The following is a 223028-nucleotide window of genomic DNA, read 5'->3' on the forward strand; positions in this document are numbered from 1 at the left end:
CGGATTCTCAAAAAAAACTGGATCGGAATTTTTTCGTGTCGGCCGATCCGCATTTTTTTGCCCATATCAGCGTCCGATCCAAATATTGGATCGGGACATCTCTAGTTTTGATACTTGATTACAAGCTTAAAAAAATAAAAGTTCTTCCTTCTTTCTTCCCTCTTTTAGAAAAAGGTTTGGCATTATCTACTGTAAGTACTGACAATCATTTGGGGTGAGAAGTTTTAAGAATGCAAACAAAATCTGATTATTATACAAAATATGGACATATAGGTTGGATTGCATGTATGGGTTTCACAGTACACTGTGACGAAATGGTGGGCCAAAAATATGGGCCCCTTGGCATTATTTTGCTTAGGGCCCCCAAATGGCCTGATCTAAACCTTTTGGAATTTCTCACATTTCTGCATAAAATCAACATCAAATGCGAGCAGATCTTTGTCAAAATCATACAGATGAAAAGACAGGGTCTGCTTGAACTAAAACCACCCAAACATTTACAGTGTCCTCCATAATTATTGGCACCCCTGTAAAAGATGTGTTTTTTAGCTTCTAATAATTTTTTTTATTCAAATAATATGGAAACTTAATGGAAAAAAAGAGAAAAATGCAACATTCAACACAAGTGCATTCATTCAGTGGGGGAAAAATCCCACATAAAGAAAAAAATATGGACATATAGGTTGGATTGCATGTATGGGTTTCACAGTACACTGTGACGAAATGGTGGGCCAAAAATATGGGCCCCTTGGCATTATTTTGCTAAGGGCCCCCAAATGGCCTGATCTAAACCTTTTGGAATTTCTCACATTTCTGCATAAAATCACCATCAAATGAAATCTGATCTTAGTCAAAATCATACAGATGAAAAAACAGGGTCTGCTTTAACTAAAACCACCCAAACAATTACAGTGCCCTCCATAATTATTGGCACCCCTGAAAAAGATGTGTTTTTTAGCTTCTAATAAATTTTTTTAATCAAATAATATGGAATCTTAATGGAAAAAAAGAGAAAATGCAACCTTCAATACAAGTGCATTCATTCAGTGGGGAAAAAAATCCCACATAAAGAAAAAAATATTTGACATCAAATAATGTGTGTCACAATTATTAGCACCCCTGGTGTTAATACTTTGTACAACCCCCTTTTGCCAACAAAACAAGGTCTGGGGACTGAGATGGCCATGGGAGGAGCTTGATTTTGTGCCTGGTGAACCATTTCTGTGTAGATTTCGCCATATGTTTCGGGTCATTGTCTTGCTGAAAGACCCAGTGACGACCCATCTTCAGCTTTTGGGCAGAGGGCAACAGATTTTGATTTAAAATGTCCTGGTATCTCAAAGCATTCATGATGCCATGAACCCTAACAAGGTTCCCAGGGCCTTTGGAAGCGAATCAGCCCCACAGCATCACTGACCCACCTCCATACTTCACAGTGGGTATGAGGTGCTTTTCAGCATGCGCATCTTTCGTGGCAAGTCAGACCCACTTAGAGTGTTTGTTGCCAAAAAGCTCAATCTTGGTCTCACACAAAAATACACACGGTCCCAGGCTTCAACTGGGGCCGTGTGCTTTGGTCAGATGAGACCAAGATTGAGCTGGGTCAGTGATGCTGTGGGGCTGTTTCGCTTCCAAAGGCCCTGGGAACCTTGTTAAGGTGCATGGCATCATGAATGCTTTGAAATACCAGGACATTTTAAATCAAAATCTGTTGCCCTCTGCCCGAAAGCTGAAGATGGGTCGTCACTGGGTCTTTCAGCAAGACATATGGCCAAATCTACACAGAAATGGTTCACCAGACACAAAATCAAGCACCTCCCATGGCCATCTCAGTCCCTAGACCTTGTTTTGTTGGCAAAATGGGGTTGTACAAAGTATTAACACCAGGGGTGCTAATAATTGTGACACACATTATTTGATGTCAAATAATTTTTTCTTTATGTGGGATTTTTTCTCTACTGAATGAATGTACTTGTATTGAAGGTTGGATTTTTCTCTTTTTCCATTAACGTCCCATATTATTTGTATTAAAAAATTATTCGAAGCTAAAAAAACACATCTTTCACTGTATCGTTTTTTTTTTTTACGATCTGGGCCTTTGCCTTGCGAAGCCCCATCTAATGATGTCAATTTGTGCTTCGTACTGCTATCGTTTTATAGATATTGAGGTTTTAATTTCGAGTGATGACGTCACTAGCGACGCTTCCAGGGGTAGAAAATAAGGGAAATTAGCTCTGAACCAGCTGGGCTGGTGGCCTTTGAAGTGCACTGGCCCCACGATCAAAACCACTGGCCCAGGTCAACTTGCCTGGCACAGCCAGACTATTCTCCCTGTATTTTTCAAACACTGTGAGAAATAGTCTGGGACCCAGCCCATTAACGGCCTCTCAAGCAAAGTACAAAATCAATCGTCCAATCAGATTCGTTTATTTGCGTGACGTGTTCTTAACGAGTAACGTCACTCTTGCGTGCCGAAAGTCGTGTCTACAACAACACAGATGGCGAACGGGAGAGCCGAGAATATGTTCCAATCCGCGGTTGATGGGGGATTACATTATTACATTATGCTTTTGTGGTGTATGATTGCTTCTGTGACATAGATTGTAACAACTTCTATTGTTTTTCACCTTGTTCCCATAGTTAGGAGACGCGCTTGAGAATCTCACGAGATAACTTGTTTTGCACCATAGTATTCTTTAACTACACGCCTGGGTCCCATAGTTACACGCCTGGGTCCCATAGAGATAACTTGTTTTGCACCCATAATATTTACCATTTGTTGGCATCTGTTGCAGCACAGCTCATTTGTCCCATGTGAAAAGCCCTTTTTCAAGGGGGCTGAACCAAAAGTAGCTTAAATGTTTGGAATTGGACGGGGCCGCGCCGCTCGGGGGCGGAAGTTGGCCTCTCCGCCTCCGAGGGGTGCGTCCTTACAAAACCGGACATTTCCGGGCGACCCGTGAGGTCCACCAGCGGGTCACGTACGGATCGCCTGGCTTTTGTCCCTTTGCCGCTTTACTGGGGCGTTGTTGGCTTCCCACTCGTTTGTCACGGTAAACGATTTTCATTTCTAAGGGACAACTAGTTGTGCTGTAACGTAGCGCGGGGATTCTGAGATTGACAAACTCAAATCTAGCATCACGTGACCATTTGTGTGCTTGTTTTTGATATCTGTTTGCTTGCTCTTGTGGGATTGTAATCAATAATTCTCATTTATTCTGCATTTTCTAATCAATAAACATCGTCTATTGAGCAAAAGTGTGCCTGTTACTGATTCACCGCGAACCTGGAAATTTCGGAAAACAGCTGTAAAACCAGTTTTAAATGACCAAAAACACATCGAAACAAGTCATTGACAGCAGTCAACATGGCTCGCGCTAGCCATGTTGAATAAACTTCTCCATTCTCCGCTCACGCTAATTACTTGTCGCTTTAACAACGTCACGTCTGCCCGTCGCTGATTGGTCCACTCCGCTGTCTGTTTGCTGTGGCTTGCTCCGCCCTCGGAACTTGATCCGCTGGACGGTCGCCAGATTCAATCGCTGGAACAGCGGTGAGTCTGGTATACCAGGCAACAGGTCAACGTGGCAGTAGCGAAGGATGTTAGTGAGCCTGTGTCGGCGAGTCGAGTCGGTGTGTCGTGTGTTTGCCGCTCGTGTTTCTACCCCGATAGCAGATGACTGTAAGACAGATCCGGCGTCAGCTCGCCAGATCCACATAGCAATCAAGCGCGCTGAACATCAATGCGCCAGGTGTGGCCGGGTTCAACAATCTGATATTCCAACCCCTGATAGCAGGTGGCTGTGCGCCAGATCCGGCGTCAGTTCGCCAGATTCACATAACAATCACGTCTGCTGAAGGCCAGATGCAGCTGGGATCATCAATCTGACAGTCCAAATGATAGGTTACGCAATGTTCCGGGGCGGACCGGGCACGCTAAAAATCTGAACTTTAACGGTCGACATGTGACATCACAACAGCGCGCACCCTGAAGGAGGGCAGCTGCTGCGACACTTAACAGGAGAACATGCAGGATTCAGGACACGTCATCTCGGCATCAAAACATTTTTATGGTAATTTTTATTCAAAATCATAATCACGTTTTGAAGTCACTGTTTGACTGTTAAACATGTAATTCAATCGAGCGTTGATAAAATGGCCAGTGTATTCAAGTAATCTGCAATGTCTGCAAGTTAAGTAATTCAAAATTTGTTGCATAACAACATACAGTGGTATGAAAAAGTATCGGAAGCTTTTGGAATTTCTCACATTTCTGCATAAAATCACCATCAAATGCGATCGGATCTTTGTCAAAATCATACAGATGAAAAAATCAGTGTCTGCTCTAAGTAAAACCCCCCAAACATTTATAGGTTTTCATATTTTAAGAAGGATAGCATGTAAACAATTGAAGAAGGGGGAAATACAGTGTATCACAAAAGTGAGAACACCCCTTGCATTTCTGCAGATAATTAAGTATATCTTTTCATGGGACAACACTGACAAAATGACACTTTGGCACAATGGAAAGTGGTCTGTGTGCAACTTATATAATAAACCATCTCTAAAAGTCTGGATGTTCATCAATCAACAGTTAGAGAAGTTGTCTACAATTGGAGTTTGAAACTGTTGCTTCTCTCCCAAGGGGTGACTGTCCACCAAAGATGACACCAAGAGTTCAGCGCAGAATACTCAAAGAGGTAAAAAGAACCCTAGAGTGCCTGCTACAGACTTACAGAAATTACTGGCACAGTCCAATATCTCTGTGCACACATCAACTATATGCAAAATTATAGCCAAGAATGGTGTTCATGGGAGGACTCCAAGGAGGAAGCCATTGCTGTCCAAAAAAGAAAAAACATTGTTGCTTGTTTAATGTTTGGAAAAAGGCACTTAGATACGCCACAGAAATTTTGGGAAAATATTTTGTGGACTGATGAAACCAAAGTTGATTTGTTTTGGAGAAACACACAACGTTATGTGTGGAGGAAAAATGAAACAGCTCACCAGCATCAACACCTCATCCCCACCGTGAAGCATGGTGGAGGGAGTATCATGATTTGGGGCTGTTTTGCTGCCTCAGGGCCTGGACAATTTGCTATCATTAATGGAAGAATGAATTGAAAAGTTTTGGAGGATGTTTTACAGGAAAACCTGAGGCCGTCTGTCAGACAGTTGAAGCTAAAAAGAGGATGGATGCTGCAACAAGACAATGATCCAAAACACGGAAGTAAATCAACTTCAGAATGGTTTCAGAACAACAAAATACACGTTCTGAAGTGGCTAAGTTAAAGTCCAGACTTGAACCCCAGTGAGATGTTGTGGCATGACCTAAAGACAGCCATTCATGCCAGACATCCCAGGAATCTGACTGACCTACAGCAGTTTTGTTGAGAAGAATGGGCCAAGATTAGTTCTGATCGATGTGCCAGACTGATCTGCAGCTACAGGAAGCGTCTGGTTGAAGTTATTGCTGCCAAAGGGGGGGCACAAAATATTAAATGTGATGGTTCACTTACTTATTTTTCCCCCTTCTGTCATTATTTACATAATCTCCTTATTAAAATATGATAACCTATAAATGTTTGGGTGTTTTTAGTTCAAGCAGACACTGTATCATTTGATGGTGTTTTTTTTTTTTTTTTTTTTGCAGAGATGTGAGAAATTCCAAAAGGTTCAGATACTTTTTCAGACCACTGTACATTGATATGCTATATATATGAATAACCAGATTAATAACAAATACTGCAGTATGTTTAAAACCCTTCACTGCTCCTCGGCCCATATCTATGGGTCTCTTCTTCTGTCTGCTTCATAGGTGCTGCGTGGGTGCCCGTTTGGTTCAGCCCCCCCCCCACTCCTTGGGGGTGTGGGGGCGTTAGCCAAAGTGCCTGCCCAGGTCGGCCCGCCTGGGCTTCATCTCCTTGTACAGGGTACCGGGGAGGTGCTCCCTGGTGTCATACGCGCGCCTCCTGGGTGGGTTGAGGGTTTGCGCCTTTGTCCCCTCCGGCTCTGTCCGCCTTTCCGGGCTTGCAGCGGCTGATGATGCCCTTCTGTTAGCAGGGTCATCGGTGGAGCCTCCAGGGGCCCGTGGTGCCTGGGGTGGGGCTTGTTGTCCCCTGCGGGCGAGGTGGGTATCCCTTGGTATCCGGCACTTTGTGTGGCGCCTGTCTGGGGGTGGCAGGGCGCTGGGGGTGGTCTGGGGCAGGGTTGGTCGGAGCCCTGGTGCTTCTCTTGCCCTGCGGCTGGTGGTTCTGGCGAACGGGGCCCCGCCCGCTGGAGCCTGCCTCTTAACTCACGCACTCCTTATACTTTGCCCAGTAAATATCTTTCTCCTTGGCACCTACATACTCATTTTCGGTAGCTTGCTGGCCGGGTGGATGTGGGGGGTGGTGGCGCGTCCCCTCATGCGATCTCTGAAGGCCGGTTGATCGGGGCGCGGATGGTCTGGGGGACCAACCTGGATCCCGGGGAGATGACGGTGGCCCTCTTGCTGGACTGTGGGAGGAAGGATGGACTGCACTGGTTGGATATTAGTGTGCAATTTATTTGAGTGTTTTGTAAAATGGATGTTAAACCGAGGCTTACTGGAACTTTTAGTTTTCAAATGTGTCTGTGATTCATTGCACCATCTAGCTGCGGGTATTTGCATTATAATACACGGGTGTTTTATGTTCAATACAAAAACACACACTGCAGGTGAAATTGAACACTGTCTTTGTAGTAGCCCAGTAGTAGTACTGCACGTAAACTATCCAGCTTGAGCCTTGTATTGCAAATCGTATTGTATCGTTCCCAACACTAATGACAGGTTCATAAGACCATAGTATATCAATTCAAGTGTTTTCCACCATGAGGCCGCCGACACAGAAGACAAAGGGTAAAGTCATGAAGAAATGACTAAACTGGCTATACTGCTCAACCGAGCCAAGAAGCGGAGCTGGATCATCAACTTGTCAAATATGGAAATAATGTAGTGTAAATTGCTCCAGGGTGTAAAACAACTGGTCTCGAGTTCACACCACAAGTTTCAATTGCCTACACGTGACTTTTTAGCTCTCTGTGCTTCTTTTTAAGACTAACATTTTTTTAGCTTTAGTTTATCCAACTCATTACGGTATGGTCACCGTCGTGTGATATTGTTAGATTTCCCTAAAAATTAATGCGAAAGTGCTTTTGAATCAGAAATCATGGACACAAATGACTTTAAATGTTTGATTTGGTTTAAAAAGTGGTTTGGTGAATCAATGGCGTAGGTTTGCATAGGGATGTTAGGGACACAACACTAACAACTTTTCAAGATGCTCAAATTATCCCCACAAACTTTTAAGCAACGTTATTTGCCTTAGATAATGATTTCAGTTATATAGATCATTTAGATCGTCTTCCTATATGTTGTAAGGATAGAATTGATCCTACTGCATGTGCCAGTCCATTTTTTTCCCTCAAACGCATGTTTGATTGGCTGATGACTTGAACTCGCCCCTCCCCCACACACACACCCATTCACAGCCCAACAGAAATACAACATGCCGCTCCTCCGCCCCTTCAAAGACGAGGGATATTAGAAAGTGTTTTTCCGCCAGCAGCAGCCACTGTAAGTAATGTAAAAAGACATCAATGTTGTGGAGGTGGGGGAACACTCCACTAATTTTGCCACTGCTACAGTACTTCAAGTCGATTTTACTCACTGAGATTTCTTAAATAAGAAAAACAGCTAGCTGAAAATAAGTTTAACAGACTTATTTTAAGCAAAAAGGTTGTATATTGAATAGGGCTGTCAAACGATTAAAATTTTTAATCGAGTTAATCATGGCTTAAAAATTAATTAATCGTAATTAATCGCAATTCAAACCATCTATAAAATATGCCATATTTTTCTGTAAATTATTTTTGGAATGGAAAGATAAGACACAAGATGGATATACACATTCAACATACGGTACACAAGTACTGTATTTGTTTATTATAACAATAAATCAACAAGATAGCATTAACATTAATAACATTCTGTTAAAGCGATCCATGGATAGAAAGACTTGTAGTTCTTAAAAGATAAATGTTTGTACAAGTTATAGAAGATTTCCGAAGATTGCCAAAGAAAACCATTATTGTTGTCAAGGGCGTTGCTATGGGTTAAACAAAGAATCTGGAAGGGTTGCGTTACAAACCCCCCCCCCCCCCCCCCCCCCCCCGAAAATATGCTTATAATTGTTTAGCCATTGATATTATTCAAAAACATGGTTGGCCACCCTTACTTCACATTTCTGCTTTAAACATTCTCTTAAAGTGATTCATGGATAGAAAGACTAGTAGTTCTTAAAAGATAAATTTTAGTACAATTTATAGAAATTTTATATTAAAACCCCTCTGTAGGTTTTCGTTTTAAAATAATTTGTCAAATTTTCAAACAAAAAATAAACTAGTAGCCCGCCATTGTTGATGTCAATAATTACACAGTGGTCATGGGTGCTTAAGCCCATAAAATCAGTCGCACCCAAGCGCCAGCAGAGGGCGACAAAACTAAAAAAAAAAAACCCATACAAGTAACAAGTTAGCATTGCACTGTAATGTCATTTTAATCTGATGGGGGCATGTGCGTTAATTGCATCAAATATTTTAACGTGATTAATTTCAAAAATGAATTACCGCCCGTTAACGCGATAATTTTGACAGCCCTAATATTTAATGTTAAAAGAAAAACTTGTTCGTCAGAAATGTTCTTAATCCAAGAATATTGTTCAAAACAGTATTTGAAAGACGTTTTTTCTTGATTTAGGTGAAAAATGGCCAACTTTTAGATGTATGGGCTCAGGGGGCCCTAAGCAAAATAATGCCAAGGGGCCCATAATTTTGGCCAACCATTTCGTCACAGTGTACTGTGAAACCCATACATGCAATCCAACATATATGTCCATATTTTGTATATTAATCATATTATGTTGGACTGGATACTTCAAACTTCTCACCCCAAATGACATGTAATGACAAGAAAATGGATTATTGCATGGATAAATGGCAATGCGCGCCACGTTATTCATGATGCTCTATTAACAACGTGTGGGTAGTGGGTAGTGGGCATTGTCCACTACTACAGGGAGTGACGACCCTGCCCTACACGAGTCCCGGGTTCAGCTGGCTCCGGTTGATAGGACCCGGTATGGGCCCCTATCCAGGGTTACGGATGATGTCCACACTGCATCGTAACTAGGCCTAGGGATTCCCCTCTATTAACAACGTATAAAATGAGGTTGCCAGATTGGGGGCCCCCTTGTGGTCAGGGGCCCTAGGCAGCTGCATAGTCTGTGTATAGGCTGGGCTGGCCTTGTATGGGCTCAATACAAACAAATAGTAATTTTAACTTAAATTAAGTGGAAGAATCTGACGCATTAATCTGTTAACTCGACTTTAACACTCAAAAAAAGATGGAGAAAATGATTTGACTACATTTAACAAAAAATATCAGATTAAGACATTATAAATTTGCAGAGTGAAAGTTAGGATAGGTCAATACAGATTTATTTTGCTTTAATTATTCAGCCTATCAATTAATTAGGTTCATATTGGTGAGAAATGTATCCCTGACCCCCTTCACCAAAAATGTTTTGTCTTATTAATGTCCCGTCCCCAGAAAAAAAGTGTACATGCATGTTATGCTATTACGTATATCGTCCCTACCAATAAGACCAAACCTACGCCCTTGGCTTAGAAACTTGTTTTGGAAAACTAAAACATAACGATATGAATGCCAGTTTTCGTAAAACGAGACAAAAATGCGCAATAGTTTCCGTTACATGTTCACAATGTGTGACATTTTATGTGTAGTTAGCTCGCATCGTCGCAGTGTCTGGTTTTGTCACTCGTTACGCGCTGCGCCCCACTTCCCTGACTCACCAGTGTGTTGTCTCTAGTCTCCATGCAGGCTTGCACACACGGTAAGATTTGTTTTCTTGGCCAGAAGGGAGTAAGCAATGTTGTACACACACTAAATGTAACTCATAGCGTTAGCATAGCATTTGTGTTCGTGTTAGCATTAGGATATTGCTAACGGTGAGCTTCTGCTTATACTCTCGGACAACTTTAAAACAAAATCTTTTTTTACATACAATTGGTGGTGTCCAAGTGGGTATAAGTCATTGAAAATAATGTACTGTTTTCCTGCTGAGTGTGTATGATCACCAAGTTGGGGTTGTCATTGTGCAGTCCCTGACAAAAGTCTTGTCGTTTATCCATTTTGTAGAAACAGTTGCTAATAACCTGACTTTTAATTATTCAATTGGATTCAGAAAGGGCTTATATAAAAGCTAAGGCCCTCCCAAATTATGTTGAATGTACAAAAATATATTTGTTTCACTGAAAAAAGATTTAATGAAGACAAAAAGGTCAAATTTTGTCAAGACAAAAGATTTGTCGCCTACAGAAAGTAGCGTGAAAATTGAACAAAAAATGTACTAAAAAATACAAAAATATGTTACATAACATAAGCGAATTAAATAGTGGTGCTATGAGATCCAAATTTAATATTTTGTATGACTTCCATGGGCTACGGCAAGGATTCATAGCATTTATTGATTAAGTCATCAGGAACATCAAATAAAGCAGTCTTGCATGCCTTCCAGAGTTCATCAACATTCTTTGGTTTCGTCTTCCATGCTTCCTCTTTCATCCTGTTCATGTCTGGTGACTGAGCTGGCCAGTCCTGGAGGATCTTGATCTTCTTTGCCTTAAGGAACTTTGAGGTAGAGATTGAAGTATGCGATGGAGCACCATCCTGCTGCAGAATTTGTCCCTTTTTATGGTTAGGAATGTAAGAGGCAGCTAAAATGTCTTGATATTTCAGACTATTTTATGTTGCCTTCCACCCTGTAGATCTCTCGCACACCCCCATACTGGATGTAACCCCAAACCATGATTTTGCCACCACCAAACTTCAGTTTTGTGGCAAAAGGTGGATTTTTCAGATGAATCTTCCATTGAATTATACCACAGTCGGCGCAAATATTGCAGGAGACCAACTGGAGCCTGCATGGATCTAAGATTCAGAAAACAGTGAAGTTAGTTTCAAAATTGTCCGATATGCACGTGTGATACATCATTGGAAAGCTTAAAATCTCAATTTTCTGGGGGAAGAAAAATTTCGAACAGGAGGGCATTTTTAAAAATATTTATATTTTTAAACAGCAAAACCCTAACTGAAGGCGAGAGCACGCGAGAGCAGAATTAAGGACGCCACGATTTTAACGAGATATTATCGCATACATACCATGTTTCCATCCAAAAATCCCATGTATCATGTATCACTGGGTGTCAAGACACAGCTGTGAATGGCCAGAGCTGGAATTTGGGGGGATTTTATGGGTGAAACATGGTAATATAACAAGGGTCGTGATGCAGAAATCGCAGACATCAAGGAGTGGTTGAGATTTTCTTTTTCAAATAGTTACCCTTTTTAACGTTATTTATTTATTTAATTTATTTTCTGTTCGAATCGATTATTTATCATCTAACAGATCGGGGAAAATGCGACAGTAACAAAAAAATACAATTAAGCGATAGTTATGAGGTAGATATCCGTGACTATTTTACAGACGCCAAATTTTTCATTGTGACGTAATTTGTTTAAAAGTTTAAAATATGAGAGTGAATAATTTTTTAAAGTCGTTTTTTTTTTTTTTTTTTACTAAATATTAGACATCAATTAATGATTCTAAGCAAACATTTTGAATAATAAATATATTTACTTACCTTCTTTTTATGGCTAGATTGAAAAAAAAGCCGTTGCGCGACATCTGTAAACGGGGGTTTTCAGGGTAAAATGGACAAATTAAAAATAGTATGAAGGCTTAGTGCGCCATGAATCTGCTATGGCAGTATATAGACGTATAGTTCTATCAAACACAACAGTTCTTTTGGCTTAAAATACAGCAGTTTATTTTAAAGCAGGGTGCAAGAACAGAAACTGCTTTTTCAGTCTTGTGTGTTTTCCGCCACGTTTTTGCTCAAAATGGCGACTTCATTTTTTTTTTTTTTTTTTTTTTAAATTTAGTGCAAGTTTTCAATGGCTAATACGTAAATTACTCAATTTTCACATGAGAAACTTAATACTTGAGGAAAGCATGCAGAATCATCTTAATTTTACTCAACAAAACCAAATTTGTATTTTTCTATGCACTTATTTCGGTTGAATTCCGCTATTGTGCAGAGATACAAAATCCAACATGGCGGCCATCACGAAACAAAGAGCTTTTTAAGTTTAAAACTCTTGTAAATAAATGCTTAATTCGCGGAATTTCTATAGATATGAACATAAAACAGTTTAGATTCTTGGTTAATAAGAAAAAACGGGCAGTTACCATTAATTTTATGTAAATATTTCAAGCCAAAGTTACACAAATTTTATCCATTGATTTTTTTCACGTTTCAAAGTACATGCATGGGGGTATTTATTATAATTATTACCTTGAATCCTCGACCAAATTACTCTTGAGACACTCCTGCCTGCTTGTATGCAGTAAAACCGTCATCCTGTTTCCACCTAAATCAGGCGTTAGAACGCAGGGCTCTCCTATTTTAATGCATACACAGCACTACCCTCCCCACACAATCCCATCATGGTGTTGGGTAATGGGTGGTACGTAGGTCCCAAACTTTTTCTCTATGGCGAGGCTCCCGGGGCGCAGCCTCTCCTCTGCCGGGGCTGCAGGCTGAGGGGTGTGGGGGTTCGGGGCTCCGGTCTTGCGCCGACCTGCCGCGCCTTCTCAGCATCCCCCTGCTTCCGCGTTCCCCTGTATTTTCTGCCTTGGTATCCGCCATGCGCCCCGCTGTGGGGCGCTGGCTGGGTACCGCCTGCTCCGGTGGGGGGCACTGCACTGGCCTGGGCTTGATGGGCCGTTGGGGGTCCCGTGGCGTGCCGGTTGGGGGGCTGCGGCTGTCGCCCGTAGGCCAGGTGGGCAGACAGGGGTGGGCGTGGGGCTGGTGGTGCATCCCCTATTCCCATGCCTGAAGGCCAGTTGATGGGGGCGCGGGTGGCCCGGGGAACCACCCTGGTTCCCGGGTGGGGTGACGATGGCTCCTTTGCTGGGCTGCATGAGGAGGGATGGGCTGCGCTGGCTCCACCAACCACCCTCCCTCCCCAGGCTGGGTGGGTGGGGGCCGTGGCCCTGGGGTGGCATCTCCGCCCGTCGGCATGACTGTCGCGTGTTTGGTGGGGCTCATGCGTGGCTGGATATGATTGGGTGCACTCGGGTGGGGGGCCCCGGTGCCAGGATTGGCGATGGGGCGCGTAGGCGGACGGGGGTGGGCGTGGGGTTGGTGATGCATCCCCTCTTCCCATCCCTAAAGGCCGTTTGATGGGGGTGCGGGTGGCCCAGGGGACCCCCCTCGATCCCGGATGGGGTGACGATGGCTCCTTTGCTGGGCTGTGGGGGGAGAGATGGGCTGCGCTGGCTCCACCAACCGCCCTCCTTCCCCAGGCTGGCTGGGTAGGGGCCGTGGCCCTGGGGTGGCACACGTGCGACATCTCCGCCCGTCCGCGTGACTGTCGCATGTTTGGTCGGGCTCACGCGCGACTGGATGTGATTGGGCTTGCTCAGGCGGGGGGCCCCGGTGCCAGGATTGGCGATGGGTCGGTTGCCGACGGGCTTACACTCACAGGGGATTCACACGATTACTGGTTTCTATATCACAGAGCTGATTTGCGTACACCCCTCCCAATCACTTATCCTATAGACTCCCCCAGCCCCTCCCTTTCTTTCCCTAGTCAACAGACCCCCCACATGGTGTCAACTGGAAATACATCTAGCTGGTGATAGCACCAAAATATTCATAGTTAGTGTAGGTGTTCAATGTATTTCTTGTTGTTGTTTGTATATCTTCTTTCTTTTCTTGTGTTTCTTTTCTTCCGTTCCCCCATAACCCCTTAATATTCGCTGCCTAGTCATAATAAACGACGTGAAAAAGAAAGAAAGAAAAAAAGCCCCATCGTAATTTCTCCAGAAATGGCAGTTTCTCGTTTTTTTAATACAAATTTGCATCTGATCGGGGGCCACCTTCACGGAGGTGATCCAATTGCCCCGAAACATTTTAGAATTCATCCTGCTGCTTTTCTCAGCATTCACACCATCAATAAGTTCAAGGGTTCCTTCGACAGTCGTCTCGGGATTCCCGTCAAAAAGGTTTGAATTAAAGGCAAGACGGCAGATTAATAAACAGATTTACACTTAGTGGAATTGAAATCTAAAATAGTCGAAACCTTTCCCAGCGGCGGGCACCTGCGTTTTGATTTTAATCTCTTCGGGAGCACATCCCTGAAGAATTGAGCTAGCCACAATCCCATCATACTATAAATCTGGCGGGAGCGCAAGAAGTCAGCATCAGCACTGGAGTGCGAGGGGGGCCACTGCTCTCTAACAGGTGGGGGTTGCCGCATTTGAGTGCTTTGTCAGCTTCATTCTGCCATCCTAAGCTTCTCTTTCGATGATGCTGTGTCATCAGGTCTGATTGTCTCTGGCTTCTCATCTCCTGAGGCCATACGTTGACTTGAACGCGTCTGGTATTACTTTTTACTCTTGAAAAGATGAACATAAAAAAAAAAAACGTTTCAGTCAAGTTTTAAAGGTCAAATTAATGTGAGAAAAAGTTTGGGAAATATTCATACGTCAAGAAACTTCCAACTGGGGTGTGTAAACTTTTTCGATTTGCTGCACAATGTTTTGGTGTAGCTTCACTGATGCTTGTGGACAGTGCCCTCCATAATTATTGGCGCCCCGGAAAAAAAGATGTGTTTTTTAGCTTCTAATGTATTTGTTTTAAAATTCGAATATTGGAAAAAAAGGATGGGACCTTAATGGAAAAAAAAATTTGAAACGCAAAAAAATGCATGTGAAAGCTATTTGTCTCTGATTTTTTTTTTTTTTTTTTTAATTGAAGCAACGTTTTTGATTGAAGTAATGTTGATTTGTGTTTGGGCAAAATTTCTGCTAGGACGTTTTTGTCTTGATTATTCAATCAAAAAATAAGTTGCTTCAAAAAAAAAAAAAAAAATTTCAAAAAGAAAAAAACACTTCAATCAAAAAAAGAAAAATTTCAATCACAGAAAACGTTTTTGAATGCGAAAAGATATTTGAGATTGAAAAATTTGCATTTGAGTGTTTAATTTTTCATTGAAAAAGTTTTCTTTGATTGAAACAATCCTTTTTGTGTTTGGGCTATATTATGGGTAGGACATTTGTGTCTGAATCATTTAATCCCCTAAAAGTTGCTTCAGTCAAAGAAAAAAAAATCATTTGAAAAAAAAAAATATATTTTTTTGGGTGAAAATTATATGCAAAGCAAATGACCGTCTAAGGTGCTAGTCACGATCTGTTCGAAAAATTATTTTGACCCATTATAAAAATATATTTTTTTGTTCATTTCATTCATTTTTGTTGCAGTTTTATTGCTTTTCAACTTTTATTTGTATAGGAAGGTCAATTTCATGCAATGACACTTTCCAGCCAGCAAGGGGGCCTGGACCCCCCTTAAAATCTGCCTTTGACCACCAGTATGACATGTCTTCCTAAATACAGTGCCCTCCATAATAATTGGCACCCCTGAAAAAGATGTGTTTTTTAGCTTCTAATATATATATATTTTTTAAATTCAAATAATATGGAACCTTAATGGAAAAAAAAAGAGAATAATCCAACCTTCAATACAAGTGCATTCATTCAGTGGGGAAAAAAATCCCTCATAAAGGAAAAATTATTTGACATCAAATAATGTGTGTCACAATTATTAGCACCCCTGGTGTTAATACTTTGAACAACCCCCTTTTGCCAACAAAACAAGGTCTGGGGACTGAGATGGCCATGGGAGGAGCTTGATTTTGTGTCTGGTGAACCATTTCTGTGCAGATTTGGCCATATGTTTAGGGTCATTGTCTTGCTGAAAGACCCAGTGACGACCCATCTTCAGCTTTCGGGCAACAGATTTTGATTTAAAATGTCCTGGTATTTCAAAGCATTCATGATGCCATGCACCCTAACAAGGTTCCCAGGGTCTTTGGTCTCATCTGACCAAAGCACACCGTCCCAGTTAAAGCCTGGGACCGTGTGTATTTTTGTGTGAGACCAAGATTGAGCTTTTTGGCAACAAACACTCTAAGTGGGTCTGGCGTGCCACGAAAGATGCACATGCTGAAAAGCACCTCATACCCACTGTGAAGTATGGGGGTGGGTCAGTGATGCTGTGGGGCTGTTTCGCTTCCAAAGGCCAGCAAGACAGCCCCACATTATAAAAGCATTTACACAACGAAATAACGCTGGGAACGTTTAATATAAAAAAAAAAAAACCTTGAGTTTTGCAGACACACAGAGGTGAAGATTCAGAAGGATCACATTTCTGTTGTCTTTGTGTGCATAAATAAAAGTGTTCTTCGTAACAAATTCTCAGTTGGCAGAAAAAAACCGCAAGTTTTCTTGATGTTTAAAAAGTCTACATATTTTTATGATCATTATAAAAGCATTTACACAACCAAATAACGCCAGGAAAGTTTAATATTTAAAAAAAAAAAAAAAAAAAACATGATTATTATTATTTATTTATTTATTAAGATTATTTATGCACACAAAGGCAACAGAAATGCGATCCTTTTGAATCTTGTCCTCTGTGTGTCTGTAAAACCCGGGGGGTTTTTTATATTAAACTTTCCCAGCATTATTTCGTTGTGCAAATGCTTTTATAATGATCATAAAAATATGTAGACTATTTAAACATTAAGAAAACTTTTTTTCTGCCAACTGAGAATTCATTACGAAAGACACTTTTATTTATGCACACAAAGGCAACACAAATGTGATCCTTTTGAATCTTCTCCTCTCTATGGCTGCAAAACCGCATGTTTTTTTTTTTTTTAATATTAAACTTTCCCGGCGTTATTTGGTTGTGTAAATACTTTTATAATGATCAGAAAAATATGTAGACTATTTAAACATTAAGAAAACTTGCGTTTTTTTCTGCCAACTGAGAATTCGTTACGAAAGACACTTTTATTTATGCACACAAAGGCAACAGAAATGCGATCCTTTTGAATCTTGTCCTCTGTGTGTCTGCAAAACCCAGGTTTTTTTTAATATTAAACTTTCCCAGCATTATTTTGTTGTGCAAATGCTTTTATAATGATCATAAAAATATGTAGACTATTTAAACATTAAGAAAACTTGCGTTTTTTCTGCCAACTCGAAGAAATGAAAATAAATTGCTGCTGCTGCGTTTTTTTCGCGTCACTCCAACAAAAAAACAAAAAAAAACGGGCCGTGTCGGGTCGGGCTGGATTTTTTTAGGCCCGATCTAACCTCTGTTGCACATATATAGTGGGCTAGGCCTACATTTTACTTTTGTTCTACATTCCAATTTAGTTGATGTTTTGTTTGCAACTGAACTGATCCCTGGATTGATATTGCCATAAAGATGCTGCTGCACTACAATATTTTCTTTGTCGTTTTCTTTAATATTTACTTGAATATTTTTATTGATGGGTCGTTCTGACTAAAATACACTGACTGTTATAACTGATTTTGCACAGGAGTTCAGATGTTGCACTGTGTGAAAGGCTGCTACTGTGTGTAAAAAAAGAGGTCTCATTCAAAGCACTAATTAAATGCTGTGATCTTTTTTTTTTTTTTTTAATATATACTGCATATCTGAAAGTATTTTCCTTTGACTTCAACCAGGAGTGAAAACAAGAGCCAATAAAAAGTTGTTTAATGTCTGACCGCTTGTGTTGCCTCATGATTCACGAAAAATATGCTTTGCTTTAGAATTTTAATGCATCCCAGGCTTTAATGCATCGCGATGCACTGCCGAATCAAACCGAATCAAATCGTGACCCTCGGAATCGAATCGTGGCCCCCCGAATCGTAATCGAATCGAATCGTGAGGGCAGTGCCGATGCACACCTTTAGTACATACCACAGCAAACCTCCAATTGCAATTCCTCCTGAAATAGTAGTTTCTAGCTAGTGTTTTAAGATTCTAAATTCCAAATTTTGCTTGTTCTCGGACTGACACAAAAGTCAAGAAGTCTTGAACTGTACAAATTAGGAAATGTGCTGATGTTGAAATTTCTTAACTAAAGTTATTAAACTGGTGACTAAGTTAATGGCTTTTGTGATGACCTCTGAAAAGTGATTATTTGTGTCCCACTCGTGGACAAAATAACAGGCATAACTGGAAAGTTCAGGGAGTTGCAGAGACGGCAAAAGTACTTACACTCTGTTCTTTAGTAGGAGTTGATAATTTGTCGAACAAAGACTCTGGGAGAAGTACGAATTCTTAACCTGAATTTCCAGGTAAGCCGGAATTAACCCTTTAGGTATCCTAAAATAACTATCCAAAAAGTCCAAAACTATTGTATTTTTTTTATACTGAAGGATAGGGATGGGAATCGAAATCCGATTCCAATTCGGAACCGGTTCCGAGTGTTTCGAGGCTTAGACATCACAATGAAAAACCCTTAACGATCCCTTTAACGATTCCTAAAGACGCGTATTGCGTCGTGATATGTGTTGTTGTCCAGACGCATCAAACTAGCATGGCGCCAAGAACTAGTGATGGGACGAAATGAGCCGAGGTTCCGAAGCTTGTGTCGAGTAATGGGAGGGGGGTTTCCACGAAGCTTGTAGCGAGGCGCGCTTCATTTCGGCAAAACCCGGAAATGATGACGTGGGAAGCCTCGCCGGCGGCCGGCTGAATCTCGTGAGTGCTTCGGAAGTGATCCAACGTTTGGAGCACATTGCAAAAACAGGACAGACTACGGTATAAATTGGTTGCAAAACGCAATGGCGATCGCCTGTTATCTCACATTTTGTGGATTTCGGGCTCCTTGTACTTGTAATCTTTTTTCGAGCCTTGTCCTTTGCTTGCGATGGAACCTGCGCGAAAAGAGCGATCCTCCCCTGTATGGAAACATTTTGATTTGATTGCTTTCAATAAGGTAAGGGAGAAAAACTACTTTAATATAAATGTGAGTGTGTGTGTGTGTGTACCTATCTGAACCAAACATCAACAGAATGAACAATCCATTAGTGTACTGGGAGGCACAAAAGAATACCTACCCAAATTTATATAAACTGGCACTCACATTTCTCTGCACCCCAGCTTCATCTGTGCCTTGTGAAAGAATATTTTCTAAAGCTGGTGAAATATTTTCCAAAAAAAAAAGAAATTGTTTAAAGCCAGCCACTGTGGGAAAGCTATTATTTCTAAATAAAAATGAATAACAAATTACCCTTAGCACTTGTTGTATTTTGTTCACATACTAAATTACTAACACAAGCACATTCATATCTTTGTCTTAAGCAAATAGCCATTGAATTCTTAACAATGTTGACCTCTTGGGCTTCTAGACCACTTGATGGCGCCATAGGGTAAATGAAGCACCATGAAGCTTTGCTACATGTGCAAACCAATTGGCTGCAAAGCTTCATTGCTTCATGAGGCTTCATTTGGCCATCACTACCAAGAACCACTCGCTCCAAAGTTTGACCACACTTCACCAGGAAAGAGTGTGAAAATGAAAGGTGACGACGGGTAAGCACGAGCATTGCAGCCATAAACATAACAATGACAGCACGTAGGTTCAAACGCTCGAAAGTGTGTCTTCACTTCACGAGGAAAAATTACAACAAAGTGACTTGCAGTCATTGCAAGTCCCGGCTATACAGCTAGCTAAACTCCCAAATGACGATGCAGAAGACGTTGGTATAATTTGCTGACTTTATTCAACCATCACTTGAAGAGTGACACAAAGAATAGAAATGAAACAAATCAATTTCGTCCCCAATAACAAACAGGTTTGCATCAACGTAAATCAGCGATGATTAGCTGCTAATAACAGTATGGTTAGCATTCGTTCACTAGCATTAGCACATCGTTCAAACCACTACACAACTGGATTTAAGTGTCCGATCGCGAGTGGAAACACAACAACAACAACACAAAAGATGATACATACAGGCGTTGCCTCTGTAGATATTAACATTAACAAAGAAGTAGGCTCGTAGAAGTGTTTCCCTCTCTCACTCACTTGGATGCGGCATGCCATTTCTTCTTTGGGTGTATGCGCGCTCCAGCAGTCCTCAAACTGCGGCCCGCGGCCCAAATACGGCCCGCCTCCACATTTGGTCCGGCCATTTTGAAATTTTTTTTTTTTCCTTCAATCGTGTTATTTATTTTCTGGCCTTTTCCTTGAAGAATTCAGAGAGGGTTATTTGGTTATTATCTATTTAATTAATAGTGTTTTTATTATTAATTATTATTATTATTATTATTCTAAAGAATCCAGAAAGGGTTATTTGATTGTGGCTTCTGAAAAACAATAATTTTTTACATTTATGCACTTCTGCAATCGTCACACTTTTTCTGTAACAAACTGACCCCGGCCCCTCATCAGAGAAGGGAAAAGTTATGTGGCCCTCACAGGAAAAAGTTTGGGGACCCCTGCTTTAACACATATTGCCAAAGGCAGAACAAAAACCTATCTGCCAATATAAACCAATATTTTTTATTTCTATTAGATAAATGTTTCATTAAAATGTTACACATTCTTGTGTATTTGCCACTTATTGCCACAGTTAACATTGAGGCTTTGGGCCTCTTTTGATCTCGTTGTGAGTTTGTAAGGTTGTGACTTCTGATTAAACAAACTCGATGCCAATCAAAACGTTTGTTCTTTTCCCCCAAATTAGAATCGATAAGAGAATCGATAAAGAATCGAATGGTTAAGCAATATCGATAATGGAATCGGAATCGTAAAAATCCTATCAATTCCCATCCCTACTGAAGGATACACTGCACTCTGGTGGCAGCGTTGGGTCTGGCTGGACTGTCGCCTTGTATTACTGAGAAGGAGACTCTTATCTGACATGGATAAAGGACTGGTTTGGCCCACATAAAGCTGTAAGTTGTTTCAGCTAATCCATATTTTGTGTATGCATTTGTAATTAGGATACAGCTACAGTTTGTGGGGTTATATGTGAGCGATTTGCTATGAGAATTGAAAATACTCAAAGAGATAGTACCTTTTCTCGTAGGCACCATCTAACTGTTGGCATTGTTCTAAGACACTTAATATAATCAATCACGGAATAGTATCGTTTCTCGTATTTACTGTTTGACTGTTCGTATTACGCTAACACACCAAATATAAAATAAATAGCACTTACACCATAGGTTAAGGAAAACAAGCAGAAAATAGGTTATAAGAAATAAACAACACCTTCTTATCACGGAAGCCCAACGTGTGCGTCATGCAACTGACTGAGCAAGATTGACACTGACAAGCCCACGCCTGCACCACCAACTCTCGCAATCAGTTCTCCCGGACAGTCCAGAAACAATGGCGGGACGCCCTGCCCCAACACAAGGAACACCGGAGAACGCCCTATATCCAACTGATAACACGACTGACAGGACTCCAAGAGCCCCTTTGACGCTGAGGTGGCAAAATACACAATCCTCGTTGTCCAGACAACAGTAACTCCCGAATCCTCCTGTCCAATCCAGAAACAGACAATAATCCTAAACACACCCTTCTTCCTGCCAACGGCCCGCGCTGCGAGAGCCTTCAAAAGACTTAATGTTTACCTAATCGTGGCCATTTTTTCTCGGTAACCTTTTGTTGACGTGTGATTGGGTGACCTTGCCTCCTCGCCTGAGTGTTTCTGTTTCACCTTGCCGTTTTGATCACTGTCAACATGAATACATTTTCAACTTGTTTTCGGTGAGCCTTCTTTAAACCTTTTAAAATGGAGTCAGTACCCCGGTGCTGGGATTGGGGATGGGGCGGCGTAGGGTCGGTTGCCGACGGGCTTACACTCACAAGGGATTCGCACGATTACTGGTTTCTATATCACAGAGTTAATTTGTGTACACTCCACCCCTCCCAATCATTTATTTTATAGACTCCCCCACCCCCTTCACCCCCAGCATCATTTTCTGCGTATGTTGCGGGACCTGTGCCTGTCTTGTCATCACTTCGCTGTTATATGTACTTTGCGTTCCGGCACCTTATGATTTACAAATTAAGCACTGACGCCCGGGATGCAAGGCGTGGGACGATCGAGCAGGACAAATGGGTGGACGTCCAGCGCGTCGAGCAGCACCGCTCAGGTGTGGCCGGAGAAGCGGGCGACCAGAGAGGCAGCATGCATTCCCCAGCCATGGCAGGGGACGAGCTCGAGAAGCGCAACGTGCAGTGCCACCTAGTCGAGTCCGGAGACGAGGGCGACAGCCGCGGCGGTCGAAATTGCCCGACGACTGGCGGAAGAAACCAAGCTGACCGGTCGTAGCAGGAGCGAGGGATGCGCCGAAACCGGAGTCGAAGAGACGCCCTCGTCGTCTAGGAGCGGTGAAACAGGTGAGAAGTTGTCTGCGGCGTGCACAGGCGCTGGAGCGACATAAAAAGGTAAAAAATAAGATAGTGAGAGGCAGAGGCGTAGCAAGGGTCCCCAGGCAACAAGCAACATGGGGCCCTTCTGAGTCAAGTGACACTCATACATACTCGCGCAGTATAATGAACACAAAAATGGGGGGGCGCGAGTGCGCGCTGCATGCACGTACGGTCATCTTGGCCATAAAAGTGGTGAAAACTAAGCACTTTACACTGACTCATATGGATGTACTTACTTTCGTTCATGGACGCGCACATTTTAACAGGTGGCCGTCCTCTATTAATAGCTGATTGGACTTTCTTAAACATGTATAATCTACGTGACATGGTTAGTGCTGATTGGGATTAATAACAGAATGGTTAGGTAATCTGCCAAATGATTCCATGCTATTGAAACACTCCCTATATTTGTCGCTGCGACAGTACAGTAAAGCTGCGTGTGCTGTTGACCCTCTGGGGGCCCCTGCTGGCTGGGGGCCCTAGGCAATTGCCTGGTTTGCCTAATGGGACGCGACGCCTCTGCAGAGAGGTACAATAAGGTAATGTTTGTGCGACTTAAACTAAAAAAAAAAAACTGGAGACAAAATAGCGGACGAGACTCTGACGTCGTTAAGTCGAAATCGCACAAGTCAAGTACGTCGTAACCCGGGTACTACCTGTAGTCACTAGTAGAATCTCTTTACACTTATTTATACAATATTTTATTGTTTGTGATGTTAAATGAATATTCTTTTGCACACATTTATTGTCATGCACTTTCAATTGGTTTGATAGCATTAATAAATGTAACATTCTTAACAAATACTGTCTTTTGGTTGTTGGGTTGTGCTAAGTACAGTTCATGCGCTGTAGTTTGTGGGTTAACTGTTGCTGTTTTTTGGGAGGGGGGGGCAAAGCGTCTTGTCGCCCAGGCCACCATGTAGGTCAGGAACGCCCCTGTTAATAACATTCTATTCATTTTAAAGGTGTTTTGAATTGAGAGCTAAGTTACAAAATGAATTAAACTCGTTAGTATATGCAGTACTGTTTGTAAACGTCTTACTCGGTCTCGTGCTGGTAATGCAAAGCTATATTTAGTCAACTCAATTTAGGGAATTATGTGAATAAAAAAAGGTGACTGGCTGGAAATTTAAAAATGATTTTAAACTCTAGCTTTAATGTCGTTGCAGAGGCCTAATGGCTGCCACCGAGTTAACTTAATCCTCGTGAAATGCCGTGACAATGAATGCAGGAAGCGGTTGCTGCAGTGACGATGAGCGGCGGCTCACTATTTGGCAGGAAACGGCTCTTCTCGGCTGCGTCCAAGAAAGCCTCAGGCGTCCCAGAAGTTCAAACTCATGACGAAGAGGCTCCACCCCCTGGTGACGTGCGGGTCCTGCGCTCTTGACGACGTGACATGATGATGACGAGGGCGTCTTATCTCAAATTATGTCATATTTATTGTATGATCTGAATGATTCATTTCATACTATATGGGTGTCATTTGTTGAATTAGCCAATAAAATGTATGCATACCTGAATGACATTTTTTTTTTCATTTGCATAGCTAAAAAATAAGGTAATATCAAATATAATATTCCTTTAAATCAGTGGTTTTTAACCTTTTTAAGGGTACTGAACCGCACAAGTTTCACATGTGCGTACACCGAACTCTTCGGAATTAAAGAATAAAGCAAAAAAAATTTTTCCCAAATTCAAAACAGATATAGCTAAGCTACGGTTGGCTAATATCTGAGTGATTTCACATTAAAATTACTACAAATTCTAAATATATTACAAATAATTGTGGCTTTTGCTGTTGATTTTCAGGTTGGAAAATGATTTTTTTGTTTTTGTTTTCATGTCTACATTCTCATTTTAGTGTTACATCCTTATATCACATCCTATTTTCATAGTGTAAAATGTGACACTTTTTTTGTTGTTGTTATCCTTCCTCTTACCAAGTGGAGGTCAACCTTCCACTGAGCAAACCAGTTTCTGCTCCCATTAGACAGAGGGCTAGCAGTTGAAAGAAATGGAATTATCGTAATTTTCGGACTACAAGCCGCTATATTTTCCCCCTCATTTTGAATCCTGTGGCTTATAGTCCAGTGCGGCTTATTTGTTGATTTATTTGGGTTAATAGGTAGCACTTTATTTGACAGCAAAGTCATGAGACTGTCATAAGACCGTCATAATTTTGACATGACACTGTCATGGGCATTAATGAGTGCTTATGACAGATGTTATTAAATGTCATCCGGCAAATCACTAACTATAATAACTAACTCTATTTATATCCAGCTCAGATCATTTACATCCATTCAAAAGTGTGATCATTTGTTGCATGACACAAAATGACATCTGTCAAAGTGTATGTGCGCCTTATACAGTGGGGCAAATAAGCATTTAGTCAAACACCAATTGTGCAAGTTCGCAGACTTGAAAAGATTAGAGAGGCCTGTAATTGTCAACATGGGTAAATCTCAACCATGAGAGACAGAATGTGAAAAAAACCAGAAAATCACATTGTTTGTTTTTTAAAGAATTTATTTGCAAATCATGGTGGAAAATAAGTATTTGGTCTATACCACAAGTTCATCTCAATACTTTGTTATGTACCCTTTGTTGGCAATAACAGAGGCCAAACGTTTTCTGTAACTCTTCACAAGCTTTTCACACACTGTTGCTGGTATTTTGGCCCATTCCTCCATGCAGATCTCCTCTCGAGCAGTGATGTTTTGGGGCTGTCGTTGGGCAACACGGACTTTCAACTCCCTCCTCACCCCGTGGTGTCAAAATGATAACAAGAACGGGGAGCAAAAATCCCAGAACCACACGGGGGACCTAGTGAATGACCTACAGAGAGCTGGGACCACAGTAACAAAGGGTACTATCAGTAACACAATGTGCCGCCAGGGACTCAAATCCTGCACTGCCAGACGTGTCCCCCTGCTGAAGAAAGTACACGTCCAGGTTAATTTTTGATGCCCAAATTGTGTGTTTTGGTCAAAAATTGAAGGACTAGATGCATTTTGAAACTTTTCTTTTTTTCCCCATTAAAAATGAATGGGCAAGTTTTTGGCAAATTTCTGGGGAACCGTACATTTTTTCCAAATTCTGTGTATAACTTTTATGCCCCCTCACCGTCCTGGAATTTTTGATGCCCAAATTGTGTGATTTGGTCAAAAACTGTAGGACTAAAAGCATTTTGAAGCTTTTTTTTTATTATTAAAACTGAATGGGCAAGCTTTTGTCAAATTTCCGGGGAACCATAAATTTTTTCCAAATTTTGTATTCAACTTTTATGCCCCTCACCGTCCCGGGATTTTTCATACATAAATTATGTACCGGTAATTTCATCAAAAATTGTAGGACTAGATACATTTAGAATTTTTTTTTCCGGAAAATTGCTGTTTGTGACGCAACGGAAAATTTTTCGGAGCAGTTTGAAAAATTCCCTGCATCACGCAAAAATTCCGGATGTGTCGATACTTGAACGATGCCGATTGGTTATGTTGTTCGGGCTGCGCGGCGCGCCGAAGAAATCCCATTCAAAAAAACCCAAAACAAAACAGAATAACACTATCTGGGTCTTTTTTTCCAATACCCAGATAATTACAGAGGGCAAATGCTTTCTGTAGTTTTTCATCAGGTTTTGGAAACAGGGATTTTGGCCCATTCCTCCACACAAATCTTCTCCAAATCTGTCAGGTTTCAGGGCTGTCGTTGAGAAACACCAAGTTTCAGCTCCATCCAAAGATTTTCTATTGGATTGAGGTCTGGAGACTGGCTAGGCCACTCCAGAACCTTGATAAAGTGGTATGAAAAAGTATCTGAAGCTTTTGGAATTTCTCAAATTTCTGCATTATATCAAATGTGATCTGATCTTTGTCAAAATCACACAGATGAAAAAAATAGTGTCTGCTCTAACTAAAACCACCCAAACATTTATAGGTTTTCATATTTTAGTGAGTAGAGTATGCAAACAATGACAGAAAGGGGAAATATAACCAAGTGAACCATCACATTTAATATTTTTCAACCAGACACTTCCTGTAGCTGCAGAGCAGTTCAGTCTGGCACATCGATCAGGACTAATCTTGGCCCATTCTTCTCCACAAAACTGCTGTAGTTCAGTCAGATTCCTGGGATGTCTGGCATGAATCACTGTCTTTTGGTCATGCCACAGCATCTCAATGGGGTTCAAGTCTGGACTTTGACTTGGGTACTCCAGAACGTGTATTTTGTTCTTCTGAAACCATTCTGAAGTTGATTTACTTCTGTGTTTTGGATCATTGTCTTGTTGTAGCATCCATCCTCTTTTTAGCTTCAACTGCCTGACAAATCGCCTCAGGTTTTCTTGCAAAACATCCTGATAAATTTTTGAATTCATCCTTCCATTCACGATTTCAACTTGTCCAGGCCCTGAGGTAGCAAAACAGCCCCAAATAATGATGTTGTTGAGCTGTTCCATTTTTCCTCCACACATGACGTTGTGTGTTACTCCCAAACAATTCAACTTTGGTTTCATCAGTCCACAAACTATTTTGCCAAAACTTCTGTGGAGTGTCAAAGTGCCTTTTTGCGAACATTAGACGAGCAACAATGTTTTTTTTAGACAGCAGTGGCTTCCTCCGTGGAGTCCTCACATGAACCCCATTCTTGGCCATAGTTTTACATATAGTTGATGTACGCACAGAGATATTGGACTGTGCCAGTGATTTCTGTACGTCTTTAGCAGACACTCTAGGCTTCTTTTTAGTTTACCTCTATGTGTATTCTGCGCTGAACTCTTGGCGTCCTCTTTGGTGGATGTCCACTCCTTGGGAGAGAAGCAACAGTGCCAAATTCTCTCCATTTGTAGACAACTTTCGATTGATGAACATCCAGACTTTTAGAGATGGTTTTGTATCCTTTCTCAGCTTTATACAAATCAATAATCCTTGATTGCAGGTCTTCAGACAGCTCTTTTGACCAAGCTATGATGGACATCAGACAATGCTTCTCATCAAGATATTTCTTACCAGGTGTGTGTTTTATAGAGGACAGGGCAGCTTTAAACCACTCATCAGTGATTAAGCACACACCTGACTTAAGTTGTTTGGTAAAAATTGGTTTTAATTGCTCTTTAAGTCCCTTAGGCAGAGGTTTCAGTGACTTATTTTTCCCCTTCTGTCATTGTTTGCATGCCATCCTCATTCAAATAGGAAAACCTATAAATGTTTGGGTGGTTTTAGTTCAAGCAGAAGCTGTTTTTACATCTGTGTGATTTTGACAAAGATCAGTTCACATTTGATGGTGATTTTATACAGAAATGTGAGAAATTCCAAAAGGTTCAGATACTTTTTCATACCATGATGCACCTCAGACAATGTTTCTCATCAAGACATTTCTTACCAGGTGTGTGTTTTATAGTGGTTTTATAGTGCACAGTTGACAATAATGAGCTCAAACGGGTGGTGGGTGGGCAGTTACTCATGGGGTAAAGGTGGACCTTTTTTTTAAGGTAGAATGAAAACTCTTTGAGTGTCATAATTATTGCTGATTTTCAGGGGTACAAATACTTATGAACTCCAGTAAATTACAAATAAATGGTTTTAAAAATCATGCAATGTGAGTTTTTTGGGATAAGGTGTAAGTAGAAATGCATCTATGATTAAAATTTCAGACCTCTACCTATTTTCTAAGTGGGTGAACTTCCAAAATCACAAGGGGTGCAAATACTTCTGCTCCTCACTATCGCTATATATTTTTTAAATTATGAGTGATGCTTAGACTTCGTAGTTTTTACAAAATTATTATTATCTTACGATGTTTTACAGTAAAGCTGGAAAAGCGCTATATAAGTATAACACCATTTACCATTTACAAATAATAAACAGAAAAAGAAGCTACTTTCATCATTATGCTATGAGTTCATCACGAGTCGACGTCCAATCTGTTTGAACTGGGAGGGTGGCAAAAATAATTTGTGCTATTACTATTTTAAAATAAATACAATTCCTACATTTTCTTACTGCATTCCCGTACGAATGTTGTACTGGAGTTTTAGTTAGTTTAGTTAGTTTTTTACAACATAGCTTTTTACAACACAGCTAAAATGTTGAATCATGAGTTAGAAAGTTAACTGATTGAATAGTAAAATCATATTTTTTACCATGTGGACGTTACAAAATTCCTTGTGCTTATACATTTTGTACGGTTAAAATTATGTTTCATTCGTCTTTACATCAACCATATGTGTAATTGTTCCTCGTAATAATTTTAAAGATATGGAACGTGATATTTAGCCTGTTTTAACCGAACACATATAAGCGTAGGACCATTTTACGTAGGTTGTAATTCACGAAAACGGATAGGAGGAAATTATTTAACGCACAAATGAACCACCACGAAGGGAGTTTGATTACGTAAATGGCGTAAATCCAACGTAGTGCTTTCATTGTACTGAGAAGGGAGACAGGGCGTTAACAACGTTCTTGGTCTTGGAATAGAAACATACTATAAAGCATGTTTGTCCAGGGATTGACACTTTAAATTTTAAACTAAAAAATAGAAAAGTATATATCAAAAGGAAAAAGTAATTCTTAATTTTCCAGCGGATAATAACTGGAGTGAACTGAAAATGGCACTACGAAGGATTACTCAGGAAACATTTGATGCTGCAGTGAGAGAAAACGTCGACGAGTTTGAGATGGATCCTGCTGAGGCTTTGAGGGAAGCTGTAGAGCAGTTTCAGTCTCAAGGTATTGTTACTAAAAATGTATGTACCGAATTTGTTTCATGGTAATGCAGAATTTGCTGAATCACGGCAAGCAGTTTTCACTGTACAATACATATTTATCCAATTTGTCTTTCCACAACAGAAGATAAACCTTAAATATGCTGCCTTCACATGCTCTTGGAAAGGTGACGATTTTTATTGCTTAGCACTAGGGCTGCAACTATCGATTATTTTAGTAGTTGATTAATAATATATCAACTAGTTAGTTCGAATAATCGAGTAATCGGATTAGGAACATTTAAAGTGTTTTAGAATAAATTTTAGGAGATGTAAAACAAAGGCTTGCTAAGAAATTGCACAAGTGTTGTTTTTGGCAGCCATTTTAGTTTTCGTCTTGGTCTTTCGGACAAAAATACGTATTAGTCTTAGTGATATTTTAGGCACATCAAAATGTGTTCGTCTTTGTTTAATTTTAGTCAAGGAAAACTAAGACAAATTTCGTGTAGTTTCAGTCGACAATTCTCAGTGTTTCGTCTATAAACTTAAAAGTTTTAGTCCATGAATAAATAAATAAGGGGGTGGGGCATAGCACGTCAAATGAGCGACACGACCAAACACTGCTAAATTCGTTCTAACTACACATACAATAAGAAAATATCACACATTATGAATTAATGACGGAAACTATGGCGAATATTCATCTCGTTCTCTTCATTGGTTGGAAAGCAAACCTGCACCCACTTGGCCCTTTCTGGAATCGGTTTGACACCTGTGATCTAACCTATCTAAATGTACTTGATATGTTAGAAAACGTTCCAGGAGCGTAGCGTGATTTTTTTTTTTCATGTTTTTTTCCCCAATGTAATTTGGCGCCCCTGCCACTAGATGGCGCTCTAATCAACTGCCTAGCTCTCCTCTGCCCAGGGCCAGCCCCGAGTTTCTTACCATTCACAAAAATTGGGTATTATAATAAAATCTCTGTTCTCCAATAGAAAATACAACTTGAGGCGGCATTCCTGTGCAATTTTTGACTCGACTAGTGGTATTTACTAGAGAAGTCGATCGGGTCCGATCACGTCATTTTCAAAGTATCGGAATCGGGAAAAAAATATCGGACATGCCTTTTATATATATATATATATATATATATATATATATATATATATATATATATATATATGTATAAAGGCTGTCAAACGATTAAAAATTTTTAATCGAGTTAATTACAGCTTAAAAATTAATTAATCGCAATTCAAACTATCTATAAAATATGCCATTTTTTTCTGTAAATTATTGTTGGAATGGAAAGATAAGACAAGATGGATATATATATTCAACATGCGGTACATAAGGACTGTATTTGTTTATTATAACAATAAATCAACAAGACGGCAGTAACATTGTTAACATTCTGTTAAAGCGATCCATGGATAGAAAGACTTGTAGTTCTTACAAGATAAATGTTAGTACAAGTTATAGAAATTTTATATTAAAACCCCTCTTAATGTTTTCGTTTTGATAAAATTTGTAAAATTTTCAATCAAAAAATAAACTAGTAGCCCGCCATTGTTGATGTCAATAATTACTTACACAATGCTCATGGGTGCTGAAGCCTATAAAATCAGTCGCACCCAAGTGCCAGCAGAGGGCAGCAAAACTCAATTAACAAGTGGGCATTTGACTGTACTGTCATTTAAATCTGTCTGAGCGTGGCATGTGCGTTAATTGCGTCAAATATTTTAACGTGATTAATTTAAAAAAGTAATTATCGCCCGTTAACGCGATCATTTTGACAGCCCTATATATATATATATATATATATATATATATATATATATATATATATATATATACATATATATAAATTAAATCGTTTTCTAATTGTATTTAACGTTACAGACATAATATGTTGCACCCATCCAGAGTCTTTAGTTTAGGCTTAAGATAGGGTTATCAAATTTATCCCGATACTGGCGGTAATTAATTTTTAAAAAATGTATCACGTTAAAATATACTTATGTACTGTATGTTGAATGTATATATTTGTCCGAGTTTTATTCATTTTTTTCTTAATGCATTGCCAAAATGTATATGATCGGGAAAAATTATCGGGAATGATTGGAATTGAATCGGGAGCAAAAACAAAACAATCGGATCGGGAAATATCGGGATCGGCAGATACTCAAACTAAAACGATCGGGATCGGATTGGGAGCAGAAAAACCTGATCGGAACAGCCCTAGTATTTACCACAGTTATGACCACATTTGAAGGCAGCATTTATCACTAATCTTTGGCTTCCTGGTTTCCTTATTGACTGTATATTTCATGCAGGTGTGGACCTCAGTTGTATCGTTAAAGCTGTACCTACTGAGCCGTCTGATGACAAACAACAGGAGCAAACACATAAAATATTACAGGTATGTATTTTACTATCTAGTACTGAACTCTATGTGCTGTCCTTCACTTCTTATGTCATGTTTTATTCACATTCAGACTTTGGAGTCCCTCCGTATCGCAACAGAATCTGAAGATGTCTCCAAAACAAAAGCTGCGTCGGATATAAAACGTTTCACCGAGGAATGTTTACTTGGATTCGCTCAAAGGTACCTAGCGGCCCAGAAAGGCGCTTATCCCATCATCCTCTCCTACTGTCAAAAGAGCATGGACGAGCAGGAAGCCGTGCTTGCCGCACTGTCCGCCTTGGCTGCTTTGACCGATGGACAGCCAGACTTGTTGGATGCGGAGGGCAAGCGCTTCCTCTTAGATGTTTTCGAAAAGCATGGTGCGGATTCTTGCGTAACGCGAGCTGCCATCTCCACGGTGCGACACTGCTGTCTGAAACATGAACAGAATAGACAAGATCTGGTCAAAGCGGGTGTCTTACCGCTGCTGACCAATGCCATTAAACAGCACAGCGAATGCGCCGACGTGGTTAAGGAAGCCGCCGGCGCTCTCAGGGTCATGACTTTTGACGACGATATCCGTGTTTCATTTGGGCAAGCTCACGAGCACGCCAAGATGATTGTTCTTCAGCACAATGGTCTCAAGGTCTTGATTGAGTCTGCAAAAGGTGAGACCGATTGAACACTGTTGCGCTACCTCCAGTGCACATAATCCATTTAGGCCTTGTTCAGACTGGCAGTTTAAATCCAATTTTTTGCCAATCCAGATTGAAACTGGATGGCTCTTTAAGCACAGAAATCTGATTTTCGAGAGATTAATTGACACCACATATAGGAGGTAGTTTGATAGGTTAACAGGCCCAGATCTTATTTGGACACTTGCGTCCATACATCCGCTGACTCCTGACATGCATGCGCAAAATGGAGGGGAGCACGTGATCAGATCGCCATTTTTGTGACAGTATTTTCAGAAAAAAAACCCCCACACTCATACAGTGCCTTGCAAAAGTATTCGGCCCCCTTGAACCTTGCAACCTTTCGCCACATTTCAGGCTTCAAACATAAAGATATAAAATTTTAATTTTTTGTCAAGAATCAACAACAAGTGGGACACAATCGTGAAGTGGAACAAAATTTATTGGATAATTTAAAAAATTTTTAACAAATAAAAAACTGAAAAGTGGGGCGTGCAATATTATTCGGCCCCCTTGCGTTAATACTTTGTAGCGCCACCTTTTGCTCCAATTACAGCTGCAAGTCGCTTGGGGTATGTTTCTATCAGTTTTGCACATCGAGAGACTGACATTCTTGCCCATTCTTCCTTGCAAAACAGCTCGAGCTCAGGGAGGTTGGATGGAGAGTGTTTGTGAACAGCAGTCTTCAGCTCTTTCCACAGATTCTCGATTGGATTCAGGTCTGGACTTTGACTTGGCCATTCAAACACCTGGATACATTTATTTTTGAACCATTCCATTGTAGATTTGGCTTTATGTTTTGGATCATTGTCCTGTTGGAAGATAAATCTTCGTCCCAGTCTCAGGTCTTGTGCAGATACCAACAGGTTTTCTTCCAGAATGTTCCTGTATTTGGCTGCATCCATCTTCCCGTCAATTTTAACCATCTTCCCTGACCCTGCTGAAGAAAAGCAGGCCCAAACCATGATGCTGCCACCACCATGTTTGACAGTGGGGATGGTGTGTTCAGGGTGATGAGCTGTGTTGCTTTTACGCCAAACATATCGTTTTGCATTGTGGCCAAAAAGTTCAATTTTGGTTTCATCTGACCAGAGCACCTTCTTCCACATGTTTGGTGTGTCTCCCAGGTGGCTTGTGGCAAACTTTAAACGAGACTTTTTATGGATATCTTTGAGAAATGGCTTTCTTCTTGCCACTCTTCCATAAAGGCCAGATTTGTGCAGTGTACGACTGATTGTTGTCCTATGGACAGACTCTCCCACCTCAGCTGTAGATCTCTGCAGTTCATCCAGAGTGATCATGGGCCTCTTGGCTGCATCTCTGATCAGTTTTCTCCTTGTTTGAGAAGAAAGTTTGGAAGGACGGCCGGGTCTTGGTAGATTTGCAGTGGTTTGATGCTCCTTCCATTTCAATATGATGGCTTGCACAGTGCTCCTTGAGATGTTTAAAGCTTGGGAAATCTTTTTGTATCCAAATCCGGCTTTAAACTTCTCCACAACAGTATCTCGGACCTGCCTGGTGTGTTCCTTGGTTTTCATAATGCTCTCTGCACTTTAAACAGAACCCTGAGACTATCACAGAGCAGGTGGATTTATACGGAGACTTGAATACACACAGGTGGATTCTATTTATCATCATCGGTCATTTAGGACAACAATGGATCATTCAGAGATCCTCACTGAACTTCTGGAGTGAGTTTGCTGCACTGAAAGTAAAGAGGCCGAATAATATTGCACGCCCCACTTTTCAGTTTTTTATTTGTTAAAAAAGTTGAAATTATCCAATAAATGTTGTTCCACTTCACGATTGTGTCCCACTTGTTGTTGATTCTTGACAAAAAAATTAAATTTCATATCTTTATGTTTGAAGCCTGAAATGTGGCGAAAGGTTGCAAGATTCAAGGGGGCCGAATACTTTTGCAAGGCACTGTACAAGCCAAAAATGCACAAGGGCCAATGGTACAGTTAAGATACAGTTAAATTAATTCCATTGTACACACACAAAAGCACACAACACTTCCCAACTACAACCAAACAATTCTCTATAATAATACAATTACGCCCTCTATTGGTTCAACGGTGTAACATGCTTACTTATTCAGTTTACTACAAAAGTCACTTCCTTTAGTCATTTTAAAATAATATTTTATTGTTTTGGGAATACACAAGCCCTGTAGGTCCAATGCAAATGACCTATATAAATATTGTTTTTGTGTAAATTTCAATAAAATATAGTAAAAATCAGGTGCATAGTATTTTTTATATACATTATTTACTAGGGTTGTTCCAATCATGTTTTTTTGCTCCCAATCCGATCCCGATCGTTTTAGTTTGAGTATCTGCAGATCCCGATATTTCCCGATCCGATTGCTTTTTTTTTTTTTTTTGCTCCCGATTCAATTCCAATCATTCCCGATAATTTTTCCCGATCATATACATTTTGGCAATGCATTAAGAAAAAAATGAATAAAACTCGGACGAATATATACATTCAACATACAGTACATAAGTACTGTATTTGTTTATAATGACAATAAATCCTCAAGAAGGGATTTACATTATTAACATTCTTTCTGTGAGAGGGATCCACGGATAGAAAGACTTGTGACTTTGTATATTTTGACTAAATATTTCCATCTAGTGTATTTGTTGAGCTTTCAGTAAATGATACTGTAGCCATGCCCCAATGCATGATGGGAAGTGGAACCATGACTGTGCGTAGTGCTACCAATTCATATATCTTCTCTGCGTTGGGAAATAAAATAAGGTGTTAAGAAAAAAGATCAAATGCTACCTTGCTTCCCCACATTGCTTCCCATAATATTTCTAACCGTAGGGAGAGGGAGTGTAAGGCTTTAGCCAATTAAAATAAGCCTTCAAGGGCTGCCAAAATTCACTCTACTCATTTTACGCTGCCTTTGATGTCTCTGTATAGGTAAAACGACGACATTACAGATTGAGCGCGACACTGCATGAGTGGGTCGTGCAACGCATGCATTAAATATTTTAACTAGGGCTGTCAAAATGATCGCGTTAACGGACGTTAATTAATTTTTTAAATTAATCACGTTAAAATATTTGATGCAATTAACGCAAATGCCCGCTCAGACAAATTTAAATGACAGTATAGTGAAACGCTCACTTGTTGTGTTTTATGGAGTTTTGCCGCCCTCTGCTGGTGCTTGGGTGCGACTGATTTTATAGGCTTCAGCACCCATGAGCATTGTGTAAGTAATTATTGACATCAACAATGGCGGGCTACTAGTTTATTTTTTGATTGAAAATTTTACAAATTTTATTAAAACGAAAACATTAAGAGGGGTTTTAATATAAAATTTCTATAACTTGTACTAACATTTTTCTTTTAAGAACTACAAGTCTTCCTATCCATGGATCGCTTTAACAGAATGTTAATAATGTTAATGCCATCTTGTTGATTTATTGTTCTAATAAACAAATACAGTCCTTATGTACCGTATGTTGAATGTATATATCCGTCTTGTGTCTTATCTTTCCATTCCAACAATAATTTACAGAAAAATATGGCATATTTTATAGATGGTTTGAATTGCGATTATTTGCGATTAATTACGATTAGTTAATTTTGAAGCTGTAATTAACTCGATTAAAAATTTTAATCGTTTGACAGCCCTAATTTTAACGTGATACATTTTTTAAAAAAACTTATTACCACCGTTATCGGGATAAATTTGATAACCCTACCTTAAGCCTAAACTAAAGGCTCTGGATGAGTGTAACATATTATGTCTGTAACTTTAAATACAATTAGAAAACGATTTAATAAAAAAAATAAATAAAAAAATAAAACAAGGCATGGCCGATATTTTTTTGCCGATACCGATACTTTGAAAATGACGTGATCGATCGATCGGGACATCTCTATTATTTACTATTGCTGCCATTCTACCGTAGTTCCTTATTGGTGCGTGCCTAATGGTTGACGGACCAGAAAATAGACCTCGTATGTATTTCAGTTTGATGGACCAGAGAGGATGGACTTCAGCGGATCCGAATCGGAGCTAATCGAATGATTTGGACCACCTCGTACCGATTGAAATCCAAACGTATTTGTTGCGTCGTTCGTAACGCAGCTGAGCGAAGTGGAATTTGGGGGTTTGGCATTTCCTCATAGGCAATCATGTGAATTTAAAGTGTGAATGTGTAGGTTTTTGTTGCCCCATTGGCTTGAATTCAGAATTGAAATAACTAAGGATTCAAATTGGTCGTTTAATCATTTAACCGCCTACTCATTTATGAAACGTTTCATATTTTACTTGTCGGTTAAATGCTGCATCAAGCATCATGCACCTTGGTCTTCGCGCCTCGGCCTCTTTGTAAACAGATTCAGAGATATATTTCTCATTGTCACCGGCTCTCACAAGATGACAACGAAATTCCATTCGGTGAGTGAGCATCGTGCCGCTGCAGATGTTCCGCGCCGCCAACGTCTCTCTCTTCTTCAATAATTAAAGAGCAAGTTATAAGTAGAGCAGTTAGAGAAGTTACAGTACACACATACAGTGGGGCAAATAAGTATTCAGTCAACCACCAATTGTGCAATTTCTCCTACTTGAAAAGATTCGAGAGGCCTGTAATTGTCAACATGGGTAAATCTTAACCAGAATGTGGAAAAAAAAAAAACAGCGCACACACTAGAATGACTAGATATCATCGAATAACAACCTAGATGATCTACGTTAGATCCCATGCCAACTCTCGTGCGCACAAACTAGATATCACCAAATAGCAACCTAGATGTGCTACGTTAGATCCCATGCCATTCGCTGCGTGAGCCCAGAGTGACGCGTAGTCCATATACTACATTGATGAATTAAAAAACCGCCATGACTGAATGTCGTCCCCCAAAATGAACTCATTGGCCCTGGCATCGGCTGCTACAGACGGCCATTGACGTCCAATCCTTTTAAAGTGGGAGGGTTGGCAGCGAATGAATGAATGTTCACTTGCTGTCGGTGCAGTCTATGACGGCTCATTATGGTGTTGACAATACTATGTCTCACTAAGTCAATTTGCAAGTGTAATAATACTCCATTCTTGTCTTTCTTCCCTCAGCGCATGATGGCAATACCTCTGTTTTGAGTGAGCTGTGCGCCACCTTATCCCGTTTGGCTGTGAGGAACGAGTTCTGCCAAGACATTTGCGACCTGGGTGGCTTGAAACTCATGATGACACTGCTAGCCGACAGTTATGAGTCAGCGGTACCGAAACAAAGGTTATAAAGGTCCGTTATCCATTCTCATAGTCACTGAGCTGTTTTTTTTGACCCCGCAGGAGTTGGTGCGGCAAGTCCTGAGCGCAATACGAGCCGTCGCTGGAAATGATGATGTGAAGGACGCTGTTGTTAAAGCGGGTGGAGTCCAACTCATTGTAATCGCCGTAAACAGACACATGACAGTATCTCCTGTAAGTCATTTATATGAATGTTGTCACTGTAATAGCTAAAACAATTTTGTTAATATTACATATTAACTCATTCACTCCCAGCCATTTTCACCGGATCAACCCCTTTCGCTCCCGGCCGTTTTACTGGATTTTGACTGATTTTGCAAGGCCCACAGAACATTCTGTTCTATTGCTATACAACATGGAACCCACCAAAAGAAAGATTGGACTCTCTTCTTTCAGCAGGAAAATAACGTTAGTTCGTATCTTTTTCCATTCTTTGAAAATCAGCATTAGAAAATAGCTTAGTTTGAGCAATTTTCCAATTTCTGAGGAAAAAACAGAGACCTTTAGCTTTTTGTAAAAGCATACATTTCAAACATAACTTTAACACAGCTATTTTTTGCTTTTGTGACATCCCAAACATCTGAATAATGTTCTCCTTCTACAAAATAACATAAACAACAAGACAAACAGAGCTTTTGATTAGGGTTGTTCCGATCATGTTTTTTTGCTCCCGATCCGATCGTTTTAGTTTGAGTATCTGCCGATCCCGATATTTCCCGATCTGATTCCTTTTTTTTTGCTCCCGATTCAATTCCAATCATTCCCGATAATTTTTCCCGATCATATACATTTTGGCAATGCATTAAGAAAAAAATGAATAAAACTTGGACGAATATATACATTCAACATACAGTACATAATTACTGTATTTGTTTATTATGACAATAAATCCTCAAGATGACATTTACATTAATAACATTCTTTCTGTGAGAGGGAGCCACGGATAGAAAGACTTGTAATTAAATACATAAATGTTTATAAAATAATAGATATATAAATAAATAAAATAAATGTGACTTTGTAGATTGTGACTAAATATTGCCATGTAGTGTATTTGTTGAGCTTTCAGTAAATGATACTGTAGCCATTTAACTGTTCTGCCCAAATGCATGATGGGAAGTACAACCATGACTGTTCGTAGTGGCACCAATTGGTATATCTTCTCTGCGTTGGGAAGTAATATAGGGTGTTAAGGAAAAGATCAACCACTACCGTTCTTCCCCACATTGCTTCCCACGATATTTCTAATTGTTGAGAGAGGGATTGTAAGGCTTTAGCCAATTAAAAAGAGGCTCCAAAGACTGCCAAAATTCTCTCTACTCATTTTACGCTGCCTGTTAGCTCTATATATAGGTAAAACGGCGCCATTATAGATTGAACGCGACAATGCGTGAGTGGGTCGTGTAGCGCATGCGTTAATTGCATTAAATATTTTAACGTGATTAATTTTTAAAAAATTAATTACCGCCGTTTACGCGATAAATTTGATATGCCTACTTTAAGCCAAAATTAATGACTCTGGATGAATGTAAGACATTTTGTCTGTAACGTTAAATACAATTAGAAAACGATTTAATTAAAAAAAAAAAAAAAATTTAAAAAGGCATGTCCGATATTTTTTTGCCGATTCCGATACTTTGAAAATGACGTGATCGGACCCGATCGATTGGGACATCTTTAGTAGCAACCTTTAAAAAATAAAACAAAAAACAGTGACACCCTTTTAAAACAATATATCGATTCTTGTTGAGAGTAGGGCTGCAGCTATCGATTATTTTGATTGTCGATTAATCGGTGAACTAGTTAGTTTGAATAATCGAGTAATCGGATAAGGAACATGGAAAATTAAAATACCTGAGTTGAGCCTCAACTGGTATAGAAAAAAATAAATAAATGAGGACTCGGTACAGCAAAAGGTCAATTGGCCATACCTGTCAAGTTGTACGGTTTCGGCATAATTTGTACAAGTGAGCGCTGATTTTTAAATGTGTACGCCGTACGTTCAAAATCTGTACGTTTTTCATGCATTACGTTTTTTTTTTCTCAGGATTTTGTCACCGTTTCGGCAACGAGACAATGTGCGTTACGATGCGTTACTACGTTGGTTGGATGTTGTGAGAAAAGTCAGAGACACAGAGAGAAAAGTAGCAAACACGATGCTGGGCTAGGTGGCTCCAATATTTCCTTACTTTTGATAGCAAAGGAACAAGTTATTTACACATAACCAAACTATTGAACTGAGAAATGACGCTGTTGTGGCTGCGGTTGTCTCGGCAGACTGGGTAAACTTTTCCCTCATCACTGCCTGTCTCATCAAGATAGATTTTGTAAAATCTTTCTTTTGTAGTGACCACAACTTCATAACATAATTCACCAAGGGAACTTGTGTGGGGCATGTGCCTTGTGTTTTACATCGTTGTCCACATTTTTCTCACGCTTCTTCCAACTTCCGTTTCCTGACTATTTCTCTTGACTTCCTTTCATGGTCCAATATGAGTTCTTACCAAAGGCGCTACTGCCCTCCAGTGGCCAGTTTTATTGCTTTAAAATGGATTTTGAGCATTGTGCTTTGGAGTGAAGTTGCATCAGAAACTAGAGATGGCTCTTGTGAAAAAAACCCCAGTAAAAGACGTATGAATACGTTTTTGGGACACTGAAACAATTAAAAATAGAACGTATTCATACTTTTTGGGAGCAAATGAGTTAACCTTTTGAGTGCCACTTGACGATATTCTTCTGTGAATTAGTTTCCTGTTCATTTGCTGCCAGCCCTCCCAGTTTAGATGAATTAGACGTCTCTTTCTTTAAAAGCATCCAATGAGTTAATATGAACATCTCTTTATTTAGGTGTGCGAGCAGGGTTGTGCCTGCCTAGCTGTCCTTGCTTTACGCAAACCCAAGAACTGCAAAGTCATCATGGAGGAAGGGGGAGTCTTAGCAGCCGTGCAGTCTATGAAGGCTCATTCTGGTGTTGGTAATGTACAGGTAAGCTTGATCTGTCATCCCTCCCTCCAGCCATCCATTCATTTATCCCAGGGGTCAGGAAGCTTTGTCTCGTGAGCCATATCTGGTTCTTTTGATGAGTGCATCTGGCTCTCCGCCAACCCGTAATCTTAAATGTGGAACCGGCCGGTTCGCTTGACATGAACAAGCTGTGATGAGCTGATGGTGCATTCACGCATTGATCTTCAAAACTTTAAACGTACGTAATAAGCTTCAATTCGGTGCCCGTTGGTGGTCCTCCTGTCGCGAATTGCACAGAGATGGAGCTACAGAACTCACAAGTCTCTGCTCAATCAGCAGAGGGGCTGACCCTCCCAATTCAATTCCGAGTGAACTGGAGTATATCAAAACTGGAAGTTAACTGGATGCTACCCCAAGTCACACAGGTGCGGAATCGGTTTCACTTTCATGACTTGTTCGCCACTTCCAGGAGAGAGAAATGGAGGGTGTGTTGGCTCTCTCAGTTAAAACGGTTCCCGACCCCTGATATACAGTGGGGTAAATAAGTATTTAGTCAACCACCAATTGTGCAAGTTCTCCTATTTGAAAAGATTAGAGAGGCCTGTAATTGTCAACATGGGTAAACCTCAACCATGAGAGACAGAATGTGGAAAAAAAAAAACTGAAAATCACATTGTTTGATGAATTTTTGAAGAATTTATTTCAAAATTAGAGTGTAAAATAGGTATTTGGTCACCTACAAACAGCAAGATTTCTGGCTGTCAAAGAGGTCTAACTTCTGCTAACGAGGTCTAATGAGGCTCCACTCGTTACCTGTATTAATAGCACCTGTTTTAACTCATTATCGGTATAAAAGACACCTGTCCACAATCTCAGTCAGTCACACTCCAAACTCCATTATGGCCAAGACCAAAGAGCTGTCGAAGGACACCAGAGACAAAATTGTAGACCAGCACCAGGCTGGGAAGACTGAATCTGCAATAGATAAAACGCTTGGTGTAAAGAAATAACTGTGGGAGCAATGATTAGAAATAGAGCTGTCCCGACTAGTCGACATAGTCGACGTCATCGATGACGTAAATCCGTCGACGAGCACAACATCCCGTCGACGGTTAATGAAGGGTTAAAAAAATATATGCGTGGAAAGTTAGAATGTCGGATGCTCCGTTTGCAAGCGGGGAAAGCGGCACAAAGCCAAAAAAAAGCGCACCAGAGTGTCCAAAACATTGCCTTATTTCAAAGAAACAAAGGAGAGTACACTCTTCTGTCCTGTCTCTTCAATGCCAAGCTTGGCTGCACGTCGGCCGTGAATAAAAACCTCAAGCGCCTTCACGCAGTTTGTAATTTTTTTTTTTTTTTTTTCATTTTTTGTACACCAGAGGGTGCTGTCGCTTTACTAAATAATAATGTTTCATTGACAATGGGCCTATAAGTGCTATTACTATTGTTCTTAATGCTAATTGAAAGGTTTATTTCATGTTATGGTTTATTTTATGGTATAGAAAATTATATAAGGTTAAAAGGTCATAAATATATACAGTATATACAGTGATTGCACTCAAGGGAGAGATTGTCAATGATAAGGTAATAAATTAAGGTAAATGCAATTCATATAGGCAATTCATTCATATATAAATAAGGTTTAAAAGGAAAAAGGTGAAAAGTTTTTGTTAATTTCTTATTATGTTGCTTTATTTGTGTGCACCGTAGCTCTTACAGTGTGTTTACATCCAAGGATGGAATAAAAGTTGTAAACCATCAGTTTAAGAGACCATCTTTTCAATCGGGATGCTACACTAGTTAATTCTATCAGCATTTGAACTCATTGTTTATTTGTGATTTATTATTGTTATTTACGTGTTTATTTGTACTTTAATAAATAATTTGTGTTCCAATATGTTTTTTGTGAATTGATAAGCGTCAACAAAAATTTCATTGCTAGATTAGTAAAAATAAAAAAAAAATAAAAAAATTAATTATTAGATTAGTCGACTAATCGTAAAAATAGTCGGCTGACTAATCGGGAGAAAATTAGTCGTTTGGGACAGCCCTAATTAGAAAATGGAAGACATACAAGACCACTGATAATCTCCCTCGATCTGGGGTTCCATGCAAGATGGCGTCAAAATGATAACAAGAACGGTGAGCAAAAATCCTAGAACCACACGGGGGGACCTAGTGAATGACCTACAGAGCTGGGACCACAGTAACAAAGGCTACTATCAGTAACACAATACGCCACCAGGGACTCAAATCCTGCACTGCCAGACGTGTGTCCCTGCTGAAGAAAGTACACGTCCAGGCCCGTCTGCGGTTCGCTAGAGAGCATTTGGATGATCCAGTAGAGGACTGGGAGAATGTGTTATGGTCGGATGAAACCAAAATAGAACTTTTTGGTAGAAACCCAGGTTCTTGTGTTTGGAGGACAAAAGAATACTGAATTGGAGCCGAAGAACACCATACCCACTGTGAAGCATGGGTGTAGAAACATCATGCTTTGGGGCTGTTTTTCTGCAAAGGGACAAGGACGACTGATCTGTGTCAATGTGTCAAGGAAAGAATGAATGGGGCCATGTATTGAGAGATTTTTTGTGAAAATCTCCTTCCATCAGCAAGGGCATTGAAGATGAGACCTGGCTGGGTCTTTCAGCATGACAATGATCCCAAACACACAGCCAGGGCAACAAAGGAGTGGCTTCGTAAGAAGCATTTCAAGGTCTTGGAGTGGGTTAGCCAGTCGAGTTAAAAGTCCGTGTTGCCCAACGACAGCCCCAAAACATCACTGCTCTAGAGGAGATCTGCATGGAGGAATGGGCCAAAATACCAGCAACAGTGTGTGAAAAGCTTGTGAAGAGTTACAGAAAATGTTTGGCCTCCGTTATTGCCAACAAAGGGTACATAATAACGTATTGAGATGAACTTTTGATATTGACCAAATACTTATTTTCCACTCTAATTTGGAAGTAAATTCTTTAAAAATCAAACAATGTGATTTTCTGTTTTTTTTTTTTTTCACATTCTGTCTCTCATGGTTGAGGTTTACCCATGTTGACAATTACAGGCCTCTCTTATATTTTCAAGTGGGAGAACTTGCACATTTATTGGTTGACTAAATACTTATTTGCCCCACTGCATCGCCTAAACTGATCACTGGTCAATCACACATTGTGTGCTTCATCATCGACTTACTCACATCAGTCTCGCTGATGATGGTTAGCCTAATTACTTCACCGAACATTTACCTTTGTGGGTCAATGACCTGCTTGACTGACAATCTCCTGGCATTTTTTATTGATAATGTGACAGTCAGTTCACCTGCTTTAATTGTAATTTTTTGAGGCTCTCCGAATCTGGGTCTTTGAATATTTTTTTGTCTTCTAAACAGAAACAGGCTTGCATGCTGCTACGAAACCTGGTGTCACATCAGCCCAACTACAGTCAACTGATTCTGGAGATGGGTGTTGAGGCCTTGATATTGCAAGCGTTAAGGACCCATCAAGATTGCGGTGATGTTGCCAAAGCTGCCCTTAGGGATTTAGGCTGCAAGGTGGAGTTACGAGAGCTGTGGACCGGCAAAGGTGGCGGCATCACCAACTGAAGCGGGAGAAGAACAGCAATGGAAAGGGACGTTAAAGCAAATACAGTACAGTTAAAACTTAAGGAATGCTCTATTTCAATTTCATTTGGGTTCATAGTGCCTCCTTGAAATTTTAAAAGGTTGCCAAATGTAAGTTAATATGAAAAAAAAGTGATATTGTTTTTTTATGTTTCACTTCTTTTGATATTCATAAATGTTATTTATCTATGCTATGCAAGGCATTTTAAACACTCCTGTAGGCCAGTGTTTTTCAACCGGTGTGCCGTGGCGTGCCGTGAGAGATCGTCAGGTGTGCCGCGAGAAAGAAAGAGTAGGTAGAAGGTTGCAGTTGTGTGCAGATTAGGAAGGTATGGCTCGTGTTGCGTTTAAGAACTCCGATTTCTAGCCATCAGCCACCTTGCAATCCGCGACAATGTGGCCCCTAGCACGTCTACAGTACATCATTTGATTAGACTTGTCAAAGCGGTGAAAAGCCAGTTTTGTGGCTAAATCCCAAAAGTCAGAGACATCAATACAAGCTGTCTGCAAAGCCATTGTCAGCGAGATGCTTGGCTCTTATCTGGTTAAAGACATTGCTAAAGTCCCGTTGTCTGATTATTCTGAGCTTTTCAAGCCTAACTGCTATTAAAAAAAAACAAAAAAACAGACAGAGCAATTGACGAAGATTCCTGAAGATTCCGCCAGTTACAGTTGTGGTCAAAAGTTTACATACTCTTGTGAAGAACATAATGTCATGGCTTTCTTGAGTTTCCAGTTATTTCTACAACTCTGATTTTTCTCTGATAGAGTGATTGGAACAGATACTTCTTTGTCACAAAAAACATCAAGTTTGGTTCTTTTATGACTTTATTATGGGTGAACAGAAAAAAGTGATCAAATCTGCTGGGTCAAAAATATACATATAGCAGCGCTAATATTTGGTAACGTCCCTTGGCCATTTTCACTTGAATTAGGCGCTTTTGGTAGCCATCCACAAGCTTCTGGCAAGCTTCTGGTTGAATCTTTGACCACTCCTCTTGACAGAATTGGTGCAGTTCAGTTAAATTTGATGGCTTTCTGACATGGACTTGTTTCTTCAGCATTGTCCACAAGTTCTCAATGGGGTTTAAGTCAGGACTTTGGGAAGGCCATTCGAAAACCTTCATTCTAGCCTGATTTAGCCATTCCATTACCACTTTTGATGTGTGTTTGGGGTCATTGTCCTGTTGGAACACCCAACTGCGCCCAAGACCCAATCTTCGGGCTGATGACTTTAGGTTATCTTGAAGAATTTGAAGGTACCGTAATCGTCGTCCTTCATTATCCCATTTATTCTCTGTAAAGCACCAGTTTCATTGGCAGCAAAACAGCCCCACAGCATAATACTACCACCACCGTGCTTGACGGTAGGCATGGTGTACTTGGGGTTAAAGGCCTCACCTTTTCTCCTCCAAACATATTGCTGGGCATTGTGGCCAAACAGCTCGATTTTTGTTTCGTCTGACCGCAGAACTTTCCTCCAGAAAGTCTTATCTTTGTCCATGTGATCAGCAGCAAACTTCAGTCGAGCCTTAAGGTGCCGCTTTTGGAGCAAGGGCTTCCTTCTTGCACGGCAGCCTCTCAGTCCATGTAGATGCAAAACACGCTTGACTGTGGACACTGACACCTGTGTTCCAGCAGCTTCTAATTCTTGGCAGATCTGCTTCTTGGTGATTCTCGGTTGAATCTTCACCCTCCTGACCAATTTTCTCTCAGCAGCAGGTGATAGCTTGTGTTGTCTTCCTGATCGTGGCAGTGACAAAACAGTGCCATGCACTTTATACTTACAAACAATTGTTTGCACTGTTGCTCTTGGGACCTGCAGCTGCTTTGAAATGGCTCCAAGTGACTTTCCTGACTTGTTCAAGTCAATGATTCGCTTTTTCAGATCCATGCTGAATGTATGTGTTGCTGTATGTATATTTTTGACCCAGCAGATTTGATCACTTTTTCTGTTAACCCATAATAAAGTCATAAAAGAACCAAACTTCATGAATGTTTTTTGTGACAAAGAAGTATCTGTTCCAATCACTCTATCGGAGAAAAATCAGAGTTGTAGAAATAACTGGAAACTCAAGAGAGCCATGATATTATGTTCTTCACAAGTGTATGTAAACTTTTGACCAAAACTGTAGATGCAAATGACAGACACAGTGGCATTACCAACATAGCTAAAGAACTAGATGCGTTAGTAAACAGCCGCCATCTTAAAGCAGTAGACCTCTTGGGAAAGCTCTGTTGTAGAGAACCTTCCAAGCGAACCTAAGTAGCCTTTTATCGTAAATGCTCCTAAATCGGCAAAATCTTGACTTAAATCTGTTTTTAAATGATGAAACAGTTTTAAAATTTACACATGTCGAAAGTAGACAGAAGGGAACTAATGCAATAACGGGAGCAATTTTAACAACTTTAACGGTTGATTCAGAACATTAATTTTAATTTTAATGATTTTGCCACCACCAAACTTCACTGTTTTCTGAGTGAATCTCGGATCCATGCGGGCACCAGTAGGTCTCCTGCAATATTTGCGGCGACTGTGGAGTAATTCAATGGAATATTCATCTAAAAATCCACCTCTTGCCACTTTTCCAGCGTCCATCCTTTTGACAGGCTGTGGGCCTTGGCAAATGCCACAGGTTTTTTTTTAATTGTCTTTTGTTTAATGCTGGTTTCTGGGCACTGATTCGACCATGGAGGCCATTTTTAGACAGAATTCGACAGACATCATGGTCAAGATCATGGTCTGGGGTTACATCCAGTATGGGGGTGTGCGAGAAATCTGCAGGGTGGAAGGCAACATAAATATTCTGAAATATCAACAAATCTTAGCTGCCTCTTACATTCCTAACCATAAAAAGGGACAAATTCTGGAGCAGGATGGTGCGCCATCGCATACTTCAATTTCTACCTCAAAGTTCCTCAAGGCAAAGAAGATCAAGATCCTCCAGGACTGGCCAGCCCAGTCACCACACATGAACACCATTGAGCATGTCTGGGGTAGGATGAGAGAGGAAGCATGGAAGACGAAACCCAAGAATGTTGATGAACTCTGGGAGGCATGCAAGACTGCTTTCTTTGATGTTCCTGATGACTTCATCAATAAATTGTATGAATCCTTGCCGAAGCCCATGGAAGTCATACAAAATATTAAATTTGGATCTCACAGTGCCACTACTTCATTCGCTTATCTTATGTAACGTTTTTGTATTTGAAGTACAGTTTTTGTTCAATTTTCACACTACTTTCTGTAAGCGACAAAACTTTTGTCTTGCCAAAATTTGACCTTTTATGTCTTCATTAAATGATTAATTTTTTTTCAGTGAAGCAAATATATTTTTGTACATTTAACATCATTTGGGAGGGTCTTAGCTTTCATATGAACCATTTCTGAAACCAATTGAATCATTAAAAGTCAGGTTATTAGCAATTGTTTCTACAAAATGGATAAGCGACAAGACTTTTGTCAGGGACTGTATAGTACAGTATAATAACAGTTCATATCGATGAAGTTGTGCAGAGAAAAATATGCCTTGATTTAAAAAAAAAACGGACATTGTAAGCAGTTACAATGTTACTAATTACTTGAGTGGGGGGGGCGTATAAACTAATCGCACCTGGGCTCTGTTCACATTTGTTCCGCCACTGCTGCGTAAGTAGATGTTGAGTACATTTGAACTGGGAGTGGCATTTGCTACTTGTCGTAAGTGCATAATTTATGGCCCAATTAAGTTACAAGGAAAGTTTAAAGCATTATATTACCACAGCACACTGGTTGGAAATTACTAGCTGACAATTATTGTACTTATTACTCGTTTGATAAAACGCTGTACTGTCAGTCCTCTGGAACTGTGACCAAGTGAATAAACTGAACTGAAATGTTGGAAAGTCCTAATTTTTTCTCTAAACACATTTCACATTTACATTGACCTTTCATGGACATTCGACTATTTTAACACAAAGTCAAACGATTCCGAAATTCTGCTGTCACCTTCTCCCACCTCCTACTTGACGCCCCTTCATCTGTCCTATCCTGGCACGCCTGGCCTCAGAATAAAACTACATTTCCCATAATGCCTTCGCGCTCGAGCTTGTCAGAACTCTCCGTCGGAGGGGGGCTGTTTGGGTATGTGACAGGAGGAGCTGCAACAGCAGCATGGACGATGACACTTACTCAAAGTCACTACTGCACGACTGAAAGTTAGAACTACTTACAAGTTAGTATCCGCATTATTCTAATAAAGTTAGGACCAACGCGTTGTAATTGCCGCGCTTAACATGAACGTAAACCTTTGTGTATCCGCGAGCTAACGGCTAGCTAGCATTATCTAACCAAATGTTTGGCTAACTTTCTTTCTGGAAGGAGGCTTCGAGAAATATACTATTTTCGGCTTGGAAAGTACTACCGGGGCAATTCATTGGAAGCTGTGCCGTTGTCAAATCAGGTAAGCCACTGGGTGGACGTCGTGTTATTATTTTGTTATTATGAAAGAGGAACAACATGATGCTTTAACGTCTGAGGGCTCATAGGGACTTGTTGTAATCGTGGCGAGTCGTAAAATTCATAAAAAAATACTTTTTATAAGTAGAATAACATGATCAGTAACCCAATTGGAGTCTGAAAACACGTTCTCATAATGCATTCCTAGAAAGATTTGTACAGATCATGGCTTTTGATGTTATAAGCGTCATCTTGACGACCCTGTTGGGATTGGGAATGGGTCAAATATCACACAAGGTGAGTAGGGAGGTTCTTGTAGCACGGCAGGGTTCGTCTTTGCCAGGAACTGTCAGATTTTCATGGTATTTAAACTGGCACAATTGTTCGATTGGCTACCACTGAAAGATAAAACTCATAGTTTTGGTATGACATATCTTATGTGACAAGTGTCTAGGGCTGCAGCTATCGATTATTTTAGTAGTCGATTATTCGATGAACTAGTTAATTCGAATAATGGAGTAATCAGATAAGGAACATAAAAAATGAAAATACCCGAGATGAGCCTCAAACTGTATAAAAGATATGTAAATGAGGATGTAAGTACAGCGAAAGAACAATTGGCTAACTTACATAACAAAAGTCCGCTAGTTTAAATGCTATAAAATGCTTTTTTTTTTTTTTTTTTTTTTTAACAGTGCTCTTAACAAATGGTTCAAACACATATTTCCACAAAAAAGTAACTAAATATACCTATAAACTAGGGGTGCACGATATCCCTTTTTTGAAACCGATACCGATATCTATAACTTCCTGCTCCTCAAGGCCGATACCGATACGATAACCGATAATATACATTTTTCAATGTATAGTCTCCTGAGTTTTTGAACACCCATAGGTCAAAAATACTAGTGTTTGATTCAGCATAGATTTGCCTTTGAAAGGACCAGAATTTTCATGATGACACGAACATTATTATAATGAAAAAACACAAAGTGTCCGTATTATTTTTTTCAAATAAATATAATTTGAGTCAATCACAGTCAATCAATCAGTCAATATCATTGGCGATGTGTTCCCCTGAACAATGAGCACTGATCTAAAACTAACATAAACTCAACAGGTGGTATGCTTTGTCAGCAGATAAAAAAAATTGTGCAACAGGAGAGGAGACTTTTGTCATCTTGGTCCATGAAACAACTTTCTTAACTTGGCAATTATCGAACAGCGAGCTTACCGATAACCAAAAGGCCTCTCAAGAACTTGTAAACATAACACTGTAAAATGCAAACATTTGCTAATTGCCATAGTAAGGTTTATAACTCACTGAAGGAAAAATACGGCCTCTAGAACAGTAACAAAACAGGAGTAGAAACAAACGCACATATCCCAATCCGACACCGTGCCAAAAATATTTATGGGCCCGATAACATAGTTATCGGATTTATTGGAATGACATCATAATTCCTATTATCGGACCGATAATTATCGGACCGATAATTATTGGGCACCACTACAATAAACTAAATTACTAATGCATTAAAAAACATTAGCTCAAACAAAAACTTACCTTGTTTTGGTCTTAACAGGGAGCAGCTAAATTCCGCAATGTTAAACGAGTTATGTCAAATTCACTGTTGCCACTAGAGGGCAGTGTATCCACTCAAATCAATACAACTAAATGCAAACACTTTCAAAACAAACCATTACAACGCCACTTTAATTAAACGAACGCTCGAAGCAGCAACATTTTAATTCGAAGCTTTTTTTCTAATCGAATTATTCGAGTTAATTAAAGTGTTCTAGAACCTATCTTATGCACTTGGTTGGTGTAAGGTTATCACGCTACTTTTTGTTGTAAATTCATGACAGGGACAAAAGCAGAAGTGGGAATGAGTCACTTGAACCCAATTTATCCCTTTGCTGCATAGCGGTTTCTACAGTAGATACAGACATGGCTGCAGAAAGAAATTACGGGGGGGGGGAACGCTTCTTCAACGTAAATTTAGCCTGAACAGTGGCGTCATTACCCGTACATTACTACATCAGTGCACTGAAATATTATTTCTGACTGAGGTCACAAGTGGTAGTTCATCGTAAAATCCATAAGACAAACAAAAACATACCCTTTCAACCCGTGGCCGCTGGCAATCTTACAAATAGTGACGTATGTCCTTACAAATTGGTGACTAATCTTACAACGTTGTACATAGCTTGCAATATGAAACAAAAATAAAACTAAATTTTTAAAATAACATTAATTTATTGGTAATATTGTAACATATAAACTGGTGTAATCAAAGAACAGTAAATATCTTCAGCTACATCATGATTGCTAAAATCACAAACATCCAAATTCCGATTATTGAATTATACCAGGTAAAGCGGAAATAAAACGCAGTCAGCGCGGTCTTCGGGACGCAATGAGGAACGGACCGAGAGTAAATATCATGTGCAGCTAATGCCGCTAGGTAAAAAAAAAAACAATAATACGTGAATGCGGCCGTCAGCCGCTACATACTGCGCCCAGTTGGTAGTTGCTACAAACATACAGCAACATACGGCTATGGTAGTTATTACATATATCTAGACTACATGTGAAATGACAGACTTTCCCGCGCTAGTAAACAGGCGCCATCTTAAAGCAGTAGACTTCTCGAGAAGGCTCTGTTATAGAGAACCTAATTACTTTTGATCTGAAATACCTCTAAATCGGCAAAATCTTGACTTGAATCTATCTTGAAATGATGAAACAGTTTTAAAACTTTCACATGTCGAAAGTAGACGTGAGGGAAATTATGGAATAACGGGCGCAATTTTAAGAACTTTAACGGTTGATTCACAACATTAAATTAATTGAATGTAGTTTAAAGCTTGCCTGGTACACCAGACTCACCGCTGTTCCAGCTATTGAGTCTGGCCACCATTCAGCGGATACAATTTCCAGGGCGGAGCAAGCCACAGCAAACAGACAGCGGAGTGGACCAATCAGCGACGGGCAGACGTGAAGTTAGTAAAACGACGAGGGCAGTACGAGGGACTTGCACGCGGAAGTAAACATACGAGGAGAGTGGAGTTTATTCAACATGGCTAGCGCGAGACAGACTGTTGTCAATGACTCGTGTAGATGTGTTTTTGGCAATTTAAAACTGATCTCACCATGGACTGGAACATATTCTCGTCTCCTATTCACCATCTGGGCTGGTTCCCAGACTTTTCTCTCAGTGTTTGAAAAATACAGGGAGAACAGTCTGGCCGTGCCAGGCAAGTTTAAAGCTGCTGATACAGAATGGAGACTTGAGTATTTTATTTACTGTTTTTAACTGGTAACTTGATACTAAAATAGTAGTTTGGTTTATTTAGCCTGAGAGGATTTTTGAACAATTTTGGAACAAATATACAAAACTTTTTTTTTTTTTTTTTTAAATGGGGGGCGGGGGGCATCAATAATCGATTTATAATCGAATCGGAGTCTCTGAATCGTAATCGTAATCGAATCGTTAGGTGCCCAAAGATTCCCACCTCTAGTGACAATATATCGAAAAAGTGATATATCGCGATACTTTGTCGCCCAAAGGTTTATCGATGTGCTCCCGCCAAAAATCTACAGTATATATCGTTTTAAAAGGGTGTCACTGTTTAAAAACAAAAAGGTCGCCTCTAAAATCTTACATTAGAATTAGGGATGTCCCATTAGCATATTTTTTGCATGCGAGTCCGAGTCACCTGAGTCAAGTCATAAAAATTTAACATCCTAGTTTTAATTTGACATATTGCACATTGAGCTGCAAATGAGCACGGAGTCATTTACATGACAAAAATTGCAGTTTTTGACAATATTTTGTAATAGACGGTATTGTCATGAAACGTGAAAACTAGCATTTTTTATTTATTTCAATGAAATGAAACCTCATCTTTTACATCTGAGAGGGGTCTGTTCATGTTAAATGACTATATTTCTCCGTTTTATTACCTTCTTGGAAGAAATCCATGCCATTGTTGATCATATCCTCTTCCTCCGAATCCATCCCCATTTCTGAGGACTCATATTCAGACGCTGTGTAATTCACTGCTTCTCCTCCAGTGGCGCCACCAGGGGGTGGCCAGGGGTGGCCACGGCCACCCCTATAAACTGGTTGGCCACCCCACTGGCCACCCCGCTTGCCAGTATATCGTTAGATTGTTGTAGCATCAGTTCTGCATTTCATCCCAAATGAAAGCATTTATTTTGTTTTGTTAAATGTAGGGCTGTCAAATTTATCGCGTTAACAGGCAGTAATTTTAAAAAATTAATCACGTGAAAATGTTTATCGCAATTAACGCATTCGCGGTACGACTCATTCACACATTGCCGCAAACAGCCTACAATGGCGCCATTTTACTTATATACAGAGATAAGAGGCAGTGTCAAGTGAGTGGAGTAGATACAAGCATTCATTGGGGCTGTGCTTTTAATTGGCAAAAGCTTTGTCATCTCTCACACAGCAACTATAAATATTGTGGAAAGCGACGTGGGGAAGAATGACAGGAGTTGATCTTTTTCTTAACACCCTGTATTGTACCCAACGCAGAGAAGATATAGCATTTGCAGCCACCACACACAGTCATGGTTGCCCCACTTCCCATTATGCATTTGGGCAGAACAGTTAAGTCGCTACAGTATCATGTTCTGAAAGCTCAACAAATACACTAGATGGCAATATTTAGTCACAATATACAAACTCACATTTATCCTTTAAGAATTACAAGTCTTTCTACCCGTGGATCCCTTTCACAGAAAGAATGTTAATAATGTTAATGCCATCTTGTGGATTTATTGTTATAATAAACAAATACAGTACTTATGTACAGTATGTTGAATGTATATATCCGTCTTGTCTTATCTTTCCATTCCAACAATAATTTACAGAAAAATATGGCATATTTTAGAGATGGTTTGAATTGCGATTAATTACAATTAATTAATTTTTAAGCTGTGATTAACTCGATTAAAAAATTTAATCGTTTGACAGCCCTAGTTAAATGTACACCTTATGCCTAATATATACATAACACAATAAAACAGAATTGTTGTGGAACTCAAAATGTTGACTGGACAGTTATGGACTATGCACATTAAATCATTAGTAACATCAAATATTACACAATACACCAAAGTATATCAGTAGCCGTGTCCTTAAGTCTTTCTGATAGTTTTCCCCTGGCCTTTTTACTACAATAATATAATGAAAACCGGAAATTATGGCTTTTAGTTTTGGCCACCCCAAGATTTTAAATGGCCCCATCTGGCCACCCCTAGGAAAAATTTCTGGAGGCGCCACTGTTCTCCTCGCCTGCTAAAGGCCGAAGTCTATTCTACTGGTGTTCTACACCTTCTTCTACCCCTGCCTTTTTGTGATGACATTTTGTCAATGTAATTGTGAGAAATATTGGTCATTCCAGCAGAAGCGTGACATGAAACATCGGCGATGCAAAATGGCGGCTACTGACGTGAACTTCAACCCACTAACTTCAAGTCAGCTCAAGAAAAATCATTTAGTTACCATGCGACAGTGCTGCCATCTGGTGTTGAATGAATGAGATACTATTCCTCTATGTACTGGCCCCAAATTTTTTCTTTATAACGAGTACAACAGACGTTATGGCCCACATAAATCAATGGGACGCCGGCGAATGTACAATGCAGAGTGTAAAGGTTCAATTAAATTGAAATACCTGAGCTTAGCCTCAAACAGTATTAAAAGAATAAATAAATGAGGATCTAAGTACAGTACAACAAAAGAACAATTGGCTCATTTGCATAGCTTAAATGCTATAAAACTTTTTTTTTGCCGGCAAAGCTCTTAACAAATCGTTCAAACACATATTCCCTCAAAAAACGGCTAAATATACATAGAAACTAAATTACAAATGCACAAAAAAATCATATTAGCTCAAATAAAAACTTACCTAATGTTGGTCTTAACAGAGAGTAGCTGGATTCAGCCATGTTAAATGAGGTATGTCATTTTCACCGTCGCCACTAGAGGGCAGTGTATCCAGCCAAATCAATAATGCAAACACTTTCAAAACAACCCAATACAACACCGCTCAAACGAATACTCGAAGCAGCAAAATTTGATTCGAAACTTTTTTCTTACCAAATTACTTGAGTTAATCGTTGCAGCACTAAAATATTGACACAATTTTTAGCTATTTTTGATCAAAATGGCAGGTTGGTTGACTTCAGAGTAACCAATAAAAGAGTTGTCAAAGTCTTAAAAACGATAGCAGCACACAAGGAAACTTTTTACAGCAAAACGATTGACATCATTTTTATTTAAATATGCGTCTGATGGGGGGGCAACTTCAGGGAGGTACTGTTCTCTCATGCAACTCATGACTGGAGTGAAAGTGTAACCTGGTACGTGAGAAAGAAGCGGCATGTTTGTTGTTCTCTCGGAGGCGGTCCACCCGACACCTTTCACCTACAAGTCAACAGTGCAGTTCTTCAGGAGATATTTTCGGTTGCAAGTTTGCTCAGGATCTTGTTGCCAGGGGGCTAAACGTAACAAGGGCACATTAGTGAGGCATTCTAAACTAGAACAAAATATTTGCTTTCTTAACTTTTTTGACATCCATTTCAATTTTAACTGGGAGTGATCATTCACTACCCAAGAATTAGGTGTAGACAAACGGAAATGGAAAAAAGTACATGACGAACCCCATTCCTCATTCACAGGTAAGTGGTTAACTGCAGACTACAGCTGTTTGTTTGTTAGCCAACACTCTTTTGTAGCCCAAAAGGTTATCGATTTATTCTCACCAAGAATCGATATGACTTTGTAGATAAATGCGCTATATACAGTGGGGCAAATAAGTATTTAGTCAACCACTAATTGTGCAAGTTCTCCTACTTGAAAATATTAGGCCTGTAATTGTCAACATGGGTAAACCTCAACCATGAGAGACAGAATGTGGGGGAAAAAAAACCAGAAAATCACATTGTTTGATTTTTAAAGAATTTATTTGCAAATCATGGTGGAAAATAAGTATTTGGTCAATACCAAAAGTTCATCTCAATACTTTGTTATGTACCCTTTGTTGGCAATAATGGAGGCCAAACGTTTTCTGTAACTCTTCACAAGCTTTTCACACACTGTTGCTGGTATTTTGGCCCATTCCTCCATGCATATCTCCTCCAGTGCAGTGATGTTTTGGGGCTGTCGTTGGGCAACACGGACTTTCAACTCCCTCCACAGATTTTCTATGGGGTTGAGATCTGGAGACTGGCTAGGCCACTCCAAGACCTTGAAATATTTCTTACGAAGCCATTCCTTTGTTGCCCTGGCTGTGTGTTTGGGATCATTGTCATGCTGAAATACCCAGCCACGTGTCATCTTCAATGCCCTTGCTGATGGAAGGAGATTTTCACTCAAAATCTCCCGATACATGGCCCATTCATTCTTTCCTTTACACAGACAGGTCGTCCTGGTCCCATTGCAGAAAAACAGTCCCAAAGCATGATGTTTCCTCCCCCATGGTTCACATTGGGTGTGGTGTTCTTCGGATGTTATTCAGTATTCTTTCTCCTCCAAACACGAGAACCTGTGTTTCTACATGAAAGTTCTATTTTGGTTTCATCTGATCATAACACATTCTCCCAGTCCTCTTCTGGATCATCCAAATGCTCTCTAGCGAACTGCAGACCGTCCTGAAAGTGTACTTACTTCAGCAGGGGGACACCTCTGGCAGTGCGGGATTTGAGTCCCTGGCGGCGCATTGTGTTACTGATAGTAGCCTTTGTTACTGTGGTCCCAGCTCTTTGTAGGTCATTCACTTGGTCCCCCCGTGTGGTTCTGGGATTTTTAGCTCACCGTTCTTGTTATCATTTTGACGCCACTTTGTGAGATCTTGCATGGAGCCCCAGATCGAGGGAGATTATCAGTGGTCTTGTATGTTTTCCATTTTCTAATAATTGCTCCCACAGTTGATTTCTTTACACCAAGCGTTTTACCTATTAGGGCTGCAGCTATCGATTATTTAAGTAGTCGATTAATCGATTAACTAGTTAGTTCGAATAATTGAGTAATTGGATAAGGAACATGAAAAATTAAAATACCTGGGCTAAGCATCAAACTGTATAAAAAAAATAAATAAATTATGATCTATGTAGAACAAAAGAACAATTGCCTAACTTACAGAGGACGCCATCGGGGGAAGTCGCCAAAGGGTTTGCGGGGTCCAGCCGGGGGTGCGGAAGCGTCGGCAGGGCCGCGGTGGCCGGGGCGGGCAAGGGGAGCGATCCCCTCAACCTCCCAGCTTCCTGCCACCTGGATACCACAAACTGTATGTAAAAAGTTTTCCAAGAGTTTAAGAAGACACGTACACAGTCACCCTGCGAAATGCTAATGCTAACGCGAACGCTATGCTAACACTACAAGTTAGATTCGTGTGTGATGATCACTCAGCACAGACCTATAAAGCCTAAAGCAACATGACATATCTAGCCAAGATAAGAAAACAAAACTTACCAAGCAGCACCTGACCCGTGTTTCACAAAAGGAGCCTGTAATGGACACACGCTTAAGCCTGTGTATGGGGTTTGGGTCGAGGGGAGGCGCAGCATGTCACATGAGTGACACGACCAAACAATGCTAAGATGCATGCTAACCACACATACGATACAAAAATATCACACATTGTGAATTTATGACGGAAACAATGGCAAATTTTCATCTCGTGGCATCCATCTAGTTATTTTTTAGTCTCCCAAGACACCTTTTTAAGCTCATCATGGTCATGAAAAAAATGTTCGTTGACGAAATATTTTCGTTATCGCCATTGTTGACAAAAACAACACTGTATCAATTCTTGTTGGGAGTGTATCGATAACGTTTTCGGCTATAAAGTATCACAATATAACTTTTTCAATATATTTTCACACCCAGAGTCAAAACCCATCTGAGCTGTTCAGACTGAAATGCATCTTGTCCATATCTGATATGAAATTACCTCCCGTATGTGGTCAAATTCATGTCGTAAAAATCTGATTGCAGTGCTTTGTGACTGTTCAGACTACAAAAGAACCATCCAGTTTCTCAAATCAATTTTGGCTCCTAGTCTGAACAACGCCTAATTGTTTCATCTGACCCATCCTCTTCAGCCCCCAGAGATATTGCCCTCTGGTGGTGTGATTCATGAGTGCGTTCCGAGGCAAGGGTGCATAGTCCTCGGGCATGGGGAGTGGAGTCCACGATCAACATGCAGCACTCAACCAGGGAGAAGTGCTGCCTCGGGCTTCCAAGCAGTCTGAAGTGAGCTATGTCATGATTATATGCTTACTTTTTACTTTTTAGAAATTCTTCATTGACTGTAAACTAATGACAAAAACTACCATTGGGTGACAGATTTTGTCAGCTGGCCCATTACAGTGGATGTTATTAGGCCAACTTCTATTTAAACAATGTTTCACAATCCAAACACAACGTAGTTGACATACCCAGCAGGTACTTGAGTGAACTCTAAATTGACCCTTTCCCTTCTGTACAGGGCCTGAAGCAGACCCGCTCTGTCATCAACTCGCTCTTCTCGGGGGCTTTGGCGGGAGCTGTGGCCAAAACAGCTGTCGCTCCATTGGACAGGACTAAAATCATCTTTCAAGGCAAGATGGATGCTGGGAAGGTCTAAATATGAAAACTGTTTGTTATATTTAGATTAATAGGGGATTGAGTAGCTCATATACATCTTGTTTTTTTAGCTTTAGTGGATATAAAATAAAAAGCTCAGAGAGAAACCCTTTCAAAACTTTTTTCCACTATTAATTTGACCTATAACCCTTTTAACAGGTGGGCAGTGTAGCCAAAAATTTTACAAGTAAGAGTAGCATTACTTCAAAATAATATTATTCAAGTAAAAGTAGTACTTGTCTTCCAAAAAATGTAGTCAAGTACAAGGAAAAAAAAGTATTCGGTTTAAAGAATACGAAAATAATGAGTAACATTGTGAGTAAGTGCTTATGATGTTTAATTTTTAAAATTTTTTATTTAGACAACGGTATTTGTTTCTCTTTTTATCTATAAGAACTGTTAATATTATACTTTACTACAACCTCTTACATAATCACATTAACTCATTCACTCCCAGCCATTTTCACCAGAGCGAGGCCCGGCCGTTTTTCTGGATTTTGACTGATTTTGCAACGCCCACAGAAAATTCTGTTCTATTGCTAGATAAACATGGAACCCACCAAAAGATAGATTAAACTCTCTTCATTCAGCAGGAAAAAAGTTATCTTTTTCCATTCTTTAGAAATCAGCATTAGAAAATAGCTAAGTTTGAGCAATTTTCCAATTTCTGATGAAAAAACTGAGAAAATTAGCTTTTCGTAAACTCAAACACTTCAAACAAAACTTTAACAAAGCTATTTCAGTGTTTCCCACAGGATTTTAGGAGACTGTGGTGGGAGGGTCTCTGACCCTCGGGGTAGGGTGTGTGTGTGTACATTTTCAAGCCTGGTGTATCTCTTTAGGGCATTTTGAGACCACTGAATGTAATATAAATTGCTGTATGCGGTGTCGCCGGATCGCACCAAATACAGCAGAATGCAGCAGACAGTAGTCCCGTAGCCTGGTACACCAGACTCAGCAGCAATATGTTCCAATCCGCAGTAAATTCGGTTTTACATGACCAAAAACACATCGAGTCGCTAAAGCCAACAGTCTGTCTCGCGCTAGCCATGTTGAATATGTTGAAATGTCTCTCGCTAGTTACTAGTTGCTTTACCGACGTCGCGTCAGCCCTTCGCTGATTGGTCCGCTCCGCTGTCTATTTGCTGTGGCTGGCTCCGCCCTGGAAATTTTTTTCTGCTGAATGGTGGCCAGACTCATAGCCAGGCATGAAAATGGGTCAGGGATTAAAAAGGTGAGAAGGGTGTGGAGGAAATATGTTCCAGTACACTGTACACCCCAACAAAATATTGAGCTCTGTCGACCCACACTGCGTTTCAGCAGGGCCGTGCAGAGACCGGTGGAGGGGCGGGTGCTTGTAGATCAAAAGGGGCACATGAACAAGTATTTAATACACTTTAAAACAACATAACTTCAATTTTAACCAGCTTTAGATAATAATTGGCTGCGACTGTGACATACAGTGCTGCTCGAAAGTTTGTGAACCCCACAGCGATGGTCAGATTTTTTGTAAAAAAAACTAAAATAACCTTATTAAATGTTAAGTTATACCCAAATCCACAATACTGACATTCCAAATAATGGACTGAAAAAAAAGAAATAGTTATATTGTCATTCTTTATTTAACAAAAGTGGTTGATTTAAGAAAAACTCAGATATCATGTGTGCAAAAGTATGTGAACCCCTTCAGTTAATAGGATATCGCGCCTCCTTTTGCAGAGATTACCTCAACCAAACGGTTTCTGTAGTGACTAATCAGCCTCTCACATCTACTTTGGGGGATTTTTGCCCATTCTTCCTTGCAGAACGCAGTCAGTTGAGAGAGGTTTGATGGGCGTCTGGCATGAACTGCTCGCTTCAGGTCCCGCCACAGCATTTCAATGGGATTTAGGTCAGGACTTTGACTGGGCCAGTCCAGAACACAAATCTTCTTCTTTTTCAGCCATTCCTTGGTTGTATTGCTGGAATGCTTTGGATCATTATCATGTTGCATGATCCACCTTCTGCCAAGCTTTAACTTCAAAACAGATGGCGTCAGGTTATGTTCTAGGATTTGACAATATTCCTCAGAATTCATGATTCCCTGGACTATGTGGAGTTGTCCAGGTCCTGAGAATGAAAAGCAAGCCCAGATCTTGACATTCCCACCTCCATGCTTCACTGTTGGGAGAAGGTTCTTTTGGTGGTATGCAGTGTTGACTTTTCGCCAGACATGGCGGTTTTGGTTGTGACCAAACAGTTCAATTTTGCACCTACATCAGTTGATGAAAACTCTTTTTAATTTAGTCTCGACAACACAACTGTTAAAAAAACAAAAAAAAACCTACTGAATTGATTGATTAGGAAATCAGGTTGAAATAATAGAAAATTCCAAAATGTTGAGGGGGTTCACAAACTTTTGAGCAGCACTGTACTTTAATTGGGAGGGGGCAACAGTGAATAGAAATCAAAACTGTCATCAAGACTTTCTGGCTGTGACTCAGTCAGTCTGCCTCTTTTCTTCCTTCAACCTCTGCATCAAAACTTCCTTCCTCAACTTGTTCATCTGAGAACAAACCACATCAGATGGTCACTGAGCCACCAACAGCACAGTTTTCTCAAAACTATTTCATTATTATCCATACTTAACAACTCTAGCACCTCATGATTAATAAAGCAATGACATAAAATCTTATAGAAAAATAACATTGTAATTGTGTTTATAATTGTATTTAATACCCGACTATCCTCGCAAACTTGTTCTTACCAGGTCTGCTATACACCCAGCTGATGAGGTATCCACTGCCTTTAGCAGCCTCATCCAACTCCTTTTTTTATCCCTCAATCTCCTTTCCCTACGAGGCATGTCTATGTAATGAAATATAAATATTAAAAAAAAAAAAAAAAAAAAAAAAAAACAGACTCCCCGGTGGCTTTTAGTTTTAAAGCTTTCTTAATTTCTTTCTCTCTCAATAACGATTGAGGTAGATTTGTGTTTTTATTATTCAATCAAAAAACAAAGTTACTTCTATCAAAAACAAAGTTGCTTCAATCAAAATACAGTATATACTTTTAATCCCCCAAAAGTCACTTCAATAAAAAAAAATCTTTTTGATTGCAAAAATAAATTTGAGACAAAAAAAGCATTTGAAAACTATTTTTCTTGATTGAAACAAATTTTTCCATTGAAGTAATGTTGTTTTGCGTTTGGGCCACATTTTGGCTAGGATATTTGTGTCTTTATTATTCAATCAAATAAGTTGCTTCAAACAAAAAATATATATATAAAAAGAAAAACTTTGCACATGTATCAATTACCGTTTAACAAAGCCTGAGAGGGTTTGAGTAGACTCACTATGAAGCATTTAATAAAGCCAAGCATTTTCTTACTACTTTATTCTTGTTTAAAAATAATTCGGTGGGGCAGTAACATGTTTAAAACTTATCATAATTCTTACATTTTGAAGTGCTTGAAAACCATTTATAAATGATACGTTGGTGAAAAAAGTGAAAAAACGTCATATATATGTATCTTTTTTCCAATGTAAAATCTGAATAAATACATTGAACACGCACAAAAAAATGTGTGTGTGTGTGTGTGGGGGGGGGCGCTACTTCGCGGTTTTCACTCATTGTGGCGGGTTCTGGTCCCCATTAACCGCGAAAAACGAGGGATCCCTGTATTTCTGAAAAGCTTTAAGAAGCAAGAGTCATTCCCACCACTCGTCGGGCTGGTGTTGTGCCGACACCGGCCGTCAGCTCAAGTCCCAGCCAAAAATAACGCGTCTCAGGTGGACGTCGGGAGCGATACGAGGCGCCCCCCTCCATCCGAGAGCATGCCGCTTAATTTGACTCAGCAGTGTGTTTCTTCGTTTATATTACCGCTAAATACACAAGCTTGACGCCAATTTAACGGGAGCTATTTTTTTTCATGGGAGATTTGGCTAGCTCTGGCAGTGTTCAACGCAAGCTGCAACGAATGGCAGTAACTTTTTTATATCGCAAAATGTGAAAACGATTGAAACCATTACTCACCAAATTCAATCTGCTGGCAAATACAGGGAAGTGTATTTTGTATGTATACTGTGGCGGGCCCAAACGAGACTGTGGCGGGCCGCCACAGTCTCGTTCATTGGTGGGAAACACTGTATTTTTTGCATTAGTTACCCCAAACATCTGAATATTTTTCTTTTACAAAATACCATGAACAACAAGACAAATAGAGCTTTTGATAGCGAAGTAACAATTTATCCACACATGACTACTGAGAGATCACGGTTTGTCACCGAGATGACGCCGTTGTCGCCACGTCAGCCGTGTAAACTTTTCCCTCATCGTTGTCTTTCTCAAAAAGATGGATTATTTTTGCGTTTCCGCGGGGTCTGCTCGGCGAACCGCTGCATTGGGGGTCCCACTCGTTTTGCTCGGTCGTCCAGCGGTTGGAGCGCCGCCTGGCATCATACCACCAGCGCTCCGAGCCTCCGACCATGCTGCCCGGCCGTTCATTGCTGTTGAATCGGGTTGTCTGGTCTTACAAAATGCGCTACTGCCCTCCAGTGGCCAGTTTTATTTCTTTAAAATGGGTTTGGAGCTTTGTTCTTTGTTTCTCAGATAGAGCAGAAGCTATATATGCTTCTTATAAATTTTTTTTTAAAAAGCACAAGGCGTATAAATACGTTTTTGGGACAATGAAGCATTTAAAAATAGAACGTATTTATACGTTTCTGGGAGCAAATGAGTTAAAGTGCCTGTGACACGATATAAAAAAAAAATCGCATTATTATGTGAATTAAAATCATATTTTGAGACGATTCGACTATGTACAACAATTTGGCAAAGCGCTGATGACGAGAAATGAGTCTTTCAATCTGCCGTTTAGCCCTGCCTGTCATTATAGCGCTCTAGTGCCTCCAGCTGGGTGATGATGTCGGCAGAGTAATGATTTCAGCTGCTTTAGAATTCAGCCCATTGAGGAGGAAGATTCAGAACGAGGAAAATGCAACAGAGAGCAGCAAAATGTCATCATTATTTTACTCCCTCTACAATATTTTTAAAGGATATTAAGTATTTTCCCCCAATTGTAAATAAATTGTATGGTCATGACTAAGCCTGAACAATATATCGTTTAAACATTGCCACCGCGATGTGCGCATGCGCGATAGTCCCATCGCAAGGACGTGCGATAGTTTTTTTTTTTCCAATCCACAAACCTTTTTTCTGCTTCATTAATATATATATATATACCTCGCGTTTTTTTACTTATCGCTGCGGGTTGTGGTCCCTATTAACCGCAAAAAACGATGGAATACTGTACACTGTGGTCATGATGAGTCATCCAAAGTCTTTCCAAAAAGCTATTCAAGTCATCTAGTAAAAATTTCTTAAAAAAAAAAAATATATATAATATATATATATATATTTTATTTTAGTTTTTTTTTCAATATCGCAATATAATACCGCAATATATCGCAAACCCCAAAAAATCGCAGCAATAGTTTTTTCCAATAGCGTTCAGGCCTAGTCATGACAAATAAGTCTTTTGGTGAATGGAATATAAAATATAAAAACTGCATTTATTCAGTACGACAGGGCAAAATGACTGCATAATGGTCAAAACTGCCGACTTCTTAAACCTCCCGAACCGTATTTTATGCCACCGGAGTTAGCCCAGCTTTTGTCATTTCCCAGCCCAGGCTTCGGAGACTGAGGAAAGACTGTAAACAAAACAGGAGGCGTGAAAGCTAGGCAACATGTTAACCCGAACCGAGCGGCTTTTCCAACCCAAATCATGTCACACATGTTGGCGGGGTTTATTGTCTTCACCGATCGGCTAGCCCCCGACGGCGAGCAAGTTTCGGCTCCTTGTCCTGCTGCGGTCCCAGCAGGAAGGCAGTGCTTGTCGCCGGGACACAGAGGGGAATAAACACTGAAAATGGCGCATTCTCAGTGGACAAACTGGCCAACGTTGAAGCGCATGGCTTCCCGAGCCCAAACTGAAGATAGCGATCACTCAGCGAGCACACGAAGAGGACCTAGGGGGCTGTAAGTCTGGAGTCAATCGAGAACCGAGACGAGAGCGGGGGGCTCGCCGAGCCCAAGCCGAAGATAGCGCTCTCTCTGCGGGCACACGAAGAGGGTAGAGAGGGGTGGAAGTCTGGACACAATCGAGAACCGGAGAGGAGAGCACCTGGCTGCCCGAGCACGGACGCTCATCGGCTGGCAGCCATGGTCTGCGCCAAGCCGTTGTCACCCACAAAATTTAAGCCACCTCCTTATCAAAATGTTTGCCAGGATCCAACTTCCAAGTATTTGACATAACCAAACACGTACTCACTTTGTCATCGGTCCAATGGTCTCTTGACTGTCGGACTTGCCCATTCTGCAGGATCTTTTGTAAATCCAAAAAGCTTCACACCACTCTCCCTGGTGTAGCAACAAATGCCTGCAGCACATTGGGCTGGCGTAACGCAAAAAATAAACCAATAAATCCGCAAAATCAGCTGAATTCGCGGTCCTTCTGCATACGATAGTAATGGCTGATGGCTGTATTGTGAGATGTTTAGTCCACTGATGTCACATTCGCCTTCTTCCTCAATCCGAGACCGTGGCCGGAAGTCCCTCATTTTCCTAGCGCGGGATTAAAAAAAAAAACTGAATAAATATTAATGCCGCAACGATTAATCGATTAACTCGAATATTCGAATTCGAATTAAATTTTGTTGCCACAAGTATTCGTTTAATTAAAGTGGCGTTGTAATGGTTTATTTTGAAAGTGTTTGCATTTAGTTTTATTGATTAGGGTGGATACACTGCCCTCTGGTCTGCCTCTTTTCACATGGCTGAATCCAACTGCTCACTGTTAAGACCAACGTAAGTTAAGTTTTTGTTTGAGCTAATGTTTTTTAATGCATTCATAATTTAGTTTATAGATATATAAACATACCATTTTATATACCATGTGCCAAACATACCAATATACCATTTGTTTAGAGCATTGTAAAAAAAACTTAAGCATTTTGTAGCATTTAAGCTAGCGGACTTTTTCTATGTAAATTAGCCAATTGTTCTTTTGTTTTACATAGATCCTCATTTTTTAAAATAGATTTATACTGTTTGAGGCTCAGCTCAGGTATTTTAATTTTTAATGTTTCTTATCCGATTACTCGATTATTCGAACTAACTAGTCTATCGATTAATCAACTACTAAAATATTCGATAGCTGCAGCCCTAAATATATCGATCGCTTTCACACAAATCCAAGCGGTCCATTTCATTCAGGAGCATAAAATACCGCGTGTAATATGAAATAAACATGCTTTTTTGTGTCATAGGCACTTTTAGCCAAAGAAATTAAACAATAAAATCATTGCGTAAGAAAGAAAAAAAATCGATACAGAAACGAAGCATCATTCATCCAAAGAGCATGAGTGCCCTCTAGTGAAGAAAAACATAGGTAACAATTTATAATAACTATCCGTTTTACTAGTTAATAGATCATTAGTAAACGGTTTATAAATGATTTATTGTTGATTTGTGAACTATTTGTTAACAGTTTGTTAAGCATTTACAGGGTGTTCTTAACCTGAAACACAGTTTGTGTAGGAACGTTTCAAGTTTTTGTGTGTAACGTTTGGCATTTCTATCTTTTCAGGTTAAGAAATGCCGTTCACTTCAAAAGAAAAGGCATTTTGCAGGCAGCGCTCTTGTTGCACATTTATGAAAATCTGCCATAGAACCAACAAATATTTGTACTTTTCTTTGTAGGTTTAACCAATAAAACTTATGACCTTCAAATGTCAACTAGCATTGGCATTTAGAATGGGGTCAACCATATTGGAACACCCTGTAAATGCTTAACAAACTGTTAACAAATACTTCACAAATCAACAATAAATCATTTATCAACAGTTTACTAATGCTCTATTAACTAGTAAACGGATAGTTATTATAAAGTGTTACCAAAACATATTTCCAAATATGAAATTAAAAGGATCATATCTCCCATTTTCAGTGGTCAAATAAAACTCGGAGAGAGGTTTTGAGTCATGTCAAAGAGCCACTGCATTTTATATCCATCGTTTCAGTATTCACAAATAATTGAGATGGAACTATTTCTTTTTTTCAGTGTCTTCAGCTAGATTCTCAGCAAAAGTAAGTTGGATTTGATCAAGTATGTTCACTGTGGTCAAGTTCCAAGTGCAGAAAAGTTGTCTAATATCCTCTTTGCATGCGTTTCAGGAGGCCTACAGGTTAATCTACCGCACATACCTTAAGGATGGCTTCTTCAGTCTATGGAGGGGCAACTCTGCCACCATGGTGCGAGTCATCCCATATGCTGCCATCCAGTTCTGTGCTCACGAGCAGTACAAAAGGCTCTTGGGAGACTACTATGGCTTTCAGGGGAAGTGAGTGTCAGCCTCATCTCTGCATACATTTAAAAACATTTTTTAATTACAAATCAAGTTATTAGAAGAGTGATTATTTTATATTTTGATGTCCGACCCAGGGTCCTCCCTCCACTGCCAAGGTTACTGGCTGGGTCAATGGCCGGCACCACTGCAGCCATGTTAACGTACCCTCTTGACATGGTGCGAGCGCGCATGGCTGTCACACCAAAAGAAATGTAAGACATAACTACATTTTAATTTTAACATATTTGACGTACATTTTTTATTTTATGGCTGCCGTCTACTAGTGATAAACTCATTCCAATTCACAGCAGAGGGATGAAAAGAGCTTGTTTTACTGTTTTAGATATCATAGAATGATTCTCTAACCATAGATCGATAATTGTTGTATCGCCATATTGTGAGATCATCGTTATCGTCGGCCTTGTATCGTGTGTATCATATCGTGAGCTGCCCAGAAGGTCCCACCCCAACCTAAAAAAAAAAAACCCGGTCACTTCCTAAATATGGCAAATTACACTTAAAGAAATTAATATGTTTTTATGGCATTGGAACGATTCAATATGTATTTCTGTTTTCATGCCCTCTATATTTAGGTACAGCAACATCCTTCATGTGTTTGTTCGGATCTCCCGGGAAGAAGGACTGAAGACCTTGTATCGAGGTTTTACGCCCACCATACTGGGTGTAGTCCCTTATGCGGGCCTCAGCTTCTTTACCTACGAGACATTGAAAAAGCTTCATGCAGGTATGATATGAGCACACTCAGTTTAGTTCAGGGATGTCCCGATCACATATTTTTGCACCAGAGTCCAAGTCATCCCATTTTGAGAATCTGCCGATATGGAGTCCTGAATCGATACAAACAAAAAAAAAAAACTTTTTTTTTTTACTTTTGAACAAAAGGTTCCCAACATAGAATAGAATAAAATAGAATAGAATAAAATAGAATAGCACTTTATTGCCATACAGTTGTACAATGAAACTGTGGAGCATCTCCCTTTGCAGTACAGGACAAGTAAAAATCTCAAAAGTGACTTGCAAGTATAAAAGTATAAAATCTAAATAAATATAAAATGTGTATGAGATAGTCCTATGTTCAGGCAGTGCAAATAATCGAAGTGAAGTAGCAGCAGTTGACAGTGAAGGCATTGGAATATTGCACGTTAATAATATTGCACATACAATATGTGTTAATGGAAGTGAAGTAGCAGCAGTTAGGCAGTGAAGGCATTGAATATTGCATGTTAATATTGCACGCAGTAAGTATTGCACATAGAATATTGCATGTAAATGAATATTGGTCATTGGGTGATGTGGTGTTACAGTACTGTACTTTTTACGGTACTACTTCTTCCAATTTTTCCGGGAGTGTTGCAAAGTATATAATGTATATATTTTTGTATCTTCTGGATATGCCGTTGTGTTTCTGGATTATTTTGGTACTTTTTAGCCCTTAAAAAGTAAGAAAAAAAAATAGGCCTGAATGATATTGGACAAAATTAACATTGTGATATACAGTATATTGCCAAGGCTCCACAGTTATTTTTTGCATTGGTTGCACTGGTGCACCTAACATTTGTCTGAAGGTGCACCTGCACAAAATGGAGGCGCATCCACATTTTTCATGTCATCTCCTTTAAAGGGAAACCACGAATAGAAAGACTTGTAGTCCTTGAATAGACAGTGGCATGAAAAAGTATCTGAACATTTTGGAATTTCTCACGTCTGCATAAAATCACCATCAAATGTGACCTGATCTTTGTCAGAATCACAGATGAAAAAACAGTATCTGCTTTAACTAAAACCACCCAAACATTTATAGGTTTTCATATTTTAATAAGGATAACATACAAACAATGACAGAGGGGAGAAACATAAGTAAGCGAACCATCAATTTTAATATTTTGTGGCCCCCCTTTTGGCAGCAATAAGTTCAACCAGATGCTTCCTGTAGCTGCAGATCAGTCTGGAACATGGATCAGGACTAATCTTGACCCATTCTTCTCTACAAAGCTGCTGGAGTTCAGTCAGATTCCTGCAATGTCTGGCATGAATTGCTGTCTTTAGGTCATGCCACAACACCTCAATAGGGTTCAAGTCTGGCCACTCCAGAACATGTATTTTGTTCTTCTAAAACCATTCTGAAGTTGATTTACTTCTCTGTTTTGGATCATTGTCTTGTTGTAGCATCCATCCTCTTTTTAGCTTCAACGGTCTGACAGACGGCCTCAGGTTTTCCTGCAAAACCTTTGAATTCATTCTTCCATTAATGATTGTACGTTGGCCAGGCCCTGGGGCAGCAAAACAGCCCCAGATCATGATGCTCCCTTCACCATGCTTCACAGTGGGGATGAGGTGTTGATGTTGGTGAGCTGTTCCATTTTTCCTCCACACATGACATTGTGTGCTGCTCCCAAACAATTCAACTTTGGTTTCATCAGTCCACAAAATATTTTGCCAAAACTTCTGTGGAGTGTCCAAGTGCCTTTTTGCGAACGTTAAACGAGCAACAAGGTTATTTTTGACAGCAGTGGCTTCCTCCGTGGAGTCCTCCCATGAACACCATTCTTGGCCATTGTTTTACATATAGTTGATGTATGCACAGAGATATTGGACTGTGCCAGTGATCTCTGTAGGTCTTTACAGACACTGTAGGGTTCTTTTTTACCTCTCTGAGTATTCTGCGGTGAACTCTTGGCGTCATATTCGATGGAAGGCCACTCCTTGGCAGAGAAGCAACAATGCCAAGCTCTCTCCATTTGTGGGCAACTGCTCTGACTGTCGATTGATGCACATCCAGACTTTTAGAGATGGTTTTGTATTCTTTCCCAGCTTTATACAAATCAACGATCCTTGATCGCAGGTCTTCAGACAGCTGTTTTGACCAAGCCATGATGCACATCAGACAATGCTTCTCATCTAGACAATTCTTACCAGGTGTGTGTTTTATAGTGGGCAGGGCAGTGGGCAGCTGTAAACCACTCATCAGTGATTAAGAACACACCTGACTCAAATTGTTTGGTAAAAATTGGTTTCAGTTACTCTTTAAGTCTCCTTGGGCAGAGGGTTCACTTACTTATTTCCCCCCCCTCTGTCGTTGTTTGCATGCCATCCTCATTAAAATATGAAAACCTTTAATGTTTGGGTGGTTTTAGTTAAAGCAGACACTGTTTTTACATCTGTGTGATTTTGACAAAGATCAGATCAAATTTGATGGTGATTTTATGCAGAAATGTGAGACATTCCAAAAAGTTCAGATACTTTTTCATACTACTGTATGTTTATAATAACAGATTATAGTAGAGATGTCCCGATATGGGCAAAAAAATGCGCATCGGTATCGGATCGGCCGACACGGAAAAATTGCGATCCAGACTTCCGATCCATTTTTTTGGAAAGTACTAGAAAGAGTACTAAAACCCTTTTCAACATGAGTCTGACAACTAAGTAAGGAGGCTCAATAACTTTAAACTTTAACACATGCTCAGATAGGCCGGTATCGGTATCGGCCAGTATCGGTATCGGATCGGAAGTGCAAAACAATATCGGTATCGGATCGGAAGTGCAAAAATCGGGGCATCCCTCGATTTTAGTAAAAGAGAACAATTGTAGCTTATTAGCATGAAGCTTACGTGCATGGAGCAGAAAAACTTAATGAATTTTTAAAAATTAAAAACCCGTTTCTTTATACCTGATTCCGATCCTCTGAAAAATGGTGCGATTGGCCCGATTTCATTTGATCGGATCGGTACATTCCTAGTTTTGTTAGTGTAAACACTGCTTTTACGTGATAACATACGTGCGCTCCCCTGCGACGCAGAGAGAAGCGGGCGCCCACAACCCTACTCGTACGAACGGCTAGCCTTCGGGGCCTGCGCCGGCCTCATTGGTCAGTCGGCGTCCTACCCTTTGGACGTGGTACGTCGGCGGATGCAGACGGCGGGGGTCACGGGTCACACTTACGGCACCATCTCGGGAACCATGAGGGAAATTGTCGCCGAGGAAGGTGTTATCCGAGGACTCTATAAAGGCCTCAGTATGAACTGGGTCAAAGGGCCTATCGCGGTGGGAATCAGCTTCACCACTTTTGACCTTACTCAGATTCTCCTGAGGAAGCTGCACGAGATGGGCTACACCTCTCGGTAAAGGTGAGGGAAAAATTAAGAATTCAAAAGGATTCCTGGATGTTATGCTTCCTTTAGGGTTCAAGGAAGAGTGAGTGCTGAATTTATATTTTGCCAAACAAGGCAAACAAACACACTGGCCGTAAGAGAGGAGGAACGTGTATACACGTTCTTGTCACGTGTATCAAAGTGCAATATGCTCTGTGTTTTTTTTTTTTTTGGATCTGTACTTGTGAGTACACTAAAGTGGACTGAGACCGTGAGCGTAAATGTCACATACACGCCGAGGAGGATGCCTACGAATCCAATGCAAGCTGCCTCTTACTTGTATTTAGGGTCCATGTGACAAATTCTATGACATATGAGATTTGACTGGAAATAGGGTTTTGGTGGATCGAGGTTTTGAATAGAGAATGTACTCACCCAAAGTGAACTAATTCATTTTAAGCATTCAAAGCATTAGTATGAATGGTATACAGGTGCACCTCAATAAATTACAATATTGTAGAAAATTGGATTTTTTTAGTGAAACTTGTATTTACATAGATTTATTATACAAAGAATAAAGTATTTACATAGATTTATTATACAAAGAATAAAACATTTCCATCGCCAGGTGGTTGTGTGGTGTTAAACCAGGTAACTAGGTAACTTTTCAACATTTATAAAGTATTTTCAGAACATTTGTGATATGTCGACTGACAACTCGTTTAATGACACCTCTTTTATATCTTGAGGGGCTCTGTATTAGGGTTGGGCGATATGGCCTTAAGTTCGTAAATTGAGCAGATTTACCTCTATAACGATAAATGTCGATAAATTCGCCCAAGTGGACTGTTATATAATTTGAGAATCTGAATCACTGCATGAAATACAAATGAACCGTTTCTCGTTGATTTATTTACCAACTTTCAATTTAACAATTGTACATGCAGTCTAAACATTAAGTATATAAAAAGTTATTGTAAACAATTAGAATTCAAGTATGAGCATTTACAGCAGCTCGTTTGACTTGAACAATGTACAACATTATAAAAAGCAACACGACGACTGTGCAAACATGTCATTGTAACACAAATGACTCACAACTTGAACAGTACACTTCAAACAGACAATTTATTGTTAATGGCTGCTGTGACATAATTACTCAACACAAGTGTTTACTTCAAGGTGTCAGGTTTTTTTTTCCCCAGAGCATCTTTTTTTAATATCTGCACGCACACATGCACCCCTGTTTTCCGAAATTTCCAGGTTCACGGTGAATCAGTAACAGGCACACTTTTACAAAATAGACAATGTTTATTGATTAGAAAATGCAGAATAGATGAGATTTATTGATTATAATCCCACAAGAGCAAGCAAACAAGTATCAAAAACAAGCATAACAAATGGCAACGATGACGCTAGATTTGAGTTTGTCAATCCCAGAATCTCCGCGAAACCGTTACAGCACAACCAGGTGTTCCTTTAGCAATGAAAATCGCTTACCGTGACAAATGAGCGGGAGCCAACGCTCCGGTAAGGCGTCGAAGTAACAAAGCCAGGCGATCCGTACGTGACCCGCTGGCGGACTTCACGTACGGATCACCTGGCTTTGTTCCTTTGCCGCCTTGCCGGAGTTTGTTGGCTCCCCACTCATTTGTCACGGTAAGCGATTTTCATTTCTAGGGGACATTTTGTTTTGCTGTAGCGGTAACGCGGGGATTCTGGAATTGACAAAATCAAATCTAGCGTCATCGTTGCCATTTGTTCTTGTTTTTGATGTGTGTTTGCTTGCTCTTGTGGGATTGTAATCAATAAATCTCATTTATTCTGCATTTTCTAATCAATAAACATTGTCTATTTTGCAAAAGTGTGCCTGTTACTGATTCACCGCAAACCTGGAAATCTCGGAAAACAACCTCCCCACACAGACACAACCACATTAAAGCTATAATGCTCTTATGCCAATGAAACATTTAAGAATTTATGATGGCAGTAATGATACAGAATAAAGCAAGCACATACAGAAAATAGCTGTGGCCATTGAACAGTCGTACAGGGTGTTCCGAAATGGTTGACCCCATTCTAAATGCCCATATCTCGGAAACTATTTGATGGATCTTGATTTAAATAATTAGTTCTGCAACGATTAATCGATTAACTCGAGTATTCGATTACAAAAAAAATATTCGAATTAAATTTTGCTGCCTCGAGTATTCGTTTAATTAAAGTGGCGTTGTGATGGTTTGTTTTGAAAGTTTTTGCATTTAGTTTTATTGATTTGGGTGGATACACTGCCCTCTAGTCTGCCTCATTTCATATAGCTGAATTCAGTTGCTCCCTGTTAAAACCAACATAGGCTAAGTTTTTGTTTGAGCTAATATTTTTTTAATGCATTCGTAATTTAGTTCAAAGTTATATTTAGCCGTTTTTTGTGGAAATATGTGTTTGAACTATTTGTTAAGACCACTGTAAAAAAAACGTCATTTAAACTAGCAGACTTTTGCTATGTAAGTTAGCCAATTGTTCTTTTGTTGTGCATATATCCTCATTTATTTTTTATACCGTTTGAGGCTCAGGTCCGGTATTTTATTTTTTTATGTTCCTTATCCGATTACTCGATTATTCGAACTAGTTCATCGATTAATCAACTACTAAAATAATCGATAGCTGCAGGCCTAAACTAAATACACTTTATGTTGAGGGTCAAAAGTTTTATTGGTTAAATTTACAAAGAAATGTACAAATGTTTGTTGGTTCTATGACAGATTTTCTTAAATGTTCATTATGAGCGCCGCCTGTGACACGTCAAGTCGGTATTCGAGCTCGTGCCAAACTCGCTGTAGCATGTCTTCGGTAAGTTTCCTGTTCAGTTCTTCAATGTTAGCTGGAAAAGGTACGAAGACTAGTCCTTTCACATAACCCCAGAGGAAAAAAATCACACGGAGAAAGGTCGGGTGATCGTGATGGCCATTTCAGAAGCAAATAATCTTTATCCATCTCTCTGGCAGAACCTCAAACGTTAAACACAAAAACTTGAAACATTTCTACACAAGCTGTGAAAATTTGAGGTCATTCCAACAAAAATTGTCAAAATTATTGGCTTACGAAATGGGGTCAAACATTTTGGAACACCCTGTATTATAGGCTTCACTGTTGGATTCTACTTTATACTGAATGCGTTACCATCATAAAAGCTATCAGAGAATACACACACATACACAGAGATACAAAATAACATGACATACTGATTGCTAGATGCAGTCCGTGCCCAATCCACTCATTAAGTTCAGTCGTTTCGACAAGGTTAGAGCCGCTAGGCGACTCCATCACGTTTATTTGTAGCGTTAGACGCTAGCGTTAGCCTGTGGCCTAGCTACCAGTAGAAAGCACTGAAACCACCCTCTCCTGAAATCGTGAGAACCAGGGAGTACAGCGGGTGAAAGCCGTCTGCAGGCCGCCAAGAGTCTACTTAATGTCGGGTGAAAGTTTGGCGAAGCTCCCTTAAGCCCGACTCCCATCAAGTTTGCTTGTAGCGTTAGCTTACCGGGCTTCTGTTTGTTTGATTTTCTGTTAACCATGTGACTTCATACCTAAGCAAACTGACTGCTTTCTTAAAGGGGAATGAACGCAGCCGAACAACACAAAGTTAAAGCTGGATGAAAATACTATATTTTCTTGTTTTATTAAATTACCGAATTTACTGACATGGCCAAAATGACGTCGGTCATCATGAAGAATTTGGTAACGGTAAATTTTCGTTATACCGCCCAGCTCTACTCTGTATTGCTTTCACCGGCACTAGTTAACTTTGAGGAGGGTGCCAGGCGTCGCTAAAATCGACCAAAACTGAAAAGTTACCAAGTGTTGCTTTAATTAAAAACAAGACATATGTTTAAATGTATTCAATTTAGTTAAAATGATGGTTGATATTAATCCACAGGGTCTAAGGGAAAAAAGTAGCAATTTACTAGTCCTAAAAATACCGTATTTTCCCATAATTTGATCATGATTTGCATTGTTTTAGTTTTTTAAATTTTATAAATCACTAGGTGATTGGATCAGCAATTCATTTGGATGTACAGTATCTAAAAACTGGTGTGCAGATTAACATTTCAGAATTGACTGTGCTACACATCCAGTTCATTTTGACTGGATTGAACATCTCGTGTCGTCAATGGCACTGAAACCAGGGCATTCACAGCCAGTCTTTTGTGGGCATTTACAGGTGACTTCCTGTTCATTTTGAGTCACTTCCTATTCATTTGTGGACGTTCTCGAGCCACTTCCAGTTCAGTAACCCAAAATCAACAGGATGTGACCTGTAAATGCCCCAAAATCAACAGCAAATGAGCTGTAAATTCCCCAAAATCAGCAGTCAATTTATTGAGTTGCACCTGTATTTTAATGCTTGGTAGCATGCAGTAGCGCAAACCTTTATTTAACTTATTTTTCCACCTTTTTTTTTGGTTCGATTTTTTTTTCTTTTTTTTTCTAGTTTTCCACCAATGATACCAAAGTTTTGTGCTTCAAGATAGCTCTAGATCATGGGTCTGCAACCCTGGTCCTCGAGAGCCGCTATCCAGCTTGTTTTCCATGTCTCCCTCCTTTAACACATCTGAATCAAATAATCCAGATCGTTATCAGGGTCCTGCAGAGCTTGATGATGAGCTAATCATTTGATTCAGGTGTGTTAAAGGAGGTAGACATGGAAAACAAGCTGGATAGCGGCTCTTGAGGACCAGGGTTGCAGACCCCTGCTCTAGATGATAAACAATGATATATTGGGTTAGTGTCACAAAGCACAAGAGTTCTCAGACGAGATTCATGAATTTCCGTGTAGGAATGAATGAAATACTAAAATTGACAAAACAGGTGAAGTTCCATGTCAGGTGAAGTTCCATGTTCGTTTCTGTGCCCTGTGATTGGCCCCTTCTGGAGTCTCAGTTGAAGTTTTGTGCCTATAAAATGAACAGACGCCAAGTTTAATGAGTGCCCGCATTATTTCATCAAGGTTGCACTGTGTCATATCACTGACTTGTCATATTTTTGTTCACCATGTGACTGACTGATATTACGTGGACATGATTCTTTCCTGACTGACTCATTTCATAAAAACGTAAACTTATTCTAAGTGAAGAGGCATTACAGAATTACATCACCTCAGCACATTAACACATTTCATTTTTATGGGCATTGTTTGTTGGCCAATTTTCTTTAAACCTGGGCCCAAAGCGCGAGCAGTAAAACCAGTAAAGTGTCTTTTAAACGTGAGAGACAATCTTAACATATTTTAGGTAGCAGCTGATTAACACCACTGAGTAGGGGTGTATCGGTACACGCAAGTCACTGTTCGGTACGGGTTTAGTACAGCTGCAAAACTAAAAGGCTTTTTTTGTTTTTTTTTAATCACAGCATTTGATATACCGTATTGACCTGAATATAAGATGGCCCTGATTATAAGACAACCCCCTCTTTTTCAAGACTCAAGTTTGACAAAAGACTTTTTGAACACCAAATTAATCTTTATACAGAAAATAATTACAGTACATCCAAAACAAATGATTATAACAATATATTTGAGAGAAAAAGCAAATCTTAATACCTGAACATTTTAATATCTCTCAGCCGTGACTAAAAAAGTGCCTGGCGAAGTTTAACGACGAGTCAACGACTTTCCCAAACCTTTTTTGTTTTAATTTTTGAAAAGTTTTTTTCTCCTTTTGCATGGTCTGCTCCAGGAAGTGGGGTTTATCAGGACTGAATGAATGTAATTCTTCAGTAGGTCTTTTCTATAAGGATTTTTCAACCCTAATCAGCAAGCAGCCTACGTCTCGTCGGGAATAAAACTGACTCATTTTGGGAGAGTTTTTAATGTTAGTACGTGATAAACTTGAATATGCAGGGGCGATTCACTAAGTAATTGCTGCAAATTGAATATACTCGTTTCCATGGAGACTGATGTTGTTGTTTAGTGTATTTATATTGGGCTAAAATCACGTTATATTCAAGAAATACTTTAACAGAATGAACATTTTGACAAGTTTAGTGATGAGCCAGTTTATTGTCAGATAAACCGATGGATTTTACTGTTCTCAGACAATTTTCATACCTCCAAGTACACTGTATTGCACGGTATGTCTTGTATGAAGTTGTTCCAAAGCAGCTTTGTGAATTCAAGTGATTTGTGCCATCTGATTGTTCTTGTTCATTCAGATTGACTGTTATGAAATGTCAAATAAAACTGGTTTACTAATGATATTACTCTGTATCCTCTATCAAGTCAACATCTTATAAAGTGAGTAGATGTAAACATATACAGTGAGTCAAATGAGTATTTAGTCAACCACCAATTGTGCAAGTTCTCCTACTTGAAAAGATTAGAGGCCTGTAATTGCCAACATTGGTAAACCTCGACCATGTGAGACAGAATGTTGAAAAAAAAAAAGAAAATCATATAGTTTGATTTTTAAAGAATTTATTTCCAATTAGAGTGGAAAATAAGTATTTGCTCACCTACAAACAAGCAAGATTTCTGGCTGTCAAAGACGTCTAACTTCTTCTAACGAGGTCTAACGAGGCTCCACTCGTTACCTGTATTAATGGCACCTGTTTTAACTCATTATCGGTATAAAAGACACCTGTCCACATTCTCAGTCAGTCACACTCCAAACTCCACTATGGCCAAGACCAAAGAGCTGTCGAAGGACACCAGAGACAAAATCGTAGACTTGCACCGGGCTGGAAAGACTGAATCTGCAATAGGTAAAATGCTTGGTGTAAAGAAATCAACTGTGGGAGCAATTATTAGAATATGGAAGACATACAAGACCACTGATAATCTCCCTCGATCTGGGGCTCCATGCGAGATCTCACCCCGTGGCGTCAAAATGATAAAAAGAACGGTGAGCAAAAATTCCAGAACCACATGGGGGGACCTAGTGAATGACCTACAGAGAGCTGAAACCACAGTAACAAAGGCTACTATCAGTAACACAATGCTCTGCCAGGGACTCAAATTCTGCACTGCCAGACGTGTTCCCCTGCTGAAGCCAGTACACGTCCAGGCCCATCTTCGGTTCGCTAGAGAACATTTGGATGATCCAGAAGAGGACTGGGAGAATGTGTTATGGTCAGATGAAACCAAAATAGAGCTTTTTTGTAGAAACACAGGTGCTCGTGTTTGGAGGAGAAAGAATACTGAATTGCATCCGAAGCATGGGGGTGGAAACATCATGCTTTGGGGCTGTTTTTCTGCAAAGGGACCAGAACGACTGATCTGTGTAAAGGAAAAAATGAATGGGGCCATGTTTAGAGAGATTTTGAGTGAAAATCTCTTTCCATCTGCAATCGCATTGAAGATGAGACGTGGCTGGGGCTTTCAGCATGACAATGATCCCAAACACACAGCCAGGGCAACAAAGGAGTGGCTTCGTTAGAAGCATTTCAAGGTCCTGGAGTGCCCTAGCCAGTCTCCAGATCTCAACCCCATAGAAAATCTGTGGAGGGAGTTGAAAGTCAGTGTTGCCCAACGACAGCCCCAAAACATCACTTCTCTACAGGAGATCTGCATGGAGGAATGGGCCAAAATAGCAGCAACAGTGTGGGAAAAGCTTGTGAAGAGTTACAGAAAACGTTTGGCCTCCGTTATTGCCAACAAAGGGTACATGACAAAGTATTGAGATGAACTTTTGGAACTTATTTTCCACCATGATTTGCAAATAAATTCTTTAAAAATGAAACAATGTGATTTTCCGTTTTTTTTTTCTTTTCCACATTCTGTCTCTCATGGTTGAGGTTTACCCATGTTGACAATTACAGGCCTCTCTAATATTTTCAAGTAGGAGAACAATTAGTGGTTGACTAAATACTTATTTGCCCCACTGTATACATATATTTTTGCACTCGAGATGTAAAAAAATAAGTATTGTCAGCTTCCAAGGATCACTCAGTGATTCACAAAGTGTCACAAGGGCTCCCTCTAGTGATTCAATATTGTACGTGCATGTTAGTCCACGTTAAAAAGCACCTATTTATAAAATTGGGTGTTGTTTTTATTTATATCCTAAATTGTACTTTTAAAAAAAAGGTTTCAAGGAGGGGAAAAAAACTGGAGATATATGCTTTAATATACTACTACTAAATACTACTACATACAGTGGTATGAAAAAGTATCTGAACCTTTTGGAATTTCTCACTTTTCTGCATAAAATCACCATCAGACGTGAGCTGATCTATGTGAAAATCACACAGATGAAAAAAAATGTCTGCTTTATTTAAAACCACCCAAACATTTATATGTTTTCATATTTTAATGAGGATAGTATGCAAATAATGACAGAAGCGAATCCTTCGTTCAGTCTACTAGTGATCAGTGTCGTTTTTGGCAGCCCTTTTAATTCCCCTCTTAGTCTTTTGAACGATAAAACTTAATAGTCTTATTCATATTTTAGTCATCTCAAAATATGTCTGTGTAGTTTTTGTTGAGGAAAACTCGTCTAATTTCGTCTAGTTTTAGCCGACTTTTACTAAAAATATTTTCGTCTGTAAAATTAAAAACAAAAATGACTCCATAAGTAAATAAATAAAGGTTTCCCACTATTTTTTCGAAAGACCATTGACAGATGAGCACATATCGTAGCATCTACAAGGACAACACCAACTTAGTGATAATGCACACTCAGCAGGAAAACAGCACATTGTTTTCAATTAATTATACCCACTTTGACGCCACGAACTATATGTAAAAATAAATTGTCCGAGCGTTTAGAGGATTCTTGTCTTTAGCATTAGCCTAATTCTAACGCTAATGCTATGCTAACCAGTGCTGTTTTCGTCAGCGACGACTATAACGAAAATATTTCGTCAACGAAGAATTTTTTTCATGACGATGACGAGACGATAACAAGTTAAAAAAGTGTTATGGGAGACTAAAAAATAAAGAGACTAATGCTGATTTTTGTCTGACGAGTCCATAACGGGACGATAATGCACAATAGTTTCCGTCACATGTTCACAACGTGTGACATTTTATGTCATTTATGTCATATTTTCTTATCTTTGCCAGTGAGAATATGCGATGTTGCGCTAGCTTTTAAAAGGTCTGTGCTGAGTGATCATCACAAACTAAATGTAACTCATAGCATTAGCATAGGACTCACTTTAATATTTGGCTTATGCTAATGGCAAACGTCCTCTTAAACTCTCGGACAACTTTTTTCTGCATACAGTTCATGGCGTCCAGGTGGGTATGATTAATAAAAAATAATGTACTGTTTTCCTGCCGAGTGTGTATTATCATTTAACATTTTTAGGAAACCGACTAAAACTAGACGAAGACAAACAAATTTTGAGATGACTAAAATATGACTAAGATAAGTATCATCGTCTAAAAGACTAAGACCAAAAAATGACTGCCAAAAACAACACTGATGCTAACGCTATGAGTTACATTTAGTGTGTGGTAGTCACTCAGCAAAGACTTTTAAAGGCTAAAGCAATATTGCATATTATCTCTGGCCAAGTAAGCAAATCTTACCGTGCACGCAGCACGTCACGAGTGACACAACCAGACACGGCTACATGCAGGCTAACGACACGTAAAATGTCACACATTTTGAACATGTGACAGAACCTATGGCGCATTTTCGTCTCGTTATGTTTTAGTCACCAAAAACACATTTTTAGCTCGTTCTCGTCTCGTCCTCATCATGAAAAAATATTCGTTGACCAAATATTTTCGTTATCGTCATCGTTGACGAAAACAACGTTGCTAGTGATAAACCAATTTGAATTCACAGCAGATGAAAGGAGACACATGATTGGACGTAGATCAACGTCAATGGCTTTGAAGGAGTGGACGATATATTTTTTCAAGTTATTGAACGGAACAAAACTCCTGACATGATGGACTAACTGTAACTGCGTAATACGGCCACTAGAGGGACGCCTAACCTTAGAAACATGTTTACGGTATGCAGTTTCACAAACTGTCGGTAGATGGTGCCACAAACGCGATGTCCCTGGCCTGTGCGCGGAAAGGGAAACGAGTCAAATTTGTTCCCTGGGCGCCTGAACTTGAACCTTGACCGTGAACGTCACACAACGATCACTAGAAAATACCGAATTAATTGCGCTATGAAACTTGTTTGTTGTTTTGTATCGATTATTCACCTGTTGGTTGTTAGTTTATATTAAAATATTCACCTATTGGTGGTTAGTTTATATGTATAAAAAAAATGATTTTTTTTTTGAAGGGGTTCAGTTTTGTGTCGAGTTTTGACTTTGAAAGACAAATGTGGAAAAAAAAAAAGTATAAAGTCAAGAGTATGAAAGAGAAAAAAGGCGCTATTTGGATTTATTGTGAAGAAGGCCTGGATGCAGGAGAGTGTTTGGGAAGATGTGGTTGCTATAGATACTTGGCAAGATGCCAGAGGGAAGCAGGGACAATTTGCATTTATTCACATCTACGTTTTCGTCTCATTCTCTCGCTCGCTCGCTCACCTTCAGAACCCCCAAAGACACACTCACACACACGCGCGCGCACACACACTTGCTCTAGTACCTCACGTTCTATCACTATTTTTTCATTCTTTCCCACCTCCTCGAATTATAAAACTCCCCCTTAACCTGTTCTTCTTTAAGCTTGAATATTACAGGCAAAAACACAGCGATTCCTTTTTAGAAAGATATATTTAGATTCGTTTTTTTTTTTTTTAACCCCTTTATAACAAAATATATCACATTTGATACTCTTAGAATTTCATGATTTTGAGACTGAAATTCAGAATCTTGAAATTTCTTTTGCAAGAGAAAAATGATGGATGTAACTCAACGCATGCATCTGCAGGTACCATGAGAAAGAGAAAAAAAATCAGGATTTAGCAAGGGTTATAGATATTAGAGCTCTTATCACACATACAGTGATCCCTCGTTTTTCGCAGTTAATGGGGACCAGAACCTGCCGAGATAAATGAAAAACCGCAAAGTAGCGCCCCCGCCCCACTCCAATATTTTTTTGGGGGGTGTTTTATGGATTTATTCAGTTTTAGCTTTGGAAATATTTATATATGTATATACCGTATATACTGTATGTATATACAGTATATACTGTATGTATATAAGACATGTTTTTCACTTTTTCTCCTAAGTATAATAAAAAAAAAAAACGTCTATATATTTTAATAAATGGTTTTCCAGCACTTCGAATGTAATAATAAGTTTTAAACATTAAAAAATGTTTTTGTTGTTAAAAAAAAATTATGCATTTTGATTTCTGGATTTTTCTTTTTAGATTCTCTCTCTCACAGTGGTCATGCACCTACGATGAAAATTTCAGACTGTGGGAGAACTTGGGTGTTCAAATACTTATTTTCTTCACTGTATCAAGTGAGTCATTGATTAATAAAGATTTCTCAATCACATTCAAACACAAAAAAAATCAACAAACACACCAAAGCATCATGTTTAAATCAATGTGATTTTTATTGGCCTGACACTAACAGGATATTAACACGTTTTAATGGAAAAAATAATGTCAATTCTTCAGAGAGAGAGAGAGAGAGAGAGAGAGAGAGAGAAACAATGTTCAGTTCCTTTTCAATTTGAATTGTCGTGAAAACACAAAAGACATAATTGGATTTTATTTGCAGTGCATTTCCAAAAAATAAACACATATTTTTCATGTGTAATTCCGGTGACAGGAATTCATTTTTGTAAGTCCACAATCAAGAATCGAAGTTCTTTTTCCTGGGTTGCATTCTGTAAAACAAAAAAACAAAGAGACATAGTGGCAATGAGTGAGGAGGGAAAAACATTATAGAAAAAACCATCATTATTTACCACTTTTCAAAAAAAAGCCAACAACATTATATTTATGGCGGAAAACACAGACAAGACTGAAAAAGCAGTTTCTGCTCTTGCACGCCTCTTTAAAAGAAACTGCTGTATTTTAAGCCAAAACAACTGTTGTGTTTGATAGAACAATATGTTTATATGCTGCCATAGCAGATTCATGGCACACGAAGCCTCTGAACTATTTTTAATTTGTCCCTTTTACCCTGGAAACCCCCGTTTACAGACGTCGCGCAACCCGCTTTTGTTTCAACCCAGCCATAAAACGAAGGTAATTCATTATATTTATTATTCAAAATGTCATTTTTAGCTTAGAATCATTAATTTAGTTCTAATATTTCGATAAAAAAAATAAAACGACTTTAAAAAGTGTATTCACTCGCATATTTTAAACTTTTAAACAAATTACATCACAATGAAAAAAATGGTGTCTGCAAAAAAGTCAGTTATCTACCTCATAACTATCACTTAATTGTATTTTTTTTGTTACTGTCGCATTTTCTCCGTTATGTTAGATGATAAATAATCGATCCAGACTAAGAAAAATTGGGAAAAAAACGTTGAAAAGAGTAAATATATGAAAAAGAAAATCTCGACCACTCCCTGATGTCTGCGATTTCTGCATCCCGACCCTTGTTATATTCCCATGTTTTACCCATAAAATCGCCCCAAAATCCAGCTGTGGCCATTCACAGCTGTATTTTAACACTCAGTGATACATGCTACATTGAGTTTTTGGATTGAAACAAGGTAAGAACGCGATAATATCTCATTATCATGGCGTCTTTAATTTTGCTCTCTCATGCTCTCACCTCCAGATAGGGTTTTGCTGTTTAAAAAACATTTTTATATATTGGACAATTGGACAGTTTTGAAAGTTGGCCAAATTGGGGGTCTCAGAGCGGAACTTCAAGTCACACATATAAGTCATATATATATATATATATATACAGTGTTGTTAATAACGGCGTTACAATATAACGGCGTTACTAACGGCGTTATTTTTTTCAGTAGTGGGTAATCTAGTTAATTACTTTTCTCATCTTGGCAACGCCGTTACCGTTACTGAGGACGGAAAGGCATGCGTTACTATGCGTTACTATATTGGTTGAAAAGTCTGAGGGAGACGGACTCACCGAGACGACAGAGCAGAGCAGGAGTGGGGAGGAGGCTAGAAAGTTGTGACGCCGAGCAAACGCGATGCTAGGTAGCTCCAATAATACATGTTGTAGCCGATAGCCTACAAACTACGCCCGCATGTTATGGTAGATATGGTAGACATGGTAGATATAACATGTACCGTATATAGATATAACTAGATGCAAAATGACAGACATGGCACTAAATGCGTTAGTAGACAGCGCCATCTTAAAGCAGTACTTTTTAGGACAGCTCTGTAGTAGAGAACCTTCCTAGCGAACCCAAGTAACTTTTTATCTAAAATACTTCTAAATCGGCAAAATCTTGACTTGAATCTATCTTTAAATGATGAAACAGTTTTAAAACTTTCATATGTCGAAAGTAGAGAGAAGGGAACTAATGCAATAATGGGAGCAATTTTAACAACTTTTAACAGTTGATTCAGGGTAAAGGGTAAATTAGGGCAAAGAATTGGGCTCGGGCCAATTTTACCAAATACCTTCACAAAAAACTTCACATAATGTGGCCAATGATTTTTGTTTTGTTTTGTTTTTTTGGAGGAAAAAAAAAAAAGTAATTATCACGAATTACTTTGCCAAGTAACTAATTACTCTTACATTCAGGTAATTGAGTTACTAACGCAATTACTTTTTGGGAGAAGTAATTTGTAACTATAATTAATTACTTTTTTTCAGTAAGATTAACAACACTGTATATATGTGTATATATATATATACACCGTAATTTTCGGACTATAAGCCGCTGCTTTTCCCCCTCATTTTGAATCCTGCGGCTTATAGTTTAGTGCGGCTTATTTGTTGGGTTTTTTGGGTTAATATGTAACACTGTATTTGACAGTGGCACCATAAGACTGTTATAAGACAGTCATAACTATGACATGACACTATCATGGGCATTAATGAATGCTTATGACAGATGTAATTAATTATAATCCGGCAAATGATGTCACCAGCTCAATTTATGTCAAGCTCAAATCTTTTACATCCATTCAAAAGTGAGACAATTTCCCGGATGACACAAAATGACATCTGTGATAAGCATTCATTAATGCTCATGGCAGTGTCATGTCATAATTATGATGGTCTTATGACAGGTTTTTGGCGCCACTATCAAATAATGTTTTACCAAATACCCTAACTAGCAATTAACGAAACAACTAGAAAAGTAACTGAAGAACTAATTAGCACAGAACATGAATTTTTATTGTTATTTACATCTGTAGCACTACAATGCATGCTAGGAGGCATGTTGGATGACAACAATGTTGACAGCAGGTGGCAGCAGAGGTTGACTGTCTCCCCCAAGAGAACAGGGATGGCCAAATGAAGCTTCTTGAAGCAATGAAGCGTTGCAGCCAATTGGTTCAAAGCTTCATGGTGGTTCATTTGGTCTTATGACAGTCTTAAGATGCCGCTGTCAAATAAAGTGATAGAGTTTATTATGTTTTGGTCTAAATATCTCATAATAGAGTGAGGACAGCTGTGCCTTATAGTCCAGTGGGGCTTATCGATGAAAAAAATGCTGTTTTCATGTCAAATTTGGTGGGTGGCGGCTTATAGTGCGAAACATACGGTATACATAATCTGTTTGACCCTACCTTCGCCTAACGACGCCCACCCCAGCATTCTCCTCAGTTCTGCCCCTGCTCAAAGACCTAACACGTCATTTTTTGGCAACCCCTCCCAAATTAAACTGATTCCAGTGAGTTACAGTAGGGACTCCCTCATCATGACTAGCAATACATGACTGAACCCATGCCACGACCCCTGCTGAAGGAAATGACACGCCCCCTCTCCTCCCACCCACCCTTTTCGGTCCACTTTTGCACCGTCACCGCACGGCAAAGAACTACCCGACTAGTAAAGACTCCTTTTTATTGTGTGGAATCACCTTGTATAATAAAATGCTATTTTCACGAGATTCCCACGACTGCGAGTGAGGAAGAGTAGGAATGTAGTTACGGCTGAATACAGTCCCTGGATGGATGCAATGCTTCAGACATGGAGCAATTACAAGAGGCCTCGGGGCTCTCCAGAGCTCTTCTACTGCCCACGCTGTCAACCAATGCTTAATTTATGCACTATTGTTGTCAGCCAAAACATTAGATACACCAGACATGGCATGGAGGTAGAAATTGTATTCATAACTACTAATTAAATATACCGGTACTCACAAAATACTAATTTGTGGCCACAAAATGAATGCAATACCGTATAATGTGTGTATGAAATATTAACGTGTCGGAATTTTATCTCACTTATTTATCAATTAAGCAACCCCCCCTTTATCAAATAATTCTCGCTGCCATTGACGGCAATAGACGTCCAATGCATTTTGACCGGGAGGGGTAGCAGCCATTGGACAATCCCTCGCAGAAAAGGCATAAGTTTGGTCTCAACTAGGGTTGTTCGGATCATGTTTTCTTGCTCCCGATCTGATCCCGATCGTTTTAGTTTGAGTATCTGCCGATCCCGATATTTCCTGATCCGATTGCTTTTTTTTTTTTTGCTCCCGATTCAATTCCAATCATTCCCGATAAATTTTCCCGATCATATACATTTTGGCAACGCATTAAGAAAAAAATGAATAAAACTCGGACGAATATATACATTCAACATACAGTACATAAGTACTGTATTTGTTTATTATGACAATAAATCCTCAAGATGGGATTTACATTATTAACATTCTTTCTGTGAGAGGGATCCGCGAATAGAAAGACTTGTGACTTTGTATATTGTGACTAAATATTGCCATCTAGTGTATTGAGCTTTCAGTAAATGATACTGTAGCCATGCCCAATGCATGATGGGAAGTGGAACCATGACTGTGCGTAGTGCTACCAATTGATATATCTTCTCTGCGTTGGGAAATAACATAAGGTGTTAAGAAAAAGATCAATTGCTACCTTGCTTCCCCAAGGGGCTTCCCAAGATATTTCTAATCGTAGGGAGAGGGATTAAAAATTTAAAAAAGGCTCCAAAGGCTGCCAAAAGTCACTCTACTCATTTTACACTGCCTTTTATCTCTCTATATAGGTAACATGGCGCCATTACAGATTGAGCGCAACAATGCGTGAGTGGGTCGTGCAACGCATACATTAATTGCGTTAAATATTATAATGTGATACATTTTTTAAAAAATTAATTACCGCCGTTATCAGGATAAATTTGATATCCCTACCTTAAGCCTAAACTAAAGACTCTGGATGAGTGTAACATATTATATCTGTAACGTTAAATACAATTAGAAAACGATTTCATTTAAAAAAAAAAAAAATATATATATATATATATATATATATTAAAAAAAAGGCATGGCCGATATTTTTTTGCCGATTCCGATACTTTGAAAATGACGTGATCGGACCCGATCAATCGGGATGCCGATCGATCAGGACATCTCTAGTCTCAACCACTTTTCTATATCAAACAGTTGTTCATAAATAAAGTGGGGCAAATACGTATTTAGTCAACCACTAATTGTGCAAGTTCTCCCACTTGAAAATTTTAGAGGCCTGTAATTGTCAACATGGGTAAACCTCAACCATGAGAGACAGAATGTGGGAAAAAAAAACAGAAAATCACATTGTTTGATTTTTAAAGAATTTATTTATTTATTTATTATTATTTGGTCAATGCCAAAAGTTCAACTCAATTAGGGCTGTCCCAAACGACTAATTTTCTCCCGATTAGTCAGCCGAGTATTTTTACGATTAGTCGACTAATCTAATAATTTATTTTTTATTTTTTTTTACTAATTTAGCAATGAAATTTTTGTTGACGCTTATCAATTCACAAAAAATATATCGGAACACTCAAATAATTTATTAAAGTACAAATAAACACGTAAATAACAATAATAAATCACAAATAAACAATGAGTTCGAATGCTGATAGAATTAACTAGTGTAGCATCCCGATTGAAAAGATGGTCTCTTAAACTGATGGTTTACAACTTTTATTCCATCCTTGATGTAAACACACTGTAAGAGCTACGGTGCACACAAATAAAGCAACACAATTAGAAATTAACAGAAACTTTTCACCTTTTTCCTTTAAAACCTTATTTATATATCAATGAATTGCCTATATGAATTGCCTTTACCTTATTACCTTATCATTGACAATCTCTCCCTTGAGTGCAATCACTGTATATACTGTATATATTTATGACCTTTTAACCTTATATAATTTTCTATACCATAAAATAAACCATAACTTGAAATAAACCTTTCAATTAGCATTAACAACAATACTAATAGCACTTATAGGCCCATTGTCAATGAAACATTATTATTTAGTAAGGCGACAGCACCCTCTGGTGTACAAAAAAAAAAAAATTACAAACTGCGTGATGGCGCTTAAGGTGCTTATTCACGGCCGACGTGCAGCCAAGCTTGGCACTGAAGAGACAGGACAGAAGAGTGTACTCTCCTTTGTTTCTTTGAAATAGGTCAATGTTTTGGACACTCTGGTGCGCTTTTTTTGGCTTTGTGGCGCTTTCCCCGCTTGCAAACAGAGCATCCGATATTCTAACTTTCCACGCATATATTTTTTTAACCCTTCATTAACCGTCGACGGGATGTTGTGCTCGTCGACGGATTTACGTCATCGATGACGTCGACTATGTCGACTAGTCGGGACAGCTCTAATCTCAATACTTTGTTATGTACCCTTTGTTGGCAATAATGGAGGCCAAACATTTTCTGTAACTCTTTACAAGCTTTTCACATACTGTTACTGGCATTTTGGCCCATTCCTCCATACGGATCTCCTCTAGAGCAGTGATGTTTTGGGGCTGTCGTTGGGCAACACGGACTTTCAACACCCTCCACAGATTTTCTCTGGGGTTGAGATCTAGACACTGGTTAGGCCACTCCAGGACCTTCAAATGCTTCTTATGAAGCCACTCCTTTTTTGCCCTGGCTGTGTGTTTGGGATCATTGTCATGCTGAAAGGCCCAGCCACGTCTCATCTTCAATGCCCTTGGTGATGGAAGGAGATTTTCACTCAAAATCTCTCGATACATCGCCCCATTCATTCTTTCCTTTACACAGATCAGTCGTTCTAATCCCTTTGCAGAAAAACAGCCCCAAAGCATGACGTTTCCGCCCCAGTTCAGTATTGTTTTTCCTCCAAACACGAGAACCTGTGTTTCTACCAAAAAGTTCTATTTTGGTTTAATCTGACCATAACACATTCTCCCAGTCCTCTTCTGGATCATCCAAATGCTCTCTAGCGAACCGCAGACGGGCCTTGACGTGTTCTTTCTTCAGCAGGGGGACACGTCTGGCAGTGTAGGATTTGAGTCCCTGGCGGCGCATTGTGTTACTGATAGTAGCCTTTGTTACTGTGGTCCCAGCTCTCTGTAGGTCATTCACTAGGTCCCCCTGTGTGGTTCTGGGATTTTTGCTCACCGTTCTTGTTATCATTTTGACGCCACGGGGTGAGGAGGGAGTTAAAAGTCCATGTTGCCCAACGACAGCGCCAAAACATCACTGCTCTAGAGGAGATCTGCATGGAGGAATGGGCCAAAATACCAGCAACAGTGTGTGAAAAGCTTGTGAAGAGTTACAGAAAACGTTTGGCCTCCGTTATTACCAACAAAGGGTACATAAGAAAGTATTGAGATGAACTTTTGGTATTGACCAAATACTTATTATTCCACCATGATTTGCAAATAAATTCTTTAAAAATCAAACAATGTGATTTTCTGTTTTTTTTTCCCCACATTCTGTCTCTCATGGTTGAGGTTTACCCATGTTGACAATTACAGGCCTCTCTAATATTTTCAAGTGGGAGAACTAGCACAATTAGTGGTTGACTAAATACTTATTTGCCCCACTGTACAATGCAAATCCAATGTCAAAGCACACTCTCTTGTATGACAATTTACAGTTTGAATGGGATTTTGTGTTGAAAGGAGAATGGGTTTATGTGTGTGGTTTCTTTATAAAAAGAAATTCGACAACTTTACTATCTAACAATAACTCAAGTGCTAGTATGCTTCTCCAAAACACAATACAAATAGGACACTTAACTCATTCATTCCCAGCCATTTTCACCGGAGCAACGCCCTTCGCTCCCGGCCGTTTTACTGGATTTTGACTGTTTTTGCAAGGCCCACAGAAAATTCTGTTCACCGCTGACAGAGGCACACCGGATCTAACAACACACAAGACAATCTAACTCTCGACACTTAGTGATATAATTGATTCAGCAACCAAACCTGAGTGTCGCGGTGAACTCTCTCTCTCTTGCTCTGCTGATTGGTGTGCGCGCATCCTAGTATTACACACAAGGACGCAAACTGCTCATAGCTGCTGGCAAAAATCGATGACCAAATTCTTTGGCAACTCATTTATTAATCAATTTTAATTAGGGCTGTCAAAATTATCGCGTTAACGCGCGGTAATTAATCTTTTAAATTAATCACGTTAAAATATTTGACGCAATTAACGCACATGTCCCGCTCAGACAGTATTCTGCCTTTTGGTAAGTTCTACAGCAAGGTTTTTTGTGCTGTCTAACAGCGAACTCTTGTGGTCGCTTTGCGACATGGTTTATTGCTTTCTTGCCAGTTCAATATGGCTGCACGACGTCTCGGGCTGACGCCTACGTTGTAATGTTGTGCTTATATGATCCTTGGACAAGATTTGTCCGTAAGTATGGTTGTTGTAAAGAATGTACATATTATGTTAGTAAGCGAAATGTTATATTTTTTGTATGAGACACTTTTTGTTTATGTTTTGTGAACCTGTATAGCGTGCTAAGCTAACGTTGTTGCTAATGCAATGCTTATGTACTTTTTTTTGTAGTTTCACTACGGTCTAAAGAGGACAGTGGTTTGAGGCCATTTTATTAATAAATCAGACGAAAAAGGAAGAAGTCTGATTATTAAGGCGTCGTTCACTAGCTGTCTAGCTTTGGAAAAAGTAGACGCTTCAGAGTGAGGACAGCATAGACAGATTTAAATGACAGTAGAGTGAAATGCCCACTACAGTCCTTATGTACCGTATGTTGAATGTATATATCCATCTTGTGTCTTATCTTTCCATTCCAGCTAATTATTTTACAGATTTTATATATAATTTACAGAAAAATATGGAATATTTTATAGATGGTTTGAATTGCGTTAATTGCGATTAATTAATTTTTAAGCTGTAATTAACGCGGTTAAAAATTTTAATCGTTTGACAGCCCTAATTTTAATCGATTAGTTGTCGCAACCTTAATTGACACGTCACCCGAGTTATTTTTTTTTTAACTACTTAAATCTGTTTGTAATTAGTGAATTGTAATTAATTGACCTAATTTTACTTTTCATCTTCTTCTACTGACGACCACAAGCCATACTCTGTAGATGAGTTATACAGCATCATCGTATGAAGAGACCGTTTGAATATTTTCTCCCACCCATGTGTCTGAACAACATTAGAAGCTCTTCTAAGTGCAACGCAGCGCTGTTCCACTTGACTCCCTACAGCTTAGCCAGAATAATTTACAAGGCGGCGAGAGTGAGAAGCATAAAGGTTAGATCGTGATGCGATAAAGTGAAGGCTGGATGATGTAACGGCTCAGAGACAATAAGAATAACGGACACACCCGGTGAGGTCAGTGCAGCTGGATTTTGTATAGGGGTGGGACACTCTGGGTACCTCACGATACAATTTGTGATACAAAGCTCATGATAACGACCTCACAACAATTATCGATACATGGGTCAGGAAATAATTCTGCATTTTACTATACAAGTAATTATAATGACAAAACAAATTATTTCCATTCTTCTGCTGTGAATTGAATTGTGTTACACCTCCGTGAAGTTGGCCCCCCCATTAGACGCAAATTTATATAAAAATGATGTAAATTGTTTGTAAGCCTGTCGCCGTCATCTTTGTAAATCTCACTGGAACAGCACCAAACAAAAGTTCCAGCATCATCACCTTGTCCTATGCAGATTTCAGCATCATCACCTTGTCCTATGCAGATTCTTGACTCTTGACAAAACATCATCACCTTGTCAAGAGTCAAGAACAACCCATCTATCAACCCAATCTATTTCAGTGAGATTTACAAAGATGACTGCCTAAAGAAGACATCAAAATTCCCTCAGTCCTTGATGATATGGGGCTGCATGTCAGGCAAAGTCACTGGGGAGATGGCTGTGTTTAACACTAGAACTACCAAGGGTGGATCAGTTGATACAAATCACTTTTGTGACCAGAGAAGGATCATCTGACCCTAATCAGCATATCTTTTGTGAGCACTGTGGTCCTCATTAGTCATTCCCATCCACACTCGCAAAACCACAGGGTTGGATTTGTCCAATTAGGATCTTGAGTGTTTGTGAGGTAGGGCTGCCTTGGCTTTGTTGGACAGTGGACCGCTCAGGCAGGCAATCGGGCGGACAACCTTTTTACATATTCGAAAGCTGCAATTTGCCTACACTACAAGGGACGGTATAAGAAAAAACAAAACAATTTTTTATGTGGTGACATATGACACTTCACCCTTTTCCCGGGGCTAGGTGTTGGAGGTTGTTGCTGAAGAATTTTTCCTTCAGCGCCTTTGCGCCCATATGAGAGGGAGCCAATTCCTTTGCAAGACCCACCAAGAAGTCCACCCGTCTCTCTTATATCCAAGATGTTAATTGCAGCTATCCTTCACACCTTGGCAGCGCCTCCACAGGAGTGTGCAGGGGGGTTGCCTGCTTGATTGCTTGTTTGAGTGGTCTATTGTTTGACAAAGCCCTGTAGTCAGTTTGGTATCGGGGTCATTTGACACCTTTCTGGTATTTCTTTATAGCCGAAAAAAAAACGGGACTTCCAGTGTTAAATCTTCAATAAATGCACAAGTTTACATTGAAATTTTAGACAGCTTTCTTATCCCTTCAATTGAAAATATGTTTGTCGTTTTCCCAGATGACAATGCATCATGCCACAGAGGCCATGGCCATGACATTGACGAGATGAGTCTTTCTCCAAGGAATGCTTTAACAGTTTTAGCTCTGTAGCATGATGCATTGTCATCTTGGAAAATGACATACATATTTTCAATTGAAGGGATAAGAAAGCTGTCTAAAATTTCAATGTAAACTTGTGCATTTATTGAAGACTTAACCACATCCATCTCCCCAGTGCCTTTACCTGACATGCAGCCCCATATCATCAAGGACTGAGGGAATTTTGATGTCTTCCTTGGGCAGTCATCTTTGTAAATCTCACTGGAACAGCACCAAACAAAAGTTCCAGCATCATCACCTTGTCCTATGCAGATTCTTGACTCTTGACAAAACATCATCACCTTGTCAAGTGACTCTTGACTCTTGACAAAACATCATCACCTTGTCAAGTGACTCTTGACAAGGTGATGATGTTTTGTCAAGAGTCAAGAATCTGCATAAGACAAGGTGATGATGCTGGAACTTTTGTTTGGTGCTGTTCCAGTGAGATTTACAAAGAGGACTGCCTAAAGAAGGCATCAAAATTCCCTCAGTCCTTGATGATATGGGGCTGCATTACAGGCAAAGGCACTCTTGACAAGGTGATGATGTTTTGTCAAGAGTCAAGAACTGCCTAAAGACAAGGTGATGATTTTTTTGTCGAGTCAAGAATCTGCATAGGACAAGGTGATGATGCTGGAACTTTTGTTTGGTGCTGTTCCAGTGAGATTTACAAAGAGGACTGCCTAAAGAAGACATCAAATTTCCCTCAGTCCTTGATGATATTGGGCTGCATGTCAGGCAAAGGCACTGGGGAGATGGCTGTGGTTAAATCTTCAATAAATGCACAAGTTTACATTGTGACAAGGTGATGATGTTTTGTCAAGATTCAAGAATCTGCATAGCACAAGGTGATGATGCTGGAACTTTTGTTTGGTGCTGTTCCAGTGAGATTTACAAAGACGAAACAAAACATCATCACCTTGTCAAGAGTCAAAAATCTGCATAGGACAAGGTGACGATGCTGGAACTTTTGTTTGGTGCTGTTCCAGTGAGATTTACAAAGATGACTGCCTAAAGAAGACATCAAAATTCCCTCAGTCCTTGATGATATGGGGCTGCATGTCAGGCAAGGTCACTGGGGAGATGGCTGTGGTTAAATCTTCAATAAAAGCACAAGTTTACATTGAAATTTTAGACAGCTTTCTTATCCCTTCAATTGAAAATATGTTTGTCATTTTCCAAGATGACAATGCATCATGCCACAGAGCTAAAACTGTTAAAGCATTCCTTGGAGAAAGACTCATCTAGTCAATGTCAAGGCCTGCAAATAGCCCAGATCTAAACCCTACTGAAAACCTGTGGTGGAAATTGAAAAAAAAGTGCTTCACAGCAAGCCTCCGACCTACAACGAGGCTCTGGCAATCAAAGACAGTTGGCTCCAAATTGATGAAGAATACTCATGAAGTCCATGCCTCAAAGACTGCAAGCTGTCATAAAAGCCAGAGGTGGTGCTACAAAATACTAGAGATTTGTTTTGATTGTTATTTCTTTGTTTGTTTCTCATGATTCCATTTTTTTTCCTCAGAAGGGAGTGATTCCATATATATTTCCCTGCACTTGCTCTATAAAAGTAACATTTACTGACCACCACAATGTTTTTTATTCATTTCTTTTAGTGTTTCTGAATGCTAAAGTGTTGCACTTTTGAACTAATTCATTATTTTTTGAAGCATTTTTTTCGACATGATAAAATGTCTGAGTGAGTGCTCGTCCGATTCCACACTTTTTGCTAGGGGTTGTATCACTCTAGACAAATACACGCACCGAAATGTGTGATAATTCTCTTCACACACACACTTGGCCTTACATTGTGTGCGCGCAACAAAGACGTCGCGGCGGCCCCCTCATTATAAATACATGTCATTGGATCACAGCTCGTCTGAATCCCCGAGTCTGCTGCGCTCTAAGTGGCCGTGACTGAGCCCTGAATGGGTGGCCGAGTGACAGCTACACCAATAGAGCCAACACACTGTGTGTGTGTTTGAAGGGAATGCCCTGCCCCCCGCCCCACTTCACCCAGCCTATGGGAATGAAATCTTACCAATAGGACAGATTACGACTCACTGGTTGCCATTGACGGTAAGGCTTCTATGATTAATCGACTAATTGGCAGCTATGTACTTAGCGGAAATTTCCGACTACAGTATATGATTGACTCAAAACTGTTTCCACCAATTTTTTTTTTTTTAAAGAAAACTGTAACTGTTGTCGTATTAGAAGTGGGGGGAAATAGTGATTTATATTTATTGTCAAAAATGTTTACATATATACTCGGGCTGTCAAACGATTCAAATTTTTAATCGAGTTAATCACAGCTTAAAAATTAATTAATCGTAATTAATCGCAATTCAAACCATCTATAAAATATGCCATATTTTTCTGTAAGTTATTGTTGGAATGGAAAGATATGACACAAGACGGATATATACATTCAACATACTGTACATAAGTACTGTATTTGTTTATTATAGCAATAAATCAACAAGATGGCATTAACATTATTAACATTCTGTCAAAGCGATCCATGGACAGAAAGACTTGTAGTTCTTAAAAGATAAATGTTAGTACAAGTTAAAGAAATTTTATATTAAAACCCCTCTTAATGTTTTCGTTTGAATAAAATTTGTAAAATTTTCAATCAAAAAATAAACAAATTGATGTCAATAATTACACAATGCTCATGGGTGCTGAAGCCCATAAAATCAGTCGCACCCAAGCGCCAGCAGAGGGCGACAAAACACCCAAAAACACAAGTAACAAGTGGACATTGCACTGTGTTGTCATTTTAATCTGTTTGAGCGGGGCATGTGCGTAATTGCGTCAAATATTTTAACAAATTAATTTAAAAAATTAATTACTGCCCGTTAACGCGATAATTTTGACAGCCCTACTTATAACTAGGGTTGGGCATTGTTTGAAATGGAACGATTCCGGTTCCGATTCCATGTTTCGATTCCGGTTCCCAACGATTCTGGATTCCGATTCTTTCAAGAGGCAGGGTAAAAAAAAAAAAATTTTTTTTAAAGCATATCTTATATTAAAGTCTTAACTTCTCGATGATTTTTTTTAGATTAAATGAACTTCTCACAGGGCTAATTTTAATTTGTAGATAAATATCAGTCTCTGAATTCGAGCAATTTTTTTCCCACTTGCCGGTCAGAGCATCGAAACGAGGAATCCAAATTTAAAATTTCCAGGAGCATCGGACTGTTAGAACCAGTTCCCATCGATGCCCGATGCCCAACCCTACTTATATCATAGTTTAAGGAAAACAAGCAGAATATAGCGCATAAGAGATACATGACGCCTTCTTATCACGGAAGCCCAACGTGTGCGTCATGCAACTGACTGAGCAAGATTGACGCTGACAAGCCCAACTTCTGCACCACCAACTCTCACAATTAGTTCTCCCGGACAGTCCAGAACAAATAGCGGGACGCCCTGTCCCAACACAAGGAACACCTAAGAACGCCCGATATCCAACTGATAACACGACCGACAAGACTCCAAGAGCCCTTTTGACGCTGAGGTGGCAAAATCCACAATCCTCGTTGTCCGTACAACAGTAACTCTCGAATCGTCCTGTCCAATGTGTGAAAGAATATTTTATTCATGCTTATATAACACATAACTGCTGCGATACTATATTCATCTGTGAGGCTGTATCCACATGTATTTCTTTGAACATAATACAAAGCGTTTCTGTGGACTGTCTTATCTGATTTTACTCCCTCTCGCGCCAGGTATGGCTAAGTTCCCAAGGTCATAACTCATTATGTTTTTTTGTGGAAAATCCCAAGGTTGGGCTGTAATAAGTTTCACTTCTGTTTCACAGTAAGGATCCTTGGGTCACGCCCTTTGAATACTATAAAGGAACTCGGCTCACTTTGCCTCGCTGAACTAATGTGTGTTCACGGCTCCTGGCCGGATCACACCACTGTACCCCTGATATATATATTGTATTCTATAAAGCAGGGTTCACTAAATCCGGACCTCGGTGCCACTTTTCCTGTCGTGTTTTCCATGTCTCTCTCCTCCAACACACCTGAATCAAAATAATCATGATCATTATCAGGCTTCTGAAGAGGTTGCTGATGACATAATCATTTGATTCAGGTGTGTTTGGGGAGAGAGACGTGGAAAACACGACAGGAAAAGTGGCACCAAGGTCCGGATTTAGTGAACCCTGCTATAAAGTCTTCGCAGCAGGCAATCCTTGGCTGGGTCTGATTCATTTCTCTCATATTTGAGCTATCGAGTTGATACTTGTCTCAGAGTTCAAACTTGAATTTCCTTGACACAATCCACAAACAGAGAATAATCCTAAACAATGGCCAAACACACTGCTTCTTTCTGCCCACAGCCCGCCCCGCGAGAGCCTTCAAAAGAGAATGTTTAGCTAAGCATTGTCATTTTTTCTCGGGAACCTTTTGTTGACTTGTGAAATGGTGACCTTGGATCCTCGCCTGGGTCCCTCTGTGCTGTATGACTGCTGTCGACTCAGAATGAATTGTCAATTTGTGTTTCAAAGCCTTTTTCCAGCTTTCAAAATGGAGTCAGTACAAGTGGTTAAGACCAGTGTTGGGCACGTTACTTTAAAAAAGTAATTAGTTATAGTTACTCACTACTTCTTCCAAAAAGTAACGGAGTTAGTAACTAGGGTTGTTCCGATCATGTTTTTTTGCTCCCGATCCGATCCCAATCGTTTAGTTTGAGTATCTGCCGATCCTGATATTTCCCGATCCGAATGCTTTTTTTTTTTTTTTTTTTGCTCCCGATCCAATTCCAATCATTCCCGATAATTTTTCCCGATCATATACATTTTGGCAATGCATTAAGAAAAAAATGAATAAAACTCGGACGAATATATACATTCAACATACAGTACATAAGTACTGTATTTGTTTATTATGACAATAAATCCTCAAGATGGCATTTACATTATTAACATTCTTTCTGTGAGAGGGATCCACGGATAGAAAGACTTGTAATTCTTAAAGGATAAATGTGACTTTGTATATTGTGACTAAATATTGCCATCTAGTGTATTTGTTGAGGTTTCAGTAAATTATACTGTAGCCATTTAACTGTTCTGCCCAAATGCATGATGGGAAGTGGAACCATGACTGTGCGTGGTGACACCAATTGATATATCTTCTCTGCGTTGGGAATAACATAGGGTGTTAAGAAAAAAAGATCAACTACTACTTTGCTTCCCCACATTGCTCTCCACGATATTTCTAATTGTTGAGAGAGGGATTGTAAGGCTTTAGCCAATTAAAAAAATGCTCCAAAGACTGCCAAAATTCACTTTACTCGTTTTATGCTGCCTTTTAGCTCTATATATAGGTAAAACAGCGCCATTATAATTTGAAAACGACAATGCGTGAGTATGTCGTGCAGCTCATGCTTTAATTGCTTTAAATATATTAACGTGATTAATTTAAAAAAAATAATTACCGCCGTTAACGCGATAAATTTGACAGCCCTACTTTAAGCCAAAACTAAAGACTCTGGATGAGTGTAAGGCATTTTGTCTGTAACGTTAAATACAAATAGAAGACGATTTAATTAAAAAATACATATATATTAAAAAAAGGCATGTCCGATATTTTTTTTGCCGATTCCGATACTTTGAAAATGACGTGATTGGACCCGATCACATGCCGATCGATCGGGACATCTTTAGTTTTAATACAAAATTTCTATAACTTGTACTAACATTTATCTGTTAAGAACTACAAGTCTTTCTATCCATGGATCGGTTTAACAGAATGTTAATAATGTTAATGCCATCTTGTTGATTTATTGTTATAATAAACAAATACAGGACTTATGTACAGTATGTTGAATTTATATATCCGTCTTGTGTCTTATCTTTCCATTCCAACAATATAGAAAAATATGGCATATTTTATAGATGGTTTGAATTGCGATTAATTACGATAAATTAATTTTTAAGCTGTAATTAACGCTATTAAAAATTTTAATCGCTTGACAGCCCTACTAAAACGTAATATTACATTGAACGAAATGTGATTTATACATGAGATGACTAATTGCGATGATAATCTATCCTGCTGGATCTCCCGCCTATTGCTGTAAATGGCAGCGAACAGCTAAAAACGTGAGTGCAAGTAGTCCATTTTAGTTATTCCTTTCATTTTTCTTCACTACAATAACCTTGGCGGAGCGCATGTGGAAGTGAAATGTGGGACAGGAAGTTTCTTGCCACCTCAACAACAAAGTAGAGTTGGCGGATGGAACAATGAGTGTGTTAAAAGAGCTGGCGCTATCTCATTTTGCAGGCAAAAAGTGTCCCTATCCCAGTGGAACCGCAAACCAGGCCACGGTATCGTTCTTTTCTTCGCCGTCAGCCCTCTTTCCTGTGTCGCGTTCCCTCATTTGAGTCAAAGATTGCATCTCTAAGCGGGTACAATAAAGTTCCCCCTAGACGCTGTGCTTTTACTCCAAACTTGTATCTTGAGATACGGTAAGACCTGGAATCAACTTTAAAGACCAAATGTGAAGTAATTTCATAAAATGCCAAATAGGGTCACAATTAAAGTAATTAAACATTGTTCAACAAATAAAGCATGAAAAAATAATTTATATGTTGTATATTTGACAAAATAATAGCGTTTCCGAAGTTCGAGCCTGAAAGGGGACGATACGTCACACCGAAAACAGCGATGGCAGCGCTCCATATGGCCGCCATACAAAGCCCTTCAAACAATAATTCAAACAGCGATATAAGCGATAGATCGAGCGCAAGTGAGGAGATCCAAGTTTTTGAAGAGTTGGAAGAAGAAGAGGAGGTTGGAATTTTATGTTGGACCGTACATGTATTAGCCAGACGCTAATCAGGATGCAAACAATGTGCCCAGACTACCTGACATGGAATGGAGACAAGACCCATCGAGATTACAAGATTGGTAAGATATAGGCTGTTATCATTTTTATGATTTGAAGCATGTCACGTAAATAAACCACCTACTATTGCCTGGGATAAAAGAAAAGTCAAAGGCTTTACGTCATTCCAGGGTGATCATGTTTTGATTTCCAAAAAGAGGACACAAATAACCCGTTTAGTCTTGCATTCAAACTTTATATGGATCGATAGTGCGTGCATGATGTACACATGTACAGTTTGCCCTGATTCTCGACCGTGTAAGCATTCTTGAAATATTACTCAGTTGGAGCACAGATTCCCCCATTTTAATTTTTTTATGACTGTTGTCAAGTTAAAATCAACGCTCAAGCTAGTCGCTAACGCTAATGCACTGCTCTATTGCTAACGTAGCGCCCTGTCTCTCTCGCTCTTTGCTGATGTAATTGCTACATGAATTCCTTTTTTTTTTTTTTTTTTTTTAAAACCTGTCCTGTTCAGCTGTTTGACACGGAGAATGGAAGTCTAAGTCCCTGGATAGTCTGAACAGTTTTAATGTTTCACATTGAGAGTCTGACATACTCCCTTCAACATACCTCATTTATTATGACAAAACAGCGAACAGGAAGGGGTTATGGGGGAACAGAAGAAAAGAAACACAAGAGAAGAAAGAGAAGAAACACAAACAACAACAAGAAATACATTGAACGCCTAACTACACTAACTACTAATATATTGGTGCTATCGTCAGCTAATGACACCATGTGGGGGGCCTGTTGACCAGGGAAAGAGGGGGAAGAAGGTGGGGAAGTCTATAAGCTAAGTGATAGAAAGGGGTAGAGTGTACACAAATCATCTCTGTGATTTAGAACCCAGTAATCGTGTGAATCCCAGTGAGTGTAAGCCCGTTGGCGACCGACCCTATGCCGCCCCGTCACCAATCCCGGCACCGGGAACCCCCGCCCGAGCACGCCCAATAACATCCAGCCGCACGCGGGCCCCGCCGGGCACGCAGCAGCCACGCAGACGAGCAGAGACGCCACGCGGGCGCCGACACGGCCACGGCCCCCACCCCGCCAGCCCGGGGAGGAAGGGCGGGCCCTGGGGGTGGGGTGGGGCAGCGCAGCCCATCCCTCCTCCCGCAGCCCAGCGAAGGAGCCCTCGCCCCCCCCCCCTCCCCCCCGGAATCCAGGGTGGTCCCCCGGGCCACCCGCGCGCCCATCTACCGGCCCTCGGGGATGGTAAGAGGGGACGCAGCACCAACCCCACGCCCGTCCCTAACCCCGTCCGCCCACCTGGGCCACGAACCACCCCCCAGTCGACACGGCACGCCACAGGGCCCACCAAGTCCAGGGCACGGCAGGGTCCCCCACCGTAGCAGGCAACATCCAGCCGATCCACCGTCGCCCAGCCAGCGATCCGCGGCGGAGCACAGGGTGGATACTAGGCCTGAACGATATTGGAAAAAACTATTGTTGCAATTTTTGGGGGGTTTGCAACATATTGCGATATTATATTGCGATATTAAAAAAAAAAAAAAAAAAATATATATATATATATATATATATATATACAGTGCTGCTCAAAAGTTTGTGAACCCCCTCAACATTTTGGAATTTTCTATTATTTCAACCTGATTTCCTAATCAATCAATTCAGTAGTTTTTTTTTGTTTTTTTAACAGTTGTGTTGTCGAGACTAAATTAAAAAGAGTTTTCATCAACTGATGTAGGTGCAAAATTGAACTGTTTGGTCACAACCAAAACCGCCATGTCTGGCGAAAAGTCAACACTGCATACCACCAAAAGAACCTTCTCCCAACAGTGAAGCATGGAGGTGGGAATGTCAAGATCTGGGCTTGCTTTTCATCCTCAGGACCTGGACAACTCCACATAGTCCAGGGAATCATGAATTCTGAGGAATATTGTCAAATCCTAGAACATAACCTGACGCCATCTGTTTTGAAGTTAAAGCTTGGCAGAAGGTGGATCATGCAACATGATAATGATCCAAAGCATTCCAGCAATACAACCAAGGAATGGCTGAAAAAGAAGAAGATTCGTGTTCTGGACTGGCCCAGTCAAAGTCCTGACCTAAATCCCATTGAAATGCTGTGGCGGGACCTGAAGCGAGCAGTTCATGCCAGACGCCCATCAAACCTCTCTCAACTGACTGCGTTCTGCAAGGAAGAATGGGCAAAAATCCCCCAAAGTAGATGTGAGAGGCTGATTAGTCACTACAGAAACCGTTTGGTTGAGGTAATCTCTGCAAAAGGAGGCGCAATATCCTATTAACTGAAGGGGTTCACATACTTTTGCACACATGATATCTGAGTTTTTCTTAAATCAACCACTTTTGTTAAATAAAGAATGACAATATAACTATTTCTTTTGTTTCAGTCCATTATTTGGAATGTCAGTATTGTGGATTTGGGTATAACTTAACATTTAATAAGGTTATTTTAGTTTTTTTTACAAAAAATCTGACCATCGCTGTGGGGTTCACAAACTTTCGAGCAGCACTGTATATATATATATATATATATATATATATATATTTATTTATTTTTTTCACTAGATGACTTGAATAGCTGTTTGGAAAGACTTTGAATGACTCACCATCCACACAGTGTACAGCGATCCCTCGTTTTTCGCGGTTAATGGGGACCAGAACCCGCCGCGATAAGTGAAAAACCGCGAAGCGCACGCCCCCAATTTTTTTTGTGTGTGTGTTTTTTGTGCTCAATGTATTTATTCAGATTTAGCCTTGGAAAGAGATACATATAAGACATATTTTTTCTCACTTTTCCCCCCAAAGTAATTTAAAAAATGTATGTAAATAAATGATTTTTAAGCACTTCAAATGTCATAATTATTATCAGTTTTAAACATTACTGTCCAACCAAATCATTTTTGAACAAGAATAAAGTACTGTAGTAGAAAAATGCTTGGCTTTATTAAATGCTTCTGTTTATCTACCTTAACTGTGACTCTTGGAGTGACATGTAGAAATTTCAAACTCCTCATGATCACTTCTGGCATTTATTTTATATGTCTCCAACGTCTCCACACGCACACACATTCATTCCAGCACGGCTTCTTTGCAGAAACTGTTTAACAAGTTAAACGATGATTGACACATTGCTCCGCTTTGAAGTCCGGTTCTTTGGCAAGATCAAAGAGAACGAGCATCGTTAACTTGAAGGAGCAAGTGCTGCAGTGACTGGGAGGAACAAAGGGCTGGGAGAGGGAGGTTGTGAGGGTGTGCGCAGAGCAGAAAGCAAGGTGCATGTTGAAAAAAAAACTATCGCACGTGCTTGGGATTGGACTATCGCGCACATTGCGATGGCGATGTTTAAATGATATATCGTTCAGGCTTAGCGGATACCCAGTTAGAGAAGAGAGGGGCTACATGAATACTACATGAATTCCGATTAGGGGGACTTGACAGTTCAGACCGCAGCCACATTCTGGAAAAATGTGGCGTTGATCGAACTTTAACCACATACGAAAGTGACCTAGATCGGATTTTAAATGGTCCACTTTTATGCGACGTGTCCCGTTCAGACTGTCTAGTTGATGCCTGACTCGAGTCGTTGTGGAGAGCCGTAAGATTTTTTCCAGTGGAAAAACGTCACTCAGACAAGGTGTAGATTATGCTACTGTATGTAGCCTTAAGACTCCAAAGTAACCCCTGTAATGTAGACTACTTGTACACCCGGATAAAAGAAAGGCACACCATGGGAATCCACAGATCTTATAGTGATGAGAGACGGCCAACCAGTATGGAAAGTGTCGTTTTGTAAAAGATCTGATCTTGACAGGAATCCTCCCTCAACAAAAAAAGAGGAAACACAATGAGGGAAATCGTGAAATAATGGAAAGCCTGCCAGGAAAACGAGAGAACGAGGGACAAAGAGAGACGTGAGCCTTAAAAAAAAGTGTCAATGCCGAGCCTTCTTTAGGCATGAGTGAGAAACAATGAGGCCCCGTGGTGTGCGAATAGTCGGGGAAACACGCACACAAACACGCAGGCGTGCACACCCCACTGGGCCCGAGCCTGTGCCAGTGAGACAGGTCTATGGTTCTATTGAGGGAGCCGTCCTTTTCTGTTGAGCTAATGAAGCCTGCAGCCGCAAATATAAAGAGAGCACAGAGGCGCTTCTTCATCTATTCACTCGCTTGCTTCCTTTAGCTCCTCATGTTAGGATGCGGGCAATGAAGGAATCCCGATGCGCCGACAACTTTAGCCAACATGCCGTTAGCGAGCATAATGCTAAGAAGAAACACTCAGTTATCACAAAAAAACTAGGGTTGGGAATCTCTGGCATGAAGCCGATTCGATATGTATCTAGATCAGTACTTCTCAAATAGTGGGGTGGGCCCCCCTAGCGGGGCGCAGAGCAATGCCAGGGGTGGCGTATGTGAGCTCGGGAACATATTTTTTTGCCATACTAGAATAATGTATCATTTTTAAAAGTGTGCGCAGTATTTTTGAACAAAACAAGAGCACACAGCAAAGAGCACTGGAAATATGACGAGGTAAGACGAGGAAATATGACTAAGCGTATGTAGCGTTAGCCTTTGACCTTTAAAGAGCATACGACCGGAGAAAAAAAAGTCTTAAATAGCATTATTATGTGAATTAGAATCATATTTTGAGACGATTCGACTATATTTAACAATTTAGCAAAGCGCAGATGACGAGAAATTAGTCTTTTAATCTGCCGGTTAGCCACGCTTACCATTATGGGGCTCTAACGTCCCCAACAGGTGGATGACGTCAGCGGGTGAATGGGCTCATCGGTTTTACTATTCAGCCCACTGAGGGGGAATTATTCAGAACGAGGAAAACGCGACGAAGAGAGCCGCAAAATGTCATTGTTTCAGTCTCTCTACTCCAGTATTTTTACAGGATATTCTTTTTATCCAAGTATTTTCCCCAATTGCTAAATAAATGGCATGGTCATGACAAATAACAGTCTTGTGCTAAATGGAATATGAAATAATAAAAATGCACTTATTCAGGACGACATGGCAAAATTAATCCATAATGGTCAAAACTGTCGACTTCACCTTTACTGTCGCACCTCCCGAACGATATTTTATGACACCTAAATCGGACATACAGTTGTGGTCAAAAGTTTACATACACTTGTGAAGAACATAGGCTACGTTCATACTACAGGTCTTAATGCACGAATCCGATTTTTTGTCATATCCGTTTTTTTGGCGTGCCCGTTCAGACTGCCTTTATCCATTGTGACCGTTCAAGTATTACGCATGCGCACTAATTCGCAGTCCGACACGCGCTAAGCAAGAAGACCCGCATGCGCAGAAGCATCAAAACAAATGACAGACGTCATCCGTCATTCCAGGGATATCATATTTTGCTTTTCAAAAGGTGGACACAAATAACAGACATAAATAATCCCCGTTTAGGCTTATATTCAAAGTTTATATGGATCGATAGCATGCACGCACTGTCCGTGCACGTCACACACACATACGGGCAGTTTGTCCCGACTCTCGGCCGTGGAGGCAATGTTGAAATATTGCTGACTTGGAACAGAGAGAAAACTGAGCATTCTCAGGCTTATCCTCAACCCATTTTTATTTTTTATGACTGTTGTCAAGCTCAGCCCTTCCTCAAAAGCCCTGTTCACTGCAAGTTAGGCGCTAATAACGCACAGGTGCATCGCTACGGTAACGACTCTCTCGCTATTTGATGACGTAATTGCTGCATTAAATCCGATTTGCGGGACTGGACAGTACAGACCGCCGCGACAGTCTGGAAAAATGTGGCCCAGATCGGATTTAGACCACATACGAAAGTGACCCAGATCGGATTTGAAATGGTCCCATTCTATGCGACTTGTCACGTTCAGACCGTCAAGTTAATGCCTCACTCGAGTCGGAAAAACACGAAAAAATCGGATTCGTGCATTAAGACCTGTAGTATGAACGTAGCCATAATGTCATGGCTCTCTTGAGTTTCCAGTTATTACTACAACTCTGATTTTTCTCCGATAGTGATTGGAACAGATACTTCTTTGTCACAAAAACATTCATGAAGTTTGGTTCTTTTATGACTTTATTATGGGTTAACAGAAAAAGTGATCAAATCTGCTGGGTCAAAAATATACATACAGAAACACATACATTCAGCATGGATCGGAAAAAGCAAATCATTGACTTGAACAAGTCAGGAAAGTCACTTGGAGCCATTTCAAAGCAGCTGCAGGTCCCAAGAGCAACAGTGCAAACAATTGTTTGTAAGTATAAAGTGCATGGCACTGTTTTGTCACTGCCACGATCAGGAAGAAAACGCAAGCTATCACCTGCTGCTGAGAGAAAATTGGTCAGGAGGGTGAAGATTCAACCGAGAATCACCAAAAAGTACAACATGCCTACCGTCAAGCACGGTGGTGGTAGTATTATGCTGTGGGGCTGTTTCGCTGCCAATGGAACTGGTGCTTTACAATGGGATGATGAAGAAGGAGGATTACCTTCAAATTCTTCAAGATAACCTAACGTCATCAGCCCGAAGATTGGGTCTTGGGCGCAGTTGGGTGTTCCAACAGGACAATGACCCCAAACACACATCAAAAGTGGTAATGGAATGGCTAAATCAGGCTAGAATTAAGGTTTTCGAATGGCCTTCCCAAAGTCCTGACTTAAACCCCATTGAGAACTTGTGGACAATGATGAAGAAACAAGTCCATGTCAGAAAGCCATCAAATTTAACTGAACTGCACCAATTCTGTCAAGAGGAGTGGTCAAAGATGCAGCCAGAAGCTTGCCAGAAGCTTGTGGATGGCTACCAAAAGCACCTAATTCAAGTGAAAATGGCCAAGGGACGTGTTACCAAATATTAGCGCTGCTGTATGTATATTTTTGACCCAGCAGATTTGATCACTTTTTTCTGTTCACCCATAATAAAGTCATAAAAGAACCAAACTTCATGAATGTTTTTTGTGACAAAGAAGTATCTGTTCCAATCACTCTATCGGAGAAAAATCAGAGTTGTAGAAATAACTGGAAACTCAAGAGAGCCATGACATTATGTTCTCCACAAGTGCATGTAAACTTTTGACCACAACTGTATGTCATTTCCCTTCCCCGGCTTCGGAGAATGTAAACAAACCGAGAGGCGTGACTGCTAGCCGACATGCTAACCCGAACCGAGTGATGTTTCAAAGTCTTCCAAGCGGAAAATCACACATAACTAGCCTGGATTATTTGACATGACGACTGGGTTGTCGATTGTCTTCGCGGATCGGCAAACCGCCTGGCGGAGAGCAATTTACAGTTCGTTCCCCGGAGGAGGGCGGCTGCAGTTGTTGTGCAGCTAATGTGCACGAGGCAAGCTTTTTATATGCCTATCAATGATCAAATGTAAGTCGTCCTTTATTTAAAGAAAGTTTGTAGTGTTTACTTTGTAATGGCTGTATTCGTATTTGACATAATACAAAACAAGATGTTTACTCACTTCCTCGTAAGTCCAATAGTAGGGCTTGTTTTGGCCAATATCCACGGTGAATGGGAACCTTTTGAAACTCCAAAAAGGCACACACGCCTCTTCCTCATAAAGCAAGATTTTTCTGCAGCCGTTTGGCTGGCGTGATGCGAAAAATAAACGTATTAATCCGCAAAATCAGCTGAATCCTTACTCCTCATACACAACAGTACGGCTGTTTAGTGAAGAGGACGCCTTCACCCGTACACGTCACAGCGCCCTCCTCCTCAATGCAAGACCGAAGCCGAAAGTCACTCATTTTCATGGGGCGGGATTAAAAAAAACTAAATAAATATAGCGATGGCTTCCACACACATCCAAGCGGTCCATATCATTCAGGAGCATAAAATACAGCGTGTATTATGAAATAAACATGCTTTTTCGTGTCACATGCACTTTCATACAGTGAGAGATGAGAAAAGACCAGTCTGTGTCTAAAAATGTTTGCAACGGACAGCAGGAAGCCACATCAAATAAGATGTCACTTAGGCTACGTTCATACTACAGGTCTTAATGCACGAATCCGATTTTTTCGCGTTTTTCCGACTCGAGTCAGGCATTAACTTGACGGTCTGAACGTGACAAGTCGCATAGAACTGGACCATTTCAAATCCGATCTGGGTCACTTTCGTATGTGGTTCAAATCCGATCTGGGCCACATTTTTCCAGACTGTCGCGGCGGTCTGTACTGTCCACTCTCCCAAATCGGATTTCATGCAGCAATTACGTCATCAAATAGCGAGAGAGACGCTTACCGTAGCGGTGCCGCTGTGCGTTATTAGCGCCTAGCTTGCAGTGAACATGGCTTTTGGGAAAGGGCTGAGCTTGACAACAGTCATAAAAAATAAAAATGGGTTGAGGATAAGCCTGAGAATGCTCAGTTTTCTCTCTGCTCCAAGTGAGCAATATTTCAACATCGCCTACACGGCCGAGGTCGGGGCAAACTGCCCGTATGTGTGTGTGACGTGCACGGACCGTGCGTGCATGCTATCGATCCATATAAACTTTGAATATAAGCCTAAACGGGGATTATTTATGTCTGTTATTTGTGTCGTCCTTTTGAAAAGCAAAACATGATATCCCTGGAATGACGGATGACGTGTGTCATTTGTTTTGATGCTTCTGCGCATGCGGGTCGTCTTGCTCAGCGCGTGTCGGACCGCGAATTAGTGCGCATGCGTAATACTTGAACGGTCTCAATGGATAAAGGCAGTCTGAACGGGCACGCCAAAAAAACGGATATGACAAAAAATCGGATTCGTGCATTAAGACCTGTAGTATGAACGCAGCCTTATAAACATTAGACCCCACTCACATTGATAAGCCATTATTGATTTTTTTTCCAGCCAAGACGTGCCGAATATTGCCAACAATTGTCCCACTTTGTTTCGCAGTGTTACATCAGTAAACCAGCAAGCACTGTTAGCATTATTTAAGGTGGCATACCAAGTTGCTCAGTGCAAAATAACAAAAATAAAAACTGTCCCCCAGTCCAATGACACTGTTGTTTTTGTTTGGTTATTTTTTTTGTTTTTACGGTTAAATGGTTATTTGAATTTATTATTATCCATTGATTGATTTTATTGTTTTTTCACGATTAGATGGTCAGAAAATGTACCGTGAATGTATTTTCACAGATTGGATGTGACCTTTTTTTTTTTTTTTTTTTTTTTTTTTAAAATTCAGGCAAAGTGATGCCCTTTGTCTTTTCTATACTTTATTGTAAGTTGAGCTATATATTTTTTCTTTAATATTAAAAAGGACAATATTATGCAGATGTATACTTATATTAATAATTTGTAGGCAAATGATACAAATTACAGTGGGGGCAGAGAGTTGTGTGGGGGGGGGCCGCGAAATGTTTACGTCTTCCTGGGGGGGGCGTAGCAAAAAATAATTGAGAAGCACTGATCTAGATACACAGGTTACGATTCGATTAAAAAAAACGATACATTTTTATGGCCGAGCGATTCGATAGGATTCGATAGTTTAAGAACGATACGGTTTGATACAGAGTGAAAACGATACGATAGTAAACATATGTTGTGTGTGTTCGTACAGTATTTTGAACATGTAAAAAAAGACCCCATTTCTAATAGCAAAATTAAACAAAATTTCATACTAATGTTATGTTTTATTTTTTTATGAAAAAAAAATTAAAGCTTACTATATGACCATCATTTTGTTGGATGGGATTGATAATAAAACTCCAGTGACAGACAACAATAAAGTGCAGTAATTCAATTACTGTATTTCCTGGTGTTTTGAACACAAGAGGTAAGTAATTTAAGTGCTAAGTTTCAACGTAAACATCTTACAAACAAAAATATTAATTATAGACCCCACTCACGTGACATCACAACCACCCCTCCGCGCCATATTGTCCGTCAGCTCGTCGTGTTTACGCATTACCGCTACGTAAATTCCTCCTATTATGGCGTGTTTTTCTGCTCGTTAACATTAATAATCAAAATGGTGAAGGCGTGTGTGGCGGTTGGTTGCAGTAACAGAAGATAGACGGAGAGACTTGAAATTCTATCGTATTCCGAGAGGCCCGGAGAGGAGAGCGAGATGGACTGCTGCAATTCGACGAGAAATCTGGGCACCAAACGATCCCGACAGATTATGTAGTAGTCATTTTATATCTGTTAAGATGCATTTAATATATATTTAGAGGGTTTTGGGCTGACAACCACATTTAAGATCATTGCGAGGCTAATCGCCGAGGACATACAGTTTCAAATTCAAGATGTTTATTTCTTTCGCCATCATTATTTTTTTAAATAATATTTAGGTGGTACCAAGTGAAAGAAGCTGGCCTCATCTCCGGATCATCAGTTAAACAGGGGTGTCCAAACTTTTTGCAAAGGGGGCCAGATTCGGTGTGGTAAAAATGTGGGGGGCTACCTTGGCTGATTTATGTTGAACAATATATTTAAACAAATTTTAGCAAGCCCTTCTGTCTGTCACATTTGCTTTATTATTATTTTTTTAATTCATAATTTCAACAATCTCGCCTTTGTGGCGTTCTTTCGACACTCGGGCTCTTGCGAAATACTGCTGCTGTGAAACTAGCTTCAAGTTGCTATAATTTCTCGCTGCGTATCTTCCCTGTAATGTACATGTCAGCGTGTCTTGTTTGGTAATATCGCGTCACATCGAACTCTTTGAAAACAGCGACTGTCTCTTTGCAAATGAGGCAGACACAGTTGTTGCGTATTTTATTGAAGAAATAATCCAATATCCACCTATCCTTGAAGCGTCGGCCATCGCAGTCAACTTTTTTTTTTATTGATTGTCGCCATTCTAGAAAATTGGAATTAAAGGGTCACACGGGGTAATGTTGCTTAGAGTGCTGTTCTTAAAGTTTTTCAAAGTTTCGTGAGAATAGGCTGAGTTTCTGTGGACAAGATAGTTGTAGATATCCGGGTAGCAGATGCCAGGCAGAGAGGGCGAAGACAGCGGGTCGAAAAATATCGATTTAGGCATCAAATATGGATCTTCGAATGGATCGACCGAAGCTTTTCCACATAACGCCTTTTATGTAACACAGCCAATGAGTTAACGCGTCTAAAAGCACCGGGGCTTCCATGAATTTCACTATAAATTGCACGATAGATTGAGACCATTGAGAATACGGACACACAATGACGGACAATATGGCGGCACAATACAGCGACACATCATTGTGTGACGTTGGCGAGTGGGGTCTATATGTAGCAGCTCTATAAAAAAAGAATTACACCCTCAATGCTATCATAACTAGGCATTAGAAGCCGGTTCTTGTGCTCGCGATAGCCGAATTCTATCTCTACTATCGGTTCATTGAATATTTAATGGCTAATTACTGTCGAGTGGTAACTTTACTATCGGTACAGCTGTATCTCTCACCTGTAAAACCGGATATCAGGTCTTATCGGTTTATCGTTCTCAAGCTTAGTGGTTTTGTCACTCACGTGACGTACCAGTAGAGTTTAAAGTATCATCTGCGGGATGAACGTCCATTCAATTTCAGCGACGTCACGTCTCCGCTTGTCCAATACGCGACACCCGGACCGGACTAACAATGGAAGGCGGCGATAATCGAATGGCGGTTTCATTAGCATGCGGTGAGGCCCCAGACGACGAGCAAAGAGCCAGACACCCTCTTCAACTGGCTGTGACCCTTGAACTCTAGGGTCCTCATTCACCTGCTACGAGTCTGGCTTTCGCAAGCCCGCTCTGTTGTGTTGGCTTTTCCCACGCTCTCCGTATATTCCCGCTGCAGTATTTAGCCAAGACGTTATGGAGATTTGCCGTGTGTTCTTTGTGTCTGGCTGTCTGACACTTGACGTTCCGCTGTATTGACTGGATCGACAATGAATATGTTCTATAAGTAAGTAGGTAGACTTTATTCATGTAGTATTTTTCACACATAGCAGCTTCTTTTTTAAATCGAATACAGTTGTGGTTAGATAGTTCAGTTGTATTTAACTTTAAAGCATAATAAATTAACATTTAAGAGCTGCTCCTTCAGTGAACAACTAAAAGAAAAAGTTCAAAACAGACTGGATTAGTTTTTTTTAAAGAGCAGTTACAACCCGTATGAGCAGGTTTTCATTACCTGTGAACTTCCTATAAAGTGATTAAAAAGTACAACATAGGCAATGATTGTGAGCACAGCTATATACCCTACCCACCGACGTCACAAAACCACGTGCTCGCTGTGTGGTTCCGCCCACTTGTCCGTCATTTTGTCTCTGTATTAGCATTGTTTTCAATTGATCGAGGAATTTAAAATGCATTTCATGGAAGACCCGGTGCTTTCTGATGCCGTAAACTCACTGGATGTGTTGCATAAAAGGCGTTATGTGGAAAAGCTTCGTTCTATACAGTCGCCAGATCCATATTTGATGCCCAAATCGATGTTTTTCGACCCACTGTCTTCGCCCTGCCTGCCTGACATCTGCTACGCTGATATTTACAATTATCTTGTCCACACAAAATCAGCCTATTCCCACGAAAATTTGAAAAACTTCAAGAGCTTGGAGGCTTATAAATACTTCGTTGCTGGTTGGGTGAAACAGGTCCTCGTCCACGAAAATTCGGCAGGAATCTATCTTGTGCTTGGAAAGGTGAGTTACGAAATTTTCAATTCAAAATCTTTTGTTATTGCCAAAATCCACTGTCAAGTCTAATGTATTTCATGTCGTTTGTCAATGGAGTTAAGGCTTTTAACGTTAATATGGTTTAGCGATAGCACTCTCACTACATACATACGTGTATGTTGTCGGCGATTAGCCTAGCAATGATCTTAATTGTGGTTATTTGTCAGCTCCGTAGACGAGGCCAGTTTCTTTCACTTGGTACCAGCTAAATATTATTCAAAAAATAACGATGGTGGAAGAAAGGGAAGTCACAAACATCTTGAATTTGAAACTATGTCGTACCACGTCGTATGTTGTCGGCGATTAGCCTCGCAATTATCTTAATTGTGGTTATTTGTCAGCCCAAAACCCTCTAAGTATATCTTAAATGCATCTTACCGGATATAAAATGACTACTACATAGTCTGTGGTGATTTTTTGGTGCCCAGTTTTCACGTCGAATTGCAGCCGTCCATTTCGCTCTCCTCTTTGGATCCCTCGGAATACGGTAAAACTTCAAGTCTCTCCTTCCATCTTCTCTGTTAGTGCAACCAACAGCCACACACGCCTTCACCATTTTGATTATTAATGTTAAGGAGCAGAAAAACACGCCGTAAATAGGAGAAATGTACGTAGCCGTAACAGGTTAACACTATGTTTTGACGGACAAGTGGGCGGTACCATTCAGGAGAGCGGAGTTGTGACGTCACGTGGGTAGGGTCTATAGAGTAGGATGACCATATTTTGATTTCCAAAAAAGAGGACACTCGGCCCGGCCTCGAGATACTTGAATTTTACTCGAAGTCCACTCGAAGATGCCTATATCACTTTTATATATTTAAAGTGTGCCTCCTCCGTCTGGTTAGAAAAATTTTGTTTTATTAAAAAAAATAAAAAAACATAGGCCTATTGCTGTATAATTATACACTATATGGAAATATGTTTTTACTCAACAGGCTTTATTCTTCCTAAAAAAAAAAAAAAAAAAAAAAAATCAAACCTTTAAAAAAAACAAAAACAAATAATGATTAAAAAAAATCTATCTATCTTAGGGCTGTCAAACGATTAATTTTTTTAATCGAGTTAATTACAGCTTAAAAATTTATTAATCGTAAAAGGTGGACATGTCCGGGCAAAAGAGGACGTTTGGTCACCCTAGCAGTTACAACTTGTATGAGCAGGTTTTCAATTCCTGTGAACTTCCTATAAAGTGATTCAGTAGTATAACATTGGCAATGATTCTGAACACAGCTATAGAGTTCATATGTGCTATCCGTCTTCTACCCACAATCCAATTCCTTCCCCCTCCCCATGCTGTTTATTCTCCATTTTCAAGCACATGAAGGGTAAACTCCTGACAGCCTTTCCCTTCCTCTTCCTGATCGCTGTCCATTGGTCGAAATCATCTCGGATGCCGGCTTATTGGACAAAACCCGAATGATGCTGCCCTGGTGAGTTTTATTTTGAGACATGTGGCATAAGCGCATCTTCCTGTTCTCTGGCGCAGATTAAAAAAAACAACAACCTCCATGCAGCATATGGACACGCTTTGCCGCTTTATGCAAATGGCCGAGATGCAAACGCATGTTCGCAAATGCAGACAAACGACCCCCCCTTTTAGACAGCCTCTCATTATGGGGGTACTAAAACCAGACACCCCCCTCCTTAAATAATAACCTCTCCACCAAGCGCCCCCCACTCAATCTTTTGCTCCCCCACGCTCTTTCGACACCCCTAAAATGTGAGCCCCCACGTCTCTTTCTCCCGCCACCAGACATGTGATTCGCCCGACCGCCATTTTCCTCCAAACTGTACCGCGCAGCAGCTGCCTCGACGAGCGAATGCAAATACCCCCGTCGTGTGAATTAATGAGCCCGTCAACGTAAATCGTCCAATCAAACATCTTCTTATCAGTCTTTCTAGCCTGCTATTTAACTTCCCGAAACCTATCCGTTAAGTTCCCGCTTACCTTTTCTAGCCTTGCTAAAATCAGACACCGCTAGATGTGTTCACTGCCATGGTAACCAGACAACAACGTGTCTGAAAATGAAACTCTTGTCTTTGTTGAAGCCCTGCTATTAGTTTATCATGAGTGGACATCCAATTCATTTATTCGCTGCCACTCTTCCAGTTCAAAGGGATTGGACGTCTATCACCGTCAATGGCGGGCAATGAGTTCATCAGGGGTGAAAGTGGCTAGAATTTCTTGCCGGAACTCCTCGATGGGAAGGTCGCCAGACATGTTTATATATCTATTTTTCTTTCAATTTTTTTTTTTTGTGGGGGGGGGGTGTCAAACCTTCTAAAACTACTCAAATGCAAAGAAAACTGTTTTGGCACAGTTATTTCGAGAGATGTCCCGATCGATCACGTCATTTTCAAAGAATCGGAATTGGCAAAAAAATATCGGCCATGCCTTTTTTTAATATATATATATATTTTAATTAAATCGTTTTCTAATTGTATTTAACGTTACAGACATAATATGTTACACTCATCCAGAGTCTTTAGTTTAGGCTTAAGGTAGGGTTATCAAAAATATCCCGATTACGGCGGCAATTAGTTTATTAAAAAATGTGTCACGTTAAAATAATTAACGCAATTAATGTATGCGCTGCACGACCCTCTCACTCATTGTCGCGCTCATTCTGTAATGACGCCGTTTAACCTATATAGAGAGATAAAAGGCAGCGCTATATGAGTAGAGTGAATTTTGACAGCCTTTGGAGCCTTTCTTCAAAAGGCTAATGCCTTGCAATCCCTCTCCCTATGATTAGAAATATCATGGGAAGTAATGTGGGGAAGCAAGGTGGCAATTGATCTTTGTCTTAACACCTTAAGTTATTTCCTAAAGCAGAGAAAATATATCCATTGGTAGCACGACGCACAGTCATGGTTCCACTTCCCATCATGCATTGGGGCATGGCTGCAGTATCATTTACTGAAAGCTCAACAAATACACTAGATGGCAATATTTAGTCACAATATACAAAGTCACACGTCTTTCTATCCGTGGATCCCTCTTACAGAAAGTATGTTAATAATGTAAATGCCACCTTGAGGATTTATTGTCGTAATAAACAAATACAGTACTTATGTGCTGTATGTTGAATGTATATATTCGTCCGAGTTTTATTCATTTTTTTCTTAATGCATTGCCAAAATGTATATGATCGGTAAAAATTATCGGGAATGATTGGAATTGAATCGGGAGCAAAAAAAAGCAATCGGATCGGGAAATATCGGGATCGGCAGATACTCAAACTAAAACGATCGGGATCGGATCGGGAGCAAAAAAACATGATCGGAACAACCCTAGTTATTTCTATGACACATACAAAAACTGATTTTCATTCAAAATGGTATTTTTTTCAATGATTTGCAAAAGTAAAGTTAACAAAAACAGCAATAACCCCAACTTCCATCTCTTAATTTTTATTTTCCCTCATTTCCTCACATACTGAATGCCAAATCTCAATTTTAATTACTTAAGGACATTATACAGTACATTATAAGGACATTGTACAGTATATTAAAATTGAAGTTAATGTAAACATTTAGTTTAAGTAACATACGTTCAGAAAATGACATATGACATATTATGCAGACTTGAAATGGAATATAATTTGAAGATCATGCAACATTGCCTTTAAAAAAAATTTTTTTTTTTTAAATCATAAGGAAATGAATAAATCGCCTAACATAAATGAACAAATATAAGTCCAAAGTGCACATTGACAGCTAAGATGTTCTGAACCTCCCGATCAGAGCAAATAAAACTAAATATGATAAATAAGCCTCCTCAACTCTTTTCTTGCTCTTAAAGATTTGATCCATTTTATGTTGCATTGCCCTTTTTTTTTGTTGCATCAATTCAACTTTTTTTTTTTTTTGCTGTTCCAAAAACATGCACATTGCCGTCCGTGGAATAAAATAAATAATAAATATTGGCGGAAACGGATTACGCTACACAAGCACTTTATTATGCTTGTTGGTAACACTTGTGTATGTAAATCTAATGTTGGTAGATTGTTTTCTTCTTGGCGATGAAAATCATGTGTGGCAGCTTAGCATTTATTTTTTTACATAGCGTTTTTACAGTTGCCGTCATATTTTCGGAATCAAAGCAACGTGTACCAGTACAGCATTCCAGCCCTGAATCTTATACCGGAACTGCGTTCCTGACTGTTCTGGCCCACTTTCACCCCTGGCGTTCATATCGTTTTGCTAAAAGTGTCATTGATTCTCCAACTTAACTGATACAAGAGGTTACTTCAACTTGAAATTTTTCAATTTAGCACCAGTGACCTGCATTCAGGGGAGGGAGAGCCTCACCTGTCAGTCATGGAAAAAATAAAAATGTCATTATAACATATAGGGTTGGGCATCGAGCATCGATGGGTTCCAGGACAAACACTCTAGTTCTCCCAGATCCGTTTGAATTTTTTTACAAGGGCGTAGGTTTGGTCTCAGCATAGGTAGGGACGATATAACAGCATAACCTGCATGTACACTTTTTGCTTAGGAAGGGACATTATCAAACCCAAACAGATTGGGTGAATGGGGGTCAGGGCTACATTTCTCATGAATATGAACCTAATTAATTAGGGGTGTAACGGAACACAAAAATCTTGGTTCGGTACGTACCTCGGTTTTGAGGTCACAGTTCGGTTCATTTTCGGTAGAGTAAGAAAACAAAATGCAAAATATAAATGTGCTAGTTGTTTATTACACACTTTTGTGCTTTCAACAATAGGAACAGTAGCCTATACAAAGCTAGAATTCTGCTCAAAAAGTAGCGGGTATTTAAAGATAATCCAACAACAATTTGCCTTTCAGACCCCGCGTATTGGTCAGCAAGAAGTCCTGTGCTAAAGAGAAAAGCAATCCCAATCACAAAGATTTTAACATGTATTTTACAAATGAAATGCCTCAATGATTTTTTTTTCTTATGAACGGTTTTCAAAAGCTTTATTGTTGGATTTTCTCAAGTTAAAGCACCACACAGAAATTAATCAATTTAATAGTGTAAGCAGGATCTGTGTATTATTCTTATTATTTAATTACAGGTGTTTTAGCTCATTTCAATTTATTTTATTTAAATGGGCTATTATTTTTTTTATTATGTGATCTATTATTCATTTATATAGTATATTTTATGTTGTATAACTTTAGTTCCTATGTGAATATTAGTTCCTACTTGTTTTGTTGTGGTAGGAGTGTTTTGTATTGAACACGGGGCCATGTCGGTTAATATTAGGGTTGTTCCGATCATGTTTTTTTGCTCTCAATCCGATCCCTATCGTTTTAGTTTGAGTATCTGCCAATCCCGATATTTCCCGATCCGATTGCTTTTTTTTGCTCCCGATTCAATTCCAATCATTCCCGATAATTTTTCCCGATCACATACATTTTGGCAATGCATTAAGAAAAAAAATGACTAAAACTCGGTTGAATATATACATTCAACATACAGTACATAAGTACTGTATTTGTTTATTATGACAATAAATCCTCAAGATGGCATTTACATGATTAACATTCTTTCTGTGAGAGGGATCCACCGATAGAAAGACTTGTGACTTTGTATATTATGACTAAATATTGCCATCTAGTGTATTTGTTGAGCTTTCAGTAAATGATACTGTAGCCATGCCCAAATGCATGATGGGAAGTGGAGGCATGACTGTGCGTAGTGCTACTAATTGATATATCTTCTCTCCGTTGGGAAATAACATAAGGTGTTAAGAAAAAGATCAATTGCTACATTGCTTTCCCACATATCTTCCCATGATATTTCTAATCGTAGGGAGAGGGATTGTAAGGCGTTAGCCATTAAAAAAAAGGCTCCTAAGGCAGCCAAAATTGACTCTACTTATTTTTACACTGCCTTTTATCTCTCTATATAGGTAAAATGGTGCCATTACAGATTGAGCGCGACAATGCGTGAGTGGGTCGTGCAACGCATGCGTTAATTGCATTAAATATTTTAACGTGATACATTTTTAAAAATATTAATTACCGCCGTTATTGGGATAAATTTGATAACCCTACCTTAAGCCTAAACTAAAGACTCTGGATGAGTGTAACATATTATGTCTGTAACGTTAAATATAATTAGAAAACGCTTTAATTAAAAAAAAAAAAAAAAATTTTTAAAAAGGCATGGCCGATATTTTTTTTGCCGATTCCGATACTTTGAAAATGACGTGATCGGACCCTATCGATCGGGATGCCGATCGATCGGGACATCTCTAGTTATTATTATAGCAGAGAAGACAGCTGTAAATCAACAAAGACAAGTCAACTGTGCCCCGATCTACCACTCGAGATCTGGTGGACTCAAAAAGTGGGTTACGATTGCATATTAGTTTGAAACCGGAGGCTTAAGCGAGGCTTTACAGTACACACAGGTAGGTTGCTAGCATTATTTGCGTTACTTAGCTTTCATTCCCACCTAATGTAGAAATGTTCATTATAGTTAAAATCAAAAATATGTATACTGTAGCAACTGTTATTATCTGTTACACCCGCAATGGCTGATGGGTAGTTGTAGCAACTTTGACTGGCAGTGGTGGTTGCTGTTATGTTCTGGTGTTTTCTGTTCATTACGGGTGCCTTTTCTTTGTATGGGGCACAAGAACAGTCAGGGTGGGAACCTCTTGGTACCCCACGATACGATACGATTTCCGATATGAAGCTCACGATAACGATGATCTCACGATATAGCAATACAGCCATTATCAAAACATTGGCCAGGAAAGCATACTATAAAAAAACTAATAAACAGGGCCATCTTAGGTCATTACCTGTTGATTTTCAGTCTCTTCCTGTTGATTTGGGAGCATTTTATGGGCACTTCCTGTTGAATTTGGGTTACAGAACAGGAAGTGAGCCGGGAATCCCACAAATGAATAGGCAGTGACTCAAACTCAAAAGGAAAATATCTGTAAATGCCCTAAAATGAACAGAAAGTGAACTGTAAATACCCTGAAAATCAGAAAAAGTGACTGTCAATGGCTGCCATTGAGTTAACTGAAACACTATTATGTAGTAAGATTTTGGTGGCAACTTGTTGTTTCCTTCTTTAAAAAAAAAAATTTTTTTAAACACTGATACCTTTTCAAAACGATATCTTGATTCTTGGCATGAGCGTATCGATAACCTTTTGGGATGCAAAGTATCACGATATATCACCATTTCGATATATTGTCACACCCCTAGCAGCAAGTATGAAATATAAAAAAGTCTTTCTTCTCCATCTCGTTAGCCACAATACATTTAGCAAGACAACATACTGCCTTGTTTCAAATAATATTAATCTTCACTATACCTTTAGATATTGAATGTTTTTTCCATATAGATCAAGGTGGTCCATGTAAACTCAATGGAGTTTCACAGAACGATACACTATCGGCAAACCAGGAAGAGGGTATGACGTCATGTAACTTACCCCTCCACAAAAAAATCTAATTCTTATTTTTCTTTAGTTTAATGGTTTAATCTTGCAATGTTTTTTGTGTCTTTGCGTGTGTCTGTGTGTGGCGATGGCACTATCTGATTAAAAAAATAAACGAGAAAGGCTTCTGTACAGTCACATTTGCATGTAAACACAGACACCATATGGCACGGTAGGACCGCCACTGCTCTAATCTCACATCCAAAAATAACACATCTGAAAATAAACACCGACTGCCGTGATTACGCATTAAAATTTTTTTTAAAATCACCTGCCCATTTGTCGTAATTGACGATTCGGGCCAGTAAGAATACGGCGGGTTATGCAAATGCAATTAGACCCCCATTTGCATCCGGCAACGACTAAAACGGCGCACAGATGGCAGAGCGCCCAGACGCGCCCGCCATCTTTGGCAGGGGGAAAGTCTGGCGGCCATTTTGTCTGAAGCTGTGCCCATCTGGATAGGAGAACGCAAACACTCACACACACAAAATCCCTGCTCGGCGATAGCTTGCTGCCCACTGGCACTCTGCAAAATTGTCTGCTAAGTGGCTCTCTTGTCATCAAATGCCATTATGTATATGGAAACGTATACAGAGTGTAAACAAGGAGTTGTCATTTTTTATTAAAAATATTGTAGAATTTGGTGGTGGTAAGACTACAAGAAAAGAAAAAACAGGGTGAGATATTTTTTCAGCCTTCAACATTCAAGATAAGAGAACACGTCTAAAGAAGCTTTCGCAAACATCCTAATTAGATAAACTGACTCCTGGCCAGGGGTTAAAGTGGGCATTTCGTCAATATCTTTAATGGTGAAAACCGCTCAAAAACGGTCAAATTCAGGGTGTTCAATATGCTCCCACTAAGAATTGATATACAGTTTCTGACAAAAGTCTTGTTGCTTATCCATTTTGTAGAAACAATTGCTAATAACCTGACTTTTAATTATTCAGTTGGTTTCAGAAACGGCTCATATGAAAGCTAAGACCCTCCCAAATGATGTCGAATGTACAAAAATATTAGGGGTGTCAAACGATTAAAATTTTTAATCGAGTTAATTACAGCTTAAAAATTAATTAATCGTAATTAATCGCAATTACCGTAATTTCCCGAATATAAGGCGCACCCGTGTATAATGCGCACCCCAAATTTACTTGTAAAATCTAGGGAAAATTATTGTACCCGTTTATAACGCGCACCCTAATTTTAGCACCAATAAATAGAAGAATACAAGAAAACAGAGCTCGTGTACAGATACAGAGATGTCATTTTACTGACTGGTGAAACACAGCACAAGCATAGCACATTGGTAGTTCAAAACATTACCGTAAACTGACAATATTTACGGTAATAATATGATTTGACAATTTCTCCAACTTACCAGAATCTAGGAGAAAACAAAACGGATGTGACTTTTCTTTTAAAGGCTGGTGTATAACTTGCTCGTTTCCTCATGATGAATAAATGTTTCTTCCATGGATTGATACGGTAAAATGAAAGTCAGAACGTAAGTCGGAAATCCGTGTGAGCTCATCACTGTCAACACGACAGTAACCAAAGGAACTATTGTAATTTGGGTTTGAGTTTCACGAGGGACCGATATAGTTGACGGACACAGGAAGTGTGTGTCCTTACATTTGTTATGGTCCGAATTGCGGAGCTGCAATAAACGTCGACTCAATTGAGTTCAAGAAATTAAATTCTGTGCTTTATGAAGAGTGAAAAAAGCAGAATTTAACACAGACGAAATCATTCGGCCGATTAGAGTGAAGTATTACCGAAACAAAATGGTGACGTCACGTACCGTAATGGTCGGCAACGGGTCGCCGCATACGTTTCTTCAACACAACGTGGCCGTGTCAATGAAAAAAAATCGGTTTATATATATATATGTAATACATATATATTTCTGTCTCCATCCATGTACCCGTTTATAATGCGCACCATGAGTTTACAAGTTGATTTTGGGGAAAAAAAGTGCGCGTTATATTCGGGAAATTACGGTAATCGCAATTCAAACCATCTATAAAATATGCCATATTTTTCTGTAAATTATTGGTGGAATGGAAAGATAAGACACAAGATGGATATATACATTCAGCATACGGTACATAAGTACTGTATTTGTTTATTATAACAATAAATCAACAAGATGGCATTACCATTATTAACATTCTGTTAAAGTGATCAATGGATAGAAAAACTTGTAGTTCTTAAAAGATAAATGTTAGTACAAGTTATAGAAATTTTACATTAAAACCTATCTTAATGTTTTCGTTTTAATAAAATTTGTAAAAATTTTCAATCAAAAAATAAACTAGTAGCCCGCCATTGTTGATATCAATAATTACACAATGCTCATGGATGCTTAAGCCCATAAAATCAGTCGCACCCAAGCACCAGCAGAGGGCGACAAAACTCCAAAAAACACAAGTAACAAGTTGGCATTGCACTGTGCTGTCATTTTAATCTGTTTGAGCAGGGCATGTGCGTTAATTGCGTCAAATATTTTAACTTGATTAATTTAAAAAAATTAATTACCGCCAGTTAATGCGATGATTTTGACAGCCCTAATGTGAAGTACATTTTTTGTTCAATTTTCACACTACTTTCTGTAGGCGACAAAACTTTTGTCTTGCCAAAATTGGACCTTCATTAAATGTCTTCATTAAATGATCAATCTTTTTTCAGTGAAACAAATAGTACATTTTTGTACATTCAACATCATTTGGGAGGGTCTTAGCTTTCGTATGAGCCATTTCTGAAACCAAGTGAATGATTAAAAGTCAGGTTATTAGGGCCCGAGCACCAACATGGTGCGAAGGCCCTATTGTTCTGCAAAGGATTATTATTATTCTTTCTTCATGGCAAATGAAAATCGCCAATTTGGAGGTCTTAACATGCTCAAAAACTCACCAAAATTTGCACACACGTCTTTGCGAAAATTTCGATAATTTGGCAACGTTGTGAAAAAATGTCAAAAAATGACTCTGTGGCGCCTCCTGGAATTTTAAAAAAAGGCCTATCCATTTTCAACATAGAGCGATGAAATTTGTGGAGTCGATACCTTGTGCAAAAAGGCTTCAAAAAGTCTCTTGCACCCATATTCCAAACCCAACAGGAAATCGGGTATTTTGGATTGAATATTGAAAAACATGCCATTTTTGTCGAAAACCAGGGTACACGTTTCAGACCATTTCGCCGAGGCAGTTAGTAGGATCCTCCTCAAAATTGGTGAGACTCATCATGAGACATATGAGATGTTAAGTTATCAAAATGGTGAGTTTTCATTCACGGGCCTGACCTGGGCGGAGTACCAAATTTGGGTGTTTTTTTGGTGTTTAGGGTTAGGGCTTCTTCATGGCAAATGAAAATGGCCAATTTAATTATTATTATTACTATTATTATTAGGTGGTTGTTATGTCTTATTTCCTTGTATTATTCTTTTTTTCATGGCAAATGAAAAGGACCCTTGCTTTTTTGACATTATGTCGAAGCATAGTCCAAATGTATTTAGCATCCAAAAAGAAATCACCGAAAATAAATTGGAGAAATTGATAGGTTCCCCGTAAAGAAATTGGAGAAATCGATACGCTCGCCCTCGGGCCTGTTGAGTCCTGCTTGCAGGGCTAGTTAGCAATTGTTTCTACAAAATTCTAATTTTTTTAATCATTATTGTCTTAAATATTGTTGCTGTTATCTCAAGTATTATAATTGGTTTGTTTATTTTTGTTTTGTTTTGTTTGTTTGTTTATGACTTTTATTTTCTCATGTCCAAAATAAAGCATTCTCATTCTCATTCTCAAAATGGATAAGCGACAAGACTTTTGTCTGGGACTGTATAGTTTTAAAAAGGTGTCAACAATGGCGCTAGACGTGCAATCCAGTCAAAATGAATTGGATTTCTAGCGCTGTCAATGGTAGCCAGTGAGCTAACGTGGACACTATTCTAACGGAAGATTTTGGCAGAGACAAACAGTGTTACCTTTTTAAAACGATATTGATTTTTGGCGGGAGCATATCGATAACCTTTTCGGCTATAAAATATTGTGATATATCACTTCTAATATATCGAAAACCTTTTCGGCTACAAAGAATCGCAGTATATCACTTCTAATAACCAGTGAGAATATATCTGAGGAGGATCTAGGATTGAGCCCTGCGGGACCCCCTTCTTTGTGAGAGGCTAAAATGTTCTTACCACAAGCTGAGTCCTTTTCTTGAACGTTCAATCCATTTTGTGGGATTGGAAAAACACATGTCACGTCGCTCTTCTTTCGTCAGCTGGTTGCAGAACTAGATCGTTTAAGATGGAACGACGTCAAAAGTCCCAGAGTGGTTTTGATTGAAGGCGGGGAGGTTGTCAATTGGTTGCAAGAAAAAAAGATGAAGGAAAAAAAAAAAAACGATCCAGTTTGGCTGTGTTTCAGCATTCACTGTATTGGAATCAATGAACGGAGGGAGGGATCCCCCTCAGCAAAACCACACACAGCCAAGTGGAGATACAGGGTCCGGTCCAGCTGAGAGGGGCCACACAGGGTCTGTCCTTTGGAGGCCGGCGGGCCCCCGAGGTAGAGGAAACCCTACTCGGAGGAAAGCATGCTCGGTATTGATTCCTCCCGCAGAGGTGCTTTTAGCCTTCGGGGACCTTCTCCATCCTTCCCTGCCCACTCACTAGCTTGAGCTGGACCCGAGGATGGAGGTTCGGGCCACAGGAGGAGCGAACGAGAGCCCGTGGCAATGATGATGAGCTGCACCGGGGTCTCCGAGTTCAGTCGTCTACACGCATTCATCCAGCCTTGCAACCACCCACCCGTGTTTCCATCTGGAGAAAAAAACAGAACAGAAAGCAGTGTTTTACAAAATCTCACCTTTGGCATTCCGCATCCCTCCGTTCAATGCAAATGCAAATGCAAACACTAACACTTTGATTAAAAATATGTGGGAAGAAAACGCCAACTTGCTCTTTTGTAACCTGCCCCAAGGCGCCCACCACTGCACACAAACAAATACAAATGGGCTCTGTGTGCTCTTTGAAACATACTCTCCTTATAGTGGAAACGTTTATAAAAGAAAAGACTAGAACAGAGAGTAGACGAAGACAAAAAAGCTTGCAGAAACAATACAAATCTATCTTTATATAATATTAAACCATACTTAAAACATGTGATACATCTATTAGTGCTGTCAAATGATTAGAAAAATTAATCTAGTCAATCATATGTCAACCGTGAGATTAATCATGATTAATCACGTTTCTCTCGGGATGAATAAAGTTGCTCTTCAGGAAATTTTTTTTTAGGAAAATACTATAATTGACTTAAAATTTGTTTTAAGATGAAATGTATGTGTGAATGAATTAATACTTGACCAATTAGAGTTTTAAAATTTTATTGTATTGAAATAAAAAATAAAATAAATTGCCTGTATTATACAGCAAAGCGCTTTAACAGATTAAAGTGCTTCAGACTAACAATGTGGCTCAAGTACTGTTTGGCATACTACCCAAAATTAACAATTTAAAGAGCAGACAAGCACAATACAGTAACAATAGCTAGTGTTTCATAAAATGTGAAAACAACTTGTCTGTTAAATTCAACATTTCACACAAATAAATGCAGCATTTGCAGTTTTACACTAAATAGCCTGAAAGCTGTGTGAGCTATAAAAAAATAAACTGTAAATTTTCACACACTTAACTGAAAAACATTACACTAAACTGTGTGTCAAGGTGTTTAGAAACACTGCTTAAGTTAGCCATACTCTTTATTTATTTATTTTTTTAACCAACTGCTCAAGCAAACTAGCTTGTTGACATTTTCAGATAACAGAGCAGACCTTTTCTTTTGAACAATGTGCCCTGTCAAAGAAAACAGTCTCTTGCAAGGAACAGTTGTGGCAGGTGTGACCAGATACTTTTTTTGCAAGGTGGGCCAGCTTATTGTGGGCACCACTGTGCGCAGATCACCACTGTAGTGGACATAAGTCGATGCTGGCACTGCCTTGTACCTGTCTAGTGGTTTGTCATTGGTTGTTGTTTGTTGTCATTTGATTTTCAAGGCCCTCGTCTTCGACTATGATAATGGGTCTACACTCTACAGTCTCTGGCTACCCAAGTAGCGATAGCAGTAATCAACCTACTTGTTGTCTTTTTGTTGACAAGTCCGAGTTCGCACGCTGCCAGTGTAGCTTGATGACTGCGGCTTGTTCCCGCAGTGTTAGCGTCATTGCTAACACTCGCGAAAATATGCTTTGCCCGAAGGTGGTACTTTAGGCTGGTTGAGCTTCGAAAGAAGGACAGTTCATTACAGCCGTGTGTGCACAGAACTTTGGTTTTATCCATGTTTCCATTAGGCATCTTTTTAAAACGGAATTTGGTCATCATCCTCACTCATCGTGGCTGGCATTTTGTCCTGCATTGCCGCGTGGAGAATGTTAACATCAACGTGTGGGACTACGGGAGGCAGTTGTGGCCAAACTTAGTGTGAGCGGTAAATTGCGTTATTTTTTTTAAAATGCGTTAATATTTCCAGATTAATCATGGTCGTTAACGCGTTATTGTTGACAGGCCTAATATATATATACTGTATATATGAGTGTATACAGTATACAGTGATCCCTCGTTTTCGTGGTTAATGGGGGACAGTCCCCTCCCCGCGATAATCGAAATCCACAAAGTAGAGTCAGAGCTTATTTACATTTTTTTGTTTGTTTTTTACTTAACTTGCATAGCAAAAGTCCGCTAGCTTAAATGCTATATAATGCTAATGTTTACAACAATTGGCTGACTTACATAGCAAAAATCAGCTAGCTAAAAACAACACTAGGTAACTTCTGGTTGACTTTAGCGACACCGGTGGACAAAAGGGGTTGTGTTTTGCCTTAAGGGAGACTGCGTTTTCCATGAGGACCAGCACACACCCGCACAGTGTCGTAAAATCATGATTCCCGGTCACCTGAAGATGGATTAAACGACATTTCTGTTTCCCGCGGCTGTGTGAAGGATGAATAGTAATAGGGTAATGAATCTAGTTGTGGCTAAACAATAGCTAATGACGGTTAGCATCCATGTGGCCAAAAACTCATCAGCCAATGTTTTTTCTGGAGTATCCTTTTATCGTGGTAGCCTCTTTTTTTCCCTACTCAGACAAAACTTTTTGTCTTTTTTGTTGCTCTGCCATCTTTGCAGAATTCGCATGAAAGCGTTCGCGTCGACTTCAATCTTTATAATGAATGGGGAAAAGGGGTAGTGACGTACAGTGTATGACGTAAAGAAAGTCAGCTCATTTGTAGTTTTCTGGTGTGACAGGGTTCCTGCCACCCTCCTGAAAGTTAATTAGTGCCGGGGAAAGCGAGATAAACCCACTCAAGATATAAAAGAGGTGTCAAGCAACTGGTTGTCAGTGGACGTATCATCACAAATGTTTTGAAAACATTTTATAAAGGTTGAAAAGTTACCTAGTGTTGCTTTAAATGGTTTTTAATGCTAGTTTTACCAGATTTAGGCTGTATTGGCACCATGGAAAAAGTGCTTAGAAAATGGATTTCGTTCCACTGAAATGGATCTACATGACCTCTGCATTGTAATTTACATACGTTGCTAATTACTACCAAAAAAAAAGTTCTACTCACGGTTTCCAGTCATTTTTTAGAAATTAGCGTTTTCGTGTCGGTCTTTTTTTTCCCCGTGGCGCAGTGATATTGATACGGCGGAGTCGTATCGTCAGTGTGTGAAGCCATTTTAGGTCACGTGCACCAATAGGAGACAAGGATTGTTGCTATGCGCTTCTAAAACAAACAATATGGCGGCGACCGTGTCAAGCTACGACACGAGCGAAGATGAACAAAAGATAAGAACACCGCTTTCGGAATTTAGTCAAAAGGCATCAAAACGATGCTATATGCATCTCTCAACTGTCCAAGGGCGAAAAAGGGCAGGAATTTGGAAAAAACGTGCAGAGCCCGCGTGGTTGCGTCAGACAATGGCTTTCTCCCCAGGCTCCGTCGAAGGATCTTGCTGAAAAAATACGACTCCGCCGTATCAATATCACTGCGCCACGGGGAAAAAAAAGACCTACACGAAAACGCTAATTACTAAAAAATGACTGGAAACCGTGAGTAGAACTTTTTTTTTGGTAGTAATTAGCAACGTATGTAAATTACAATGCAGAGGTCATGTAGATCCACTTTAGTGGAACGAACCAACACAATTTTCTCTCAGCCAATACAGCCTAATTGTTTGTTGTGCGCAACAGATTGCTTAAATTTATTTTATTTCTGTCGATGTCCCTTTAGGGGCTCCGTGTAAAACTGAAAGAGCATCTCTGAAAATATCTTATTCTTTAATGCACAACAATTGGCAAAATCCTCTTTCCCACTACTCCCGCCCCCACAACGCTGGCTCTGTCAGAACAAACGGCGAGCATCGCATTGAGCTCAGTGTGCTTTGGTGGAAAATTAATAGGACAATGAAGGTAGTGTGATAAAGCCACGCTGCTGCATTGGTGTGTTTGCCCAATTTGAGTTGGCTGTTATGTGCATGCTTTCACCAAATAAAAGTGGGGGAGCAGTCAGAGGTCTGGATGTGGGGTGAGATTGGGTGAGCCGGAGGAAGATTCGGACACAATGCCCCCATTGAGCGAGTCCAAGCATGGGTGTTAACCCCCCATTCCTTCCCACACAATAACCCCACCCGACACGCATAAGGGCCGAAGTATGGGACAATGTTGGTTCAGGGCAGGAGACACATTATCAAGACAGGAGGGAGGGATGTAGAGGATTGCTGGTGCCCTGACCCATGGCTTTGGACTTGACGAACAAAACAGAGATGTGTCCGTGAACACAATCGCACCGTGGCCTTGAATAATTACACGCCTTTACAAGTTGCCACTCCGTTCAACCTACTATTTGAATGCTTACATTATGACATTTTTTAAAAATTGTTGACTCAATATAGTTGCGCACAATGAGTGATTTTAGAACAATTCTGTCACTCATCTGCTTTTACCTTAAATTTATGGTCATAAGTGACCACTAGGGTTGTTCCGATCATGTTTTTTTCTCCCGATCGTTGTAGTTTGAGTATCTGCCGATCCCGATATTTCCCGATCCGATTGTTGTTTTTTTTTGCTCCCGATTCAATTCCAATCATTCCCGATAATTTTTCCCGATCATTTACATTTTGGCAATGCATTAAGAAAAAAATGAATACAACTCCGACGAATATATACATTAAACATACAGTACATAAGTACAGTATTTGTTTATTATGACAATAAATCCTCAAGATGGCATTTACATTATTAACATTCTTTCTGTGAGAGGGATCCACGGAGAGAAAGACATGTGACTTTGTATATTGTGACTAAATATTGCCTTCTACTGTATTTGTTGAGCTTTCAGTAAATGATTCCATTCAACCCAAATGCATGATGGGAAGTGGAACCATGACTGTGCGTAGTTCTACCAATTGATATATTTTCTCAGCGTTGGGAAATAACATAAAGTGTTAAGCAGGGCCGGCCCAGGCCATTTGGGGGCCCTAAGCAAAATAATGCAAAGCGGCCCATGTTTTTGGCCCACCATTTCGTCACAGTGTACTGTGAAACCCATTAATGCAATCCAACCCATACGTCCATATTTTGTATATTAATCAGATTTTGTTGCACTGAATACTTCAAACTTCTCACCCCAAATGATTGTCAGTACTTACACTAGAAAGCGTCAAACCTTTTTCTAAAAAAGGAAAGAAAGAAGTTAAGGAAGAACTTTTATTTTTTTAAGCTTGTGATTAAGTATCAAAACTCACAAAAGTCAACTAAAGCAAACTGTATTAAACAAAATACAATATAAACTAGGCCTGCAAGCAGGACTGAACGGGCCCTCGCAATCTAGCGCAACTCGGACGTCACGCAAGTCGGACTGTGTGCAGGTCAGGGTGGTGGCAGATCCTCCTCTCTAATCATTTCATTAGAACCTAACATGCACGAAAGTCGCCTATTTACATTACCACACCCAAGAGATAAAAAACCCTATTGGAGAGAGTACTACAAAAAAGGAGCAACTACTGAGCTGTGCAGCCAAGCCCTTATTCAAAACCAAATTAATCTTCTAACTGGGCCAATTCGACCAAGTGTGCCAAATATTGTGGCTCTATAAGCTGCCTGAGTCTCTGAAAAAAAATATTTCCTTTAAATGGCGAACAAAGGGTCGTCACGGCAACAGATAGAGACACGTGGACATGTGCCGTAAATAAGTATTTTAATAGGTCTTGAAACTACAATGACCAACCTGAAAAGAACTGGACATGTATTGGAAAAACGAGTGACTTTCTATTGCCACTAGTTGGCGCTGTAGGGTTGATGCAAATGACCCCTACAAGGCCCTTCAGGGTATGACTCTCAACAAGCACGGGAAGTTTGGCGCAGATATGTTGTATATCTGCTGAGTTATGACTGTTCAAAGTTTTTGGAGAGAAAAATTGTTGACAGTCATTTTCACTTTCCTGTTTGGACCCCTCCGCTTCAACGAAACTTCAATATTTTTCATCAGGCACCTGAAGACAGGTCTTAAGGCTTCCCTTATGCAGGTTTGAGGTAGATTGATTTTTTCCCTTTAGAGGAGGAGTGTGTCCCGTAAAAAAGGGCATTTCCTGTTCCCACTAGGAGGCGCCAGGCACAAATGGTAAATTTTCAATCCAGTCCTGCTCAGGCTGGTATACCTCACACACATGCCAGATTTAAAATAGATTGAACGTTGTATGAGGGAGTTATCAGTCATTTTCCGAATTCGGTGTTTTGGCGAAAAAATGGCCGACTTTGGCACCCCGCCCAGGTCAGGCCCGTGAATGAAAACACACCATTTTGATAACTTAAGATTTCATATGCCTCATGAACAGTCTCGCCAATTTTGAGAATGATCAAACTAATTCCCTAGGTGCCAAGGTGTAAAATGTGCACACTGTAAATCGATAAAAATTTCACATTCAATCCAAAATACCCGATTTCCTGTTGGGTTTGGAATATGCATGCAAGAGACTTTTTGGAGCAGTTTTGTACAAGGTATCGACTCTCCGAATTTCATCCCTCTACGTTGAAAAAACCTAAATGGAGAGGCCTTTTTGAAAATTTCAAGGGGGCGCCACTGAGCCATTTTGTTACATGTTTTCGTAACGTTGCAAGATTATCGAACGTTATGCAAAGCCGCATGTATGTGCAAATTTTGGTGAGTTTTTATGCATATTCAAGCCTCCAAATGTTAACTCTTACTGTGAACCCATGAAAATTTCACATGCGATCCAAAATACCCGATTTCCTGTTGGATTTGGAATATGGGTGCAAGAGACTTTTTGGAGCAGTTTTGCATAAGGTATCTACTCCCCAAATTTCCTTGCTCTATGTTGAAAAAACCCAATAGGAAAGGCCTTTTTTAAAACTTCTTTCTGTCGCCACTAGTTGGCACTGTAGAGTTGATGCAAATGACCCCTACAAGAACCTTCAGGGTATGACTCTCAACAAACACGGAAAGTTTGGCGCAGATATGTTGCATATCTGCCGAGTTATGACTGTTCAAAGTTTTTGGCGTGACAAATTGTAGACGGTCATTTTCACTTCCAGTTTGGACCTCTCCGCTTCAACGAAAACTCAATATTTTTCATCAGGCACCTGAACACATGTCTTGAGGCTCCCCTGAAACAGGTTTTAGGTCAATAGATTTTTTGCCCTTGGAGGAGGAGCCTGTCTCGTAAAGAAGGCCATTTCCTGTTTCCACTAGGGGCGCCAGGCCTAACGGGTAATATTTCAATGCAGTCGTGTTCAGGCTGGGATATCTCATAAACATGCTAGAAATGAAAAAGATTGAACGTTGGATCACGGAGTTTTTAATCATTTTCTGAATTTGGTATTTTGCCTAAAAATGGCCGACTTTGGGACCACGCCCAGGCCAGACCCTTGAATGAAAACACACCATTTTGAAAACTTAAGATCTCATAGGTCTCCTGAATAGTCTGACCAATTTTGAAGACGATCCAACTTTATCCTTCAGCGACAAGGTCTCAAATGTAAATCGATAAAATTTCGCATTTGACCCAAAATTTCCGGCTTCCTGTTGGGTTTGGAATATGGGTGCAAGAGACTTTTTGGAGCAGTTTTGTACAATGTATCGACTCACTAAATTTCATTGTTCTACGTTGAAAAAACCTAATAGGAGAGGCCTTTTTGAAAATTTCAAGGGGGCGCCACTGAGCCATTTTGTTATTTTTTTTTATAGATTATCAAAATTTACGCAAAGTTGAATGTATGTGCAAATTTTGGTGAGTTTTCATGCATTTTCAAGCCTCCAAACGTAAACTCCAACTGTGAACCGAAAAAATTTCACATTCGATCCAAAATACCCGATTTCCTGTTGGATTTGGAATATGGGTGCAAGAGGCTTTTTTGAACAGTTAGGTATAAGGTATCTACTCCCCAAATTTCATCGCTCTACGTTGAAAACCTGAGAGGAGAGGCCTTTTTGAAAATTTTAAGGGTCAAGGGGGCGCCACTGAGCCATTTTTTGAAAGTTTTTCAAAACGACGCAAGATTATCAAATTTTACGCGAATCTGCACGTATGTGCAAATTTTGGTGACTTTTCGTGCATGTTCAGGCCTCCAAATTGGCCATTTTCATTTGCCATGAAAAAAGAAGAATAATAATAACTAGGCCTGCAAGCAGGACTGAACGGGCCCTCGCAATCTAGCGCAACTCGGACGTCACGCAACTCGGACTGTGTGCAGGTCAGGGTGGTGGCAGATCCTCCTCTCTAATCATCTCATTAGAACCTAACATGCACGAAAGTCGCCTATTTACATTACCACACCCAAGAGATAAAAAACCCTATTGGAGAGAGTACTACAAAAAAGGAGCAACTACTGAGCTGTGCAGCCAAGCCCTTATTCAAAACCAAATTAATCTTCTAACTGGGCCAATTCGACCAAGTGTGCCAAATATTGTGGCTCTATAAGCTGCCTGAGTCTCTGAAAAAAAATATTTCCTTTAAATGGCGAACAAAGGGTCGTCACGGCAACAGATAGAGACACGTGGACATGTGCCGTAAATAAGTATTTTAATAGGTCTTGAAATTACAATGACCAACCTGAAAAGAACTGGACATGTATTGGAAAAACGAGTGACTTTCTATTGCCACTAGTTGGCGCTGTAGCGTTGATGCAAATGACCCCTACAAGGCCCTTCAGGGTATGACTCTCAACAAGCACGGGAAGTTTGGCGCAGATATGTTGTATATCTGCCGAGTTATGACTGTTCAAAGTTTTTGGAGAGAAAAATTGATGACAGTCATTTTCACTTTGCTGTTTGGACCCCTCCGCTTCAACGAAACTTCAATATTCTTCATCAGGCACCTGAAGACAGGTCTTAAGGCTTCCCTTATGCAGGTTTGAGGTAGATTGATTTTTTCCCTTTAGAGGAGGAGTGTGTCCAGTAAAAAAGGGCATTTCCTGTTCCCACTAGGAGGCGCCAGGCACAAACGGTAAATTTTCAATCCAGTCCTGCTCAGGCTGGTATACCTCACACACATGCCAGATTTAAAATAGATTGAAGGTTGTATGAGGGAGTTATCAGTCATTTTCCGAATTCGGTGTTTTGGCGAAAAAATGGCCGACTTTGGCACCCCGCCCATGTCAGGCCCGTGAATGAAAACACACCATTTTGATAACTTAAGATTTCATGTGCCTCATGAACAGTCTCGCCAATTTTGAGAATGATCAAACTAATTCCCTAGGTGCCAAGGTGTAAAATGTGCACACTGTAAATCGATACAATTTTCATATTCAATCCAAAATACCTGATTTCCTGTTGGGTTTGGAATACGCATGCAAGAGACTTTTTGGAGCAGTTTTGTACAAGGTATCGACTCTCCGAATTTCATCCTTCTACGTTGAAAAAACCTAAATAGAGAGGCCTTTTTGAAAATTTCAAGGGGGCGCCACTGAGCCATTTTGTTACATGTTTTCGTAACGTTGCAAGATTATTTAACGTTATGCAAAGCCGCATGTATGTCCAAATTTTTGTGAGTTTTCGTGCATGTTCAAGCCTCCAAATGTAAACTCCTACTGTGAACCGATAAAAATTTCACATTCGATCTAAAATACCCGATTTCCTGTTGGATTTGGAATACGGGTGCAAGAGACTTTTTGGAGCAGTTTTGCACAAGGTATCGACTCCCCAAATTTCATCACTCTATGTTAAAAAAACCTAATAGGAAACGCCTTTTTGAAAAATTCAAGGGGGCGCCACTGAGGCATTTTGTTACATTTTTTCGTAACATTGCAAGATTATCGAACGTTATCCAAAGCCGCATGTATGTGCAAATTTTTACGAGTTTTTGTGCATATTCAAGCCTCCAAATGTAAACTCCTACTGTGAACCCATGAAAATTTCACATTCGATCCAAAATACCCGATTTCCTGTTGGATTTGGAATACGGGTGCAAGAGACTTTTTGGAGCAGTTTTGCATAAGGTATCTACTCCCCAAATTTCCTTGCTCTATGTTGAAAAAACCCAATAGGAAAGGCCTTTTTTAAAACTTCTTTCTGTCGCCACTAGTTGGCACTGTAGAGTTGATGCAAATGACCCCTACAAGAACCTTCAGGGTATGACTCTCAACAAACACGGGAAGTTTGGCGCAGATATGTTGTATATCTGCCGAGTTATGACTGTTCAAAGTTTTTTGCGTGACAAATTGTTGACGTTCATTTTCACTTTCCTGTTTGGACCCCTCCGCCTCAACGAAACCTCAATATTTTTCATCAGGCACCTGAACACAGGTCTTAAGGCTCCCCTGATGCAGGTTTGAGGTCAACAGATTTTTTTCCCTTGGAGGAGGAACCTGTCGCGTAAAAAAAGGCATTTCCTGTTCTCACTAGGGGGCGCTAGACCTAATGGGTAATATTTCAATGCACTCGTGTTAAGGGTGGGATACCACACATACATGCCAAATATGAAAAAGATTGAACGTTGTGTCAAGGAACTATTAGTCATTTACTGAATTTGTCATTTTGCCGAAAAAATGGTCGACTTTGGCACCACGCCCAGGTCAGACCCGTGAATGAAAACGCACCATTTTCAAAACTTAAGATTTCATATGTCTCCTGAACAGTCTCACCAATTTTGAAGATGATCCAACTAACTCCCTCGGCGAAAAGGTCTCAAATGTGCACCCTGTGAATCGATAAAAATTTCATATTTGATCCAAAATAACCGATTTCCTGTTGGGTTTGGAATATGCGTGTAAATGCTTTTTTGGAGCGGTTTTGGACAAGGTATAGACCCCCCAAATTTCATTGCTCTACGCTGACATACCCTAATGTTATAGGCCAATTTTAAAATTTCAAGGGGGCGCCACTGAGCCATTTTGTTATATTTTTTTGCAACGTTGCAAAATTATCGAAATTTACAATTTTCCGGACGTATGTGCAAATTTTGGTGACTTTTCGTGCATGTTCAGGCCTCCAAATTGGCCGTTTTCATTTGCCCTGAAAAAAAAAAAAAAAATAAAAAATAAAAAAAAAAATAATCCTTTGCAAAACAATAGGGCCTTCGCACGTCTAGTGCTCGGGCCCTAATAATCCTTTGCATTACAATAGGGCCTTCGCACGCCTAGTGCTCGGGCCCTAACTAGGCCTGCAAGCAGGACTGAACGGGCCCTCGCAGTGTGGCGCAACTCGGACGCCACGCAAACTCGGACGGCATGCAGGTCGGGGTGGTGGCAGACAGCCCCCCGCTACATCTCCCAAGTTATCACTGTTCAAAATATGTAGAGAGAGAAAATGATGACAGTCATAATCACTTTCCTTTTGGACCCTTCTGCTTTACCCAAACCTCAATAATTTTCATCAGCCATCTCAACACGTCTTAAGGCTTCCCTTATGCAGGTTTGAGGTTGATTGATTTTTTTTTTCCCCAAGAGGAGGAGTGTGTCCCGTAAAAAAGTGCATTTCCTGTTCCCCACTAGGAGGCGCCAGGCACAATTGGTAATATTTCAATCCAGTCCTGTTCAGGCTGGGATACCTCACACACATGCCAGTTTTAAAAGAGACTGAACGTTGTATGAGGGAGTTATCAGTCATTATCCGAATTTGGCGTTTAGCCGGAAAAATGGACGACTTTGGCACCTCGCCTAGGTCAGGCCCGTGAATGAAAACACACCATTTTGGTAAATTACTATTTCATTTGTCTCATTAACAGTCTCGCCAATTTTGAAGATGATCAAACTAATTCCCTCCATGCCAAGGTCTCAAATGTGCACACTGTAAATCGATAAAAATTTCACATTCAATCACAAATACCCGATTTCCTGTAGGATTTGGAATGTGTGTGCAACAGACTTTTTGGAGCAGTTTTGCACAAGGTTTTGACTCTCCGAATTTCATCACTCTATGTTAAAAAAACCTAAATGAAGAGGCCTTTTTGAAAAATTCAAGGGGGCGCCACTGAGCCATTTTGTTACATTTTTTCGTAACATTGCAAGATTATCGAACGTTATCCAAAGCCGCATGTATGTGCAAATTTTGGCGAGTTTTTGTGCATATTCAAGCCTCCAAATGTAAACTCCTACTGTGAACCCATGAAAATTTCACATTCGATCCAAAATACCCAATTTCCTGTAGGATTTGGAATACGGGTGCAAGAGACTTTTTGGAGCAGTTTTGCATAAGGTATCTACTCCCCAAATTTCCTAGCTCTCTGTTGAAAAAACCCAACAGGAAAGGCCTTTTTTAAAACTTCTTTCTGTCGCCACTAGTTGGCACTGTAGAGTTGATGCAAATGACCCCTACAAGAACCTTCAGGGTATGACTCTCAACAAACACGGGAAGTTTGGCGCAGATATGTTGTATATCTGCCAAGTTATGACTGTTCAAAGTTTTTGGCGAGACAAATTGTTGACGGTCATTTTCACTTCCAGTTTGGACCTCTCCGCTTTAACGAAACCTCAATATTTTTCATCAGGCACCTGAACACATGTCTTGAGGCTCCCCTGAAACAGGTTTGAGGTCAACAGAATTTTTTTCCCTTGGAGGAGAAACCTGTCTCGTAAAAAAAAAGGCATTTCCTATTCTCACTAGGGGGCGCTAGGCCTAATGGGTAATATTTCAATGCACTCGTGTTAAGGGTGGGATACCGCACATACATGCCAGATATGAAAAAGATTGAACGTTGTGTCAAGGAACTATTAGTCATTTACTGAATTTGTCATTATGCCGAAAAAAATGGCCGACTTTGGCACCGCGCCCAGGTCAAACCCGTGAATGAAAACGCACCATTTAAAAAACTTAAGATCTCATATGTCTCCTGAACAGTCTCACCAATTTTGAAGATGATCCATCTAACTCCCTCGACGAAAAGGTCTCAAATGTGCACCCTGTAAATCAATAAAAATTTCATATTCGATCCAAAATAACCAATTTCCTGTTGGGTTTGGAATATGGGTGTATATGCTTTTTTGGAGCGGTTTTGGACAAGGTATAGACTCCCCAAATTTCATTGCTCTACGCTGACAGATCTTAATGTTATAGGCCAATTTTAAAATTTCAAGGGGGCGCCACTGAGCCATTTTGTTACGTTTTTTTGCAACATTGCAAAATTATTGAAATTTACAATTTTCCGCACGTATGTGCAAATTTTGGTGACTTTTCGTACATGTTCAGGCCTCCAAATTGGCCGTTTTCATTTGCCCTGGAAAAAAAAAAAATCCTTTGCAAAACAATAGGGCCCTAATCAAACAACTGCCAGATTGGGGGCTCCCTAGTGGTCAGGGGCCCTAAGCAGCTGCATAGTCTGTGTATAGGCTGGGCCGGCCCTGCTTCGGCCTTCCTGTGTGGAGTTTGCATGTTCTCCCCGTGCCTGCGTGGGTTTCCGTCGGGAACTCCGGTTTCCTCCCACATCCCAAAAACATGCATGGTAGGCCGATTGAACACTCTAAATTATCCGTAGGTATGAGTGTGTGCGTGAATGGTTGTATGTCTCCTTGTGCCCTGCGATTGGCTGGCAACCAGTTCAGGGTGTCCCCTGCCTACTGCCCGTAGTTAGCTGGCATAGGCTCCAGCACCTCCGCGACCCTCGTGAGGAAAAAGCGGCATGGAAAATGAATAAATGAATGAATATATAGTGGTGGATTCAACATAGATTTGCCTTTGTTCTCATCAGACTTTTCATAATGACATGAACAAAGCAGTGCGTTTCACTTCTGCACTGCCTGACAGCCAGCTAAGAATGAATGCACTTCCATAAGTCTTTTGGTCTTTTATGGAAAGACACTCGTCTTAATATTGTGAAAGTACAACAGAAAAATACACATACTGTATTCAATACTCAACATACAACAAACTGTACAATTCACTTATATACACAACTACTGGTATTATATGTATAGCATAGCACACTAGCTTGAGCTACTAAAGTATTGGCTGGCTTCTATAACACAACTTATGAAGTTCTGTACATATGACCTTTCACCACAGAAGTAAACATATTTTGCACATCCATATGTAATAGTAAACATAAAATACTTACATATATTTCCGAGGCGGAAACGTAACAGAAAGCATTCACGACTGTCAATGCTACCGCTAGACACCGCAATGTGTAAATGATTGAACCAAACTACTGTAACAAAAAATAGGTGCATTGAATTATTCTGCCCAGCAGGTGGGAGCAATGCCCCGCAAATGGTCAACTGATTTCCCATACTATTGTGGAAACTGCAAAGCCGGAACAGTACATATTATCGGTCCTATTATAAATGTTATTGGATTTATCGGGATGATGTCATAATTCCTATTATCGGACCAATAATTATCGTGCACCAGTAATTCTAATTCACATAATAACGCTATTTAAAATGTGTTTTATGCTGTCACACGCACTTTAAAGGGTGACCGTTATCGGCTTGAACGATGATGTGTCCCTTATTTTATTTTTTTTTTCAGGGAGTTGACAACTCTACCTTCCAGTCAAAATGGACTGGGCACTTACCGCCTTCAATGGCAGCCAGTGAAAAAAAAAATCCGTACCACATTAAATGTAAATAATATTACAGTGTGAGTTATAAGTCAAGGCAGGTAGTAGTAAAATGCGAAATGCCTGTCAGTTTGAAGTGCTTTGAAACGACTAATCGAACTTCATCCTCACTCAAGCTCACTGCTCGCGTGAGTGCAGGAATCACATCCTCCGCTGACTTTTTAAACCATCGTGAAGAGCACCTCCAAAGACTATATTTAACAAGCACTTGCTTCTTTGCAGTAGTGAGATGTTTTTTTTTGTGTGTGTGTGTGGCTGCGAGCGTGAACAACCATTTACTAATGTACTCTTTGTATTACACATTCAAGACAGGTAAACTCTCCCCTAGTGAGAAAAAAGGTGGGAATAGAAAGGGTGTATGTCTTTTAAACATATAAAAGAGAATATAAATAGGCCCACCAGTAGAAAAAGCCTAAGTGTGAGCTCATTGTGCTGATGTAAAAGATGACAATGTGCATTGAAAAACAGGAGGTAGAGCAACAAACTACTGCAAAATGAGAGGAGATGGATACTCTGTTTCATGATTGGGGGAAAAAAGACTGGCAGATAGGGGAAATGGATTAAGGGGGTTCATAAACATGCACTGACAGGAGAGAATACCTCAGAAATGGAGAGAAAAGAAGAATATGAGGTTGTGTGAGTGTGTAGGAAACCACATTGAGGAGGAACAAATGATGTCTGTCTTTGCTTGTCTGTCTGCATCCTGAGTGACACTTTAGCACGTTGGTGGGAGCACGCCGGCGCAGCAGGCAGGTTGGATCTCACGCTTCCGATCAATCCCCCCACCGTACATCCATTTCCTTCTCCCTGTTCCGTCTGAACTGCACCTCTGACTCATCTGTTTGCGGCCACGTCAAATCTTGCCCGAATCGCAGCATCGCCTCTTTTGGGAATCGGCAGATATTTCGATATTTGGTAGTAGCTTTACATGTCAGGCAAAAGCTGTCATTTATAGTATAGATTTTTTTTAATGGCGTTGAACCTCTGACTAGGGCAGTGCTTCTCAATTATTTTCTGTTACGCCCCCAGGAAGACGTAAACGTTTTGCACGTACGTACGCATTATTATTTTGAGTGCACCTCTGCATTGTGTGCTTTTTGATATTTAAAAAAGTACCGTAATTTCCAAGATATAAGGCGCACCTGACTATAAGCCGCCACCCAGTGCCTAATTTGTATATCATAAGGTGCCGGAACGCGAAGTACGTATGACAGATCAGGGATGACGAGACGGGCACAGGTCCCGGAACATACGCAGAAAATGGTGCTGAAAACAACACGCAAATGCCTACTTGCCCTGCTGTGGGACTCATAAGCCTAAATTTCAGATAATATCCATAGTATAAATGTAATGACAACAATTTACAATTATTTAGGCCAGGGGTCCCCAAACTACGGCACGCGGGCTGGATACGGCCCGCCTCCACATTTGGTCCGGCCCCCTGAACAATTTTTATTTATTTTTTTCCAAATGTGCTATTTATTTCCTGGCTTTTTTCTGTGAAAAATCCAGAGAGGGTTATTTGGTTATTATCTATTTAATTAATAGTTTTATTATTATAATATTTTTTTTATATTATATTATACTATATTATAATATAATTATTATAATAATTATATTATATCATATAATTATTATATTACATTTAGGGCTGTCAAACGATTAAAATTTTTAATCCAGTTAATCCCAGTTTAAAAATTTGTTAATCGTAATTAATCGCAATTCAAACCATCTATAAAATACGCCATATTTTTCTGTAAATTATTGTTGGAATGGAAAGATAAGACACAAGACGGATATATACATTCAACATACTGTACATAAGTACTGTATTTGTTTATTCTAACAATAAATCAACAAGATGGCATTAACATTATTAACATTCTGTTAATCCATGGATAGAAAGACTTGTAGTTCTTAAAAGATAAATGTTAGTACAAGTTATATTAAAACCCCTCTTAATGTTTTCGTTTTAATAAGATTTGTAAAATTTTCAAACAAAATATAAACTAGTAGCTCGCCATTGTTGATGTCAATAAATACACAATGCACATGGTGCTGAAACCCATAAAATTAGTCGCACCCAAGCGCCAGCAGAGGGCGACAAAACACCACACAAGTAACAAATGGACATGACACTGTGCTGTCATTTTAATCTGTTTGAGCGGGGCATGTGTGTTAAATGCGTCAAATATTTTAACGTGATTAATTTAAAAAATTAATTACCGCCCGTTAACGCGATAATTTTCACAGCTCTAACTATATTATATTATATTATTTTATATTATTAATTTTATTTTATTTACTTTTGTTCCGCGAAGAATCCAGTAAGGGTTATTTGATTGTGGCTCTCTGAAAATCAATAAATTTTTCATTTAGGCGCTACTGCAATCGTCACACTTTTTCTGTTACAAACTGACCCGGGCCCTCATCAGAGAAGGGAAAAGTTATGTGGCCCTCACAGGAAAAAGTTTGGGGACCCCTGATTTAGGCTATACTTTGCGAGGCACGGGCAATTACCCACATAACCACAGGTGGGACTTACAGTAATGTACAGTCTAACTTGTAAAACATAAAATAAATAAATAAATAAATAAATAAAAATCTGAGATTACAATAGATAACACAAACCCATTCTTTTGCGAGTTTTATCCCCCCCATCTTCTCTGGGCCCAAAGTTCCCACCACCATACAAATTGTGCAGCCCAAACCCAAATTTCCGATAAGGGTAATGGCCTGTTGCTCTGGCTGTTGGTGGTCAACCTGGCTGACTCCTGGAGCTGTAGCTGGCCCCCACTCCAGGTGGTGCTGAACCTGACCAGCTGCTACCACGGTAGCAGCCTCCTGTCCCAGCTTGACTGGCTTTTTTTTTTAAATGTCAGGAGCGTGATTTGTTGTTCCAACTTTTCAGTGCATCAACCAATCTCCGACTCTTTCAAATGACGTTAAATTTTTATAAAAAACCTTCAAGTCTTGGGATTTGTTCTCTAGATGAATTTATGCATATTATTATTTTATTCTATACTGTAATTGACAGGGATGGACCAAGGACCCAAATGCTCGACAGTAGTGCTCAAACAAAAGTGTTTATTCTCAAGTTTATAAAGTTAAAAAAAAAGGAAGATAAAAAAAAAAAATCACAGCAACAGCTGGTCACCAAGTCAATTCCAAAGAACAAAAGGCATTGGTTCAAAAACATTAATCACGGTCAAAAAGGGCTCACACAAGAAGGTGGCGTAGGACGTGGCAGGATAGCCGACAAACCGACCCTGGGCAAGGTTAGAAGCAGGCTATTTACACAGAGGGTCACAGGTGGACATGATCAGCCTGATTGGCAAGAGCAGGAAGTAAAGTTAGCCCAAGGAGGCACACCACTACCAAAATAAAAGAATCTGACATGAACCAACACAAAACATTAACAAGGCCTCCGAGACGTGACATTAATGTCCGTAACTATGCACGGCCCCTTTAAGAGACACTGGGACTGGAGAGCTGTGAGGTAGTATGAAGCGAGGGGGAGATGGGCGAAAAGCAAAAGTTAGCGGTCGAATGTGGCGGCAGTCCGCTGTCATTTTGTTTATTATTTTCTTACTGTTACCACATTAAAGTGGAGAAAGCCATGATCGACTCCTCTCCTTTAAAAAAAACGTTTTTATTAGGGCTGTCAAACGATTAAAATTTTTAATCGAGTTAATTACAGCTTAAAAATTAATTAATCGTAATTAATCGCAATTAATCGCAATTCAAACCATCTATAAAATATGCCATATTTTTCTGTGAATTATATATGTATTCTGTAAAATAAATTGTTGGAATGGAAAGATAAGACACAAGATGGGATATATACATTCAACATACGGTACATAAGGACTGTAGTGGGCATTTCACTCTACTGTCATTTAAATCTGTCTATGCTGTCCTCACTCCGAAGCGTCTATTTTTTCCAAAGCTAGACAGTTAGTGAACGACGCCTTAATAATCAGACTTCTTCCTTTTTCATCTGATTTATTAATAAAATGGCCTCAAACCATTGTCCTCTTTAGACCGTCGTAAAACTACAAAAAAAAAAGTACACAAGCATTGCATTAGCAACAACGTTAGCTTAGCACGCTTTACAGGTTAACTAAACATAGACAAAAAGCGTCTCACACAAAAAATATAACATTTCGCTTATTAACATAATATGTACATTCTTTACAACAACCGTACTTACGGACAAATCTTGTCCAAGGATCATATAAGCACAACAGAGACGTCGTGCAGCCATATTGAACTGGCAAGAAAACAATAAACCATGTCGCAAAGCGACCACAAGAGTTTGCTGTTAGACAGCACAAAAAGCCTTGCTGTAAAACTTACCAAAAGGCAGAATCCTGTCTGAGCGGGACATGTGCGTTAATTGCGTCAAATATTTTAACGTGATTAATGAAAAAAATTAATTACCGCGCGTTAACGCGTTAATTTTGACAGCCCTAGTTTTTATATTATTATTATTTTCTATGCATGAGAGGTGCCGGATCTGCCCAAATAAGTCGCGGAACACAGGGAGGCCAAAATCAAGAAATTTGCGGCATCTGGGGAGCAAGCAGCCAGGATCAAACAGTATTTCAACATGCCAAAAAGACAGTTGCATTTACTCTTTTTTCCAAAAAGAAGGAAGATGGTTCAAAAAGAGTCAGAAAAGCACATAGAAAAGAAAGAAAAAAAGGAAAGTCCCACAGCATGGCAAGTGGGCATTTGTTTTCAGCACCATTTTCTGCATACAGTTGTGGTCAAAAGTTTACATACACTTGTGAAGAACATAATGTCATGGCTCTTTTGAGTTTCCAGTTATTTCTACAACTCTGATTTTTCTCTGATAGAGTGATTGGAACAGATACTTCTTTGTCACAAAAAAAACATTCATGAAGTTTGGTTCTTTTATGACTTTATTATGAGTGAACAGAAAAAAGTGATCAAATCTGCCGGGTCAAAAATATACATACAGCAGCGCTAATATTTGGTAACATGTCCCTTGGCCATTTTCACTTCAATTAGGCGCTTTTGGTAGCCATCCACAAGCTTCTGGCAAGCTTCTGGTTGAATCTTTAACCACTCCTCTTGACAGAATTGGTGCAGTTCATTTAAATTTGATGGCTTTCTGACATGGACTTGTTTCTTCAGCATTGTCCACAAGTTCTCAATGGGGTTTAAGTCAGGACTTTGGGAAGGCCATTCGAAAACCTTAATTCTAGCCTAATTTAGCCATTCCATTACCACTTTTGATGTGTGTTTGGGGTCATTGTCCTGTTGGAACACCCAACTGCGCCCAAGACCCAATCTTCGGGCTGATGACGTTAGGTTATCTTGAAGAATTTGAAGGTAATCCTCCTTCTTCATTATCCCATTTACTCTCTGTAAAGCACCAGTTCCATTGGAAGCGAAACAGCCCCACAGCATAGTACTACCACCACCGTGCTTGACGGTAGGCATGGTGTACTTGGGGTTAAAGGCCTCACCTTTTCTCCTCCAAACATATTGCTGGGCATTGTGGCCAAACAGCTCGATTTTTGTTTCGTCTGACCACAGAACTTTCCTCCAGAAGGTCTTATCTTTGTCCATGTGATCAGCAGCAAACTTCATTCGAGCCTTAAGGTGCCGCTTTTGGAGCAAGGGCTTCCTTCTTGCACGGCAGCCTCTCAGTCCATGGAGATGCAAAACACGCTTGACTGTGGACACTGACACCTGTGTTCCAGCAGCTTCTAATTCTTGGCAGATCTGCTTTTTGGTGATTCTCGGTTGAATCTTCACCCTCCTGACCAATTTTCTCTCAGCAGCAGGTGATAGCTTGCGTTTTCTTCCTGATCGTGGCAGTGACAAAACAGTGCCATGCACTTTATACTTACAAACAATTGTTTGCACTGTTGCTCTTGGGACCTGCAGCTGCTTTGAAATGGCTCCAAGTGACTTTCCTGACTTGTTCAAGTCAATGATTCGCTTTTTCAGATCCATGTATGTATATTTTTGACCCAGCAGATTTGATAACTTTTTCTGTTAACCCATAATAAAGTCATAAAAGAACCAAACTTCATGAATGTTTTTTGTGACAAAGAAGTATCTGTTCCAATCACTCTTTCGGAGAAAAATCAGAGTTGTAGAAATAACTAGAAACTCAAGAGAGCCATGACATTATGTGCTTCACAAGTGTATGTAAACTTTTGACCGCAACTGTAGGTTCCGGGACCTGTCCCTGTGCGGTCATCCCTGCGCTGTCATATGTACTTTGCGTTCTGGAACCTTATGATTTACAAATTAAGCACTGACTAAAACTATTAAGTATTTTCGTCTAAAAGACTAAGACGAAAATTCAAAGAGCTGCAAAAACAACACTGGTTCCCATCCCTCATGTGGTCTGTCACAAACTTAGTTTTATGTAAATAAATCAGTTTCCATGTGGTTCTAACAAACAAACAAACGGAATGAAAGCATAACCTGCTTGGTGTTTGCGATGAATATTTTTTATTTGTAGTTTCCCCTTGAATTGCCTCCTCATCTGAGGAGCGACACGACCCTGTGAATATTCCCCCTTTTAAAAATGTGCACAAAAGACTCAAAGCGGTGATGCTCGTCGGCGCACGACGCATCATCATCTGCATTCTGGCCTCCTGAAACACTTCAAAGGTGGTCCAAACAGCGGGACGCACACTCCGCTAACAAACCTCATTACAGCTCCATACACGGCGCCTCTGTGCTAACACTACAGCTGTCACACATCCACTCTCAATGCCCATGACGTCCACAAAGCATCTTTACAGAGCTAATTAGGAGGCTCCCCCACTGCATTTGAAACTCATCTGAATAGGAGGGAAATGATAACAAGGACGGAAAACCGTAGTAACGAAATGACGGCGAATGTTCGTGTTAGCTTCTCGTGGCTACACCGAAAACGGTGCGAGAGCCACACGGGGTTAGGAATGGGAGGAACAGCCAAAAGAGCAGCTGACGACATTTCTAAAAAGCTCCTCGAGAAGCTTTCAAAGAGAAGTAATGGAAAGAGCAAATCCTCCCTAAATGTGAGGCTGCTTAATACCTGCGTGATGTTTTTGACCTTCTTTGCTTTTTTCGAAAGCTAATTGTTTTTTAGAGGAGAGCGCTGATGAAATGATGAGTGTTGTCCTCTCTTTAAAATGTCTTTCAGCAGCTCCCACTAAGAAAGACAGAAGGTCACTACGAGCTGTTTAACGTTTGCGCGCTTTACAAAAAGAAAAAAAAAAAAGCTTGCTATGTACTTTTCTAAGCAAGTATTCACATTTGCAGTGGTGGGAAGTAATGTATTACCAGAGGTTGGGAGAGTAGCCAAATATTTTACTCAAAGTGTCCAAAAAAACAAAAAGTTATTGATGGGCGCTTTGCAATGCAAAGTGTCCATTGGCTAAAATTGATCAACTTTAATATTATTCGTCTTCGCATTTTTTGCAATCGAAATACATTGGCATCAATAGAATTGATGTTACATGGCTGTCAATGATATCAATGTTTGTAGCCATCAATGGCAAGGACGTACATGACTGTTGATGGCATCGACTTACTTGAATGTCAATGGGCTGCAAGAGTATTAATGTACATACAGTGGGGCAAATAAGTATTTAGTCAACCAATAATTGTGCAAGTTCTCCCACTTGAAAATATTAGAGAGGCCTGTAATTGTCAACATGGGTAAACCTCAACCATGAGAGACAGAATGTGGAAAAAAAAACAGAAAATCACATTGTGTGATTTTTAAATAATTTATTTCCAAATTAGAGTGGAAAATAAGTATTTGGTCACCTACAAACAAGCAAGATTTCTGGCTGTCAAAGAGGTCTAACTTCTTCTATGGAGGTCTAACGAGGCTCCACTCGTTACCTGTATTAATGGCACCTGTTTTAACTCATTATCGGTAGCGGTAGGAATCTTTGGGTACCTAACGATTCGATTACGATTGCGATTCAGAGGCTACGATTCGATTATAAATCGATTATTGATGACACCCCCCGCCCCCTCTATCAGCTGCTAATGATTTGTACATTAGTTACAAAAACTGTAAAAAAATAAAAAAATAAAAAAAAATAAAAAACCTGCAGGCTTAAATAAACGACTATTTCAGTATCAAGTTAACAGTTAAAAACAATAAATAATATACTCAAATCCCCATTCTGTATCAGCAGCTTTAAACTACATTCAATTAATTTAATGTTGTCAATCAACCGTTAAAGTTGTTAAAATTGCTCCTGTTGTTCCATAATTTCCCTTTTGTCTACTTTCGACATGTGAAAGTTTTAAAACTATTTTTAAGATAAATTCAAGTCAATATTTTACCGATTTAGGAGTATTTTAGATAAAAAGTTAATTAGGTTCGCTTGGAAGATTCGCTACTACAGCTTTGCAGGGAAGTCAACTGCTTTAAGATGGCGGCCGTTTACTAACGCCCGCATCTAGCTTTCTCTACATGTGCTGCTATCACCACCGAGTCTATTCTGCATCTAGTGCTATATAAATATGATATCTACCTTAACATTATGTATGTTGGACGTACTTTGTAGCAGCTTTCGGCAGCAGTCAGGTATGCTGTTGTTTTTTTTTTTATCTCGCGGCATGAGTTGAGCTAGAGCCGTGAGTTGAGCATTGGCATTACCCGTGGGGCCGGGTAATGACAAGCATGATGTTTAGTTACTCTCGCTCCGTTCCTCATTGCATTCTGAACACCGCGCGGCGCGCTGAGTGTGTTTTACTTCCGCTTTACTCGACATATTTCAATAATCGGAATTTGGATGTTTGTGAATCGTTCTCAAATCTTCCATGGCCGAATCGCGAATAATCTAAGAATCGGAAATTTCGCACACCTCTAATTATTGGTATAAAAGACACCTGTCCACAACCTCAGTCGGTCACACTCCAAACTCCACTATGGCTATGACCAAAGAGCTGTAAGGACACCAGAGACAAAATTGTAGACCTGCACCAGGCTGGGAAGACTGAATCTGCAATCGGTAGAACGCTTGGTGTAAAGCAGTGGTGTCCAAACTATTCCACATAGGGCCGCAGTGGGTGCTGGATTTCATTCCTACAAAACAAGATGACATCTTTTCACCAATCTGGTGTCTCACAAGTGTAATCAGTTGATTGCAGTCAGCTGCTGCTTGCTTAAGCACAAACTTCATTGGTTAAATTGTCTGTGCTCGATTGGTAGGAACAAAAACCAGGACCCACAGTGGCCCTTGCCGACAGGTTTGGACACCCATGGTGTAAAGAAATCAACTGTGGGAGCAATTATTCGAAAATGGAAGACATACAAGACCACTGATAATCTCCCTCGATCTGGGGCTCCATGCAAGATCTCACCCCGTGGCGTCAAAATGATAACAAGAACAGTGAGCAAAAATCCCAGAACCACACGGGGGACCTAGTGAATGACCTACAGATAGCTGGGACCACAGTAACAAAAGCTACTATCAGTAACACAATGCACCGCCAGGGACTCAAATCCTGCACTGCCAGACGTGTCCCCAGCTGAAGAAAGTACACGTCCAGGCCCGTCCGCGGTTCGCTAGAGAGCATTTGAATGATCCAGAAGAGGACTGGGAGAATCTGTTATTGTCAGATGAAACCAAAATAGAACTTTTTGATAGAAACACAGGTTCTCATGTTTGGAGGAGAAAGAATACTGAATTGCATCCGAAGAACACCATGCCCACTGTGAAGCATGGGGGCGGAAATGTCATGCTTTGGGGCTGTTTTTCTGCAAAGGGATTAGAACGACTGATCTGTGTAAAGGAAAGAATGAATGGGGCCATGTATCGAGAGATTTTGAGTGAAAATCTCCTTCCATCAGCAAGGGCATTGAAGATGAGACGTGGCTGGGTCTTTCAACATGACAATGATCCCAAACACACAGCCTAGGCAACAAAGGAGTGGCTTCGTAAGAAGCATTTCACAGTCCTGGAGTGGCTTAGCCAGTCTCCAGATCTCAACCCCATAGAAAATCTGTGGAGGGAGTTGAAATTCCGTGTTGCCCGACGACAGCCCCAAAACATCACTGCTTTAGAGGAGATCTGCCTGGAGGAATGGGCCAAAATACCAGCAACAGTGTGTGAATAGCTTGTGAAGGGTTACAGAAAATGTTTGGCCTCCGTTATTGCCAACAAAGGGTACATAACAAAGTATTGAGATGAACTTTTGGTATTGACCAAATACTTATTTTCCATCATGATTTGCAAATTCTTTCTGTTTTTTTTTTCATATTTTGTCTCTCATGGTTTAGGCTTTACCCATGTTGACAATTACAGGCCTCTAATATTTTCAAGTGGGAGAATTTGCACAATTAGTGGTTGACTAAATACTTATTTACCCCACTGTATTTCAACTCATACTAAGTTATCTTTTAGGAACTACAAGTCTTTCTGTCCGTGTTTCTCTTTAAGAAAATGAAACCAACAACAACACAAAACGTATCTATCGCTCAGTATAATCTTTGTTAAGTCCACACACAGACCAATTTTAAGTTCAAGTTGAAGTTATGACCTAATTGTTGTCTGGTCAGACCCTGGATGAGAAAGAAAACGCAAAGCATTGTGGGGGAATGGCAGGTGTCCCTATGTCACAACAGCCAGCTTGTTAATTTGCACAACTCGTCCACACGCGCACTCCCCTGCGTGTGCGCATGAGTGTATATATCAGTGATGGGACTTGACCCGAGCGAGTTGCGGCAGTGTTTGCGCGTCTTGCTGGGCGTGGGAAAAAGACGGGACCCCTTTTCACAGCTGCCTCGGCTGAGGCCTAGACCGCTAGGGGGGCCCCCCTCGTACCCTTGTCCGACGAGACCCTCGAACCCCCCTCCCTTCGTCCCCTTCAAACCTATTCACGCTGCGGCCTAGTGGCTTTCAAAAGCCGGACCCCCCTCTTCCGTAGCCCTTCATAAATACATCTTATTATTCCAGCCTCGGTTTGCATAGAGATTCCAAAGAGATCTCCACTTTGCTCGCGCGGCCTTTTCAGCAAATTTCAGTTTCGTAATCTCCTTGTGTTAATATTTATTTAGACGGCAATTTGAGGAGAATTTCAGACATTTTTCGAAGAAAGTTGAGCCCTCGCTCGGCTAAGCGTGTATTCCATCTGCCACCGGCTATTGTACAGTACCTCACCCGCTCGTACGTACGCGCGACGACACCCCCCGCCCCCGTTCTCTGCAATGCATTACTGCAGAGATTTATCTGCCATCAGCCTGTATAATACGGAGGTTATAATTTACATCCACTTTAGAAAACAGCAGCGCCGGCCCGTTCCTTGCATATGCTAATAGCGAGCTTGGGAAAAATCGGGGCGACTCAAAGAACTCCGTACTAAATTTGAATAACTGAGCTTTCCATTGAGCGCCAAGGTTGTGGAACCATGAAAATCTGACCTTGGTGATAATATGCACTTTGTGTTTTATTCTTAACGCTGGCGGTGAAAGGGGGAGAAGATGGAACGTTGTCTTCCGTGGGATTTCGTTGAAATGAACAACATTTAGAAGACGGCGAATAATTCACCCAAATTTGACGAAAGTGTCGACTAAACGCCTTTGTGCGTGTGTTGCCGACAATAACAAGGAGGTTGTCGCACGGAGGCATTAAGGACGAAAAGGACAGAGCCACCCAAACGCTCTTTCCACATGAGCGGGTCCAAAACGTGGCTTGAGCCCGACTCCCGCGCTCGCCTAACGGGATAAAGGAACCGCAGCAAAGATTACACGGCCACCTCCCAGCCACCTACCACGCTCTCTACCTGACAAATAGGATCATCGTGTTTAAAGGGATAAAACGCTGACTGCATGAGAATGAAAGAGGTGTGCGGGTGTGTGTGTGTGAGGGGAGGCAGGATGAATGGGGAAAAAATAATGTCAATACTTTGAAGGAAAAAGGTATTTTTGCTAACATGCTAATCGAAAATCCAAGAGAGGCCTGCCTATGTTGTTTTAGTACAAATGAAATAAAGGTATTAAAACCATGGTGTAACCAACAATACATGGCGGAAAACACAGACAAGACTGAAAAGCAGTTTCTGCGCTTGCATCCCTATGTAAAAGAAACTGCTGGATTTCAAGCCAATATAATTGTTGCGGCGGCGGCACGGTGGCTGAGTGGTTAGCACGTCTGCCTCACAGTTCTGAGATCAAGGGTTCAATCCCGGGCTTCGGCCTTCCTGTGTGGAGTTTGCATGTTCTCCCCGTGCCTGCGTGGGTTTCCTCCGGGAACTCCGGTTTCCTCCCACATCCCAAAAACATGCATGGTAGGCTGATTGAACACTCTAAATTGTCCGTAGGTATGAGTGTGTGCGTGAATGGTTGTATGTCTCCTTGTGCCCTGCGATTGGCTGGCAACCAGTTCAGGGTGTCCCCTGCCTACTGCCCGTAGTTAGTTGGGATAGGCTCCAGCACCCCCGCGACCCTCGTGAGGAATAAGCGGCATGGAAAATGAATGAATGAATGAATAATTGTTGCGCTTGATTGAACAATATGTCTGCAATAGCAGATTCATGGCACATTAAGCCCCGAACTATTTTTATTTGTCTGTTTTACCCTGAAAACCCCTGTTTACAGATGTGGCGCAACTGCTTTTGTTTCAACCCAGCCATAAACCCAAGGTAATTAATTATATTTATTGTTCAAAATGTCATTTTTAGCTTACAATCATTAAGTGATGTCTTATTATTCGTTAAAAAAAATAAATAAAATAAAATAAATAAAAACTTTTAAAAAATTATTCACTCGCACATTTTAAACTTTTAAACAAATTACGTCACATTGAAAAAAATGCTGTCTGTAAAAATGCCACGGATATCTACCTTCAGTTACTGTACTAGTTGTTTCATTAAGTCATTTGCTCCCAAAAACGTATGAATACGTTCTATTTTTAATTGTTTCAGTGTCCCAAAAACGTACTTATACGTCTTTTACGTTTTTTTTTTTTTTCAGAAGAAACATCTCTTGGTTCTGATGTAACTTCGCTCCAAAGCACAATGCTCAAAATCCATTTTACAACAATAAAACTGGCCACTGGAGGGCAGTAGCGCATTTGGTAAGAACTCATATCGGACCATGAAATGAAGTGAATGAAGAGAAATAGTCAGGAAACGGAAGTTGGAAGAAGTAAGAAGCGTGAGAAAAATGTTGAGAACGATGTAAAAGGCAAACGACACTGGAGGAATGTTTTGGAAAGAAAACGACACAAGTGTCAAAGAAAGATTTTTTAAAAATCTATCTTGATGAGACAGGTGGTGATGAGGGAAAAGTTTAACCCGTCTGCCGAGACAGCCGCGGCCACAACAGCGTCATCTCTCATTTCAATAGTTTAGTTATGTGTCAATAAATTGTTACTTTGCAATCAAAAGCTCTATTTGTCTTGTTGTTTATGTTATTTTGTAGAAGGAAAACATTTTTCAGATGTTTGGGATGTCATAAAAGCAAAAAATAGCGGTTTTCTAATGCTGATTTCTAAAGAATGGAAAAAGATATGATATGATATTCTTTTGGTGGGTTCCATGTTTATATAGCAATAGAACAGCATTTTCTGTGGGCTTTGCAAAATCAGTCAAAATCCAGTAAAACGGCCGGGAGCGAAAGGGGTTGCTCCAGTGAAAATGGCTGGGAGTGAATGAGGTAAATGCTAGTTATGGTATTTGGCAGTGGCACTGTCATTACACAGTCATAATTATGTCACGACACTGTCATGAACATAATGAATGCTTATAACAGATGTCATTTAGTGTTATCCGGCAAATTATCTCACTTTTGAATGGGTGTGCAAGATCCGAGCTGGACATTAATGGAGTTGGTAACATAATTTGCTGGGTGACACTTAATGACATCTGTCATAAGCATTCCGTAATAACCATGATTGTGTCATGTCATAGTTATGACGGTCTTATGACGCCGCTGTCAAATAAAGTGTTACCTATTAACACAAATAAATCAACAAATAAGCCGCACTGGACTATAAGCCGCAGGTTTCGAAATAAAGGAAAAAAGTTTTGGTTTATAGTCGGAAATTAGCCACACGGTTGCTAACATTCATATGCTATTGTTTAGTCACAACTGGATTCATTACCCTATTACTATTCATCCTTCACACAGCCGCTGGAAACACAAATGTCGTTTAATCCATCTGCAGGCGACCGGGAGATTGATTTTTAATTGATGATTTTACAACACTGTGCGGGTGCGGGCTGGTCCTCATGGGAAACCCAGTCTTCCTTAAGGCAAAACACTACTGATTTTGTTCATCGGCATCGCTAAAAGCGACAGAAACTAAAAAAATTACAGTGTTGCTTTCAAAGCGAATACAAAATAAAATTCCAGAAAGTTCTTTAAACTATGGAGAATAGCACTTTAATGAAAGAGCAATAAATGCATTTGAAAATAAATAAAAATACCTGATTAAAAAAAAAAAAAAATATATATATATATATATATATATATATATATATATATACACATATATATGAGGATCTAAGTACAACATAAGAACAATTGGCTAACTTGCATTGCAAACGTCCGCTAGCTTGCATGCGATAAAATGCTAACGTTTTTTTTTTTTTTTTTAAACAATGCTCTTAACAAATCGTCAAACAAATATTCCCATGAAAAAAAAATGCTAAATATACCTGTAAACTAAATTACGAATGGATAAACAAACATATTAGCTTAAACCAGTATTGTTTTCGTCAACAATGACTACAACTATAAAATATTTAGTAAATGGACAATTTTTTCATGACGACGACGATAACGATCTAAAAATGTGTTCTGGAAGACTAAAACATAACGACACTAAAGCTAGTTTTCAGTTTTTGTCTTACTAGACAAGACGAAAATGTGCAATAGTTTACTATTTGTAGTTAGCCTGCATCATAGCAGTGTCTGTTTGCGTCACACATGTGACATGCTGCGCCCCCGCCCCGATTCACCAGTGTGTCGTGTTTAGTTTCAAGCTTGCACGCACGGTAAAATTTGTTTTCTTATCTTGGCCAGAGAGAATAAGCAATGTTGCTTTAGCCTTTAAAGGTCTGTGCTGAGTGATCATCACACACTAAATGTAACTTGTAGCATTAGCATTATGGTAACATAATGCTAACGGCGAGCGTCCTCTAAATTCTCGGATAACTTTTTTTGGGGCTGTAAATGCTTATCTTTCAGCGCCAATGTCATTCGCCCCTCCCATTCTAAATGGATTGGACGTTTAGCACCGTCACTGACTGCTAGTCAGATAACTTATTTGCCCCCCCCCCACAAAAAAAATAGTCCGGCCCACATAAGATCTAATGGCTTTAAGTGTAACCAGCGAATCAAAAGGAGTTCAACACCCCTGATTTACACTAATTGCCGAGCAACCGCAGTACGAGTGGTTTACGAAACAAACACCTCAAACCCTGAAGCTTCTTTACGTTCGACCTCCGGGTTCAACCTATAAAAACGAGGCTTTTAAAAGACAGGTGAAGCACACACGTACCCGCGGGCTGACGGACGAGCTCCTCCTCCGCGCCGGCGGCCTTCTCGCATCAAAAGCCAACTTCGGGGGCGATGACGTTAGCATTTTCCTCTAAAAGAAAAACCAAAAGACACTTTTAGCATACAAAGAAGCTCCCAAAAAGACCCCCATTTCCCACATGTATGTATCATTCTTGAAACGCATGCATAATGCAATAAGAAAAAAATATTCTTTGAGGCATTCAGTTGCTAAGCTACAAACAGTACAAGACATGCTGCAGGTTCCATGTGGAAAAACACACACACACAAGCAGCCAGTCACACTTAGGCCAAGCTCTTGTCTAACAGTGCACATCAAATATTGTCAGTCATGGTCTAAATAGAGCATGCTGGGACTTCACGGGTATTCAGTCATCTCCGAGGTTTGCCGATTCCGTTCCAGGAATAGATCAGACGCGGGGCGCTCGTCTTATTTTGTTCTTCGCTAGCAAAAATAATCGACACGATTGAATCTGGTTCAAAAGATTTAGTTTGGATGAGAACCGTGGATAAAAATGACACAATATGTCGCCGCATGGATAAACTGTACAGTGGAAACAAACCAAATGTATTGTGAGTGCCAGAAGTGGGTAGTAACGCATTATATTTACTTAAGTAACTTTTTGAGCAGTGTTGTTGTCGATAACGACAATTTTTTTCATGAAGATGACGTCACAATGAACAGGACATAACGAGACAAATGCCGTCTTGCTCGTTTGGAAACACGGTAAGATTTGTTTTGCTTATCTTCGCAAGACAAAATATGCAATGTTGCTTTACCCTTCAAAGGTATGTGCTGACTGATCATTAAAAGACATTAAAAATGTAACTTCCAGAGTTAGCATAGCATTCGCGTTAGCATTAGCTTCAGAATGGTGAGTGTCCTCTTAAAACACTGGATAGTTGCAGTAATAAAAGATGTTATATTATTATACAATCGTTCCACATGTACTTCTATATTATTAGTAGGGCTGTCAAAATTATAGCGTTAACGGGCGGTAATTTTTTTTTTTTAATTAATCACGTTAAAATATTTGACGCAATTAACGCACAAATGCCCCGCTCAAACAGATTAAAATGACAGCACATTGAAATGTGTACTTGTTGTGTTTTTCGGAGTTTTGTCGCCCTCTGCTGGCGCTTGGGTGCGACTGATTTTATAGGCTTCAGCACCCATGAGCATTGTGTAAGTAATTATTGACATCAACAATGGCGGCCTACTAGTTTATTTTTTGATTGAAAATGTTACAAATTTTATTAAAACGAAAACATTAAGAGGGGTTTTAATATAAAATTCCAATAACTTGTACTTTTAAGAACTACAAGTCTTTCTATCCATGGATCGCTTTAACAGAATGTTAATAATGGTAATGCCATCTTGTTGATTTATTGTTATAATAAAGAAATACAGTACTTATGTACCATATGATGAATGTATATATCAATCTTGTGTCTTATCTTTCCATTCCAACAATAATTTACAGAGAAATATGGCATATTTTATAGATGGTTTGAATTGCGATTAATTACGATTAATTACGATTAATTAATTTTTAAGCTGTAATTAACTCGGTTAAAAATTTTAATCGTTTGACACTCCTAATTATTAGATTTCAAATATCAGTTATATCAAACATCAGGTCATAAATACCGCAACACAGATGTTGTAAGCTCGCCTTTGCCGTTTCGAATTGTATGTTAGCATTTAGCTACCAACTTCAAATTTGCCGTTTAATTAGCAGCCCATACAAATGGCTTTAGTTTCAGCAGTGTTGTTTTCGTCAACAATGACGGTAACGAAAATATTTCGTCGACGAACAATTTTTTCATGACGATGATGAGCTTAAAATGTGCCTCAGCAGACTAGAACGTAATGAGACGAATGCCAGTTTTCGCCTAACAAGATGAAGACGAGACATTTTTATATCGTACGTAGAGCACGTCAGCTTGCATCGTAGCAGTGTTTGGGTTGTGTCACTCATTGGAGATGTGCTGTGCCTCTCCCTCCTCACCGGAGTTTAGGATGTATCTCAAGCTAGGCTGCGCTCCATCTTGCTTCTTTGGAAACGTTAAGATTTGTTTTCCTATCTTGGTCTATCTTTGAAGCTCTCTGCTGAGCGATCATCATATGTTAAATGTAACTCCTAGCGTTAGCATAGCATTCACGTTAGCATTAGCTTCAGAATAGTGAGCGTCCTCTTGAAGTAAGTCTAGAGGATTTTGTGCTCGGATAACTTTTTTTTTAACATAGTTTGTGGCTTTGAGGTAGGGTAAGTCTTAAAGGTATGTGCTGACTGATGAAAAATGTAACTTACATAGTTAGCATAGCATTCGCGTTAGCATTAGCTTGGTAACACTTTATAATAAATATCCGTTTTACAAGTTAATAGATCATTAGTAAACTGTTGATAAATGATTTATTGTTGATTTGTGAAGTATTTGTTAACTGTTTGTTAAGCATTTACAGGGTGTTCTTAACCTGAACACAGTTTGTGTAGAAACGTTTCAAGTTTTTGTGTGTAACGTTTGGCATTTCTATCTTTTCAGGTTAAGAAATGCCGTTCACTTCAAAAGACAAGGCATTATGATAAGGCATTTTGCAGGCAGCGCTCATGTTGCACATTTATGAAAATCTGCCATAGAACCAACAAATATTTGTACTTTTCTTTCTATATTTAACCAATAAAACTTATGACCTTCAACATAAAGTGTATATAGTTTTATTAAGATCCATCAACTAGCATGGGCATTTAGAATAGGGTCAACCATATTGGAACACCCTGTAAATCCTTAACAAACTGTTAACAAATACTTCACAAATCAACAATAAATTATTTATCAGCAGTTTACTAATTATCTATTAACTAGTAAAACGGATAGTTATTATAAAGTGTTACCATTAGCTTCAGAATGGTGAGTGTCCTCTTAAAACACTGGATAGTTGCAGTAATAAAAGGTGTTATATTATTGTACAGTCTTTCCACATATTATTAGAGTTCAAATATCAGTTATATCAAACATCAGGTCATAAATACCGCAACACGGATGCTAATTTTGTCAACTCGCCTATGCCGTTTTGAACTGTATGTTAGCATTTCGCTACCAACTTCAATTTTTACTGTTTAATTAGCGGCCCATACAAATGGCTTTAGTTTCAGCAGTGTTGTTTGAAATGTTCATAGTAGGTGCTTGTCCAGTGTGACAGTCAAAAAAAAATCCAGAAATCACAGTATGATTTTTAAAACAATTTATTTGTATGATACTGCTGCAAAAAAGTACTTGAACACCTGTCTCCTGAATAAGTGAAGTGGATGTAGGCTTTTTGAATCTGACTTTTTGATCTATTTGAGACGGTTAGCTGCATATAAACACCTGTCCACCCCATGCACCCTGAAGAGCTGTCCAAAGACACCAGAGACAGAATTGTAGACCTCTACAAGCCTGGAAAGAATTACGGGGCAATTGCCAAGCAGCTTGGTGATATAGGATCCACCGTTGGAGCAATTATTAGAACATGAAAGAAGCTAAACATAATTGTTAATCTCCCTCGGACTGGGGCTCCATGCAAGATCTACCTCGTAGGGTCTCAATGATCTTAAGAATGGTGAAGAATCAGCTAAGAGCTACACAGGAGGAGCTGGCCAATGACCCGAAAGGAGCTGGGACCACCATTTCCAAACATACTGTTGGTAATACACTAAGATGTAATGTTTTAAAAATACGCATGGTACAGAAGGTTCCCCTGCTTCAACCAGCACATGTCCAGGCACGTTTTAAGTTTGCCAATGATGATCCAGCGGAGTCATGGGAGAAGGTCATGTGGTCATATTAGATTAAAATGGACTTAATTCCACCTATAGTGTTTGGAGGAAGAACAATGATGAGTACTATCCCGAGAACACCATGCCTACTGTGAAGCATGGGGGTGGTAGCATCATGCTTTGGGGGTATTTTTCTGCATATGGGACTAGACGACTGCACTGTATTAAGTAGAAGATGACCAGGGACATGTATTGTGGGATTTTGGGGAATAACCTCCTTCTCTCAGTTAGAGTAGTGAAAATGGGTCGTGACTGGGTCTTCCAACATGACAATGACCTGAAGCAGACAGCTAGAACAACCAAGGAGTGGCTTCGTTAAAAGCATATCAAGGCTCTAGAGGGGCCTAGCCAGTCCCCAGAACTAAACCCAAGAGAAAATCTTTGGCGTAAGCTCAAACTCCGTGTTCCTCAGTGACAGCCAAGAAACCTTATTGATCTTGAGAATGTCTGTGTGAAGCAGTGGTGCAAAGGTTTGACCTCTGTAATTGAAATCAAAGGCTACCGTACCAAAAATTAACATTGATTTTTCCAGGTGTTCAAATACTTATTTGCAGCAGTATAATACAAATAAATTGTTAAAAAAAAATCATACACTGTGATTTCTGGATTTTGTTTTAGATTGGCTCTCACAGTGGACAAGCACTTAACATGAAAATTTCAATTTCCCGCCCATCATTTCTAAGTAGGAGAACTGAATCGCAAGGTGTTGAAACACTTATTTTCCTCACTGTAGGTGAAAATATTAATTCTTTCACGATCGGATTATGTTTTTTCTTTTAGCCTTACATCATTGTCACTGAAACATGAGCTATCGTAATTTTCGCACTGTAAGGCGCACCTGACTATAAGCCACCACCCACCAAATTTGAGATGAAAACTACATATGTCCATAGATAAGCCACACTGGACTACAGGCCACAGCTGTCCTCACTGTATTATGGGACATTTACACCAAAAGATGTTAACCAGTAACACTTTATTTGACAGCGGCATCATACAACTGTCTTAGGACCAAATGAACCACCTCATTGCTTCAAGAAGCTTCATTTGGCCATCAATGCTCCCTTTGGGGGAGACAGTAAACCTCTGCTGCCACCTGCTGTCAACACTGTTGTCGTCCAACATGGCTCCTAGCATGCATTGTAGCGCTACAGATGTAAATAACAATCAAAATTCATGTTCTGTGCTAATTATTTCTTCAGTTACTGTTCCAGTTGTTTCATTAATTGCTAGTTATGGTATTTGGTAACACTTTTTTGACAGTGGCGCCATAAGACTGTCTTTAGATAATCATAATTATGACATGACACTGTCATGACCATTAATGAATGTAATAACAGATGTCATTTAGTGTTATCTGTCAAATTATCTCACTTTTGAATGGATGTAAAAGAGCCGAGCGGGACATATATGGAGTAAGTGACATAATTTGATGGATGAAACTTAATGACATCTCTCATAAGTATTCAGTAATGGTCATGATAGTGCCATGTAATAATTAGGATGGTCTTTCGACGATGCTGTCAAATAAAGTGTTTCCTATTAACCCTTAGATGCATAAGTGGGTCAAAAATGACCCTGTGAGGTTGTTTTCTTGAAATATTTTCGGAATGAAAATTTGTTATTAATTCATATTCCAGGTATTCCTCAAAAAACATGTTTTTGATATAATGCCTTTCAAATTTTCGATGAATTTTATACATTTGATGAAATTGTCATTTTTGTATTACTACCCTAAGCTTCCACAAGTGGGTCAAAAATGACCCACATGCATTTTCTATGGAATCCAATGGGAATCTTTCATTCTTATCAACTTTGGCTGTCAGGAATAAATTTACTGTGGACCACACAGACTAGATATTTAAAAAGTGACATACCTTAAGATTATTTTACACAGCAAGAGCTGATCCGTGTACTGTTAGAATTATGTCCATATAGTATTTTGTGTGAGTGTATTTCATGACTCTTTTTATTATTATTTATCAACAAATTAATCTACTTCATAACTAGCTAGCTAACTAAGGCTAGGTTCATACCGCAGGTCCTAATGCACAATTCCGATTTTTTGTCATATCTGTTTTTTGGTGTACCCGTTCAGACTGTTTTTGTCCATTGAGCCTGTTCAAGTATCACACATGCACTCTAATTCGCACTTCGAGATGCACTGAGAAACTGGCCCGCATGCGCAGGAGCATCGGAGCAGAGAGAAAACCCAGCATTGTCAGGCTTATCCTCAACCCATTTTATTATTTTATGACTGTTGTCAAGCCCGCTCGTTCCTCAAAAGCCGCCTTCAAGCTAGGCGCTAACGCTAATGCACAGCTGCACCGCTACCGTAGCACCTGGTCTCTCTCGCTCTTTGCTGATGTTAATTGCTGCATGAATGCCAATTTTGGGGGACTTGACAGTTCGGACTGCAGCCACATTCTGGAAAAATGTGGCCCGGATGGGATTTTAACCAAATAAGAAAGTGACCTTGACCGAATTTGAATGGTCCACTTTTATGCGACTTTTCCCGTTCAGTCGAGTCGGAAAAACACGAAAAAATCGGATTCGAACCTAGCCTAGGTTAGCTAACATTACTGTTTATATATAGTGTGTAGAGAAGTCCCGATCGATCAGCATCCCGATCGATCAGGTCCGATCATTTTCAAAGTATCGGAATCGGCAAAAAAATATCGGCCATGCCTTTTTTTAATGTATATATATATATTTTTTAATGGTATTTAACGTTACAGACATAATATGTTTCACTCATCCAGAGTCTTTAGGCTTAAGGTAGGGTTATCAAAAATATCCCAATAACGGCGGCAATTAATTTATTTAAAAATGTGTCACGTTAAAATACTTAACGCAATTAAGTATTTCACTCATTGTCGTGCTCAATCTGTAATGACGCCATTTTACCTATATAGAGAGATAAAAGGCAGCGCAAAATGACTAGAGTGAATTTTTCAATTGATCTTTGTCTGAACGCCTTAAGTTATTTCCTAAAGCAGAGAAGATATATCCATTGGTAGCACGATGCACAGTCATGGTTCCACTTCCCCATCATGGTTTCACTTCCCATCATGCATTGGTGCATTGCTGCAGTATCATGTACTGAAAGCTCAACAAATACACTAGATGGCAATATTTAGTCACGATATACGAAGTCACAAGTCTTTCTATCCTTGGATCCCTCTCACAGAAAGAATGTTAATAATGTAAATGCCATCTTGAGGATTTATTGTCATAATAAACAAATATAGTACTTATGTACTGTATTTTGGATGTATATATTTGTCCAAGTTTTATTCATGTTTTTCTTAATACATTGCCAAAATGTATATGATCAGGAATGATCGGAATTGAATCGGGAGCACAAAAAAAAAAGCAATCGGATCGGGAAATATCGGGATCGGCAGATACTCAAACCAAAACGATCGGGATCGGATTGGGAGCAAAAAAACATGATCGGAACAACCCTAATAGTGTGTTTTGTATTTATTTATACAGCTACATATTGATCTATTGAAAACACTACTCATATTTTTCATTATCCAAAATGTCATAGCTGCTAGATTTACAGCTGAAATGGTCCTATAGATGTTGGATGATGGAGAGGCAGTGACGGGGTTGGACTCAAGTGTCCAAAATTTCTAATGATGAGGACCCAGACTATTGTTCAGGGGGCAGTGGCAGTTGTCCACCTGGAAACCCAACTGAACAGGATCAATCTGACTCATAAGACTCCACTTATGTGTCCTCTGAAGAAGAAAGTGTCCAAATCATGGCCAACAGAATGAGTTGGTATAGGGTTCTTACTAGAGAGGATTACCTCCCACCCAGGGCATAACACAGAACCACAATATCCTCAGAAATCGGTCAGTGCCTCCACAAGGGCTTAGCATCGCTGTATCACCAAAAAGATGCATGGGAACTCTTCATCATTGATGATAAAATACAAGGAAGGATAAAGTCTATATATATATTTTTTTAAATGTTAATTGAATCATAAAGCTATTCCAAGCATTCTTGTGTGGCCCTAAATATAATACTAATTAATATACAAGTGATTATTCTTCACCAAATTTGCATAAAAACACATTGGTTCTAATATGGGTCATTTTTGACTCACTTATGGAAGAGTGTAGGGTCCAGTAACATGTGCATCGAAGGGTTAACCCAAATAAATCAACAAATAAGCCGCACTGGACTGCAGGCCGCAGGATTCAAAATGAAGGAAAAACGTAGCGGTTTATAGTCCGAAAATTACGGTAATCTTCCCGGTTTAAATGAATTGGACGTCTATCACCATCAATGCCTCGCAATGAGTTAAATTTTAGGGGGAAAAAATCTATTTTCGAGTGTTACTTTGGGCGATAACCAGTGTGTATTTCTGCATTTATTCATTTTATTTTTATCAATTTAGCTTTTATCGACATTTAGTTATAATTGGAGATGTCGATCGATCGGGATACCGATAGATCGACATTTTCAAAGTATCGGACATGCCTTTTTTTAATATATGTATAAATATATTTCTAATTAAATCGTTTTCTAATTGCATTTAACGTTACAGACATAATATGTTACACTCATCCAGAGTCTTTAGTTTAGGCTTAAGGTAGGGTTATCAAATTTATCCCGTTAATGGTGGTAATTAATTTTTTAAAAAATTCCTCACGTTAAAATATTTAACGCAATTAACGCATGCTCTGCACGACCCATTCACGCATTGTCGCGTTCAATCTGTAACGGTGCCGTTTTACCTATATATAGAGCTAAAAGGCAGCATAAAATGAGTAGATTGAGTTTTGGCAGCCATTGGAGCCTTTTTGTAATTGGCTAAAGCCTTACATTCCCTCTCCCTACGATTAGAAATATCGTGGGAAGCAGTGTGGGGAAGTAAGGTAATAATTGATCTTTGTCTTAACACCCTATATTATTTCCCAACGCGGAGAAGATATATCAATTGGTACCACTGCGCACAGTCATGGTTGCACTTCCCATCATGCATTTGGGCAGAAGTTAAATGGCTACAGTATCATTTACTGAAAGCTCAACACATACACTAGATGGCAATATTTAGTCACAGTATACAAAGTCACATTTATCCTTTAAGAATTACAAGTCTTTCTATCCGTGGATCCCTCTCACAAAAATAATGTTAATAATGTAAATGCCAACTTGAGGATTTATTGTCATAATAAACAAATACGGTACTTATGTACTGTATGTTGAATGTATATATTTGTCCGAGTTTTATTCATTTTTTTCTTAATGCAGTGCCAAAATGTATATGATTGGGAAAAATTATCGGGAATGATTGGAATTGAATCGGGAGCAAAAAAAAAAGCAATCGGATCGACAGATACTCAAACTAAAACGATCGGGATCGGATCGGGAGCAAAAAAACATGATCGGAACAACCCTTGTTATAATTATGAAATAATATTCATTCTAAGAAAAAAAAATCTATTTTCGAGTGTTACTTTGGGCTATAACCAGTGTGTATTTCTGCATTTATTCATTTTATTTTTATCAATTTAGCTTTTATCGACATTTAGTTATAATTATGATATAATATCCAATATTAATAATTTGAAAATAATGATAATTGTTCATATTTGTTTTTAAAAATAGTCACACACTCTTAAGTGTTAACTTTTGAATTGCTGTCCACTGTCCCTAAAAGGGTAAAAAAAAAAAAAGCAAATTCTTTTGCATGTGCATCGTCTATTCAGTCTCAAACGGTTCCATAAAGCCTAAAATAATCATAAAAATAAAACCTGGCATCAACAAACATCTACGAAAGATGGAGTCTGCAGCCAACAACATCACGTGTCCCCCAGACCGACCAATCACATGCATGCTTTTAACCCCTTCCACGTCTTCCATCTGCTGACATGATTACACTTTTAAAAGCCACTCACGTGGCGACAAGTTCAAAATCTCCCGCAAACGTAAACGCCTCCTTTTGTGTCTTTAAAGGACAACCATTCCTGAAATAAATCAGTAAACATTTTCTGAATCTGCGCAGAATGGACGGAACCAGCATGAGCCAGAACACCTTATGTCATTTTCTGGAACCTATTTGGTCCTCCTCGGTGTCGGTTTGAGCATCCTCGCCACATCCAGCGTCCAGAAGTGATCGGCTTTAGTTGGTACTTTCGGTTCTCTAGCTTTATGAAATTAAAACTCATACAGCTAGATAACCAAAGACACAAACTAAGCCTGTCGTCGCTCTTAAAGGAGCCATGGTGAACTAAGGTGTATCATTATGCAGGTCCTCGTAAGTGGGCCATTCATTATTTCACATCATGGTACCCAGTCGGAGAACCTAATAATAGAAACTTTGAATTTTGCGTCTATGCGTCAACACTTAATTGTGTTCCCCAATGCAAGTACACACACACACACACACAAAAAAAAAGACACACAAGCAAATACGAGCAGAATCACACTTACTTCCACACTACTCCTGCTCCTCTTTCTCTTTTCGGTCAATACAGTCCCAAAACTGTTCAAGTCCGCTTTTCGTTCAAGTCTATCCCGCACCAAAATGGCGCAAATTTTGCGCTGCAAAAATAAAGTGAGCAACTCCGTGCGGTGTGCATCCTCTCACAGTGCGACTGACAAGTGCATGAGGTGCACATGGTGAGGACACACACATTAACTCCGCCTCACTGGTGGGAGGGGGTGGAGAGAAAGAGAAAAAGGAGAGAGAAGGAAAGAGAGAGAGTGAGGCGGGAATCCGAAAACATATGAAAATGAATGTGTTAATTCTAGGGGTGTCAAACGATAATATTTTTTTTATCGAGTTAATAACAGCTTAAAAATTAATTAATCTTAATTAATCGCAATTCAAACCATCTATAAAATATGCCATATTTTTCTGTAAATTATTGTTGGAATGGAAAGATAAGACACAAGATGGATATATACATTCAACATACGGTACATAAGTACTATATTTGTTTATCATAACAATAAATCAACAAGATGACATTACCATTATTAACATTACGTTAAAGCGATCCATGGATAGAAAGTCTTGTAGTTCTTAAAAGATAAATGTTAGTACAAGTTATAGAAATGTAATATTAAAACCCCTCTTAATGTTTTCGTTTTAATGAAATTTGTAAAATTTTCAATTAAAAAAAACAACAACTAGTAGCCCGCCATTGTTGATGTCAATAATTACTTACACAATGCTCATGGGTGCTGAAGCCTATGAAATCAGTCGCAACCCAAGCGCCAGCAGAGGGCGGCAAAACTCCATAAAACAATTAACAAGTACACATTTCACTGTGCTGTCATTTGAATCTGTTTGAGCGGGGCATTTGTCCGTTAATTGCGTCAAATATTTTAACGTGATTAATTAAAAAAAATAATTACCGCCCATTAATGCGATAATTTTGACAGCCCTAGTTAATTCCCACCCAATTTTTAGATTGAAATATTCTAATAGAATAAAAATATTCTATTTAACATGTTGCTAATCAACTAGTGCTTTTTAGCAAATCTTCTGTCATGCAATATTTCATCTATTAAAATGCATTTTTATATATATATATATATATATATATATGTGTGTGTGTGTGTATGTAAACAGAGTGTAAAGATGCATCATCTCCTAAATCCTCTCCTTCAGAACATACATACCACAATGAGTCAAACAAAGTGCCGTTAACCCAAGGGCATAGATTTGCATAGGGACGGTAGGGACAAAACACTACCAACTTTTCAGGATGCTCAAATTGTCCCCACCAACTTTTAATCAACCTTATTTGAATTATATAATGTGTTCAGTTATATAGGTCATTTAGATTGTCTTCGCATATGTTGTAACTATAGAACTGACCCTATACCATTATTAAGTGAATTATTTTCAGATATATCCATGGTTTTTTCCTCAAACGTGCACGTTTGATTAGCTGATGACTTTTTTACATTTAAAAGCTTTGTTTGGTCCTTAGACATAATTAAAAATACAGGGCTGCAGCTATCGATTATTTCAGTAATCGATTCATCTATCGATTAGTTAGTTTGAATAACCGAGTAATTGGATTAGGAACATTTCATGCGTTGCAGAATACCTTTTAGGAGATGTAAAACAAATAAACAAGTGTATATATTTGTAATAACATTTCGGCTTGCTAAAGTTGCACTTTCAAAAGAGCTTTAAATGCGAATATAAAATAACATACCTGCGTGTTTCTTCAAATTTTGCAGGATTACACTTTGCATTTAATTAAAATACCTGAGCTTAGCCTCAAACGGTATAAAAAAATAAATACATGATAGAAATAAAACAAAAGAACACTTGGCTAACTTGCATAGCAAAAGTCCGCTAGCTTGAATACTACGAAATGCTAACGTTTTTTTTTTACAATGCTCTTAACAAATTGTTCAAACACATATCCCCACACAAAACTGCGAAATTTACCTCTAAACCAAATTATAAATGTATAAACGATTATATTAGCTCAAACAAAAACTTACAACTTGATGTTGGTCTCAACAGGGAGCAGCTGGATTCAGCCATGTTAGACACGTTATTTCATATTCACTGTTGCCGTTAGAGGGCAGTGTATCCACCCAAATCAAGAAAACTAATGCAACACTTTCGAAACAAACCTTTACAACGGCACTTTAATTTAACGAGTAATCGAAGCAGCAAAACTTGATTCAAAGCTTTTTTTCTAATTGACTTATTTGATTTAATTGATTAATCAATACACTAAATTAAAAAATAATAACATATATATACATATACAGTATACAGTATACATATATATACATACATATACAGTATATACATATATATACAAACAGTATATACATATATATATATACAGTATATACATATATATACACACACATTATATATATATATATATATATATATATATTTATATATATTGGTTTTCTAATTTATACCATACATTATTAACCATTAACCATTACATGCATGTTCTCATACATGGTAAAAGAAACATAACTAAAGTGAGATTAAACACAATAAGCACCATTTTTTTTTACTGTACGACGTTGCAATGAGGTCCAGAAATCCTTGTATGAAATTTGACACATTTGGCAATATAGGATTAAATTATAGCAGTAATATTTTAGCCATTGAATAAGTGATGAATCCAATTAATGTGCTTTTTTTGTACAAATACATTTTTAAAAAAACGGTTGACCTACATTCTATTCTTTCGTTACTTTGACCTATATTTGGCCAACCACGTTTAATATGCCTACTGTAAATTTATATATAACTTGGCAAAGGTTTTGAAATATTTTGTCTGAAACATGTTAAATTAGTGTGCCCTGCATGACCGTTATGTTTTATAAATACATGAGCAAAATCAACTATAATTTACGTAAATTCAGAAGTAAATAGGATACAATTTAATTAAAAAAAAAAAAAAAAATAATAATAATAATAATAAATGAGCAGTAGCACTCAAACGAAACGCCTAATGGTTACTCGATATGGTGTAATATTAAGATCTGACTGATATGAAGCATGACAAGAAACACGCATAAACTTAAGCAGGTATTATACCTCGCATTTTTTTGTGTAAAGGTATATGTGTGTGTGTGTGTGTGTGTATTTGCAGATATACCAGATTTTTTTTTTTCCAAAAGGGAAGCTAAACCTGCATGTACCTATTCCAGCCGGTTCCCAAACGAACCTCTCATCAGATAGCAATTCCATATCTCTGATTATTGCGCGTGGGCAATCTGTTATATGACTCGGGTGGGTGTCAAGCCACGTGCGGCGGCACACAGTCCCAACGCATCTTGAATCTTTCGGCTCCCACTCTGCATCATTTATAAGAAGATCCAATCGGTGCAATGTGCAGTCAGGCCCTTTTTGCGGCATTGCGTTTGCTCCAAATATTAACTCAAGTGCATGCCATTGAAGGCGATGGACGTCCATCGCCGTCAATGGCGCCGAATTCGATCATTCACGGCCTGCCAGGATTTTCCCACAAGAAAAATGCCCCACCCGACAGAAAGCGGAGGGTGGGGAAAGAAGTCAAAATCAAGTTCAACAACGTGCTGGAGAGACATTAACATGACAATCCGGTCTGGTCCCCCTCGAACTCGCCCCCACCCGGCACGGCAGAGTCTGGCGTCAGCCCTGCTACACTTTCCCAGGCTCACAACAATGTCCCCCCACCCCTGAACTCTGCACCACGGCGCTGCCTGCCTGCCTGCGGGTCCTCCTCCACCTCCTCCTTCTCCATCAATGCTCCTTACATGAGCACATGGCTAAAGAAAGCCTCATTAAGCAATCTACACTTTGCTAATTAACGTTCAGCTAAAAGTGCGCATGCTCAGTTTGGCTAATTTGGTTATTGTATAGACAGGAGTAGCGTTATTTTGATTATTCACGTTGGGCTGAGGGAAGGACTAGATTAAAATAATAACAATAATAATTGAAAAAAAAAAAAAAAAACACACACAAGCATACACACTGAAGGAAAATGGTATTTTTGCTAACATGCTAATCGAGAAACTGAAGGAAACTGGTATTTTTGCATGCTAACCTTCTATTATCAATTAGCATGGTAGGAAAAATACAATTTTCCATCAGCGAGTATGCTTGCGTGTGTTTTTTTCCCCAATTATTATTTTAATCTAGTCCTTCACTCAGCCCAACGTGAATAATAAAATTTTTTCCTTCGGTGTGTATGTTTGTGTGTGGGTTTTTTCAATTATTATTATGCTAATTTTCTATTATCGATTAGCATGTTAGCAAAAATACATTTTTCCTTTAGTGTATATGCTTGTGTGTGTTTTCAATGATTATTATTTTAATCTAGTCCTTAACTCAGGCCAACGTGAATGATAAAAACAATGCTATGCCTATCTACACAATACCCAAATTAGCAAAACTGAGAATGCGCACTTTTAGCTGAACGTTAATTAGCAAAGTGTAGATTGCTAAATGAGGCTTCCTGCAGCCATGTGCTCATGTAAGGAGCATTGCTAACATGCTAATTTTCTATTATCAATTAGCATGTTGTCAAAAATAGCATTTTCCTTCAGTGTGTATGCTTGTGTGTGTTTTTTTTTTTCAATTATTACTATGCTAATTTTCTATTATCTATTAGCGTATTAGCAAAAATACAATTTATCTTCAGTATGTATGCTTGTGTGTGGGTTTTTTCAATTATTATTATGCTAATTTTCTAGTATCGATTAGCATGTTAGCAAAAATAACTTTTTCCTTTAGTGTATATGCTTGTGTGTGTTTTCAATGATTATTATTTTAATCTAGTCCTTAACTCAGCCCAACGTATATAATAAAAACAATGCTATGCCTATCTACACAATACCCAAATTAGCAAAACTGAGAATGCGCACTTTTAGCTGAACGTTAATTAGCAAGGTGTAGATTGCTAAATGAGGCTTCCTTCAGCCGTGTGCTCATGTAAGGAGCATTGCTAACATGCTAATTTTCGATTATCGATTAGCATGTTAGCAAAAATACCATTTTCCTTCAGGGTATGTTAGCAAAAATACCTTTTTCCTTCAGTGTATATGCTTGTGTGTGTTTTCAATGATTATTATTTTTAATCTAGTCCTTAACCCAGCCCTGCGTGAATAATAAAAACGATGTTACTCCTGTCTATATGATAACCAAATTAGTAATACTGAGCATGCGCACTTTTAGCTGAACGTTAATTAGCAAAGTGTAGATTGCTAAATGAGGCTTCCTGCAGCCATGTGGTCATGTAAGGAGCATTGCTAACATGCTAATTTTTGATTATCGATTAGCAAGTTAGCAAAAAATACAATTTTCCTTCACTGTGTATGCTTGTGTGTGTTTTTTTTCCAATTATATTTGTGCTAATTTTTCTATTTTCAATTAGCATGTTAGCAAAAATACCATTGTCCTTCAGTGTGCTTGTGTATGTTTTTTTTCTCCCAATTATTATTATGCTAGCTTTCTGTTATCGATTAGCATGTTAACAAAAATAGCATTTCTTTCAGTGGGTATGCTTGTGTGTTTTTTTTTTCTCCAATTATTATTTTGCTAATTTTCTATTATCGATTAGCATGTTAGCCAAAATACACATTTTCTTCAGTGTATATGCTTGTGTGTGTTTTTTTTTCAATTATTATTATGCTAATTTTCTTTTATCGATTAGCATGTTAGCAAAAATACCTTTTTCCTTCAGTTTGCATGCTTGTGTGTTTTTTCAATTATTATTATTTTAATCTAGTCCTTCACTCAGCCCAACGTGAATAATAAAAATAATGTTACTCCTGTCTACACAATACCCAAATTAGTAATTAGCAATGCGCGCTTTAAGCTGAACGTTTATTAGCAAAGCGTAGATTGCTTAATGAGGTTTTCTTCAGCCATGTGCTAATGTGAGGAGCATTGCTAACATGATAATCTTCTATTATCGATTAGCATGTTAGCAAAAATACCATTTTACTTCAACACGCACGCACACACTCACACAATGGGACTTAGGTTTATTTTAAAATTTGAAAATATATACAAATGTATGACTTATACCATATTACTTTTGATTTTTAACTCTATCTATACCATGCCAAATTTGATACGAGTATTTCTGGACCTCATTGCATTGTCATAGTTTTAAAAAAACTTTATTTACAACCTTATTGTGTTCAATGTCACTTTAGTTATTTTTGTTTTAACACAAGAATTGTATATAATGTTTAATGTGTCATTTATGATACAAATTATAAAACATATTTTTTTGTATGTTTAAGGAACACATAAAGCTTTCAAATGGGAGGGGAAAAAGTCCGAATTTTCTGTTCATTATTTCTGGGGTCAGGCATTACACACATGCACAAATACAAAACGATTTTTAATCTGCTGTTTTGTTTCATCTGTCTTAGATCTTCTTTTTTTTTTTTGCAACGTTACACTAGTCTGCTTTCAGATACACACACCTTAATGGATGCATGTTATGCTAAAGACTGCATGCCATAGGAGGAGATGGAAGGGTTTTAGTGATGGTGCATGCAATGTAGCTGACTGGGGGTCTATCAAATTGACCAAACAAGCCCCATATTGTGCTGTACATGCATGGACTGAATAAATAAGCCATTAAAACTGTGTGTTTGTGTGTAGATTGATGCTAAAATAACCCAATCAAGATTTGAGTCACATAATTAAGCGTCCTCTGATTTAAAAATATTGGTTGTACATTTAAAAGGAGTGATATTATTTTTTTTAAAAAGCGTTCTATTATTTTGGTTTAGGAATGTTTCATTGTTTTCAATGAGAATAAAGCTGTTGTAATGTTATTGCTTCATGTCCCCCTATAATTTAAGTTCTAAACGATTGACTGTTCATGTAATTGCATGTTCAATGATTTAAAAGCAAAATTTCATGACATCGTCCACATTCGTTTAGAAAACACACGTGCAAATGCATCGAGAGTGCACGACAGAAGACAAAACTGCGCCACCCTTTGGTGAGAAAATACCAATTCGCCCTGTATTCAACTACAGTACACTGATGTACTTACTGTATGTGCTACGTTTAGCAGTAATAGGTAATAGTGTAATTGTGAAAATCAAATTTTATGAGTGAAATTTAATTTTGCAAACCGATTCGGATGAAATAAAAAAAAAGTTGCACTGAATTTGAAATTGAGCACAGCGGAGATAAATGACTGAACGTGTAGTGAAAGTGGATTAAATAAAATAAAATCGTGGAGGAAGTAGTGGCTTTACTAATCTATTGAATCCCTTATTATTACTACTATTAGTATTATTATGAATTTGGATTTTAAAAGCCACTTTCACAATTTGCAGGAAATTCAAACATTTTTTTTTCTCCGATATAATTTATTTTCCTCTATGACGTAAAAAAAAAAAGTAAAAACTAGTGCATGGATAACTTCAATATTGTTTATTTTTTATTTTAAACCCTAGTTCCAATTTGTTCTATACCGCCATTGAAAAGGTATTGGAATTAAAAGCGAAGAGTTCAGGAATGGACTCATTTACGTCATCATGAACAGTCGACCAATCAGAAATTCAAATGCTTTGAACTGCACCCGTTTCAAATGAATAAATTCGTATAAAAAAAAAAACAATAATAACCACAATAAAAAATAGATGTCTGCGTTAGAAAAGCGTGTGTTTTGTTTGTGACGTATACATTTACAATATATAGTATATTCTATAAAACTTAATATTTATAAATACATAATTAAATGTACATTATTGGGAGAATTCGTGTCACTTTTTTTCTGCTTGTAAAAGGTTTGGAGAGATTCGTTAGTTGTATTCCAACTTGAGTCACTCTCAATACAAAAATGCAACTTTTTTCAACTATGCCTTAACTAAATTTGTTGTATTTCGTAGCAAATTATAGTCGATTAATTCTTACGTGAAAATTAACTCGAATCATCGTCTAATTTGGACGCCAACAAACACTTGTTGGAGAATTTTTGTGACGTAAGCAGGACAATTATTTTTCCTTTTGACTCTTATTCACATTGTCCTGTAAATCAGGTTTACTTTTATCACTGTCAGCATGCCAATGTTGTGCACATTCCAATGAAATGTGATGACGTGTCGTTGTTTCTTTAATCATATTATTATGATCATTGTTGTATATATTTGAATTTTTTATGTGTTACTTTGAGCTCAATTTTCTGTGCTTTGAAAAACACTTTTCGTTCAACTGTTTTCAGAATACGTTCACATATTATTATAACATAATAATTAAATAAAAACAAAAACATGTCAAAATCATAGATAACAATAAAATATAATCTGAAGCACAGTAAAATAACACAAATACACGGAAGTTGAGTTATTGCAATCGGAACGAAAAATTTGCATCAGATGTAACATAATATTCATGAACACGAAATCCAAAAGAACAAACACAAAAACAGAACCATACAATTTTGAAATGTAAATACAATAAATCTGGAAATGAAAATATCCATACATCCACAAAACACACAAACACAACGTTGGGCATGAAACGAACAAGTATCGTTTGAAATTGAAAAACGGAAAACAAAATCAAAACGACCATTTAGATTAGACTGAAAACGAACAAATACGAAAAACCACGCGTAAGCAGATGCAAAACCATTCATAGGAATCATAGTAAACATCCAGAGTGCAGTTCTTACCACATGCGGTGTTTGTGTGTGAGAGTCCAAGGTAGAAGTGCGCGTGTGAAAGAGGCGCCGTCCGCGTGCCTTCATTTCAATCCGCCTGAGTTTTATGCAAATCGGCCGTGACACCACCCGGGTGCCCCCCAGTCAATGGAAGGGGACAACGGAGGCCAACGGGGGCCTGCGTTCCCACGGGCCACATTCCGCCGCTAGCTCAAGTTCAACCTCAAAGCCGACAACCTTCGTTGGATTTGACCGTGTGTGCGCGTGCATGGTTGAGCTTCAAAAAGGCGCGCGCTTTCCACCATGGAAAGATAGTTACTAGTAGATGGATCTATATATTTTTTATCCATAGATACAAATAAATAATATTCATCTATCTATAGATAGATATATCAATATAGCTAGATATATATTTAGCGGTCTGTCATATGTCTTTCGGGAACTTTTTAACAAGCCAATAAAACCAAGAGTGTAGGAAGAAAAATATTTTATAAATAGATATAGATTATATGAAATATTTTATTCAGATCTATCTATCTATCTATCTATCTATCTATCTATCTATCTATCTATCTATCTATCTATCTATCTATCTATCTATCTATCTATCTATCTATCTATCTATCTATCTATCTATCTATCTATCTATCTATCTATCTATCTATCTATCTATCTATCTATCTATCTATCTATCTATCTATCTATCTATCCCACTTCAAACGGATTGGACGCCTATTAGTGATAAACTCATTCCAATTCACAGCAGAAGCTTGTTTTTCTTTTTATTAGTTGTAGAATATCCTAGAATGATTTTCTGACCAATGTATTGATAATCGTTGTACCGCCATATTGTCAGATCATCGTTATCGTGAGCTTTGGATCGCAAATCATATCGTATGGTGATGTACCAAGAGGTTCCCACTCCTAATATGGAATATTTTATTCAGATCGACATCCATCCATCCATCCATCCATCCATCCATCCATCCATCCATCCATCCATCCATCCATCCATCCATCCATCCATCCATCAAAAAAACATTTTTCTTTCTTCTTCCTTCTTACTTGGTTCTTGTGGATTGTTAAAAAGTTTTTTGGGGTCACCCTATAGACAAGTTTCCTAAGTGAAACATGGGCGGCGCCATCTTTGACATTTTCTGCTACAGGCTTCCTGTTTAGACAGAACAACATGAAGTGCAGCTGAAGTAAGCGGTGTGTGGACAAAGTTAAACTGCAAAATCGAACCTGAGGAACCCACGGAATCTCCAAAAATGCATTCAGCACGACATAAACGAGACTCCGGGACTTTCCGTGCTGTATGAGGTTGTGTGAACTCCTGGAAGCGCCAATATATACATATTTCCCTCTGGGTTTTTGGCTTCGGGAAACGTAGGAAGAAAACATCCTTCATATGTCATAATGTCTAGAGTCGTTTATACAAGTTCCATAGCAGCAGTGTTATTTGGCATGTTCTTTTTTGAAAGATTACCAGCAGAAAACCAGTAGTACTAGCATGGGTTGTATGCGATCGCGCTTCTATGTTGACCCCCTTCTGGTTTACAGCCTTGCGATCTAAAAGTAGCATTTGTGCGGTACGCTATTAAGACGTCACTTAAAAACATTAGACCCCAATCACATTGATAAACTGCGTGATTTTTTTTTTTTCAGCGAAAATGTGCCAAATATTGCCAACAATCATCTCGCCTTGTCAGTGCTACATAAGTAATCCAGCGAGCACTGTTAGCATCATATAAAGTGGCATACCACGTTGCTCAGTGCAAAATAACCCCCTACCATGGCAAAGGAGCTTCTACTACCTGCAGCAAAAAAAATTTAAAAAAAAGGTCACTCTGTCCAATGGTATTGTCGTTTTTGTTCTATTAATTTTTGGCGTTTTTCGGTCAAATTGTTTAGCATATTGTCCTCATAAGTTAATATTGCTAATCAATTTGAATGTATTTATTGATTTCATTAAATGTTATTTTTTTAAGTATCAAATGGTCAAAAAATGTACCTTCAGTGTATTTTTACAGTTTGGAAATGAACTTTATTTATTTATGTACCGTAATTTTCGGACTATAGGCTGCTACTTTTCCCCCTCATTTCGAATCCTGCGGCTTATAGTCCAGTGCGGCTTATATGTTGATTTATTTGGGTTAATAGCTAACACTTTATTTGACAGCGGCGTCATAAGACTGCCAGAAGACAGCCATAATTATGACATGACACTATTATGAGCATCAATGAATGCTTATGACAGATGTCACTAAATGTCATCAGGCAAATTATATCACCAACTCTATGTCCAGCTCAGATCTTTTACATGCATTCAAAAGTGAGATAATTTGACATCTCTCATAAGCATTCATTAATGCTCATGGCAGTGTCATGTCATAATTATGATGGTCTTATGACAGTCTTATAGCGCCACAGTCAAATAAAGTAGCTAACTAGCAATTAATGAAACAACTGGAACAGTAACTGAAGAAATTATTAGCACAGAACACGAATTTTGAATGTTATTTACATCTGTAGAGCTGCAATGCATGCTAGGAGGCATGTTGGATGACAACAGTGTTGACAGCAGGTGGCAGCAGAGCTTCACTGTCTCCCCCATGCGGGAAGTGATGGCAAAATGACGCTTCTTGAATTAATGAAGCTTTACAGCCAATTGGTTCAAGCTTTGCAGCCAGTTGGTTCAAAGCTTCATAATGATTCATTTGGTTTTATGACAGTCTTATGATGCCGCTGTCAAAAAAAAGTGTTTCCGGTTAATATCTTTTGATGTAAATATCCCATAATACAGTGAGCACAGCTGCGGCTTATAGTCCAGTGCAGCTTATCTATGAACAAATGCCTTTTTTGTGTCAAATTTGGTGGGTGGCGGCTTATAGTCCAGTGCAGCTTATCTATGAACAAATGCCTTTTTTGTGTCAAATTTGGTGGGTGGCGGCTTATAGTCAGGTGCGCCTTATAGTCCAGAAAATAGGGTATTTTTCTAACTCTGGCAAATTGATGTGCTTTAAGTCTTTTCTGTTACAAACAAAACAATGTTAATAAAGTCATTCTTTATTGTAAGTTGATCTATACTGTTACATTTTTTCCCTTTAATCTAAAAAAAATGATACTATTTACAGTGGCGGCAGAGTTGGGGGGACACGAAAGGTTTACATTTTCCAGGGTGGGTGGGGGGTAGGTGTACAAAAAAATTGAGAAGAACTTCACTAATCGGATGTTTATCAATTGCATCCAACGAGTTCATTTTTATTGAGTACTGAGTGTAAGTTGTTGAAAGATGTTCTTACGTAGGTGAGGTTTTTGCGTGATTCCACTGTTCTTGTCCCGAGTGTTTCCCACATAGATGACATGCCCGTGTCGTGCGTCTAGCCACAGTATAATTAGCCGGCTCACTCCCAGACGACCGGTCCCACCTCCCTATGTTCCTGCATTTGAGCTCCAATAAAATGGTGTCTGGCTGGTTGATCCCACGACTCCCGAGGGAATTTAATCCCTCACTCATGATTTGGACCTCCATACGGATGCTAGCAACTTGAAGGGAAATTCACATGATGCACTTGAAAACTTGAAATGTGTAAATTTGTGGTAATTTGTTTACACAACAGCAATAATCACATCTAGTCGATCAATATGTAAATAAAGTAGATTAAATTAGTCCAATTTGCCGAACAAAAGTCAGCTAGCTTAAATGCTATGAATGCTAACGTATTTACAATTCTTATAGCAAATCGCTCACACGTAACTCCACAAAGTGTAGCTGTAAACTTAATGACAAATGCATTCACAAACATATTAGCTGAAACAACTTACAGCCTTATGTGGGTCAAACCCTAGCGCAGCTACCTTTATCCATGCCAGACATCTGAGTCTGCGTCTGTCATACAAGGCGACAGTCCAGCAAGACTCAACGCTGCCGCCAGAGCTCAGTGTATCCTCCATCATTAAACAAAATGCAATACTTTTTGACTTTTTCGATAGTCATTTTACTGCACGCAACAGTGTTTTTTTTTTGTCAACGATGGCGATAACCTAAATATTTTGTCAACGCACACGATAACGAGCTAACAACATGTTATGGGAGACTAAAACGTCAGAGATGAATGCCAATTTTTGTCTGATAAGACAAGAACGGGACGAAGATGCGCAATAGTTTCCGTCACATGTTCACAATGTGTGACATATTCTGCGTAGTCAGCCTGCATCATAGCAGTGTCTGGTTGCGTCACTCGTAACCTGCTGCGCTCGCCCCATCCCTGACTCACCAGTGGCATCTCCAGTCACTCCAGCTTGCACACACGGTAAGATTTTGTTTCTTATCTTGGCCAGAGAGAATATACAATGTTGTTTTAGCCTTAAAGTGTATGTCAACACCTGGGGAAATGCTAATATTCCATCATTTATCCATAAACGAATGCCTTTTGGATTCATATCATGTCACTTCGTGTAATTACACACATCGCAACACCAAGAAAATGAGAGAAATTTGGGTCAATTTTAAGCTAAAAAGACCCGCCCCCGAGATCCCGGAAATCTGGCAGATTGTGGGCGTGACATCAAAACAAGGAAACAACCGGCTCAGTGCTTTAGTACTGAATGGCGGCGATGATGGCGGACAATTACGTTTGTAGTTGCAGCGACGAATCCGACGTAACGAACATTCTTCTAATGGTGACGAGGAGAGTTATGAACCTTTCTTTGGTGTTTTGGGTACTCAATATGAGCCCAAACGAAAGCCAATGCTGCCTAATGAAAGGATCATTGAGGGGAGCAATCACACTGATGAAACCCCGACAACAGTTCGTGTGGAAAACACCAAATGGTATGTTTTGCATTTCTTTTTGTGAAGCTGATACACCGTGACCGCAAAATAAAGTAATGTATAGAATAATTATCCTTTAATATGCTATCATCGGTTTCGCTCTGCCAACCGACACAAATATGAATGGGATTAGAGCAGGGGTCCCCGGTGTGATTTGGGTCTTTTTTTCTCGGACAGGTGTCCCTCTTTTATATTCAGTTGGACTCTCAATGTTATCCAATGGTGCTAAAAAACACAAACATACATGTGCAACACGGAAATGGCGTAAATTAACGCTTAAAGACACGGCGAAATCGTTAAGTGAGAGGGCTATGTGCAGTTGTTGTGTGTGCCAAACATGGCAAACGTAAGTTAATATTCCTTTCTTTAAAGACAGTTTGTAGTGTGTACTTAGGAATCGCTGCATTCGCGGTCCTTTTTAACGTTACGCGCATGCCAACTTTGTCAGAACACCGGCAATGTGTGGCAGAAAAATACAGCAAATATAAAATATCATTTGTTTTTAGCCCCGTCGTGTTAAGTGCCCGGAAAAAATACAACTCACCCGCTGAATCAGTGGGAGGGCTGAGTTTGTTTCGTTGAGATTAGATGGGAGAGTGAGAGAAGCTAGCATCAAGCTAGCGATGTTGGAAATTGTAGCAGTTTTCAGCGCGCTCCAAGTGATGTCGGGATATTCCGAAATGACTTTAATCCAGAACTTCGGTAGAGTTGTTGTCTCAAATGTACGTTTAAGTCGCGTGATTTGCGATCTCTACAAGCTGATATTCCTGTTCCACAGGCATGCTCGAATCACTCGATTTATTCACATACGGTCACGAATTCACTCCTTCGCAGTTCGTGGGTCTTTAGTGATTGGGAAGTAGCATAAATTTTGTTTTCTTTGAGGTTGTAGGCACATCTTCTAGCTCGTCAGGTTCCCGTTTCCCTGTAAAATTGCAAAATTAGCCCTCTTCGCACTGACGAACTTTACTCATTGTCTGCGTAGTCCAGCTCTTTTTCTCGCGTTCGGGAACTCATGGGTATTACATTGCGACAAATGGCTATTTGTAAACCACATAGCATGACAGGTTTGAAGCATTTTAGCGATTTTTTTGATAAAACACGAACGCAACTCTCTCGTCGATAAACAACGATGGCACCTGCCTCGACCTTTTGTTTCCTTGTTATGACGTCTCCGCCCCATTCGGCTGTTTCCGGAACACTTTCGGAAATGTTCGTCATTTTCGATCTATTTTCGATAATTACTCATTAATGTGATTGATTTTTTTGTTAACTTTATCAATATTTGTTATCTTGGCACATAACGGTTCTATTGATGTCTCACACCCCCTATGCGTTTTCATACCCTTTAAAAGGGAACCTCAGACTTAAAGACGTGTAGGCTCTAATAAGCCACAACTGTTCTCTTTTACTAAAATGTTATTAGAAACGCATAAAATTTTGCCATTGATTTAAAAATCCATAATATTTAATACATATTTTAACCTATGGTGGACGCCATGTTTTATGCACGCAATGGACGCTTGGGGTGAAGATTACCGGTATTCTGCAATTCCTTCTACGCGGCGAGACGTCCAACGCACACGCACATCGGTTAAAAGCAGGGAGTACTTACTATTTGTGTTTTTATTGTTGCATGGTCATTGCCTCAAAATACTTTTTGCATGTGTTTCCCTCTCATACTTTTAAGTATTGTGTTTTCTTGTGGTTGCTTTAAAGCAGAGTTGACCACATTAGTCATGTAGCGTATTTAAACCACCCTTATTTGATATTACTAAGTTTACGTATTTTCTTAAGGCATCTTTAGTATGTTCTGTCCATAGACATCATAATACTATTGACGGGTCACATCCGTCAGCCACTGCACAACGTCTTCAAGTAGGGGGCTGTCCTACAGCCGGATTTAGGTTGAAAAAGTATGAAAGCTGTACCGCATACAAACAGGAAGGATTGTCTCAGGAGTGATTTGTTCGAGGATTCAAGGTAATTATTATATTTTTTGAACCATGCAAGGATTTTGAAATGTTGTGGAAAAAAATCAATGGGAGGAATCAGCCGCTACACCATTGGCATTCTACTTCGCAATATTTACGTAAAATAACTGGTAACTGCATGTTTATTTTTTGCTTTTAACCAAAAATCAAGACTGTTGTACGTCCATATCTGTAAAGAATTCAGGGATTTAAGCATTTATTCACAAGTATTTCTAACGGAAAAAGCTCTTTGTTTACATATGGTGGCCGCTAATTTCCTTACTGACTAGCCTCATAGTTTGCAATATTTAGGTAAAATAAATGCCACCTGCGCGTTTTTTTGTTGTTGCTTTTAATCAAGAATCGAGACTGTTTTATGTCCATATAGAATCCATAAGAATTCAGGGATTTAAGCATTTATTCACGAGAATTTTCACCGGAAAAGCTCTGTTTACATAAGGCGGCCGCTAGCTAAATTCACTAACAGACTAGCATTGTACTTTGAGATATTTACGTAAAATAACTGCTAACTGCACGTTTATTTTTTGCTTTTAAACAAGAATCGAGACTGTTTTACGTCCATATCGATAAAGAATTCAGGGATTTAAGCATTTATTAACAAGAATTTCTCACGGAAAAAGCTCTATGTTTACATACGGCAGCCGCTAATTTCCTTACTGACTAGCCTCATAGTTCGCAATATTTACGTAAAACAAATGCTGCCTGCGCGTTTTTTTTTTTTGCTTTTAATCAAGAATCGAGACTGTTTTACGTCCATATCTATAAAGAATTCAGCGATTTAAGCATGTATTCACAATAATTTTTTTAACGGTAAAAGTTCTTTGAGTTTCCACTCAGTCAGCTTTGAGGGAGATAGGCCCCCTATGAATCGGCCCTGCGCCCCATGTCCAATCACTACATTATGAAGTCTATGTTCTGTCTGTATGCATCTAAACAAAAGAAGCTGAAAGCGCACGGTAGTACTTTGCGTGTCAAATTCACCTCTTGTTGACATTTCGCTGGTGAAGCACATTTTGGTAGCACACCGGTTTTGTTCTACTCTCGTCTCGTCTCATCCCATCTTTCCTGTTCATTTTGCTTTTGCTGCTCGTTTTGTGAAATATCGACAGCGCTGTCATGCTAATTATTGTTCCTCTCGGGCAGAACCAACAACATGTTTATGTAGCTAACGAGTGACACTGCAGAAGTACGGCAGTGTAACCAAGTGGCGTCACCGCCCTGCAACATCAACAACAATGGCGGCTTACTAGTTAAAATAATTTTACAAATTGTATAAAAGCAAAAACATCAAGAGGGGTTTTATTATCAAAATATTTTAACTCATAATAATGTTTATCTTTAGAGAGAACTACAGGTCTTATCAGTTAATCCCTTCTGAGTGATCATCACTCACTAAATGTAACTCCTAGCATTAGCATAGCATGGCAATTATTTATTTATTTTTTTTACATAGGTACAGTTCGTGGTAAAGATGTCCCGATCGATCGGCATCCTGATCGATCGGGTCCGATCACGTCATTTTCAAAGTATCGGAATCGGCAAAAAATATCGGACATGCCTTTTTTATATATTATATATATATATTTAAATTAAATCGTTTTCTAATTGTATTTAACGTTACAGACAGAATGTCTTATACTCATCCAGTCTTTAGTTTTGGCTTAAAGTAAGGCTATCAAATTTATTGCGTTAACGGCGGTAATTAATTTTTTTTTAGTTAATCATGTTAGAATGTTTAACGCAATTAACGCATGCGCTGCGTGATCCACTCACACATTGTCACGTTCAATCTACAATGACGCCGATTTACCTATATATAGAGCTAAAAGCCAGCGTAAAATCGGTAGAGTGAATTTTGGCAGTCTTTGGAGCCTTTTTTTAATTGGCTAAAGCCTTAAAATCCCTCTCTCAACAATTAGGAATATCGTGGGAAAGCAATGTGGGGAAAAACAGTAGTAGTTGATCTTTTTCTTTACACCCTATGTTATTTCCCAACGCAGGGAAGATATATCAATTTGTGCCACTACGCACAGTCATGGTTGCACTTCCCATCATGCATTTGGGCAGAACAGTTAAATGGCTACAGTATCATTTACTGAAAGCTCAACAAATACACTAGATGGCATTATTTAGTCACAATATACAAAGTCACATTTATCCTTTAAGAATTACAAGTCTTTCTATCCGTGGATCCCTCTTACAGAAAGAATGTTAATAATGTAAATGCCATCTTGAGGATTTATTGTCATAATAAACAAATACAGTACTTATGTACTGTATGTTGAATGTATATATTCGTCCGAGTTTTATTCATTTTTTTCTTAATGCATTGCCAAAATGTATATGATCGGGAAAAATTATCGGGAATGATTGGAATTGAATCGGGAGCAAAAAAAAGCAATCGGATCGGGAAATATCGGGATCGGCAGATACTCAAACTAAAACGATCGGGATCGGATCGGGAGCACAAAAACATGATCCGAACAACCCGACTTACAATGGTCACTATTCCGTAGCACCTTTTAGTCTTTACACTGGCTCTCACTCAGGAGTGCTCCGGTGGATTTACATGACTTGTCAAATATCTTCCCAACCTTTTGTTCACCATCTTTACAAGCTTGTAATGTACTTTAACTAGCCCACTTTTACAGACCTCCTCAGCTGGTCTTAAAGGTTTGAACAGCACCGTAAAACACGCCACTTATGCACGTAAAGCTGCGCACAATGGAGTAAAGCCATCAGCGTGCTGGGAAACACCTTATTAAGTCATGACAACAAAGAGGGCCGGCCAGGCCAGAGGTGGGGCGACCCCGTGAACTCCCCTTGCGAGGAGCCGGAGCGTGCCGCTGACCGCCGCGACTCTTGATGGACTCGCGGGTAGTGCATTTGCTGACCCGTGGGGTCGTTCGGCGGATTCGTCTTTAACCAATCGGCATTGATAGTGACCTTTGATGACATTTGGACATGATCACTTTGTTTGGCTTTTAAATGGTTTGTATTTCATTGGCATTGGCGGCAATAGGCGTCCGATTCATTTGAACAGGGAGACCATCCTAGTTCAAATGGGTTGGACGTCTATCGCCGTCAATTGCAGCCAATGAGTTAAAAAGAGCTCTGCATCGTACTGTAACATAGGATTCCATCTGCAAACTCTACCAATATTAATACTGATGATTCAAACAAAATGGAGGGAAAAGTACCCTACTCTCAGTATTTGAATTGGCTCAACACTTTTTTTTTTTTTTTTAAAAAGGTAAGATGAAATATAATGAGTAAAGATGGGCGGATCAATACCAAAATATCGATATTTCGATCCAGCGCGTTGTTTTAGGTATCGATCCCCAAGCAAAAGTATCGATATTTGGAATAAATATTTTTTTATATTTTTTGTGTATATTTTTGTGCACTTTTTGTATGACTTTTACCTTTCGCGTTCTACACGCGCGTAACCAGTGCACGCGCATAAGCAGAGCACCGGTGTCTGCTCCCGCAGATGTCATATGTCGATCAGCATGCTTTTCCTCCGCCCCTCTCACGAGGCACCAACACAGTCACAACAAACTAACATTTGGAAGCTAGTGGCAGCATGGCTGCGGCATCGATGACGGATCGTAAAAGAAGTCTGGTTTTGACATATTTCATTTTAATAAATAGCGACGAGGCTAAGTGCACAGTTTGTGCCAAAACTGTCAGATATTCTGGTTATACCAAAAGCCTCATGAAACACTTAAGAAACGTGCATCCAGACGAATATATATATATATATATATATATATATATAAAATATATTATATATATATTAGGGTTGTCAAAATTATCGCGTTAACGGGCGGTAATTAATTTTTAAAATTAATCACGTTAAAATATTTGACGCAATTAACGCACATGTCCCGCTCAGACAGATAGATTTAAATGACAGTAGAGTGAAATGCCCACTTGTTAATTGTTTTATGGAGTTTTGCCGCCCTCTGCTGGCGCTTGGGTGCGACTGATTTTATAGGCCTCAGCACCCATGAGCATTGTGTAAGTAATTATTGACATCAACAATGGCGGGCTACTAGTTTATTTTTTGATTGAAAATTTTACAATTTTATTAAAATGAAAACATTAAGAGGGGTTTTAATATAAAATTTCTATAACTTGTACCAACATTTTTCTTTTAAGAACTACAAGTCTTTATATCCATGGATCGCTTTAACAGAATGTTGATAATGTTAATGCCATCTTGTTGATTTATTGTTATAATAAACAAATACAGTCCTTATGTACCGTATGTTGAATGTATATATCCATCTTGTGTCTTATCTTTCCATTCCAACAATAATTTACAGAAAAATATGGCATATTTTATAGATGGTTTGAATTGCGATTAATTACGATTAATTAATTTTTAAGCTGTAATTAACTCCATTAAAAATTTTAATCGTTTGACAGCCCTAATATATATATATATATATATATATATATATAAAATATGAACTTCCGGTATCGATATCGGATCGGGATCGCAATATTTGGCCTTGGTATTACTTGGTATCGGATCGAATCCAAAATCACTGGTATCGTCCATCACTAATAATGAGGCAAATCCTACAATTCAATAAAAGTGAAGTAATGTAGAGTCGTAAAGTAGTTAAAAAAAAAAAAAAAAAAAAATTATTAAAACTAAAATTATATTAAAATAATATATTAGTATATAACTAGATTAAAAAAATATATAAACCTATGGCGGAAAACACAGACAAGACTGAAAAAGCAGTTTCTACTCTTGCACTCCTCTTTAAAAGAAACTGCTGTATTTTAAGCCAAAACAACTGTTGTGTTTAATAGAACAATATGTGCTGCCATAGCAGATTCATGGCGCATGAAGCCTGCAAACTATTTTTAATTTGCCCGTTTTACCCTGGAAACCCCCGTTTACAGACGTCGCGCAACCGTTTTTGTTTCAACCCAGCCATGAAAACTAGGTAAGTAATTATATTTATTATTCAAAATGTCTGTCATTTTTAGCTTAGAATCATTAATTGATGTCTAATATTTTGTTTAAAAAAAAAAAAAAAAAAACGACTTTAAAAAATGATTCACTCGCATATTTGAAAGTTTTAAGCAAATTAAGTCAAAATGAAAAACATGGCGTCTGTAAAAAAGTCACGGCTATCTACCTCTTAACTATCGCTTGATTGTATTGTTTTTGTTACTGTCGCATTATCTCCGAAATGTTAGATGATAAATAATCGATCCAAACAAAGAAAGATTGAAAAAAAATGTTTTAAACGGTAAATATATGAAAAAGAACATCTCGATCACTCCTTGATATCTGCAATTTCTGCATTGCAACCCTTGTTATATTACCATGTTTCACCCATAAAATTCCCCAAAAATCCAGCTGTGACCATTTACAGCTGTGTCTTGACACTCAGTGATACATGCTACATGGAGTTTTTGGATCGAAATAAGGTAAGTACGCGATAATATCTCATTAAAGTCATGGCGTCTGTAATTCTGCTCTCGCGTGCGCTCACCTCTAGATAGGGTTTTGCTTTAAAAAAAATAAAATAAAAATCCCCTCCTGTTCAAAATTTTTCTTCCCCCAGAAAATTGGGATTTTAAACTCTCCAATGATGTATCACACATGCATATCGGTCAATTTTGGAATTTGGCCAAATTGGTGGTCTCAGAGCGGAACTTCAAGTCACCTGAGTGTTTTCCGCCCTATATAAAATAAAACGATAAAGCAATTAAAGTGAATTAATTGAGCGTGAAGTAATGAAAATAATTAAAAATCAAGTAAATTAAGATAAAAATAATACATATACAGGTAGTCCCTGGGTTACAATGTACTCGACTTACTTGATTTCGAATTTACGACCCGAGTCTCGTCCGCCATTGTGTCTCAAGTCGTTTTTTTTTTTTAGTCATGTAGTACCTCACAATATCTTTTTTTGATTTTATTAATATGCCGTGTTCTGTCCTCACTAAACGTGAAGTTGTTCAGTTTTGCAGACATCAAACAAGGCAATTGTGCTTTCTGAAGCTTTTTACTTTCTCGACTTTTGACAATCTGTAAAGCTGTACCAAACATATGTACGTAAACTTACAGTGGGGCAAATAAGTTATTAGTCAACCACCAATTGTGCAAGTTCTCCTACTTGAAAAGATTTGAGAGGCCTGTAATTGTCAACATGGGTAAACCTCAACCATGAGATAGAATGTGGAAAAAAAAACAGAAAATCACATTGTTTGATTTTTAAAGAATTTATTTCCAAATTAGAGTGGAAAATAAGTATTTGGTCACCTACAAACAAGCAAGATTTCTGGCTGTCAGAGGTCTAACTTCATCTAACGCGATCTAACGAGGCTCCACTCTTTACCTGTATTAATGGCAAACTGTTTTAACTCATTATCGGTATAAAAGACACCTGTCCACAACCCCAGTCAGTCACACTCCAAACTCCACTATGGCCAAGACCAAAGAGCCGTCCAAGGACACCAGAGACAAAATTGTAAACCTGCACCAGGCTGGGAAGACTGAATCTTCCAATAGGTAAAACGATTGGTGTAAAGAAATCAAATGTGGGAGCAATTATTAGAAATTGGAAGACATACAAAATCACTGATAATCTCCCTTGATCTGGAGCTCCATGTAAGCTCTCACCCCATGGCGTCAAAATGATAACAAGAACGGTGAGCAAAAATCCCAGAACCACACAGGGGGAACCTAGTGAATGACCTAAAGGGAGCTGGGACCACAGTAACAAAGGCTACTATCAGTAACACAATGTGCCGCCAAGGACTCAAATCCTGCTCTGCCAGACGTCTACCCCTGCTGAAGAAAGTACACGCCCAGGCCCGTCTGCGGTTCGCTAGAGAGCATTTGGATGATCCAGAAGAGGACTGGGAGAATGTGTTATGGTCAGATAAAACCAAAATAGAAGTTTTTGGTAGAAACACAGGTTCTTGTGTTTGGAGGACAAAGAATACTGAATTGGATCCGAAGAACACCATACCCACTGTGAAGCATGGAGGTTGAAACATCATGCTTTGGGGCTGTTTTTCTGCAAAGGGACCAGGACAACTGATCTGTGTAAAGGAAAGAATGAATGGGGCCATGTATCGAGAGATTTTGAGTGAAAATCTCCTTCCATCAGCAAGGGCATTGAAGATGAGATGTGGCTGGGTCTTTCAGCATGACAATGATCCCAAACACAAAGCCAGGGCAACAAAGGAGTGGCTTTGTAAGAAGCATTTCAAGGTCCCGGAGTGGCCTAGCCAATCTCCAGATCTCAACCCCATAGAAAATCTGTGGAGGGAGTTGAAAGTCTTTGTTGCCCAACGACAGCCCCAAAACATCACTGCTCTAGAGGAGATCTGCATGGAGGAATGGGCCAAAATACCAGCAACAGAGTGTGAAAAGCTTGTGAAGAGGTACAGAAAACCTTTGGCCTCCGCTATTGCCAACAAAGGGTACATAATAAAGTATTGAGATGAACGTTTGGCATTGACCAAATACTTATTTTGCACCATGATTTGCAAATAAATTCTTTAAAAATCAAGCAATGTGATTTTCAGTTTTTTTTTTCACATTCTGTCTCTCATGGTTGAGGTTTACCCATGTTGACAATTACAGGCCTCTCTAATATTTTAGAGTGGGAGAACTTGCACAATTAGTGGTTGAATAAATACTTATTTGCCCCACTGTAAGTACAGCTGTTGAATCGGCATTGCTACTAGGGTTGTTCCGATCATGTTTTTTTGCTCCGATCAGATTGCTTTTTTTTGCTCCCGATTCAATTCCAATCATTCCCGATAGTTTTTTCCGATCATATACATTTTGGCAATGCATTAAGAAAAAAATGAATACAACTTGGACGTATATATACATTCAACATACACTACATAAGTATTGTATTTGTTTATTATGACAATAAATCCTCAAGAAGGCATTTACATTATTAACATTCTTTCTGTGAGAGGGATCCACAGATAGAAAGACTTGTGACTTTGTATATTGTGACTAAATATTGCCATCTAGTGTATTTGTTGAGCTTTCAGTAAATGATACTGTAGCCATGGCCAAATGCATGATGGGAAGTGGAACCATGACTGTGCGTCGTGCTACCAATTGATATATCTTCTCTACGTTGGGAAATAACATAAGGTGTTAAGAAAAAGATCAAGTGCTACCTTCCTTCCCAACATTGTTTCCCATGATATTTCTAATCGTAGGGAGAGGGATTGCAAGGCTTTAGCCCATTAAAAAAAGGCTCCAAAGGCTGCCAAATTTCACTCTACTCATTTTACGCTGCCTTTTATCTCTCTATATAGGTAAAAGGACGTCATTACAGATTGAACGCGACAATGCATGAGTGGGTCGTGCAGCGCATGCATTAATTGCGTTAAATATTTTAACGTGATGCATTTTTTAAAAAATTTATTACTGCCGTTATTGGGATAAATTTGATAACTCTACTTTAAGCCTAAACTAAAGACTTTGGGTGAGTGTAACATATTATGTAACGTAACGTTAAATACAATTAGAAAACGATTTGATAAAAAATATATATATATATTAAAAAACAGGCATGGCCTATATTTTTTTGCTGGTTCCGATACTTTGAAAATGACGTGATCGGACCCGATCGACATCTCTAATTGCTACTAATGCCACAGTGTTATTTTATTTGACACACAACTCCAGTCATCACTGGACAGACCCTTGGTTGGCAATAATACTCCCTACCACTAACCCAGCATGCACACGCACCCTTCATTTTTCATCCATCCTTATGGGCTCCTGACATGTCTGGGAGAGGGTCTGAGGCAGACGGGTCCGCCCGACACCTCCGCATAGTCACGTTAATTATGGGCATCTGCTCAAACGACCCAGTCGAGAGGCCTCGGGGGCCTACTAGGCTCCGTGGCTGTTGTCATAGGGACGGCGGAGAACCGTTGGTGGTTTGGGGGGCCCAGACAGAGACCCCGTTATTCTCCTGAGAGGTGGCCAGACATGACCCCCCACGACTAGCCCCCTTTTGATTCGGGTGGGAAAGCGCGAGCAGCCAGCCAGGAAGAAAGACGTCATTTTTAGGTGGCCGTTTCATAGGAATATCTTGATCTGTTTAGTTTTTATTTGAACACATTACCAGGTCAAATCAATGTGCAAGTAAGGATCTCAGGAAAAGGTATTTGAATTATTTCTAAAAATTGAGAACTATTGTCCAAATTTTAGTGTCCATTTTAAATATTCTGTATTGCAAAGGAAATGATTTCAATTGATTTTTATTAACTCAAACTAGCATTATTAGATTTTACATTTTTTTTTCTTTCTTAAATTTTCCAACATTGTCCTATTCAGTTAAACACCCACATATACACACTGACACACTCTTTTATGCATATGTTAATGTGTCTGTGTTCTCTAATGCATTGTTGTGTTTTCCCACACTCGCTGTTTGCAGCATCTTTTGTCAGTGGGAGTAAAAGATTGATGAATGGATGAGAGAATGAATGGGCAGGAAGGAGGGAGCAATGACACGAAGAGTCCGCCGGTGACCCCTGCTGGAGAAAATGAGAGCCAGTACTGATCATGATAATGACCCTAAACATTTGGCCAAATCTACACAGAAATGGTTCACCAGACACAAAATCAAGCTCCTCCCATGGCCATCTCAGTCCCCAGACCTTGTTTTGTTGGCAAAAGGGGGTTGTACAAAGTATTAACAGCAGGGGTGCTAATAATTGTGACACACATTACTTGATGTCAAATATTTTTTTCTTTATGTGGGATTTTTTCCCCCAGCGAATGAATGCACTTGTATTGAAGGTTGGATTTTTCTCTTTTTTTTCCATTAAGGTCTCATATTATTTGAATAAAAAATATATATTAGAAGCTAAAAAAACACATCTTTTTCAGGGGTGCCAATAATTATGGAGAGCACTGTATTATGGTTATGTCATGCTGATTTTACAATCAACAGCTATTTGACTAATATAATGTAACATTCCACTTTCTTCTCTTGTAGATGCTTTTCTGAAACATTTTCTTTCTACATCTGTACATCCTGGGCCATTTTTTACAGCAAACATATCCACATCAGCACCAAGTCCAGGTCCAGGAAAGCGCACCTTCCAAAACAGTAACTGTCATATGAAAGTGCAATAGATGCTTTTGCATCAGTGAAGACAAGGTAAGGTTATAAGTCAAGGTGAAAAAAAAGTTGCATTTTAAAGTGTTCTGTGTGTCTTTATATAGGTTTGTGTGTGTTGTTAATCATATTGTAATAACAATTGTAATTTATTTAATGCATTTGTTTTGGAAGTGTTTTCATTGGTGCTTTTGAATAGTTACTACAGCATTTTTCTTTTAATTTCTGCACTTGTTCGTTGTTTTTTTAATATAATAAATTACAAAGACACTTTTTCAGTGTGAGTGTTTAAATATATGTGGTGAAAATAGGGGAGGGGGCAATAAATATGTTGCCTAGGGCACCAAATTGGTCAGGAACGGCCCTGGTGTTACAACTAAAGATGCACCGATACCGATACTAGTATCGGCTGGGGGGGCCGATCCGGCCCAAAATGGTGGTATCGGTATCGGCGAGTACCAACAAAGACGGTGCCGATACCATTTACCGGTCCATTATTATAACATTTGACCGCAGCCTTTTTTTTTCTCCTGGCGCTCACTACACTTTGTCTCTGTGTTGCGTGATGACACGTGAACACCAAGCAGCTATCACTATTGGCCTGCTCCAGACCAATGAGAACGGGAAAATAGCCACTCCTGACCAATGACAAGGCCGCTATGTCGGCGGTCGGGGAATATTTCAAAATAGAAATCCCGTCAATTAAAATCAATGGCTGCATGCAAGATTTGCGACCTGAAAGTTTGGAGATGTGGAGTTAAATCGGCCAGTTTCAATACCTCGAACCTGATAAAACATTTGAAGACGAAATGTGAACGAACACAACGAGTTTGAGCCTGCAAGAGCAGGACAGCTCTCCAGAGGAAGGGCGCAGGACCGGAGCAACAATCTCTGGTCAGTTTACTACGTCTACTTTACTTTTATTGTCTTTTACTGAAAGAAATGCCGCAGTAATTTGGGACCTGTTTCCAAAGTAGGGTTGCCACCTTTTAGAAATAGAAATAAGGGACCCCCTCCCGAAAAAAGGAGGCTAATAGAGAGACGGGATGCTGTGGTCAATTATTATTACTTATAATTGTTAGCGTCCGCAAATGCGGAAACAAGGTTGGACCTCGAAGCGGACAACAAGCGGGGGATACGTACAAGGGTTTAATTGCAAACAAAAAATTACACGCGATCGCGGGATAGTTGAAATAACAAAAGGAGTCCGTGACAGCAGGTCGACGTAGCTCAATACTACAAACTCGATGGTTTACTAAGACGATAGGCAGCGAGCCAAAAAGCCAAAATAAAAACACTCAAATACCTGCACAGGGTAGAGGTTACAAACGAGTGCAGCACACTAACAGAAAAAAACCCCAATGCAGGGGCGTAACAAGCAAATGTAGCGAGACTATAGTGCGAGATGTCAAATGGCGATCAGCAAAGCAAATATCTCGGCAGCCTTTTCTGAGCTCACCCGTGCTTAAATGCTGCGTTGATGAGCCCGCATTGGATTCAGGTGCGACGTCAGGAACGCCCCCACTAACAGCCCAGCAACAAAACACAATCTAACCAGCAGCAGAATGTGACAATAATTTCATGAAAGTTGCACTGTTTGGCCTTTGAGAGGTTTAAAAAAAGTTTACTCAGTTCATTCAGAGTTTATTATTATGAACTTATTTTTACTTTCTCACTGTTGGGCTAGTATTATACTTTGTACTAGTCTTTTTCCTTTTTTGCAAAGGTAAGCAACAGCCTGACAAAGACTTGATAGCAATGATTTCACATCCAATTATGTAGCTCTTTGGGGGAGGAAAAAAAAAAAAAAAAAAAAATATATATATATATATATATATATATATGAACGGGTAGGTATCGGTATGGTATCGGTATTGGCCGATACTGCACAGCCAGGTATCGGTATCGGGGCCAAAAAATGGTATCGGTGCAACACTAGTTACAACTTAACAAATTGTCAAAAGTGAAGGAAGTAAAAAGCTTTTTTTGATCAATGTTCGTTTGATGATAACGTTTTAACCCTTTATTGCCAAATGTATCACATTTGATGCACATAAAATATCATGATTTCGAGACTAATACAGAATTTTGACATTTCTTACTCAAAAAAATTGATGGATGCAAGTCAACACATGCATATGCATTCTATGAGGGTTAAATCAAGATTTAGCAAGGGTTATAGATATTAGAGCGCTTATTATTGAAGGAATCTAACCTTTCAGCCAGATTGCCCGAATTACGCCAGCTAAAACGCGCTAGCGCAATTCCAACGGCCCTGGCCGGCGGAACTCCGACAACCTGGCCAAAACGCCAAACTCTGCACAATTTAACCCCTTGTACTGACTTCATTTTGAAAGCTGGAAAAAGACTTTGAAACACAAGTTGACAATTTATTCAGGTCGACAGTGATCATACAGCACAGAGAGACCCAGGCGAGGAGGCAAACAGGATCCAGGGTCACCATATCACAAGTCAACAAAAGATTCACGAGAAAAATGACAAGGATTAGTTGAACATTCAGTCTTTTAAAGGCTCTGGTGAGGCAGGCTGTGGTCCGGAAGAAAGGTGTGCTTGTGCGTTGTTTAGGATTATTGTCCATTTATGGATTGGAAAGGAGGATTCGGGTGTTACTGTTGTCAGAGCAACGAGACTTTTGTGAGAATTGAGTTGAGTGTTCACTTCTCGGTCGCGGTTCCTCCGTATAAAATGTTCCTTGTGGCAAGACAAGATGTTCCGCCATTTGTTCTGGACTGTCCAGAAGAGCTGATTGCGGGATTTGGTGGTGCAGACGTGGGCTTGTAGATGTCTTGCCTATCACCTGGTTGTCAGTGTCAATCTTGCTCAGTCAGCAGCATGACGCGTGCAATGGGATTCCGTCATCAGAAGGAGTCCTGTATCTTTCTGTCCTTATCTGTCCGTTATCTTGCCGCTGCAAGTCCAACTGTTCATAATATCAAAGATTTATGATCCATTTATTGGGTATGTTAGAGCAATACAGTCAAACATTAAATACGAGAAAATATATTATTCCCTTCATTATACATATTTTTTTGTTTTTTACAAATTTGAAAAAAAAAACTTTTATTTTTTTTTCTAATTTTGGGATTCTCTGACCATTACTTCATGTTGCAGATCTTTAAGGGTTAACCTTTTGAATCGAACCACCCAAATGACTAGAATATTCTTATCAACTCATCTGCAACCGTTAGCGATAAATTTTAGGACGCTTTCCTATTTGATGAAAAATATACAGTTGTGGTCAAAAGTTTACATACACTTGTGAAGAACATAATGTCATGGCTCTCTTGAGTTTCCAGTTATTACTACAACTCTGATTTTTCTCCGATAGAGTGATTGGAACAGATATTTCTTTGTCACAAAAAACATTCAAGAAGTTTGGTTCTTTTATGACTTTATTATGGGTTAACAGAAAAAGTGATCAAATCTGCTGGGTCAAAAATATACATACAGCAACACAAATTAGCAATTTTGACTTCTCTGAGGCCATTTAAATAGGGCTTATTGGATGCAAACGCCCACATACGCTACAATGGGAAAGTCAAAGGAGCTCAGCATGGATCTGAAAAAGCGAATCATTGACTTGAATAAGTCGGGAAAGTCACTTGGAGCCATTTCAAAGCAGCTGCTGGTCCCAAGAGCAACAGTGCAAACAATTGTTTGTAAGTATAAAGTGCATGGCACTGTTTTGTCACTGCCACGATCAGGAAGAAAACGCAAGCTATCACCTGCTGCTGAGAGAAAATTGGTCAGGAGGGTGAAGATTCAACCGAGAATCACCAAAAAGCAGATCTGCCAAGAATTAGAAGCTGCTGGAACACAGGTGTCAGTGTCCACAGTCAAGCGTGTTTTGTATCTCCATGGACTGAGAGGCTGCCGTGCAAGAAGGAAGCCCTTGCTCCAAAAGCGGCACCTTGAGGCTTGACTGAAGTTTGCTGCTGATCACATGGACAAAGATAAGACCTTCTGGAGGAAAGTTCTGTGGTCAGACGAAACAAAATTCGAGCTGTTTGGCCACAATCCCCAGCAATATGTTTGGAGGAGAAAAGGTGAGGCCTTTAACACCAAGTACACCATGCCTACCATCAAGCACGGTGGTGGTAGTATTATGCTGTGGGGCTGTTTTGCTGCCAATGGAACTGGTGCTTTACAGAAAGTAAACGGGATAATGAAGAAGGAGGATTACCTTCAAATTCTTCAAGATAACCTAACGTCATCAGCCCGAAGATTGGGTCTTGGGCGCAGTTGGGTGTTCCAACAGGACAATGACCCCAAACACACATCAAAAGTGGTAATGGAATGGCTAAATCAGGCTAGAATTAAGGTTTTCGAATGGCCTTACCAAAGTCCTGACTTAAACCCCATTGAGAACTTGTGGACAATGCTGAAGTAACAAGTCCATGTCAGAAAGCCATCAAATTTAACAGAACTGCACCAATTCTGTCAAGAGGAGTGGTCAAAGATTCAACCAGAAGCTTGCCAGAAGCTTGTGGATGGCTACCAAAAGCGCCTAATTGAACTGAAAATGGCCAAGGGACATGTTACCAAATATTAGCGCTACTGTATGTATATTTTTCACCCAGCAGATTTGATCACTTTTTTTCTCTTCACCCATAATAAAGTCATAAAAGAACCAAACTTAATGAATGTTTTTACGATAAAGAAGTATCTGTTCCAATCACTCTATCAGAGAAAAATCTGAGTTGTAGAAATAACTGGAAACTCAAGAGAGCCATGACATTATGTTCTTCACAAGTGTATGTAAACTTCTGACCACAACTGTATGCAGTACACTTATTATTAGCAGTAAGGAGCGTAATAGTCATTTATTCCACTAGATGGGGCCACAATTTCGCTATGAAAACTACTCATGCGTCATTTTATCCAGTTTCTTAAACACGGGCTCGCATTCTTTTGACAAATCGGATTAGACGTCTCTCGCCGTGACTAGCAGTGAAACATGATTATTCAACGCCAGCCATCCCATCTGAAAAGGGATATGATGTCAATCACTCTCAATGGCAGGGTTGACTCACATTAAGGTTTATTATCAGGAGGCGGGATGAGGCAATATGGGTGAAACACTCAGGTCTCAAGTAGGCCGAGTCTCACCTACAGCAAACGGAACCCAACAGCTCACCTAATTAATTCTTGCCTTCATTATGTCATAGGATTAGGAATGAGGACAAACAGTGTGATGCAATAAAAAGTGAATTAAAGTTTCTTTGTAAAAACATTTTTTTTAAAAAGGGCGCTTTTCATCAGTGTGGTAGAACAGGTGAGTAGCAAGGGCGTAGGTTTGCATAGGGACGGTAGGGACATATCACTACCAACTTTTCAGGATTCTTAAATTGTCCCCACCAACTTTTACGCAACCTTATTTGCATTATATAATGACGTCATTTATGTAGGTAATTTAAATTGTCTTCCCATGTTGTAAGGACAGAACTACCCCTACCATTATTAAGTGAATGACTATACTTTCAATTCATTCACTTGCTGAATGTGCTCGTCTATTTTTCCCTCCCTCAAACGCAAATTTGATTGGCTGATGACTTAACCCCTCTCCCTACATTCACACACGTGTTCACAGCCAGTGTTCTGTTAAAAAATTTCACCCTGGTGGTGAATAAGCACTCTTTTACATTCAGCTGGACCCTCAAAGTTGTCCAAAGGTGCTAAATAAACAAGAGATTATTAGATTAAATAGATTATTGTTTTTTGCCAGCGATGCCGAGAAGTTGTAACAGCTGTAGTAGGGATTTCAGGTTCCTTTTCTGTACATATTGGGCCACTTCCTGTTGATTTGGGGGCACTTTGGGTTCCCATGTACATATTGGGTCACTTTCTGTTGATTTTGAGGCATTTCAAGGTCATTTCCTGTAGCTACCAGGTCACTTCCTGTTGATTTTGGGACTTTTTGGGTTCATTTTTCATATTACGTGACTTCCTGTTGATTTGGACGGAGTTCGGGTTGCTTTTGTGTACATATTTGGTCACTTCCTGTTGATTTTGAGGCATTTCAGGGTGATTTCCTTTATCTATCGGGTCACTTCCTGTTTATTTTTGGGCATATCAGGTTCACTTTTCATATTACGTGACTTCCTGTTGATTTCGAGGGATTTCGGGTCTTTTTTTCTGTACATATTTGGTCACTTCCTGTTGATTTTGGGCATTTCAGGTTCGCCTCCTGTTTATTTCGAGGCATTTCTGGGTCACTTCATGTAGCTATCGCATCACCTTCTGTTGATTCGGGGGCATTTCAGGGACAGTTAGTGTTGATTTGGGGGCATATCGTGTTCCCTTGTAGATATTGGGTTACTCCCTGTTGATTTTGAGGCATTCCAGGATCACTTCCTGTTGATTTAGGCAGATTTCAGGGTCATTTCTTGTAGATGTCGGCTCACTTCCTATTGATTTTGGGGCATTTCAGGTTCATTTCCTGTTCATGTTAGGTCATTTGCTGTTGATTAGGGGGGATTTTAGGTTCCCTTGTACATATTGGGTCACTTCCTGTTGATTTTGGGGCATTTCAGGGTCATTTTCCTATAGCTATTAGGTCACTTCTTGTTTATTTTTTAACATATCGGGTTCACTTTTCATATTTCGTGACTTCCTGTTGATTTGGAGGGATTTCAGGTTCCTTTTCTGTACATATTGGGCCACTTCCTGTTGATTTGGGGGCACTTTGGGTTCCCTTGTACGTATTGGATCACTTTCTGTTGATTTTGAGGCATTCCAGGATCACTTCCTGTTGATTTTGAGGCATTTCAAGGTCATTTCCTGTAGCTACCAGGTCACTTCCTGTTGATTTTGGGGCTTTTTGGGTTCATTTTTCATATTACGTGACTTCCTGGTGATTTGGACGGAGTTCGGGTTCCTTTTGTGTACATATTTGGTCACTTCCTGTTGATTTTGAGGCATTTCAGGGTGATTTCCTTTATCTATCGGGTCACTTCCTGTTTATTTTTGGGCATATCAGGTTCACTTTTCATATTACGTGACTTCCTGTTGATTTCGAGGGATTTCGGGTCTTTTTTTCTGTACATATTTGGTCACTTCCTGTTGATTTTGGGCATTTCAGGTTCGCCTCCTGTTTATTTCGAGGCATTTCTGGGTCACTTCATGTAGCTATCGCATCACCTTCTGTTGATTCGGGGGCATTTCAGGGACAGTTAGTGTTGATTTGGGGGAATATTGGGTTCCCTTGTAGATATTGGGTTACTTCCTGTTGATTTTGAGGCATTCCAGGATCACTTCCTGTTGATTTAGGCAGATTTCAGGGTAATTTCTTGTAGATGTCGGATCACTTCCTATTGATTTTGAGGCATTTTAAGGTAATTTCCTGTAGCTACCAGGTCATTTCCTGTTGATTTTTGGGCTTTTTGAGTTCATTTCTCATATTACATGACTTCTTGTTGATTTGGACGGAGTTCGGGTTCCTTTTGTGTACATATTGGGTCACTTCCTGTTGATTTTGAGGCATTTTAGGTTCACCTTCTGTTCATGTTAGGTAGTTTTCTGTTGATTTGGGGTGATTTCGGGTTCCCTTGTACATATCAGGTCACTTCCTATTGATTTTGGGGCATTTCAGGTTCATTTCCTGTTCATGTTAGGACATTTCCTGTTGATTAGGGGGGATTTTAGGTTCCCTTGTACATATTGGGTCACTTCCTGTTGATTTTTAGGACTTTCAGGGTCATTTCCTATAGCTATCAGGTCACTTCCTGTTGATTTTTTAACATATCGGCTTCACTTTTCATATTACGTGACTTCCTGTTGATTTGGAGGGATTTCAGGTTCCTTTTCTGTACATATTGGGTCACTTCCTGTTGATTTGGGGGCACTTTGGGTTCCCTTGTACATATTGGATCACTTTCTGTTGATTTTGAGGCATTCCAGGATAACTTCCTGTTGATTTTGAGGCATTTCAAGGTCATTTCCTGTAGCTACCAGGTCACTTCCTGTTGATTTTGGGGCTTTTTGGGTTCATTTTTCATATTACGTGACTTCCTGTTGATTTAGAGGGAGTTCGGGTTCCTTTTGTGTACATATTTGGTCACTTCCTGTTGATTTTGAGGCAATTTCGGTTTACCTTCTGTTCATGTTAGGTAGTCTTCTGTTGATTTGGGGGGATTTCGGGTTCCCTTGTACATATCAGGTCACTTCCTATTGATTTTGGGGCATTTCAGGTTCATTTCCTGTTCATGTTAGGTCATTTCCTGTTGATAAGGGGGGATTTTAGGTTCCCTTGTACATATTGGGTCACTTCCTGTTGATTTTGAGGCCTTTCAGGGTCGTTTCCTATAGCTATCAGGTCACTTCCTGTAGATTTTTTAACATATCGGGTTCACTTTTCATATTACGTGACTTCCTGTTGATTTGGAGGGATTTCAGGTTCCTTTTCTGTACATATTGGGTCACTTCCTGTTGATTTGGGGCATTTTGGTTCCCTTGTACATATTGGATCACTTTCTGTTGATTTTGAGGCATTCCAGGATAACTTCCTGTTGATTTTGAGGCATTTCAAGGTCATTTCCTGTAGCTACCAGGTCACTTCCTGTTGATTTTGGGGCTTTTTGGGTTCATTTTTCATATTACGTGACTTCCTGTTGATTTAGAGGGAGTTCGGGTTCCTTTTGTGTACATATTTGGTCACTTCCTGTTGATTTTGAGGCAATTTAGGTTTACCTTCTGTTCATGTTAGGTAGTCTTCTGTTGATTTGGGGGGATTTCGGGTTCCCTTGTACATATCAGGTCACTTCCTATTGATTTTGGGGCATTTCAGGTTCATTTCCTGTTCATGTTAGGTCATTTCCTGTTGATAAGGGGGGATTTTAGGTCCCCTTGTACATATTGTGTCACTTCCTGTTGATTTTGAGGCCTTTCAGGGTCGTTTCCTATAGCTATCAGGTCACTTCCTGTAGATTTTTTAACATATCGGGTTCACTTTTCATATTACGTGACTTCCTGTTGATTTGGAGGGATTTCAGGTTCCTTTTCTGTACATATTGGGTCACTTCCTGTTGATTTGGGGCATTTTGGTTCCCTTGTACATATTGGGTCACTTTCTGTTGATTTTGAGGCATTTCAAGGTCATTTCCTATAGATACCAGGTCACCTTCTGTTGGTTTTGGGGCTTTTTGGGTTCATTTTTCATATTACGTGACTTCCTGTTGATTTGGACGGAGTTCGGATTCCTTTTGTGTACATATCGGGACACTTCCAGTTGATTTTGAGGCATTCCTGGATCGCTGCCTATTGATTTTGAGGCATTTCAGGGTGATTTCCTTTAGCTACCGCGTCACGTCCTGTTGATTTTTGGGTATATCAGGTTCACTTTTCATATTACTTGACTTCCTGTTGATTTGCGGGAATTTCAGGTTCCTTTTCCGTACTTTTTGGGTCACTTCCTGTTGATTTTGAGGCATTTCAGGGTCATTTCCTAGTCATTTTGGGTCACTTTCTGTTGATTTTGGGGGATTTCAGGGTCACTTCCTGTTGATTTTGAGGCATTTCAGGGTCATTTCCTAGTCATTTTGGGTCACTTTCTGTTGATTTTGGGGGATTTCAGGGTCACTTCCTGTAGGTATTGGGTTACGCTCATCGCACACGGGTTATGTTCACATTTGTTCCATTACTGAATAACACTGCATGATTCCTACATTGTTTCAACTTAAGCACAAGTACGCTTAAAAACGTCATATCTAAACAGCCGTAATGACAAAACTATAACCAGCCAATAAAGCTGCTGAGCCACGTGTAGACAGCTCTGATTATTCTCCACTGAATTCTGCGGTGACGCTAATGAACATAATAAATCAGCGCCGTGTGTGTCCTTGTGTGTTCGTTCGTTTGTGTGAATAAAGAAAATAGCTGAGAATTTCGGTAGAGGGCGGTCCGTGTTTTTAAATCTCGGCTTTTTCCCCCTGGTCTTAGCAACTGCAACACATTCAAGATGATAAAAAAAGCAGGACCAGGCTGAGCGGAACACACAAAGCACAGATGCTGCACAGGCGCTCATTAGACATACACACAATAACGGCACATATGCTCGGCCACACATGACCTGAATTTTAAGTGCTAAGGTAATTCAATATATAAGTGGGTTGTTTAAAAAAAAAGTGCAAGTAGAGGAGCTATTGTCTGGTCATTTAAAAGATGAAGCTGGCTTAGGGGCCCTTCTCCATGACCCATTTTCGGCGAGGGCAGTTTTGTCGAGTTTCTTGCCTCTTTCACCTTTTCTGTTAAGTTTTAATATTGTTTAGAATTACGCAGGGGTGCTTTAAAGTGCCTGTGACACGAAAAAGCATGTTTATTTCTTAATACACGCGGTATTTTATGCCCCTGAATGATATGGGCCACTTGGATGTGTGTGGAAGCGATCGCTATTTTTATTTAGTTTTTTGAATCCCGCGCCATGAAAATGAGTGACTTCCGGCTTCGGTCTTGCATTAAGGAGGTGGGTGCTGTGACGTGTACGGTTGAAGACGTCCTCTTCACGCTACAGTGTACTGTTGTGTATGAGGACGAAGGATTCAGCTGATTTTGCGGATTAATACGTTTATTTTTCGCATCACGCCAGCCAAACGGCAGCAGAAAAATCATTCTGTATGAGGGAGAGGCGTATGCGCCTTTTTGGAGTTTCAAAAGGTTCCCATTCACCGTGGATATTTACTGTGGGACCATTGGACTCACGAGGAAGTGAGTAAGCATCTTGTTTTGTATTATGTCAAATACGAATACAGCGATTACAAAGTAAACACTACAAACTTCCTTTAAATGAAGGACAACTTACGTATGATCATTGATAGGCATATAAAAAGCTCTCCTATTGCTCATTATCAGCAGCACGTTAGCTGCACAACAACTCCCACCCTCCTCCAGGGAACGAACTGTAAATTGCTCTCCGCCGGGCGGTTTGCCGATCGACGAAGACAATCGACAACCCAGTCGTCATGTCAAATAATCCGGGCTAGTTATGTGTGATTTTCCGCTTCGAAGACTTTGAAACATCACTCGGTTCGGGTTAGCATGTCGGCTAGCTGTCACGCCTTTTGGTTTGTTTACATTCTCCGAAGCCGGGGAAGGGAAATGACATACGTCCGATTTAGGTGTCATAAAATATCGTTCGGGAGGTGCGACAGTAAATGTGAGGTCGACAGTTTTGACCATTATGGAGTAATTTTGCCATGTCGTCCTGAATAAATGCATTTTTATTATTTCATGTTCCATTCAGCACAAGACTGTTATTTGTCATGACCATGCCATTTATTTAGCAATTGGGGAAAATACTTGGATAAAAAGAATATCCTGTAAAAATATTGAAGTAAAGAGACAGAAACAATGACATTTTGCAGCTCTCTTCGTCGCGTTGTCCTCGTTGTGAATAGTTCCCCCTCGACGGGTTGACTGGTCCTTCTCAAGCCATTTATATAGCTATTGGGGAAAAATACTTGGATAAAAAGAATATCCTGTAAAAATATTGGAGTAGAGAGACTGAAACAATGACATTTTGCGGCTCTCTTCGTCGCGTTTTCCTCGTTCTGAATAATTCCCCCTCAATGGGCTGAATAGTAAGACCGATGAGCCCAGTCTACCGCTGACGTCATCCACCTGTTGGGGACGCTAAAGCCCTATAATGGTAGGCGTGGCTAACCGGCAGATTAAAAAACTAATTTCTTGTCATCTGTGCTTTGCTAAATTGTTGTATACAGTCGAATCGTCTCAAAATATGATTGTAATTCACATAATAATGCCAATTAAGACTTTTTTTCTCGTGTCGTATGCTCTTTAAGTCACTCACAGGAGGGGGTGCTGAAGATTTTTTTTAGTTTAAGTACAGTGGTATGAAAAAGTATCTGAACCTTTTGGAATTTCTCACGTTTCTTCATAAAATCACCATCAATTTGATCTGATCTTTGTCAAAATCACACAGATGAAAAAACTGTGTCTGCTTTAACTAAAACCACCCAAACATTTATAGGTTTAGATATTTTAATGAGGATAGTATGCAAACAATGACAGAAGGGGGAAAAATAAGTACCATAATTTTCGGACTATAAGCCGCTACTTTTTTCATTCATTTTGAATCCTGTGGCTTAAAGTCCAGTGCGGGTTATTTGTTGATTTATTTGGGTTGATAGTTAACTAAGGCTGTCAAAATTATCGCGTTAATGGGCGGTAATTAATTTTTAAAATTAATCACGTTAAAATATTTGACGCAATTAATGCACTTGCCCAGCTCAGACAGATTTAAATGACAGTAGAGTGAAAGGCCCACTTGTTAATGGTGTTTTGCGGAGTTTTGCTGCCCTCTGCTGGCGCTTGGGTGCGACTGATTTTATAGGCTTCAGCACCCAGGAGCATTGTGTAAGTAATTATTGACATTAACAATGGCGGGCTACTAGTTTATTTTTTGATTGAAAATTTTACAAATTTTATAAAAACGAAAACATTAAGAGGGGTTTTACTTTTAATATAAAACTTATATAACTTGTACTAACATTTTTCTTTTAAGAACTACAAGTCTTTCTATCCATGGATCGCTTTAACAGAATGTTAATAATGTTAATGCCATCTTGTTGATTTATTGTTATAATAAACAAATACAGTCCTTATGTACCGCATGTTGAATATATATATCCATCTTGTGTCTTATCTTTCTATTCCAACAATAATTTACAGAAAAATATGGCATATTATATAGATGGTTTGAGTTGTGATTAATTGCGATTAATTACGATTAATTTTTAAGCTGTAATTAACTCGATTAAAAATTTTAATCAATTGACAGCCCTATAGTTAACACTTTTTTGACTGCAGCGTCATAAGACCGTCATAATTATGACGTGACACTCTCATGGGCATTACTGAATGCTTATGACAGATGTCATTAAGTGTCATCTGGAAAATTATGTCACTAACTCCATTTGTGTCCATCTTGGATGTTTTACATCCATTCAAAATGTGAGAATTTGCCAGATACCACTAAAAGACATCTGCTATAAACATTCATTAATGCTCATGACAGTTTCCTGTCATAATTATGATTGTCTAATTACAGTCTTATGGCGCCACTGTCAAATAACGTGTAACCAAATACCATAACTAGCAATGAATGAAACAACTGGAACAGTAACTGAAGAAATAATTAGAACAGTACATGAATTTTGACTGTTATTTATATCTGTAGCGCTGCAATGCATGCTAAGAGGCATGTTGGACGACAACAGTGTTGACAGCAGGTGGTAGCAGAAGTTGACTGTCTCCTCCAAGGGAAAAGTGATGGCCAAATGAAGCTTCTTTTATTAATTATTAATTGTGCTTTGCAGCCAATTGGTTCAATGCTTTACGGTGGTTCATTTGGTATTATGACAGCCTTATGATGCCGCTGTCAAATAAAGTGTTACCGGTTAACATCTTTCGTGAATATCCCATAATACAGTGAGGAAGGCTGCGGCTTATAGTACAGTGCGGCTTATATATGAACACGTCATTTTCGTGTCAAATTTTGTGTGTGGCGGCTTATAGTCAGGTGCGCCTTATAGTGCGAAAATTACGGTAAGTAAATCACATTTAATATTTTGTGAAATTTTTAAAACTGTTTTGAAGATAGATTCGAGTCAAGGTTTTGCCGATTTAGGAGTATTTTAGCTAAAAAAATAATTAGGTTCGCTTGGAAGGTTCACAACAGCCTATTAGGGAAGTCTCCTGCTTTAAGATGGCCGCCGTTTACTAACGCATCTAATTTTTCCATACTTCAATGTTGCTAACGCCGTCGATGCTATCATTTTTCATCTAGTTCTGTATACATATGATATCTATTATCTACAGTTAAATGATGTTGACGTAGTTTGTAGCGGCTGTCAGCAGCAGTGAGGTATTCTTGTGTTTTTTATCCAGCGGTATGAGTTGAGCTAAAGCCGTGAGTTGAGCATTGGCATTATCCGGGTCTATGACAAGTGTGATGTTTACTCTCAGGACGCAATGCGGTCCGTTTCTCATTGCGTCCCGAAGACCGCGCTGTGTATTAGTTCCGCTTTACTCGACATATTTCAATAATCGGAATTTGAATGTTTGTGAATCGTTCTCGAATCTTCCATGGCCGAATCGCTCAAGGATGTAATGACGGCTGAGCATGTTGTACCGTGGTTGTAAGTGTTGGATGGTGCGTGCGTCTTTACTCACGAGAGATAATGGCTGGTCATCCAGAATAAATTCTTCGGCAATGACTCTTGTTATTCCCTGGGCTTTGGGACTGTCGAGTGCCAGTTTGTCACGAATAGCAAAAGTTTCTGCCAGTGTTAGTTGCGTAGGACCTCTCTTTGGCTACGTTCATACTACAGGTCTTAATGCACGAATCCCATTTTTTGTCATATCCGTTTTTTTGGCGTGCCCGTTCAGACTGCCTTTATCCATTGAGACCGTTCAAGTATTACGCATGCGCACTAATTCGCAGTCCGACACCCGCTAAGCAAGAAGACCCGCATGCGCAGAACCATCAAAACAAATGACAGACGTCATCCGTCATTCCAGGGATATCATATTTTGCTTTTCAAAAGGTGGACACAAATAACAGACATAAATAATCCCCGTTTAGGCAAATATTCAAAGTTTATATGGATCGATAGCATGCACGCACTGTCCGTGCACGTCACACACACATACGGGCAGTTTGTCCCGACTCTCGGCCGTGGAGGCAATGTTGAAATATTGCTCACTTGGAACAGAGAGAAAACTGAGCATTCTCAGGCTTATCCTCAACCCATTTTTATTTTTTATGACTGTTGTCAAGCTCAGCTCTTCCTCAAAAGCCGTGTTCACTGCAAGCTAGGCGCTAATAACGCACAGGTGCATCGCTACGGTAACGACTCTCTCGCTATTTGATGACGTAATTGCTGCATTAAATCCGATTTGCGGGACTGGACAGTACAGACCGCCGCGACAGTCTGGAAAAATGTGGCCCAGATCGGATTTAGACCACATACGAAAGTGACCCAGATCGGATTTGAAATGGTCCCGTTCTATGCGACTTGTCACGTTCAGACCGTCAAGTTAATGCCTCACTCGAGTCGGAAAAACACGAAAAAATCGGATTCGTGCATTAAGACCTGTAGTATGAACGTAGCCTTATTGTCTTCGTTTTTTTTAACATACTCCTTATATTGTTTGTGGTGGTATTTCGCTAAATCCTTGATTAGGTTGGTTGTATTAAAACTTCTTACAGCTTTACCACCATGCTTGACTTTATTGTGGCATATGTTGCACTCTGCCTCTTCGTCTTTGTCGTCCTTTAAAATGAAATGATCCCACACAGCTGACATTTTTACCGATAAAGTCTCTCGGTAAATTGGGAGACGGTAATGCAGTGTGTTGAAGGTGTGCCATGAAATGCGGACCGGATTTTAGGGAAACTGGAGCAAAAACTGGAATGGATTATGTAAATAGGTGCGCTGGAAAACCTGGACCGGACTTAAAAAAAAAAACTTGATCGGAAGTCTGGATCAGAATTTTTCTGTGTCGGCCGATCCAATACCGATGCGCATTTTTTTTGCCCATATCGGCGTTCGATCCCATCCAAATATCGGATCGGGACATCTCTAGTTGAGACCAAATCTACGCCCTTGATTGAAAGCATTATTTAAACGCATTACATGTGCATTTGTTGTGGTTTACTATAATGTTTTCATTGCCTGTTTTTGCTTTTTTTTTTTTTTTTTTTTTTTTGAATCAATAAAATCTTAACTCGGAGCCATATTCGATAGATAGCGGTCTCGTGTTTTTGGACAACTTCACTCGTGGTTAGCATCACTTACAACCACGTCTCCTTCGCTTCCTCCATTACAGCCCCGCTCCACCTCCCAGTCAAAATCCATTTTATGTGGTTTACTTACTTGCTCGTTTGATGTCTTCACATTAACAACACTACCAGTAAAAACAAACGGTGCAGAATGAGACTTTCCGGCCAATAACAAGCGTGCGCAGACGCCCGAGAGCGCCGACATCAAGATGGAGAATTTATTATGCCAGTAAAAACATCATTATGCTCTTTGTTCCCGCTGTGGGGACTGTGTCTTTCCTGGCAGCGCCGTTAAGATGATGGAGCAGTTTTTGGTATCATCCTCTCAAAATCTCACTTTTGGATGGCTGTTCCCTTGCTGGTAAATGATTGACATTTCTACAAAGTCAGTGTTTTCAGCTGCAGGGTCTTTGTGTCGATTTACGTGCTTTTAACTCATTGCCAGCCATTGGCTGCAATAGACGTCCAATCCGTTTGAAGTGGGAGGGATGGCAGCGAATTATTCGCTGCCATCCCTCCCACTTCAAACAGATTGGACGTCCACGAGTGAATACTTAAAATTAAGGTTGTTCCGTTCATGTGTTTTTGCTCCCGATCAGATCCCGATCGTTTTAGTTTGAGTATCTGCCGATCCCGATATTTCCCGATTCGATTGCTTTTTTTTGCTCCCGATTTAATTCCAATCATTCCCGATAATTTTTCCCGATCATATACATTTTGGCAATGCATTAAGAAAAAAATGAATAAAACTTGGACGAATATATACATCCAACATACAGCACATAAGTACTGTATTTGTTTATTATGACAATAAATCCTCAAGATGGCATTTACATTATTAACATTCTTTCTGTGAGAGGGATTCACGGATAGAAAGACTTGTGACTTTGTATATTGTGACTAAATATTGCCATCTATTGTATTTGTTGAGCTTTCAGTAAATGATACTGTAGCCATGCCCAAATGCATGATGGGAAGTGGAACCATGACTGTGCGTAGTGCTACCAATTGATATATCTTCTCTGCGTTGGGAAATAACATAAGATGTCAAGAAATAGATCAATTGCTACATTGCACCCCCACATTGCTTCCCATGATATTTCTAATCATAGGGAGAGGGATTGTAAGGCTTTAGCCAATTAAAAAAAGGCTCCAAAGGCTGCCAAAATTCACTCTACTCATTTTACGCTGCTTTTTATCTGTCTATATAGGTAAGACGGCGCCATTACAGATTGAGCGCGACAATGCGTGGGTGGGTCGTGCAGCGCATGCATTAATTGTGTTAAATATTTTAACGTGATACATTTTTTAAAAGATTAATGACCGCTGTTATCGGGATAAATTTGATAACCCTACCTCAAGCTTAAACTAAAGACTCTGGATGAGTGTAACATATTATGTTTGTAACGTTAAATACAATTAGAAAACGATTTAATTAAAATATATATATATATTAAAAAAAGGCATGGCCGATATTTTTTTGCCGATTCCGATACTTTGAAAATGACGTGATCGGACCCGATCAATCGGGATGGCAATCGATCGGGACATCTTTACTTAAAATTATGAAGGAATAAAATGTTAGAAAATTAAATTGAATGTAAACAGAAACACATTCTTATTATGTCCCCAGTAACATTCTAAAGTACGGTGGCTCCGAAGTGCAAAACACAATGGCAAATCAAAAAACACAATGGCAAATTAAAAAGCAAAACACAAAATCACATAACAAAAACAAAAATTGAAAAACAACGCCAGCCATTTTCAACCCCCTTCGCTCCCGGCCGTTTTACTGGATTTTGACTGATTTTGCAAGGCCCACAGAAAATTATGTTCTATTGCTATATAAATATGGAACCCACCAAAAGAAAGATAAGACTCTCTTCTTTCAGAAGGAAAAAAAAAAAGTTAGTTCATATCTTTTTCCATTCTTTAGAAATCGGCATTAGAAAATAGCTTAGTTTGAGCAATTTTCCAATTTCTGATGAAAAAACGGAGAAATTGAGCTTTATGTGAAAGCATACATTTCAAACATAACTTTGACTTTAACAAAGCTATTTTTTGCTTTTTTGACATCCCAAACATCTGAATAATGTTTTCCTTCAACAAAATAGCATAAACAGCAACAAAAAATAGAGCTATTGATAGCAAAGTAACAAATTATTTACACATAACTAAACTATTGAACTGAGAGATGACGCTGTTGTGGCTGCGACAGCCGGGGTAAACTTTTCCCTCATCGCCACCTGTCTCATCAAGATGGATTTTTTTGAGTCTTTCTTTTGTGAGCAGTAAGAGAGGTCCACTTTCAAAGTTCACCAACCTATTAAATGATGACAATAGCAGCATTATACATTTTAGAGTGTTTTGAGTGTTCGGAATGCTGCATGCATTTACTGTAATGCTTGGATTACGCGGCTGCGGTGATTTTAGTGTCCGCTCATTTGACCACGGAAACACAAACATCCGTTGGCTTGACCGCAGTCATCAATTCCTACCTATTTTTCAACCAATACTTTTTTCCTGTGTAAGGTAAAATATGTATTAAAATTAATGTAATAAAAGCTCTACATGTATACTTTGATCAGGTTACAGTTCTCATTTTTGTGGTACTGTAAATCCACAATTTTGAATAAGATCCGGCCAAGGTTGGTGAATTTTAGTAGTGGACCACTCTGACTGCTTACATACTCAAGACTGCATTTCTACTGGATGGACCAATATTTAGAAAAATGAATTAAATGACCTACATGTGAACTTTCATCTGGTCACAGGTTACAATTCTCATTTTTGTGGTACTGTAAATCCATAAATTTGAATAGATTCTAGCCAAGCGTGGTAAATGTTAGTAGTGGACCTCTCTGACTAGTCCCATACTCAAAACTGAATATTTTCAGTACCAATATTTCAGAAAATTGAATTAAAAGTCGTACATGTATACTTTGATCAGGTTACAGTTCGCATTTTTGTGGTACTGTAAATCCAAAAATTCGAATAAGTTATGGCCAAGCTTGGTAAATATTAGAAGTGGACCTCTCTGAGTACACCCATACTTAAAACTAAGTGTTTTTGGTATATCAATATTTAGAAAAATGAATTCAAAGTTCTATATTTATACTTTGATCAGGTTACAGTTCTCATTTTGTGGTACTGTAAATCTACAATTTTGAATAGGTTATGGCCAAAGTTGGTGAATTTTATTCGTGGACCACTCTGACTGCTCACATACACAAGACCGCATTTCTACTTGCCCAATATTTCGAAAAATGAATTAAATGACCTACAACTTTCATCTGGTCACAGGTAACAGTTCTCATTTTTGTGGTACTGTAAATCCATAAATTTAAATAGATTCTGGCCAAGGTTGGTAAATATTAGTAGTGGACCTCTCTGACTAGTCCCACACTCAAAACTATGAATATTTTCCGTACCAATATTTCAGAAAATTTATTTAAAAGTCGGACATGTATGCTTTGATCAGGTTACAGTTCGCATTTTTGTGGTACTGTAAATCCACAACTTTAAATAAGTTCTGGCCTAAGTTGGTCCACAAACAACAAATTTGAATAAATTCTGACAAAGGTTGGTCAATATTAGTAGTGGACCTCTATTACTACTCCCATACTCAAAACTATGCATTGTACTAAACCAATATTTAGAAGCATAAATTAAAAGTTCTACATGTATACTTTGATCAGGCTACAGTTCTTATTTTTGTGGCACTGTAAACCCACAATTCTGAATAAATTCTGGCCAATGTTATTAAATATTAGTAGTTGACCTCTGACTACTCACAAACTATGTATTTTTACTGTACCAATATTCAGAAAAATTGGAATGACATCTTTTTTTTATGGATTGCTGGTGACAAAAATTTTGCGTAAAGACAGAAAAACGAATTTTCACTTCACAAGAACACATTTGTGGCCATTTAAAAAATGGCTGGCAAGGATATTACAGCATTGTGACCACTTTTGGCAGGTTCGTGTGAATAGTTTGAACAACACAAATATTATACCCACACCACCAAGACATTACGGCAAAATCTAATCCCTTTATAGGAGAAAACAATGTTTTTATGTGCAATATTCAAGCTTTGTTTGAGTGTTTTTAATTTTTGAGTGCCTTTAAGAAAAACAATTCCTGTCTAAATTTGTTCCGGTGCATGTCCTGACAAACAGTCCCTTCCTAAATTCTCCCGAACACAGTGTTCTTAGACGTTTGCAATCTACTCATGTCGATTGCATCTCATCTGTACCTCCTGTTGCGTTCAGAAGTAGTCTGCAATGCACTAAGCGTCGTATGATCCCCCGCTGCTCTGTTTGACTGCGTGTTTTGACCAACTCTCACCGCGCTGATGAGGTTCCCCGCTAAGAATGTTGCCTGAAAATGTGATTTCTTGTAAAATTAACACACAAGTGCATTCCAAGGTGTTACTGCTCTCTCTTTGAATTGTCTGTGAGCCAACAGCTTGTAATTTGCATACGCTCACCTCATATGGCATTGCACAAAACGCACTGCTAATTGAATGACAATGTATTCGCAGTAGGAGACAAGAAACTGTACAGCGAGGCCTCAAAATGGTTCATCTATTGCAGCGTTTCACAACCATTTTTGAGCTGAGGCATTCTTTTTGCAAAAAGATAAGGAAAAAGGAATCAACAGGTCGCTACCATAATCTTCCTTTAGAACAGGCATGTCCAAAGTCAAGCCCGGGGGCCAAATGGGGCCCGTGGTCAAATTTCATCCGGCCCCCAGCCTCTGTCATAAAATCAATAACATCTGGCCCGCACACAGACTTAATAAATTGGTCAGCAGTACTGCTACCAGCATATGAAGTAGCTTACACACTAAATGCTGCTCCTCATTAACCCACCAAAAGGCACAGCACTCTAAGCAATATTACCCCGTGTGACCCTTTACTTCCAATTTTCTAAAATGGCAATAATCAACAAATAAAAAGAAAGTTGGCTTCAAGGATAGGTGGAAATTGGATTATTTCTCCAGTAAAATATCCAACAACTGTGTCTGCCTCATTTGCAAAAAGACAGTTGCTGTTTTTAACCCTTTATTGCCAAATGTATCACATTTGATACACCTAAAATTTCATGATTCTGAGAGTAATTCAGAATTTTGACATTTCTTTTTGAAAAAATAAATAAATAAAATGCATGCAACACGTGCATCTGCAGATTCCATGAGAAAAAAAACAGGATTTAGCTAGGGTTATAGTTATTAAAGTGCTTATTACACATATTCATTTTGACATTTCTTTTTACAAATTTGAAAAAAAGGTTTCATTAGGACCTTATTTTACAAATTTTGGGATTCTCTGATAATCGCTTCATGTTGATCGTCTTTAAGGGTTAAAGAGTTCAATGTGAGGCAATATTACCAAACAAGATACGCTGAAATGTACGGTAAGATTACAGGGAAGATACGCAGCGAGAAATTGAAGCAACTTGAAGCTAGTTTAATTTCCCAGCAGCAGTATTTCGCAAGAGCCCGTGAGTCAAATGAGAACGCCAAAAAGGCTAGTTGCAAGATTGTTGAAATTATTAATTTAAAAAAATAATAAAGCAAATGTAACACACAGAATGGCTTGCTAAAATTTGCTTAAATATATTGTTCTACGTAAAGGACGTCAGCCGAGGTCGGCCCCCCACATTTTTACCACACCAAATCTGGCCCTCTTCGCAAAAAGTTTGGACACCCCTGCTTTAGAATGTCTACATTAGCTCACTGGCTGCCATTGACGGCGCAACACATTTAATTCATTGGATTGGACCTCTAGTGCCGTCAATGGCACTGAAACCAAAGCAATCACAGCCAGTCTTTTGTTTGCATTTCACAGTCACTTTCTAGTCATTTTAGCGAATTTACAGGTTAGTTCCTGTTTATTTTAAGTCACTTCTTTGCACCAAAAGGAATTACTCGAGACACTTCCTAACGTAAGCCAAACGTTTTCTGTAACTCTTCACAAGCTTTTCACACACTGTTGCTGGTATTTTGGCCCATTCCTCCATGCAGATCTCCTCTAGAGCAGTGATGTTTTGGGGCTGTCGTTGGGCAACACGGACTTTCAACTCCCCCCTCACCCCGTGGCGTCAAAATGATAACAAGAACGGTGAGCAAAAATCCCAGAACCACACGGGGGGACCTAATGAATGACCTACAGAGAGCTGGGACCACAGTAACAAAGGCTACTATCAGTAACACAATCCTGCACTGCCAGATGTGTCCCCCTGCTGAAGAAAGTACACGTCCAGTGTCGTCTGCAGTTCACTAGAGAGCATTTTGATGATCCAGAAGAGGACTGGGAGAATGTGTTTTGGTCAGACGAAACCAAAATAGAACTTTTTGGTAGAAACACAGGATCTCTTGTTTGGAGGAGAAAAAATACTGAATTGCATCCGAAGAACACCCTACCCGCTGTGAAGCATGGGGCTGGAAACATCATGCTTTGTAGAGCTAGGAATCTTTGGGCACCTAACGATTCGATTACGATTATGATTCAGAGGCTCTGATTCGATTATAAAACGATTATTGATGCACCCTCCCTTTAAAAAAAAAAAAAAATAATGTTTTTGTACATTAGTTCCAAAATTGTTCAAAAATCCTCTCAGTCTAAACCAAACTACTATTTCAGTATCAAGTTAACATATAACAGTAAACAAACATACGAAAATAACAGTAAATAAAAAACTCCAGTCCCCATTTTGTATCAGCAGCTTTAAACTACATTCAATTAATTTAATGTTGTGAATCAACTGTTACAGTTCTTAAAATTGCTCCCGTTATTCCATAATTTCCCTTCTGTCTACTTTTGTCAAAGTTTTAAAACTATTTCATCATTTAAAGATGGATACAAGAAAAGATTCTGCCGATTTTGGAGTATTTTAGATAAAAAGTTAATTTGGTTCGCTACAACAGAGCCTTCTAGAGAGGTCTACTGCTTTAAGATGGCGGCTGTTTACTTACGCGGGAAAGTCTGTCATTTCGCATCTCTGTTCAATAATACAAGTTCTAACACCGACGTCGTCTGTCATTTGCATCTAGTTCTACATATATATGATATCTACTGTAGCCGTATGTTTATAGCAACTAGCAACTGGGCGTTGTTTGTAGCGGCTGTCAGCCGCATTCAGGTATGATTGTTTTTTTTATCTAGCGGCATGAGTTGAACATGATATTTACTCTCGGTCCGTTCCTCATTGCGTTCCAAAGACCACGCTGACTGTGTTTTACTTCCGCTTTACCTGGTATAATTCAATAATCGGAATTGGATATTTGTGAATCGTTCTCGAATCTTCCACGGCCGAATCGCGAATAATCTAAGAATCGGAAATTTCGCACGCCTCTAATGCTTTGGGGCTGTTTTTCTGCAAAGGGACCAGGACGACTGATCTATGTAAAGGAAAGAATGAATGAGGCCATGTATCGAGAGATTTTGAGTAAAAATCTCCTTCCATCAGCAAGGGCATTGAAGATGAGACGTGGCTGGGTCTTTCAGCATGACAATGATCCCAAACACACAACCAGTGCAACAAAGGAGTGGCTTCGTAAGAAGCATTTCAAGGTCCTGGAGTGGCCTAGCCAGTCTCCAGAGCTCAACCCCGTAGAACATCTGCGGAGGGAGTTGAAAGTCCATGTTGTCCAACTGACAGCCCCAAAACATCACTGCTCTAGAGGAGATTTGCATGGAAAAATGGGCCAAAATACCAGCAACAGTGTGTGAAAAGCTTGTGAAGAGTTACAGAAAACGTTTGGCCTCCGTTATTGCCAACAAAGGGTACATAAGAAAGTAATGAGATGAACTTTTGGTATTGACCAAATACTTATTTTCCACCATGATTTGCAAATAAATTCTTTAAAAATCAAACAATGTGATTTTCTGGTTGTGTTTTTTTCACATTCTGTCTCTCATGGTTGAGATTTAATCATGTTGACAATTACACGCCTCTCTAATATTTTCAAGTGGGAGAACTTGCACAATTAGTGGTTGACTAAATATCTATTTGCCCCACTGTAGGTTCCAACCAGTGTTGTTTACTCAACGATGGTGATAAGGAAAATCCATCGTCAACGAACAATTTTTTCGTGACGATGACGAGTTAGAAACGTGTCTTGGGAGACTAAAACATAAGATGGATGCCAGTTTTCGTCTGACGAGACGAGAACGAGATGAAAATTGGCCATAGTGTCCGTCATAAATTCACAATGTGTGACATTTTCTTATTGTATGTGTAGTTAGCACGCATAACAGCAGTGTTGGTTGTATTACTCATGCTCACTCACCAGCCAGTGTGTCCTCTCCAAGCTTCAGAATTTTGTAAAACTTATCTCAGTTGCTGCTTGGTAGGTTTGGTTTTCTTATCTTGTCGAGATATGCCATGTTGCTTTAGCCTTTAAAAGTCTGTGCTGAGTGACTATCATACACTAAATGTAACTTGTAGTATTAGCATAGCGTTCACATTAGCATTTAGCATGGTGAGTGTATTCTTAAACTCTTGGAAAACTTTTACATACAGTTCGTTCAGACTTAGATTGACCCCTTTTCACATGTTGACAACATGCTGTTGTCTAAAATAAACATTGCTGCTCGTTTAATGTTTGCAAAAAGGCACTTGGACACTCCACAGTTTTGGCAAAATATTTTGAGGACTGATGAAACCAAAGTTGAATTGTTTGGGAATAACACATGTGTGGAGGAAAAACGGAACAGCTCACCAACTTCAACACCTCATCCCAACGTGAAGCATGGTGGAGGTAGCATCATGATTTGGGTCTGTTTTGCTGCCTCAGGGCCTGGAGTAATGAATTCAAAGGTTTTGCAGGAAAACCTGAGGCCGTCTGTCAGACAGTTGAAGCTAAAAATAGGATGGATCGTGCAACAAGACAAAGATCCATAACATGGAAGTGAATTAACTTTAGAATGGTTTCAGAAGAAAAAATACACATTCTGGAGTGGCCAAGTCAAAGTCCAGACTTGAACCCCATTGAGATGCTGTGGCATGACCTAAAGACAGTGATTCATGCTAGACATCCCAGGAATCTGACTGAACTACAGCAGTTGTATAGAATGGGCCAAGAGTACGGTAGTCCTGATCGATGTGGGGGTGGCCGACAAAATATTAAATGAGATGGTTCACGTACTTATTTTCCCCCATCTGTCATTGTTTGCATACTATCCTCGTTAAAATATGAAAACCTACTTTATAAATGGGTGGTTTTAGTTAAAGCAGACACTGTTTTTTCATCTGTGTGATTTTGACAAAGATCAGATCACATTTAATGGTGATTTTATGCAGAAATGTGAGAAATTCCAAAAGGTTCAGATACTTTTTCATACCACTGTATATTTAATTTCTTTATTTAGACAGACAATGAAAATGTTTTTTTTTTTTTTTTGCATTCCTGGATAGTTAAGAGATTATTAACAAGTTTGTATTAATGTAGGTGTTAATGATTAAATTTATGTTCACATATTGCAATTTAAATTTGCTCATAAAATTCAGACATTTATTCTGAAAAATTTCAAAATGTTTCTTAGTAGTGATTTAACTTATCAATAATTAGGTTCATACACTATTCGTGAGAAATGTAGCCCTGACGTATTTCGAGCATGTCGTCATATGTCGAGACAAATGCCGAGTCAAGTTTTACGTCGGATGTCGAAAGGATCGTATGTCAAGGTAAGACCGTATCTGTAAAATCATGTAAAATCTGACCTATCGCAATAGTTATTTCATCCGGTAGTTTTCCAGAGTCTAGATTTAAACAGATTAGGGAGAATTTGTCCCGAAATGGAAACACTTACCCCAAATGGATTGTGTTCAACCACTTGTATTAGACAGCGTAGTTCAGGTTTTGCAGTACCTATTAATGAGATTTCCCAACATGGACTCCAGATTAACTTCAAGTGGGGCAATTACCTGCAGCACTTTTCACATCTCAGTTCAGCGATCAGCGGCACTATTAGGACTGCGAAAAACCTTGCCTTCATGACACGAGGGAAGATGCATTATTCAAAACCATGCCGAGCACCTAGCAACAGCCTGGAGATCAACACTGGGACAAATAATGCACTCTGCTACCCACTTTTTTTCCGCGACTGCACATGCTTGTGAGCAATTACCTGCAATAAACAGACACTTGGTCTGTTTCTACCCTCAGGATGTTGAATGAATGCTACGCCGATGAAAATGGAAATTCAATTGGTGGTAAAATAAGAAACTCAGTCACAAATTTAGCCTTTTTTTCTAGATGTATTTTTCAGCTTTATTCATCTCCAAGGGGCGACATTCACATGCTATGACTAAACAGAAGACAGGTAGACACCTTAAATTTAAAAATGGTACAACCAAGAATATTTTTTTGAAAATAAACTAAGATTCAACTTGGCAAAAACGCTTTTCTAACCCACTCAACTTGCTACTAACAGTAAATAATCACGTTTTTTATGATTTTGGTCCTGATTTGACCGGCCAACCACTCGTTGCTTTATGTTTGCGCTCGTAAAAACATGCGCACCATGCATGAGCTTCACACAGTCTGCAGTTACGCCTTAGGCCAGGGGTCCCCATCTCCCGGGCCGTGGACCGGTACCGGTCCGTGGCGCATTTGCTACCGGGCCGCACAGAAATAATAGTTTAATAACGACCGCATTCTGGCCGAATTAACCCTGTGCCCCTGCTTAACACACCAATATCTCTGTCTACTCTAGACATAATACTACGGGATAGATTACAATGTTGTCATAGAAGTCCATTGATTGGACTGCTAACAGTACATCTTGTTTCTGTATATAATATATCTATGTGCGCTTGTCCTCTATAATAACGTATTACTAGGCCGCGGGCGCAGCACATTTGTTCCCGGAAATAACTATCCCCCACACGAGCGAAGATAACTGGAAAACAGACGTCTTTGGAGATATTTTTACGGCGAAAAGGGCACCTGCCGAGCCTACAACCTCGAAGACCCACGAACTGCGAAGGAGTGGATTCGTGACCCGTTTGTGAATAAACAGAGAGATCGCAAATGACGGCGACCTTATTAAATGTACATTCGAGACAACAACTCTACCGAGGTTCTGGATTAAAGTCATTCTGGAATATCCTGACATCGCGACAAGAGCATTGAAAACCCTGCTACAATTTCCAACATTGTATCTTTGTGAAGCGGGCCAGTGGCGCCTCCAGAAATTTTTCATAGGGGTGGCCAGATGGGGCCACTTAAAATCTTGGGGTGGCCAAAACTAAAAGCCATAATTTCGGGTTTTCATTATATTATTGCAGTAAAAAGGTCAGGGGAAAACTATCAGAAAGACTTAAGAACACGGCTACTGATATACTTTGGTGTATTGTGTAAAATTTGATGTTACTAATGATTTAATGTGCATAGTCCATAACTGTCCAGTCAACATTTTGAGTTCTACAACAATTCTGTTTTATTGTGTTATGTATACAGTATATTAAGCATAAGGTGTACATTTAACTTGGGCTGTCAAACGATTAAAAATTTTAATCGAGTTAATCACAGCTTAAAAATTAATCGTAATTAATCGCAATTCAAGCCATCTCTAAAATATGCCATATTTTTCTGTAAATTATTGTTGGAAAGGAAAGATAAAACAAGACAGATATATACATTCAACATACTGTACATATGTACTGTACTGTATTTGTTTATTATTACAATAAATCCACAAGATGGCATTAACATTATTAACATTCTTTCTGTGAAAGGGATCCACGGATAGAAAGACTTATAAAAATGTGAGTTTGTATATTGTGACTAAATATTGCCATCTAGTGTATTTGTTGAGCTTTCAGTAAATGATACTGTAGCGACTTAACTGTTCTGCCCAAATGCATGATGGGAAGTGGTGCAACCATGACTGTGTGTGGTGGCTGCAAATGCTATATCTTCTCTGCGTTGGGTACACAACAGGGTATTAAGAAAAAGATCAATTCCTGTCATTCTTCCCCACGTCGCTTCCCACAATATTTATAGTTGCTGTGGGAGAGATGACGATGATTTTGCCAATTAAAAGCACGGTCTCAATGAATGCTTATATCTACTCCACTCACTAGACACTGCCTCTTATCTCTGTATACAAGTAAAACGGCGCCATTGTAGGCTGTTTGCGGCAATGCGTGTATGAGTCGTACTGCGAATGCGTTAATTGCGATAAATATTTTCACGTGATTAATTTTTAAAAATTAATTACCGCCCGTTAAAGCGAAAAATTTGACAGCCCGACATTTAACTAAACAAAATAAATGCATTCATTTGGGATGAAATACATAACTGATGCTACAACAATCTAACGATATACTGGCAAGCAGGGTGGCCAGTGGGGTGGCCAACCAATTTATAGGGGTGGCCGTGGCCACCCCTGGCCACCCCCTGGGAGCGCCACTGAAGCGGGCTTCTTAATTAATGTTTAACGACAAGGCGAAGTCGATAATGATGAGCGCGGTGTGCATCTGTTGTGTGCAGCTTACATGGCAGGATGAATCTGAGGAGAACTTTTCTACAAGTCCTTCCATGATCAAACGTAAGTTAATATTCGTTTCTTTCAAGAAAGTTTGTAGTGTTTACTTTGGAATCGCTGCATTTGCGCATTTTGCGGCTATGTTTAACGTTACGCGCATGCGCAGAACCGCATCGTTGCAATTTTTGATGGGTTGCAAAATTTGTCAGAACACCGGTCCGTGAAAAAAAAGACCCAAATAACACCGGTCCGTGGTGCAAAAAAGGTTGGGGACTCCTGCCTTAGGCGACAGCAGTGCTGTTTCTGGCAGCCCTTTTAATTTTTTGTCTTAGTCTTTTGGACGAGAATACTTAGTAGTCTTAATCAAGGGCGTAGGTTTGCATAGGGACAGTAGGGACATAATAATATATAGATATATATTATTTATTATTGTTATTATATATATACAGTGGGGCAAATAAGTATTTAGTCAACCACCAATTGTGCAAGTTCTCCTACTTGAAAAGACGAGAGGGGCCTGTAATTGTCAACATGGGTAAACCTCAACCATTTGAGAGAGAATGTGGAAAAAAAATTACATTGTTTGATTTTTAAAGAATTTATTTCCCAAATTAGAGTGGAAAATAAGTATTTGGCCACCTACAAACAAGCAAGATTTCTGGCTGTCAAAGAGGTCTAACTTCTTCTAACGAGGCTCCACTCGTTACCTGTCCTAATGGCACCTGTTTTAACTTATTATCGGTACAAAAGACACCTGTCCACAATCTCAGTCAGTCACACTCCAAACTCCACTATGGCCAAGACCAAAGAGCTGTCGAAGGACACCAGAGACAAAATTGTAGACCTGCACCAGGCTGGGAAGACTGAATCTGCAATAGATAAAACGCTTGGTGTAAAGAAATCAACTGTGGGAGCAATTATTAGAAAATGGAAGACACACAAGACCACTGATAATCTCCCTCGATCTGGGGCTCCATGCAAGATCTCACCCTGTGGCGTCAAAATGATAACAAGAGCGGTGAGCAAAAATCCCAGAACCACACAGGGGGACCTAGTGAATGACCTACAGAGAGCTGGGACCACAGTAACAAAGGCTACTATCAGTAACACAATGTGCCGCCAGGGACTCAAATCCTGCACTGCCAGACGTGTCCCCATGCTGAAGCCAGTACACGTCCCGGCCCGTCTGCGGTTCGCTAGAGAGCATTTGGATGATCCAGAAGAGGACTTGGAGAATGTGTTATGGTCAGATGAAATCAAAATAGAACTTTTAGGTAGAAACACAGGTTCTTGTGTTTTGAGGAGAAAGAATACTGAATTGCATCCGAAGAACACCATACCCACTGTGAAGCATGGGGGTGGAAACATCATGCTTTGGGGCTGTTTTTCTGCAAAGGGATCAGGACGACTGATCTGTGTAAAGGAAAGAATGGATGGGCCATGTATCGAGAGATTTTGAGTGAAAATCTCCTTCGACATTGAAAACACACTGTGAAAACACAGAGAAACAGGCAACTTTTTTTTGTAATATAAAAACTACGAAGGAAAATGAGAAAGCCCTCAAAGCCAGTTACCTTGTTGCTAAATCCAAAAAGTCTGACACCGTGACAAAGCCATTGTCTGCGAGATGCTCGGCCCTGATGTGGTTAAAGACATTGCTCAAGTCCCCCTGTCTGAGCTTTTTCAAGCCTAACTGCTATAAAATAAATAAATAAAAACAAAGACTGAGAGCTGTTGAAGAATAAGGATATTGACTTTGTGTTCATCTAAACAGGCTCAAGTTTCACACAGAGTAAGTATACATACTGAGAAATTATTTTATAATTGAATATACTGTACAGAAAATAATTTTGGAACATTTTGGTTCGTGGTGTGAGATTTTTTCCAATCTAAAAACTAAAGGTTGAAAAACACTGACCTAGAGGACGCCCGGGATGCCAGGCGCTGGACGACCAAGCAGAACGACCGGGACCACCAGTGCAGCAGACGATGCCGTTGGGTCCGTGCTGCTCGCCGAGCAGACCCCGTAGAGACTCAAAAAAAAACATCTTTATGAGACAGGCGGCGATGAGGGAAAAGTTTGCCCGGCTGTCGCGGGCACAACAGCGTCATGTCTCAGTTAGTTATGTGTAAATAAATTGTTACTTTGCTTTCAAAAGTCTTGTTGCTTATGTTATTTTGTAAAAGGAAAAATTTATTCAGATGTTTGGGATGTAACTAAAGCAAAAAAATAGCTGTGTTAAAGTCAAAGTTATGTTTGAAATGAAAAAAAGCTCAATTTCTCTGTTTTTTCATCAGAAATTGGAAAATTGCTCAAACTAAGCAATTTTCTAATGCTGATTTCTAAAGAATGGAAAAAGATACGACCTTACTTTTTTCCTGCTGAAAGACGAGTCTAATCTTTTTGGCGGGTTCCATGTTTATATAGCAATAGAACAGAATTTTCAGTGGACCTTGCCAAATCAGTCAAAATCCAGTAAAACCAGCGGTGAAAGTGGACCGTAACGAGCCGGATCTCCGTACCGGCATGAGTTTTCGACCCGGAACGCCGTTCCGACGGTACTTTGATACCGAAAATATGACGGCAACTGTCAAAATCCTATGTGTGAATGTTTGTTTAAAGTATTGTATTTTGTCAAATGATGCCCTCTGTTGGCGGAGTTGGGTGTGTCTGAACTCTTGCCTTTTATGACTGAGAAGCAGATGTTTCTGACATGGCTAAGGGACAGCTACTCTGGTTCGGCCCACTTGAAGCTGTAAGTTGTTTAAGTTAATGTATGTTGGTGTTGGCATTTGTGGTTAAGTTTGGAGATACTGTTTGCTTGGTTATGTTTAGCGATTTGCTATGAGAGAAGTGTGAATACGTTAGCATTCGTAGCATCTAAGCTAGCGGACTTTATTATGCAGACTGGGCTTATTTGATTTACTAAATTTACATATTGATTGTACTGGAGGAACGTATGATCACCAATTGTTTTGTGTAAAATGTTTTTATGTGTGTCATTTTGAACATGAGTATATGTGTGTGTTGCAGCTTTATGATTTGTCAAAAGTGAAGAAATAAAAGCTTCAAATTAAAAAATCCACTATTGCCTCGTTTTGCTGTCTGTCAACCTAAACAAATTCACTTTTATTGAAGACAGGACATAATGTAAAAAAAAAACGCTTGGTGAATTGATGCAATAAAAAAGAGCAATGCAATAGAAAATTGATCAGCTCTTTACGAGAAAGGAAAGAGTTGAGGAGGCTTGTTTATTTGATCTACTGTCCATCATTTATTTAGACTCGTCAAGTGTCATTGTAAATTCTCACTGAACGTAAAAGAAGTATGAATGAACATGTGTGGAACTGTGTAGCCTACTTAGTAAAAACAGGTGAAATAACTAAAAACATGTATAATATTGTTGCATCTTTAAAGTAGCCTCCTTTTGCTCCAATTACTTTTTGTACACTCTTGCTATTCTCTTGATGAGCTTCAAGAGGGAGTCACCTAGAATGGTATTTGACTTCACAGGTATGCCTTTTCAGGGTTGATTAGTGGAATTTATTGCTTTATCAGTAGTTTAGGGACCTTCATTTGTGTTGCATTGAATTAGGTGTGTCCAAACTTTTGGCCTGTACTGTATGTTAGCTATATCTTGATTTGAGAAAAAAAAAAAAAAAAAAGAAAAGTAAACGTTTACATTAGCTTCAATTTTAATGTACATCCAATGTTATTTATTAGTTAAAATTGAGGATTTGCATTTAGGAAATGTGGGGGGGAAATTAGATGGAGTTTGGGGTTACTTCTGTTTTTGTTGACTTATTTTGCAAATAATTGAAAAAAATACTATTTTGAATGAAAATGATGTTTTGTTTGTATGTGCTATAGGAATAACTGTGCCAAAAGCAGTTTTATCTGCATTTCAGTGATTTTAGGAGGTTTATACGGTGGCCGAGAGGTGTCGGGCGAAATGCAAAGTCCAAACACTTTGCAAAATAGAAAAAAGCACTAACCCCAATTGTAAACGCTTTGCAAAAGAAAAAAGCACGAATGCAAACTGCCACAACACGATCCCCAATTCCTAAACCGCGATTGCAAATTGGCAAAAGCATGAATCCCAACTGCCACAACACGACAGCAAATAGCTCGAAGCACAACAGCAAACGGCTCACAGCACAGCAGCAAAATCACGCAACACAACGGCAAGTGGATGACCCGGAAGTTAAAAAAAAAAAAAAAAAGGACGACACTTTATATGTGCTTTGTGACCATCTATACGGACCTCCATGAAGTTGCCCCCCACCCCCCGTCAGACGCAAATTTATATAAAAATGATGTCAATCGTTTGTGCTGCAACGGTTTTGTTGATACAGTATTATGCTTTTATGGAGATATTAATTTCGAGTGGTGACGTCACTCGTAGCTTTCCCTCAGTTTAGCTCCCGCGGCTAATTGAGCGTACCAACTCTCTCAATATCAGAGGGGTGTCCTAAT

The 223028-nt window shown here is 39.4% G+C and overlaps 2 protein-coding genes and 1 long non-coding RNA gene across 3 annotated transcripts; 2 read left to right on the forward strand and 1 right to left on the reverse strand.

Annotated features, from left to right (window-relative positions):
* Positions 1-28859: 28859 nt before the first annotated feature.
* On the forward strand, positions 28860-48009 carry armc6 (armadillo repeat containing 6). The gene is made up of 7 exons (XM_057856976.1): positions 28860-29157; positions 31469-31554; positions 31631-32207; positions 37328-37473; positions 37547-37678; positions 40352-40489; positions 43854-48009. Exons 1-7 carry the CDS (start codon positions 29037-29039, stop codon positions 44064-44066), a joined length of 1413 nt encoding a protein of 470 aa, XP_057712959.1. The 5' UTR covers positions 28860-29036; the 3' UTR covers positions 44067-48009.
* A 183-nt stretch (positions 48010-48192) lies between these two features.
* Positions 48193-71990, forward strand: slc25a42 (solute carrier family 25 member 42). The gene is made up of 9 exons (XM_057856978.1): positions 48193-48298; positions 48445-48526; positions 57665-57815; positions 58051-58162; positions 66292-66317; positions 66405-66571; positions 66673-66789; positions 67171-67322; positions 70398-71990. Exons 3-9 carry the CDS (start codon positions 57738-57740, stop codon positions 70721-70723), a joined length of 978 nt encoding a protein of 325 aa, XP_057712961.1. The 5' UTR covers positions 48193-48298; positions 48445-48526; positions 57665-57737; the 3' UTR covers positions 70724-71990.
* Positions 71991-81617: 9627 nt separating this feature from the next.
* LOC130929361 (uncharacterized) lies at positions 81618-164751 on the reverse strand. Its single transcript, XR_009066868.1, has 4 exons — positions 164567-164751; positions 154276-154365; positions 123899-124522; positions 81618-82443 (listed from the first exon to the last, which is right to left on the reverse strand). It is a non-coding gene; the product is annotated as an uncharacterized LOC130929361 (long non-coding RNA).
* Positions 164752-223028: the final 58277 nt, after the last annotated feature.

This window comes from Corythoichthys intestinalis, chromosome 14, assembly GCF_030265065.1.
Source record: "Corythoichthys intestinalis isolate RoL2023-P3 chromosome 14, ASM3026506v1, whole genome shotgun sequence".
Taxonomy (NCBI): Eukaryota; Metazoa; Chordata; class Actinopteri; order Syngnathiformes; family Syngnathidae; genus Corythoichthys; species Corythoichthys intestinalis.

Excerpts from the sequence above, each read along its gene's own strand:
- armc6 (XM_057856976.1), top strand. The coding sequence starts at position 29,037 with ATGGCACTACGAAGGATTACTCAGGAAACATTTGATGCTGCAGTGAGA. Across the intron at positions 29,158-31,468 it reads AGAGCAGTTTCAGTCTCAAG|GTGTGGACCTCAGTTGTATC; the intron begins GTATTGTTACTA and ends TATTTCATGCAG. Across the intron at positions 37,474-37,546 it reads CCGACAGTTATGAGTCAGCG|GAGTTGGTGCGGCAAGTCCT; the intron begins GTACCGAAACAA and ends TTGACCCCGCAG.
- slc25a42 (XM_057856978.1), top strand. The coding sequence starts at position 57,738 with ATGGGGAGTGGAGTCCACGATCAACATGCAGCACTCAACCAGGGAGAA. Across the intron at positions 66,572-66,672 it reads TACTATGGCTTTCAGGGGAA|GGTCCTCCCTCCACTGCCAA; the intron begins GTGAGTGTCAGC and ends TGTCCGACCCAG. Across the intron at positions 66,790-67,170 it reads GCTGTCACACCAAAAGAAAT|GTACAGCAACATCCTTCATG; the intron begins GTAAGACATAAC and ends CTCTATATTTAG.